General features: G+C 41.1%; 9 protein-coding genes, 3 long non-coding RNA genes and 1 pseudogene across 30 annotated transcripts; 4 read left to right on the forward strand and 9 right to left on the reverse strand.

Annotated features, from left to right (window-relative positions):
* Positions 1-556: 556 nt before the first annotated feature.
* On the reverse strand, positions 557-15,723 carry LOC106567799 (SWI/SNF-related matrix-associated actin-dependent regulator of chromatin subfamily A member 1). Of its 2 annotated transcripts, XR_006758374.2 has the most exons (25): positions 15,566-15,723; positions 14,662-14,730; positions 14,145-14,311; positions 13,846-13,946; positions 13,300-13,400; positions 12,408-12,587; positions 12,126-12,281; positions 11,861-11,992; positions 11,231-11,299; positions 10,192-10,301; positions 9,834-10,060; positions 9,201-9,322; positions 8,565-8,717; positions 8,145-8,277; positions 7,586-7,731; positions 7,371-7,499; positions 5,583-5,693; positions 5,207-5,320; positions 4,501-4,623; positions 4,209-4,341; positions 3,921-4,039; positions 3,202-3,414; positions 2,354-2,417; positions 1,401-1,511; positions 557-1,118 (listed from the first exon to the last, which is right to left on the reverse strand). XR_006758374.2 is itself a non-coding variant. In XM_014137543.3 (24 exons), the coding sequence occupies exons 1-24, from the start codon at positions 15,620-15,622 to the stop codon at positions 1,050-1,052; spliced, it is 3,045 nt and encodes a 1,014-aa protein (XP_013993018.1). In that variant the 5' UTR covers positions 15,623-15,722; the 3' UTR covers positions 557-1,049. The 2 variants fall into 2 exon arrangements, 1 of the variants encoding a protein (XP_013993018.1); XM_014137543.3 differs by lacking the exon at positions 2,354-2,417 and having other exon boundaries at positions 15,566-15,722.
* Positions 15,724-16,953: 1,230 nt separating this feature from the next.
* LOC106567798 (GRB2-associated-binding protein 3) lies at positions 16,954-50,008 on the forward strand. Of its 3 annotated transcripts, none has more exons than XM_014137540.3 (10): positions 16,954-17,334; positions 24,593-24,902; positions 37,844-38,045; positions 39,328-39,815; positions 41,447-41,502; positions 41,713-41,962; positions 42,326-42,416; positions 42,495-42,588; positions 42,973-43,089; positions 47,940-50,008. In XM_014137540.3, the coding sequence occupies exons 1-10, from the start codon at positions 17,263-17,265 to the stop codon at positions 48,054-48,056; spliced, it is 1,797 nt and encodes a 598-aa protein (XP_013993015.2). In that variant the 5' UTR covers positions 16,954-17,262; the 3' UTR covers positions 48,057-50,008. The 3 variants fall into 3 exon arrangements, with proteins under 3 accessions (XP_013993015.2, XP_013993017.2, XP_013993016.2); XM_014137542.3 differs by having other exon boundaries at positions 42,531-42,588; XM_014137541.3 differs by lacking the exon at positions 16,954-17,334 and adding an exon at positions 18,038-18,374.
* Positions 50,009-52,100: 2,092 nt separating this feature from the next.
* Positions 52,101-76,201, reverse strand: LOC106567797 (rho guanine nucleotide exchange factor 9-like). Of its 3 annotated transcripts, none has more exons than XM_014137534.3 (11): positions 76,016-76,201; positions 71,412-71,591; positions 70,918-71,007; positions 63,929-64,153; positions 57,774-57,953; positions 57,257-57,489; positions 56,794-56,923; positions 55,944-56,075; positions 54,281-54,524; positions 54,133-54,201; positions 52,101-54,040 (listed from the first exon to the last, which is right to left on the reverse strand). In XM_014137534.3, exons 1-11 carry the CDS (start codon positions 76,034-76,036, stop codon positions 53,871-53,873), a joined length of 1,674 nt encoding a protein of 557 aa, XP_013993009.1. In that variant the 5' UTR covers positions 76,037-76,201; the 3' UTR covers positions 52,101-53,870. The 3 variants fall into 3 exon arrangements, with proteins under 3 accessions (XP_013993009.1, XP_013993012.1, XP_013993014.1); XM_014137537.3 differs by lacking the exon at positions 76,016-76,201 and adding an exon at positions 75,593-75,693; XM_014137539.3 differs by lacking the exon at positions 70,918-71,007.
* A 4,085-nt stretch (positions 76,202-80,286) lies between these two features.
* Positions 80,287-87,143, reverse strand: LOC106567789 (APC membrane recruitment protein 1). 2 transcript variants are annotated; one of them, XM_014137528.3, is made up of 2 exons: positions 86,860-87,143; positions 80,287-85,940 (listed from the first exon to the last, which is right to left on the reverse strand). In XM_014137528.3, exons 1-2 carry the CDS (start codon positions 86,951-86,953, stop codon positions 82,747-82,749), a joined length of 3,288 nt encoding a protein of 1,095 aa, XP_013993003.1. In that variant the 5' UTR covers positions 86,954-87,143; the 3' UTR covers positions 80,287-82,746. The 2 variants fall into 2 exon arrangements, with proteins under 2 accessions (XP_013993003.1, XP_013993004.1); XM_014137529.3 differs by having other exon boundaries at positions 80,287-86,043; positions 86,860-86,962.
* A 2,158-nt stretch (positions 87,144-89,301) lies between these two features.
* LOC106568032 (ankyrin repeat and SOCS box protein 12-like) lies at positions 89,302-97,066 on the reverse strand (annotated as a pseudogene).
* A 4,954-nt stretch (positions 97,067-102,020) lies between these two features.
* On the reverse strand, positions 102,021-107,977 carry LOC106567794 (uncharacterized). The gene is made up of 7 exons (XR_014380176.1): positions 107,820-107,977; positions 106,570-106,726; positions 106,225-106,357; positions 105,936-106,043; positions 104,993-105,469; positions 104,737-104,829; positions 102,021-104,637 (listed from the first exon to the last, which is right to left on the reverse strand). It is a non-coding gene; the product is annotated as an uncharacterized LOC106567794 (long non-coding RNA).
* A 4,526-nt stretch (positions 107,978-112,503) lies between these two features.
* On the reverse strand, positions 112,504-115,964 carry LOC145860079 (uncharacterized). The gene is made up of 3 exons (XR_014380177.1): positions 115,842-115,964; positions 113,885-113,949; positions 112,504-112,623 (listed from the first exon to the last, which is right to left on the reverse strand). It is a non-coding gene; the product is annotated as an uncharacterized LOC145860079 (long non-coding RNA).
* Positions 114,677-120,974, forward strand: LOC106567790 (putative ribonuclease ZC3H12B). The gene is made up of 6 exons (XM_014137530.3): positions 114,677-115,039; positions 117,285-118,081; positions 118,223-118,362; positions 118,749-118,983; positions 119,069-119,175; positions 119,273-120,974. Exons 1-6 carry the CDS (start codon positions 114,842-114,844, stop codon positions 120,721-120,723), a joined length of 2,928 nt encoding a protein of 975 aa, XP_013993005.1. The 5' UTR covers positions 114,677-114,841; the 3' UTR covers positions 120,724-120,974.
* A 3,077-nt stretch (positions 120,975-124,051) lies between these two features.
* Positions 124,052-135,281, reverse strand: las1l (LAS1 like ribosome biogenesis factor). Of its 2 annotated transcripts, none has more exons than XM_045692314.2 (14): positions 135,232-135,281; positions 130,420-130,574; positions 130,085-130,210; positions 128,651-128,720; positions 128,403-128,484; positions 128,052-128,219; positions 127,911-127,957; positions 127,390-127,499; positions 127,175-127,260; positions 126,804-127,010; positions 126,563-126,710; positions 124,695-125,026; positions 124,430-124,580; positions 124,052-124,297 (listed from the first exon to the last, which is right to left on the reverse strand). In XM_045692314.2, the coding sequence occupies exons 2-14, from the start codon at positions 130,563-130,565 to the stop codon at positions 124,207-124,209; spliced, it is 1,764 nt and encodes a 587-aa protein (XP_045548270.1). In that variant the 5' UTR covers positions 130,566-130,574; positions 135,232-135,281; the 3' UTR covers positions 124,052-124,206. The 2 variants fall into 2 exon arrangements, with proteins under 2 accessions (XP_045548270.1, XP_045548269.1); XM_045692313.2 differs by lacking the exon at positions 135,232-135,281 and adding an exon at positions 130,691-130,928.
* On the forward strand, positions 133,863-158,509 carry LOC106567791 (moesin a). The gene is made up of 13 exons (XM_014137531.3): positions 133,863-134,133; positions 147,433-147,516; positions 150,552-150,647; positions 151,510-151,784; positions 151,933-152,016; positions 152,354-152,500; positions 152,673-152,769; positions 153,207-153,370; positions 153,776-153,906; positions 154,196-154,356; positions 154,586-154,678; positions 157,045-157,275; positions 157,471-158,509. The coding sequence occupies exons 1-13, from the start codon at positions 134,122-134,124 to the stop codon at positions 157,633-157,635; spliced, it is 1,740 nt and encodes a 579-aa protein (XP_013993006.1). The 5' UTR covers positions 133,863-134,121; the 3' UTR covers positions 157,636-158,509.
* Positions 158,510-165,888: 7,379 nt separating this feature from the next.
* LOC106567787 (rho GTPase-activating protein 20) lies at positions 165,889-180,897 on the reverse strand. 12 transcript variants are annotated; one of them, XM_014137522.3, is made up of 10 exons: positions 180,604-180,895; positions 177,160-180,149; positions 175,411-175,575; positions 175,023-175,153; positions 174,880-174,921; positions 174,414-174,498; positions 174,133-174,207; positions 173,018-173,084; positions 166,674-166,843; positions 165,889-166,485 (listed from the first exon to the last, which is right to left on the reverse strand). In XM_014137522.3, the coding sequence occupies exons 6-10, from the start codon at positions 174,450-174,452 to the stop codon at positions 166,144-166,146; spliced, it is 693 nt and encodes a 230-aa protein (XP_013992997.1). In that variant the 5' UTR covers positions 174,453-174,498; positions 174,880-174,921; positions 175,023-175,153; positions 175,411-175,575; positions 177,160-180,149; positions 180,604-180,895; the 3' UTR covers positions 165,889-166,143. The 12 variants fall into 12 exon arrangements, with proteins under 12 accessions (XP_013992997.1, XP_045548274.1, XP_013992996.1 ...); XM_045692318.2 differs by having other exon boundaries at positions 174,414-174,921; positions 180,604-180,896; XM_014137521.3 differs by having other exon boundaries at positions 174,880-175,153.
* Positions 180,898-191,051: 10,154 nt separating this feature from the next.
* On the forward strand, positions 191,052-192,172 carry LOC106568052 (uncharacterized). Its single transcript, XR_001320221.3, has 3 exons — positions 191,052-191,234; positions 191,391-191,459; positions 191,776-192,172. It is a non-coding gene; the product is annotated as an uncharacterized LOC106568052 (long non-coding RNA).
* Positions 192,173-205,725: 13,553 nt separating this feature from the next.
* Positions 205,726-215,992, reverse strand: LOC106567786 (uncharacterized). Its single transcript, XM_014137517.3, has 9 exons — positions 215,773-215,992; positions 214,478-214,577; positions 213,046-213,224; positions 212,760-212,848; positions 212,238-212,402; positions 211,932-212,033; positions 211,101-211,717; positions 209,038-209,083; positions 205,726-208,313 (listed from the first exon to the last, which is right to left on the reverse strand). Exons 2-9 carry the CDS (start codon positions 214,559-214,561, stop codon positions 208,030-208,032), a joined length of 1,566 nt encoding a protein of 521 aa, XP_013992992.1. The 5' UTR covers positions 214,562-214,577; positions 215,773-215,992; the 3' UTR covers positions 205,726-208,029.
* Between the last annotated feature and the right edge of the window lie 22,921 nt (positions 215,993-238,913).

Raw genomic sequence — 238,913 nt, forward strand, 5'->3', positions numbered from 1 at the left:
GAGTTGAGTTGGTTCAAGGCGAAGATCAACATGACTGCAGGGTGGTTTGCAATATAAGGGGTTTCTTAACAGGTTATTTAAATGACACGATGAATATAGCTTATTCTTAGACTTGTCCCCTGCTTCAACGCCACCTTTTATTCTAGGACAGCGTTAAAATGCCCCCATGTGGACATACAGTGTAACTTCATCCTTATTAAGAATTGGGCCATGGAGGCACGAAGAGTTCCTCCCAATAACACATGAGCAGCTTAAATTCAACCTCATTGCTCAGTAAAGATTATTATTGCTCTAGAACTTGTTAAAAGGGGAACTACACACATTTTATCCCTACAAAAATGGGGGTCCAACACGTTATCACAGTCAGTGCCAAATACAACATACAGTATGTTGGTACTAGGTAGTGCCTAATACTCATGGTCCTTTTGTAATACTATCTGCTAATGTTGGGTTCACAGCGTCCTTTACATTAGTTTAGTGATTTTAATATAATGTAGGAGGATTTTGTGAGACATATCAAAATAGTTACTTGCAAAAAATGTCAACTACTATATAATTAAGGTTGGATTTTGTTTAATAAGTGAACTGACACATAAGAAAATACAACAGGAAAAGCGAAATACAACAATCACTTTTTGTTCAAATACCAACACAGCTTAAAAGGATAGATGAAATTAAACTAAATATAAAAGAGCTTAGGATATGTGCAAAGCAATAGGTTATATAAAGTGCATAAGGGGAACCACTTAATGAAGCATAATAACAATGTGTCAAACACATAGCTTAAACAACAGCCATCGTTATTTCACCACCAATTACACAAGACATGAGACAACAATCAAAACAAATCCTTACATACGTATATAGCATGTTGAGTTGAAAAGTGCATCAAACACTTGCAAAAACAGCAATACAAAATGTCTTAAAAATGAGAAACCACTCACTTCCACAGAAATTACTACAGCTATTGAATGTTGTGTTTGTATTTTTTTTGTGGGTAATGAATGCTGTTTGTTCATGATGGGAGCTACATTAGTTCAATGACGTCTTCAGGCTCTGGCTTTCTTCTCTTTGCGTCCTGTGGCTTCTGATGACGCATCTGCCTTCCTTTTGTGAGCCTTAGAATACAAATGACATTAGAATCAAATCAATGACATGTCTACATGTAAATGTTACAATGTATGTAATCACTGAAATATTAATATTCTAACACATGAGTATTGACACATTTTTCATGGTAACATGGTTTGGAATCCTCAAGATGGTTAGCCAATACGCCATTTTCTTCCCACAAAATGTTTACCCCAAAAACAAAACCCACTGCTTGTGTGTTTTTGGTTAAACCCATTTTGTACCTTAAAATCTGTATATGATTGTTTTGAAACGGTAAGATCAATTACCATCTGGCTTTTTGTGGTCCTTTTCTTCTTTTCAGCACGTTCCTTTTCCTCAATCTCCATATTTTCTTTTTCGATGAGGGAGATGAGAGTGTTACAGCGTCGCTGAAGTTCCTGGGGGAAGAAGAGGAAACTGTTTGTAGAGAAAACAAAACGATAGTACAATGGATGTCTGATGTTCTTCTCGGTTAGCCAGTCTGTTTGAAGCAAACCATTTTTTTTATATTTATTCATTATTCTCCTCGTGTGGTTATTACAGCTTTTGTTCATAATATTGACATTTTAATAACCAAAACAGTTCATGTAACATACCACTTTGTCAAAAACACAAAGTAATGATAAATAACCCCAGAGAGGTAATCCAGCAAACAGGGGACGTTCTGAGGACATTTGGCAATGTTCCCAATAACCCCAGAGGTAACCTAGCAAACAGGGGATGTCCTGAGGACATATGGCGATGTTCCCATAAGGTCCCTTAAGGGATTCGGCATGACGTTATCCCACTGACGTTCCGAGCACATTCTAAGAACATTACGTGATGGTCCAAAGGGACCATGCTCTGAGGGACCATTCTCTAGTTCCCGGTTTGACCCAGGGATATTTTTAAGATGTTCTTGGGACATTGTGTTATGGTCTCCTGAAGGTCACCTGAACGTTCTTGGGACATTGTGTCACGGTTCATGGAGGTTTTGCCTAGTTCTGGTTTGTCCCGGGGATGTGCCCCCGAGAAAATGTTTAGGACATTCTTGGGATGTTGTGTCATCGTCCTCTTAAGGTTCCCTGAACATTCGTGGGACGTTGTGTCCAGGCCCTCTGGAGGTTTTTGTTACGTGATGGTATGGGGGTTTTAAGGTAAGTGGGACGCTGTTCAGCTAAAATAGTGTAAAAAATCTTCAATCAACAAGAATATGATTACATTTGACATGATCACTAGTAACGTTTCAATATGACCCCACCTGGGTTTTGAAATCTCAACCTCTGGATTTCGGGTGTGCTGATCTTTCTGCTGCGCCGCAAAGTCTGTAGAAATTCAGAAGTCCCCTACACATTCATTTCGTGATGTCCTGGGGATGTCCTAACGACTCATTATTGTTTGCAAGGAAGTGTCTATGTATGCGTGAACCTGAATAGTCTTTCCTCCCATGAATTCCCATCCATCTCAACTTGTAAAGGAGGGCCACATTGAAACAAATACAATTCTATATTCAGCCATACCTACTATAGATCATGTGAGAGGAAAGCAAACAAGATTGTCTCTGAACTCACTGCAAAGTCTATAATAAAAGTAATAAAATTAGTTTTTATGATGGGTCCAGAGAAAGCAAAGGAGTAGGACACCAAAGCCTCATTTACACCTTGCACTAACATGTACGTTTCCTGATCTGATCAATATGATCCAATCACTATCTGATCAAGGTTTGTCGCGTCGACACATTGTACCTAAATGTGTCTCTTATCCGTCCACTGTATCCGCATTGTGACCAGATTAGCTGGTGCCTCCATGTATGCAAATGATTTGACATACTATTTGAAATAATAGAAATGTTAAAAAAAATACAGATGCCATAAGTCAATGGTGCTACATGTCAAATGATTTTAAAAGCTGCTATAATGACGACCAGGATAAAAGGTGTACGTTAGCACTATGTATAAACAGGGCTTAAGACACTGGAACTGGGTTCATGAACTATCCAAGAGGTAGCCCAGGTGTCATCTCAAATACTGTAAGTGTCCCCATGTTTGCTCACCCAAGACTTCTAACAGCTGTAACATAGATAGTCAAACTGTTCAAGACATATTGTACCATGGCAGTTCGGGACTTGATGAACCAGTCGAATCTGAACTGGGGAGCATTCCGGACACACTGTCGGAGTTCTTCATAAACATTCTCCTTGTCAAAGCCCATCTTGTGGAGCATACAGATCAGGAACCTGTCCTCCTCCTCCGTGTAGTTCTTCCCTTTATTGGTGCCATACTGAATCCTCAACTGGTGGAATGGGGCCTTGTATCTCGCAATCTGAAACGATCAAAACAACATTTCCATTTAGTCAATTTGAAAATAATAAGTAATCTTAGAGCATACTCAAATAAAGGTTCATAGTAGCAAATTTAAATATGTAATTTCCAGAGTATCTACCATGGAAAATACAGTGCCCTCCGTAATTATTGGGACAGTGAAGCATTTTTTGGCTCTATACTTCAAAAGTTTGGATTTCAAATCAAACAATGACTATGGAGGTTAAACTGCAGACTGTCAGCTTTAATTTGAGGGGTTTTCCATCCAAATTCCAGCACTTTTTGAACATATTCCCCCCATTTTAGGGGAGTAAAAGTATTGGGACAAATTCACTTACTTGTGTATTAAAGTAGTAAAAGTTAAGTATTTGTTCCCATATTCATAGTACGCAATGACTACATCAAGCTTGTGACTCTACAAATTGTGGATGCATTGGCTGTTTGTTTTGGTTGTGTTTCAGATGATTTTGTGCCCAATAGAAATGAGTAAAAAGTACAGTAGTTGACCTTAGCATCCAGCGCCTTCTTAATGCTGATCCTCCTCTGGATGCGGGCCTCACCACGCTCGATCTGAGCCATGATTTTTTCAATATCCTGGAGTTCATTGCACCGCTCCCAGAAAATGGCTTGAAAATAAAACAAGAACATGTATGAAAGAAAGGACTAGTGTGGCGCATAAAGTTATTAGCTGTAATAACCATGGTTATTTAAAACAGATACAAGAATGTGTCTATAGGAAACACAATTATAATGGAATAAATATGAGGATGATTCTGATGAGGACCGGTATCTTACCAGAATATTCAATGACTTCCTCAGGGTTTTTCCCCTCGACTTCCCGAGCAATGTTGTCGATGTCATCACGGCCGTATTTCTCATTGGCTTTAATGAACTGATTGAAATCTCGCTTGTTCCAACTTGTGAACCCCTGTGAAACAACATTCACCACAAACACAGCACTTGCTTAGATACAAGCTTTAGAATGTCCAATAACTTGGCACTTTTTGTGACAAACAAATAGGGATCTTAATAAAATCATTTATGCAGGAATCTAGAAAGTTGTATCTCGCCTAGCGCCCTGCAGTACCTGTGTGAGTAGTTTCTCCTTCTCCTCAGTCTCCTCGGGACTGAGGGGCCCCGCCTCGTCAATCTTCCTCTGCTCCTCCTTCTGCACCTGGGCAGCGTTGGGAATGTCAGGGCTCCTGGGGACCTGCAGCGGCACAGGGGAGAGAACAGACACACAGCTCCTATTAGAGACAGCTCCAATGAGAAATAACACTGAACGGCTCCGTCTCTCGCTACGAGGCAAGAGACTGCTAAGGCTGGGTGAAGCGATAGACAGGCCTGTTGGGGAACCAGACTAACTGAACAGATGTACCCTGGGATCAGGTGGCATAGGGGGAATGTGTGTGTGTGTTCTGTGGTTCTGGCACCATGGAGGAGCACAAGCTCCAATCTGTCTCAGTTCAGCAGCCTGCCCTGGCAGTGAGTGCCTCTGCACAGCGAAGCACTTGGGATACTGCTCACAAATGTCAGAGTTGAGACACACTTCTATGGACTCTATCCACCACTCCCATGAGTAACATGTTGGCTCTGTGAAAGCCCAAACCAACAGATTTCAAAATGTTGTTTTTAAATATTGAACTTTGTAAATTGTTTCAGTAAAATAGAACCAGCAAGACGTGGAAACAAAAATACATTACTATAAACGGCCAAGCTTAAAACTACTGTACATAAGACAACATGGGCACACTTTATCTATCAGACAATGAACTTAACTACAGCTCTCTTACCTTGTAGCCAATAGTCTTCCTGTAATAAAGGATCTCCATCTCCAGCAGCTCAAACAGGCGAGGAGGAAAGAACTGGAAGTCCTGTATGTTGGGCTGTTTGGGGGGACGTGGGGCCTGAAATACATTCAGCATTATTAATCATGTTCTGGTGAGCAAGATTAACATTTACGCCACTTCCATGGACATCTTTCTGACCTGACTGGCCATCATTATTTGGAAGAATGGGGAAACAAGACAAAGGATTGACTACTGACTAGCAACTCACCCATGAACATGGGGGCAGCCCTTGAATAAGCATGTTGTTTATAAGCAGGGATACAAAGCAAGGCGGCAGCCCTTGAAGTTTCTGTGTGCTTAATCTGTGAGTGGGCGTTACCTTGGGGGCTCGAGGTTCACTGACACGCAGGGCTTCTCTGAAGTAGGCATCCACCGCATAGTTGGCTTTCCTCTCTCTTTTAGGAGGCTCGATCCATTCCATCATACTCAGCTACAAAACAAGGCCAGGCCATGACTCACAAGGGGAATCAACTCAGTATACGGTATATGATGCACACCTCATTTCATGGTTATGGTAGTTTCATAAAGTTTATGTCATAAGCATCTACAGTGAGGGGAAAAAGTATAGTAGGTTCATTTGAACAGTGAGAGACAGAATAACAACAAAAAAATCCTGAAAAACGCATGTCAAAAATGTTATAAATTGATTTGCATTTTAATGAGGGAAATTAGTATTTGACCCCCTCTCAATCAGAAAGATTTCTGGCTCCCAGGTGTCTTGTATACAGGTAACGAGCTGAGATTAGGAGCACACTCTTAAAGGGAGTGCTCCTAATCTCAGTTTGTTACCTGTATAAAAGACACCTGTCCACAGAAGCAATCAATCAATCAGATTCCAAACTCTCCACCATGGCCAAGACCAAAGAGCTCTCCAAGGATGTCAGGGACAAGATTGTAGACCTACACAAGGCTGGAACGGGCTACAAGACCATCGCCAAGCAGCTTGGTGAGAAGGTGACAACAGTTGGTGCGATTATTCGCAAATGGAAGAAATACAAAAGAACTGTCAATCTCCCTCGGCCAGGGGCTCAATGCAAGATCTCACCTCGTGGAGTTGCAATGATCATGAGAACAGTGAGGAATCAGCCCAGAACTACACGGGAGGATCTTGTCAATGATTTCAAGGCAGCTGGGACCATAGTCACCAAGAAAACAATTGGTAACACACTACGCCGTGAAGGACTGAAATCCTGCAGCGCCCGCAAGGTCCCCCTGCTCAAGAAAGCACATATACATGCCCGTCTGAAGTTTGCCAATGAACATCTGAATGATTCAGAGGACAACTGGGTGAAAGTGTTGTGGTCCGATGAGACCAAAATGGAGCTCTTTGGCATCAACTCAACTCGCCGTGTTTGGAGGACGAGGAATGCTGCCTATGACCCCAAGAACACCATCCCCACTGTCAAACATGGAGGTGGAAACATTATGCTTTGGGGGTGTTTTTCTGCTAAGGGGACAGGACACCTTCACCGCATCAAAGGGAGTGGCCAGTCTCCAGACCTTAATCCCATAGAAAATCTGTGGAGGGTGCTGAAGGTTCGAGTTGCCAAACGTCAGCCTCGAAACCTTAATGACTTGGAAAAGATCTGCAAAGAGGAGTGGGACAAAATCCCTCCTGAGATGTGTGCAAACCTGGTGGCCAACTACAAGAAACGTCTGACCTCTGATTGCCAACAAGGGTTTTGCCACCAAGTACTAAGTCATGTTTTGCAGAGGGGTCAAATACTTATTTCCCTTATTAAAATGCAAATCAATTTATAACATTTTTGACATGCGTTTTTCTGGATTTTTTTGTTGTTATTCTGTCTCTCACTGTTCAAATAAACCTACTATTAAAATTATAGACTGATCATTTCTTTGTCAGTGGGCAAACATACAAAATCAGCAGGGGATCAAATACTTTTTTCTCTCACTGTATGAATAGCATACTCTGTAAGTCATCTCTACCTCTATCATACAGTATTCACAAAGTTCAATAACTGAGATGAAATTAAACCTGAGGCACAAGGGAACAAGCTAATCTAACGAAGTACAGTATCATCTCAAGCGTCTCTTTGATGCTATTAACAGGTCATGAGTCATGACAAAGCATGTAGTAATGTGATACCTTTTGCTTCTCTCTGTAGTCCTCCCCTTCAAAGTTGTAGAGGCTGGTCTCTGCTCCTCCTGTGTCCACCGTGAAGTTCCTGAGGGAGCTCTCTCCCAGAGACTCCATGCGCTCGTTCATCTCAGCCGTCTAGGACAGGTCAAAGGGACAGGTCAGCACAGAGAACCAAACAGCCAGTCTGTCAACCAAACACTATGTGCTGTTCCCTCACTCACCTTCTTTGCCCCCCTCTCTAAGATAGTGTTGATGTCTTCGTCTGTGAGCTCATTGTCTTTGGAGGCGAAGACGTGAGTGGCCCCATGCCTGATCATCTGCAGCATCTCATCTTTCCCCAGCTTGTTGGACTGCTCCATCAGCCTCCCTGGAAAGTTGAAAGATGTGAGAAGTAGTTGCGGTGTGGGACTGAATGTACCCTGCAGCAGCCTCTTACATTCATGTCTTAGGGTCTAGATCCTTCTGTAAACTGATAGTAGTATCTGTATCACAGGAGGCTGCTGAGGGGAGGACGGCTCATAATAATGGCTGGAATGGAGTGAATGGAAACCATGTGTTTGATGTATTTGATACCATTTCACTCATTCCGCTCCAGGCATTACCACAAGCCTGTTCTCCCCAGTTAAGGTGCCACCAACCTTGTGTGATCTGCATACATGCATGCGGTATAATTTTGTCCCAAGCCTAACCAAGGTCTGTCTGTCTTACCTGTCCCAAAGACCATTGCTTAACATGTAATGACAAACCATGAAGATGGAATCAAAAAAACATGCTGAATACCTTGTTGTATAACTATGGAGTCTAGCCTCAACTTCATCTCAGCTCTTTCTACAATCCTCTCTTCGACTGTATTATCAGTGATGAGGCGGAACACACGCACTGGTTTCTTCTGACCAATCCTATGAGCCCTGTCCTAGAGAGGCAAAAACAAACACACCGATTGCCTCAGTTGATGAGGTGTCTATTTCTTTGAAATACAAGCCAGTGTTATAAATTAACATTACTAGTATTTTGTATGCATGACATAGAATTTCACACTAAATGACTAATACTTACTTTTCCAAACACTTACATTTACATTTACGTCATTTAGCAGACGCTCTTATCCAGAGCGACTTACAAATTGGTGCATTCACCTTATGATATCCTTAATATATAGATGTACGTTTCCAAGGAAGCCACAAATGAAATGTTTCTCACCATTGCTTGCAGGTCCACTTGAGGGTTCCAGTCAGAGTCATACAGGATGACGACGTCTGCAGTTGCCAGGTTAATGCCCAGACCTCCAGCTCTGGTGCTCAACATGAAAATGAACTTGCTGCTGTTTTCAGCATTGTAGGCCTCTATGGCGTCCTAGAAACACAGCCATAAAGCAGGGGTGTCAAACTCATTCCATGGTGGGCCTAGTGTCTGCAGGTTTAATATTTTCCTCATAATTAAGAGCTAGACAACCAGGTGAGGGGAGTTCCTTACTAATTAGAGACCTTATTTAATCAATCAAGTACAAGGGAGGAGCGAAAACCCGCAGACACTCGGCCCTATATAAAATGAGTTCAACACCAGTGCCATAAAACATTAGGCAGACAATGTCTAAAATATCAGTTGTTTTCATGTAGTTGAAGTAAAGACACTTTACACATTAGAGCAAACATTTTTACATTTTACAAGCAGGGTCAGTACGAGCACGGTCAGTACGAGCACGGTAGACAAAGTAGTGGCTTAAACTAAAGTCCATGGTTGATTTGATTGAACTGTTCCACTATAGCTCCTTATGGTTTCCATGGGAGCCTGTGTTGTGGTCAATGAGGCCTCATCAGCTGAAGTCATGCTCCGTACCTGTCTGGCTTCGTGTGGAGTGTTTCCATCTAGACGGCAGTACTCATAACCTCTCCACATGCAGTAGTCCTCAAGGATGTCAAGGACCCTGGTCATCTGGCTGAAGATGAGGACTCTAGACCCTGGCAACCAATGAGACAAAACATAGTCATTCCATTAGAGAGCAGAACAGCATACATACACTATCAGGTCACATAGCTCAAATGCAATCTCCAAAGAGAGAAAATTATTCATAGGGTTTCTTGCATGGCAGGAAGGTTTGATTCATGTCATTCTAAACGAGCATGGCTGATTTGAGAGTCAAATGAACTTCTCTCATCAGGAAAACTTCACAAGAAAATGATCAATTCTACATGTGAATCCTGATATCCTTCGACAGTACGCAATCTTTTGAGCCTGCGTCCTCTGAGGTTGTCCTTGCCTTTTAAAGACCATTATGTACTTCCATATATCAGAGTTTGCATAGACAACCTATTGCATAGTCTGTTACAACTGCAAATGTACAGTGACAACCGCAGATCAAAGCTCTTTGAGATAAACACATCAAATATACATGAAGAATGTATTCTTGTTTAAACCCCCTTTTTCAATGGGATAAACTACAGTAAAATCATTGAATGATGGGTGTATCACCTTGTTCCTGGACTTTGGGCAGCAGTTTATCCAGGGCCACCATCTTGCCACTGTTGGTGACCAAGTGACTGTCGGTAGTGTAGGGGGGCCCGGGCTCGGCCCCGTCAAACAGGTATGGGTGGTTGCAGCACTTCCGCAGTTGCATCAAGATATTCAACAGACGCATCTTGTCCGTTTTTCCAGAAGAATTGAGGATGTCAATGTCTTTCATCAGAATTCGTGTGTACCTAACAAAAATAGAACAAAACATTTTTTCATTTGAAATTATTTTGGAAAGAATTTAATTAGTAGAAATGTTGAACCAACACAAGCTATGGGCAACACTGGGAAGGACAAAGTATTTGAACCAAAAACATACCATTCTCGCTGCATCTTACTCAGTCCGAGGTAAATCTTCACCTCTTTTTTGGGAGGCAGGTTTTTCTCCACTTCAGCTTTTATCCGACGCAGAAGGAAAGGCCTCAGCACCTGAACAAACAGCATGTTATACACAAGAAGGAAAAAACTCAGCACCTGAACAAACAGCCTATTACACAAGAAGGAAAAAACTCAGCACCTGAACAAACAGCCTATTACACAAGAAGGAAAAAACTCAGCACCTGAACAAACAGCCTATTACACAAGAAGGAAAAAACTCAGCACCTGAACAAACAGCCTATTACACAAGAAGGAAAAAACTCAGCACCTGAACAAACAGCCTATTACACAAGAAGGAAAAAACTCAGCACCTGAACAAACAGCCTATTACACAAGAAGGAAAAAACTCAGCACCTGAACAAACAGCCTATTACACAAGAAGGAAAAAACTCAGCACCTGAACAAACAGCCTATTACACAAGAAGGAAAAAACTCAGCACCTGAACAAACAGCCTATTACACAAGAAGGAAAGGCCTAAGCACCTTCTAGAGCCTGACATATATGTTTATTTGGGTCCAATACCAATTCCGATTTTTTGGGGGTTAAAGCTTACCGATACATCTGCCGATATTCTGTTTTACAGCAGAAAATGTTTCTTTCCCCACACAGATTTCTCATAAATTGCCATCCAAAAGAGCAATTGCTTCAAATTTTGATTTCTTACATTGTGACAATAATGACATCATGAGAAGTGTTCAGATCAGCATGACATTCCCTTTTCTCATCCTATTTATTGAATATCGGTTATCAGTGGAATTATCAGCTGATAGCGATATAGCGTTTAAAAGGTTAATATCGGATGATAATATCAGTGAACCGATATAAACGGTCGGGCTCTAGAACAAACAGCACATTAACAAGGCAAATGCTTATCTAACTAAATAAATAAAAAATTCCATGTATTAATGCAACAGAATAATAGATAAGGAGAATCCTGCAGTAATCTCTGAGAGTAATGGAAATGTGAAACACAGCTTACCGCATGCAGACGCTCCACCAGCTTCTGGTCCCCCAGACAGTTGTTGGTGTCAAACCAAGAATCAAAGTCCTGAGAATATAAGGAACATTTTCCTTTTGTTTTCAACGAGTAAAGATTTTCCATGAAAGTGCAAAAGATAATTTTGCGGGAAAAAGAGAGTAATGATGATTCTGCTTTGGCTTCATTTGCAGAGGGGAATGTGTTAGAGAAAGGACAGGATACATATGATAAGCTAAAGCTTGTGGGGGGGAGGGATCCCAGACAAACTTGGAGGAACTGACAACAGAACAGAGCAGTGCCTGAGGGGGAGGCCTGTGCTCGGGGCTACCTTTCCCTCTCTGACACATCATGGAAAGACAAGAAACATGTCAGGTGGGGCTGAGGACTTCCGTGATTGAATGATGCTCATTGAAACTAGGTGGTATAAAATGGAACAACAAAAAACATGAAGTTACTGCTGGAGGGTCTTTTGATACAAAACAACAAAATAATGCAGTTCATTTTGCCTGGAGCGATATGATTTTATTTTATTTTCTTCCTCCATTTAGTATTCCAGTCACATTCATCTAAAGGAGAGGAATATTACTACTAGAGAAATAAACGGAGAGAACAGACAGAGGTAGCACTCACATTGGCAGAGTTGAAGACATCAGGTAGCAGGAAGTTGAGGAGTGACCACAGCTCATGGAGGTTGTTCTGCAGAGGTGTTCCAGTCAGGAGGAGACGGTTGGTGGTTTTGAACTCACGGACAATCTCTGAGAGCTGACAACACCGGACAGATGTTAAGATTACATAAATATCATTCAAAAAAAATGTATTGGCCAGAGTTTAAGTAATTGAAAAGTAGAAAGAAAAGCTTGGTTCAGACCACAATTATTTTCATTCGAGTTCATACCTTGGACTTCTCATTTTTTATCCTGTGAGCTTCGTCGATGACAAGGTATCTCCAGTTGAACTTCTTGAAGACCGATTTCTCTCTGATGACCATCTCATAGGATGTGACACAAACATCCCATTCCCCTGGCATCATGACATCGCGGATGAACGCCGCCTGGCCAATAAGGAGAACGTTTGTCAAAGGAGTCATCTGTGGTCTTGGTTAGCTACCCACTTGATAATGCTTTATAAGAGGGCACATTTTCAATCAGTGTCAATCAAGAGAAAAAACAGGACATACTCTTGCATCCTTGTCCCCAATAAGACAGACAGCCTTCAGGGTTGGTACCCAGCGTTTGAACTCATTCATCCAGTTGTGTAGCGTTGATTTGGGAACCAGAACCATGTGGGGGCCTGGAATGTTCCTGTAGTGCTTCAGGTATCCCAACAATGCAATGGTTTGGAGGGTCTTCCCCAAGCCCTGTTGTCAACACACAATTCTAAAGTTGGTAGTTCGAGCCCTGAATGCTGATTGGCTGACAGCCATGTTATATCAGATCGTATACCACGTGGACGACAAAACATTTAATTTTACTGCACTAAATACGTTGGTAACCAGTTTATAATAGCAATAAGGCACCTCAGGGGTTTGTGGTATATGGCCAATATACCACGACTAAGGGTTGTATCCAGGCACTCTTTGTTGCGTCGTACTTAAGAACAGCCCTTAGCCGTGGTATATTGGCCATATACCACACCCCATCGTGCCTTATTGCTTAATTAAAAAGTGGGTGGTTCGAGCCCTGAATGCTGATTGGCTGACAGCCGAGGTATATCAGACCGTATACCACAGGTATGACAAAACATTTATTTTTACTCTTCTAGTTACGTTGGTAACCAGTTTAAAATAGCAATAAGGCACCTCAGGGGTTTGTTGTATATGGTCAATATACCACGGCTAAGGGCAGTATCCAGCACTCAGCGTTGCATCTCCCTTAGTCGTGGTATATTGGCCATATATCACACCCCCTCGGGCCTTATTGCTTAAATAAACAACCTGTCATACACAGCTTGACTCACAACTAGTGGCACTTACTTACATTTGGATATAGATATAATATACATATTTATCTCAATATAAGGCTCTGGCACTTAAACTATTGTTAATTGCATGTTTAAGGTACAGTCGTTACCATTTCATCAGCCAGGATTCCATTAATGCCATTTTCATAAAGGGAGATCATCCAGTTGAGACCTCTGACTTGATAATCTCTCAGCTCTCCATTTTTCACATCTGGAAAATAAAATAGGTTATGTCAGTAGCCCTTTCCTGCAGTCAATGACCAAAAGCGCCCTCTAAAAATACAATGAAGATCCGATGTTTCTATGTCAAACAGTTTTGTTATATTTCAGTCTTCTGTGATGTATATAAAGTGTAATATTGGGATGCAAAATGGAATACATTTCAACTCTATATCTGACATGGTACCCATAACCATCAATGTGTGTGAGGTGTATATTTTTGTATCAAAGAAGATTTGTTTAAGACTACCAAGAATCACTCTGTATGACCCTGATTTAAATGATATTCGTATCCATTGTCGGCTATTCTCAAATGGGAGCTAATTAGGATTAAAGGTATAGACCTGATAGAATACAACACTGAGTTACACCTGCTACTGTTCATTTACACAGAGAGCATTAAAATGAGCTTTTAAAGCTATATGAAAACATCATACAGGATGGGGACTCTTCAAAGCGAACCAAGACATTAGCTGCCTTCCTGCTCTCAGATAACAACTCCTCATCTTCTTCTTGTTCCGTGCGTCGGTGGCGGTTACTGTAAAAACACAGGAGGCAGACAAATAGTTTGTAAAAATAATGATATCTGGTATTGGTACAATGGTAAGCAGATTGTATTGTTTATTATTCATGGTTTACTGACCAAAATAGCTTGTTTATTTAAAATAACAGACCTGTCGATTCAAAAACATACAAATAATGTCAGGACTCTTAAAACAAGTCAGCAGTCACATACTCTCCAACAGAGAGGAGATTTTGTTTCTCATCCTGTTTAACGCGAGGTCGTCCAGGTTTGACTTTCAGGGGTGAAGTAGGAGACTTCTGAGATGCAGGCTGGATGAAGTGGGCAAAGAGTTCTGTTTGCTTGAGCAGAAACTCAAACCGGTTCGCTCTATCTGTTTTCTATAATTAAAAGACAGGGGAAATAAAAAGTTAAACCAGCAGGTTATGTTTTACTAGTAAGGATATGGGATCAATGTTATGCTAAACTGTATTTTTGCCATTCACTTTCCCTATAAACTGCAATACCAAACATTTACCACAGCGGGGAGCCCATTGCAAAAGTTGGTGAAAAATAAATGATGAATAATAAATATATCAAATATCTGGCCCAGAATTCAACCAAGATGTGATTACTCTGTGTGACGTGATAATCCCTATAGTAATATGTCTTGTAAATGCATCTTAACATCTCAAATGAATCCTATTTAGATATCTATAGAGAATGTTTGTGAGAAAGCAATTTGTCTCACCCTTTTCTCCTCATACTCTGGATCCAACTCTCCCTCCGCCTTGGGCACAGCCTTCACCGGTGGCTTCAGCTGAAACACAGTAGATAGACTACTTTATTACATTCTCAACCTACTGTACATATTTATGATTTGGTAACATTCAATCAATGTAATGTGCAATTTAAAACAATTTCATTTGGCTATTTCAGTGAGCCTTATTAAGGGAATTTGTTGTGTATTGTATATAATTTCCTCTGAATTAATGCAACATTATTCTACATACTGAATGATTATGGTTTTGGTTGCAAGTCGGCTTCATGTGACGCTTGTGCAATCAATTTTGTGCACGTTCACATATTGTGTGCTCAAAATGTATAATAAAATGTGCAAAAAGTTATGCCTTCTCAAGTTCAAGCATTTAGCGTCACCTTTAATGTTAGGCTACTCTTCATAAAACATATTACATAGCTACTGTAGCTAGCTATAGCCAACTCCACAGTCCCCAAAGCACAACAGCCAGTGTTGAAATTGACAGCGAATTTGCTTGAGGCTGCTCGTGCTGCGTGTGTTGTGCTGCCTGTGCTGAGTGAGACGCACAACAAGCTTCTACTGTACAGTCAGAGGCTCGGTCTGGGACTACGAAGCTTGTCACGCTGGTTACAAATTGGCAGCATTTATAGAAGTCTACGGGGATATTGGCTAAATGTCTATGAATTGCACGACGAAACCCTTTGTTATGTTTGCTGGCCAGCACAGCGTCTGACCTGGTAGCTAGCTAACATCTGTAAGAGAGCTATGCAGATGTGCAAGCCTCCTTCCCGCCATGTTCCCCCCCAATTGAACAAAACTGCAAACTTCTAGCAACCTAACAGTACAGTGTATCTCATATTTCTGGAAAAGAAGATGTCTGCTTTTAAATGCTCACCTCTTCTTCTTCGGGTACAGGCTCTCTGGAAGTTGAAGGAATCTCTTCATCTGACATTCTGTGGACTCGGTTTTTATCATGAGTTATTTTAGACCAGACTGTAAGTTATACATGGCAAAAAGGCTTGCTACGTCATTAGACAGACTGTACATTGTGAGCATACGCCCCCTTCATAATATCTCGCGAGTATATAGCATTGAAACACCGCGATAACACCATGTACGCCACTAGAACGTTCGAAATAATATTGGTAGCCCTGTTTTATTTCAGCATTAAGGCATGAAGGGGTTATATGGCCAATATACCACGGCTAAGGGCTGTTCTTACGCACGATGCAACCCAGAGTGCCTTGATACAGCCCTTAGCCGTGGTATATTGGCCATATACCACAAACCCCAGAGGTGACTTATTGCCATTATAAACTCGTTACCAACGTAATTAGAGCAGTAAAAATACATGATTTGTCATACCCGTAGTACAAGGTCTGATATACCACGGCTGTCAGCCAATCTGCATTCAGGGCTCTAACCACCCAGTTTATAATGTATTTATAAACTTGGTGGTTCGAGCCCTGAATGCTGATGGGTATGACAAAACATGTATTTGTTTATAAGTAAGCAATCCCATGGCAACAAAAACATAAACAATTAAGTAAAAGGACCTGCTTTTCTTTCTTTCTTGGGTTGTTATTGTAAAACCTCATTACAGTTTATAAGCCACATTCTTCAAAATCAAGGGGTGTATTTTATTTGTTGAAAGGAGGCCTGCTGCAGATCTACCACAAGATGGCGATCAGGGACAAGCATTTATAACTGTCTCTCACCAGCCGTAGGCAAACTCGGCAAGCTAGACCATTTAATTTATATATTTTCAAAACAATATTCTTGAGCCCTAAATCACATGGCCTTAGACCAACAGAACCTTTTTGGTGGGGATTCTAAATTATAGCAAGATATCTCTTTGCTAAATTAACCTTAATCAATACATTTATGCTCTAGTTTCTTCATTTCCCCCTACAACTAGCCTACTGTACAAAGCGTTTTAGGTTTCAAAGCCACTATATATAGGTTTTTATAGAATTTAAATGCATCCCCAAAGTGTGTTATGTGTTTTCTCTATTAGTGTATTTAACTTGCACAGGGTTGTTCTTTTGGTGCATACCGTTATTCTGACTAAGACAGAGAACATTGGGATGGTTTATGTGACAACTGGCTCTAGGTTTTAATGATGCACACATGCACACACATGCACCCACATATACAAATTCACATACATGTTCCTCTCTCTCCTCTCTTGATCTCTCTTGCTCTCTCTTGCTCTCTCACTCACTCACTCACTCACTCACTCACTCACTCACTCACTCACTCACTCACTCTGTCAGACCCACACACATCTACAGAATCAAGCATACAGACACCACCCCCTTTCTCCCTTCCTCTCTCTTCCCCTCTCTCTTTCTTTTCCACCCTCTCTCTCTCTCTCTCTCTCTCTCTCTCTGCCTCTCTGCCTCTCTCTCTCTCTCCCCTTGTCTGTCAGTGTGATCAATGGCTTGACTTCCTCTTTTTGGTATGGCTGTAGGCTGTATACAAGAACGCAGGATTCGCGTGGTGCTGCTCTCAGTTTCACAGCAGCAGCAGCCAGCAGTGCTTGAAGACAATTATATCTAGAAAACACGCCGGATTCCCTCTGCAGTCAAGATGAGTGCAGGGGATGTGGTCTGCACCGGCTGGCTCATCAAATCTCCCCCTGAGAAGAAACTAAAGAGATATGTGAGTAGAGGATCAGGCTGTGCAGGTGGCTAGATCTGTGCTATTGTGATACATTTTACCCAAGCAGTAGTAGTACTAGTTCCTGCTGCAGAGCAGTGCGTGTGTGTTTGTGTGTGTGTGTGGGATTCTCAGCCATCAACACAACTGCACTGCAATGCCGTTAGTTCACAAGATACTGTTGGTTTATTTTCCCAAATGAAGCTTGCAGAGGCATGTAGAATCATGACCATTACATGCCTTTTTGTAAACAGTGTTTTCATGCAACCTCACATGTGTCTTCCACCTCATTTTTATAGTAGTGGCCATTAATGACATACTGTATGACATGCTGGTCATGCTGATGTGCATCATCAATGCACTGTGAGAATAAAATGTTGATGCCTTTCAGCAAATGTAAATTAATTTTAAAAATACAAACTGCTTATAAACCATTATGTTTACCATTTTGACCTTTGTTTAGAATTTCATAATTTGGGGTTGCCTCTTATTAATAATTCAAGTGCAGTATACTCTAATGCTAACATGTCTGGATGAGCGTGTTTGACCAGAAGTGAACTGGGACAAGTGCCTTGCATGGAAATCTGCAGTGTTTCTGTAGGGGTCATGTGAGAGTGTTGTTGTGTAGGGAGGAAAGGGGGAGGCTACCCATTCTGGGATGTGTGTTGGAGACAGTTGGTCTCTCATTCTGTGAAAATTGGGGATGTAATGCAAAACATGGGAAGTTCTGTCACTGCCAAGCTGTACAAAATGACCCGACAGGCAGAAATGACCAGGCTTTATGATGGCAGTTTGCACTTCCTCTCTACAGAGGAGAGAGGAGGAGGGCTTTTCTGAAAACTAGCACAGAGAAAGGGGGGCAGTGGTAATTCACTGGAGGGAGAGTCACTTAAGAGACACTATTTGGTGGGAAATAGTTCAAGGGCTTTGTGGAGGACACAGACAAACAGGAAGGACATGGTTTTCCATTGCAAGAACCAGACTAGCCATACACAATAGCAATGTGTGGGCATGCGTTGGACATCACTCCTTACCAGGGTTGGGTAGGTTACTTTCTAAATGTAATCCGTTACAGTTACCTATCCAAAATTGTAATCAGTAATGTAACTTTTGGATTACCCAAACTAAGTAACGTAATCTGATTACATTCAGTTACTTTTAGATTACTTTCCCCTTAAGAGACATTAGAAGAATACAAAAATATATGTTACCAATTGAACGACATCTTTTGCAGGATAAATCAATGTTAAAGTTTACATAGCTGGCCATATATGGATGTTACATTTTACTTTATGGGTTGGTTATGTAGACTTCTTCTAACCCATCGCTTTCTACTACATATAATAATACAATTAAATTATATCTTTACATTAAAAACTAAAGTCTATCAGACTTCCAGTCATTCCAATAAATGTTATACCCCTTGATCTTCAAAAATAGGACTTGGAAATATGGAAGTATAGTTTAGCCAAATTGTTTTACCTGAGCATAACCCCAAAACTAAAGATTTATTAGCCAGCCCTACTCTGTTGTTTATGACTTTGTTGTCATGGAAAGCTTATTGGGCTCATTGATTCAAGTTGAAACCCTAACCCTAACTGCTGACCTCATGGAATGGCATGCTTTGAGCACTACTGAAAATGGCAAGATGTGTTAGCTAATCCAAGTTTATCATTTTAAAAGGCTACTTGATCATTAGAAAACCCTTTTGCAATTATGTTAGCACAGCTGAAAACTGTTGTCCTGATTAATGAAGCAATAAAACTAGCCTTCTTTAGACTAGTTGAGTATCTGGAGCATTCAATGCTGATTAGAATGTAATTGAGAAAACACAGAAACATCCTTTCTGAATTTAAAAGTAATCCTTGAAGTAATCATCTAGTTTTTCAAAAGTATCTGTAATTCCATTACAAAAATGTTGTTGGTAACGTAACAAAATACAGTTACAGCATTTTTTGTAATCCTTTACTCCTCAACCCTGCTCCTTACACACACCAAGTGAAGGCCCAGAGCAGCTAGCTCTTAGAAACACTGATGATCAGACTCAGACAATCAGAGTTTACAGTTGAAGTCGGAAGTTTACATACACGTTAGTCAAATACATTTAAACTCAGTTTTTCACAATTCCTGACATTTAATCCTGGTAAAAATTCCCTGTTTTAGGTCAGTTAGGATCACCACTTTATTTTAAGATTGTGAAATGTCAGAATAATAGTAGAGAGAATGATATATTTCAGCTTTTATTTCTTTCATCACATTCCCATTGGGTCAGAAGTTTACATACATTCAATTAGTATTTGGTAGCATTGCCTTTAAATTGTTTAACTTGGGTCAAACATTTCGGGCAGCCTTCCACAAGCTTCCCACAATAAGTTGGGTGAATTTTGGCCTGTTCCTCCTGACAGAGCTGGTGTAACTGAGTCAGGTTTGTAGGCCTCCTTGCTCGCACACGCTTTTTCAGTTCTGCCCACAAATGTTCTATAGGATTGAGGTCAGGGCTTTGTGATGGCCATTCCAATACCTTGACTTTGTTGTCATAACTTTGGAAGTATGCTTGGGGTCATCGTCCATTTGGAAGACCCATTTGCGACCATGCTTTAACTTCCTGATTGATGTCTTGAGATGTTGCTTCAATATATCCACATAATTTTCCTTCCTCATGATGCCATCTATTTTGTGAAGTGCACCAGTGCCTCCTGTAGCAAAGCACCCCCACAACATGATGCTGCCACCCCGTGCCTCACGGTTGGGATGGTGTTCTTCGGCTTGCAAGCCTCCCCCTTTTTCCTCCAAACATAACGATGGTCATTATGGCCAAACAGTTTCATCAGACCAGAGGACATTTCTCCAAAAAGTACGATCTTTGTCCCCATGTCCAGTTGCAAACCATAGTCTGACTTTTTTATGGTGGTTTTGGAGCAGTGGCTTCTTCCTTGCTGAGCGGCCTGTCAGGTTATGTTGATGTAGGACATGTTTTACTGTGGATATAGATAATTTTGTACCTGTTTCCTCCAGCATCTTCACAAGGTCCTTTGCTGTTGTTCTGGGATTGATTCGCACTTTTCGCATCAAAATATGTTCATCTCTACGAGACAACGCATCTCCTTCTTGAGCGGTATGACGGCTGCGTGGTCCCATGGTGTTTATACTTGCATATTATTGTTTGTGCAAATGAACGTGGTACCTTCAGGCATTTGGAAATTGCTCCCAAGGATGAACCAGACATGTGGTGGTCTACAATTTTTTTCTGAGGTCTTGGCTGATTTATTTAGATTTTCCCATGATGTCAAGCAAAGAGGCACTGGGTTTAAAGGTAGGTACACCTCCAATTGACTCAAATGATGTCAATTAGCCTATCAGAAGCTATAAGTGAAATAATCTGTCTGTAAACAATTGTTGGAAAAATGACTTGTGTCATGCACAAAGTAGATGTCCTAACCGACTTGCCAAAACTATAGTTTGTTAACAAGACATTTGTGGAGTGGTTGAAAAACAAGTTTTAATGACTCCAACCTAAGTGTATGTAAACTTCCGACTTCAACTGTAAGTCACAAGACAGTTTAAATTCTCCAACACAGGGAGGTCACAGCTACCATTGCTAGTGGCCCATGCTCTTTTAAACAAGGCTTAAAACATTTTTTAAGTAGCTGTAAGGTAAAATAGTAATGTGTTGACATTTTCTATATAACATTATAATAGTGTTATAAAGAATATCATGGGGAAACAAAAATATGATGATTTAGAAACTTGAAACATCATTCTCGATAGAGTAGGCATAGTTTATTTTCTAGCATAGTTGAACTCACGCTCAATAAGACAGTTATCACCCACAACAAGGAAGTGTTTTCATACATGATTCTATAGAGGTTTCTAGAGTGTGAGTATATTTCCTGTTAGCGGGTTGATTATTCTCACATTATGTATTTTAAATGTGCTTTGACTTTCTGAAAATGTACCCCTGATGAGGGACATGAGCTTCCCTGCTCTATGTTCTATACTAGCACTGTGTGATGCAAATTAAGATTTACAACTCGTCAACTGTTTATAGTTGATTTGAATATGAGTGTAGGCACACCAAGGCAGAGTTTTGGTTTCAAACAAACGAACAAACAGTCTGAGTATTTTCATAACTCTCTAGAAAGAGCATCACAAAGTGATACAATGTACTCCTGAATTGGTGGCTGGTGGGTTACAGCACACACTTACTTTGTCAACGGAGATAGGTAAAACAGTGTAACACAGACAACTACAAAAAGTGTTGTTGCCAGTATGGCTAATACCTCTGACTCTTCAAAACAAATCACATGTCTTCTTTATGATAGGTTGTTTCACCAAATGTACTCTCAAAGCTCAAAAACAGCTGATTTAATTTCAAGTCATGTAGTGTTCCATGCCAACAGACTTCTGACTAATTGAATAATGCATGAATCACCTGAATGCTGCATTTATGAGGCAACTGTATAAAAATATACAACTCCTGCTTAAAAGGTGGAATTGGAAATGGCTTTAAATAATACATGGGTGAAGTTTGAAACAGACATAGTATGGAGGTCAGTCATGAATATTTGACTTTTAGAATATAGATGTTCCTATGACTTATAGCCCATGTGAGTGACCATGAGGTCATCACGATCAAGACCAAAACGTTAACAATACTTCAGTTAGGCCTACTTACTCAGTATCAAAATTAAGAGAGCCAGCTCAGCATCAAATTCCCATAGCATTAAAGAAAACAAAACTGCTCCTATACCAATCAGTAAACATACTGGCATGAAAAACTAATCTCAGCAGAAAAAGAGGTTGCCTTTTTAATCTTCCCCAATAAGTTAGTGACCCACTGCAGTACAAATAGCTTTTTGTTCGTGTCAGACATTCTCTTTTACATAGAATTGACTTCCTCTTGTTGTCAGTTCCAGTACCAAAAGTAAGAAAAAGGGTGTTGTCTATAGTTAATTTAAGGTTTTGTAGCTAAACTTCCCAGTGAACATGTTTAGAAGAGCAGTGATACATTTTCCTTTTATTTGTGTGTGAAAAACTGATTGACACAGGTCACAATGCTGGAGACTACATGAGGATATAAGACAGTGATTTGTACAAGTCATCTTTAGTCACAGTCAGGGGACATAAAAATATTAAAAGCAATTCTGTATTGAGCTACAGTAGCATGTTCAGATTGTTCACTGATGGTTCTGTTGATAACCTATAAAATAGAAATAGATATACTGACATTCTATTGCTGAGGCTGTCACGCATGTGTGTAGGAACGAACCAAGGCACAGCGTGAGTATCGTTCCACATCTTTTATTTGAATGTGAAACTTCGTAAGACAAACAATAAACTATAAACAAAACACAAACCGTGACGACAGCGGTGCAACATGCACTAACTCAAAAAATATCTCCCACAAACACAGGTGGGAAAAACAACTACTTAAATATGATCCCCAATTAGAGACAACGATGACCAGCTGCCTCTAATTGGGAATCATACAAAAAACCCAACATAGAAAAAATAAACTAGATAAAACCCCCTAGTCACGCCCTGACCTACTCTACCATAGAAAATAAGAGCACTCAATGGTCAGGACGTGACAGAGGCCTTGGTTGAAACTAAATTCACATCAAAATGCATCAAACATAATAACCAACCAAATACCTCTAAGGTAACTAACCAACTAAGGCAACTAGTCTACATACTGTATGCATGCAGAATAATTGTAATACACTGAACAAAAATATAAACACAACATGTAAACTGTTGGTCCCATGTTTCCTGAACTGAAATAAAAGATCCCAGAAATGTTCCATACGCACAAAAAGCTTATTTCTCTCAAATTTTGTGCACAAATTTGTTTACATCCCTGTTAGTGAACATTTCTCCTTTGCCAAGATAATCCCTCCACCTGACAGATGTGGCATATCAAGAAGCTGATTAAACAGCATGATCATTACACAGGTGCACCTTGTGCTGGGGACAACAAAAGGCCACTCTAAAATGTGCAGTTTTGTCACAAACACAGTGCCACAGATGTGTGCAATTGACATGCTGACTGCAGGAATGTCCACCAGAGTTGTTGCCAGAGAATGTTACTTTCACTGCCTCCAACCTCGTTTTTGGGAGAATTTGGCAGTACGTCCAACCGGCCTCACAACCACAGACCATGTGTAACCACGCTAGCCCAGGACCTCCAGCTCCGGTTTCTTTACCTGCGGGATTGTCTGAGACCAGCAGATGAAACTGTGGGTTTGCACAACCAAAGTATTTCTGCACAAATTGTCAGAAACCATCTCAGGGAAGCTCATCTGCGTGCTCGTCGTCCTCACCAGGGTCTTGACCTGACTTCAGTTCGGCGTCGCAACCAACTTCAGTGGACAAATGCTCATCTTCGATGACCACTGAAACGCTGGAGAAGTGTGCTCTACACGGATGAATCCTGGTTTCAACTGTACCGGCAGATGGCAGACAGAGTGTATGGCGTTGTGTGGGAGAGCGGTTTGCTGATGTCAACGTTGTGAACAGAGTGCCCGATGGTAGCGGTGGGGTTATGGTATGGGCAGGCATAAACTACAGATAATGAACACAATTGCATTTTAATTGCATGTCCCTTCCATGGCCTGCATACTCACTAGATATGTCACCCATTGAGCATGTTTGGGATGCTCTGCATTGACAGCCTGATCAACTCTAAGCTAAGGAGATGTGTCGCGCTGCATGAGGAAAATGGTGGTCACACCAGATACTGACTGGTTTACTGATCCACGCCACTAGCTTTTTTAAAGGTATCTGTGACCAACAGATACATATCTGTACTCCCGGGCATGTGAAATCCATAGATTTGGCCCTAATGAATTTTTTTCAAATGACTGATTTCCTTATATGAACTGCAATTTAGTAAAATCTTTGAAATTGTTGCATGTTGCATTTATATTTTTATTCAGTGTATATATATTTTTAGAAACTGGGTGGTTCGAGCCCTAAATGCTGATTGGCTGACAGCCATGGTATACCACGGGTATGACATTTATTTTTACTGCTCTAATTGCATTGGTAACCAGTTTTTAATAGCAATAAGGCACCTCGGGGGTTTGTGATATATGGCCAGTACACCATGGCTAAGGGCTCTGCTTTGTGTTGTGCATAAGAACAGCCCTTAGCCGTGGTATATTGGCCATATACCACACCCCCTCGGGCCTTATTGCTTAAGTCTATTAGTACATGCAACAGTACAGTATGTTGATCTGTCTGGCTCCCTGTCCCCTAGGCATGGAGGAGACGATGGTTTGTTCTTCGAAGAGGACGTATGAGTGGGAACCCAGATGTGTTGGAGTACTACCGAAACACAACCTCAAAGAAGCCCATCCGCACCATCGACCTGAGAGAGTGTGAGGTTCAGATGCAGACGGAGCAACGCCTGGTCAAGAGGGAGTTCCAGAACCAGCACCTCTTTGTTATCAAGACGTCGTCTCGCGTTTTCTACCTGGTGGCCAAGACTGAGGAGGAGATGAACAGTTGGGTCAGCCAGATCAGGGAGATCTGTCACTTTGGACCTCTGAGTCTGGATGATGGGACAGGTAAGGACCTGGCACAGAGACACAGTTCAATATGGTCACAGTTTAAACGCCTTGGGTATTAGAAATGCGCATTACAAATTAAATTAATTAGACAGCTCTAATTACGTTGGTAACCAGTTTGGGGGCTCCCGAGTGGTGCAGCGGTCTAAGGCACTGCATCTCAGTGCTAGAGGCGTCACTACAGACACACTGGCTCGAATCTAGGCTGTATCACAACCGTCCGTGATTGGGAGTCCCATAGGGCGGTGGACAATTGGCCCAGCATCATCCGGATTTGGCCGGTGTAGGCCATCATTGTAAATAAGAATTTGTTATTAACTGACTTGCCTAGTTAAATAAAGGTTAAATAAAAAATATATTTTTTTATTTTTATTAGTTACAAAATCACATTCATATGTTCAATTTCTACAAAAAATATAGAGAAACACTGTTTGGTATTCAACTCTTGTTGGAGGCTTTTGTCCTGTGACCTACAGTAGGAATGTGTGTGCATGTGTTCGTGTGTGGGTAGAGTAGACATGTTTAGGGCAGGTTGTCTATATTCAAGACTGAGAAAAATCAAATCCAATTTTATTGGCCACATATACATGGTTAGCAGATGTCATTGCGAGTGTAGCGAAATGCTTGTGCTTCTAGTTCCGACAGTGCAGCAATATCTAACATGTAATCTAACAATTTGACAACAACTACCTAATACACACAAATTTAAGTAAAGGAATGTGTTAGAGCCTATTTGGACATATTTGTATAAAAGACAGAACATTCAGAGCTCCATGTATATTTGTGTAAATATGAATGTATATGATGAAATATTAGGTACGTACCTTTATGATTTATATTTACCTGTTTGAGATGTATTCATTTGTTGTTAGTGTAACTTAGTTTTGCCCCCCCCCTCTTGCCCATTCATTGTACTGCAGTAAGTGTGTTAGGATAAAAGCAGGAAGTTGGGCCTTTGGGGGGAGGAGTCCTTGCTAGACGCGGGAGCGGTATAGTTTTTTGACCATACAGACATACAGACAGGTCATATTGTGTATTTTCCATATCAAGTAACCTATGTTTTAAGTTGATTGGATATTCATTTTCCTGTTAGATATAAGAAGAATAAACATTTTTGTTGCACCATATCCCTGGATCACATTGAATGTTTGGCTTTTTGGAAACCTTGAGTGTGGACTGTATGCGTACCAAACAACCCCGCTTCAGGCTTGGGCAGTGGCTATGGTAAAGAGGAAAGGAAGCCACTACAATCAAGTCAAAAAACTCCGTGAAGGATTGCTATCGGAAGGAAATCTCCGGTTTTGGACACACACTGGATATTATTCTATTTGTAATTGCATTCGTACCATAAGGACAGCTCGCTTGGAAGGACTTGAACTCCTAGAATTCGCCGGCCGTGAGTAACCACTGCGAATGAATGAGCTGCCCTGTTCAATGCGATCGTTTGATCATGCATATTATGGAAGCGCAAATGTGCTTATAATTGGAATGTTTGATAAACTTGGGAATGGAATTCAAAACACAGCGCTGTGAAAACAATTAAGATGTTTAAGTTTGGGAAACACTGAGATCCTATGCACAATGTAACCTAATCATATGTCTAATATTTGGCCTAACGTGGAAATGCAATGCATCCACGCAACGAATGATACTGCGTGTTCAAACTTCATTAAAGGGACAAAACGTATAAAGGGATGAAATGTTTAAAACGCAACTAAAATGCCGAACTTGCACATGTTCAATTCAAAATGGGTCAATATGCTGAAATGGATGACTGTGTTTTAAAGCATTAAAGGAGGTCTAAAGGGGCATTACGTTTAACAATCAAACCAACAACTGTGTCATTGTAAATTGAGTGAACTAAAAGTGAATGATGGAGGATGAAATCCCAAATAAGACTCCACTGGAGAGGGCAGAGGATCATTTAAATTCACTATATGCAGCCCGGAGAGGCAAACTTGGAGCGTGTACACGCAAAATGAATGAAATAAAAGTCCTTCTTGTTGATGGAGGAAACATTGAAACTGTGAATGAGAGTCTTGAAGCATTTGATGCTGTTCTCAATGACTTTAAGAATGCTCATGAATCTGTGCTAGAGCTGGTCACAGAGGAGGAACAAGAACAGGAGAGCATGAACTATTATCAACCAAGAATGAGAACTTATGAACATTTCCTGAAAGAGGTGGAAATATGGAAAAAAGCTGAAGTTGAGCCACAAACGCTCATTGAACCACACAACAGCATTTCCAATGTGTCAAAAACATCAAGTAAAACAAAGTATTCTAAGACGGCTTCCTCAGTGTCGTCTGCACGCCTAAAAGCTGAGGCAGAACGAGCAGCTCTACTAGCTCGCCAAGCATCATTACAGGACAAGCATGCACTGGAACTGGAGAGAGCTCAACTGAATGTTAGGATGGAGAAAATGGCACTGGAAACGGACATAGCAGCATATAATGCCAAACTGAAGGTCCTGGAGAGTGTTGAGTCAACTTCTCAATCCCATGCTGTGGCAGCCCATTTACTAAGCCAAGAAGATGGAATGAACTCTTATTTTGAGAACCAGGTACCTGAGGTCTATGTGGAACCTGAAACATCACCTGTTGAGTTTGCTGCATTAGGTGCAGTTCCAAATACCCCACTACAAAGGGTTTTACAACAACCGACAACAAAGCCATCAAAACCTATTCAGAAAACAGTCATGAACCACACCCTTCAGCAGCCAACAGCAAGGTCTAGCAATCAACACAGAATCAACACTGCAGGTATCAGCGATAATGCCAGCCATGATAACCTCTCTACTGTCATGCAAAGGCAGAATGAAATTGCTGACCTCCTTGTACTACAGCACAAACAGGCCACACTCCCTGTTAGGGAGATACCTATGTTTGACGGTGATCCTCTAAACTTTAGGCCATTCATGCGTGCATTTGAACATGGTATAGAAGATAAGACGAGCAGTCACCAGGATAGGCTCTATTACCTGGAACAGTACACCACTGGTCAGCCCAAGGATCTGGTACGTAGTTGTCTGCATATGGAAGCCAGAAGAGGCTATGCAGAGGCTAAGAGGTTGTTAAAGGAACACTTTGGCAATGAAATCAAAGTCACCACTGCTTACATGGAAAAAGCTTGGAACTGGACAAACATCAAACCGGATGATGGAAAGGGACTGGGTGGCTATGCACTCTATCTTAGAGGTTGCTGTAATGCTATGCAAGACCTACAGAACATGGAAGAGCTTAATCTTCCCTCCAACATAAAGTTGATCATGTCAAAACTTCCCTACAAACTAAGGGAAAAATGGAGGTCTACGGCATGTGATATTTTAGAGAGAAGACACCTGAGGGCCCAGTTCAGTGACCTTGTGACGTTCATGGAAAAACAGGCCAAAATACTGCAGGATCCGTTGTATGGAGATATTCAAGATCCCCTGTTCAACAAAAAGTTTTTAAAAACCAGAACAGAAGCTGACTTTAAACAGCAGTTCAAGTCCAAGAGTAGGGGAAGCAGCTTTGCCACTGCAGTAGCTGTAGTGGCAGATTGTGACTCTGAAAAACCTCTAAAAGAACAAACATTAAAAGTAAGGAGACCAGGCACCTATCCTTCTGACGCTCCCAGTACCTCATGCGTATTTTGTGCTGGAGAGCATTTATTGGTCGACTGCCAACAGGTGAAGGCACAGCCACACGAATCCAAGGTTGAGTTTCTGAGATCAAAAGGCCTTTGTTTTGGCTGTTTGATGAGAGGACACTTAAGCAAAGAATGTAAAAGAAGGATGACCTGTCAGAGCTGTCAAAGAAAGCACCCCACTATCCTGCACATTGAAGGAAGAGAGAGATTTAGATCTCAAAAGGCAGATATGAGTGGTGTAGCAGTAAAGCGGGAGGAGACTGTCAGCAGTGCTCTTGTCTCACTGGAAGCTGGTGACGATACCGGGGCCGGTACAGATTGTGCACTTGCAATTGTGCCAGTTCAAGTAAAGGTGGCAAATGGAAGCAAGTCTGTGTTAACCTATGCGTTTCTCGATTCTGGTAGCTCGGCAACATTTTGTACGGAGAGACTCATGAGGCAGCTGAATGCTAAATGCAGTGAGACTGAAATTCTGCTACGCACAATGGGGCAGGAGAGTCCTACCAAGAGCTTTGAGATATCTGGATTAGAGATTGGCAACGTGGAAGGCAACACATTTCTTGCATTACCAAAGGTCTACACCCAAAATAAGATCCCAGTGACAAGAGAGAACATTCCCACTCAGAAAGATCTCAAAAGGTGGCCATACCTGAAAGGGGTTCAGTTGAAGGAAATTGATGCCGACGTCGAACTCCTGATTGGCGTAAATGCTCCAAAGGCAATGGAACCCTGGCAAATCATAAATAGCCAAGGCAACGGACCGTATGCAGTGAAAACCATCTTTGGATGGGTGATGAACGGTCCTCTTAACAATTGTACCATGGCAGAAGAATCTGGATGTCCTACGGTGATGGCCAATCGTATCTCAATGGCCGACCTGGGGGTTCTTCTTGTAAATCAATACAACCATGACTTCCCTGAGAGAGAGTATGAAGAGAAGAGTGAGATGTCAGCTGAGGATCGTAAGTTTATGGAGATAGTATCAAGCTCCATAACCCTCAAAGACCATCACTATTACTTACCGTTGCCCTTTCGCAACAAACAGGTAGTCCTGCCGAACAATCGTGACATGGCAAAGCAGCGGGCTCTAAATATCATAAGGAAGTTTAAGAAGGATGAAGGTTACGCTGCAGAGTACAAAGGCTTCATGGAAGAGATGATAACAAAAGGTTATGCCGAGAAGGTACCACAAGAACAGCTTCTCAGAGAGAAAGGCAAGGTATGGTACATACCACACCATGGCGTTCACCATAAGCGCAAAGGAACAATACGAGTGGTGTTTGACTGTTCATCATCCTATAAAGGTACATCTCTTAACAGTGAACTCCTTCAAGGCCCTGACCTGGCAAACACGCTTATAGGAGTCTTGCTAAGATTTCGGCAAGAGCACATTGCCATGATGGCAGACATCGAAGGAATGTTCCATCAAGTACGTGTCCACGAAGATGACTTGGACTTCCTGCGATTCCTATGGTGGCCGGATGGTGACACTAACAAAAGATTGGAGGAGTACAGAATGACAGTACATCTTTTCGGTGCTATATCCTCTCCAAGTTGTGCAAATTTTGCACTACGAAAGACTGCAGAAGACAACTGTGAGAGGTACGATGAAGAGGTGATTCAAACAGTGAAGTCCAACTTCTACGTTGATGACTGCCTCAAGTCAGTGGCCACAGAAGAACAAGCCATAGCTCTCACAAAAAATCTCAGGGATGTGTGCTCTCAGGGTGGGTTAAAATTGACCAAGTGGGTCGGCAACAGCCGTGCTGTGCTGACTTCTATCCCTGATGAACACAAAGCCAAGCAGATAAAAGAACTGGACCTGGACAGAGAAAAGCTGCCTGTTGAAAGGGCACTTGGAATCCGATGGAACATTGAAAGAGATGTGTTTACCTTCCGAGTCATTGTCAAGAACAGACCCCTTACAAGAAGAGGTATTCTCTCTACTGTCAGCTCTGTTTATGATCCATTAGGTTTCCTCGCACCATTCGTATTAAAGGCAAAGCAAATTCTTCAAGTGCTCTGCAAGCTAAAGTGTGGATGGGACGAAGTCATCCCCGAAGAACACTCTATTTCATGGAAGAGATGGCTCTCAGAGCTAGACCAGCTTTCTAGATTCCAGATAGACAGGTGTATGATGCCTGAGAACTTTGGTCAAGTCAAGACCGCACAGCTGCATCACTTCGGTGACGCAAGTGAGCAAGGTTATGGCACGGCAAGCTACCTTAGGTTCACAAACGGTATGGGAAAGGTCCACATTGCATTCATACTGGGGAAATCAAGGGTCACTCCATTGGCAGTGAGAGTGGACAGGATGTTAAGGTTGGAGCTCCAGATTGAACTTGAGGAGTCAACTTTCTGGACAGACAGCCAGTCTGTGCTAAAATACATCCGCAACGATACCAAGAGATTCCATACCTTTGTGGCTAATAGGGTTGCTATGATCCGTGACCTATCGAAAGCAAAACAGTGGAGGTATTTGAACTCCAAACACAACCCAGCCGATGATGCTTCAAGAGGATTACATGTTGAAATTTTCCTGAACTCAAAGAGATGGCGCAAAGGACCAGAATTCCTGGAGAAAACAGAAACACAATGGCCAGAAGTCCCCGAGGAGCTTGGCTCCATCCCTTCAGATGATCCAGAGGTGAGAAAAGACGTCATCGTAAACAGTACATGTGTGGAAGAAAAGAGTCCGACCAGCAAACTGATCGAGTACTATTCAACATGGAACAGCTTGAAGAAAGCAGTTGCCTGGATGCTGAAACTGAAGAGACTTCTTATACAGTTAAGCCAGAAAAGGAAAGTTCTCACACAAACTGATCCAGGTTCAGATCAGAGTCTGACAAACTCACTGAAGGAACAAATTGACAAGTTCAAACTGACATTTGGAAAAGAAAGTCTGTCTGTGGATGACCTAGATGAAGCAGAAAAGGCCATCATTCGATTTGAGCAACTACAGCACTATAAACAAGAAATTGCACTAGTTGTGAAAGGAAAACAATGTGCCAAGAGAAATGGCTCAATCTGTAAGCTTGATCCAATTGTTGACAATGGCATTCTGAGAGTGGGAGGAAGGTTAAGCAAAGCTGCTATGCCTACGGAACTAAAGAATCCTATGATCCTACCCAAAGACTCCTACATCTCCAGACTGATCTTACTCCACATCCATGAGCAGGTTGGCCACTCTGGGAGAGGGCACATGCTTTCTAGACTTCGCCAGCGATATTGGATACCCTGTGCCAACTCCTTAGCAAGGAAGATCCTTAAGAGCTGTGTCTTCTGCAGGCGGATGCAAGCTAGAGCTGGAGAACAGAAGATGGCCGACCTTCCACAAGATCGGGTGTCACCTGATTTGCCGCCTTTCACCCATGTGGGCATAGATTACTTCGGCCCCATAGAGGTGAAGCGAGGCCGCGTTCATGTGAAGCGGTATGGTGTGATCTTTACTTGCCTTGTGAGTCGAGCTGTCCATCTAGAAGTTGCTAGTTATCTGGATACTGATTCCTGCATCAATGCCCTGCGCAGGTTCATCTGTCGAAGGGGCCCAGTCACAAGTATCAGAACAGACAATGGCACCAACTTTGTTGGAACACACAGAGCTAGGAGAAGCTCTGAAAGAGCTGGATCACAACAAGATTCAAAATGAATTACTGAAGGAAGGAGTGACATGGTCATTCAATCCTCCCTCTGGAGCCCACCATGGTATGGGAGAGGTTGATCCGACTGGTGAAAAAGATCCTCTATTCAGTCCTTAAAGAGCAAGTACTGGATGATGAGGCTTTGCAGACAGCCTTGTGTGAAGTTGAGGCAATCATGAACGACAGACCAATCACAACTGTAACAAATGACCCTAATGATCTAGAACCCCTGACTCCGAACCATCTGCTTCATCTGAAAGCAAAGCCAGTCCTGCCACCAGGACTATTCCAGAGAAGCGACCTATACTCACGAAGGAGATGGAAGCAAGTACAATATATTACTGACCTCTTCTGGAAGAGATGGATCAGGGAGTATCTTCCACTTATGCAGGAACGGAACAAGTGGAACAAAACTAAGAGAAACTTCAGTCCTGGTGACCTTGTGGTCATTGTCGACGACACCGCCCCTAGGAACTCTTGGCTAATGGGGCGTGTGGTGGAGGCTTTGCCAGGGGCCAAAGGTCTTGTCCGGAGCGTCTTGGTTAAGACCAAGACCAATATCTTACAGAGACCTATCAATAAACTCTGTCTGCTCCTGGAGGCAGCGTAGTGAGACACACACACACACACACACACACACACACACACACACACATACCCAGTGCTCCATCTTTGAATCACGTGCACCTCTGATTCGTTGATGTTGTACTCTTACATTCTTTGATGTCGTAGTCATACATTTTTTGGACGTCATACTCTTGACATTTTTGGAAGTTGAACACCTGAACACTTCAACTCAGACTGAGATCTACGGACTATTTTCCTATATGGCACCTTGTATATTTGTATATAGCTATGAACTGTAATAGTGCTCTGGTATAGAATGTTTTGTGTATTGGCTCTACGTTTGAATATTAAGTAATTGTTGTCCATTCAGTGCAGTCAACAATTAGGGGCCGGTATGTTAGAGCCTATTTGGACATATTTGTATAAAAGACAGAACATTCAGAGCTCCATGTATATTTGTGTAAATATGAATGTATATGATGAAATATTAGGTACGTACCTTTATGATTTATATTTACCTGTTTGAGATGTATTCATTTGTTGTTAGTGTAACTTAGTTTTGTCCCCCCCCTCTTGCCCATTCATTGTACTGCAGTAAGTGTGTTAGGATAAAAGCAGGAAGTTGGGCCTTTGGGGGGAGGAGTCCTTGCTAGACGCGGGAGCGGTATAGTTTTTTGACCATACAGACATACAGACAGGTCATATTGTGTATTTTCCATATCAAGTAACCTATGTTTTAAGTTGATTGGATATTCATTTTCCTGTTAGATATAAGAAGAATAAACATTTTTGTTGCACCATATCCCTGGATCACATTGAATGTTTGGCTTTTTGGAAACCTTGAGTGTGGACTGTATGCGTACCAAACAACCCCGCTTCAGGCTTGGGCAGTGGCTATGGTAAAGAGGAAAGGAAGCCACTACAGAATGGAATAAGAATATATACATATAAATATATGGATGACCAATGACAGAGCGGCATAGGCAAGATGCAATAGATGGTATAAAATACAATATATACATATGAGATAAACCATTTAGGTGTCTGATGATTTCTCTGTGTTAAAAATTGTCATGAGGGTCTTAAAAATGTCTTGAGGACATGACTGGTAAGTCAATGACTGTCTCAGAGAAGCCCGGCGGAGATTCCTGCAAAAATATTATTTGAAGATGTGAATATTAATTTGTCATGTGTGGTTTTGCATTGCATTTAAAGGAGACGTTTGAATTAAATGTGTTTATTCTCATTAATGCTCCAAGCCAAGTATGATACTTTGCCTCTTCTTGGCTGTTAAAGTCCCTGGGCTCAAGAAATGTACTGATGTCCCTCAATGACATATTGTAATATATTAACTATTTTAAGGGTATTAGGTTGAGGTTAGAAATCTTTTTCGCAAAAGGGCCCTGACGAACATGTACAATCAGAAAAGTGCACACTAAAATGATAGACAGACACACGTATGCAGACACACACAAGCACACATGTAGGCATGCACACACGCACGCATGCATACACCTACTTCAATGTTGTAGCAATAATCAAATCAGAACCATTTTGCAGAGAGATTCTGATTACAAACAGTAAATCACTGGACAGTGCTGAAGTAAAATGTGATTTATTTTACCCAATTCAGTTACAAGCTATCTTTCTCTGTGAAACTCATAGTGCCATAGATATTACAACTCCACAGGCATGCAAGTTCAGCTAGGGTGACGCTTGAACAGTTAGACACCAAGCTCTCTTGTCTTCATGTCTTATTAACTCCAAACCAGGGGGAGAGCTGTGGATAAGAGCTGCCAGTTGGAACATTTAGTTAAACATTGTTCTGTGTGGAGCAGATAGAGCCGACTACATGATCTCCAGACAAAGAGAAGAGATTATAGCCCAGAGGAACAGTGGCAAACCCCAGGTTTACACATTACTGGTAATGATAACACAATGTCAGACATTCAGTCAATGAAATCCTGAACTAGTTTAATATTCATTACACACACAAAAAACTTTCCAACACACACTGTCGTAAATCCATTGTGTGAAAAAACAGATAATGCCACAATTTCATTATTTTCTGCAGTTTCATGTGCTGAATAATACCTTCAGGCTCTGCCATGATGTTACAATATGCCTCTTATAGATACATAACTATAAGGTACTTACAGCATTTTAAATCATTTTCAAATAGTAGTTACAGTATATCTCATTGTCTCCAGAAATATGAATACACAAAGCGTTGATAGACCAAGCTATTATACTCTACCACATGGTGATACTCACACTCATCATACTTTGGTCTTTATAACTATACTGAACAAAAATATAAACGCACCATTAAACAATTTCAAAGATTTTACTGAGTTACAGTTCATACAAGGAAATCAGTCAATTGAAATAAATTCATTTGTCACACTCGTCGTAAGAATGAGGAGACCAAGGCGCAGTGTGCGTAGAGTTCCACATGTTTAATAAAGGAAACTCACCAAAACAATACAGCGCAAACGACACGTGACGTCATGGAGTTCATAACCTGCACCTACACATAAACAAGATCCCACAACTCAAGGAGGGCAAAAGGGCTGCCTAAGTATGGTTCCCAATCAGAGACAACGATGGACAGCTGCCTCTGATTGTTAACCACACTCAGCCAAAACAAAGAAATAGAAAAACTAGATTGCCCACCCCACATCACACCCTGACCTAACCAAACTAGAGGAAAATAAACGTCTCTAAGGTCAGGGCGTGACATCATTAGGCCCTAATCTATGGATTTCACGACTGGGAATACAGATATGTATCTGTTGGTCACAGATACCTTTAAAAAAAGTAGGGACTTGGATCAGAAAACCAGTCAGTATCTGGTGTGACCACCATTTGCCTCATGCAGCGCGAAACATCTCCTTCGCATAGAGTTGATAGACTGTTGATTGTGGTCTATGGCATGTTGTGCCACTTCTCTTCAATGGCTGTGCGAAGTTGCTGAATATTAGCAGAAACTGGAACATGCTGTTGTACACGTCGATCCAGAGCATCCCAAACATGCCCAATGGGTGACATGTCTGATGAGTATACAGGCCATGGAAGAACTGGGACATATCCATCTTCCAGAAATTGTGTACAGATCCTTGCGACATGGGGCCGTGCATTGTCATCCTGAAACATGAGGTGATGGCGGCGGATGAATGACACAACAATGGGCCTCAGGATCTCATCACGGTATCTCTGTGCATTCAAATTGCCATCAATAAAATGCAATTGTGTCCATTGTCGGTAGTTTATGCCTGCCCATACCAAAACCCCACTGACACCATGGGGCACTCTGTTCACAACGTTGACATCAGCAAACCGCTCACCCACACGACGCCATACACATGGTCTGGTTGTGAGGCCGGTTGGACATACTGCCAAATTCTCTAAAACGATGTTGGAGACGACTTATGGTAGAGAAATTAACATTCAATTCTCTGGCAACAGCTCTGGTGGACATTCCTGCAGTCAGCATGTCCATTGCACGCTCCCTCAAAACTTAAGACATCTGTGGCATTGTATTGTGTGACAAAACTGCACATTTTAGAGTGGCCTTTTATAGTCCCCAGCACAAAGTGCACCTGTGTTATGATCATGATGTTAAATCAGCTTCTTGAATGCTACACCTGTCAGGTGGATGGATTATCTTTGCAAAGGAGAAATGCTCACTAACAGAGATGTAAAAAATGTGTGCACAACATTTTAGAGAAATAAGCTTTTTGTACGTATGGAACATTTCTGGGATATTATATTTCAGCTCATGAAACATGGGGGGGACCAACACTTTACATGTTGCGTTTATATTTTTGTTCAGTTTATAATGACCTCAGTTACTGAAAGCCCAGCAGAGATGATTGCCAGTAATGAAGTAACGACAATCTATTAGTTAAGCAATGTGTGAATGATGAGAACATTGATGTTTCCTCGTATATAGATCTCAGGCTCCTGTCTGCATGTTCTCTCCACTCAACTAAAATCATTTTAACTGAAAATTAATAGCTATAGCTATGTTCTACTAGTCAGCACCTCGCCTAATATTTTCAATAGAAAATTCAAACACATAACTATGCATGCACAGGACACAGTCACAAACTACAGTATGTACAGTATATGGTTTGGAAAAGTAAAGAAATAGTACATTTTTCAATAATTACACTGCCTGGTCTTTTTTTTCTCATTCTTATGTTTTATGGTGCTGGTCAAATAATGGTTATTCTACACGTCACATATTTACACAAAATAGAACGAGTATAAGAACACCTGCACTTTCCATGACATAGACTGACCAGGTAAATCCACGTGACATCTATGATCCCTTATTGATGTCACTTGTTAAATCCACATTAATCAGTGTAGATGAAGGGGAGACAGGTTAAAGAAGGATCTTAAAGCTTTGAGACACTTGAGACATGGATTGTGCATGTGCGTCATTCAGAGGGTGAATGGGAAAGACAAAACATTTTTGTGTGAAGAACTGCAATGCTGCTGGGTTTTTCACACTCTGTGTATCAAGAATGGTCCACCACCCAAAGGACATCCATCCAACTTGACACAACTGTGAGAAGCATTGGAGTCAACATGGGCCAGCATCCCTGTGGAACGCTTTCAACACCTTGTAGAGTCCATGCTCTGACTGTTCTGAGGGCAAAACGAGGGTGGTGGGTGGGGTGTTCCTAATGTTTGGTATGCTCAGTGTATAACATGATTATACCTACACATGTGTTGTGGTTATACTGTACCATAGTGGACTTTTTATTAGAAAAGGGGTTACTCAGTCTGAATAGTTACATGGTGGGGGATTCGTTTACAGTAAGGGGGACATGGACAAGCGCAAAAGCATCAACAGCACTACAAATTCATTGCACTGCCACCTGCTGGAGAGTACTGACAACTACGTTTCAGAGATCACATTTATCAAGAGACAGATCAGGATTCCTGTCTGACTCTGACCCAATGTCTGTGTAACATTATCCTGAGCCAGCCCAGAACTAATGTAGAAACTATGGATTTCTTCTCTCTATTCTCTCTAATCCCCTGTTCTTTTTCTCTCCCTCGCTCTCTCCCCATCTCTCTGTCTTTCAGAATCAGAGGAAGTTTTCTCTCACACCCCAACCCCCCAGCAGGTTTCACCAGCTCTCTCCCGAAGTATGTCATTCATTTCCAACCATGACTTTAGGACCAATGGCAACAGCAGAGTGGAGATGCTAAGCCAGATGGAACCCAACTATCCACTGGACTACCTCTTCCTCTCACAGTGTGAGACAGGGAGGTTCAGCATCTCTAGGTAAATAGCCTCTCAAACATCAAGCTGGACACCATATCAACACCACACGTTGTTTAACCCTCTACTGCACATGTTTAGTTTTTTCATTTAAAAAAAAGTGCAGTATGCCGAAATCGCTCTGCCACTTCCTGGTTGCAAGAATTCGAACAGTTCGCCTAATTTCAGTTTATGTGACAAAACAAGCAAGTATAGTGTAAAGAATCATTGTACCATCCAAACCACAGTGAAATATATTTTCAATAACCAAAATATTGTATTTTCAGCTGTTTGAAGCTGGTGTACAAAACCGAAAGTAAAATACGCAAAAACGAAACTTAAGAACATAAAGCATAGAAATAGTGCACATAGAACATATCTACCACTTCTTAGACTTGCTATCAATGAGAATGACAGATCTATAACTCACATTTCTATGTGAATTTGGTCAGGTCACCCAAAAAGTGACATATTGCATCCCCCCAAAAATATCCATTCTATTCTTGGAAGATTTAGGCTTTCTGATGTATCAATAATTTCAACAACAAAAAAATTACTTTTACCCCCATCACCCAGATTAGAACGTTTTGCCTCAGGGCAACTCTGTGCCATAAGGGCACTAAAACACCAAAGAAAATCTGATATTTTCAGAACATTTATTAAGTGAAATATAGTAGAAACGAGACTATTTTCATAAGAAATTAAAATTGGGCATATAGTATTTCACTGCCTCTAAAACCTGATTCTGGGGGTCATTCTTCCTCACTGTCCTCAAGATCACCGTCCTCACTATCAGAGGGTATGATCCTAACTGCTCAATTAGGCTAATTTTACCCATAGAATTTCCCTGTGTCAATTGCCTGTGAATGTCAGTGGATATGTTGGCAAAAACATTGACCAAAGCCCTCATTTCAATCAAGCTACATGTCTTTCATTGAGTATGATATTGCCCTGAAAAGTAGCATAACTGCTCAACGTTGCCCTGAGGCAACAAAAAGAAAACTACATTTAAAAAATATATTTATAAAAACGAAACATGTTAAAAACCTAATAAATATGCTTCTTTAGAGATTTGTCAAGTTATCTCTATTTAAACATGCAAAAGTCTGAAATGTTTCTTAACCTTCGCTCACACCATGCGCTCAAGTCGCTCTTCTTCCTGAAGACGATCCCTCCCCCAATTGATACATCATACGAGCTTCTGCACCTCATTGGATTGTTTACAGACGTCATCACATATTTTGATGTTTAGGTTAAATGATGATAAATGATAAACACTGTATTTTTCTTTTTCTTTCTTTTATAGATGCGACAGCTTTTCAAACTCGGAGAGATCTCTGGAACAAAATTCATCAGACACTACTACTGAAGATGTCTTCTCTTCACCCCTCGGCACTGATCCTTCTCCGTCTCCCTTTCCCCATACTGGACCATTTCTGTCCCCCTTCCCTCACACTGGACCATCTTCGTCTCCCTTCCCCCACATTAGGACGCATGACCCCCCTTTCAGCGCACCATGTGGCCCCACGTCAACCTCATCCTCTCCTCGAACACTCCATCGTACACCGGATATCTTCCAGTTTGACAAGCCATACTCTTCTGCCATATTGGAGGCAACTAGTGATGGACTAACTCCCCCTCCTCTACCCCCCAAGCCTGTCCACCTCTCAGAGCACCTCAGAGATGACGGCTCCCACGGGCCTCTGGCAGGAATTAAGCAGCAGCTCACAGGTCAACCTGCACTCATCCCCCGGAGGATCTCTCTGTCAGGCCTGCCAGACCACTTCAGAAGAGGTACAGTATATAACCAGCAGAGTCCTTCAGTCTAGGCCAGGGTTCCCCAACTATGATTATATTTTGCCCCCCAAGTTTTCTGCATTTTTTATTTATTTTTTATTGTTGGACTTAAGACTCCAAAAACACCAGGAAATCAGCTCCAAGTGATTTTAAATTTGGAAATCTGATCCAAAGTATTCCTAAACAAAATAGAGCTATGTATGTGATTGTATTAAAATGTAAGCAAGGTTTGAAATGATTATGTTTTCGTCAAATATTATATCTGTTTCTAGCTTCTTGCGGTCAATTTGCAGTCTCCAAATGTATAATTACACTAAAAGTATGTGGACACTGGCTCGTCGAACATCTCATTCCAAAATCATGGGCATTAATATGGAGTTGGTCCCCACTTTGTTGCTATAACAGTCTCCACTCTTCTGAGAAGAGAAGGCTTTCCATCCAGGCTGTATCACAACTGGCCCTGATTGGGAGTCCCATAGGGCGGCGCACAATTGGCTCAGCGTCGTCCAGGTTTGGCGAGTGTAGGCCGTCATTGAAAATAAGAATTTTTTCTTAACTGACTTGCCTAGTTAAACAAAGGTTAAATAAAAAATATGTGGGAACATTGCTGCGGGGACTTGCTTCCTTTTAGCCACAAAAGCATTATTGTGGTCGGGCAATGATGTTGGGTGATTAGGCCCGCAGTTCCAATTGAAATCCAAAGGGGTTAGATGGGGTTGAGGTCCGGGCTTCGTGCAGGCCAGTCAAGTTCTTCCACACCGATCTCAACAAACCCTTTCTGTATGGCCCTCGCTTTGTGCACGAGGGCATTGTCATGCTGAAACAGGAAAGGGCCTTCCCCAAACTGTTGCCACAAAGTTGGAACCCTAGAATCGTCTAGAATGTCATTGTATGTTGCAGCGTTAAGATTTCCCTTCACTGGAACTAATGGGCCTAGACCGAACCATGAAAAACAGCCCCAGACCATTATTCCTCCTCCACCAAACTATTCCTCCTCCACCAAACGAGGACAGACGATTTTTACGCGCTGCGCACTTTAACACTCGACGGTCCCGTTCTGTGAGATTGTGTGACGTACCACTTTGCAGCTGAGCCGTTGTTGCTCCTAGAAGTTTCCACTTCACAATAACAGCACTTACAGTTGACCGGGGAAGCTCTAGCAGAGCAGAAATGTGACGAACTGACTTGTTGGAAAAGTGGCATCCTATAACGGTGCCACTTTGAAAGTCACTGAGCTCTTCAGTACGGGCCATTCTACTACCAATGTTTGTCTATGGAAATTGCATGGATGTTTGCTCGATTTTATTCACATGTCAGGAACGGTGTGGCTGAAATAGCCGAATCCACTCATTTGAAGGGGTGCCCACATACTGTTTCGGCCCCACGACCATTCACTCAAGAAAAAAATCGGCCCGCGGCTGAATGTAGTTGATGATTTCTGGTCTAGGCCCTTTATACCTGCCGCCACATACTGTATGCTCATCAATGTGGTATATGTAATCAATATAGTCAGCACGTGTATTTATTCTGACCTAACATGTTTCCAACCACACAGTATGCCTGGTGTCATTGTTTCTGTTATATAACATGATAACCACCTTCATTAGTGATATTTCTGTCTTATCTAGGAGACACTGAGGGGACTGCATTGAGGAGCAGGAACAAAAGGCTCAGTCTCAATTTGGTGAGAAAACATGTACTTACAATGGATGAGAACTGAATGTTTTGCACATCATTTTGTCGGATAGTTCACAGCAGGGAATAATTCTTAACTGTCATTGTTTCCTTTTTGAATCTCAAACAACAATATAGGATTTACAAGTGACTTATTACATCATTCTAGGCCATGCTGTAGTACAAATTCCTAAGTTGGTCTGGTCTTGTTGTCTTGTAGCCACATTTCATTGCCACTCAAAGTCCAAACTGCCATGAGGACTCGTACGTGTCCATGGCCTCTCCGCGTGTCTTTGTTGGTGAAGATGTATTGGACGGCTACGTCCCTATGAGCCCCACTCCAATCAGCTTCCTCAAGGCTAATGGCAAAACAGAGGCCCCTCTCGCTCCCACCTCCCTTCCCATTGCAGATCTACCTGGGGATCTAGAACCACCTCCAATCAACAGGGATCTCAAACCACGCAGGAGAGGTAATGAACAAAAAGGAAGTAAAAAAACATGTCTAAAAGGGATACATAATGTATTTAATCCTCATTCGAGCAGTGGGTACTAAGTAGAGGAAGCATAAAAAATGCTTTCATAAGCATGTATTTTGCTGAAAAGCAAAATGAATATGGTTTTTACATTCTATTGAATCTTGTGACTCCCTGTGATAGTCTCCTTTCAGGACAGTATTTCCTGAGTCAACATTTGCAGCATGGCTCTATTTGAAATATTGCTGTTTCAACACAAATGTCCTTTGTTGGGGGAAAAGTACAGCTGATCATTATTGTCCGATAGAGAATTTGAGGGTTGCTTGCCTCACCTCACTATATTGTTTTGCTGGTTCGCAGCACGGCCTCCACCACTGGACCTGAGGGGTCTGTCCACTATCAGAGAATGTCCGACTCATATGCCTTTGATCAGAACCATGACAGAGCCAGGGTGAGACCGAAATTTACTCTCTTCTTCCTGAACTCTCAGCTCTCTTTCTGTCCAAATTCTAAAATGAAAAAAAAGTAGGATTTATTTGTGTGTGTTTGTTTGTGTTGTTCCCAGCAACTCACTGCAAGGAAAACTGGGAATTAAAGGAGACCAAGAAGCCAGCATTCCAATAGTAAAGTTACCTTCTATATTGACATTAAAAATAGTTATACATGCATAGAGTTATGCAATCATCAGCGAGAAGAAAAGTACCCAAGTCAGTTCATAGATAGACTACTTCACTCCCATACCATGAATAATTCAGCTGTTGTGTCTAAAATCTGAGTTCCAAACTGCTTAAAGCAGGGGAATAAAGCTTTGAGCATCATGATTATTTATTCATGTTTGGGGTACCAAGAAAGGCTTAAAATATTACAATTGATATTCACCTGAAACTAGCGATACAACATGAAAAATGTTGAGTATTAGTGAACCATATGACATAACATATTCCGAGATCAAAATATGGATGAATGTGAGGTGAGACTCATTATAACTGAGATTCCTTTAATTTCAGGAGTCAAGGCAACAGTTCTCTACAAACGAGGGAGCCTCCCAGCCATGGCTTAGGAGATCAAACCTTGACTACCTTTCACTGGATTTCAATTCCGCATCCCCCTCTCCTGTGCAAAAGGTAAGCTTGATTGAATAGACAGAGGTCAAATGGTAGGAATGGGTTTGTTTCCAAAGCAAGACATTGATTTGATTTGACCATTTTAAAGACATAAAAATGTTACACCAGGCAACAGATACATATACAGTTGAAGTTGGAAGTTTACATACACTTAGGTTGGAGTCATTAAAACTCGTTTTTCAACCACTCCACAAATGTCTTGTTAACAAACTATAGTTTTGGCAAGTCGGTTAGGACATCTACTTTGTGCATGACACAAGTCATTTTTCCAACAATTGTTTACAGACAGATTATTTCACTTATAATTCACTGTATCACAATTCCAGTGGGCCAGAAGTTTACATACAATAAGTTGACTGTGCCTTTAAGCTTCTGATAGGCTAATTTACATAATTTGAGTCAATTGGAGGTGTACATGTGGATGTATTTCAAAGCCTACCTTCAAACTCAGATACTCTTTCCTTGCCATCATGGGAAAATCAAAAGAAATCAGCCAAGACCTCAGAAAACAAATTGTAGACCTCCACATTTCTGATTCATCCTTGGGAGCAATTTCCAAACGCCTGAAGGTACCACGTTCATCTGTACAAACAATAGTACGCAAGTATAAACACCATGGGACCACGCAGCCGTCATACCACTCAGGAAGGAGACGCGTTCTGTCTCCAAGAGATGAACGTACTTTGATGCGAAAAGTGTGAATACATGCTAGAACAACAGCAAATGACCCTGTGAAGATGCTGGAGGAAACAGGTACAAAAGTATCCATATCCACAGTAAAACGAGTCCTATATCGACATAACATGAAAAGGCGCTCAGCAAGGAAGAAGCCACTGCTCCAAAACCGCCATAAAAAAGCCAGACTACGGTTTGCAACTGCACATGGGGACAAAGATCGTACTTTTTGGAGAAATGTCCTCTGGTCTGATGAAACAAAAATAGAACTGTTTGGCCATAATGACCATCGTTATGTTTGGAGGAAAAAGGGGGAGGCTTGCAAGCCGAAGAACACCATCCCAACCGTGAAGCACGGGGTGGCAGCATCATGTTGTGGGGGTGCTTTGCTGCAGGTGCACTTCACAAAATAGATGGCATCATGAGGCAGGAAAATTATGTGGATATATTGAAGCAACATCTCAAGACATCAGTCAGGAAGTTAAAGCTTGGTCGCAAATGGGTCTTCCAAATGGACAATGACCCCAAGCCTACTTCCAAAGTTGTGGCAAAATGGCTTCAGGACAACAAAGTCAAGGTATTGGAGTGGCCATCACAAAGCCCTTGACCTCAATCCTACAGAATATTTGTGGGCAGAATTGAAAAAGCGTGTGCGAGAAAGGAGGCCTAGAAACCTGACTCAATTACACCAGCTCTGTCAGGAGGAATGGGCCAAAATTCACTCAACTTATTGTGGGAAGCTTGTGGAAGGCTGCCCGAAATGTTTGACCCAAGTTAAACAATTTAAAGACAATGCTACCAAATACTAATTGAGTGTATGTACACTTCTGGCCCACTGGGAATGTGATGAAAGAAATAAAAGCTGAAATAAATCATTTTCTCTACTATTATTCTGACATTTCACATTCTTAAAATAGACTGGTGATCCTAACTGACCTAAAACAGGGAATTTTTACCAGGATTAAATGTCAGGAATTGTGAAAAACTGAGTTTAAATATATTTGCCTAAGGTGTATGTAAACTTCCGACTTCAACTGTACCAAAATTGCCTAGGATAATATACACAAAAAAGTCAAAAGACTTGTTTCCATTGTGGTCCTCTCATTGAATCAATTCAACCATTTAACAGTGTTAAAGTGTTACTTTGAACTGCCACTGGCAGTTTTAAAGGACCTCAAATTACCGTCATCATCCACTGCAATTCCCTATGTTCATTCTATTGTGTGTGGGCATATCAAGAATTTATTCATCTATAGTAATATCACTTTGTCTCTGCATGCTTAATTGATACACATGACAGTTACCAGATTGGTGTCATACATTTTCATTATTGGCACTATGCTCACTCTTATCGTTTAATCTGTAATTGAATGTGCAATGCGCCTGTATCGAGGAAACATTTTTTTTTTTTAAACAACATGATTCCATATGTGTTATTTCATAGTTTTGATGTCTTCAGTATTATTCTACAACGTAGAAAATAGAAAAAATAAAGAAAAACCGTTGAACGAATAGGTGTGTCCAAACTGGTACTGTATATATGGAGTCGCTAAAGTTTTAAACAAATCAAAATATATTTTATATTTTATATTCTTTAAAGTAGCCACCCTTTGCCTTGATGACAGCTTTGCACACTCTTGGCATTCTCTCAACCACCTTCACCTGGAATGCTTTTCCAACAGTCTTGAAGGAGTTCCCACATATGCTGAGCACTGTTGGCTGCTTATCCTTCACTCTATGGTCCAACTCATCCCAAACCATCTCAATTGGGTTGAGGTTGTGTCACGCCCTGATCTGTTTCACCTGTTCCTGTGATTGTCTCCACCCCCTCCAGGTGTCGCTTATTTTCCGCAGTGTATTTATCCCTGTGTTTCTTGTCTCTCTGTGCCAGTTCATCTTGTATGTTTAGTCAAGTCAACCAGCGTGGTTTTCCCGTACTCCTTTTCTATTCTCTTTTTATGGTCCTCCCGGTTCTGACCCCTGCCTGACTCTGGACTACTTTCCCGCCTGCCCTTCGGTGACTACCCCTTTGGATTAATAAACATTGTAAGACTCCAACCATCTGCCTCCTGTGTCTGCATCTGGGTCTCGCCTTGTGCCTTGATAGGTTGGGTGATTGTGGAGGCCAGGTCATCTGATGCAGCACTCCATCACTCTCCTTCTAGGTCAAATAGCCCTTTCACAGCCTGAAGGTGTGTTGGGTCATTGTCCTGTTGAAAAACAAATCATCGTCCCAGTAAGCGCAAACCAGATAGGATGGCGTATCACTACAGAATGCTGTGGTAGTTAACCCGGCTAGTTAAGTGTGCCTTGAATTCTAAATAAATCACTGACAGTGTCACCTGCAAAGCACCATCACACCTCCTCCTCCATGCTTCACGGTGGGAACTACACATGTGGAAATAATCCGTTCCCCTACTCTGCATCTCAAAGACACAGCGGTTGAAACAAAAAATCTCAAATTTGGACTCATCAGACCAAAGGACAGATTTCCACTGGTCTAATGTCCATTGCTAATGTTTCTTGGCCCAAACAAGTCCCTTCTTATTATTGGTGTCCCTTAGTAGTGGTTTCTTTGCAGCAATTCAACCATGAAGGCCTGATTCACGCAGTCTCCTCTGAACAGTTGATGTTGAGATGTGTCCGTTACTTGAACTCTGTGAAGAATTTATTTGGGTTGCAATCTGAGGAGCAGTTAACTCTAATAAACTTATCCTCTGCAGCAGAGGACCTGTGGCGGTCCTCATGAGAGCCAGTTCATCATAGCGTTTGATGGTTTTTGCGACTGCACTTGAAGGAACTTTCAAAGTTCTTGAAATTTTCTGGATTGACTGAACTTCATGTCTTAAAGTAATGATGAACTGTCATTTCTCTTTGCTTATTTAAGCTGTTCTTGACATATGGACTTGGTCTTTTACCAAATATGTCTATCTTCTGTATACCACCCATACCTTGTCACAACACAATTGATTAGCTTAAACTCATTAAGAAGGAAAGAAATTCAGCAAATTAACTTTTAACAAGGCACACCTGTCAATTGAAATGCATTCCAGGTGACTACCTCATGAAGCTGGTTGAGAGAATGCAAAGCTGTCATCAAGGCAAAGAGTGGCTACTTTGAAGAATCGCAAATAAATGTTTTGTTTAACACTTTTTTGGTTACTACATGATTCCATATGTTATTTCATAGCTTTGATGTCTTCACTATTATTCTACAATATAGAAAATAGTAAAAAAAAAAAAAGAAGAAAAACCCTTGAATGAGTAGGTGTGACTGGTAATGTAGAAAGTATAGGGCGGCAGCTAACCTAGCGGTTAGAGCATTGAGCCAGTAACAGAAAGATCACTAGTTAGAATCCCGATCGTGCAAGGTGAAAAATCGGCCGATGTGCCTTTGAGCAAGGCACTCAACCCTTGTTAATCCAGGGTCATCGTTGATAATAGCTGGTCGTGACCCCAATCTCTGGGAGTGTGGGACATGCAAAAAACACATTTCCAATTCACACATGAATATTAATACACATGTGAAATAGGACAAATAAGTACAAATGATTGTGTTCTGTATGTGGCATTTTCTTTAAGTGGCACTTTTGCATTGACTCATATGTTAGAAATCAAGCCAAATTATTGGTCTCTTTCACCATCTGAGCAGGGGTGCAGAATAGGTTTTCATTTCAATAGTACTTGAAACCACACATACTGGTCATACCTTAAAACAGTGAACAACATACATATACTGCATGTATCATCTTATTTGTTTGGTTTTATTGGTCCAACTTCCATCTGATTTCAATAGCCCAGAAGTAAACAATACAGTACATTGTGGAATTGGCTCAAATAGCACTTGCAAGGTGTAGTTGTGCCTATTTCCATGGTAATGAAGCTGTGACTCATTGTTTTGGTGATTCACAGCAAAAAGACATAGTGAAAGGAATACTAATGGCTGGAATACAAGCTGGACACTAGTGAGGACATATGACATGAACTATAAGACTGCATTATAGCCACTGAATAACTGACAAAACAGCATCAACTTAAAATTGTTTTCCACGTTATGGAAAGGTGTGAAGTGTCATCTATGTAAGACTGATAGTTCTATTCTGGATACAGGTTTGGATTGAATAATGTCCTTACCTTAGTTTACTGTACACCAACTCTGCTGTGATGTCTTCCAGAAGCCCTTACTTACTGATGAACACAGGGTGGACTATGTGCAGGTGGATGAGAAAAAGACTCAGGCCCTGCAGAACACTAAGATGGAATGGAAGGATGTCCGCCAGTCTAAAGTGTAAATCAGACGGAGAAAAAGTAAGATGGGATAAAACACAAATACTTTCCATTTCACAAAACAAGTGGAGCAAATGCAACATCACATTAAATATATGTCATAACAGATGGTAGCTTATCTCAAAGAGAGCAGTTCTTCTTTCATGTACAAAATAAAAGCACTTTGAAATGTATCAGATATAAACATCTATGAGAGAAGAAAGTAGACGGTGTTGTCAAAAAAGGTTTAAATTACTGGTTTGTAGTTTGGGGCATCAACATTCACTGTAAAAATATCACATCAAAGTTACACTGTGAATGTCACCTTACCATGCACTGTGTCACAATGCTGTTTTTGTATCAAATGTTATGCAATGAAAAGGACATTGCTCATTGCTCATTATTTGCTGAAACAGATTGTATGGATTCTTAATACACAGGAATTCAGGGATGATGTTTTTCTGAGTTTGAGATCATCTTAAACCAAATGAACACGTGTCTAAGTGTTAGCCATGGAATCCTAAAGACAAACATGCATTAATGCTTCTGCCCAGCATATTGCATTTGTTGTTGTTTTTTAAGTTCTGATGCCTTCGATTGGCAGCCAGCAGGAATAGAGCCATGCAATCTGTAGTCATGCACATAGGGAGTGAATGGAGTAGTATCTATCATTCAGAGAACTCATACAGTATCAACAGGATGAAAATCTCAGACCTGATACTGTGTAGGCCTAACAGTACTGTGTTGTTACTGTTTAACAGAAGGCGGGTTTATGCATGCGTCTAACATACATCCTTTGTCCCGACCTTGTCCACATTCTTATTGTGCCCACATTTTCAGACAGGTGTAGATGATTGAAAGATGCATTGTGATCTGATCTTCTTGACCACTTCTGGAGATGGTCAAGGACCCACTGTGTCTGGATATCTTACAAGTGCAGACGGATCTGGACAGTGAAATCATCATTATCCCATCTTCTATAACCATTGACTTATGGAATTATTTTTTTAAATGTATTTTACCTAGTAAGTTAACTGAGAACACATTCTCATTTACAGTAACAATAGTTACAGGGGAGAAGAACGAGACAATTGGAAGCTGGGGATGATTGGGTGGCAATGATGGTATGATTTCCAGATTGGGAATTCAGCCAGGAAACCAGGGTTAACACCCCTACTCTTACAATAAGTCCACAGGATCCTTATTGACCAGAGTCTCAGAACACCTGTTTAACATCCCATCCAATAGACAGCACTCTACACAGGGCAAAGTCCCCAATCACTGCCCTGGGGCATATTTTTTAGACCAGAGGAAATTGTGCCTCCTACTGGCCCTCCAACACCATATGGTCTCCCATCCAGGGACCAACCCTGCTTAACTTCAGAGGCAAGCCAGCAGTGGGATGCAGGGTGGTATGCTGCCAGAATCAATATGTCTTCAAATAAATCATATTGTGAAAGAATGGCTGTCAAATCATTTGCATACAAGGAGGGACCAGGAAATCTGGTCACAATGTGGACACAGTGAATGGATATGAGACGCATTTTAATACCATGTGTAGACATATTTCAGAAAATGTGGGCACAATAAGAATGTGGACAAGATCAGGACAAAGGACGTGTTAGCGCCAGGTATAAACAAAGCTAGATGGTACCGATGACTCGAACCACAATATCCACACCATCTTGATAGGTCAATCTACAGCAGAAAGCACAAATCACTCAGTGTGCCTATCCTAAACTTGGTGAGGGTGAATAACTACCTTACAATGAACGGTCGGCTCACAAATGTTGGGAAAGCCGCAGTCTTAACTAGATGTTTCTACAGATGGAATTGAACCCATTATTTTAGCATAAGCGGTACCAGCTTCAGGTTGTGAGTTTTGTTTTAATGTATGCTTTAACATGTCCGTGTAATGTATGCAAAGATGCACATCTAAGAATGTTTTCATGCTTTAATAAATCACTTTTACCTGAAATACATTTGTTTTCTTTATTAAGTCATCCACAGCTACAGTAGTAGGCTATACTACATCACTGATTAGTGTAATCAACTGAAAGGCTGTTACACACAACCAGCAGGCTACCAAGTCTACCACTTCCCTAACTAGCCAGTTGGGGCCCATAGCGCAATTATACTGTAGCTTTTCCTTGAATTTCTCAGTTTCAAACATCATTTTAATTATGTTTAAAGTCTTCATATAGTCCTTCAACATACATGCAGTGCCTTCGGAAAGTATTCAGACCCCTTGACCTTTTTCACATTTTTTTTTGATCATCAATCTATGCACAATACCCCATAACGACAAATCAAAAAAAGTTTTAGATATTTTTGCTACTTTATTACAAGTAAAAAAAAAATGAAATATCACATTTACATAAGTATTCAGACCCTTTACTCAGTACTTTGTTGAAGCACCTTTTGCAGCAATTACAGCATTGATTATTCTTGGGTATGACGCTACAAGCTTGGCACACCTGTATTTGGGGAGTTTCTCCCATTCTTCTCAGCAGATCCTCTCAAGCTCTGTCAGGTTGGTTGGGGAGCGTCGCTGCACAGCTATTTTCAGGTCTCTCCAGAGAAGTTCGATAGGGTGCACATCATGTCCGGGCTCTGGCTGGGCCACTCAAGGACATACAGACACTTGTCCCAAAGCCACTCCTGCGTTGTCTTGGCTGTGTGCTTAGGGTCATTGCCCTGTTGGAAGGTGAACCTTCGCTCCAGTCTGAGGTCCTGAGCGCTCTGGAGCAGGTTTTCATCAAGGATCCCTCTATATTTTGCTCCGTTCATCTTTCCCCCATCCTTGACTAGTCTCCCAGTCCCTGCCGCTGAAAAACATCCCCACAGCATGATTCTCCCACCACCATGCTTCAGCGTAGGGATGGTGCCAGGTTTCCTCCAGACGTGATGCTTGGCTTCAGGCCAAAGAGTTCAATCTTCGTTTCATCAGACCAGAGAATCTTGTTTCTCATGTCTGAGAGTCTTTAGGCGCCTTTTGGCATACTCCAAGCAGGCTGTGATGTGCCTTTTACTAAGAAGTGGCTTCAGTCTGGCCACTCTATCATAAAGGCCTTATTGGTGGAGTGCTGCAGAGATGGTTGTCCTTCTAGAACTCTAGAGCTCTGTCAGAGTGACTATTGGGTTCTTGGTCACCTCCCTGACCAAGACCCTTCTCCCCCGTGAGCTCAGTTTGGCAGAGTGGCCAACTCTAGGAAGAGTCTTGGTGGTTCCAAACTTCTTCCTTTTAAGAATGATGGAGACCACGGTGTTCTTGGGGACCCTCAATGCTACAGACAGTTTTTTGTACCCTTCCCCAGACCTGTGCCTCCACATAATCCTGTCTCAGCGCTCTACAGACAATTCCTTTGACCTCATGGCTTGGTTTTTGCTCTGACATGTACTTTCAACTTTGGGACCTTATATAGACAGGTGTGTGCCTTTCCAAATCATGTCCAATCAATTTAATTTACCACAGGTGGACTCCAATCTAGTTGTAGAAACATCTCAAGGATGATCAATGGAAACAGGATGCACCTGAGCTCAATTTCGAGTCTCATAGCAAAGGGTCTGAATACTTATGTAAATAGGTATTTCTGTTTTGTTTTTAATAAATATATTTGCAAACATATCTTCGCTTTGTCATTATGGGGTATTGTGTGTAGACTGTAGAGGATCTTTTATTTAATTTAATACATTTAGAATAAGGCTATAACGTAACAAAATGTGGAAAAAGTCAAGGGGTCTGAATACTTTCCGAAGGCACTGTATCTGCAATAGACAATAAATTGATTTCTTTACACATTAATGGTAATTCTTTAATAATAGATCTTATGCATGACTTCTCTTACAGGTTGGTGTGCTTCATTAGACTGTCTTTTGATACATTAAGAAGGAAAGATAAGGAGAGATGGTGATCATTTGAGGAAAAAGTAAACAAACACCTGGCATTCAGAGAAATGAAGTTAGATAATCTTGGTGGTTATCCCTCTCATTAGAGTGTGTTAATGCACATCAATTAACACCTAGCAGGGTACTGCACAAATTCAATTATTAAGAAGGAAACAATCATGTTAACGCATTTTGATTTATTCCAAGCCATAGTCACAGAATTAATGATAAATCATCAATAAAACCAAAAATGAAATAAAACAACTTATCAATTCAGATATTTAAGCATTTGTTTTCATTATAAAATGCACTTTTTAAAATAAATGTATGAATGTTACATATCAGTTCATCAAGAGAAAATGCCTTAATATTTAAAGTGTTTTTTTCCTTCAATATTACTGCACACTTTCATATTGCGCTTTTATACTGTATCTAATGCAATGTATTAAATCCTAGTTGATTTTTTTAGGCATATAAATAAATATCCTTTTAAAAATTGTTTTTACCCTTTGAATACAAATATAGATAACAAGCTTGACCACCAGCATTTCCTTTGCATTTTTCATGTGAAATTCTGATATAACTGTTGTTGAAGTAGCCATCATAATGCCTAAAAAAATAATAATAATAAACACACTGGAATCCCCCTGAAATGTTCCCCATCTTCTGCTTCATCTAAGTCTGGTGGCAGACCAAGCGAAGGATTTATCCTGCAATGACAGGCGTAAAATCAGTCATGTCATAACATTGTGCTGGCACTATGAAAGCCACCACAGGAAAGGGACTACCAAGATGTTTCAACTGTAGTTTGGCTACCTTAAAGTGGTATTCTTTTTTTTGTCCTAACCAATAAAGCTTTCACTATCAAGAATGAAAATAAAGCCAATGAATAGGGGTTTAACCATGGTCATTTATGGAACTATCGCCAAATAATTTTATGGTAGGCCTTTTTATTTCTGAAACTTATGCGATCACAATCTTTGTTAAATGACTTGGGTGGTTGAAAGGCATTCTAGCAGACTCTTCTACCTGATGAAATCACAGATGGATCTTAGGTAAGTGCAACTATAACCACATATTATTCTACAATGACTGAGGTGCCCGGTGGTAAAGAAAGCACTATGCAATGATAGCTGAATATAGCCTACTGTTATATCAGGTCTCAAACTACCATCCTGGTTATGCAAAATCAGTGTGAATGACTATTTAAGAGAACACCACGAGATGATATTCCTATCAGACTTAAGTACCTACATGTAATAAAAATATATACAACATATATACCCTGTCAACAATATAAGATGTATTTGAATGAGTCACACTGAAGTTGATGATGCGGATTCTCTTTTTCCTTTGACCCGTAAGAATATAATTGCACAATTAATACCTACAATGGACTTCATCATGCATTATAAATTAACAAAAATAAAATGGAAATAAATACTCAAAAACAATACAAGACTGATGAATCTGGCCAGCATTTTACTTTAACCAAAAAATAAATGAAAAAAAAACTCATAAAATGCCCATTAAGGTCACAGTGAACTGTAGGACACAACCAGATTTGGCATAAAGATCAATGTATGACTAGTGCTTCCTCAGTTTTAAATGTGGACACAAATGTTCTGTTAGTCTTTCCTTGAAACTCACGGTTCCCTTTTCCATTGTCCAAGGATTAGTAGAGGTCACAAAAATATTCTCACAGATCAAGAGATAGGAAGGTGTTTTGGTTTCTCTCAGGTTCCAAAGGTGTGGTCATTCGCTGTGGTAGTTGTCATTGCAGTCATACAGGTAAAGTGATTACAACAGTACAGTCATCAATGAGATGCTCACAAGCTAAATGTTTGACAATCCAAATACTCGTGTTCAGCTTTCCCTTAAGAGTCACAATTGAAATACAATGGTGCTTCTCAAAAAAAAATAAGGTGGTCTTTCTAAAATATATCTCTTCTCTATTTCCTAAAGGGGGTTAACCTGCTGAAGCTCTGCCAGAAGGGAGACTTGCACCTTTCAGGTTCAGGGAATTCAAATTCTGATTGTTCCATGCCGTCTCCTACCAAGTACTGTCCTGGATTCATGGGGTCCATAGGAGGGGGGTATCCAGGGGGCACAGACCTATGGCCTACACATGGGAGGAGAGATATATTAAGGAGGAGAGAGATGGACTAAAAACAGAAACTGTTAGTTAACTAATTTGGGAAAGTGTGCATTTACCTTTTTGTTTGGTCATTCTTCGCACTGTCATCGCTGCTTGTCGCTTCTGATACTCTGATATCTCAAACCCTGAAAAATATAAATAATTCTTATATTCATTCACCATTTTCATTTGTTGTACAAATGAACATTTCTTTCACATACACACCTATTTTTTCATCCTCTTGCACCATCTTGCGTTCCTCGTGAAAAGCTTTTAGCCAGCGAAGTTTCTCCTCCAGCTTCTTGGCCAGGAAGATGTGGATCTCGTCGGAGTCCTTATTACTCAGCTTGAACGCATTCTTCACACTCACATTGAAGTCATCATCCCGCCCATCCACAGCATCAACTAAATTGTACCTGTCCATATCCATGCGGCCCTTGTAGTACAGGATGTCTCGTCGTATTAAGTCCTGAGGGAAAAGTAAGGGAGTGAGGAGCGGAAGGGAAAGGAAAAATAAAGTAGAGAGTGGATTCTAATTTACTTTGAATTATCTACACCAGTGCTTTGAACAATAGTGAGGCACTGCGAAACCCAGGTGACAGACAGGAAATGAAAAGGCTTGAAATCCTGGCAGCCAGGAAGAAATAAGTGCATTTTTACTAATTGCAGCCGATCAATTTCCCTGTGATAGACAGGGTTCCATGCAATCACCCTGATGAATAATGCACTTTGCTGTAAACAGCTGCTCCTGATTCCAGGTGTCCCATCCCCATTAGTGATGTTTCTGCTGCGTACTATGTATTCCTGTCCCCTCAAAGAGCTTGTGTCACACATGTCCCAGCGGTAGCGGTAAACTCTGAGAGACACAACAGCCCTGTGTACTGTACTGTAAGTCTGTCAGCTTCCCCTAGCTCCCCTTTGGACATGACAGCCTAATGTTACAACACTGTTGTCATCCACCTCAGGTGCAGGAATCAATCACAGTGCTGAGGGGATGGAGATAAAAGATAAGACCCCACAGACAAGCAGGAATGAATCTCCATCCAGTTCTGTTACAACAAGTACCACAGGGTCCATTTTCAAGAGCTGAATTAAAGATGTATTCCTGACCATTTTAATTTCAAACTACAAATTGCATGGTGACAATATATCACAGAGAATTTCCCTCACTGTGAAGTCTGTGAGCTACCATCACATTTGAATGACTAAGCTTTTACAAAGACTCATACTAATAGGCCTAATTCATGGGATTGATTGTGGGTTTAAGAGCTAAACACTTCCGTGAATTGAGAATTTCTTAGCATGACATTTGAGAATCTCTCAACACATGTTGAGCTATTGGATGCATTTCAGAACTTCGTAAATTTCTATTTTTTTCTTGAGATGCTTATTTTTTTTAACAGCTTAAGTTTTGTGTATATGACTCAAATGTCTTGTCGGAATTGGGGAGTAAAGAGGAATTGCTGTCATAAAAACTACTATCAAACAAGCCTGTTCAGTCATCAGAACGGTAGTTATAATGTCCTAAGCTGTCTTTGTCACCACAGCGGTGAGGCTAAGCATTTTCTCATACAAGCCTGTGACTTTCTGTTTCGCACAATAAATCATTACCCCTTAAGCACATTAATCTGGTGACTTGACTCTTTCAAGCAGCGACCTTCATTTGCCTTGAACCTGGGAGTGTAACTAAGGGTACAAACACGCGTACTGATTTTGCTGCCATGTTTTATTCACAAACAAATTGACAGGTTGATCACATTCTAAACAAATTCCTGCCAACTCTGTCTGCAAAAGAGAGGGGTTACATAGGCAATATGTACACCTGGGAGTGCCAAGACTGGTTCCGATCAATTAAATAGCATTTGTGACCCAGATGTGGACACCTTACCTTTTTACACAGAACCATCTGATGGTCGAACAGGAAGAAGACCCTGGTCTGACTCCGCCCATATGGCTGGTAGATCCATGACATCTCCCCAGTGTAGACCAGCTCTGTACTCCTGTCTAGAATATCATCCCCCTGCACAGAGAAATACAAGATGGTCAGATCTTTAAACAGGATCAATAACACAGTCTGTGATACATAGTCAACAAAACGGAATCCTTTTATGCTTATGACATTAGAAAAGTGACTGATAAGATACTGACTGGTAAGACAGGCTTCCTCTGGTAAGACAGGCTTCCACTTCCTCAAATACATAGATGGTGACAAAGTAGAACTCTGGTGGGTTTGATTTTTTTTTTACTTGACATAATTACAGTACCTCAGTGATTGTGCAACTCTGGAAAAACTCTTCAACTAGGTCAGAGTGGCCTGATAACGCTAGCTCTCTCACATCAAATACAGGCTCGAGCCTAGCAACACAGATCCTTCCACTTCCTCTTCTCACTCCTGATTAACTTCATCCCGATGAAACGGAGTGCTTCAAAAATGCACCGCATCTGACAGTCTGTTTTCTTATTTCATCAAAAGAGTACATACTCCAAAAGGAGCAATTGATACATTTTCCTTTGGAAGAAACAACTTCTTGCCTCTAAACCTTCATAGAAGGTCTACGTGACAGCTTATCAAAATATTTGCATTGTAAAATACATTATGTTTCAAACTCTGACCAAAACAAACTAGTAGTAATGGAGTGAGTTGACAGAGCAAAACCATTAACTAAAAACAGCTTGTTGTTTGTTTGTCCCACAGTACTCGTTAGTTCCTCAGCCATGTCACCCTGTCTCAGTCCTACCTCCCAGTCCAGCACAGACGCCTGCCACTGTGCTATCTTGTCAATGTTTTCCAGGCGACGCTTCCTCTCGTTAATCTGCTGAGTGACGTTCCGCATGACAGCCAGCGCTGCAGCGACGTAACGGTAGTCACTACGAGAGGGGAGGAGACACAATGTTATAGTGGGGGTGACTAAGAAGGAGGAATAGGTCAACAAAAGAACTGTAGATAGTCAGGCATGCATACCGTGCCACATCTCTATCCCAGCTTCACTGCACAAAACAACAATACTTTAAGTTTAGCATCCACGTCTAGGATCCTCACATATTAATGAAAGATCCTCAAGTCTCATACTGGCCAATTAGCATGAGAGCAAAAAATACCAATCATTCCAGCAGGATCTTTATCAGTAGAAACAATGCTTCATCATGACACAGAGGTGAATGTAAATATTTGATGTGACATTGAGACTAAGGGACAGGTACCTGTGCTCCTGGACAGTGTACTTGAGCAGCTCTGCCAGCTGCAGAGGGTACTTGCAGATCTTCTGGACGGGCGTGAGCAGGAAGCCATCAATGGCGATGTCAATCATCTGCTGCACCAGGCGACACGCCTCGAAGAAATGCTGATAGCGGCCATCCTTCATCAGCCGAGAGAGCTCCATGCAGGCATCCACGTGGTTGTTGCAGTACTCTGAGTAGATCCAAAAGCCATCTTGCTGCAACAGATAAACATGTACACAGTATGTTTGAAATCCTGAAATGAGCGGAATTTCTTTTTTGGAGTTAACAAAATATCGAGGGTGCACTACTGCCTTAAGTTACCATTGAAATGAATAACCAAAGGGAACTCTGAAATGCCCCGTCATCAAGGTTCTCAGATGTATGAAAAATGATGAGAATCCAATGGACATGTAGATATGATACACAAGGTTTATGCAAACCTATCGAGGGATTACATTTAAAAAACACTTGAAATCCTGAGAGATACAAAAATGCTTACATGCTCTAGGAAGCAGGGACCTATTTCACTGAGATGAGGTTCTTCTGTATTGTACTGCTTCTCCAGGTCTCTGACAAAGCCCATTTGAAACCTGTAGATATCTTCAATGTTCCCAAATATGACCCTCAACTGGTCATCATTGAACATGTCTCTTCTTTTTTTACATTGCCGGAAGTAACCCTGAGGCAACAAAGAAAAACAAATGGTTTTGATCCAATATTATGCATGTCAAAGGATAGTATTTCACTGATGTTGCATGGCATCTCAGATTATTTTTTCTTTACTGCAGGGTGTCATGTAAAAATCTTCCCAGCATGAAATAGTTCCCAATCGTTCTGATAGTGTTGTGATTGTAACGTCATGTAAAATTTCTCCCAACATGAAAATATTCCCAGTTCAATAATTGCACAGGCGTCTCTTTATGTGGATGGCGGAGCTAGGGGGATGTTTCTTTCTCACCCTCCCATAGCGCCCAAGTCTTCACACTGGCAACATATCTCTCCTCACATCAACCCTCAGCACTTAGACACGTGAGTCCGGGTGTATATATGCCAACCTCACGCCTCAACAAGCTTCTGATTGGTTAGTGTCAATACTCCTGACCACCATTGAATGGCAGATGTGTGAAGCAAATGCACGTTCTCACAGAACAGTTTTTCGAGGTCATGACAGGGTGAGAGAAACATCCGCACGAGCTCAGCCATTCACATAAAGATCTGCGCGTGCAATTATTGAACTGGGAACTATTTCACACTGGGAATATTTGTACATGACACAGGGCATTCAAACAGTTTTGTCTGAGTTTAAAAAAGGCGTCAGTGCCAATGACTGAATCATAATCATTGTTTATTCACTGTTTAATTTCCCATCGAATTTATTTTTCTAACCCCATTTTCCCCAGATTAGATCTAGAGGGAAACAAAGGCAGGGAAGATGGCTACAGCTCTATAAGCAAGAGTCTCAGTTATGTAACTCATCCCCTCTGTGGGAGCTCATTTCTCCAATAACATTTCAAGTCATTCATGAAAAATCATATAGTTTCACACTTATTAAGGGACCCATCACGCTTCAATACGCATTCCCAGTCACCTAGGCATTACGATTTGCCATGTGATGTTGCTTACACAATTATGTTTTCTCTGCGTCATTTTTGGGGGTTTCGAAGCACATTGTGATTATGTAATATTTATGTGGGAACAGAGGGAAAACTGATGAAAAACGTCTGATTGGGTAACAGCTTTTTGAGTACTTTTTCATGTACTCTCCTGGGTGTGTTGTTTGACGGAGACAGGTGGTGCGTGAAGAGATGGAGTGCTTGTTTCTATATATGCTGGGGAAGAGTGGTGTGGGATGGGAGGGATGCTATTTCTGAGCCCACAACCAGCACTTACGGGTCAGCCATCGCTTCTAATCTCTCACTAAAACACTGTAGCATGTCACTACTCTTTAGAACATAATTGACTGAAGTTTGCCTTTAGACACATTTTGTTCCTAGTCCATGGAAAGCACTGTACTGCATAATCTAAATCTGCACAAGAGCTGTTATAGCACTGTGGAAATATTGGATATACAGTTTATTGGGTACATAGATATACACTTTTTTTCAAGCCCATAAAATATTTAATACTGGATCATCACTAATAACCTGTCTTATCTTGCTATGAATAGTGGTTGGGTAATGGTCTAAAAACAAGGCAATTGTCTAAAACAGAGGTAGGCAACTCGAGATGTCATTAAAACAAACTGCACTCCCCTCCCAACACATTTTTTGTTCTTCACATGACCCTCCCTTTGTACTGTAAAACTGTTTGCACATCCTGCCCCCTCAAAATGTACTCAAAAATAATGATTACCACCATAAATAACAATAACTGTAGCAACCGTTGTATTTATACATGAAGTTATCGACTTTACCACTTTAGCATGGTTTTGTGGCACAGTCAATGCCACTCAGGGCTAACGGTCCAGAAGGTTAAGGGTTCGCAGACACAGTGATGCCAATTTACCAAATTTTGTTGCTAGATTTAGCAACTTTTCAGACTACCCTGGCAACTTTTTTTTCCCAAACAGCAAACTAGCTACAAATTGAGCAACTTTTAAAAAATGTATTTGGAACTTTTAGCAACTTTTGAAAAGTGACTCAAACGCTAAAATGCACGCATTTTCCCTCTAAATGGCACAAAAACGATGTTCTCTGTCACACACTCAAGTCACAACACACGTGCCTGGCTGCAAAAGTACATTGTGAGTAACGTCTGACTGCAGCAGCAGTAGTACGGGTTCGACAAGCCAAATCCAATGAATATAGTTGGTCACAAATGTTTGACCTTGAATACAACATCAATCAACATGTCTCAATCAAAATTGTACAGCCAGAAGTACAGAAAAGAGTGGGTGTCTGTAATGTCAAATCATATTTTTTGCTGAGATGGCCAGTCAATTTGAGTAACGTTATTGTGTATTCTACATAATGACACCACAACGTCATTTAGCAACAAATCAACCTGCCTCTAGCAACTTTCCCTGGAAATTAGTTTGCAACACTGCGCAGACAACGACCCAAAAATGGACAACAACAAAAAATGACTCCCTCCCTGTCTCGTTACACTACGATCAGAATCGGCTGCAGACAATGATCAGCTAGGGGGAAATCCGTTTAACATGTTATGACATTTATAAATACATGCAACGAATTTTCCACCAACAGGTTTCTGTGCCAATGCACCACACGCAACCAAACCAACGCGTAACCGCATACCGAGTTGGAACGCGTATCATCATGGTTTGCGTTGTCAACACCAAAATCAAGTAGAGCATGGGTCTCCAACAGGTCGATCACAAACTACCAGTAACTCAAAGGCCTCATACGAATAGCTCGCCAAACAATTCTGAAAGTGCATGCAATTTTCACGTGTTCCACCACAAACTGTCATAAATAAATCTCCCAAGTATCGGACACTGCAAGCTCCCAGCTACTATCCAATCAACGCAACATTATCCCACCATTGGTTAGCTACTAATAGCTTAAAAAGACAAACCTAACACAATATCTGCCAATTAATTTCCAGCAATAATGCCGTGTCTGTGTGGTGTGCGTTTATGTGCATCACTCCGTGTGTAGCCAGTTGATATGATAACCGTCTTGTGGTTTAACAGAAATACTTTCCCCAAAACCTTCTAACTTAAATGTTAACTGAAAAGTAGGCTTACCTGGCAGAAGTGTATCGTTTGTATATATTATTTGTTATTTGCAAAGTTTGCCATGAAATGAACATCAGCAGAAAAAGAACCATCACTAGACTTGCACATTATACCGCACATTCCGCGCTCACTATATGCACAATTAAAGGGCCAGATGTGCAATTAAAGGGGAATTACACTCAAAAATCTACTTGTTAATTTCCTTACAGACCTAAAATAAATGGTCTTCTGATGTGATGTAAGCATTGACATGGACTCAGAACATCCAATTTCATTGTTTATCTATGAACAATTGTAGTTTTAAGAGTAAAAAAAAGAATATCTAAAACCAGGAACAATAAAACTGAGAACTGAATTTTGGAAAATATAAAACAGCATTCAGGGGGAAAAAAATCTCAGATTTTATAGGGCCCCCTTTAGAGTTGTTTATTAACTATTATTTTACCAGGTATATTAACAGAAACATTATTTTCTCATGTACACTAAGGACCTGGGGAAGAGTTGCAGGGGAGAGAATAATGTGCATATTTGAAAGCTATAAAGGAAATTGTAGCTTGTGACGTTTCATTTTTAAAAAGTATCTCTCATAATAGAAAAGGTTGGAGACCACTGAAGTAGAGTATGTCAATCTTGACCAGCAGAAATGCATCCCTCCCTACTCAGAATCGAAGGCTTTGTTTGACAATCTCGATTGTAATTAAACTTTTTGGTGTTTTGTAACATATGTCTCTTTCCATTAATCAAATGGCCGCTGCACAGTTTGGATGCTGGAATTATATTGGAATGGAGTGGATGAACGTGCGCAGGCAGCTTACAGGAGACTTTTGAAGTAGCCTTATCAGATTAAAGCATTGTGACTGGTTGTGTTTATGCCACATATAAAAGGTAATGAATTTTAAAAGTTAAATGACAAATATTTAGGATAGATTGTAGCGTTAGGTTATAGGTCAGCTATCTGAGCAGCTAACCGATCGCTGCAGCTGTACATAGCCCATCTGTACATTGCCCACCCTATCTACCTACCTCATCCCCTTACTGTTTTTATTTTATTTACTTTTCTGCTCTTTTTGCACACCAGTATCTCTACATGCACATCTTCATATGCTCATTTATCACTCCAGTGTTAATCTGCTAAATTGTAATTATTTGCTCCTATGGCCTATTTATTGCCTACCTCCTCATGCCTTTTGCACACACTGTATATAGACTTTCTTTTTTCTACTGTATCACTGACTTGTTTATTGTGTTATTGGCTTGTTTGTTTACTCCATGTGTAACTCTGTGTTGTTGTCTGTGTCACACTGCTTTGCTTTATCTTGGCCAGGTCGCAGTTGTAAATGAGAACTTGTTCTCAACTTGCCTACCTGGTTAAATAAAGGTGAAATAATTATTTTAAAATAATTAAAAAAGTTTGAGTCATAACCGCTCGGATCGGAAAGGAGGCAGAACCCTGTTAAGCTTTCCTGAATAACTGGGCCTGCTGGGAGCATAGAAAGGATGACTTGGGAGAATGATGATCGGCAACAGACAACGCATCAGTATCAGAAGAAAAAAATACAGCCAGACGGGGCTGCTATTGTACCTTTCTATAATCTGTCCAAAGTAGACCCACAGCTGATTCAAATGGAATGAAACAAGGCTTTTGCGCCATTATTCAAATTACATTTTCACTGCAGTTTACAGCCTAGAGTAGAATTGTACTCAATTGTACTCACTTGAAAACAATAATGCAATTATTAATTGGATTGTGGTGTTGTAGGCTAGTCCTGGTAGGATAATTTTATTGTCCCTAAACAAGATCAATACGGGGGCTTTTTAAGCTGCATGTCTTCACTGTTCTTTAATGCCTAGTGACGCACCTGGCCTCCCCACTGCCTATCAGCTATTCCTCCATCTTGTTGATTGATATGGAAAATTGGTGCAGATTTAAATTATTTTATGTGTGGTATAATTGATAGTTAACCTATTGTAGATCTGTACAAACGATCCAACAACCACTATTGTCACTATCGATAGAGGGCAGGATAGACAGTTGACTGGTAGACTATATTGATCTGTTGTATAGTAAGCGTGCGGAAAAGCATAGTGCATAAAGGAGTCTGCATACTAGGTTCAGTTTGCTCCTAGCAGAACTCGACTAGGTGAAGTGAACGTCTGTGCCTCGCATATTCTCATAAAAGAACGCTTGAAAATAAAAAAATAAATGGCAATAGGACAGTTTGTCCCTCTTGAGATGCCATAGCCAGTATACACACCTCAAAATATCCTGAATTAATCTAAGATAACTTAAGAAATCTGTAATTAATTTTGAAGTTTTGCAGAGGTCTTTTTTTTTTCATCTGCAGTATTTTGCAAGTGAAACAATGTGCATGAAAATGAGTCGTCTCTCATTGAATGACAACAAACATTTCATTTAAATAATTTGATTTGATTTGAAATTTGATTGAAGAATCCCTACTGTTGACCAATCACTGATGAAGGGGCGTAAAACCCTTGCCGAAGACCAAAACGACCAAAAATGTCTAAAATATTTAGCCCCCAACAAAATGTCACTTAGGGGCCCCAAAAGGATAGGGCTGGCACTGACTGCATGTAAGATGTTTTATTGTTACATACACCGGAGAAGTGCGGTGAAGTGTGTTGTTTTACAGGGTGCTGCATAGTAGTACGGCACCCCTGGAGCAAATTAGGGTTACGTGCCTTAATCAAAGGAACATCAACAGATTTTTCACCTTGTTGGCTCGGGTATTCGAACCAGCGAGCGACCTTTCATTTACTAGCCCAACACTAGGTTATATGGATACGTAGACCCGTGACCCACTGTAGCCCCTCATGACATTTCAGATTTTTTGTGGCCCCCACCCCAATCAAAGTTGCCCATCCATGGTCTATAACCTCTGCTTCACATATGCCCTTCTGTCTCTGGAAGATCTCCTCTAGCCAGCCAAGCCTACCTCACATATGTCCTTCAGGTGTTTGATGTAGTGGCGCTCTGTGCTCATGATCTCGTTGATTACGTTGGCCCTCATCTGGTCTCTGTTCTGGACGGTTTGGCCCAGGCAAAGACAGTCGCTGCTGCTGGGGCTGGCCTCCGCATGCCCGTTCTGGACCTCACTGGGGCTGGGGCTAGCCCCCTCAACTGTCTCTACCGTCGTGCTTTCCTCCTGGTTCACCCACAGCTGAGGACAGCAGAACACAACATGTCAGCCTGGACAAATAAACAGTAGCATCAACAATCAGGGTTCGGGTTGTAAGTGATCTAAAATATTATTAAAATACACAAAAAACAACACCATATTAATTCCAAAGCCATGGGGCTTTTTCTCCCTATTCAAATTAATTTTCAATGCTACTTCTTCAGTTTAAATTGAACAATGTGTATGATAATTAGATTTGTCAAAAACGTGTTAAAAAAGTATAGAAATATCCATATCAGGCCTTCATTCCTCTGATGCACCCGTAAAATAGGTACCTGTTCAAAAAACATTGTAATTTATCTTCAATTCTAACGAAGCCTTTACATTGAATAGTCAGGCGGGTTGGGAATTGCCAGGGACCTCACTATAGGTCTGCTGTAGAGGGACAAGAGAGAGCCATGATAACGAGTTTTGATCAATTATGGAAATAAAAGTGCTGAAGACAAATTAGCTCCCTATTTAAAAAGAAGATGGAGAACAAGCTATGAAGGAAAAATACTGGAGTTTTGGTGTAGGTACAGCCAACTAGCGCAAAAGTAATATTGCAATATTGTCAAAACGATACGATATGATATATTGTCAAAAATAATATTGCGATATGTAACTGTATCGATTGAATAGGTTGAGCTAAAGCAACAGTATGCATCAAAACTAGAAAAAGAAACAAGCATGAAATTGCAGGTTAGGCTGAGTACATCACTGTGACTGCACAATAGAGCTTTAAGCATGAGCGCTCACAAGATGTAAGGCAGTGACACAGGGAATTTAAAACAGAGCTTTGCTACTGATAAATGGGACAGTTGATAGACTGCACTGCACAATCCCTTTGTTTCAACTGAGGCTCCTGACACTGTTTCCAGCAATGTTCAAATTGACAGTGTTGGGGAGTAGTGAATTACATGTAGTTCAATTAGTAATTTACCTACATTTTGCAGTATTTTGGTGGCAGTTGAACTCAATACAAATCTTGGTAGTGTTTTCAGTAGTTAATTACTTTTTTGCCATGTAGCAGTGTAGAAAACTACTGGAACAACACAACATTTTTTTCTGCCCCACAAAAAAAGGGTGAAGGAGACAATAATTTCCTTTATTTTTCAGCATCAGACCTGCCAAATTCTCACTTGAAACAGAGTTTTTTGTGTTTATTTGGTAGCTTGGAAAACTATATTTTCAGAGTAGCTTCCCCAACACTGCAAATTGATAGGGATATAACCTTAACATGCTATAACTTCATGAACAATATGGGTCCACACAAGTTTAAACTTCTCAGTCTCAAAATGAGCAGTAGCCAATTAAAATAATCTACGTAGTTGCACTTGATACAACGCTAAATGTATAGCTGTTCCCATAAGATAACCTGCCACATTTAGCACGATGCTAACCTGACCAGCAGGCCAGTGATTATTTCCTGTAACAAATTCCGCATCAGCCTATCAAAGATCTTATACTTTATATCCACCAACCAATGGCATTTCTTAAAATAGGTCAACTTGGCCACCAGAGGGATATTTTAAACCTCAAAATTCAAGGTTTACTTATGTTCCACTTAGTATGTCACAATTGTAGTGTGCCAATATTGCATGGTGCTGATTTTTCACTATATGACAAAATCTCACGTTTTTCCACACACATCCATGTGCTTTTACAGGAAAAAGATAAAGGAGGTCTATACAACATTTACGTTTAACATACAACTTTTACATTTTTTGAAGAGCCTTATGGTCTTGTCAAAAAGCTGTCATGTACCTCCATTATTATTGCTGCCAGGTAGCATATGCCAGTGAACTGTGAATCTGCAGGATACGGTAACAGTGGGTTTGAGGCCCCCTTGTGTCTCACAAAGACACACCGGTTGGACAAAAAATCTCAAATGTGGACTCATCAGACCAGATTTCCACCAGTCTAATGTCCATTGCTCATGTTTCTTGGCAAAAGAAAGTCTCTTCTTCTTATTGGTGTCCTTTAGTAGTGGTTTCTTTGCAGCAATTCGACCATGAAGGCCTGATTCATGCAGTCTCCTCTGAACAGTTGATGTTGAGATGTGTCTGTTACTTGAACTCTGTGAAGCGTTTATTTGGGCTGCAATCTAAGGTGCAGTTAACTCTAATGAACTTATCCTCTGCAGCAGAAGTAACTAGCCTAGTGGTTAGCGTGTTGGGCCAGTAACCTGAAAGGTTGCTGGATCGAATCCCTGAGCTGACAAGGCAGAAATCTGTTGTTCTGCCCCGGAACAAGGCAGTTAACCCACTATTCCCTGAATTTGTTGATTAAGGCAGCCTCCGCACCTCTCTGATTCAGAGGGGTTGGGTTAAATGCGTAAGACACATTTCAGTTGAAGGCATTCGGTTGTACAACTGACTAGGTATCCACCTTTCCTAACTCTGGGTCTTCCTTTCCTGTGGTGGTCCTCATGAGAGCCAGTTTCATCATAGCGCTTGATGGTTTTGTACGACTGCACTTGAAGAAACTTTCAAAGTTCTTGAAATTTGCCATATTGATCAACCTTCATGGCTTAAAGTAATAATGGACTGTCGTTTCTCTTTGCTTACTTGAGCTGTTCTTGCCATAATATGGACATGGTCTTTTACCAAATAGGGCTATCTTCTGTATACCACCCCAACCTTGGCACAAGACAACTGATTGCCACAAACGCATTAAGAAGGAAAGAAATTCCACAACTTAACTTTTAACAAGGCACACCTGTTCATTGAAATGCATTCCAGGTGAAAACATCATGAAGCTGGTTGAGAGAATGCCAAGAGTGTGCAAAGCTGTCATCAAGGCAAAGGGTGTTGGTGTTGATGAATCTCAAATAAAAAATATATTTTCATTTGTTTAACACTTTTTTGGTTACTACATGATTCCATGGGTTATTTCCTAGTTTTGATGTCTTCACTATTATTCATCTACAATGTAGAAAATAGTAAAAATAAACCCTGGAATGAGTAGGTAAGTCCAAACTCTTGACTGGTACTGTACATATTATTCAATCATTGCATCCACACTGGTTCTATTTGTGACGCTTGATGCACTGCAAGTCCTGCCTCTCCCATCTCAGTCTGGTCAGCATGTTAGCGCCTGGCTAAGCATACTCTCGTTGACGCACGCAAGCAGTATGGGTGCAATGATTGAATAACATGTATGTGTACATTTATTTTGCAACGGGTGGTGTGGTTAGCATGTATGTCTGGCAGGTTATCCTATGGGAAAAGCTAACATGTAGCGTTGTATCACATGCAACTACGTCAACGATTTTAATTGGCTGATGGGCATTTTGAGAACTTCTACTTTTTCTAATGTTCGCAAGTATGGACCCGATAAATATATACCATATAGTTCTGTACATGAACAGTTTGCTTATATTCACATCGAACCCCAATATCAGGAGCCACTAGAACAGGGGTCTTCAACCTTTTCTTGTCCAGGGACACTCTCCCAGGAAAACCGGCGACCCTGGGACCCCCATCATATGTTTTTTGTTCACATGTTTTGTCTTATCATCAGGTGAATGATAATGGCAAGGAGAAGTAATCAACATTTTAAAATTAATAGATTTGGTGGATAGTTTTTCATTGTTTTGACCTCCCCACATTATAATTGGAAGACGCATACACACGGTCAAGAAATAACATTGTATTACAAAAGGGATAAAACCATGAAACAATGAACATGATGTCCTTCTACGCAGTATTCATTGTTTGATTAAAATCTGATACCTCCTAGTTGAGGGAGTTGGAGGAGTTGTGAGCGCATTAGTGCATTGGTTGCTTGAAGGCATCTCAAGGAATGAACTGTCACTTTGTGTAATCCTCAAAGGGAACTAATTTTAGCAACCTTGCCAGAGGACACGGGGTAGGTAGCTGACTCCTAATACACATCTACACAATCATGATGTTTTTCAGGAAAAATACACATTACAAAGCCAGCCATGATGCAACTGTATTGTTAATGGGTACATTTCCCTCTAGGATATGAAGGTACTATTTTCCCATAGAATTAGCTTATAATTTCTTGTCACATAAATAAAATCAAACACAAACTCTAGCAATCACTGAGTAAGATGAGATGATGAGATCAGTTGGTAGATTCAGTCAAATAAAAAAAAATAGATGAGGTTGAAGCATTTACTCATTTACTTAGAGTTTAGCTCAATCGTAATGACAGATAGTGGGGGCCTGAAATGATTGACACCCTTGATAAAGATGAGCAATAATGACTGTATAAAATAAATAATTCAAATATTGTATGTTAAAAAAAAATTGGGAAATGATATTATTTTATACAAATACAATTGCTCAGAGAAAGATCATACCCCCAAGACATGGTAACCACCCCTGTTATTGGTAATTGTGAGAGGTTAGCATGTCTTGGAGGAAAACTACATATACAAAAGTATGTGGACACCCCTTCAAATTAGTGGATTCAGCTATTTCAGCCACACCTGTTGCTGACAGGATTACAAAATCGAGCACACAGCCATACAATCTCCATAGACAAACATTGGCATTAGAATGACCTTACTGAAGAGCTCAGTGACTTTCAAAGTGGCACCGTCATAGTTTGCCACCTTTCCAACAAGTCAGTTCGTCAAATTTCTGCGCTGCTAGAGCTGCCCCAGTCAACTGTAGGTGCTGTTATCGTGAAGTGGAAACGTCTAGGATCAACAACGGCTTAGCCGCGAAGTGGTAGGCCACACAAGCTCACAGAACAGGACCACCAAGTGCTGAAGAGAGTAGCGCGTGAAAATCGTCTGTCCTCGATTGCAACACTCACTACAGAGTTCCCAACTGCCTCTGGAAGCAACGTCAGCACAAGAACTGTTCGTCTGGATCTTAACAAAATGGGTTTCCATGGCCAAGCAACCGCACACAAGCCTAAGATCACCATGCGCAATGCCAAGCATCGGCTGGAGTGATGTAAAGCTCGCTGCCATTGGAAACACTCTCTCTGTTGTGATGAATCACGCTTCACCATCTGGCAGTCCGACGGAGGAATCTGGGTACGGCGGATGCCAGGAGAACACTACCTGCCCCAATACATAGTGCCAACTGTAAAGATTGGTGGAGGAGGAATGAAGGGAAATCTTGTGAAGGGAAATTGTAATGCTACAGCATACAATGACATTCTAGACAATTGTATGCTTACAACTTTGTGGCAACAGTTTGGGGAATGCCCTTTCCTGTTTCAGCATGACAATGCCCCTGTGCACAAAGCGAGGTCCATAGAGAAATGGTTTGTTGAGATCGGTGTGGAAGAACTTGACTGACCTCCACAGAGCCCTGACCTCAACTCCATCGAACACCTTTGGGATTAATTGGAACAGCGACTGCGAGCCTAATCGCCCAACATCAGTGCTCGACCTCACTAATGCTCTTGTGGCTGAATGGAAGCAAGTCCCTGCAGCAATGTTCCAACATCTAGTGGAAAGCCCTCCCAGAAGGGTGGAGGCTGTTATAGCAGCAAAGGGGGACCAACTCCATATTAATGCCCATGATTTTGGAACGAGATGTTTGATGAGCAGGTGTCCACATACTTTTGGTCATGTAATATTATATTCTTATTTGCAGTAAAAGTGACTCCAAAATGACACAATATATTATTAATCATTAATTTCGATTGGACACAAAATAATCTGAAACACAACCAAAACAAACTGCAAATGCATCTAATAAGTTTGAGTCACAAGCTTGATGTAGTCATTGTGTGCTAGGAATATGGGACCAAATAGTAAACGTTTGACCACATTATTTATAAGAATCTTTAGGGCTGTCAATAATTCTTACCCCTACCTTTTTGAGAAAAAACAATACTTGTTAAACAAAATATATTTCTCTGAGCAATTGTATTAGTATAGCTCAATATTTGAATGATTTATTTCATACAGTCATTATTGACACCCTTGATATAGATGAGCAGTCATTTTGGGTCCTACTGTATCTGACTGTTTGTTTGCAAATATGAGGTAGTTGTGGTCATTAAACCTATATCTATATTACAAACACTAGACCCCACCATAACATACATAGAGTCATGGGACCCTTCTGAGATTGATTTGAAATATGCATGTGGCCATATAGAATTCACATATGGCCTGTGCTGTAAGTAATATTTTCCAGACATCAGGTCTCAGTGCTTGATGGTACTGTGTACACAGTATATCTCAGCCTGAGTACATTGTCCACGGGTGTCTATTTAGAGCCCACTCTCTCTGTTTCCTTGGACCAGTGGACAAAAGCTGTATGGTCAATTCATAGGATGGGCACAATAATCCAGAAATGCTCTTAACATTTTAGAAAATGTATGTTCCTGAAAATAACTTCCAACATGACAACAAATCCGGTTACATAAAATAACCATTAAATAGCTTTTATTTGAGTCACTCATCAAGCCTTGTTCGTTTTATCCACCTGTTTGATATGCCCTGTCCTCTGCTAAAAGGTTGGTCATACATGTTTCATCATTCAGATCTGAGATGAATCAGTGCCTCAGTGCTCGCTTTTCAGTTGAGTGAGAGTGCAGAGTGTGAGAAAAAGGGAGTAAGTGAGAGTGAGAAAGAGAGTGTTGTTTGAGATACCATAGTTTGACCGTAATGCTATTACAAGCTTGACACTTGAAGCATGGTGATGTCTGCAAATGGAAGCAGTAGTATAAAGCGACAGGATGTTAGATATGGGGTGGTCCAATGTGCAGTGAGATGCTAGTTAAAACAGTTGCTTTGAAATACTTGCTGAAACTATTAAACGCACCTTGGTAGTTGTGTTTTGGAACCTTGGAGCTGCTATAGGGTTGATATAGAAAACCTGTTTTGTTTGAGGTTGTGGTGGGTGGGGTTCAACCTTTGGAGAGAAAAACATGACATACCTCGTTCAGACTCATTTTTACAGTTGGCAGATGGAGAAGGCTAGTAGTGATAACCCCGCAAAGTAATAACTCCTCACTTTTCTGAAGTCTTCTTGTTTTCACAGTATTTCAATTGGAGCCTAGTAAATATTTTTAGTTCCTGTGAGATTAGCATGGCATAATCATATTTTGATCTATATCAAAATATAATCATCATCACCCATGCCTAAAATATCTGCCCTCAAAACAGAGCAGTGAATCAATGATAATTATCAATGATAAGGCAATGGCAAAGGATAATCCATCGGAGTATTGAGAATAGGTGGTAAACCCTAGTGTACTTGGGTGGGCAAGACACGGTGCCACAGAGAATGAGAAAATCTTTGATGGCTCCACTCACCCTCACAAAGCTGGCTGGGAACCATCCTTCTTCATCATCAATCTGTCCCCACCACCAGTCCTTATTTGATGCATCGAGGACCTTGATGACATCCCCTGCCTTAAATGCCAACTCCCTGTCGGCCATGGTGACATGATCCCATACTGCCTCAGCGCTGACGATGGAGCCTCCACTGATCAACTGTGGGAGAGGGGTGAGGGGTGAGGGGAGACAGGGGTTGAGGTAGGGGAGAGAAGGGAAGTGAGAGAGAAGAGGATAGGGGAAATGGGGGATTGGGGTGAGGGGAGAGAGTGGGTAGAGGGAAAAGGTGAAGGAAGGGAGTGAGGGGAGTAGTGGTGAGGGAGAGAAGATAGGACGGTAAGGGCTCATTAGTACTTTTACAAGGGCAGGAGGGCACTGTCAAGTCTTGGTGACAATATCTGAGTTTCAAACCAATTTATCTACTTAATTCATTTTTTAAAATTATTATTATTATTTAAAAAATTCAAATGACCAGTATTATAAAGTTACATATCTTTGATTCAGTGAAATGAACCTAACACGAGGCGTTATAATCAATGTCAAAGTGATAATGGTGGATGATAACTGCCTTGCTCAGGGGTAGACCGACAGAGTTTTACTATGCCAGCTCAGGGATTCGATCCAGCAACCTTTTGGTAATTGGCCCAACGGTCTAACCACTAGGCTACCTGCCATCCCATGGAGACACCCCAGTTTCAATCCCCCAAAGACCTCATACCATAAATGGACACTGGTCTCTAAAATGTGATTAAGTATAACATCCAGTAGTGGGTAGAGATGACTCAAGGATGATACCCTAACAGACACATGCCTATTCTTTTATATTTAACCAGGTAGGCCAGTTGAGAACAAGTTCTCATTTACAACTGCGACCTGGCCAAGATAAAGCAAAGCAGTGCGACAAAAAGCAACACAGAGTTACACATAGGATAAATAAAGTACAGTCAATAACACAATAACACAATAGAACAATCTATTTACAGAGTGTGCAAATGGAGTAAGGAGGTAAGGCAATAAATTGGCCATAGTAGCGAAGTAATTACAATTTAGCAAATTAACACTGAAGTGATAGATGTGAAGATGATGATGTGCAAGTAGAATACTGGTGTGCAAAAGAGCAAAAAAAGTAAATAAAAACAATATGGGGATGAGGTAGGTAGTTGGGTGGGCTATTTACAGATGGGTTATGTACAGGTGCAGCAATTGGTAAACTGCTCAGATAGCTGATGTTTAAAGTTAGTGAGGGAGATATAAGTCTCCAACTTCAGCGATTTTTGCAATTCGTTCCAGTCATTGTCAGCAGAGAACTGGGAAGTAAGGCAGCCAAAGTGGGTGTTGGCTTTGGGGATGACCAGTGAGCTGAGATACTGGAGCGCGTGCTACGGGTGGGTGTTGCTATGCTATGGTGACCAGTGAGCTGAGATAAGGCAGAGCTTTACCTAGCATAGACTTATAGATGACCTGGAGCCAGTGGGTCTGGCGACGAATATGTAGCGAGGGCCAGCCGACGAGAGCATACAGGTCGCAGTGGTGGGTGGTATATGGGGCTTTGGTGACAAAACGGATGGCACTGTGATAGACTACATCCAGTTTACTGAGTAGAGTGTTGGAGGCTATTTTGTAAATGACATCGCCGAAGTTGAGGATCGGTAGGATAGTCAGTTTTACAAGGGTATGTTTGGCAGCAAGAGTGAAGGAGGCTTTGTTGCGAAATAGGAAGCCGATTCTAGAATACATTTTGGATTGGAGATGCTTAATATGAGTCTGGAAGGAGAGTTTACAGTCTAGCCAGACACCTAGGTATTTGTAGTTGTCCCCATATTCTAAGTCAGAACCGTCCAGAGAAGTGATGCTAGCCTGTCTGCTCACCCTCAGGGAATACCTCCTTCTACAGATTATCAATCTCAATCTGGGGTTTAGACATTAAAGTGGGGAAATCTAAAACTGTTCCAAAAAAAATAAATGCAGTCTCATGAAGAGGAATGATTGCATTTATATTTCCCCATCTGTATTTCCATTGTAAAAGCCAGGTCAAACAAAATAAATTCACAGTTTGACAACCCTATTAATAATTGCATCACCCACAGGGATTTAAATATTACACCTGTGCCACTTTATGTCTAGCCCCTCCCTCTCACGAAATGGCCCTAGACTTGTGGGCAAAATCTGAAATTGGCCTTATTATGTCTAAAACAGATTTACTGTACATAAAACACTTTTCCTCTGTGTAAAAGATCAATGTTGCATAAGATGATCAATAGTACATCATTCAGTCACACTAGTACAAAAAGCAGTTAAATAAGGCCAAAAGGAGTAATATATCTTCTTCCAAATATCTTCTTGACTCAACATTTAACATTAAAGTGTAAAAACCTGAATATGAACATAAACTATTGCTAACCTATTGCTCTAAAGAACTTTGTGTAGTTGGCTGGAGTGTGGTGGAGGCTATAGGGAGCAGGAGCACCATACTGAAACAGGGTGCAGAGTGGTAGATGCTACATTGGTGCCGTGACCCAGATTACACAGTTGAGCTGCACTATAAATCCCTAAATCTTATCCGCTCTGCTTGGAGTGACTGTTTTTCTCATAATCCAAAACAAACTTTGGCATAACTTATGTTTTACTCAACAGCGTTTCTCTAATATATTATGTAGAGAAAAACTCAAATTGACCTACCCTCCATTCACACTTTAATGTCATTATCTATTCCAGGCCAAATTACTTTATGTATGAACATAATTAACATTTCTTTAAACAAAGATTTATGGAATAGACCACAGGTACCCTGCCTGAGCTCCACCTGCAATCCTAATAATATCATGAATGAATGAAAAAAAGGTGATAATCTCAAATGAAGAGAACAGGAAGAAAACAGACAGTAATCCCTCACAGTAATATACTAATTAACAAGTCAACATGTCCCCTGATAAGTGTCAAGAGACCTCGCTCTCCACTATAACTCACATGCTCAAGAACAGAAAGGGGTATTTTTAGCTCCACATGCATCTCCATGTGAATGCAACGCCTGCATTAAATATGCACACCCGTTTTGATATGACAACCTGTATTTGGCTTCCTCATAATACAATGAATGAATAACCCTGTCTTTTTAAAATAATGTCTGCATAGGTGTACTGACAGTAATACTGTGATTACACTAGAGCAGAGCATTCCCCTTTTGCAATACAGATTTTCTATCTCCTGTGAGACTCAATGCATCACCATTTATTTAACTGGGACCCTGTGATATGAACAGCACTGTAAGCATTCAATACAACAGGGAGGTCTATGCATTAAGTTGCAAACACACACACACACACAAAACAAAAACATGCTGCTACATTCATAGCATCTGTAGAATTGTCACTATGAAAACGCAAACTGTATTATATTAGTTCTACATAAAAAAATAATATCCACATAACCATTCGTCATACTATTTAGGCCTACCAATTCGCATAAACTAAAAGCAATGTTTCGAGATATCCTATAGGCTACGTCATAAAATACAACATTATGAGGCACCATGGGGCCTACAGTGAGATAGGCCTACAGTAGAAGCATGGAAGTATATACATAAAAAACACTTCAATATCAATGTAAAACCATTACAAAACGGGCCAATATTTAAAAACGAAACTCTACATTCGATAATACATTATATTATTAGGCTACTGGATAGCTCGTTTACAGTAGGCTAGATGATGCTGTTTTTGCATTGTGCCCAGTAGCTCTGAGACCCAAATGACATGCTCAGTAGTTTACAAAACGCAATCTACAGCCGGGAGAATACCGTTATTCTATTTAATTATATTATTTTAGCGCATGTAGAGTCGCATCTTTTCAAACCTACCAGATCAAGAAGATTATGTGATAGGACTATATTTATTTCAAACGAGCACCATATTGCCAACGCCAAGTAATCAACAGAACAGGATTTTACTGAAAAACATTGCCTCTCCCACATCGCATGCATAGATGTGTTTTACAACATGCCAATAAAATACATTAATAACAACAAGAGAACGCCGAGACAAGGAACAATTCCTAACAATCTATAACACCAATCTGGCGCCCGCGACTGCCATATGCCACTGATGGCCGACATGCTAAATAAAATGTAAACCACAAACAAGATATGGTAATATAGAATATACCAGCGCCATTCATATCGTGATGAGGCCATGTTGAAGCCCTGTGTGTACCTCCATAAGAACACGCATTCACTCCCACTTCCTCGCCTCCACTGCACGCCGTGCGTACTTGAGTGCGGGCTGTGATTATCCATACGCGCACTGAGGCACAGTATCAGCAACCACCAACCACACAAACAAAAGCATCGCATACGATAATTACGACCATGCATATTATCATTTTCATATCCAAGGTCATAATGTAGAGCATGAGCTCTGCAAAATGTAATCGGTTAAGGTGCATATTGTTGTACACCAACATTTTGTGACTGTTCATAATTTGATCCAAACGCAAGGAAACATTTCTGGTATGATCTCTAGCTACCTCCTCTTTCACATAATATTGTATTCATACGTATAACTCTCTTACAGAATCATCATCCTCACCATCATCATCCTCATCATCATCAGAGTCTGCACCGTTAGTTCCCCTTCCACTCTGACACCCGTCGTCCGCTAGTTTCCTGATTTGCCGATTTGAATGCCGTTTTGCATTAGGAGTAGGGGTCTTTGCATGCACTAAAATTGTGATGGTAACGTAGGCACTGTAGAATGCTACTGCTGCATCTCTCCCTGCGTAGCGGGGAGCAAAAACCTGGGCGGTGCTTCGTGCATAGAGGAACAAACCACAGGCACTCATTGGGGGCTCATTATGGTTCCTAGCTATGCTTCAAACTGGGAGTCCTAACCTCGTGATGCTTGCTCATCAAAATATAGTTACAATCACGGACCAGAAATATGAAATCATAACAAGAGGAACATAGACACTGTATGGGGGTTATATTGGCCTGTGCCAGTTGGCAATTACAATGTCGTAATTGTATTATATGCCTAGGCTACTGTAATCATTGATAATAGTAAAAAAAAAACAGGCAGGTTTTTGTAAAGATAAATATTGACATCCACCTACGTGCACCATTCTACACAACTCATTAAGTAACTGAGGTCTTAACAGTAGGATAACTACTTTGTAATTTATCTCAGTAGAGATGAATCTCTCCTCTTGACTCCTGTGCACCTGTCACTCCAAATCCCCATGCACTCTGAGCTCGATTGTTCACTGGCCCCATCGCTGTCACTCCTGTAGCTCTCTCTCACAAGCATGATGAGAGAAGTGCATAGTTGCACTATCAGCCTTGGGTCTCAGACTTCCACCAACACAAACTTCAGGGGGAAAAACTCACAGAACTCTCATAAGGATAAAGAAGAATAGAATTGAACAATAATTCAAATAAGACACATGAATGCAACACAACACAGGATGAGGAGAAAACATGCTTTGGGCTAATAGCACAAGTGGATGAGGATAAGCAACACCTCTGCTGTTCCAACACCCGTACAGATGATTCTGAGGGGTCATAACAAAACCAGGTGGACCTTACACTGAGTCCTCATGGGGGAGATTCCGGGAGACCAGAGGTAACAAAGCACTGGCCTGGCCGGTTGTGTGTTCTTATCATTGCCAACAGGTAGAGAGGAGTGGTTACCCTCACTGCCTCAAAGGAAAGCACAATGGCTTTGAATCTGAAGCCAACAATAACTGGGAGCTTGTGTGGAGAGATGAGGAAAAGGGTGACATCGGCTGGCTTTAAGAAAAGCTCAGATATACAAGTATTTAGTCCACACAAACAAAGTTAAGTCCACAGACAAGACCTCTCTGACACTGGCAGTCAACAGCTCTTTGTTGGCAGCTACTTGAAAGCAAGGGGAAAAGCATCATGTTGTTTTGACCTCAATGCTATGCTGCTGTCTGTCTTTGCGGCTCATCTGAGGATAGGAAACGTTTCATATTAGAATCAGAGGAGTCTCCGCTGCCCTCAGATGACAATGTGCCTGTACCTTTCAAACGAGAGAATCTCATTATCTGGAACCAGATACATTCACTTCACCGATGCTCAGTGACAACGACAGCTCAGAAGTAAAAAAATATGTCACTGTTTAAAAAGGAAACAAACATTATTAGTGAGAAGAACTTGCTATTTTTACTCTCCCATGATGATAGAATATGCTGTTAGAATAAGCTTTCACATGATACTGTGCAACGGAAAAAGGGGGTGGGGTAGGGAGGTGGGGTGGAGGGGTACTGTAGAAATCCAGTGAAATCTAAAACCAGGGAGACTGCAGCATTAGAGTGGGGCTAAACCACTGCAGTGGGAAATCTACATACTTCTACTACAGCTTTTGTAGTGGATGCACTGCGCTGCAGTGACCCAGCCTTGGCCCACGTACACCTCAAATAGTCTCACAGTCCAGTTCACATTTGTATTTCATTCACTTGTTAATGTTCAAATGTGTTCTATTAAATGAACATCACATAGAGCTTTCAGTCTCTCTCTATATATCCACATAGGCCTATACACACTTATCTAAATCAGGAGCAAAAACAAGAATAGTTCCAGTTTCCTGTGTCGCAACTCCTCTGGAGACTGCGTGGTTGAGCACAGTAGTTGGCCGCAAAAGGTCTAAGATGATGGCCAGGGAACCTCAAGAGTAACATTTCACATCATCTCAATGTGTTTAAAGGTCAGGGAGCACAAGGAATTACATAACTCAGGAAAATAGCTCTTCTCTCATGGTTTGCACACAAAAGACAGTCACACATAAATACACAAAGATGAATAACTGTAAGGTAATCATACACAAGCTTTATGGTGTAGCCTACTGAATTGTGGTCAGGGTGTGAGATTTAATTTGATGCATTTCTAAGTATTTTTCCAGTGGCAACACACCGACTTATCTTGAAGTTCCAGGTGTTTTGTCAACACTACCACACTAACTCTAATATACTATTTGTGAAGTAGGCTTCAAACTATTATGCCATGGTACTCAATCTGTTCCCTCTCACTGCAAATCCAGATAACACAATACCTACTGGGCACAGACTGGTTGAATCAACGCTGTTTCAACGTAATTTGTCAAAGTATGGCGATGTGCAATCTAAGTGGAAAATACATTGGATTTGAAAAATTCCTTAACGTCAACTTTTGTTTTAAGGGTGAAATTTCAACCACAGGATTATCTCATCATGGTAATCAATTTTCAACAGACAAACCTTGTTGAATTTGTACCTTCAAGACAATGTCAGATCTTCAACAGTATAGCCACCATCAGAAAGAAAAAAATCTGTGAAGCACCACCTACTGGAGAGTATTTCCATCTACAGCTATCCATTCTGCGTCCCATCCAGGGTTCTAAACATGCCCAACCCTGCTAAATGTAGGTATTTATCACTGACTACTACCAATGGGCTATCTTCAGAATGGTCATTGAGAGATCTCTTAATAAGTAAATAGATTCACTGTTGCTACTGAAGTAATTCCAAAGGGTAGGTTAACTAGGTTTAAGAGTACAAATAAAATGTAACCATACCTTATGTCATATCATCAATGATACTATTTAGGCCCATATATAGCATTTGCAAAGTCATCCAAAGCTATTGTATTGTTTCAATTCAACCTAGGGTTCAACTAAAAATAGACAATACATATAGGCCTAGGGTTTCAGTTGATTTCACATTTCATCTTCCAAGTTAATAATTAATATGTTGGATTCACGTCTCCATCTCAACCACAGATCAATTGCTATAATAATCTGCACAGACTCTCAAACAGCATTGATCACTTGCACTATGTACTTTAATGTAATCTCAACTGCAATCCAGGTCATTGGGTTGTGCTATTAGATAAAGCACAGTGATAACACATTAAGTTGTATAATAAATACAAAATATCTGACATTGAATTCCCATTTCAACTTTGTTGTGCTTTTAAATGGTTGAATGTGCAGTGATAACACATTTAGATTAAAAAAACTAAAATCTGGTTGAAAGCAGTGATAACATTGAGAATTCAAAAAACTTCTGGCTGTCTTGAGTGGGTGAATAAAGGTTGAAATCTCACTGATCAACATCTCAACCATTGAAAAAAATGTCCATGTAGAAATGATGTGGTGTTTCCCAGTGGGTAGCCGAGAGTCAATGGTTGTACAGCAAATGGGGAGGAATTTGGAGGCTTGCTCACAACAGATGAGACTGCAGACTGACCTTGATGTCATTTCATTTAGCAAACTATTTCAGCATTAGCAAGCTCCAACCGAAACATCAACTATTATTGGCTGCTAGCGCCATCAAAAGGTCCAGGATTGTATGCTCCTGGATTGTTGAGGTCTCATTTGCTGTTGTAAAGTTATTTGTCCAGCAGAGGGTAGCGTCTCTAGATCTACAGATATCAGCCTTACTTCTCATTGACGCCAAACCCATCACTGGTGTGTGTGTGTGTGGCCAAAGAGCTCTATTATCATGTAATGTGACGAAAGCGTCAGTTCCAATCCAAGTGCCAAAGCTGTTTAGCAAACTCCAGGCATTTACATTTGTTGGATGATATGAAAATAGAGCTCCTTGGCCATGCACACCAGTGGTGGGTTTGGCATCGAAATGAGAATGCATGAGCAAAAAAAATATATATAATAATAATAATAAACATGCCTAGTGTAAAATATGGTGGTGGATCTTTGATGTTATGGGGCTATTTTCCCTCCACTGGTCCCTGGGCACTTGTTAAGGTCAACAGCATCAATAACTTTACCCAGTACCTGGATATTTTAGCCAAAAGGCTAAAACTTGGCAACACGTGGATCTTCCAGCAAGACAATAACCCCAATAACTTTTATTTATTTTTTTAATCACAAAGAAATTGTTAATTGGCCACAAAAATCAACATTTTGCAATGGCCATTTCAGTCTCCGGACTTGAAAGCGATTGAAAACCTGTGGTTTGAAAAGGGCAGTCCATAAGAGCAATGTATATCAAGGATCTGGAAGTATTCTGTATGGTGGAATGGTCTAAGATACCTCCCAATGTGTTCTCTAACTCATAAAACATTTTACAAAAAACGCTCAGTGACGTTAACCTCACAAGGTGAGGTATTGAAAACAGGGGTATCAAAAATTTGGCCCACCTTGTTAAACAAAATCTCTTTCTCTGAGCGATTGCATTAGTAAAAAATTTGTAGCATACAATATACATAGTATTTTAATTATTTTATAGTAATTTTTTCTCAACTTTATCAAGGGCGTCAATAATTTCAGACCCCACTGTATATGCTACATGTAGGCATAGAAATTTGAACATTTGCTTTCATTCATACCAGCTGCTTCGGCGTGTACGTGACAAATCAAGAAATTGATATACATATACAGCCTATTCCTTATTGTTGAAAAAGATACAAATTACAGATGTGCCCTTTGTCAATGCCAGTGAGAGCAAAAACATACTAAAGCTCCCATAATTGGTTTTGTCAACATGGGAAAACTCATCTTTGGGCATGAAATTGTCACAGATAGCTTACCACAACAAATTCAGTTGTAACAGCTGACAGAAAACAATAACATAGGGAAAATCTAACTTAAAAAGGGGCAATCTGCAGCAGTTACATACATTTGTAGACTTAATGTTCTTGAAGAATAAAATGCCAAGATGCCTCATGAGATTACTGCAACTGCCATACCCAATCAGAACACAAAATGTCTTATTCCTTTGTTTGTAATTAATGTTGCTAAAAGTAAACAAACACTGTATAGCCTAAAATCACGATTAAAACTATCATTTTGATATCATCATTGATACATATTAGGTCTGTTCATGAGTTTGAAAGTGGATACATTTCTTCTGCCCTATCCCTCAGCTGTTTACCAGATCAGTGGGGGGTGCCCGCTTTGTTATTGTTGGAACTGCAGATTGCCACTTTAAAGACAAGAATCATGATAAGATGTATTAATGCTCAAAATACAAAAGTTAAACATGTAGCCATGTGCTCAGTAAATACATAAAACTAACTGTAGTTAGGACAGGTCTTACAGATGAAACAGACAATGTAGTGTAGAAAAGAAAGTGCTGAGATGTAGAAACAAATGCGGAGTTGGTCAATGAGTATAATATATCGAAAAGGTCTTACAATAGTATGATAATCACAGAAATAAGGAACATTTATGATGAATCTACTAAAATCGGCACACAAAAAAAATATCCCAACCATCCCCTTGTTTTTTGTCTTTTTATCTACAAACAAAACAAATGTATCAAGGATTTAAGTGCAAGGCTGCATTCTATTCTTCATAGTGCTAGACAAAAAAAATGGTAACTGGGGCAATATCCCAAAATGCCAACCAGCATGATACAATTTCACAGACTTTGCCAGCAGACAGTTGAGCTACGATTACCTGGGTAAAATCAATCTATATCAGTTTTCAGCAGATGGATTGGTTGTGAATACAAATTTAACATCACTTTTTAGAATTCTTGCAGAGGTACTACAGAATACAAATCTAAAGAACAAAGCATTACTTTCAGATATCAGATTCTGTCAACCAAAAATAAAACATACAGCGTAACCATTATTTTTTTTAAAGGTACAACTGTTAACTGATGTAAGATTAAATAAATTCTAAATGTAAAACACATTGTAACACACAGTTTACAGCCTACCAACAAAATCAGTTTCACGAAAATGTAAGACATTATCGATGCATTTCCCCCTACATTTGATATCTAAAAAAGGTTAACTGACCTGCTATCCAAATCTGCATGTTGAAGCTGAATCTTATAAATGCATCACAATCTAATACCATCATAATAGTGTACTAGCACAAAGACTGCAGTAAACAGCTTTCTGGAAAGAAAGTCATTAAAAAGACTAAAGGCTACCTACAACTTGACAGGGTGAAAATACCATGTAGTTTAACTACCAATATGTGTAATAAAATGTGATGTGCAGCCTAACGCTGGGCTGAGCAAATGCAAGGTATACTCCGGCCTGAACATTTTAATGAAAGATTGCATGGGAGAGTCTGTATTTTGATGACTGTTCACAAGATAACGCAGCATGATAGAACAGCACAGGCTTCCTTATCCATTGCAACACAAATTCTAAGGCTTGTACATCACATTGAAATACAATAGCTTATTAATCAAAACAGCGTATTTGCAATGTGTAATAACGGTAACAGACAATCATTCTATTTTCGGTGATGTAAACGTACTAGATGGTGTCTTTTTGGTGGCACATAGTATGAAAACGTGGGATACAGGCCTATATGCTAACTGTAGAGGTTTCATCCCATTTTTAGGGATTTGCTCCAGACATGTGTTTGTTACATTCAACAGGGCGCACCATTTCCACTGCTTTTCTTCCCTTACTGGTGAAGTCTGGCAACTGCTCATAGTCCACTGGGCTTACAGGACTCCCAGACTCAGAGCAAAGATGAGGCATTCCATGGGTGATCCCCACTGGCCTAATCTTACTGTGTTGATTATAAGGATGAGAGTCAACAGTCGATGTGTAAAAAAGGGCCTCACCCCCACCACCTGATGCCTTATCTGATCTCCCATAGTGGGCATGAGGTCGACCAGGGGCCTGAGGCCGACAGGATTCTGATTGCAAAGGAAGATGAGATGGCCTATGCAACGGTCCTGTATTCTGAGGGATAGAATTACAGGATACTCTGTCAGCCAGTTTGCTAGCTGAGATCGGATGAGGTTTACAGTTTGGGACTCGACTAACAGGCTGACTGAATGATACCATGCGTCCGTCTTGGGTTTGATAGAGACTGTGCGTCTGCTCTTTTCTTTTCCCATCTGCTCCTGGGTGGGTTACAGTCCCCTCAGTCTCTGGTTGCCATGACTGCAACATGTTTCTATTGTCCCCGTTTTCTGAAGTGGAAATGTGACCATTATTTTTGCGGTGAAGTAAGGACACCATCTTTGAGACTCTTTCAGTTCTAGGGCATGACGCTAGCGCTGCCCCACTCCCTAAATACATGTCAGTCATCTCTAACTCCAAGCTCTCTGTGTCCAGGGATCTACTCCTCCTATTTAAGGCCAGAGGACTCGGCAGAGGAGCCAGTAGACTCGACTGATGGACTCGTGTAAGGCTAAGGTGACGTGGCAGGCTGGCGATTCCCCAAGTATTACTGAGGAGACTCCGTTCATAGAGGTCAAACATTTGTAAGTCACATTCAGCAAACGCATCCTTTTGCAGGTAGCTTTCTTCAAACACTTCATAAGGCGACGTGATGTCTTCCTCCTCCATTACCATATCCATCTGCTGGTCATATTCCCCCTCATTATCCATGTCCACGACATCAAATGTGACAATGGCAGGGAGGGATTGCATGTTTTGGGAAAAGGGAGAGCCTGACTCAGAGCCTTCCATGCTTTCAGTTGAATTACTATAAAACTGTGACTGTTTCGTAAAGTCCACTAGGGCTTGGGAGAAGCAAATTGCCTGGTCATCCTTCAAGTCATTATTTGTTTCTTTAGAAATATCATGATTTCCTCTTAAGTGGGGGGACTGTGGCTTGTTTTGCTCAGGGCACATTCCTTGTGATTGACATGTTTTTGAGGCAAGGGAGCTAAAAGCTGCATCTGACATTCTCTCACTATTCCCACCATTACAGGCTTTGAAATATCTCTGCTCTATGGCATGCGATCGGTATTCTTTTTTATTCAAAGCCTCTGGGTTGACCTGGTCCTCTTTCATGGAGGCTTGTGTTTTTGTGTTGACCTTAGAAATGCTTTCCTGGAAGCTATTATCTTGGTGGATCCTCCCTTTGGTGAACAGAGCCTGCTCTTTGGAAAGTTTACACATGCTTTTCAACTCCGCACAGAGAAGGTCCTGCTGGATCAAAGTCAGCCTGTCCTCTTCCATTAGATCTGTTTCAGGAGTAAACATAGCATTTACATCACTACACTGAGCTGGTATTTCTAAAAACTCAAGTGGATCAGGCAGCTTAGATTTTTCAAGAGGTGGACTGATAAGACTGTCATCGGGCTCAAAAAGCTCATACAGAGCGTCGCCACTGTAACTGTCCCTTGGTAGTCTATCCGTCCTGATCTTGTCAACTTTGTCACGTCCGTCTTCATCTTGTCCTGGGGTGGTAGAGTCATAGTAACCCTCATCGCTGTTAGGAACTGACTCTTGATGGTCGCTCTGAGGGGTCATGACATCCGCAGATGTAAGGGTGGTCTCTGTAACTTCAACATCACCATTGCTGTTGTTGCTGATGTCCATGTTATAGGAGCTAGATGGCTCTTCAGGTGTCATCCTAGGACTTTCACTGTGTTCTAGAAAGTCTGGTTCCTGGCTGTCTGTATAGCACATGTTCTCTGCAGCATCATTTTCCCAGAGGTCGTGGAGATAATCTCCAGCCACCTCATCAGGGGTGGCCATTTCTTCTCCTCCACCTTGGTAGGTAACATAACAGGAACTCCTTTTGCCTGCATTTCGACTCCTTTCCCCCGAGACTGTGCTCTCTGCAATACTGTCATCATCTTGATCAGCTATTATGTCACCACAGCCAGTGAGTGAGTCAAAACTCTTCAGTGATGCCACATCACCATAAAGCAAGCTTATTTGAGATGAGCCAGTAGGCAGCTGTACGTTCACTGTAGACTCTAGGTTGGTGTTCGGGAGAGAACCAGGTTCAGTGGTTTCATGGAGTGTCTCTTCATGTTTATTTGGGATATCATTCTTTGCTACAATGTCCTTGCCTTTCATCAGTTCCCCTACAAGAGAATCCACACTCCTTTGTTTCACCATGTTGTTCTCAGACACTATGACATCAACATTAATACATTCAGGTGCAATAGTCAAACAATCTTCGACATTTGCAGAAACAGGCACATTGGATTCAGACAAACTGTTCAGGCACTCAGTGTCATTTTGGTCAATCTTAGTCTGGGCAATAGGCACCTCTTTGTTGCAGACATGAGACATTGCAACCATTTCATTTTTTTCTAAATCACAATTTCTATTCTTTCTATGACGCCTGATGCTGTTAAAAAGTCCCCTCAAACCCTTTTTCTGCCGGGGGAGGGAGAAGGACTTCTGATCACCAGTAGAGTGACCAAATTCACTACAACAAGTGCTAGGAGTCTGGCTGTGGTACTCAAAATCTCCTGCTGGAACATATCCACTTCCCAGACTGTCCTCCCAACCTGCCTTGCTAAGTCCATCATGCGTTTTACTCTTGCTTACTCCCTTTTTAGAGGCACACTTGTTCTGATTTTTGTTCCTCCCTCCAAAGAAGTTGGGCAAAACACAAATGCTTTTACGTCCGCCAAAGAATCTTAAGGCAGTCCTCTTCAGTTTCCCTGATGGCTGAGGCTCTGGGGGCACAGCATCAAATGTGTCAGATGGAGGCTTTACCTCAGTCTGTGAATCCTGGCCACCCATGACTGTCTGCTCACAGCCAGCAGACAAATGCTTTGTATAACTTGCTGGCTCATTTCCTCCGCAGGGCTCCATGGCAACACAATCTACAGGAAGATGAAATGAACAGAGAGCATGACAGTCATCACCATCAGGTGCAAAGAAGACTGCTGCCAAGCCATCCTACAAAACCATTTGCTTCCATGTTTTCTGAAATGTAGGACAAATGAAGGATTAGGCATAGAATGATTAGATTGTTTTATACACTGGTGGGCCTACATCAAGCATGTTGGAATGGTTTTCTTCACATTAGAAGAAATAACACGTTTATAGTTAATGATCTGACAAACCTTTCACAACAGCAGTGTCATGCTATCTGCATAAAAAGTATAAAGCAAGTTGTCCATTATCTAGGTGCAACAGTATGCGCAGATAAATAAACAATAGGACGTGCCAAAACTGTTTTAACTTGGCATAGCTATCAAGTCACCACCTGTTTTGGAAACAAAATCATTAGCTATGTAGGCCTAATTGTTTATTACGCTATGCGACACACTACGCGAGAAAACAGAGAAACATGACGTTTGTTACCCAAGCAGTCGTCGGGTTAGGACAACAACAAAGCTTAGCTATGTGTAGCTAATGCCTAACGTTAGCATGTGTGTGGCCTGTAAATCTGAAGGACGTAAACGAACGTTACCAGCAAATTATCAGCTAATATTCCGAAATTGAGGTGATTGTATTAATCTAGCTTGCTAGCCATCTAGCTAGCTACTTCCAAGAAATAACATTTTACTTTCTTGCTACAGTAACTACCATTGTTGGGAAATATACACACTGGCAGTAGAGGTGATAAGCTACGTTAGCTAACTAGCTAACTAGTTAGCTAGCCTAAAATACAATAATTCCCTGCAAGCGTCAAACGGTGGCTAGCATTACAACGAGGGAAACGTTCGCCAAATTTTCAAAACACCGACCCAATAAAAATCGTGTTTAGGCGACGGGGAAAAATATAAATTAACCAACCTTGTTGTTTGGCTGCTACACCCCAGGATAATATACACAATAAATCCGATTCACTTTGTTCAGTCGCGTTAACAGTCTGGAGCCTCTTGTTCATGTGCGCATTGAATTCTGGTAGTCGTAGTGAGGACGGGGTATGTCTTTCTTTTTAGTTATCGTCCATTGTAAATACTAGAAGAAAAAGACACGAGAAATTAGAAACTTGTCAGTTGTAAGAAATAATATCTCATACATTTCGTGAAAATAAAGTAAAAATAAACGACAAAATAATCACAAAACAGAAAAGTAGGGTCGGAGCTTGCACTCTTCTTGGCCTCCGGATGCTCAAACTAGGATAATTTCGCCAACAAGACATTCATTTCATAATTTGATGGTCAATTTATCTTTCATTTTATAGTTGCGTAGTATTTACCTCAAATACCCCAGTATGCCTGCACATTGTACATTTGTTACTGGCAGACCCTGCATATAGCTTCCTCTCTTATTTCCTATTTCTCGTGTTTTTTATACATTCAATACTGCACTGTTGAGTAGGGTTTGGAAGTTAAGCGTTTCACTGTACATACTTGAAACGTTGTTAGGTCTACATGGCTATTATCATAGCTCAGTTTAAATTGTATTGTTAGTAGACAACTGGAACGTCAGCTACACCATCAATGTAATGTCAATTATGTATATTATTACTTGCATGGTGCACTCCACCAATGAGATATGTATCTATAAATATATATCTCAATGGTGGAATGCACAATGGACATAATAATATACAGGGCCTTCAGGAAGTATTCATACCCCTTGACTTATTCAGCCTGAATTAAAAATGAATCAAATAGATTTGTTTCTCACCCATCTACACACAATACCCCATAATGACAAACTAAAAACATGTTTTTAGAAATGTTTGCAAATGTATTGAAAATGAAATAATTTACATAAGTATTCACTCCCCTGAGTCAATACTTTGTAGAAGCATCTTTGGCAGCGATTACAGCTGTGAGTCTTTCTGGGTGTCTCTAAGAGGTTGCCACACCTGGATTGTGCGACATTTGCCCATTATTCTTTTCAAAATTATTCAAGCTCTGTCAAATGGGTTGTTGATCATTGCTAGACAACCTTTTTAAGGTCTTGCCATAGATTTTCAAGTAGATTTAAATCAAAACTGTAACTTGGCCACAGTAACATTCACTGTCTTCTTAGTAAGCAACTCCATTGTATATTTGGCCCTGTGTTTTAGGTTATTGTCCTGCTGAAAGGTGAATTATTCTCCCAGTGTCTGGTGGAAAGCAGACTGAACCAGGTTTTCCTCCAGGATTTTTCCTGTGCATAGTTCCATTCCATTTCTTGTTTTATCCTGAAAAACTCCCCAGTCCTTAACAATTACAAGGATACCCATAACATGATGCAGCCATCACTATGCTTGAAAGTATGGAGAGTGGTACTCGGTAATGTGTTGTATTGGATTTGCCCAAACATAACACTTTGTATTCAGAACATTCAGTCAATTAGGTTAGTATTGTGGAGGAACAACAATGTTGTTGATCCATTCTCATAGTGAATGGCCTCATAGTGAAATCCCTGAGAGGTTTCCTTCCTCTCCAGCAACTGAGTTAGGAAGGACCACCTGTATCTTTGTAGTGACTGGGTGTATTGATACACCATCCAAAGTGTAATTAATAACTTCACCATGCTCAAAGGGATATTCAATGACTGTTTTATGTTTTTTACCGATCTACCAATAGGTGTCCTTCTTTGCAAGGCAGTGGTAAATCTCCCTGGTCTTTGTGATTGAATCTGTGTTTGAAATTCAATGCTCGACTGAGGGATCTTACAGATAATTGTGTGAGGGCTACAAAGATGAGGGAGTCATTCAGAAATCATGTTAAACACTATTATTGCACACAGAGTAAGTCTATGCAACTTATTATGTAACTTGTTAAGCACATTTCTACTACTGAACGTATTTATGCTTGCCGTAACAAAGAATTGAATACTTGACTCAAGACATTTCAGCTTTTGATTGTTGTTTAATTGTTTATTAATTTTAAACATTACAAAAACAGAATTCCACTTTGACATTACGGGGTATTTTTTGTGTGTAGACCAGTGACCCCAAAATATCTAAATTGAATTCATTTTAAATTCAGGCTGCAACACAACAAAATGTGGGGAAAAATTCAAGGGGTGTATGCACATAAAGTGTAAAAATAAAATAAATGTTCTGTTGCAAAATTTGTTCAAGCCATTTTAATGGCTGTAATTTTTACAGTACCTTATATTTTATACTTACATTGCAGTCTTTCAAAATGCACATAAATTCAAACAGATGTATATTACACAAATATTCTCTAAAACAAAGGACAAAAATGTGCAACTTCACTATGAAATGTTTTGCAAAAAGTAAGCATTATATTTCATGTAGCAAAAGTATAGTGACAGTATATGCTTTCAACAGAGATATATAGCAGTTTTTGGGACTGATTTGTAATGCAAGAAGTTTATCATGCTTGATGGCATTTCCAAATGGTCAATGGACTGGATTTTGTTGATCTTCCTGAGGTATCCTCGGATGGCAAGTCGGCACTGTGATACGAGGGACTTTGGACAACCTAGCAAAGAGAATTGAATTTGAGTTAGTTAATGTGTAATAATCAGGTATTTTTAATTCACAGATTCAAGAGTTTATTCAAATAGCCAAATGCTGCACGGTTGGTAAAGCAGTACAGTACTGTATTGTCAAGTAGCAATTCAATAAAAAAAAATAAAAAAAACCTAGATGTCAATAAAAACATTAACAGAAATCAATTGGAGAATACTAAGGTTAATCAACAGCATAACTCCATCACCTCTTTCTTGCAGCAGCAGCTCCACAGCCTCATTCTGCTTTGTGGATTTCTCTATGATGAGAGTTGGGAAGTAGACATTTGCACCAAAGTCAATCAAGAGTTGGATGTACTCCACCCCACAGCCCTGTCTGAGGCACATTTCAAGGACAGTCTTGGGCTGCTTGATTTTTCTAAGAAGCTGTGCATCTGTGCAGTTGTAATTTGGATCAGCCCCGTAAGAGAAGCAATACTTTAAAGCAGTCTAAGTGTCCATACACAGCAGAAAGATAGAGGAGGCCACTAGAAACACTGGCACTTGAAGTAAACAGCAAGACTTTGGACCTGGAGATGACCTCAGCACCATGTTTAAGTAGTTGCATCAGAATCTCAACATCCCCTTCTCTAGCTGAAGTCAAGACAGGGGAGCAGTTGTTATACAAGCTGCCACTGGGGTTAGCACCTGCCCTGAGGAGGGCTAAAACACAGTTCAAGTATTTCCCACAGACAGCTGTGAAGATTGGTGTCTGAGCCTTCACGTCTAGAAAGTCCACCTCCACTCCGTGGGGCAGTAGAACCTGCAGACACCCGAGATGACCTTTAGATGCAGCCATTCGTAAAGGTGTTCCTGGGATACCGCAGCCGCTCCTACAGTTGAGAAACTTCTTGTACTTTTCTTGAGAGACCAGCTCATCAAGGAGTCTTTCATCATTGTTGGACACTACATGATGGAGCAGTTGACTTTCACCCCTGTAGTCCTCCTCTTCTTTTACAACCATTTTTAACTGGATCTATAAATCTGGTTCGTAGCAAGAAAGAAAAACATAATAAATAAGGCTCATCAAATTATGTGCATTTAAAGGCCTTTTTTAAAAGGCTGTTGATGGCTATCTAGTTAAAGTTAGCTAGCTATTTTTTTTATGAGGGAGTACAAGGTGGACATTTTCACCAATTGAAAGTTAGTTATGCTATGCACACAACAATAAATGGAAGAATCTTTAATAATCACTTAATATTAGTCTGTTTGCTCGCAAATAGCTTCTTTAGCAATTTTAGTTATGTTTATAGCTAGCTAGTAGTTGACTTCCTGAATGACAATCCATATTCGATTATTTCGGTGTGCATACGCCGCATTCAAAACAACTGGGAACTCCGAAATTTCCGACTTAATGCCGCGTTCACCTAATAGTCGAGAAATCCTCTCCTAATTTGCTATGAAAATCACTTTGTATCGACGTGCCATGAAAAAGAGACCGAGGTAAAGTTGGTTTTATATTCACACATCCGGACATTCAACAGACACTCAACAAACATTCATCAGACATTCAACAGACATTTGCCAACAGCCATTGAAAAATGTAAAAATCAATAACTAATTCACTGTTTGTCACAGAATCATCAAGCTAGATATGATTTCTTCGATAAATGTCTAGCATACTTTTACAACCTTTGTTTTGAGTAGAAATTCCAGTTTTGAATTGATATAAATACATAACATCTATGAAATGCCATTTAAAGCTACAGTTGAAGTCGGAAGTTTACATACACTTAGGTTGGAGTCATTAAAATTCGTTTTTTAACCACTCCACAAATTTCTTGTTAACAAACTATAGTTTTGGCAAGTCGGTTAGGACATCGACTTTGTGCATGACACAAGTCATTTTTCCAACAATTGTTTACAGACAGATTATTTCACTTATAATTCACTGTATCACAATTCCAGTGGGTCAAATGTTTACGTACACTAATGATGTCATGGCTTTAGAAGCTTATGATACACTAATTGACATAATTTGAGTCAATTGGAGATGTACTTGTGGATGTATTTCAAGGCCTACCTTCAAACTCACTGCCTCTTTGCTTGACATCATGGGAAAATCAAAAGAAATCAGCCAAGACCTCAGAAAAGACCTCCAACAGTCTGGTTCATCCTTGGGAGCAATTTCCAAACGCCTGAAGTTACCATGTTCATCTGTACAAACAATAGTATGCAAGTATAAACACCATGGGACCACGCAGCCATCATACCGCTCAGAAAGGATACGCGTTCTGTCTCCTAGAGATGAACGTACTTTGGTGCGAAAAGTGCAAATCAATCCCAGAACAACAGCAAAGGACCTTGTGAAGATGCTGGAGGAAACAGGTACAAAATATCTATATCCACAGTAAAACGAGTCCTATATCGACATAACCTGAAAGGGCGCTCAGCAAGGAAGAAGCCACTGCTCCAAAACCGCCATAAAAAAGCCAGACTACGGTTTGCAACTGCACATGCCGACAAAGATCATACTTTTTGGAGAAATGTCCTCTGGTCTGATGAAACAAAAATAGAACTGTTTGGCCACAATGACCATCGTTATGTTTGGAGGAAAAAGGGGGAGGCTTGCAAGCCGAAGAACACCATCCCAACTCTGAAGCACGGGGGTGGCAGCATCATGTTGTGGGGGTGCTTTGCTGCAGGTGCACTTCACAAAATAGATGGCATCACGAGGACGGAAAATTATGTGGATATTTATTTTTATTTTTATTTCACCTTTTTTTAACCAGGTAGGCAAGTTGAGAACAAGTTCTCCTTTACAATTGCGACCTGGCCAAGATAAAGCAAAGCAGTTCGACACATACAACAACACAGAGTTACACATGGAGTAAAACAAACATACAGTCAATAATACAGTAGAAAATAAGTCTATATACAATGTGAGCAAATGAGGTGAGATAAGGGAGGTAAAGGCAAAAAAGGCCATGGTGGTAAAGTAAATACAATATAGCAAGTAAAACACTGGAATGGTAGATTTGTAATGGAAGAAAGTGCAAAGTAGAAATAGAAATAATGGGGTGCAAAGGAGCTAAATAAATAAATAAATAAATACAGTAGGGGAAGGGGTAGTTGTTTGGGCTAAATTATAGATGGGCTATGTACAGGTGCATTGATCTGTGAGCTGCTCTGACAGCTGGTGTTTAAAGCTAGTGAGGGAGATAAGTGTTTCCAGTTTCAGAGATTTTTGTAGTTCGTTCCAGTCATTGGCAGCAGAGAACTGGAAGGAGAGACGACCAAAGGAGGAATTGGCTTTGGGGGTGACCAGAGAGATATATCTGTTGGAGCGCGTGCTACAAGTGCGTGCTGTTATGGTGACCTGTGAGCTGAGATAAGGGGGGACTTTACCTAGCAGGGTCTTGTAGATGACCTGGAGCCAGTGGGTTTGGCGACGAGTATGAAGCAAGGGCCAGCCAACGAGAGCGTACAGGTCGCAGTGGTGGGTAGTATATGGGGCTTTGGTGACAAAACGGATGGCACTGTGATAGACTGCATCCAGTTTATTGAGTAGGGTATTGGAGGCTATTTTGTAAATGACATCGCCGAAGTCGAGGATCGGTAGGATGGTCAGTTTTATGAGGGTATGTTTGGCAGCATGAGTGAAGGATGCTTTGTTGCGAAATAGGAAGCCAATTCTAGATTTAACTTTGGATTGGAGATGTTTGATGTGAGTCTGGAAGGAGAGCTTACAGTCTAACTAGACACCTAGGTATTTGTAGTTGTCCACATATTCTAAGTCAGAACCGTCCAGAGTAGTGATGCTGGACGGGCGGGCAGGTGCGGGCAGCGATCGGTTGAAGAGCATGCATTTAGTTTTACTTGTATTTAAGAGCAGTTGGAGGCCACAGAAGGAAAGTTGTATTCCATTGAAGCTCATCTGGAGGGTTGTTAACACAGTGTCCAAAGAAGGGCCAGAAGTATACAGAATGGTGTCGTATATTGAAGCAACATCTCAAGACATCAGTCAGGAAGTTAAAGCTTGGTCGCAAATGGGTCTTCCAAATGGACAATGACCCCAAACATACTTCGAAAGTTGTGGCAAAATGGCTTCAGGACAACAAAGTCAAGGTATTGGAGTGGCCATCAAAAAGCCCTGACCTCAATCCTATAGAAAATTTGTGGGCAGAACTGAAAAAGCATGTGCGAGCAAGGAGGTGTACAAACCTGACTCAGTTACACCAGCTCTGTCAGGAGGAATGGGCCAAAATTCACCCAACTTATTGTGGGAAGCTTGTGGAAGGCTACCCGAAATGTTTGACCCAAGTTAAACAATTTAAAGGCAATGCTACCAAATACTATTTGAGTGTATTTTACCTTCTGACCCACTGGTAATGTGATGAAAGAAATAAAAGCTGAAATAAATAATTCTCTCTACTATTATTCTGACATTTCACATTCTTAAAAGAAAGTGGTGATCCTAACTGACCTAAAACAGGGAATTTTTACTAGGATTAAATGTCAGGAATTGTGAAAAACCGAGTTTAAATGTACTTTGCTAAGGTGTATGTAAACTTCCGACTTCAACTGTCTCTAAATCAATAACTTTTTCACTGATTATGACAGAATCATTAAACTATGTATGATTTATTCTAAAAATGTGTAGTATACTTTTACAACCTTTGCTTTGAGTAAAGACATAAAATCTCAAATATTGCATTTAAAGATGAAGAAATCTAATTCAGTGATTGTCTCAGAAAAAAGTGAAAATATGCATTTATTTGCAATAACTTTAAAGAAATTTTAATTTCAAGTGCAATTTGTTCTATATGAAGTTAGACAATGTTTACATAAAGTTGTACAATGTTTACAATCTTAAACTGTATGCCAAATCAATGTTCGCATTTTTAGTGCAACAGTTCCACAATTTAAAGTAGTTACAAGGCACAACAGTCAGTTATTTATACTTCTCTAATTTAACAGCAAAGAGGCCCCATCCAATCATTTTCTATTTTGGCTTTGTTGAAGTCCTTCTTTGTCATCCCCAGACAAGCTGAATGGTACCATCTCTGGCACACAGAGCATTCTATCTTCAGTATTATAAACATAAAACAGGGTTATGTTTATTTACATGTAAATTACAGTTCTGGAATACCCAAATTCTGTTAGATGCTTTTGCAATTAGGAACATTTTGAAATTGAATTGGATTTTTGTTCAATTACTAAATTGACTTTAAATGACATGCATTTGACCACAATCCTGACAGAAGCACACATAACTGTGGTGTTAATCATCGTTGAGTATTCAGGCAATATAAATCATATAGTAATAAAGACATACATTTGCAAAAAGTGTATGCTTGATAAAAAAAAGGTATCACACATCAATGTTGTAATATCAAAAATTACAATAATGGCAGTCTTTGAAATCCAAATCAGTTTAATCGTCACTTGTGCCAGATATAATCTGTGTAACTATTACAGTGAATTGCTGTCATAGTATGTATCTAGTATCTCTCATAGTAGAATAATACAATAGAGTAATGATAATAGAGCATTAGAGCAATAACTAGGGTTGCAATGGGCTGGAATTTTCCCAGAAATTTTCCATGGGAAGTTAAGCCCGGGAAATGTGGGAATTTTCCTTAAATTCATCAAAAAAGTTAGCTTATAACAGTGAACCTTTTTTGTGGGATACACATAAGGCAATTCTAGGTCTTGTGGCATATTTTGGTTAAACTATCCCCAATTCAATGGAATTGCAGTGCACTCTTCCATCACATGTACAGCTGATTCTCAAGATCTTGCACACTAATGAGATGCTATTGAGCCCACACTACTACACTGTCTGAGCCAAGGACTACATGCTTTCTGGTAAGTTTTGATTACAATACTGGGTGGGGTGAATATATTTTATATGACATACATAATTTTTTGTTAAATAATAAATAGTAGCCTAGAACAAAGTGTGTTTAAATCATTTCTAACTAATTTCTGCCAGTTAGTTTTTACCACCATGTGGGGTTTAGCTTGCTTGAGCCTGCTAACTGAGTGTTAATTCACCTGTTTCCATACATGTTTAATTTTAAAACCTTTATCTTACAAAGGAGTTGTTTACTCTAACTGCTTAACTATTTATCTGTACATGGAATTATATTTTTTCTTTTTTACAAAGAAAATTCTAATCTTTGCCACGGGTACTATCTGATGTGTGGAGACATTTCACTGCAGCTAATGTAGAAGGAAAACCTGTGTGCATTTGCAAATACTGTGCCAAATCATATGTGAAGATTGCAACAAAGATGCCGAATCATTGGACACAAGTATACTGGCAAGAGCATCCTGTCTGGTGCAGAGATCAACAAGGCCTATGGTGTCATCACTACAGTGTCTCGCCACCTTGGCCTGGATGAGGGCAATGTTCTTGGCAGTCTGGCAAAGTACACTTTCAAGCAAGGGCTTTGGGATGGAGATGCAATATGGCAGTCGTGCCAACATATCTCATCAGCCACCTGGTGGAAGGGACTTTGTGGATCTGAGGCTCTTTCCCCTGTTGCCTCCATCATCCTCCAAATCCCACCAACATCAGCCGCCTCAGAGAGCAACTGGTCCTTGTTTGGGAACCAATACAAGGGTTGACCAATACAAGGATTGAAAAATTGGTGGCCATCCAGGCAAATTTGAGGCTTTTTGAGCCTGACAACGAGCCATCCTCATCAAGGTTGGAAAGTGACAGTAAAGAGGAGGCCTCAGAGTCTGATGTTCAAGAGGTGGATATTGAGGAGGTCAAGGGAGAAGACATGGAAGCCTGAGAGGAAGACAACCAAAGCTTTAGTTTCTAGACTATCATTTTACAGATGTATGTTGAAAACGTTTTGGGAGATGCGATGGATCATTGGGGATCATTCAGTATTCCCTTTCTTTTGTTGTTCAGTGAAATCATCCCATGTGAAGAGTCAACTCATTTAATTAAAGTTCAATTCGTAACTAAATTGTCATTTTTTTCTATTGGAAGGATTTAATAATTTGCAAGTTGTCTACTTATGATAAGGTAAAAGGTTTATGTTTCTGTCTGCACATGATATGGTAAATATATCCAATGCAAAAAAAATCTACATTTAAATGGTTTTAGTATTAATTTGCATATATTTCCGTTAATTCCCATTTATTTCCGTTAATTCCCACGGAATGTTTCCACCTCTGAATATTCCCCAAAATGTGCAACCCTAGCAATAACAAGGATAACCCTGATAAAAAAGTTTCAAGACAAAGTTTCATACTTCTAAATGTCTTGAAGGATGAAACTACATGAGTTTTCATAGCCTACTGTTATATTACACAAAGGCAAATCCAGTTGGTCAGATGACCATCCTTTTTCTCTGGATGATGCAAAGCACACATTGAGCAGTCTTGCTTCGCATTGAAGACTGATTAAAAAAGAGGACCGCATTTTTATGCATTGTTGACACATTTAAAGACACTTTCTGGAACCCATAGTTCTAAAGGTTGTGCTTCAAAGACACAATCTGTCCCTCACAGTTGCATACTACATTGTTCTCACTGTCTGTGCTTTGCCCCCTTCCCACACCCTGTAGCAAAGGGTTCCCCAAAGATCGTCTTTCTGCTTTACACAACCCATTGGAGCCAAAAGTTTACCTGGAAAACACCTAGTCAACCTTGTTGTAAGCTACTGTAAGTCTGAGAATTTCCCTCTTTTTTTTCTGTATTTCCTGTTAGCCTAATGCAGAATAAAAATAACACCTCCCCCTAATGGCTAAGACATAAAAACAGCAAGGTTCCATGAGATCACCATGTGGGATTTAGAAATATATGTAACATGAATTACAATAACTACATCAAACCTACATCAAAGTATATTCAACCTCCCAAAATGTATTTTCCAGTATCAGTATTTGCTTTTTTCCTGAGGTAATTGATTCAAGTGTTTTAGTAATATATCTCTTGACACAATGATGAAAATAATCATGGCCTCTAAACCTTCAAGCTGCATAATGGACCCTATTCCAACTAAACTACTGAAAGAGCTGCTTTCTGTGCTTGGCCCTCCTATGTTGAACATAATAAACGGCTCTCTATCCACCGGATGTGTACCAAACTCACTGAAAGCGGCAGTAATAAAGTCTCTCTTGAAAAAGCCAAATCTTGACCCAGAAATTATAAAAAACTATCGGCCTATATCGAATCTTCCATTCCTCTCAATTTTTTTTGACAAAGCTGCAACTCACTGCCTTCCTGAAGACAAACAATGTATACGAAACACTTGGTTTTAGTCTGGTTTTAGACCCCATCATAGCACTGAGACTGCACTTGTGAAGGTGGTAAATGACCTTTTAATGACGTCAGACCGAGGCTCTGCATCTGTCCTTGTGCTCCTAGATCTTAGTGCTGCTTTTGATACCATTGATCACCACATTCTTTTGGAGAGATTGGAAACCCAAATTGGTCTACATGGACAAGTTCTGGCCTGATTTAGGTCTTATCTGTCGGAAAGATATCAGTTTGTCTCTGTGAATGGTTTGTCCTCTGACAAATCAACTGTACATTTCGGTGTTCCTCAAGGTTCCGTTTTAGGACCACTATTGTTTTCACTATATATTTTACCTCTTGGGGATGTCATTCAAAAACATAATGTTAAATTTCACTGCTATGCGGATGACACACAGCTGTACATTTCAATGAAACATGGTGAAGCCCCAAAATTGCCCTCGCTAGAAGCCTGTGTCTCAGACATAAGGAAGTGGATGGCTGCAAACCTTCTACTTTTAAACTCGGACAAAACAGAGATGCTTGTTCTAGGTCCCAAGAAACAAAGAGATCTTCTGTTGAATCTGACAATTAATATGGATGGTTGTACAGTCGTCTCAAATAAAACTGTGAAGGACCTCGGCGTTACTCTGGACCCTGATCTCTCTTTTGAAGAACATATCAAGACTGTTTCAAGGACAGCTTTTTTCCATCTACGTAACATTGCAAAAATCTGAAACTTTCTGTCCAAAAATGACGCAGAAAAATTAATCCATGCCTTTGTTACTTCTAGGTTGGACTACTGCAATGCTCTACTTTCCGGCTACCCGGATAAAGCACTAAATAAACTTCAGTTAGTGCTAAATACGGCTGCTACAATCCTGACTAGAAACAAAAAATGTGATCATATTACTCCAGTGCTAGCCTCCCTACACTGGCTTCCTGTTAAGGCAAGGGCTGATTTCAAGGTTTTACTGCTAACCTACAAAGCATTACATGGGCTTGCTCCTACCTATCTTTCCGATTTGGTCCTGCCGTACATACCTACACGTACGCTACGGTCACAAGACGCGGGCCTCCTAATTGTTCCTAGAATTTCTAAGCAAACAGCTGGAGGCAGGGCTTTCTCCTATAGAGCTAATTTTTTTATGGAATAGTCTGCCTACCCATGTGAGAGACGCAGACTCAGTCTCAACCTTTAAGTCTTTACTGAAGACTCATCTCTTCAGTAGGTCCTATGATTAAGTGTAGTCTGGCCCAGGGGTGTGAAGGTGAACGGAAAGGCTGGAGCAACGATCCGCACTTGCTGTCTCTGCCTGGCCGGTTTCCCCTCTTTCCACTGGGATTCTCTGCCTCTACCCCTATTACGGGGGCTGAGTCACTGGCTTACTGGTGTTCTTCCATGCCGTCCCTGGGAGGGGTGCGTCACTTGAGTGGGTTGAGTCACTGACGTGGTCTTCCTGTCTGGGTTGGCGCTGTGGCGGAGATCTTTGTGGGCTATACTCGGCCTTGTCCCGGGATGATATGTTGGTGGTTGGAGATATCCCTCCAGTGGTGTGGAGGCTGTGCTTTGGCAAAGTGGGTGGGGTTATATCCTACCTGTTTGGCCCTGTTTCATCGGATGGGGCCACAGTGTCTCCTGACCCCTCCTGTCTCAGCCTCCAGTATTTATGCTGCAGTAGTTTATGTGTCGGGGGCTAGGGTCAGTCTGTCACATCTGGAGTATTTCTCGTCTTTTCCGGTGTTCTGTGTGAATTTAAGTATGCTCTCTCTAATTCTCTCTTTCTTTCTTTCTCTCTCTCGGAGGACCTGAGCCCTAGGACCATGCCTCAGGACTACCTAGCTTGATGACTCCTTGCTGTCCCCAGTTCACCTGGCCGTGCTGCTGCTCCAGTTCCAACTGTTCTGCCTGCAGCTATGGAACCCTGACCTGTTCACCGGACGTGCTACCTGTCCCAGACCTGCTGTACCAGACCTGCTGGAACCCTGACCTGCTGTTTTCAACTCTCTAGAGACAGCAGGAGCGGTAGAGATACTCTCAAAGATCGGCTATGAAAAAGCCAACTGACACTCTTGTGTTACTGACTTGTTGCACCCTCGACAACTACTATGATTATTATTATTTGACCATGCTGGTCATTTATGAACATTTGAACATCTTGGCCATGCGCTATTATAATCTCCACCTGGCACAGCCAGAAGAGGACTGGCCACCCCTCATAGCCTGGTTCCTCTCTAGGTTTCTTCCTAGGTTTTGGCCTTTCTAGGGAGTTTTTCCTAGCCACCGTGCTTCTACACCTGCATTGCTTGCTGTTTGGGGTTTTAGGCTGGGTTTCTGTACAGCACTTTGAGATATCAGCTGATGTAAGAAGGGCTATATAAATACATTTGATTTGAACTGTTCAATATGTTTAATACCCCAGGTATTCCCTGAACACATTCTGGAAAGTCTATAGATACACTGGTCAGTGGTCACTTTATTAGGTACAACCCTCTTTGCATCTGGAACAGCGTGAATTCAAAACAGTTGATGAAACTGGGAAAGTTTTTAAGTCCAGTTGGAGTTTATTACAGTCAGTACAAGCTGAGTGTTGGAATTATTTAAAAAACGTTTTGGAACTTTTCTGAGTTACAAAAGACCATCACAGACTGTGTTGTCATTTTGCACATTCTAAAGTTCAAACAAACAGTAACAGAATACCGGAATACTTCTCTGCATGCTTTAGTGTCTAGCAAGCCAAGACCACTGGACTTGATGTATGTAAGAGCAAATTATTTTCATTAATAGGGTGGTGAAGCTAATAAAGTGTCAACTGAGTGTAGCTATCACAAACAAATCCTTTTGAGCAGTGTCTGTCTGTTATATGTTTGATCAATGGGTATAATGGTAAATCTGATCCCCAAGGTCCTCATAGGCTCACTTGGATATATAGAGTTGGAGGTAAAGAAAAAAAGATGAAACACTGGCAGAATTCTTTCATCCACATAAAATATTTATTTTAAAGTATAAATACCCTTCTAAGACCACTGTCTTTCTGGACGTTTCAAGAGGTTTGTAAATAGTTATTTCTGCAAGGAATGTGGCTTGAAAGGGATACGGTAATACCTATGTAGGTGACGTAGTTTCTACACTGGTATAATGGGTATAATGTGTGGTAGTTGCACACCTCCCTGCTGAATTTTGTAGAGCTGATTTGGGACAGTTCCTATTTTTTTCGTGATCTTTTGTGGAAAACCACATTTTCACATAGGCTTTGTGCTAGCAGTTTAAGAGAGAAAGAGAGCAAATAGCATAGGGACAGCCTGGTTGAAGTTTTAATGGTTAGTGCCAGTAGATTGCAGAGGGGTTCACATACAGTTCAGAGGCAAATCATAATGTATACATTTAGCCCAAAAACCAAACATGCACCGTCTAGTTCTTATATTAGTGCTTTTTTTTGTTATCCACCCTCTGGTATTTTTCAATACCCATGCTAATATATATACACACATACACACAGTGGAATGTCCATGTTGATTCTCTTGATCCATCCACCTGTCTTCTTTGTTAGTCAGGCCTGACCCCTTCATCATGTAGTTTTTTCCTGAAATCTAATTTAATACGACTGAAGATGCAGAATTTTCTTCCAGGCCCCTTCTAATAGTGTATAACAGACTCGTTAGAACTTTGACCACACACCCTCTAGCCAGACTATATGCCCTCTATCAAAAACTGGGATTTTTACTCAAAACAAAAGTTATAAAAGTATGCAAGACATTTATTGAATAAATCATACATAGTTTCATGTTTATGTGACAAACGGTGAATTAGTTATAGATTTTTTACCGCTTTAAATAGCCTTTTATAGATTTTATGTATTTTTATCAAGTCAAAGGTGGAATTTCTACTCAAAACAAAGGTTGTAAAAGTATGCTAGACATTTATAGAATAAATCATATCTAGCTTGATGATTCTGTGACAAACGGTGAATTATTTGATTTTTACATTTTTAAAATGGCTTTGGGAAATGTCTGTTGAACGTCCGAATTAGTGAATATAAAACCAACTTTACCTCGGTGAAGTGTCTGTCCGTCCCGCCACTGATTAATGCCGTGTTCAAAACTGTGAACTATGAGGTGGATCGCTGAACCCAGTCGGAGATCGTTTCTTTACGAGTTCCCAGTTGTTTTGAATGCGGCAATAGGCTTTGTTTACACAGGCAGCCCAATCTTTTTTCCCACCAAATTGTTCGTTTGACCAATCAGATCAGCGCTGTGAAAAGATCTGATGTGATTTTTTTTTTACCAAACATATTTAGACCCCCCCCCAACCAAACGTTGACACCTACTCATTCCAGGGTTATTCTTTATTTTGTACTATTTTCTACATTGTTGAATAATAATGATGACATAAAAACGACTGAAAGAACACATATGGAATCATGTAGTAACAAATGTTATATTTTAGATTGTTCAAAATAGCCACCCTTTACCTTGACACTCTTGGAATTCTCTCAACCAGCTTCACCTGAAATGCTTTTCCAACAGCCTCGAAGGAGTTCCCATATTATTATAATAACACTACAAACATATGTCTAAAACTAGACAGAAAGCATGTTGAAATTATAATGGGTATATAATATATTATTTTTAAATAACAGTGCTTTTTCTGGTCTGCAAATTGAATGACGAACAGAAACCACTCCAAGAAATATTTTAAAATCTGTGCAGTTTGCCCACCCCTGATTAAATTGATTCCTTTTTACAAAATGGACTTTTGAAAATAAAAATTTGTAAAAAGTGAGAGAAAAGGCAGATACCAATTTATTAAAACATTCAATACCATTGCAGTAAAAATGAGAGGACATTGTTAATGAGCAAGAGAATCAATTAAAATCAATCAGTACATCGCAAAATAAAATCTTACTTTGGTCTATACTTTTACAGCGCATTCCCTTTGTTAAGGGAGTGTTTCAATAGCCCTGAGTCATGAAGCCTCAACATGTATGTCATTGAGTTGGCTTCCTGGGGATACGTAATACAACTTCGGCAAACATTCGTGTGCTACCTGTGAAATACCCATTTCTAAATACTTAAGTATTGGTGATTTTGAATAAATCCTAAATTATTACCCCCTCAAAAAGTTGAGGTCTTCAAAAAAAAACACACACAGAGCAAAAAAAGAAACATCCCTTTTTCAGGACCCTGTCTTTCAAAGATCATTCGTAAAAATCCAAATAACTTCACAGCGTCATTGTAAAGGGTTTAAACACTGTTTCCCATGCTTGTTCAATGAACCACAAACAATTAATGAACATGCACCTGTGGAACAGTCGTTAAGACACTAATAGCTTACAGATGGTAAACTGGTAGGTAGGCAACTTAGGACACTAAGAGGCCTTTCTACTGACTCTGAAAAACATCAAAAGTAAAGATGCCCAGGGTCCCTGCTTAGGACGGACAGCTGATCGCCCTCGCAGTGGCAGACCACGTGTAACACCTGCACAGGGTCGATACATCCGAACATCACACCTTCAGGACAGGTACAGGATGGCAACAACTGCCCAAGTTACACCAGGAATGTACAATCCCTCCATCAGTGCTCAGACTGTCCACAATAGGCTGAGAGAGGCTGGACTGAGGGCTTATAGGCCTGTTGTAAGCACAAACCCACCATCGCTGGACCAGACAGGACTGGCAAAAAGTGCTCTTCACTAACGAGTCACGGTTTTGTCTCACCAGGGGTGATGGTTAGATTTGCGTTTATCGTCGAAGGAATGAGCGTTACACCGAGGCCTGTACTCTGGAGTGGGATCGATTTGGAGGTGGAGGGTCCGTCATGGTCTAGGGTGGTGTGTCACAGCATCATCGGACTGAGCTTGTTGTCATTGCAGGCAATCTCAACGCTGTGCGTTACAGGGAAGACATCCTCCTCCCTCATGTGGTACCCTTCCTACAGGGTGCCAGCCATACTGCTCGTTCTGTGCGTGATTTCCTGCAAGACAGGAATGTCAGTGTTCCGCCATGGCCAGCGAAGAGCCCGGATCTCAATCCCATTGAGCACGTCTGGGACCTGTTGGATCGGAGGGTGAGGACTACGGCCATTCCCCTGAGAAATGTCCAGAAACTTGCAGGTGCCTTGGTGGAAGAGTGGGGTAACATCTCAGAGCAAGAACTGGCAAATCTGGTACAGTCCATGAGGATGCACTGCAGTACTTAACGCAGCTGATGGCCACACCCAATACTGACTTACTTTGGATTTTGACACCCCCCCCCCCCCCCCCTTTGTTCAGGGACACATTATTCCATTTCTGTTAGTCACATGTCTGTGGAACTTGTTCAGTTTATGTCTCAGTTGTTGAATCTTGTTATGTTCATACAAATATTTACACATGTTAAGTTTGCTGAAAATAAAACGCAGTTGACAGCGGGAGGACGTTTCTTTTTTTGCTGAGTGTTTTATATATATATATATATATATATATTTTTTTTTTATGCTAAAGAAATGTTCAACATATATGGCTGCTAAAGAATTTGATCATCGTAGCATCAGAAAAAGTATCCAAAAAGTATCTGGTTTCATCATTAAGGCTGTAATTTGCTCAGTCAAATCTCCTTGGAGATTATACCCCATTTTTAAAGTGTCCATCAGGACTCAATCTTAATTGCTTCAGTGTTTATTTCAGAGGAACCTTGTCCCTCCTCTTTGCCATCTGGAGTCTTAATGGCAACAACTGTGCCCTTTGTGGCAGTAACTCCATTTTCTGTGGCTGCTGGTTTCACCTGCTCACTCCCTGCAGTAGGCACCAACTCTATTCCAGCCTCTACTGCAACAGGACAATTCATCAGTGGTTTAGCATCTTCGGTTGTGTGGCCAATCAATATAGGAGACAATGAGGTTTGTTCAGGTTATGTGCCTTTTGGACTGCCCTGGTCTGCTAAAACCCCATCCATGACTGCCAGCTGCTAGAGGAATGAAAACATTGGGAAAACTTATTCAAGCCACCCCAGAAAGCCTTTACATGAGCAATTAAAAAAATATATATACACAGTATATCCACTTACTCTCTGGAGATCTGTCATTTTCTTCTCACCCTCTGCCTTTTTCTGTGTTATGGTTAGCAGGTGATCCAGAATGGATTGCTTTGGCTGCATGCCCTTGTCAAAATGATTATACATGCCACACCAAAACATGCCACATAAATCCATGCCATATATTCTAACACAACTCAAATGTTTGCAAATATATTCTATACACCTATTGAGCCATTGGCAATAAATTGCTTAGAGTTGAAAACTCTGTATAGAAACCAATACATACTTGAAATTCAATGGTGATGTGCGTGGCCTCAGAACTTCCCTTCCTAATGAGCGCTTGTACAGAGGATTTCTGTACCGAGGGCATTTCTCCCAGAGAAATGGCCAAACCGAGAAGGTGCTCTCCTTAAGTCTGAAAGTGAACAACTTATCCTTACACTTAAACAGATACAAATTCTAAAACAGTTTGACGCCAGGAAATTCTGTCATGGAAATGACTATTACAGAAAAGTAAAATCAGATGTCTGCATAGACACTGCAGTTTATTTCAGGGAGTCCTCACCACATCTCTTCTCGCTCTCTTTGGTAGTTGCCAATGAAGTTTCCAAACTGGCAGGCATAAACATTGTTGTGGATTTCCAAAAGGTACTTTTCGTTGTACTCAAAGCCACAGGGGTACTGCTCCATGAGATTCCAAAGACATTCAATAAACTGGGTGAATACAGGGGACTCCTTGGGATCCCTGTCCACATGCCCACACCTACAAATCAATATTACATCCGTTCTCTTAGTATGGCCTAGATGCACCATGAAGATCTTAACTTATGACATCCTGGTTTTATTTTGTCCGATAGTTCAATTATTTTAGTCTCAAAGTTCACTAATTTAGCATACACTAATGATTGGACACCAAAATGGTTAAATGACTAACCTTGTACAAAGTTATTACCTTTGTGTAAACTCATGACCCATACATATCCATTCTTTTTCTATCAAAACCTTAAAAGAACCCGATTGAGAGGTTAAAATGTATAGACGATTAAAAAAAAATCATTATACTGGATAGCGCAGAGCCACATCATACATGCTAGAGTAAAAAGTAGATGCAAACATGATCATTTGTGGATTTTAATACATTTTTTCATAGGTTATAGGTACCTAATAAGAATGTTTAATTTCAACACAGCAACACAAAGGAGATGGCTACATGGAAGGATGTCTATTACCTTAGCTAGAAACTCCAGCATCCATCACAGCCTTGATGTGACGCAGCCAACCAGAATTCTCCAGTCCCGTCAAGTAGTCAGTCATTGTTGGAGACTTCATAGCACACACTGAAAACAGACAACCAGGCACCTTATAAACTGGAGGCTTTGTTAAGCATGAACTTTGCCTCGTCTTTTCATGCTGCAAAATGACTTGAGTTTTACACATAAGTATATGATTAATAAATAAAAACCACTACACCCAAAGATTGTGGTTCATCCTTTTTTATGTGAGACCAATGATAGTAACCTTTTAGAAGCTTCTGCAGACTGTTTCTCATGACATGGATATTCTCGATGCCCACAAACTGAAAGCGGATGTTTGAGTAGTTGTCCTCATTCTCGTATGCCTTCCCTACTGCTCTATTGGCCATGGCATTCAACTTGAAACAAAAGAAAGGCAGGACAGTTTGGGTTAGGGTTGAGCAAAATACAACAGGGGGAATTAACTAAGCCAACTAAGCCTACATCTATCCAGTGCCTTCATAGCTGTGAACATCAAAGGGGTACATGGTTTTATAAAGGGCCAGGGGTGTTTTCATAGCACGTACTTTGGCGCTCACCACTTGCCATGATATCTGAACAAATGTCATACCTAGGTTTCCTTGCGAGTGTTACAGGGGTTTCTGTGAGATAGAGAGTGCCAGTGGCTGGCTTCATTGCAGTGTATGGCTCTAACAATTTCACTTCTTCCACCGGTCATTTCAAATAAAAATATATATTAGGTCAGATTGAGGTCCACAGTCAGTTCTCTGAAAAACAAATATCAGCAGGTGAATGAATGGCTGAGAAATATTTCCAAGCACTCCTACTAAAACAAGCAACAGGAAATCCTGGAGACCTAGAGGTTCCAACACAGGGATCACAGATAGAACAATGAGACAGATATTACACCAGAAGTGTGAACCATCCATGTTTCCACTCACTACTACCAAATATGGTAATGAGGAAGCCCAGTGGCCAGCAGTGGTAGATGATGATTTTTGGCTGACATTATGCACATTTTCTCATCAATGAAACATTTGATCTCAATACTGTACTTTTCTGTTCCCACATCTAGAATCTGTTACAAACAGAGCGGACTAAGTTTGGTAGATTTTACAATTTGGCAAAGTAAAAAAATTAATAATAACTGTTGTTTAGGAGTGCAAGGGCGAATTGAGTTATCGGGACTCCCGAGTGACACAGCGGTCTAAGGCAATGCATCTCAGTGCTTCAGACGTCACTACAGACACTCTGGTTCGATTCCAGGCTGTATCACAACCGGCCGTGATTGGGAGTCCCATAGGGTGGCGCACAGTTGGCCCCGCATCATCCGGTGTAGGCCATCATTGTAAATCAGAATTTGTTCTTAACTGACACATACATACGAACAGCTACTCTAAAGTGAGCATGTTAGAGTAGCTGTTCCCTAATGGAATATGCAAGTTCATGCTAGAACACCCCAATAGGATCTCGCTAGCTCGTGCTTGGCTCTGCCCCCGTCCTTGCTGGTTCTTCCCACTATGACTCATTTGTTCTCATTGGAATCGACAAGCCGTTGTCTACCTTGGGTTAGTTATACAATCTTTGCAGGGATGTAATTTAGTTAACTAGCTTGTTGCTGCTTGTAGTGACTGTGTTAGTCTCATGAAACCCAGAGCCATGCATTTAATACATTTCTCTGATGACACAACTAGCAAGTTACTAACTTAAACCAATGCCCAAATGGCTATAACAGACTTAATAACTGGCTAAATTAAAGAACAAGTAGACGTGTCAATTAAAACTGTCCTAGGAAATTTAACAAGTTATACTGGCTAGTGAAGTTAATGTTCGCGTAGTTTCTAGCTAGTGGTCACTTACCTTTGGCGTTAAAATGTGCTCCATTGTCCTATGGATGCTGGTCTAAACCAGAATTTTTTTCACCGCGACTTTTTTTCTTATAGTCTTTTGCCATTTCCCGAGGAAACGATTTTGCACGTTAAGCAATTCTGTGTCCCTGCCGAGCAAAAAACGGGGGTTGCGTTCCAGGTCGCCTTATTTGTGGGGAACTGTAGACGAGGAATTAAGGCTGCGTTTACACAGGCAGCCCAATTCCGGTATTTTTCCACTAATTGGTCTTTTGCCCAATCACATCAGCGCTGATCTGATTGGTCAAAAGACAAATTAGTGGAATACGATCAGAATTGTGCTGCCTGTGTAAACGCAGCCAAAGTTAGTAAAATTTGACAAGGTTGCCGTTTTCAAATCCATGCAGCCATGTGTCATATTTTGCTGCGGTAGGAAAATGTATACAGGAAAATATACCCTACCACGCACACCGGCATTATTTGGTGTGCCTTTATACAGCATGTCTGGACATTGCATGCACTTGCTGAGACTGCTTATTGGCTTGTTCAAACACCCTTAACACTTTACTATGTTTTGTGTCTGTTTGCTCTGATTTTAGCAAGGTTAAAATACCAACATTGTGCTGATATGAGATATTATTGTACGGGTATTAGTAATTTCAATTATATGAAATACAACACTTGATTAAACCATAAGAACACACAAAGAACATAGCCAAAAGCTTTAATTAACAATGTTGATAAGAGGTTATGAATGCATTCATGGAATATCACTTACTGTATTAGAACGTCAAGATGGATATTCTTATTATCATGTGGAGGGCCTTTTTCCTAACCATAACCTTATTCTCCTAACCTGCTACGAAAAGGCCATTTTAACATAAACTGTACTCTATCTAGTCAAAACCGTTTGGGTGAGGTGTTGCAGGGTGGCCCATGATTTGCCTAATTACTTGGGAGGACCCCCATTGATAGCCCTATTATCATCTGAATGACTCTTTTACTTACCTCCAGATTTATAACCTGATAACTGAGAAAATGTCATTGCTGATTGAAAAACCATTTTAATAAAATGTGGGGCATTGATTGTCCTTTTGTCAAAATAATCACAAATAAAACAACCTGTTGAATTAGTGAATCTGAGTAAATTTACCTTTGGGAGCTCTGTTGCTAATTTATTACACCAGATTTGTTATATTCTCATAATATATTTGAGTGAAAGAATTTGGTGAATGCTAGTACATGCTAGTCTAAATGAGTCTTCATAGTCCTCAATTACTTTTACTTCAATTTAATTTATAATACTGACTTAACTCAAACTCGAAACCTGAGCGACTGGAGAATCCTGGTCATGTCATCATGTTATTAGCAGAGATTAGGAATAGCACAAAGAGAGTAAATTGCGATTGTCTAAAGTGCCTAACAATTAGCATTCAACAAACAATGCCAGCCAGTTTAAGGTTTGTGATGCTAATTCAGCAAGCTTGTTTCACGGAGGCTGATTTGCTAGTAATGGCCCTTAATTTAATGTTGCAATGGATTTCTGCGATATGGCATATAGGAGATGTATTTTTTCTTCCTGCTCTTGTCTAATAAATATGAATGTAGAGGTTAGGTGCTTATATACAGTAGTGTAAAGTACTTAAGTAAAAATATTTTAAAGCACTACTTAAGTCGTTTTTTAGGGTATCTGTACTTTACTTTACTATTTATATGTTTGACAATTTTTACTTTTACTTCACTACATTTCTAAAGAAAATAATTAACTTTTTACTCCATACATTTTCCCTGACACCCAAAAGTACTTGTTATATTTTGAATGCTTAGCAGGACAGGAAAGTGTCCAAATCACACTCTTATCAAGGCAACATCCCTGGTCATCCCTACTGCCTCTGATCTGGCAGATTCACTAAACACACATGCTTGGTTTGTAAATTGTGTTGGAGTGTACCCCTGGCTTTCCTTAAATAAAAAAAACAACAAAATGGGCCATCTGGTTTGCATAATATAAGGAATTTGAAATTATTTGTACTTTTACTTTTGATACTTTAGTATAATTTAGCAATTACATTTACTTTTCATACGTAAGTATATTTAAAACCAAATACTTTTAGACTTTTACTCAAGTATTATTTTACTGGGTGACTTTCACTTTTACTTGAGTAAATTTCTATTAAGGTATCTTTACTTTTACTCAAGTACGACATCTGGGTACTTTTTCCACCACTGCTTATATAAGGACATAAAAAATGTATTGTATCTTGACTGCTATCAATAAGAAACCTGTCACCTTATTATTGCAATACAGCAACAACATTTGATTAGGATAGCTAGGTGTTTGATGTCAAAGTTTGATATTATTCAATTGACCTTACTTCTGTATATTATTGAGAAAGCATGTACAAACAACGTCACTTGGCTACAGCTCATTAGGTAAATGGGAATGCAGCACTTCTCCGGGTGTGGTACAGACAGTGTTTGACCTCCTAAACCTAGACTTAAAAATTAGTGGCAAGATAAACAGACTCATTATCACCACCCCAGTCGGCTCCAAGCTCTGACAAGCGTACTGTTTTCACAGTTTGTTTACTCTACCCTGTTGGTTGGGGGTTGGAGGATTAAATGACTAAATGTAATCAGTATTTCTTCTGCCTAGTATCTTACGCTATCCAGTTAGTATAATAATCAGACAGACCAGGCTTAGGCCTACATTGACATAGCCAGTCCATGAAACCCTAAACGGTAAAAGCAACCACCACAGTAAATTAGAACAATATTAAAGGGGCAATCTGCATTTAAAAGAATAACAACGTGTCTCCCCACCAATACATATCTATGGATGCAAGAACTGACCATCCTAGAAATCAAAATGAAAGTTTTAACCATGTTTTGAGGATATATGGTGTTTGTTTACAATTACATTGTTAAAAAACAATTGAGTAAAACAAGGTCACTTTGCTACCATCTAGCAGAGACAGTACAGGTGCATCAAAGCCGGGACCGAAAGAAGCTGTTTTTCAGTCTATCTCCAGGCCATCAGACTGTTGAACAGCCATCACGCCATCTCCTGTAGTATAAGTGAGAGTAGTAAGCAGAACTTCTAAGTAAGAGACAAAGATAGACTCACTCACACATAACACACAAACACACACAGTCAACCCTGCTGACCCATGTATATATAGACATTAAACACTGGACCGTTTATTTTATATTGTTTTTCACACTGCATATTCATATACTGTAATCTCATATGGCTCATTCAAATATATCTACAACTGTACATTGCATTTTTGTTACACTGTTAATACTCACCGCATATTTATATACTGGATTCTTATTTATATACTGGATTACATACTGTATTCTCATTCATATACTGTATTCATCACATCGCTCATTCTTATATATCTACTACTGTACATTGCATTTTTGTTACAATGTTTATATACACCGCCTGTATTTATATACTGGATTCTTAACATAGCTCACTGTAATATACTGTATCTACTGCTGTACATATCATTCTTAGTATATCTTTCTGGTGTATATACACAGCATGCATTTGGATTACTGATACAGTGTTATTTGATACAGTGTTAACTGGATTTGTCCTAACCTTCCTGATTTCTTATTTTTTAGTATTGGATTATTATTGAGAAAAAATGTATGAAATGTATGCATTCACTACTGTAAGTCGCTCTGGATAAGAGCGTCTGCTAAATGACTAAAATGTAAAAAATGTAAAATGTTATTATTTCTGTACTTGTTTGACATTTTTACTGCATTGTCAGGAGCTAGTAACACAAGCATTTAGCTGCACCCACTGTAACATCTGCTAAACTGTGTATGCTACCAATAACCTTTGATTTGAGGTTATATTTGGAGTTTTGATGGTGTATGACAGTTGAAGTAAGGTCATGAGGCATTTATAAGTTATATTCTTCAAGAATCAGAGGGTATATATCATTAATTTTAAAGATTGAAAGTCTACATTGTAGTATCAAACAAATGCTCCCTCCCTCAACTCCTCACTTTATTTTTGTTTGCACTGAATGCAGACCTCTCCATTTTCTTCCAACAACTTTCCAAAGAAATATGCAAGGTAACACATAACACCCAGACCTCACATTGCTATTTTGAATATCTAATTGAGTATGGCTGGTTGAATTTGAATGAACATTGAAAAAAAAAAAAATCTCCAGTAGCCTATTAGCCCATATAGTATTGTCTCCTTATCCAAAAGTGCAGACAGGTCTTGGCCTGGGGCATGCCTACATGAAATTAGCAAAGTAATGGCTCAAGCCCCTCCCATATTAGGCACACAATAGGTGTGAGGGAGAGGGGCAGAGGATAAAACAGAGGTGAAATAGCCACATACTCACATTAAGTTCACAGATCTGCCTTGCTTCACAACTTGACCATTGACTGGATAACATATTTTTTTCATTAATTGAATTGTTGTTGATATTTCATTGACCATTTTCTTCCCAATTGTGAGCATGTCATTGGGCTTTTGATTTGAACTTTTTGAAGCTCCAAACAACTGTTTCACCAATTGGGTGTGAGGGTTTTTCCTGTCATACAAGATGCGTTTTTTAGTTGCTTTATATTTATTTTTCTCTTTGATGCACAAACATATTGTGGCCAGCTCAGGGGAGTATTGCCATGGCTGGTCCAACTCTTACAAGATCTGGCACAAGGGCTTCCAGTGTCCAGAGCAGTATGACGGCCAGGACGCAAAGTACTGCTGTGGGACCTGTGCGCTCCGCTACTGTTGCATGGCTGCGGAGGCAAGGCTGGATCAGAGCTCCTGTGACCTGGAAGAATTTTTTGAATTTGAAAACGATAACACAATCAACATGACACCAACAGGTAAGATTTTGTGTCAACATTTTCTATTTTTTGGTGTATTCAACATTTAAACTGTAATGGCTACATTATCTCTCCCTTGGAAAGGTTAAAGCATTTCTGTTAGAAGTAAATAGCAGGCATAGTAATTTTGGTTCAATGTATACAATTCATCGATCGTGCTTTGTGGTTCAGCATTTACATTTTGTTCTATCTTTTTTCCCCTCCAGTACCCGCCTACTTGCCATTTGTGATAGTTGTGAGCACATTTCTGTCCTTTGTGCTACTTGGTACCATTGTGTCCATATGTTGCTGCCAGTGCCTAAAGCCAAAGGCACAGGATCGTCAAAATGCATCAGCACCCTTCCAGACCAGCCTGTTGGAATCTGGAGGGCCATCTCCAGAGAGCATGACTCCATCTCGCCAGTCTAGTTCCAGCTCAACAGGAAGATCAACTTTGGCACCCCCAAGACAACCAACCACCTCCACTCCTGGCACTGATGTCAACGTAAACATGTATGTTGCACCTTTGAATAATGGATACCCTGTTTCAAGCACACAGTCTAACCAGTATGTGCCTCATCCGCAGCCCCCTGGTCCATTCTATCAGCCATATCTAAACTATGGGATGCCCCCAGAGCACACTTTGCTAATGGCTCCATTCTTAGATAACCGCTCAATGTACGGACACCAACTGGTCCATTCCATCCCTCAGGCTCCAATGCACACAGAACAGTTGTACACAGGTGTCACAATATGAAGCGATTACACTATGGACAACTTTTTGCCTCATGACAGTCATTTGTGAGTGCCCACTTGCCGTGTCTAAGAGTTATTTATGGAATGTTTATTTTTCACTGATTTCAGTGTATATTTATGAGTGTAAATAAAATGTATTTTTAACTTTTTTTGTCTTAAATCTTAACTCTGATCCTGTAATAAGGATTCCAAACAGTCTAAAATCCCACTGTACTATAGTGACTAATACATAGCATGACAATCATCCCATAGGGCTATATTGTCAAAAGTAGGCCTACTCATGATATTGCAAAGTTAATAATATGCTATTTCGAAGACGCTTTTTACGAATGGGTACCATGATAGAATGCTAGAACAATAGCCTTCCAATGTTTTGGGCTGCAAACAAGCTTTGTCTTCAGGATGGCCAGAAGATTTGGAGTTGAAGTCTTTTGTGATGTATCCCAGATGTTTTAAAAAGAGTGTACTTACTGGTGTGTGGGGAAAAACAGCGGGAGGGAAGTACAATGGATGGAGGTTGCAATCTCTGAATAAACCTAGGTAAAGAGGGGATTGTGGTAATCTCTTGAAAATTAGTTGGGGGAAGTAAAGGATAAGTACATAGGAGGGCACAGCTTGGGGTTCAGAGGATGCGCACAGATAATCAACTACCTTATGACAGTCATTAGTGTCGAGGCTAAAAACAGTTTTACATAGGACATTGTGATACAGTAGCCTAGATTATATTTACATTTAAGTCATTTAGCAGACGCTCTTATCCAGAGCGACTTACAAATTGGTGCATTCACCTTATGATATCCAGTGGAACAACCACTTTACAATAATAAGACAATAAGGGATGGGGGGTAGTATTTAGTAAGACATGCACATTTCAGTTCAACATGCACATTTCAAATGATAACAGCCTGTAGATGCAATGCCCATCAAACCCAGAGTTATTATGATATTTGAGGCCACGTGAGTCAGCTAATACTTTTAAAAGTTTGCTGAAAATAAATAACCAAATTGAATATGCAGTTAAAACAGTCTGTGCTGATTAAAGTAGACTGGCTTTATGAGGTGGTAATTCCTTCTGCAGATATTCTAAAATATGATCATCTTTGCAGCGGGATTGCAAAAAGACGACCTGGAACGGCCCCAGAATGTTTATTTTTAGTTTAGCAGACATTGCACGGAATCGGCGTCAGAGGGCGTCCTACTTGTTGCTAAGAGACAGTCTGTGGGAGGCTGTCAGAAATGATGAAGGGAGGGGATGATGAATGATATTTAGCTAGCTGTAATGTTCGTGAATAGACTGTAATAGCTAGCTAGCTATATAACTTCAATACATCTTCTACTTTACTACATTCTGAACAAAACATCACAACTAAGCAATTCGTTAGACAGCTGAGTGCGTTGTATTTGTGGGTCGTTGATTTATCATAATAAATGGTTTTGGAGCTGGCAGTGCCCGCAAATGCAGGCCCATTGCTTCACCGCTCCATCCAGCACATTGAGCGTATTTTCCGGGTGAGGGTCAGCTACGGATCCGCTGAGTCAAACTGCGACAGCGCAAATGTCAGCACCAGCAATATAATCATAGTTCGTGTCGGAGAGGGCGAGGAAGATGACTGCACCAAGGCAAAAGTATGTAACTTTTCTGGGACGTTAACATATGCTTTGTGTTTAACAGCCTATCTATCTCTGGACTGGAGAGTAACGTTCGCTAGCTAGCAGGCTAATGTTTGCAGCTAACTAGTACTAACTAACGTTAGCCTATTACGCTCATCTGTTGTTGCACTGGAGTTGGTAACTGACTAGAGTTACATGTTTACATGTAACGTACTGTCATTTTTGTTTTCAGTCTTATGTTGCTAACGTTAGCTAGCTAGTATACGTTAACTAACGTTCCTGCTACATTCTTAGCTAACTAGCTAATAGTAGCTAACGTTAGCTACTTCGCAAACGTAGTTAGCTAGTGCTATACAACTTGTTTGAGTATTTTTTTTGCTCTGAATAGATGCCATTTTTACAGTGCCAAAATTGACCTAAATGATGTGGTTAATTTCTGTTGGACGCTTTTCAGCTAATGTGTTAGCTAGCTAGTGTCTACAGGTCTCGATTTCATCTAGCCAACGACGTTAACGTTACCAGTAATGTATGGGAAATATGATCACGGGTATTTATATCTTTGATATGATTGTGAGCTAGCTAGTAGTATTAACTAGCCCAGCTAGCTAGCCTTTGCACGAATGTTGCTGAAACATGATGCCAAATGTGCTAAATAAACTCGTAGGATCTTGCTATCTATCTAATCAGTATTAGCTCACCTTAGAATGGATTCATTGGTGTCTAACGTTCATTCTGTAAGCAGCACCAGCTACGAACATTTTGCAAACCTCATCATAGTTACTTAAATGACCCCTTATTTGAGATCGTTTTGACTTACTCATCGTGTTGTGTGCTTTAGAAACCTCCATTACTGCAGCATATCTGTACTTTGCAGCTTCGCTGTGGGGCCACAGCTTCCATTTACGTTTCAGCTTGACCAACCATCTAGTGCTTCTGAAGGCACATGTTCCACTTGTTGCTATGAGACAGGGTTGCACAAGTCTGTGCATGTGCAGTGCTTTAGTCTTGTGGCCTTGCTGTGTCTCAGCCTGTTCTGTGGAGGGGGAAAAGGATGGGGCTTCTTTGCTGTTATGCCATGTCGTGCCAGGGAAATTCCAACACATCAGTATTGTGTGGGGTAGCTACCAGGTTTCCTATATATACACAAATGTCTTTGTGTTGATGTTGTGAGGGCATCTGAAAATAATCTGCCACTTTTGTTATTGAATGTGCTCGTCTCTTCCCAATAGGTTATTGTTCATATCGTGTATAGTCTAGCTATATTTGTTTTAAGGATCAAGTACAGTAGTTTCATTCCACCACTTTCTCAGGCCAGATCTAGTCTATTATCTTATGTTTTCTATAGTCTTGACTCTCACTATCTTTGATAAGAGGCGGGGAAATAAGTAGGCTCTATAAGTAAGTAAGTAAATAAAACATTTAGGCTCATCATAAGGCTCATTATATTATTTTTACCCTTTGCTAGAAGAACACCATAGAAAGACTACTAGAGATGGACATTTTCTGTTTTCATGTGATTATCAAATGTCTATTTTTCCCTTAGCTTTGGCTCTTGACAATGTGGTGGTTAGGATACAATCTGTATAAAACTGGGGAAAATATGTAGCAATGTACTGAATTAATGCTTTTGTTGTGTTTGTTTCTTACATTGATTTATGCGTCTTATATTACTAGTGTTTTACATTGTAAATCTCATATTTTGAGGCATGCTACGTTAACCATGTTTGCCAGGCTGCCTAGAGAAAGATGGACTGTGTTCTGTTAGTCGTGACTGCTAAAAAGCAGTTAGCTGATGACAGGGCTGTGTTGCTAGGCAACCCATTTCATGGGCTGAGCCTCTTGAAGCACTAATGGAAGTAGCTAGCTATCTACTATCTGCAAGACCTGACGAAGTACCGGTTTCAGGAGCACATGCAATCCGTTTCCATTTGTTTTAAAGCACTTGGGTCTGTATGCATATTTATTGTTTAAATGCTCATGTAATCTCATGCATCTCAGCCTTTACATTATGAAAATGGATAAGATTGATATTTTATTTGAACAGGGACGGATACAATTAACATTGACACATCAATTTATTGAAGAGTCTGGTGCATTGCACCATTCCAGTTTTTACTTTTCATGGGCCTTAGATTTCCTCTGAGGCCATACTTAACATTTACACACGAATTAGACATGCATTGAATCTTGTACTTGTAGACAGGGATGACATTTGGCCAGTTTGGTGATTTATTGACAATTACCCTTTGTTTTCCTCCAGGATTACATAGTGTCCTTAATTTCGCCAGCTCACCGAAAGAGAGAGCGTCTAACGTTGGCTTTACACATACAGCTGGCTGCACTGAAGTCAGCCATCGAGTATGATTCTCAGGCTGTGGTGGAGGTGAGGGAGCATGTGGTGGACATCTCCGGTGGCGAGAGGAACGTGATGACGGCATGGTCGATGGTGGAGAAGATCAAAATGGAGAAACACCCATGCAGGGAAGAGGCCCCTGAGCTGACTGAGGCCCAGCAGCCCAGTGGGGAGTCTGAGGAGGGAAGCAGCTCAGAGAGCGAGTCAGAGGAGCAGCATCAGCTGCAGCTGAATAGCGGCAGCTGTAAGAGGAAAGAGCCATTCAGTGCCACCAAGCCTCACCGGCAGCTCTGTCGCTCTCCATGCCTGGACCGGCCCAGCTTCTCCCAGAGCTGCACTCTACCAGAGCTCCGCATTGAAGACACCAAAGCCGCTGCAGTGCTCAAACATGCCAGCGACAAGGAGTACCAAACCAAGATGGAGTTTGCCTTGAAGCTGGGATACTCAGGTGAACAGGTGGAGACAGTGCTGAACAAGTTAGGGGCTGCTGCCCTTATCAATGACATTCTGGCTGAGCTTGTAAGGCTTGGTAATAAAGGAGAACCGGAGGTTCAAGCCAGCAGTAACACCAGCACGTTCGTCTCCCGTGGAGGCCCCTGTGTCAAAGAGGCTGTCAGTCCGGAGGTGTCACTTGAAGATGATTCTGTGGATCCTTATGATAATCTCAGGCCTATCGTCATTGATGGATCGAATGTGGCGATGAGGTAAGTCTCTATTAGACGCACACAATCAAAACAAATCTCACCTCATGCAGAATGTTCTAAACCATCTGTTTTTTTTATGGCTGTAATTGAATTAGCTTTACAAGCAGACCTTTTACTAGATTTGGTTGTTTTGTTTTGTAGCCATGGAAACAAAGAGGTCTTCTCTTGCCTTGGTATCCAATTGGCTGTTGATTGGTTTGTGGAGAAAGGACACAAAGACATCACAGTGTTTGTTCCTGCCTGGAGGAAAGAGCAGTCGAGACCTGATGCCCCCATTACAGGTACTAAAGCTCTACTTCAATTAGCCACATTAGACAAGATGGTTTCTAAAAATTGTGTCTGTGTTGGGGGAGGGGTGGGGGGTATCTGTGTGTGTGTGTGTGTGTGCTTTTTTTATCAACACGTTTGGACATTGAGCTCCATTTTCCCCATGCAAAAAATCACGTCCCACAGTTAGAAAAATAACTAACATTTTAAGTATATAATTTTGAATAAACAATAACATGAGTTTGGATAAATGTTTAGCCACAATTAATTTGAGTTTGTTTTCAAATGCAATGCATATGAAAATGTCAATGTGAAACCACAGGTACATAGGCCTACATTGTTCTGTGTAACAATTTGTACACTGTTGTTCTTCACTGATTTAATGCTTTTCTTTTCACAGACCAAGACATTTTGCGGAAGCTAGAGAAAGAAAAGATCCTAGTGTTCACCCCATCTAGAAGAGTCCAGGGAAGGAGAGTGGTGTGCTATGATGATCGCTTCATAGTGAAGCTGGCCTGTGACTCTGATGGCATTATTGTGTCAAATGACAACTACAGGGACTTACAGAACGAGAAGCCGGAGTGGAAGAAGTTCATAGAGGAGCGGCTGCTGATGTACTCATTTGTCAATGATAAGTAAGTCATCAGAGCCCTCAGCGACTTGGGTAGGGAGTATAATTAACTACAGAATAACTAAGCATATTCTCCTTTTATGTTTCAGATTCATGCCACCTGATGATCCTTTAGGAAGACATGGTCCAAGTTTAGAGAATTTCCTCCGCAAGCGTCCTGTTGTTCCAGAGCACAAAAAGCAACCCTGTCCATATGGTAGGTTGTTTCAACAAATTATGATTGTATTTTTGTGGTTGTACTGCTGATGTCAATATTGTTTAACGTGTGCTCTATTTTATATCACCTTAAACAGGGAAAAAATGCACTTATGGACATAAGTGCAAGTACTATCACCCAGAGCGTGCAAACCAGCCTCAGCGGTCAGTGGCTGATGAACTGAGAGCGTTTGCCAAGTTGTCTGCTGTAAAGACAATGAGCGAGGGGGCCCTGGCCAAGTGTGGCAGTGGACCCACCACAGCTAAGGGGGACAGTGGCTCTGAGGCTAAACGTGTGGCCCCCAAGCGCCAGTCTGATCCCAGCATCCGCTCAGTGGCCTGCGAGCCAGAGGAGAGACTGTCTGCTGTCCGTAAGCCTGAGGCAAATTCTGTGCCTTCCCTCGTGTCTGCCCTCAGCGTGCCCACCATGCAGCCTGCCAAGAGCCACGGGGCTGGTGCCTTGAACACTCGATCAGCCAGCAGCCCAGTACCCGGCTCCCTCCAGTTCACCCACAGCTCCCTGGAGCACATGTCTAGTGTACAGTACCCACACCCACCCATCCTAGTCACCAACAGCCATGGTGCTTCTGTCACTTACAGTGAACAGTTTCCTAAGTACGATTCTGTGAGCACAGACCACGGATACTACTCTATGCTTAGTGATTTTTCTAACATGAGCATGAGCAGCATGCACAACGTGGACAGCTTCTGTAGCATGGAGCATGAGCATGGGATTTATCAGCGAAATCCCAGCCAGCATTGCCCTGAGCCCTGCCTCAGCCACTCTAACAGTGACTCCTTCTCCTCTTATGGGGAATTATACGTGAGCTCAGTGGACAGTAGCCTGGATGAGAGTATGAAGGGGCAGCAGCAGCAGTCTCCTGCACAGAGCAGACTCCAGGCCTTCTCCCATGGTGGGTTCCACCACGAGGCCCTGACCCGAGTGCAGAGCTATGGCCCTGAGGAGCCTAAGCAGGGTCCAAGCAGGAAGCAGTCCATATCCCATCTGGCACCGCATGTTCAGCACCCTGCTGTTGGGGCCAGGTCCAGCTGCCCAGGGGACTACCCCTTACCTCAGAATGTCCTCCCGTCACAGTCCTCGCAACCAGGACGCTCCCTGGGCATGACACGCATGGACAGCATCTCAGACTCCAGGCTGTACGAGAGTAACCCCATGAGGCAGCGGAGACCCCCACTGTGCCGCGAGCAGCATGCCAGCTGGGACCCGCTGCCCTGCGGCAGTGAATCCTATGGATACCACTCGTACCCCCTGAGTAACAGCCTGATGCAGCCGTGTTGTGAGCGGGTGATGGTCCGCAGCATGCCTGACAAGATGGAGCAGATCTGGAGGTCTCCGTGGGAGAACCCGCCTCAAGCCGAGCACCAGGAGCGCCATGTCATCCCAGAGCACCAGTACCAAACATACCGCAACCTCTGCAACATCTTCCCCGCTTTTGTGGTGCACTCTGTCATGGAGAAAAACCCTCATCTGACGGACCCACAACAACTCGCTGCCGTCATTGTCACGAAGCTGAGGTCTTGCCATTAAGTGTTTTTATTTCATTTTTGAAGCTACAATTGTCTGAATAGTATTATATTCTATATTTGAAGTTATTTGATTGTCATCAAAACAATTTCTCCTCATGAAATTCAGAAACCCCAAATCATTATAATCAAATGTAAGGGAAACTTTGACTGATGGTAAGATTATGTATTTGAATTTAAACGTAGTCATCTATCATTTGATACAGTGAGGAATTAGTTCACTATACCTAGATAATATTGTGCATATCTGACACTGATGTAAATACTATGTGACTTTGTTGTTTATTGTGCAATGATTTGTGGTAAAAGACAAGAGGGAAGTGAGTGCAACCATACCTCAGAGCATGAACTTTTACATTTTAATGGCCTTATATCTGAATGACCTCACTTCTCCAGTCATTGTTTAATGGATTTCAATGAATATCCTAATGTTGTCGAGGTCAGTCTCTTTTGCTTTTTAAATGTTAAGCACTGTAAGTATTTAGAATGATATATATTTTCTCAATCTCACTTTACAAAGCTACTATTTTGGTAGAACTTGTGAGTGCACGTATATAAGCAAGCCAAACTAGAACTGGGAAAGAGCAGACTTTAAAACACCTGTGCTCATATGACACATGAAAGCCATTTCAAAGCTGCTGAAATAATGCCAAAAAGATAGATAATCGACCTTGTCATTATAAAGCGATTATAGTTTTGATGCAGACAATTGATTGGATAGTAGTGTAACATCACACCAGTGTTGTAAGCCTTTCCTATGGTATATTGTATGGCTTGCAGTGTTGATTAGTTACATTAATGTAACTGTGTTACATGGACATTATTAGAATCATTTTGAGCATGTGTATATATCATTGGGACCTGGCATGTGACTTAATGGCACTTCCATTGTGTCTAACATGACTTATTTGTAATTACTAAGGAACTGGTTAAGTCTCTTCAGCAAAATGCTTTAAAGAAAAGCATCCGTTTCCTTATTAATGCTGAGAGACAACCCATGTAAATGAACACATGTAAAGAAAACAAAAAAACATTTCTGAATGTTATTTGCCCAAAAGAATTTTGGGGCTTTGTTGACTTTTGTTTTTTCATGAACTAAGAGCAGGCCATGTTGGGCCTGTTGTCTCTTCATGAGAAGGTGTGACACACTGCCTAAATGTTTCTTCCTGTGAAACACTCAGAATGCGAGGCTGCCGTCAGGGTTGTTTCTGGCATTTGGCTTACAGTTTGCGTGCCTACCTTTCCCCTCACTACTTTCCCTCACTTTTGAAAGGTTTCATTATGATGTGAAATGTGTTGGTTATAATATAATTTCTAAAGCTAGAGTTTCTTTTCTCAGTGAGTAAAATATGATCTGAAATCAAGGTCTTGGGCCATATCTAATGCACGTTAGTATTTAGTTTATTTTGACATGAGGTGCATGTTTCATATTTATGATGAGAGCGGAAGAGAGCCCCCCCCCTCCCATTTTGAAGTACCGCAAACAACAAAGCCTAAAATGTCTAGAAATGACCTTTGTTTGTTGATACAAATTGTATCTATTTCTTGATTGTAAAATATATTTATGAAATGTACAGTATCATTAAAAAGTTTTATTTAAGAAAAAAGAATACAATGCCATAATGTTTGTGACACTGTGTGTCACTGGGAGTAGCCCATTGGTATGTACTTTTTCTTACTGGGCACAGTAGTTTATTTACAGGGATACTTACGCGCTACATGGAAGTGCATAGATACCCTGTGTGCAGCTGTAAGCATCGTGTCCTTTCTCTGTATGTATTAATACTGAAATGACCACTCATTGTACAGTTTCAATGCGCTATTTAACTTGTTGCATCAATGTTTTTTGCTGTGTTGTAACCCAAGCAGCTTGGTAAAAAATGTGACCCCCTCTTTTTATCCATATATGCTCTATTCCTGTGTTGATACCATCTATATTTAAATGTATTGACATATTGAAAAACATGCCAAAACTGGTTAACTTTTAATTGCTGCACAGAAAACTGAATAGGTTGCAATGTCAGTCATATATGCTTGGGTTACGACACTTAGGGGGTTATTTATTAAATAAATACTTTAAAAAAGAGAATTTGACCCACATAATACTATATTCAACTCTTAGGCCACTGCCACAGTAAAGCCGAGTGACGGTGTGTCAGTATGATTTAGTATTTATGAGACAGCATCAATTACCTCTGATTGGACATGGGTAAAACATGTGGAAAAATATTTGATGGATAACCCCCTTTTTTGGTGACAAGATAACTATTGATTTGTGGCTTACTTTAGAAATCTGGCACTCTCACCAATGGCACTTGATCTAGCCTTAAGTATTTTAAAGCATGTGAGAGTATATTGGTTTAAATTCTATTGTTTCAAATGAGAAATTGTATTTTTGCTGTGAGCCTTTGTAATTACATTGAATTTACAAGATAGGCCTGTTTGTGATGACTGACTTCAGTCTGATATTGGTGGTCTGAGCAACATGCAGTTGATTTTGTTGGAATTGAACACAGCAGGTAGATGTTTGGAAAAACTACAGATATTTCCAATGTGTAGATTAACCTTTAATTGTGTTCTAAATATATCAGCTTACCTGAAATGGTATATTCTCATACACCCACAATATAAATTCTCAGGTACTATGAGATTTTACAACAAAAACAATATTGGTGTGCTATTATGAATGATAACTGCGCTTACAAAGTCAGATTTGTGAATTAGTGCAGCTCTCATGTCCTAAAGTTAAATTGAACTGTCTTGTATTGTGGTTTTGCAATGTAAAAGGGTTATAAGAGTGAGTTGACAACTAGGCTGTGTGTTATGAGCTCCAGTAGTTTGTTCTATTCTATGTTGAATTAAATGCATTGCTTTTAAAATTGTTTTAAGTGACAAAACATGAACTCTTTGGGTCTGTTGGCTCAAACAAAATGTAAGTCTCAATGACGAAGTGTTTGTTTCCTCAAATAAAGCAAGACTATGTTTATACAGTGTTCTTTTGTTGGCCGTGTCAAGTGTTCTCTTTCAGATGTCCAACGGAATTTTGATATTCTACAGCAGGGCCAGCAGAAGGGTTCTGGATGGCTGCTGAAACGAGTCACCATTGTTATAAGAACTTGTAAGTAAGCATTTAAATGCTACTGTGTCCTGTGCATGTGACAAACTTTGATTTGATTCTTGTGCCACACACTAGATTTCCAGAACAATGTTCTGACTGACTATAAATTCATAAGAATTAGAATTAAGAATTATGTTAACAGGGATTCAGGAACCTTCCGTTTGCAACTAAGATGGAATTTAATATTTAAATCAAAAGAACGTGATACAATGTCTTGGGTACTCTAAGTACTTTTATTTGCCACGTGCCTTTGCTGGAAAACAATAAAATAAATGCTTTTGGCATGTCAGAGTAGAAACAATACAATGCGTTTGCAGATGAAGATCAATGACAGTGAAGGCCTTTATTTTACAATATTGGCCTATTTGTTTAAAACAGTTGCAGGCCAGCTTTCAATTTGCTGATGTCATTGTGTGTCCAGAGAAGCCCATCCGTGGTGACTCTGTGTGGCATTGAGACACTGGAGAGATTAAGAGAAACATTACTGCTCAGATTAAGTACAATTGCTTAGTGATGGTTGATCTTACTTAATCATACTTTTATTTCTGTGGATGCCTACATATATATAGTATAACTTTATTTTGTTTCTTACCCTGCATGCGCATTGTGCTGAGTGGCATTCTCCATTTCCACCTGCTGGTCAAACACCATAATGGTAGAGAAGTTCTCTACCATTAGGCAGGAAGGGTCCTCTGACTGGCCTGGAACTTTCCCAAGAGGATAGTTCTTCCACTGGACTTTGTCTGAACAGGTGAGAAAACAAACCTATTTAGATAAAATGTAATATTCTAATGAAATATTGTGGAATCAGCTGATCAGATTCATGTTCTGCAAATTGGCATGACAACTAAACTGACCTGTGCAAACTTGCCAGGGAGAACCCCTGAGTTCCGCGGCCCTCTCGGCCAGGACATCTGGACTCAGGTGCTCTTGGAAGTCCTCGGTCCTCTCTGGCAGGGCCTTGCGTGAGTCAGACACGGTTCCTGGGTGCATCATGTTGACCTGGCGTCTGGACTGCACCCGCAGCCTCTCATGCAGGCTCTCCAGGGTGTAGATACCGCTAGGCTGGCCTGAGTGCTCCATGGGAGGATCACACCCGGAGTCTGCCCCCTGAGTGTAGATACTGCTCAGTCTGAGTAGCTTCTGTCGGGTGTCCAAGGGCATCGGATGTTCCATGTCCTCCAGGATCCTAAAAGTTTAAACAGTAAGTCATTTTCAAACAATGACAAATTATATTTCATAAGCTGGTACAGCGCAGTAGAGAACACAGTAAGAGATGCATGTACAGTTGTGGCTAAAAGTTGAGAATGACATTCATTTTCACAGTCTGCTGCCTCAGTTTGTATGATGGCAATTTGCATATACTCCAGAATGTTATGAAGAGTGATCAGATGAATTGCAAAGTCCCTCTTTGCCATGCAAATGAACTGAATCCCCCCAAAACATTTCCACTGCATTTCAGCCTTGTCACAAATGGAACAGCTGACATGTCAGTGATGCTCTCGTTAACACAGGTGTGAGTGTTGATGAGGACAAGGCTGGAGGTCACTCTGTCATGCTGATTGAGTTCGAATAACAGACTGGAAGCTTCAAAAGGAGGGTGGTGCTTGGAATCATTGTTCTTCCTCTGTCAACCACGGTTACCTGCAAGGAAACGCGTGCCGTCATCATTGCTTTACACAAAAAAGGGCTTCACAGGCAAGGATATTGCTACCAGTAAGATTGCACCTAAATCAACCATTTATCGGATCATCAAGAACTTCAAGGAGAGCGGTTCAATTGCTGTGAAGAAGGCTTTAGGGTGCCCAAGAAAGTCCAGCAAGCGCCAGGACCGTCTCCTAAAGTTGATTCAGCTGCAGGATCGGGGCACCACCAGTACAGAGCTTGCTCAGGAATGGCAGCAGGCAGGTGTGAGTGCATCTGCACGCACAGTGAGGCAAAGACTTTTGGAGGATGGCCTGGTGTCAAGAAGGGCAGCAAAGAAGCCACTTCTCTCCAGGGACAGACTGATATTCTGCAAAAGGTACAGGGTTTGGACTGCTGAGGACTGGGGTAAAGTCATTTTCTCTGAATCCCCTTTCCGATTGTTTGGGGCATCCGGAAAAAAGCTTGTCCAGAGAAGACAAGGTGAGCGCTACCATCAGTCCTGTGTCATGCCAACAGTAAAGCATCCTGAGACCATTCATGTGTGGGGTTGCTTCTCAGCCAAGGGCGTGGGCTCACTCACAATTTTGCCTAAGAATACAGCCATGAATAAAGAATGGTACCAACACATCCTCCGAGAGCAACTTCTCCCAACCATCCAGGAACAGTTTGGAAGGAAACTCCCCAGGCCTTAATCCCATTGAGAACTTGTGGTCAATCCCCAAGAGGCGGGTGGACAAACAAAAACCCACAAATTCTGACAAACTCCAAGCACTGATTATGCAAGAATGGGCTGCCATCAGTCAGGATGTGGCCCAGAAGTTAATTGACAGCATGCCAGGGCGGATTGCAGAGGTCTTGAAAAAGAAGGGTCAACACTGCAAATATTGACTCTTTGCATCAACTTCATGTAATTGTCAAAAGCCTTTGACACTTATGAAATGCTTGTAATTATACTTCAGTATTCCATAGTAACATCTGACACTATCTAAAGACACAAAAGCAGCAGATTTTGTGGAAATTAATATCTGTGTCATTCTCAAAACTTTTGGCCACGACTGCACATTATGAAGTCACTTACTGCTGGAGCAGGTGAGGTGTGGCCACGCAGGGAGCATTCAGACATGCTGCAAGGAGTTGCTGCCACCTCAGCTGGATGCGTTTCATAAAGATCTTATCCTTCAGTCTGGCTTTCCTCTGGATTTTCGATTCATAATGGTATTCATTCTCTGTAGAAACAAAATTAATCCACATCAGTAAATCCAGCACAGTTTTGTATTTACATTGAGTTATTTTGTTATTGGGGTAGAAAATGATCATACTGTTGGAGTTGCAGAGGATGACCTCAGAAATCCACCCAGCGATGTAGAAGGATCTGTGTTTCTGGTCATCTTCAGAGAGCTGCTGCAGCTCCACAAACAGTTTCTCCAGGAGGAGATGAATGAAGAGCTCAGAGTTGAGATCCTTCAGGAGGGGCAGCCAGAAACGCAGGACAACTCGAGGAAGGTGGGGAGCAGTGGGGTCAGCATCTTCAAAAACAAAGGCATTCTAGTCACTCAGGTAAGTGTATGGCTTACAGTATTTTTTAACATGTTCCCAGTCTTACAACATCTGTTAATAAAATCAAACATGGGATTTACACATTTATTTTAAGAAATGTATTGGGAGGAAATCTACCTAATCCCAGTTTTACCTGAGTTATCGACACTAAGTGACGCCAGTTGTTCAATGGTTGGAACCACGAATCCATCCTCAATCAATGCATCTATTAGTATTTCACTATATGGGAAAAAGAACAATGAGGGCCCGTACCTTTGCTATTTAAATTACGTTATTCTTGTAGAATACAATCTGATGCAGTTTGTGGATTTGACAATCACTGCAATACCAATAAATGTGTTAACTGACCTAGACTCTAGTGCAAAGTGCTTGATCTGGGCAAGGATCCAGCTCATGTCTGCAGAGGGTTCTGGCCACAATCTCGCCTGTTTGTCCTCCTCTAGAAATCCTTCAAACGTCTAAACAAAAGAAAAGAGTAATGACCACCATACGCTATAAACATTTCTGGCAGTAGAGAAAACCCAATTACTCAAGAGTGATGTCAATAACAAAATGCCTATCTTGAGGCCCTCATTTATAGATGGAAGAGGAGATGCTGTGCAGACTAGAGAACAGACGTCTTCACCCTGGGCAAGTCTCACAATCATAGGAAAATTATTACGTGGTTATAAATTGTGATTAAATGTTCTTGAGGACTTCCCACAACCATATCATCCTTGATGTTGATTATGCATGATTCACATACATTTCTGACGTACATGGCATACAGTGCAAATAAACCTAACAATCCTGATGTTAAGGGATTTCACAAATCAATACAAAAATGTAACAAACAAAAAGCAAAGGGTAATTTTGGGGGGTGTAAATACCTGAAACTGCTCCTTTTCAAAAGATATCAATAACTCTCGTGCCTTCTCTGAAAAGAGGGGGAAAAAGCTGATTGAAATACCTTTTGAAAATGTAACTTGGTAATAAGCGGCGTCTAAAGTGTTCAAATGTTTCCAACTTACTGTAGGATTCAATTTCTTTTTGTCTGGTGATGAGCTCATCCTCCTGCCTCTGAAGATCCTCTTCTCCATCCTCCCCCTCTGACTGGGAGTCCCAGTTCTCAGCCAGCCCACTGCCCAGCTGCCTGGACCAGTACTCCTGCTGAAGCCACTCCAGCACAAACTTACAACCTGCAACATAGAAAAGACAAACACAACTAAGAGTAAGATCACTGCAGAAAGTCCAAAGTCACAATGGAAAGTAGGAATGATATCATATTGTTATTGAGGATGATGAGGATAAAAACCCATGGTCTCTCAGATTATGAAATTCTTAAGAGAAAAATACATCTGTTTGTTCATGATCATGCTCACCCTTGCGACACCATTTCAAGGTAGGGAGCTTGCGGTGGGTAATGTCATGTCTGAGGTTTACAATCCACTCAGGGATCTTCAACTGTTAAAAAATCCATTGGAATAATAAATACATGTTTTTATTCTATCACCTGTATAGTGAGGTCCCCCAGATGACATGATCATTTCATGAGTAGTGAGCAGGGGAAAATGTAATATTAGATGTATTAATCATGAGGCAAGAATTACATATTTTTTCATTTACTCACATTGCTGGCTAGCCTTCTGAGGGGACGAGCAATTTTCCCCTGCTGACGCTCTGTGATTAAGTTGACAAACCTATTGAGAAAAATATCAAACAAGCCAATAGAGTAATCAATAAAACACATATATATATATATATAGTATCAGTCAAAAGTTGACACCTATTCATTCAAGGGTTTCTTTATTTTTACTATTTTCTTCATTGTAGAATAATAGTGAAGACAAACACTATGAAATAACATATGGAATCATGTAGTAACAATTGTTAAACAAATCAAAATAGATTTTAAATTCTTCAAAGTAGCCACCCTTTGCCTTTGACAGCTTTGCACACTCTTGGCATTCTCTCAACAAGCTTCACGAGGTAGTCAACTGGAATGCATTTCAATTAACAGGTGTGCCTTGAATTTCTTTCCTCCTTAATGCGTTTGAGCTCAAATAAGCAAAGAAAAATTACAGTCCATCGTTACTTTAAGGCATGGTCAGTTAATCCAGGAAAATTTTAAGAACTTAAAGTTTCTTCAAGTGAAGTTGCAAAAACAATCAAGCGCTATGATGAAACTGGTTCTCATGACCGCCACAGGAAAGGAAGACCCAGAGTTACCTCTGCTGCAGAGGATATATTCATTAGAGTTAACTGCCCCCCCAGATTGCAGCCCAAATAAATGATTCACATAGTTCAAGTAACAGACACATCTCAACATCAACTGTTAAGAGGAAACTGCGTGATTCAGGCCTTCATGGTCGAATTGCTGCAAAAGAAACCACTACTAAAGGACACCAATAAGAATAAGAGACTTGGTTGGGCCAAGAAACACGAGCAATGGACATTAAACTGGTGGAAAGTCCAAATTTGAGATTTTTGGTTCCAACCGCCGTGTCTTTGTGAGACTGTAGGTGAACCACATCATTCTGTGTAAGGGCTATTTGACCAAGAAGGAGAGTGATGGAGTGCTGCATCAGATGACCTGGCCTCCACAATCACCCGACCTCAACCAAATCGAGATGGTTTGGGATGAGTTGGACCACAGAGTGAAGGAAAAGCAGCCAACAAGTGCTCAGCATTTGGGGGACTACTTCAAGACTGTTGGAAAAGCATTCCTCGTGAAGCTGGTTGAGAAAATGCCAAGAGTGTGCAAAGCTGTCATCAAGGCAAAGGGTGGCTACTTTGAAGAATCTAAAATCTATTTTGATTTGTTTAACACTTTTTTTGGTTACCACAATTCCATGTGTGTTATTTCATAGTTGTCTTCACTATTTTTCTACAATGTATTACATAGTAAAAATAAAAACCCTGGAATGAGTTGGTATTGTCAACTGTTGACTGGTACTGTATTTACACACATCATTGATTGCAACAGTATGCTGCCACATAAGAAAATTTAACAATGAACCTGACTCGATTGAGGACGTTTAAACATTAAAAAAGCGATTCCAACCTCATGAGTGCTGTTCCATAAAGCAAGACCAGGTCGTCAGCGTCAAGTTTTCCTGATTTGTCAAGTATTTGACATCTGACCAGGTCTGCTGTGCTTTCTACAGCGATGGGAGTGTTGTGGGCAAATCTGAAAAAATAAATCAAATTGTGTGATAATATTTTTCATCCAGGAACGGCTTTGTCCACCAGAAAACAGCAGTGGTGGGATGAGTTGGACACGAACTAACGTTAGCTACAAGCTAAGCTAACACGAACTATTCTGCAATTATCTAGTTAACAAAATAGTAATTATGCAACAGGAAAACATTATCTGAAGATCATACGTGTATCCCTTACCTGCCCTTCCACGCCGATATTCGGTGTAATGCATACTTTTGTAAAGTACAATCCTTTGAGTACAGATACTCGAGCACCTGGTCCCATTCTGCTTTGTTGATCCATGCAACTACATGGCCCTTTTTCTCTGTAGTTTTTTTCTTCATATTTACCAGCTAAAGAAACGACAGGAAGAAAATTAGAGACAAACAGTTTTTACCTAGTTAATTTAGCTCTAATGCAAAACATGTAGCTAGCTAGGCTAACCAAAATGGGATGTTCCAATACTAACCTGCCAACACCATTTACAGACTAGAGTGGGGTCGGTTAAATGAAACACCAAGAAACCAATACCGCGCAGAAATGTTCCGCTATTGCATACGCCAAATTATGCTATAAATAGAAAAAACAACAAAATAATAAGCAAATATAACAGTTAACATCTAGTCTGCATTTCAATCATACAATTATAGCGTGTAATGTATTGTCATAGGCTCCTGTTGGGTGTTGCGCATGAATGTAGGCTAAAGCCTTACTCAAAGATGGCTGCCCCCTCCCTCTTGTAGGCCCGCAGATAAAATAAAATAAAATAAAACAAAAAATAAAATTTTGTTTGGAACTCAATCGGGGTCTCTACTTACTGATGAGAGTTAGAATAGTAGAATACACAAGGTGCAATTTCGAAATTTGGTTGTGCATCAGCAGTTTTTCTCTCATATCAGTCACTGACAGTCACTCAATTAGCCCATGTCAGCAAAACATTTTTAGATAGGCAAATTCGTCTAGCCAGCTATCTAAACTTGTAGTAATCATGGTCAAATTACCGACCAGGGGGCCCTAATTGATTTTGTTTGTCACTCACTCAGATCCATATTAAAAACGGCAAACATGTCTCTCCAACCTATGGCAAAATTACTAGAATTGCATGGAATTAGTTATAAAATTGCAAAATCTTCCCTCTGCCTCATGGCAATGTGTAGAATTGCAGCATATTTTATTTAAAACTGCAAGATGTTCTCTCCGCCCTATGGCCAAATGTGTAGAATTGCAGGAAATGAAATCTTAAACGATATTTTTTTTTTCTCCGCTGTCAAGAGGGGGGCAAAAATGTTGTTTAGGGCCCCCAAAATCCTCTCTGACTGCATGCGTGGGTATGCAGACCCTCGAGTCACTGCAGCCCCTTGAGTTCAGATTTGTTGTGGCCCCCACCCCCATAAAAGTTGCCAATCCCTGGCCAAACTTATTGTGAATTATAATTTATCTTTATGGACAGGAAATCAAATATATTGTAACCTCTCTAGGGTAGGGGGCAGTATTTTCACATCCGGATAAAAAACGTACCCGTTTTAATCTGGTTATTACTACTGCCCAGAAACTAGAATATGCATATAAATGGTTTGATTTGGATAGAAAACACCCTAAAGTTTATAAAACTGTTTGAATGGTGTCTGTGAGTATAACAGAACTCATATGGCAGGCCAAAACCTGAGAAGATTCTGTACAGGAAGTGCCCTCTCTGACCATTTCTTGTCCTTCTACACCCTCTTTATCGAAAACAGAGGATCTCTGCTGTAACGTGACACTTTCTAAGGCTCCCATAGGCTCTCAGAAGGCGCCAGAACGTTGAATGATGACTTTGTAGCCCCTGGCTGAAAAACAGTAGCGCATTTGGATAGTGGTCAATCTGAGAACAATGAGATGGGTCCGCGTGCACGTGAAGAGGCCATTTTACATTTTCAGTCTTTGAACGAAAAAGACGTCTCCCGGTCGGAATATTATCGCTATTTTACAAGAAAAATCGCATAAAAATTGATTTTAAACAGCGTTTGACATGCTTCGAAGTACAGTAATGGAATATTTTGAAATGTTTTGTCATGATACGCGTCCGCGCGTCACCGTTCGGATAGTGTCTTGAACGCAAGAACAAAACAGAGGATATTTGAACATAACTATGGATTATTTTGAACCAAAACAACATTTGTGGATGAAGTAGAAGTCCTGGGAGTGCATTCTGACGAAGAACAGCAAAGGTAATCCAATTTTTCTTATAGTAATTCTGAGTTTAGTGAACGCCAAACTTGGTGGGTGTCAAATTAGCTAGCCCGTGATGGCGAGCTATCTACTCAGAATATTGCAAAATGTGCTTTTGCCGAAAAGCTATTTTAAAATCTGACACCGCGATTGCATAAAGGAGTTCTGTATCTATAATTCTTAAAATAATTGTTATGTTTTTTGTGAACGTTTATCGTGAGTAATTTAGTAAATTCACCGGAAGTTTTCGGTATGTTTGCTAGTTCTGAACGTCACATGCTAATGTAAAAAGCTGGTTTTTGAAATAAATATGAACTTGATTGAACAAAACATGCATGTATTGTATAACATAATGTCCTAGGAGTTTCATCTGATGAAGATCATCAAAGGTTAGTGCTGCATTTAGCTGTGGTTTTGGTTTTTGTGACATTATATGCTAGCTTGAAAAATGGGTGTGTGATTATTTCTGGCTGGGTACTCTCCTGACATAATCTAATGTTTTGCTATCGTTGTAAAGCCTTTTTGAAATCGGACAATGGGGTTAGATTAACGAGAGTCTTGTCTTAAAATGGTGTAAAATAGTCATATGTTTGAGAACTTGAAGTAATAGCATTTCTAAGGTATTTGAAAATCACGCCACTCGATTCCACTGGCTGTTGACTAGGTGGGACGATTTCGTCCCACATACCCTAGAGAGGGTAAGCTACTTTTTTGTACAGTTTACCTTACTGGTATCAAAATGTGGCTTATATTTGTATGCATCGTGACAGGCCTTTATAGTAGACCTTGGCCTATCCTATTTCTGTAATTATTTCAGTAGCTGTCCATATACAGTAGGTTGTCCATGGGTCAGGGGAAGTGGAATGAGGCTATTTCTGCCTGGATTGCTTTTGAATGGATATCAATGATGCATTTGCGTACACAAAATGCACATCATATGAAATGGTGATTATTGTATTGATTGGAAGTTGTGTCATATGGGGGTGTCAGAACGTGTCATTTGAAAAAACTCGTCTGAGGTTCAATAATTGATTGGAAAAATAAATCTGCTTCATATTTATTAGATCCATTAGCCTATAAAATATAGTTCTGACTAGGTGTTTGTTGAAAATAATATGCAATGGCAATTTTAATCAAATATGCCTAACCACCCTAACCGGTGCGCCTGTCCCAAACAGTGTGTTACATTCAAAATGGTATTATATCGTAGATTGAAAAACTGGAGTGAAATCAAATGTTGCTACTGACAGTAGCCTAGCTATATGCTTATGGTATGCGGGAAATTACGTATATCGGAATTTTGTGGGGTATCCCGGCTTAAATTTCAAGTCCAGGAATTTAGTTCAGCTGCTCACGTTCAACTGGAGCTTGACAAAGGAATAACGGGGTCATTGAGAATACAGGCGGAGTCTGCTGAAAAACTCATTTTAGTATGTCTTCATTGGGCTGGGTGTGGTTTTTCAGTCACCGTGCCGTTAGCAGGAAATTACGGTCTGGACCACCACTTTGAGGCGATACAAAGAAAATAGGAAAATACGAGCAGTTTGAAAAGTTTGAAATCAAAGTTTAACTGAACTTGACGGACGATTTTCAGATTGTGCACTTTATCTAATGGACACAAGTTTTTGTTGACTCCATTGTTGCTACCATCCAATTCCTGACATCAGTGACTAAGGACAGATAACTGCGAAAATGCCGAAGACCGTGAGTAGCCTTTATTATTGTGTGGGACCAGCTTTAAAAATATATATATGTTTACATAGAAATAAGACATTATATAAAACGCTATCTCTGGTCAAAATGTAGCTTTCCAACTTGTTGTCTTGTTTGGTCGACAAAGATAATTTAGCCCATGACAGGCTATAAAGTAAAATGTTTGAATTGATATCCTATAATACCTCGAAAGCATCTATTTGGAAGATTTAACTCAATTGGGCTACTGAATGTGTCTGACTTTGTATAGCCTATGTAGAGCCATATAGGTTCAGAAAAGGTTTAGCGCCCCTCAAATGAATGAAAAGTGTATTTTAAAACATGTATTTCATGTAGGGCAGGACGCTGTAGCCTATATTTTTTTTCTCCAGCATCACCTAAACTTGTTTTATTACCGATTACAAGGAATTGATACAATGTTGCCCAACGTTCTTTTTTTTTTTAGGCTACTCTAGGTTTGTGTCTATCCTATGAACCGTTATTTTGTGTCAGCTATGCGCCATCGGCAATCCCCCGTTCCTGGAACGTGATTGGCTTTTGAATGAACGTTCAAGAAGTTGAATAGACCAGCGTTGGGTTCATATCAACTCGATCCCTATTCATGAATAATTATGTCAGACATTTTAAATGTTGTTCAAATGTAGTCTCTAGACTACATTAACTCGTCACCGGGCCCAATTAATATCAATGTGGCCTATTAGTGTTGAGTTCCCATGGCCCATTCGATGACGTTGTGTTTGTCTTTGTGGTACCCCGTAGTACAATAGCTAGCCTATGCACTCTTCAACAGTGGACTCCCATGTTAGCCTGTCCTATAGGCCTGCTATTGAGTAATGGAGGTTAGATCACTTGCATTGTGCTCTATCAAAATATAGGCTATTCTAGGAGGTACAGTATCTAGAAATGTAGGTTCTTAAAGTTTGATCTATGGCAAACCTTAGCCTAGAGTACTAGGCCTGTGTGGTTTTAGATATTTGCTATATTTATAATTATTTATTTGTCTTTTATTTACCTAGGCAAGTCAGTTAAAATAACAAATTCTTATTTTCAATAACGGCCTAGTTCAGGGGCAGAACGAAAGATTTTTACCTTGTCTCCTCGGAGATTCGATCTTGGAACCTTCCGGTTACTAATAGTCGAACGCTCTAACCACTAGGCTACCTGCCGCCCGATATAGAGCCCAGCCCAGGGAAATTTAGTTGAATGTAGAATCCACTGGATCAGTTCTATTGATGTTAAATAGCATTGCATTTGTAATTCATTTGATTTCTACGTTATCTTAATCAAGTATTTACTCCAAATTAGGAACAATGATTAAACCACTCTGTATAGCATCATATTTTAGGTCAGAAAGTCAGACATCAGGATTTGAAAAATATGTTTTGTTTAATAAGGATCAGTCACTGCGATTAAATGCACCTAGGTAATGACAGTAAAATAATGTGCAGTATTGTGACATTTAGCTTTTAAGAATTGTGAACTCATGAGAAGATTATAGTTGTATTTATTTGAATCTGTATTTATATATTAACATGTCTTTTCACAGCAGTCATCCATGTCCCCCCCTACCATTATTGTAGGCTTTGGCTGTGTTTCTTTTGGCAATTTTACAGCTTCCCAAGGAACTGTAATCTAGTGACTCAAGGTTTCTAAGATTGCGTCAGTTACTTTTTAGCCATTTCCTGGCCTGCAGTCTCTTGACGCTGCCACTGAAAGCCTTATTTGGTGTTTCACAGCACAGACTCCCCCTTCTCCATCCTGCGCAACTGCATGGTCCTCAGCCAGTGTTTCAGCATTTAGGTTTTTAAGCACTTCTACAGGCCACCCCATGTCAGACACCAAATTGACTCCTGTCTCATTTCCCAGATAATGTCATAATACATATGTTATGATATGCTATTTGACATCAATCAATTTTATTATATTCATAAGACCCTCTCATCACTAAAAAGGTACTTGCAGTCTGGTTAATTTTATTTCAGATGTACCTTTAGACTCTAGAACTCTACACATCACTAATAAATGTGTTATTCTGTGATGTTGCTTTCCTTCAGAACTACGATATTCTAATCAACAGCAATTTCTATTTACTACGGTCCAGTGAAGTGAAATACTATATTGCCATGAGTATAATTTTGTTAGTTGAAAAGCCTTAGTTCTTCACAAACAACAAATAACAGAACCAAGTGAAGTGGAAAGTCCAGTGGTATGTAAGAAGGGGATTAAGCAGCTCTGTAAACGCACATAGCAGAGCTGAGATTAACAATTTGTAATAAACTAAGCTACAGGTGGTAGAGTGTATGAAAGGCAGAAATGATGCGAACCTTTGGGGGCTTCAGCCCGTAAATGGAGTTTAACTGTGCGGCAGCTCTGAAACATCTCTCTGGCTGCAGAAAACCAACCAGTGAGTTGTCTTTTGTTGTTGTTTTGGTGTGTTTTTGAGTTGATTTAGATGAGGTTTGTTAAAAACAGACCTTTATTTATTTTTTACATAGGATCTCACCCTAGCTTAACATAAATTACTGCACTATTACTACGTTGGTAAGTGAACAGTAATGATTGTGATAACGACGTTATCAATTTGTACTGATAAGTGGTTGCTTTAAGGTGTTTGAATACAAAGGAGCTGGCATTATCTGCGATTCATGAACCTGATTTGAAAAAGTCATAGTACAGTGAGTTTAACTAACTTGAAACTAATATAAGACTCGCAAACACATTCAAGCTGAAAAAATATCAACAAAATTGAAATTCTTGTATTGATTCTGAGTATAACATTTGGGCTCTACGGAGAGTAGCGTTAGCAGTTTCAGGCTAACCTCATTCTCAGAAATAAAGCCAGAGAGAGCTTTTAGTTCTACATTAGTGCCTGTGGCTCTAATCTTCCTGTTCATGATTTTGACCTAAAAACATACTATGAATACTTTTCTAATTGATTGTATTCCATTTGTGTATGCGAATATGTTTGTGAATGGTTAACATAAAAGTACGTGTGACAAACAATCTAACAACATAGTATAAGAATTATCCATCAGTTCCTGATTTCCACGTATTTATGATTTTTAAATCCCCTTCAAAGTGGTTTTCAATCAGATGTCTTGAGGGGATGCAGTCGAAGGAGGCATTCCAAAATTTTGGAAAGTGGAAAGTGTCACTTAATTTTTTCCCTAGTGATTGGTGTCCCAGTTTATAATAATTTGCTTACTTTACTGAAATACAGTCTATAGCTAAGATTTGTTATAGCTTTGTTTGCTCCTCAGTATGACTCAACGCCCTTTACAAGACAGAAAAGGCATTGAATGTTCCCAAGACAGAATGGAAACATGAACATTGGTGATTTTGTAGCACATACAGATGAAACATTACAGTCTTAAAGGAGGCCTGGGTAAAGGCCTTTGTAGACTGTACAATTTTAGCTGTCTTATGCCACGATTTTGCTGTCCCAGACAAAATTTCCACGTCGTGGGCAAATTCTTATGTCGGAAACAATTGTCGCATGTCTTGGTTCGTTCAGTGTGGCATGGTCTAGGTCTGCCGATTAAGTATCACTACATGCGGTCGTAAACTTTTTGCCTTCATCGTGTAGTGTGGCTGGTGTTACGAGCCGATCCCGATGACTGACCAATAGTAACACCGCCGGCATTGTATGTACACAATAATACGATAAGTGTAAATAGTCAGATTCATATAATAGTTAGATTTAAACGTTTACATGCTGTGCAAGAATAATGATTTCCCTAATGATCTTGTTTACATGATATATCTGAAATCAGGCTTGGGATGGGATTTTGATAAATGCGTAAAAAAAGTATAATCTACCACGTTATTTTGGGGAAGCCTATTTATTTCTAAAATGCATACTTTCCGTTTTTTTCAAACTCACCTCACTCGCATAGAGAGTGTCTTGCGCTGCGGGCACATGCGCAGATCAAATACACCGCTGAAGCCTTGCAAGTCAATCGCAGAATGTGACGACAGAACTGAAGGAAATCAATCAATCTGTCCAGTTTTTAAATTTAAAAAAAAAAAAAAAAAATTTTTTACCTTTATTTAACTAGGCAAGTCAGTTAAGAACAAATTCTTATTTTCAATGATAGCCTAGGTTAACGACAGATTGCTTGGGGATTTAATCTTGCAACCTTCCGGTTACTAGTCCAACACTAACCACTAGGCTACCTGCCACCCCTAGGTTGATAGCCTTCCTCCAAGGTACTCGTCCATGTATTAGATTTTGTTCATGTTTTGTGAGGAATTAGCCACAAAACTATCCGTGGTCCTGTTACTGAGAGTGATGTTTTGCTGCTGTTCTAATAATAGTGTGTGAGAAGTGTTCTGAGCTCTAGCCATGCGATACAAACCCTTACCAGGCAGAACTGCCCATTCGTAGTTATTTTTTTCCTGTGTGAGATTAACTATTTTTACCCAGGAAAGGCACTTAACAACCCTTGACTGGTAGCCAAGGACCTGTTGGCCTGAACTACACAATGAAATAATGTCTAATCAGTAGGCTGTCATGTTAAGCAGTTTGTTTGGTTGACTGGGAAAATAAAGTATAGTGTTTAGAGAAAATTTAAAAGTGGTATGATTTAGGGCAGTGGTTCCCAACCTTTTTCAGTTACTGTACCAGCAACAACATTTTGGTCTGCCTGAAGTACACCCTCATGTGCATTTTACCAGTAAGCCTATGGTCAGGAGTCTTCTCAAGTACCTTCTGTAGATAGGCCAAGTACCCCCAGGGGTCCTAGTACCCCTGGTTGGGAACCATTGATTTAGGGGATTCATCAAAACAGTGATGCAAATAAATGTTTAACATGGTGACAGAGGCACAATGTGGGACTTACATGCCAATCTACTCTCAATGTCTTACTGGATCTTGTAAATTAGAGTCATTTAACAAATCTTAGTCACTGAAATTAGATTGAACTCACAGCCACTGCAGTTAGATTCAACTCACATTTGTGGTGTGGCTTAGTTCATAGTTAGGGTAAACCATAAAAGGAATAGCTATGGTGTTTAAGGCTTTGGGGTTTTGATCTACTTCGTTTTCGAGGTTGGTTCTGTTTGGGTGTGGCTTTCCCAGATTGGATGAGTTGCACCTGTTGCCTTGTTAAACATCTTTAAGTTTCACCTGTGCTGCAGAGCCTATGTGCCAGTTGGCATGAGGCAAATCTAGTGGGTGTCCATGGTGGGTGTGTGTTAAGACTCGAGTTTGCTTGGCCAGCATTCAGTAGGTACCACCATGGATGCTTTTCAGAATCCATTTTAAAACCCCACTTTGTTTCGGTTTGCTTGTGAGTGATTCATTTGTTTGTTCCCTTTTCATGTTGAGTGATGATTTTTGGTTGGTTATTGGGGAACGTAACAAAATGGGGGCTCAGCCAGGAAGGATCATTGTTTCCTATGAGTATGGTAGTCACTCTAATCACCTCTGAAGTGTTACTGTGCCCAGATATTTGAGTTTTCAAAATACACTTTTGTTGTAGCGTTTGTCACTGACAACCACTCAGATGGGTTATAAAATTGGAGAAATCAGTGGAAAGTTGCATAAAAACTCACACTGTAAATAAAAATAAATATGGACTTTTATTTGCAAGCATTTGTGGGGAACCCTACTTGGGAGGTACTGGATAAAATGTACAAAAGCGAATCTGCTCATCATTGCAAAGCATTATGTGACAGTGGCAACTGCCGATTCAAAAGCACTAGTCAAAGAGTTAATCACTACTGTTTTAGTGGAAGAGGAAATCCTCGCAGAGAAGGAGGATGATGAGAAGGGTCCTACGGATGGTGGAATACACCATCCGTGTATTCCACCACTAGAGTTCGAGCACACCGTTCAGTTAAAACAGATAGAACTGGAGGCCACCAAAGCAGCACCAGAAGTGGATGCCCTCACAATCAAGTCAGGCCATGATCCTCCACCTTTAACAGAGTTTGATCTTGGTCGGCTTGTATCGCCTTTCAATGAAAAGGAGGTGGAGGTATATTCTACTATGAGTGGATTGCCACGTCGCTAGAATGGCTGCGCAATATCTGGTCCTCCTATACAAAGTGTTTTTGTGGGAAAATCTCTGAAAGTGTACGGTGCTTTATCTCTTGATCAGAGTTTAGATTATGACACTGTTAAAGCTGCTATCCTTCTGGCTTATGAGTTGGTCCCAGAGGCATACAGACAACAGTTCAGAAAATTACAAAAGACATTAAAAAGCCATGTTGAATTCTCAAGGGAACCAGCATGTCTTTTTGGTCGGTGGTGTTGTTCTCAAGAGGTCAAGGTCCTTCAAGAGTTAAAGGCACTCCTACTACTCAAGTAGTTCAAGAATTGCCTTCACGAAAGGGTTGCTACCTACATTTATGAGCACAAGGATCTCACTCTTGAGAAAGATGGAGTCCTTGCAGTTGAGTTTGTGTTGACACATAAAACTACCTTCACAAACAAAGCGCCCAGTAGTTATCCCTACACAAAAAGCAATCTAGAGAAGTCACCTCCCTCTGTGAGGTTTAAGTATTTTCTGCAGTGCCCAAAGACAAGGCAGAAAACTTGTGCTTTGTATCCGCCAGTTTGTCATTACTGCCGTGACAAAGGACACATTGTCTCTGTGTCCTAAGTTGAAACAGAAAAATGAGAGAGAAAAACAGTTTCTTCTTGTGGGATCACTCCAGCCTCTGGATGGGACTGGTTTACCGCCTAAACAAGGTTTTGAATTATATGTGTAACCAGTTGTAACCAGTTGCTGAAGTGTCAGACAAAGACAAAACACCCTCCAAAATAAAAAGTTGGGCAGTCCGTCTTCTGCGAGACACTGGGGCAGTCCAACCTTTTATACACTGCTCAAAAAAATAAAGGGAACACTTAAACAACACATCCTAGATCTAAATGAAATAAATAATCTTATTAAATACTTTTTTCTTTACATAGTTGAATGTGCTGACAACAAAATCACACAAAAATAATCAATGGAAATCCAATTTATCAACCCATGGAGGTCTGGATTTGGAGTCACACTCAAAATTAAAGTGGAAAACCACACTACAGGCTGATCCAACTTTGATGTAATGTCCTTAAAACAAGTCAAAATGAGGCTCAGTAGTGTGTGTGGCCTCCGCGTGCCTGTATGACCTCCCTACAACGCCTGGGCATGCTCCTGATGAGGTGGCGGATGGTCTCCTGAGGGATCTCCTCCCAGACCTGGACTAAAGCATCCGCCAACCCCTGGACAGTCTGTGGTGCAATGTGGCGTTGGTGGATGGAGCGAGACATGATGTCCCAGATGTGCTCAATTGGATTCAGGTCTGGGGAACGGGCGGGCCAGTCCATAGCATCAATGCCTTCCTCTTGCAGGAACTGCTGACACACTCCAGCCACATGAGGTCTAGCATTGTCTTGCATTAGGAGGAACCCAGGGCCAACCGCACCAGCGTATGGTCTCACAAGGGGTCTGAGGATCTCATCTCGGTACCTAATGGCAGTCAGGCTACCTCTGGCGAGCACATGGAGGGCTGTGCGGCCCCCCAAAGAAATGCCACCCCACACCATGAGTGACCCACCGCCAAACCGGTCATGCTGGAGGATGTTGCAGGCAGCAGAACGTTCTCCACGGCATCTCCAGACTCTGTCACGTCTGTCACGTGCTCAGTGTGAACCTGCTTTCATCTGTGAAGAGCACAGGGCGCCAGTGGCGAATTTGCCAATCTTGGTGTTCTCTGGCAAATGCCAAACATCCTGCACGGTGTTGGGCTGTAAGCACAACCCCCACCTGTGGATGTCAGGCCCTCATACCACCCTCATGGAGTCTGTTTCTGACCGTTTGAGCAGACACATGCACATTTGTGGCCTGCTGGAGGTCATTTTGCAGGGCTCTGGCAGTGCTCCTCCTTGCACAAAGGCGGAGGTAGCGGTCCTGCTGCTGGGTTGTTGCCCTCCTACGGCCTCCTCCACGTTTCCTGATGTACTGGCCTGTCTCCTGGTAGCGCCTCCATGCTCTGGACACTACGCTGACAGACACAGCAAACCTTCTTGCCACAGCTCACATTGATGTGCCATCCTGGATGAGCTGCACTACCTGAGCCACTTGTGTGGGTTGTAGACTCAGTCTCATGCTACCACTAGAGTGAAAGCACCGCCAGCATTCAAAAGTGACCAAAACATCAGCCAGGAAGCATAGGAACTGAGACGTGGTCTGTGGTCTCCACCTGCAGAACCACTCCTTTATTGGGGGTGTCTTGCTTATTGCCTATCAGTTCCACCGGTTGTCTATTCCATTTGCACAACAGCATGTGAAATGTATTGTCAATCAGTGTTGCTTCTTAAGTGGACAGTTTGATTTCACAGAAGTGTGATTGACTTGGAGTTACATTGTGTTGTTTAAGTGTTCCCTTTATTTTTTTGAGCAGTATATTTGGAGGGTGTTTTGCCTTTGTCTGACACTTCAGCAACTTGTTATAGTATCTTCGTTCAAGGCATGGAGATGGGTTGCATGGAAGTTCCTTTGTATAATGTGGAACTCGAGTCTGATCTTGTTACTGGGTCCGTTATCGTTGGAGTGATGCCTAGCATACTGGTAAACAGGGTCTCTTTCATATTGGGCAACGATTTGGCTGGAGGGAAGGTTGTGCTAAATCCTGTTATTTATAAAGGAACCAAGAGTAGAGGAACCTGATGGGTTATCAGAAATGTACCCTAGAGTGTTCCCAGCGTGTGCGGTTATATGTGTTATGTCAAACAAGATTGCCAAGAGCAAGTCTAGTCTTCAGGAGGATGTCAGTGATCCCACCATGTTTCATCTGTCTGAGACATTTATGTGTGGTCCTGATTTCGGTATACCTCCTGAGCTGACCTCTCCTTTGAAAACCCTAAAGGTGAGCAAGTTTGTAGGACCTCTGAAAGAGAGAGGGTCCATACAGTTGACACTTCGATGTCTCGGAAGCAGCTGATTGCTGAATATAGTAAAGATGTTTTCCTCTCCCCTTTTTTTGCTGAGATATGTCCAGAGGAGGAGTTTGATGAAGTTCGTGTGGGTTACTTTGACAGAGATGGTATTCTGAAGATAAAATAGCATTCCCACGCCACAACCAGGCAAGACGATTGGCTCAGTGTATTTCAATTGTCGACAAGAGATACTGAGGTTGGCTGACGATGGTAGTATGGCAGGCCATCTTGGGGTCAACAAGATGTATGACCGTATCTTGCGTAACTTCTTCTGATCTGAAATGGGATGTTGTGGCTTATTGTAAATCTTGTCACATTTGCCAGCTCACAGGCAAACCAAAGCAAACTGTAAGCTGCAAAGGTACCAGTTGCATCTTTGCAGCCTATTCCTGCTTTTGATTAACCTTCAGCAGGGTTCTGGTGGACTGTGTTGGTCCTTTGCCCAAAACAAAGAGTGGTCACCATTTTCTTGTAACCGTTATGTGTGCTACCACTCGTTTCCCTGAGGCAATTCAAATGAGGAAAATCCTGAGAAGAAATTTACTCCGGATATTGCGGGAGTTTCCCCTTGAAATCCGTAGTAAGGACAACTTTGTTGCCTATTTTGTTTTTCAAGGGTTGGCAGTCATAAGTTTTGTTTTGTGTTTTGCCAGTGTGTATCCTGGCTTTTGTTTTGACTGCATGTTTTGCCGTATTGGAGATTATTTTTGTTTTGGTAGGGTTTGTCCCAAGGGGATGAGTACTAGGAAGGTACACAGATCGAGATTTTCCCTCTGTTCTCAAAACGTCTGAGTTTTAGGCAGCTATTATATATATATATATTTACAAATATGAAAAATATAATAGCATTTTTTTGTGCCTGTTTTGTCTTGTACAATAGACTGGCAGCAAATACCGTGTTTTTATTAGAGATGGCGATTCATTAAAGTAGTGTCACATTTAAGTTGATCTTGTTGTGAAATGGGAGTTGTTTTCAGTTGGTGGTGAGCAAACTTGTCTTAAGGGGGAAGATGTTATAGGCTTTGGGATTTCGACTTCGAGTTTGGTTCTGTTTGTGGCTTGCCCTGATTTTAATCATCCTTGTTGGTCAGGACGTGTTGCACCTCGTTAATCACCTGCTTACACAGGTGATATTTAAAAGCTGCAGAGCCAGTGTTCCAGTTGGCATGAGAGATGTTGGAAGAGCTAGACTGCTGTTTAACGCTCCTGCTTTAAGTTTAATACAACACCTTTTATTTTGTCGCCATTTGGTTTGATTGATGTTTATTTTCACTCCCTAACCTAAGTTGGCGTGGGTTCTTTTCTTTTAGTTTATTAGGCAAATCTAGTGGGCGTCCATGGTGGGTGTATATTTAAGACCCTAGTCGAGTTTGCTTGGTCAGCATTCAGTGGATGCCTTTCAGAACCCATTTTAAGCCCCCAGCTGTTTTTTTTGTCAGTGACTCATTTGTTAGTTACCTTTTTATGTTGAGCAATGATTTTTGGTTGGTTATTGGGAAACGTGACAATGGCAATAGACAGTTATTGGCCCTAACTTGTTTACAAATATAAGTTATCGGTATAGCCTGCAAGTGCACGTAAAGCTTCATTTCACTTGTAGAAGTTGCCGGATCATGGAAAGAGGAAATGAAACATTCAGCTAACCACTCCCTAGAAAACTGGGCCTTCATTTTGTGTGAAATAAAAAGTTGATTTATTCATCTCTCCCCTACAACGTTAGGTAACATCTTTGCGATGTGTCCAGATCTTGTTTAGTCATACATTTTAAGAAAACAAGGAACTCAACTATGCACTGTTGAGTGGCATAGAATTTGTTTGAGAACCAACCATGTTAAATGTTTGTACTAATTACTTGTAGATGGCTGAATGTGTCTGGGTCATTTGTGAAGCCTAAATTAGATTAATGTTCACAGTAGTTAGCTCCTGCTCTTACAGTCCCCGGTCCAGTCACAGCTCTACTCTACAGCCCTCTACTCTGTGTGCCGCATCAGTCCAGCCACTCCAGTCTGCTCTGTGATGACAGGAAGTGGCAGGGTGACAAGTGGACTGACCAGCGAATGGGGCCTGCTGACACAAAGGGGAAAGAACGCGGCCCTAATCAGCCTCACAGCTGGGAAATAAAGCATGCCATTGTGGCTCAGCTCAGGCGTGGGCCTCAGCCCTGCTCAGTTATTCCCCCCCCCCCCCCCCCACACACACACCCATGTCATCTCTGAGAGGACAGAACATGGAGCCATGTCAATATAGCTTTATTAATCACTCACAGCGTGGGATGGAAATATGTTTAGGGTGCACAGCAGGAGGAAGCTTGTGTACCACGAGACAGGCAGCATACACTAATTTGTTGCATTTCTTTTATGGGCATATTCCATTTGTTTCAAATTCATACTGGCTGTAAAACTGCTTTGAGTGTTGGACCATGATGTAGTGGTCTAAAGACTGAGGTATCCATGATGGCTAGCTCATCAGGTTTTGTATGCCTGCTGTTATATAAATCATTCTAGAAATAAGGCTACTTTTCCTAATTCCACTTTTGTAATTACAAAAACGGCAGAACTTGCAATTACAAAATGATCACGTTATTATCGTGTCACTAGAACAGTCTAAGAGCAACTTTTTATCATAATTACGTATAGGCCTACAGTAAATGTCATATGAGAGCAAAACAGTGCGATAGAGAGCTACAAGTCCAATTTGCATGCACGTGTGTGTGGATGTTAAGAAATCGAAAAGAGAACTTGTGTTGGTGCAATCACTGAGCACACATTAACTCTGAGAGAAAGGCAGGCAAGCAGCAGTGATGCATTACAGGATGTAGTGTCAGTGAGCTCCATGTTGAGCGGACCACCCTCGCTTTGCGAGGCCCAGCTACCAGAGGATGTGGTTACTTCCTGTAGTGAAGCAGCTCGGTAGAGAGAGAGAGTGAGCTGGGGGACAACATGTTCACTTAGCATGCTAAAACCCCCAAAGTATTTCTGCTACATTTAGAGAGATATACTCATCACTATTGGCCAGATGCAAAACTATTTAATTTGACACAGTATTAGTATAGTAACTGTAGGAAGTTTTTATTTCTGTGTAAAATCTACTCCCACTAAATTCTGTTTAAAATTCTGTTAGTGTAGTGGACAAGTTTTATCGCATCATTAAGATAAAATATTTATTTCCCCTTTGGTTTCTGTGAAGTCAGTGTGCATCTTTTTCCAATATAAGTTAATAATACCTCATTGTGGCAGGAATTGGTGCACTGTCTCCCTCAGTGGGTTTCCTGCAATTGTTTTTTCCAGGGTTTGAGGCTGATCAATCATTTTAGTCTAGCACCTCCCCTTGTGCAATCTTCTGTACCAGGCACGGAAAATGGCCTCTCTCCCACATTGTACATCTTTGAAACATTGTAATTGTCTGCCCCACCCTCCCCTCTCTAGTGAGTAAGGGAGTTGAAATTAACATGCATATTACGTCTCAAAGGAGTATACCCAAAGAGTATTTAATAGAGTAGTATGGACATGCAACAGCTCTCAAATAAAGACAAAAATGTTTCACACTGCTTTGAAAAAGGTCATGGTTGAGTGTTAGTCTCAGATATCCCAGACATGGGAACAACGTAAGCTAGGCAATGGCACCGGAGCATTGGAACCTTGCCGGAAGCAACCCAACTGTCTAGAAAAACTAGTTGAATGTCAGCCTAAATTGTTGTATTATGGCTTTTGCTTACCGCCTGATGAAAGCAGTATTTGGAACCTAACATACTATGATGCCTTGGCTGCCTGCACATTGGTAATATGTTCAGTAGTTATCAGTTTACAAACCACTGACATTTTGGATGAAACATATCTGACAGCCCACATACGCACCATTTTTTTCTGAAAGTATATGTGTCCACCCTGCTATATCCATAAATCTTTCATGAGATGTAGACAATTATAAATTACACTGCCAAAATGTTTAATCAAATAGAGATTTTGCCAAGTTAGTGTGCTCATATGCCTGGCCCAAGTTGTCATGTAGGTGCACTCCTGCCCTGCTGTGAAACTCTACCTCCTCTGGTCATAGAATGAGGGTTCATTCTAATGCTTATGAGGCCTATTCCCCTTTGATCAATCCCAAAATTAAATTGTGCATATAAATGTACATACTTATGATTTATGCTAATAAATACATACATGTAAGTAACTAACAGTCTCTAATAAATGTAGTCTGATCCAACATGCTATTGATTCTCAATCTCGAATTCTCAGAGGCATCTAACTTGATAATCACATTTGTTGTAAATTAGGTACACCGACACATGTAACTTTTATTTTTATGGACTTCACTGGTTGTCAGTCACACGTACTAACTCATTTTGGTTTCTTCAACAGATTAGTGTGCGAGTTACCACGATGGATGCAGAGTTGGAGTTTGCCATCCAGCCCAACACAACGGGAAAGCAACTCTTCGACCAGGTAAGAACAATGCTTGCTCTGCTGAAACATGCCAAGGATTTTGCCTCTTCAGTGGCAAATTACATGTTCTTGTGGTGCTTTTCTTCTAATGCTAATCAGTGTAAATTGCAAGCTGGGGAATGGAAGCCCAGTTGTGGGACTGGAGTGAAGGGTTTATTTTTCTAGGAACTCACACTCTCTCACTGTTCTTCTCATTGAGTCAAGTTGTTCGCTATGGCATAGGCCTGAGAGCAAAACATTTTTTGGGGGCTCCTGAAGATTTTTATTATATATGTATTTATATCTACAGTATCAGTCAAAAGTTTGGACACACCTACTCATCCCAGGGGTTTTCTTTATGTTTACTATTTCCTACATTGTAGAATAATAGTGAAGACATCAAAACCATGAAATAACACATATGGGATCATGTAGTAACCAAAAAAGTGTTAAACAAATCAAAATATTTTTATGATTTGAGATTCTTCAAAGTAGCCACCCTTTGCCTTGATGACAGCTTTGCACACTCTTGGCATTCTTTCAACGAGCTTCATGAGGTACTCACCAGGAATGCATTTTAATTTGTAATTTAATTTAACCTTTATTTTACTAGGCAAGTCAGTTAAGAACACATTCTTATTTAATTCAATGAACAGGTGTGTTTTGTTAAAAGTTAATTTGGGGAATTTCTTTCCTTCTTAATGCGTTTGAACCAATCAGTTGTATTGTGACAAGGTAGTGGTGGTATACAGAAGATATCCCTATTTGGTAAAATACCAAGTCCGTATTATGTCAAGAACAGCTCAAATAAGCAAAGAGAAATGACATGAATGTCCTTCAATCCGGAAAATGTCAATAGCTTTGAAAGTTTCTTCAAATGCAGTCGCAAACACCAAACACCAAACACGGTCCCGTGTGGCTCAGTTGGTAGAGCATGGTGTTTGCAACGCCAGGATTGTGGGTTCGATTCCCACGGAGGACCAGTACGGGGAAAAAAAAAAAAAAAATGTTTGAAATGTATGCATTCACTACTGTAAGTCGCTCTGGATAAGAGCGTCTGCTAAATGACTAAAATGTAAAATGTAAATGATGAAACTGGCTCCCATGAGGACCACCACAGGAAAGGAAGACCCAGAGTTACCTCTGCTGCAGAGGATAAGTTCATTAGAGTTAACTGCACCTCAGATTGCAGACCAAATAAATGCTTCACAGAGTTCAAGTGACAGACACATCTCAACATGTTCAGAAGAGACTGCATGAATCAGGCCTTGATGGTCCAATTGCTGCAATAAGAAGAAGAGACTTGCTTGGGCCAAGAAACACGAGCAATGGACATTAGACCGTTGGAAATCTGTCCTTTTGGCTGAGTCCACATTTGAGATTTTTGGACGCAGAGTAGGCGAACGGATGATCTCCGCATGTGTGGTTCCCACCGTGAAGCATGGAGGAGGAGGTGTGATGGTGTGGGGGTGCTTTGCTGGTGACACTGTCTGTGATTTATTCCCGGGGAAACTTGACTTATTGTAGCCTCACGCGGAGGAAAGGGTAGCGGAGGAACGCGTTCGCTTCTGCTGCAGTGTTCGCTGTAAAATATTACATGTTGTAGCGGTTCTTTGGATTTACCATTAAACTCCCTACCCACCCTAAGCTAACCCATCTCAACTCAAGGGCGGCTCAATCAAATCAGATGACTGTGTAGACCTGGATGATTTGCAGGCAGTGGTAGTGTGTTTAAACACTGTCTTCTATATGGGAAACACCAACTCCTACCCAAGGCTGTTTACACAGCAGATGTGTCTCCTCCAAGGTATTTAGTCCATGAGTGGTCATCAGTCCCTAGCCGTCTCAAGCTGTTCTACGATACCTGTCTGTGTGAGGAGAGGAGAGGAGAGGAGAGGAGAGGAGAGGAGAGGAGAGGAGAGGAGAGGAGAGGAGAGGAGAGGAGAGGAGAGGAGAGGAGAGGAGAGGAGAGGAGAGGAGAGGAGAGGAGAGGAGAGGTTGGTGCTTGGCAAGCCGTTTTGGTCCCACCAGTGTTAAAGTGGCTCTCTTAGACACAAACTTGTCATGGGTGTATGGCAGGCCAGCCTGGCCTAAGATTACGTCTCTATCGTTTTAGCAGAGTCACTCCATCACCAATTGTATTTTGGCTGATGTCCCTATCTCACTTAATGCTTGTAATCACATATATTTTTTATTTGTTTCTATTACTTTTATTATTATGAATTTTTAAACTTAATGTGGACTTTGCTGTCCAGACATATCTGTGTCAGGATAGCCACAAACCCCTCTAAGTGGCATTTGATGTAGTGGGCATTCCGGGCAGGGGACTGGATGACTCACTCCACAACCATTAGATAAGATTACAGAGTTTCCCCTCTATTTTTACTCAGGCAATCAGAAAGGGAGCTGTATGGGGCAACAATGCTGAAGCACTAAGTTTAATATGTGACTTATTTCTTATTTCAATCTGGTTAAGATTTTCGTAATACATAAAACGGGTGCCTTTCACAAGTTAGCATAATGGAGCTAAAGCCTCTGTTTGTTTGTGTGTGTGTGAGAGAGATGATCTACTCATATAACAAAAAAAGAGTACCAATGTCTAGGGTAGAACATGAAGCGTTAAGTTATGTTGAGAAAGTTTAAACTTCTCTTCTACACGTAGGTCCAAGCAATTACTTTTAGGAAATGTCTGCCAACTGTATTATTTTTGGTGTTAGGTTTAGCTTAGAAATGGTTATTTGATACAGTGTTAGTTTGAAAATGAAATTAAAAAATGTAAAAGATAAGTAGAATATCTATGCACTAAGCGAAGATGATTCTGTATTCATACTTCAGTAAAAGTGCTTTAATATAACTCTAAAGAAAGGCTAAACTAAAGACTATTAGATCGTCATATTCTTTTCAATTAATGACTCAACCATCATGCACCATTACCAACAGTAAATTAAAACCTGACATGAAACAAGAATGTCGCATAACACTGTTTTCACAGACAATTTAACACAATTAACCCCTGTTGAGAGCTAGGTTACATTAAAACAATTGTGTGCCCTAAGGTTGTGAAGACAATCGGACTGCGGGAGGTGTGGTTCTTCGGACTGCAGTACCAGGATACAAAAGGTTTCTCAACCTGGCTCAAGCTTAATAAGAAGGTGAGTGCCTCCATGTGAACAAGGATATAGTGAACAAGGCTTCCATGCCACCTTACACTCTTAAAAGTAAAGGTGCCTGGAATAAACTTTTTGGGTTGCCACACCGGCAGAACATTTCCAGTTGAAAAAGGTTCCTCAAGGAACCCCTGTGTAAAGGTCAAACCTGAACCTTTTTGGGAAGGGTTCAATTTTGAACGTTTTTGATAATATATTGTAGCGGTGGCAGCCTATCAGATTGGAGGCGTGGCTTATTGGAGGCGTTGCTTTCAGATAGTTATTTTTGGTCACTCTTTAGCGTAAATGTCATTCCTGTTCATCATCTTAAGTTTGTACACTGCAAATTAAAATGTTCCTTGAATATTTATGCATATTACATATTCTAATATAATATTAATAATATTAACATTGCTGATTACATACAGTAATAAAGTCGAAACTATTCCAACTTTCGGATTTGCATAGGCTCTTAATGAACTCATACATCTGTGTTAGCCTCATTGAAGCTACAAAACTATCAGCGTTCAACCTTAATCTTTTCTGTTGTATTGTCATCACATTAACAGGAATGACATTTACTCTAACGGATGGCCAAAAAAATCTTAAAGCCACACCCCTACTAAGCCACGCCTCCACTCCAGGGTTTATCCAGGAACCTGTTGCTACATTGAACCATAAAGGTTCCTCCAAGAACCCCTCAACTAACCGAAGGTGCAAATATGAACCATTGACTAGTTCTTTGAGGATCTCCAGGCGTTCCTTTAGGATCTCTGGGGTTCCTCTAGTCACCACTAATTCTAAGAGTGTAGGTAAAAGATAAACTGCTCCTGGTGCCTCCACTCAGCTGTATGACCCCTGATCCTAGGTGACTGCCCAGGATGTGAGGAAGGAAAGCCCACTGCTGTTCAAGTTCCGTGGAAAGTTCTTCCCTGAGGACGTGTCAGAGGAGCTGATCCAGGAGGCCACCCAGAGGCTGTTCTTCTTGCAGGTGAAGGAGGGGATCCTCAACGATGACATTTACTGCCCCCCGGAGACTGCTGTGCTGCTGGCCTCCTACGCTGTGCAGGCCAAGTATGCTGACTACAACAAGGACATCCACTCGACAGGATACCTGTCCAGCGACAAACTGCTGCCTCAGAGGTAAGGCCTCCACCATCTCTAGAGTTTACATAACACCTTTTGATTGGACCTCCATACTCTCTTTACTGTAAACAGTCTATGATGGCATACAGTTTTTGATGGTGTCATGTTTTTATGGTGTAATGTAATGTTCTCTTTGTGTTTTTAGAGTCCTGGACCAGCACAAGCTCAACAAGGAGCAGTGGGAGGAGAGGATCCAGGTGTGGCATGAGGAACACAAGGGCATGCTCAGGTAGTGAAACACACACACATTACTTACCTCTCCTAGCTCTGTTGTCCCTGGCCTAAAGAAAATCTGCCGCTGTTGGTTTCAATTGAAAGTTCTATATCTCTCTTTACAGTACAACATACCATGTCATGTGGAAAATTGCTTTAGCTTCTCTCATGGAGTGAATAGATTTGCACTCAGAGCTTGAGGATGAGAAAGCATATGCTGTGATTTTGAAGCATCTTGACAATCAGCTCTTATTGAGAATTATTTTGGCAGCTACCTTGCTGGTAGTATTTTAATAACTTAACAGCTTGTGTTCCTTCTGTGCTTAATGACTTGATTTGTTATACCCAAACAGAGAGGACTCAATGATGGAGTACCTGAAGATCGCTCAGGACCTGGAGATGTACGGTGTCAACTACTTCAGCATCAAGAACAAGAAAGGATCAGATCTATGGTTAGGAGTGGACGCCCTGGGACTCAACATTTACGAACAGAATGATAAGTGAGTGACTCATGTAGAAATGTACACCACAGGGGTACTCACACATATGGGACTGAAAGCTGTTATACATATGCCGTACAAACTCAGGTCCAATGGTTGTTTTAGGATTGTGATGAAGTGTAAATGAGAACGCAAATATCAGTGTGTTGATATCACATTTTTGCCTCAACAGGATGACACCTAAAATTGGATTCCCATGGAGTGAAATCAGGAATATTTCCTTCAATGACAAGAAGTTTGTCATCAAACCCATTGACAAGAAAGCACCAGTATGTACCACTAATGCCCTCTCTGTTCTCATGTTTAAAGGAATACTGTGAGATTATGGCAGAGTCAGATGCGCCCAGAGTCAGATGAACTCGTGGATACTCATTTTATGTATCTGTGTGCAGTATGAAGGAAATTAGAGGTAGTTTAGCGAGCCAATGCTAACTAGCATTAGCGCAACAACGGAAAGTCTACAGATATGCTAGCATATGCAAAACTACCTCTAACTTCCTTTCTACTGCATGCAGAGGCATACAAATGGTATCCATGAGTTCATCTGACTCTGGGTAAGTAGAAAAATGAATCTTGCATCTGCTAAACTGTATAAACTTTGATTTGATAAAGTTATAATGTATTTACTAGGGAGAGAAATTATTATTGTTGCCATAATATATTTTTTTGAAAGATTACTGGTACTCACACATGCTTTCTTTCCTAGGACTTTGTATTCTATGCTCCACGACTGCGTATCAACAAGCGCATCCTGGCACTCTGCATGGGCAATCATGAGCTGTATATGCGTCGCCGCAAACCAGACACCATTGAGGTACAGCAGATGAAGGCCCAGGCCAGAGAGGAGAAGAACCACAAGAAGATGGAGAGGTCAGTGTCACCACCACCACCACACTGTAGTTGCTGCTTACAAGACTATTTCAAGACTTCAGAGACCCGTGGTTACTCCAGCCTCTGTCTTTGTATCGTCCTTGTATCTGCCCAACAGTAATGCTCAAAAAGAAAGCTGAACATGAAGAGCATCAATTGATCATTTCTAACATTAAAATCACAGCAGTCTGTTGTGGGTGGAAAATGGTGGCCACTGGCCAGACATTATTACTTCTTCTTACTAAAGTCCCTCTAACCTCAGTAGCCATCAGAACATTGACAGATCTCTTTAGCTAATGTTTAGGTTGGCCTATTGTCTGATAAAGAAGGCTTGAACATTTTTGGAAATTGTCCATGTTTCCTCCCTTCTATCTCCCTTTTTACTCTACGGCCTCTGTCCACCAGGGCACTGCTGGAGAACGAAAAGAAGAAGAGAGAACTTGCTGAAAAAGAAAAGGAAAAGATTGAAAAGGAGAAGGAGGATCTTATAGAGAAACTGAAACAGATTGAGGAACAGACGAAAAAAGCTCAGCAAGGTTGGAAACCCCATATTACTGTAGTATGAATAAATAAGAGAAAACCTATTATCTTTACTCTTAAAGCTTTACTCTTAGAGTCTTATAAGAGAGTGATTGTTCATTGTTTATTATTGAGTATTGTCTAAATACAACCAACACACTGTAAAGCACTGTAAGACCTAATGTAACCTTTATTTAAGGAAATTAGTCTTGTTGAGAGAAATTCTATTTTACAAGAGAGACTTAATAAAAGCTACAGTAAATGTAGTCCATTCTGTCTATTATCATCATTACTGTGTGTGTGCAGAGTTGGAGGAACAGACGCGGAAGGCCCTGGAATTGGAGCATGAGAGGAAGCGTGCTCAGGAGGAGGCGGAGCGTCTGGAGAAGGAGCGCAGGATGGCTGAGGAGGCCAAGACTGCCCTGCTCCAGCAGTCTGAGAACCAGATGAAAAACCAGGAACACTTGGCGAGTTACCCACATATTACACACATTCATCAACAGCACACGCAGTGTCAGCACGTAGCATTGGGCTACAGAGTGATGAGCTGCTGAGTAATGTGATGATTGTTAATTACTGTAGTACATTTTTTGGAATAAAACAAATAAATTATTGTTTGTATTGTACAGAAACATGTATTATCATGATAGTTAATAGGCTAAGAAAGAACGGGAAAATAACCTATTTTTCCCACAGGCCACGGAACTGGCTGAGCTAACCTCAAAGATCTCCCTACTGGAGGACGCCAAGCAGAAGAAGGAGGATGAGGCAACGCAGTGGCAACAGAAGGTGTGGTCTCAGCTACTGCTCTCCTCATTCTCTCTGACCTCCCCCACCTTCTCAAATGGTTTAGTCCCATGGTTTAGTCCCAGCTACATCCAATGTTGCAGTAATTCATCCATTAGAACAAAGTAACCATAGCTCTGATATGCTGTTCTGAAGTTATAGCAGTTGGACACTGTTTGTTTTAAGAGACCATACTTCAGGCACGGACACACTGGTAGCTTTTGTCAGCCGAGAGAACTTAGCACCTCTGAACAGAGTGCCAGTCGTAACTTGCAAACTGAGTGCAAAATGACGGTAGTCAGAGATGCCCACAGGCGGGTGGTCCTTAAAACACACCTTGCCGAACAAACTGCAAACGAACGGCAGATGAACGGCAGAACGACAATCGGTGCAGTTTGTACGCACCGCACCGAATGTGGATCCAGCGTTTGTCTCTGATCGTTCAGTGTGTTGTGTTTAAGGGACCACCCGCGTAATTGTCTGACTGACCCAAAAAAATCACATGATTCTACATCATGGATGGCACTCTGTTCAGAAGGTGCTAAATACAATCATCCAGTAAACTCTATTGGTGCGTCTGAGCCCTCTGGTGGAGGGAATTGCTCCATTGGAGGGGCCCCTCCTCTCCCCCTGTGTGCATGGTGACTCATGCTGTGGGCCTGGCTGGAAGGGATGGTTTCTCTCTGTCTTTACACTAGGGAAATCCTGTTTGCCTGGGAGGATTTCTCTCACCCCATTGTTATATTTTCCCTATTTTCACATTTGAAAGAATGCAAATCTAAATAGCAGGTCCCAAATGTTGTGTGATTGTGCTGTCTAGATCAACCCCCCGCCCCATTTTAATCTGAAAGATTTATGAGCTGATTGGTGCACCGTGCTGTCACACAGAACATTAATGTATATTTTGGACTGTATAACTGTATAATCTTATAGAGGTCATTATAGAGGAATAGACTACATGACCAAAAGCATGTGGACATCTGCTCGTCGAACATCTCATTCCAAAATCATGGGCATTAATATGTAGTTGGTCCTCCATTTGCTGCTATAACAGCCTCCACTCTTCTGGGAAGGCTTTCCACTAGATGTTTGAACATTGCTGCAGGGACTTGCTTCCATTCAGCCACAAGAGCATTAGTGAGGTCGGGCACTGATGTTGGGCGATTAGGCCTGGCTCGCAGTCGGCGTTCCAATTCATCCCAAAGGTGTTCGATGGGGTTGAGGTCAGGGCTCTGTGCAAGCCAGTCATGTTCTTCCACACTGACCTCGACAAACCATATCTGTATGGACCTCGCTTTGTGCATGGGGGCATTGTCATGCTGAAACAGGAAAGGGCATTCCCCAAACTGTTGCCACAAAGTTGGAAGCACAGAATCGTCTAGAATGTCATTGTATGCTGTAGCGTTAAGATTTCCCTTCACTGGAACGAAGGGTCCTAGCCCAAACCATGAAAAACAACCCCAGACCATTATTCCTCCTCCACCAAACTTTACAGTTGGCACTATGTATTGGGGAAGGTGGAGTTCTGTCTGACTGCCAGATGGTGAAGTGTGATTCATCACTCCAGAGAACTCTTTTCCTCTGCTCCAGAGTCCAATGGCAGCAAGCATTAAACCACTCCAGCCAACGCTTGGCATTGCGCATAGTGATCTGAGGCTTGTGTGCGGCTGCTCGGCCATGGAAACCTATTTCATTAAGCTCCCGAAGAACAGTTCTTATGCTGACGTTGCTTCCGGGGGCAGTTTGGAACTCGGTAGTGAGTGTTCCAATCGAGGACAGACGATTTTTACACGCTACACGCTTCAGCCCTCGGATGTCCCGTTCTGTGAGCTTGTGGGGCCTACCACTTAGCGGCTGAGCCGTTGTTGCTCCTAGATGTTTCCACTTCACAATAACAGCACTTACAGTTTACAGGGGCAGCACTAGCAGGGCAGAAATTTGACAAACTGACTTCTTGGAAAGGTGGCATCCTATGACGGTGCCACGTTGAAAGTCACTGAACTACTCAGTAAGGCCATTCTGCTGCCAATGTTTGTCTGTGGAGATTGCATGGCTGTATGCTCAATTTTATACACCTGTCAGCAACAGGTGTGGCTGAAATAACCGAATCCACTAATTTGAAGGGGTGTCCACATACTTCTGTATATATAGTGTATTTCTTCTGCTGGGGGAAACAGAACCAGACAGGTGAAACACTGGGCAGTACTGTGCTATGGTGAAACAAAATCCTTTATGAATATTATACTGACCTCGGCTAAACCCGATAGCTGACACTGTAGTTCACCTGAAGTTCACATAACCTATTGATATTCCTTCTCCTGAATCAGTTCATACCATGAGTCATTAACATGGGTGGCTGCCCCCCTTAGGCCTGCATGGTGCAGGAGGACCTGGAGAAGACCAAAGAGGAGCTGAAGAGCAAAATCATGGCGTCCCACATACAGGAGCCTATGCAGGCCGAGAACGAGCATGACGAGAACGACGAGACCAGCGACCAGGCAAGCGCCGAGTTCACAGGCGGTATCTCCTACAAAGACCGCAGCGAGGAGGAGCGCATGACCGAAGCCGAGAAGAACGAGCGTGTACAGCAACACCTGCAGGTGAGTGACCGACTGTGGCTGCTGCCCACACCAAATCCCCCCCAGCACTGGAGACAGATGTTTATAGGGGTTGTATCACTGTTTATGATAGTGTAGAGATCACAAGAATGGGGCTTAGAAATGTATCCTGTTATGCCTGTGTTGTTGTGTGTGCCATAGTGAGACTTGGCAGTAATGTTATGTTTCCTCTACCAGGCTTTGAGCTCGGAGTTGGCCATCGCTCGGGATGAGACCAAGAAAACCGCAAATGACATCATCCACGCAGATAACGTGAAAGCGGGACGGGACAAGTACAAGACCCTGCGGCAGATTCGGTCGGGCAACACCAAGCAGCGTATAGACGAGTTTGAGTGCATGTGATGCATCTTGTTTGCAACTGCTATAGGCCCCACAGCGGTGCCATACTTGGTCCATTCATTCTAGACTGCAGACACTGCCTTACACAAGCTACAGTGCCTTCTACCCAAACAAGACCAGTATACATATCAAAGAGCAACAAAAAAAGTACAGCACAATGTATTTGAATAATGGTGCACAAATTACATTACAAGTAATGAAATAAGTGCATCAGTTAATAAGGGAGATATTTAATAGAAGAACAGTTTAAAGTGAATAAGATTTGATTCGTTTTATTATAGCTGGAGGATGTTTTATTGATTATCCTTTACAAGTTATTTTTTATTGGTTCATTCCTCACACTGTTTTAAACTGAAAACGAACTAAACAACAACTCGATGCAGGACAGCTGCAATTTGAATTACATTATGGTTGGTCACTATTTGGGTGTCATTGTTTCAGAGCAGGTCTGTTTGTTTTGAGGTGGACCGTTAAGCATTTTCAGCAAATGAAGAGAACATAAAACTGTATTTAAATTAGCATTTTTTTATTCTAATTTTAAGCATTTAAATAGATGGTTGTCTTTCTAAGAGAAGGGCATCTTTGTTTGGAAACCCTCAACAGTATTACTTTTACGTAAGATTTGATTAAGTCCATATGAAATAAGCGCTGGAATACCAGATTTTCCTTTTTCAGAGAGAGACATACAGTACCTCTGAATGATTCTTTATAGACCAAGTGTATCTGCTATGACGTATAGCCATGCACACTAGTAGCTGTCATGATTAGGAGTTTCTTTTTGTATATCAATCTTTTGCTAAACCTTGTATTATATGGCATTTGAAGCAATATGATTCAAAGACCTGCCTTGAAAGATTTATTTTGTCATTTGGATTTTTTAATAAAACAAGTTATGTGTAAAAAGATGGATGTCTTACGGATTGTAAGTGGCCCTCTAGCCTTTTCTCAGTAAATTATATGAATGACTGGAAGCCACCAGCCAGAATTAAAACAAGGATGAATATTGTAATTCTTACAGTACTGGGCAGTGCCTTGTCATCTGCAGAATGTTTCAGCAGACCTTGCTGCTTGAGTCTTCATTTCAACTGTCATTAAAAGTGGAAACTACACTGTTTTATGTGTTCTGTTTTCTGTTTTCCTTTGTTTGAGCACAGAAACTGACTGGCCATAGGGAAGTTTGGGCAAATACCGGATGGGCAGGTCCATCTTTAGTAAAGCGGGCATGTCTAAATTGGTGTTTTTGCGCATATTTACCATTATTTAGCTAATAATGTGTGCCTCGATTAAAAATAGGCAGGTTTGTTAAAAATGACTGGGCCGATTTCTGGTCCAGTCCGTCTCCTGTCTGATCTCATATGAAATCCCTTGGAATAGGTGCAGTATCCTGCAAGGACACTAGAGGTCCTTGGTTGACCAATACATATATTTCAAACGCTTCAGAAAGTGGTTTATTCTCTGCACAATACGAAGGTGGGGTTTCAGAAACATCTTCTCTTGTTTGCATGTAGACTTCTTGAATATGTTAAACCCTGAAATCAAATCCGGTTTTAGTTAACAATTGGACGGATTACTTAACTTTGACGGTTCAGCTCAACGTAATGATTTTTAATAATTAACAAGCACTTCCGTTTCCCCCAGGAGTGGCCAAATATCTCCTGCCCCTGAAGTATCAAACCAAAGAGTGCAGCGCAAAGAGATCCCTCTGGGCAAAAACGTACATATAATCGGTAACACTTCATTTGAAGGGGGTATACATAACACATTTATGAAACCAGTCATACCACTTTTATGAGTGTTGTATCATTCATAACTTTCATAAGACATTCATCATTCATAAGATGCTTTCAAAATAAAAGTTAACTCAAATTACATTGTATTAAACCTTTGTATAAGGAACATTTTCATTTTTACCTTCAAAGTACCCAACCTCCTGACACACTATTAACACAACAGGTTGGGAGAAGCACATAGTAGCCCTTACAGCGTAACCCTTGTAGCACTGTAGGTGTTAATTGCCTTGCTTGAGGCCACTATGGCGATAGGGAATGGCACAACCCTGGGTGTAGTATCTTTTAAATACATGAAATAGCTGGGCTTCATTGAGCTTGCCTGGTGCAATGGAACGAAATGGATATTCCCAAAAGTGCAAACCCCACCCGCCCATCTGTCACAGCAAGCATGCTCAAATACTCAAAGTATTTGAAAGATTTCAAATATCAATCAATCAATCAGTTTATTTGTCACGTGCGCCTTACAGTGAAATGTTTACTTACAGGTTCTAACCAATAGTGCAAAAAATGTATTAGGTGAACAATAGGTATGTAAAGAAATAAAACAACAGTAAAAAGACAGGCTATATACAGTAGCGAGGCTATAAAAGTAGCGAGGCTACATACAGACACCGGTTAGTCAGGCTGATTGAGGTAGTATGTACATGTAGATATGGTTAAAGTGACTATGCATATATGATGAACAGAGAGTAGCAGTAGTGTAAAAGAAGGGTTGGCGGTTGATGGGTGGGACACAATGCAGATAGCCCGGTTAGCCAATGTGCGGGGGCACTGGTTGGTCGGGCCAATTGAGGTAGTATGTACATGAATGTATAGTTAAAGTGACTATGCATATATGATAAACAGAGAGTAGCAGCAGCGTAAAAAGAGGGGTTGGGGGGAGGGGGGGGGGGGGCATACAATGCAAATAGTCCGGGTAGCCATTTGATTACCTGTTCGGGAGTCTTATAGCTTGGGGGTAAAAACTGTTGAGAAGCCTTTTTGTCCGAGACTTGGCACTCCGGTACCGCTTGCCATGCGGTAGTAGAGAGAACAGTCTATGACTGGGGTGGCTGGGGTCTTTGACAATTTTTAGGGCCTTCCTCTTACATCGCCTGGTGTAGAGGTCCTGAATGGCAGGCAGCTTAGCCCCAGTGATGTACTGGGCCGTACGCACTACCCTCTGTAGTGCCTTGCGGTCAGAGGCCGAGCAATTGCTGTACCAGGCAGTGATGCAACCAGTCAGGATGCTCTCGATGTTGCAGCTGTAGAACCTTTTGAGGATCTCAGGACCCATGCCAAATCTTTTTCATTTCCTGAGGGGGAATAGGCTTTGTCGTGCCCTCTTCACGACTGTCTTGGTGTGTTTGGACCATTCTAGTTTGTTGTTGATGTGGACACCAAGGAACTTGAAGCTCTCAACCTGTTCCACTACAGCCCCGTCGATGAGAATGGGGGCGTGCTCGGTCCTCCTTTTCCTGTAGTCCACAATCATCTCCTTAGTCTTGGTTACGTTGAGGGACAGGTTGTTATTCTGGCACCACCCGGCCAGGTCTCTGACCTCCTCCCTATAGGCTGTTTCGTCGTTGTCGGTGATCAGACCTACCACTGTTGTGTCGTCTGCAAACTTAATGATGGTGTTGGAGTCGTGCCTGGCCATGCAGTCGTGGGTGAACAGGGAGTACAGGAGGGGACTGAGCACGCACCCCTGAGGAGCTCCAGTGTTGAGGATCAGCGTGGCAGATGTGTTGCTACCTACCCTTACCACCTGGGGGCGGCCCGTCAGGAAGTTCAGGATCCAGTTGCAGAGGGAGGTGTTTAGTCCCAGGATCCTTAGCTTAGTGATGAGCTTTGAGGGTACTATGGTGTTGAACGCTGAGCTGTAGTCAATGAATAGCATTCTCACATAAGTGTTCCTTTTGTCCAGGTGGGAAAGGTCAGTGTGGAGTGCAATAGAGATCGCATCATCTGTGGATATGTTTGGGCGGTATGCAAATTGGAGTGGGTCTAGGGTTTCTGGGATAACGGTGTTGATGTGAGCCATTACCAACCTTTCAAAGCACTTCATGGCTATGGACGTGAGTACTACCTGTCTGTAGTCATTTAGTCAGGTTGCCTTTGTGTTCTTGGGCACAGGGACTATGGTGGTCTGCTTGAAACATGTTGGTATTACAGACTCAATCAGGGACATGTTGAAAATGTCAGTGAAGACACCTGCCAGTTGGTCAGCACAATACCATTTGAACCCAGGTCTGGGTGGCAAATGACCAATTGTTTGCCATTGTAATGTGGTTGTCTGAAACCTTGGCTGAGACCTGAAGACTTGCATTAGCTCCACAAACTAATGCCTAGTCCTTAGCTCAGCAGGCTAACACAGTCTTGTGGTGCGCAGAAGACCCGGGCTTGAACCCACCCAGTCAGTAACATTTACTTTTATTTTGAAGACTGCTTATGAATCATGTTTAATAAATATCTTATGAATGTTGTATGAATGATACTACAACATTCATGAAGGTGTCATCATGACTGGTCTTATAAAGATGTTATGAATACCTTATGGATACCCTGTTACCATCAAATTAACATCAAATGTTGGTTGATATTTATTTGAGCTGTCAACAAATGTAAATTCTACTTTAAAAGGTCCAATGCAGCCGTTTTTATCTTAATATCAAATCATTTCTGGGAAACAATGAAATACGTTACTGTGAAAAATAGCTTCTTAGCAAAGAGCAATTTCTCAAGCAAGAATTTAGCTAGGACTGTCTGGGAGTGGTATGAGGGGAGGGGAAATTTTAGAACTATATATACAATCTTTAGAAATATATATAAAACGCAGGAAAATCACATTTTTGACTGCACTGGGCCTGCAGATAAACAAACCCTTGAGATCCTGTCATTAATATGTGGTTCAAAATGACTCAAACTGTGTACGTGTACTACTTCTTCCATCGATGCTAAACATCAGTATGTTGGGGGGAAATGAAATATGATGCATAGAGGACGTCATATTTTATGTATTTTTACCTAGTGGGATGAGAGTAGTTGATTACCCAGGATTCCAGACAGCTGGTGTATGGAGTCGATGCAAATGATCAAAGGAGAATGAAGAATAGTCACGCTCAGAACATCTGCATCCAGAAAGATACAAACATTTAGGATGAAAAGAATGAAGAACAGAGGAGAGTCACTCTCTCCTGTAGTTCTATTTTTGTTGTGCAGGAGTTCTAAAGAAAAACATAGCTGGAGATAATGATTCAAGCTGAAACACAATGCTGTGTGATCTGATGTCTGTCTTTGAAGGTTATTGTATTCAGTATCCTGCCTCTCCACATATTTCCACATGTCGTTGGGCAGCCACTGCTTCACATTGACGCTTGCAGTTATTATTTGTACCTAAATTGTATTTTGGCCACCTGTGTCTAATTTACTACACATGCTGCCTCATGTTGTTAACTGTTAAAAAATCTAGCTATAATGATTTATGAGATGGAGATGGGAAAAACATAAACATACTTCTTATTCAAATGTCCATGCTATGCTAATTTATACAAATTCACTGCCTACAGAAGCTGTCCCGCAATGTCATAATATAAATACTTTACCCAATGATAACGACCAAATTAAGTGTCAAATCAATGTTTTGTCAGGATGTTGTTATCACTGAGCAAGTTTGTCATGGATACTCAGAACTTCAAAGACATTGGTCATGAAGGATTGTCATTGTAAATAAGAATTTGTTCTTAACTGACTTGCCTAGTTAAATAAAGGTTAAATAAAAAATAAAGTTATTGTAATATAAAAAAAAAGGACAGAGCTGCATGGCAACAAGGACACCAGTTGCCATGCAACGCAGTCCTAAAATAATTTTGACTAAATCAATTGACATGAAGTTACTGCTCTCACATTGAGCACAACATTTTCCTTCAGTCACAAAACAGTTGGATTAGTGGAACTTTTTAGGTCATACCTACATTTTCTAAAATATGTCGGAAGTTTGCTGTGAGCTCTTGTAAAGGTCAGTGACCTCCATCAGTACTGAGCGCCGAATAATTTACTTGATCTCGTACAATCCAAAAACAATAAGGTCATTTGTTCAGTTGGATTAGTTGTTTGAGATTCTAGTTGCCTTTTCTTGCCGTTGTGCCCTTAATCAAGGCACTTAACCCCTAAACTCCCCCAGGGGCGTTGACTCCATGGCTGAAACTGTACTCCCACTTTTGTGTGGGTGTGTGTACAATGTCTAGCTTTAACAAATGTTACATTGAGTAGAACCTAATGTGCACGTAGGCTAAATATATTCCTAGAGGATGATATGTGGGTTGTTTTTCTGTAAGCTACTCAGGAAAAATGGGACATTCCCAGAACATTAGCCAACATTCCCATGAAGTTATAGTTAGGGTTTCAGCCAACATTAAGATGATAACATCCCACAAACATTCAAAGAATGTTTTCATCACCAAATATTTTTTTCTAAGAAAATAGTTGAAATGAAATATCCTTGGAATGCTCTCTTAACATTCACTAAAATGTTGTTCACAACATCTGTAAAAACTTCCACAGAACATTCCCCTAAGGATCTCTTTCAATGTTCCAGTAATGTGGGAGCAATAGAAGTGGTTCTGAGGAAACATTACAGGAACATTCTGCTAATGCCGATGGCTATATTATTCAAAACACCCATAACAACAAGCAGGGAATATTCCTTCAATGGTCTCATGAAATTGTAATGTGACTCCATGACATGATGATTTTAATAACGTTCCCTGAACATACTTCAGCAATCAGTTATTCCAGCTGAAGTTGGGTCAGTTTTCTCTGAATGTCATTTCCTTGTTCTGTGAGTCTCTGTTCATCCTTTCTGTATTTTTCCACTGCATGGATCACATGGTCACAGAATTCCTTGTGTGATTTTGAAGTCAGTCCCACCACGTCCTCCAGCCTGCTTCTTACTGGTTGGGGCATGGCTTCTATCACCGAGTTTCGGAACAGAGTCGTCATCAGTGGGTCTCCCTCTGGATCCCGTTCTGTTTCCTGCCTCCATCGTTTCAGCTGACCATGTAGATACGCAGCCGGATTCTCTGTCTCCCCCAGTGGTTCTCCTTTTAGCGACTTTGGGCCATACTTGTGGGGTACTCTGCTCTTAGGGCCCGCCAGAATCCAGGACGGTATGTATAAAGTCCATTCCATCCCCCAGTGAATCCCATACTGCCGCTGTCAGGCCACTGGCACACAGTACATTCTCCATTTTTACCGGTCCCACTACTCTCTCCAACAGTGCCTTTAGATCCCCCACAGCCAGTAGTTTCCCCATGGTTGTTCTTCAAAGGTTCAAATCCATTTTCCAGCTCCATCATCCAGGTCCTGTGATCATTTTTTACATTTACATTTTAGTCATTTAGCAGACGCTCTTATCCAGAGTGACTTACAGTAGTGAATGCATACATTTCATTCATTTTTTTTTCTTCTCCGTACTGGTCCCCCGTGATCCCCATGGGACATAGTGCCCTTGCGTCCCTTTTACCAAAATTGGACATTGTGCACCATATCTTCCAGGTTCTTTTTATTTCACCTTTATTTAACCAGGTAGGCCAGTTGAGACAAGTTCTCATTTACAACTTCCCTGTAGCTCATTTACAACTTCCCTGTAGCTCAGTTGGTAGAGCATGGTGTTTGCAACACCAGGGTTGTGGGTTCGATTCCCACGGGGGGCCAGCACAGGAAAAAAAAAAAAAATAATGTATGAAATGTATGCATTCACCACTGTAAGTCGCTCTGGATAAGAGCGTCTGCTAAATGACTAAAAATGTAAAAATGTAACTGCAACCTGGCCAAGTGCAGAAGTGGAATTTACAGAGAAAGACTACAGAATGTTATATGAACAGGACATAACACATAACCTAATATTAATCTGTTATATTTTCATTATTGTTCTGCTTCTGCTCACATGTATGGCTCATCATTACCCAAATATTCCCTGTCTATTACCCAAATATTCCATTTCTATTCATCATGTAAAGAGCCGTTGAAATAAAATTATTCCACTCCCATAGAATAGGGAGACACTGGACAATCATTCAAGAGGAAAAACCTAATAAAAACCTAATTGTAACCATATCCTTTATATGAGAGGTGGCCAACCCTCCTGGAGAGCTAGAGGGTGCAGGCTTTTGTTTCATCCCTGCTCTAACACACTTGTCTTATTCTTATCAAGGACCTGATGAGACCTAATTTATTTTACCCAATAATCTTTTGTTGAACATAATGTATTTGTGTCTCACCTTTTTATCAACTCAATCTTGTCCTCATTATCTTCAGCCTCCATGACCTCCATCCACTTTTCATACAAAACAGTACTCAGCACACTGCCAGGGAGGTTGCGCAGAAAGTCCTGTTCATTCAAATATAGTAGTCTTAGCAATCAAAATCCATACAGTACTATAAGGGCACAAGGCAAGACCCAAATGCAGACACAGGAGGCAGATGGTTGAGCTCCAATATTTATTATAACAAAAGTGGTAGGCAAAAGGCAGGTCGGGGACAGGCGAGAGTTCATAAACCAGGTCAGAGTCCAAACAGTTCCAGGCGATAGGCAGGCTCGAGGTCAGGACAGTCAGGGGTTTAGTAATCAGGTCCGAGTCCAAACAGTACAAGGGGATAGGCAGGCTCGAGGTCAGAACAGGCAGAGTGGTTAGGCAGGCGGATTCGGAGTCTGGACAAGCAAGGGTCAAAACCAGGAGGGCTAAGAAAAAACAAAGACTGGGAAAAAGGAGCTAGGAAAAAACGCAGGTTGACTTGGCAAAACAAGACGAACTGGCACAGAGAGACTGTTACTGTTACTGCTGTCCATAAAATGTATGCTTAAAATCCTATGTAGACTAGTAGTAATCGAAAACACAAGTGAGATTTCAGACAGCACTACAGTGATGACTGATGCAGCTACAAACACAGATTCCCCCTCCAGCTGAACACTGTTGCCGGAGTTCAGTCTCTCCTTCAGCTCTCGGCATGTCTTAGCATTGGCTGAGCACTGGAAGATCCCTGTAGTGGTGGGGCCCTCGTGGTACAACAGATACAGCAAGTCCTGTATGAACAATAGACAATGGACCAAACATAGTTTGTAGCCACAACTAGAAGCTGTGAATAATTTGCCCAGCATGATTGATATTATCCTAATTTGCCCATCATGATTGTTATCTCAGCAGCTTTCCCAACAGTAGAGAGTACAGTAATACTTTATATTTTTTCATATTTGAGCAGACGGCAACTCACCATGATGGGTCTGGGTAGGTTTCCATAACGACAGATGGAGGACAATGAAAGACCAAATAGCTTGTGAGGAGTGGTGGGGGAATCAAGATATCCACCTGCCTGGCTGCCATGTATTCTCAGGGCCCAGTCTATCAGAGACCTCTTTCTCTTTATGTGTTTCTGATTTGAATCTGATGGAAATTATGAACAGCAAATTCTTTAGAAACTCTTTGACTGACAGATACGTGGTTGTCTAGGTAATGAACAGACATAAAGAATGTTTGATCCATATTAAATCAAACCTGCTTGCAGGCAAACTTACTGTACATTGCAGAAAAAAGGATTAAAACAGAGTAAATAAATAAATGGGAATAAATAAATGCTATTCCCAGAAAATAAACACTTTAAAAAATGGTTTTAGGTGCTCTATACAAACCTTTTTTAAAGGTTCAATAAAGAAATGTAATGGACCATAAAAAAAGTTTTATACAGTGTCTTTGGAAAGTATTCAGACCCCTTGACTTTTCCCACATTTTGTTAAATTAAACATTTCTCTCAGCAATCTACACGCAATACCCCGTAATGACAAAGCGAAAACAGGTTTTTGATTGGAGTCCACCTGCAGTAAATTCAAACGGTTGGACATGATTTGGAAAGGCACACACCTTGATAGTGCATTTTATTTTATTTTTTTATTTCACCTTTATTTAACCAGGTAAGCTAGTTGAGATCAAGTTCTCATTAACAACTGCGACCGGGCCAAGATAAAGCAAAGCAGTGTGACATAGACAACAACACAGAGTTACACATGGAATAAACAATAAACAAGCCAATAACACAATAAACAAGTCAATGACACAGTAGGAAAAAAGAAAGTATATATACAGTGTGTGCAAAAGGCTTGAGGAGGTAGGCAATAAATAGGCCATAGTAGCGAAGAATTACAATTTAGCAGATTAACACTGGAGTGATAAATGAGCAGATGATGATGTGCAAGTAGAGATACTGGTGTGCAAAAGAGCAGAAAAGTAAATAAAAACAGTGTGGGGATGAAGTAGGTAGATTGGGTGGGCTATTTACAGATGGACTATGTACAGCTGCAGCGATCGGTTAGCTGCTCAGATAGCTGATGTTTAAAGTTGGTGAGGGAAATAAAGGTCTCCAGCTTCAGCGATTTTTGCAATTCGTTCCAGTCACTGGCAGCAGAGAACTGGAAGGAAAGGCGGCCAAATGAGGTGTTGGCTTTGGGGATGATCAGTGAGATATACCTGCTGGAACGTGTGCTACGGGTGGGTGTTGTTATCGTGACCAGTGAACTGAGATAAGGTGGAGCTTTACCTAGCATAGACTTATAGATGACCTGGAGCAAGTGGGTCTGGCGACGAATATGTAGCGAGGGCCAGCCGACTAGAGCATACAGGTCGCAGTGGTGGGTGGTATAAGGTGATTTGGTAACAAAACGGATAGACTGCATCCACTTTGCTGAGTAGAGTATTGGAAGCTATTTTGTAGATGACATCGCCGAAGTCGAGGATTGGCAGGATAGTCAGTTTTACTAGGGTAAGTTTGGCGGCGTGAGTGAAGAAGACTTTGTTGCGAAATAGAAAGCCGATTCTAGATTTGATTTTGGATTGGAGATGTTTAATATGAGTCTGGATGGAGAATTTACAGTCTAGTCGGACACCTGCATCTCAGAGCAAAAACCAAGCCATGAGGTATAAGGAATTTTCTGTAGAGCTTTGAGACAGGATTGTGTAGAGGGAAAGATCTTGGAAAGGGTAGCAAAACATTTCTGCAGCATTGAAGGTCCCCAGAACACAGTGGCCTATGTCATTCTTAAATGGAAGATATTGGAACCACCAAGACTCTTCCTAGAGCTGGCCGCCCGGCCAAACTGAGCAATCGGGGGAGAAGGGCCTTGGTCACTGATGTGACCAAGAACCCAATGGACACTCTGACAGAGCTCTAGAGTTCCTCTGTGGAGATGGGAGAACCTTCAAGAAGGACAACCAGCTTCATATCACTCCACCAATCAGGACATGTCTCTGAATGTCCTTGAGTGGCCCAGCCAGAGCCTGGGCTTGAACACGATCTAACATCTCTGGAGAGACCTGAAAATAGCTGTGCAGCAACACTCCCCATCCAACCTGACAGAGCTTGAGAGGATCTGCAGAGAAGAATGGGAGAAACTCCACAAATACAGCTGTGCCAAGCTTATACAGTGAGGGAAAAAAGTATTTGATCCCCTGCTGATTTTGTACGTTTGCCCACTGACAAAGAAATTATCAGTCTATAATTTTAATTGTAGGTTTATTTGAACAGTGAGAGACAGAATAACAACAACAAAAAATCCAGAAAAACGCATGTCAAAAATGTTATAAATTGATTTGAATTTTAATGAGGGAAATTTTTATTATTCCAGCCCAGGTGCAATTTACATTTTTGTGCTTAGAGTTGTGAAAATGTACCACATACTTGTGAAAATTGCAACAAAATTATTGAAAAAAACTGTTTATACAGTACCAGTCAAAAGCCTTGATGACAGCTTTGCATACTCTTGGCATTCTCTCAACCAGCTTCATGAGGTAGTCACATGGAATGCACTTCAATTAACAGGTGTGCCTTGTTAAAAGTTAATTTGTGGAATTTCTTTCCTTCTTAATGTGTTTGAGCCAAGTAGCTGAGGAGTGACAATGTAGGGGGGTTTACACAAGTAGGGACAAGGTAGGGGGGTTTACAGAAGATAGCCCTATTTGGTAAAAGACCAAGTCCATATTATGGCAAGAATAGCTCAAATAAGCAAAGAGAAATGACAGTCCATCATTACTTTAAGACAAGAAGGTCAGTCAATCCGGAAAATGTCAAGAACTTTTGCAAAAACCATCAAGCGCTATGATGAAACTGGCTCTCATGAGGACCGCCACAGGAAAGGAAGACCCATTGTTACCTCTGCTGCAGAGGATAAGTTCATTAGAGTTACCAGGCTCAGAAATTGCAGCCCAAATAAATGCTTCACAGAGTTCAAGTAACAGACACATCTCAACATCAACTGTTCAGAGAAGATTGCGCGAATCAGGCCTTCATAGTCGAATTGCTGCAAAGAAACCACTACTAAAGGACACCAATAAGAATAAGAGACTTGGTTGGGCCAAGAAACACGAGCAATGGACATTAAACCGGTGGAAATCAGTCCTTTGGTCTGACGAGTCCAAATGTATTTTTGGTTCCAACAACCGGGTCTTTGTGAGACGCAGAGTAGGTGAATGGATGATCTCCGCATGTGTGGTTCCCACCGTGAAGCATGGAGTAGGAGGTGTGATGGTGTGGGGGTGCTTTGCTGGTGACACTGTCAGTGATTTATTCAAGGCACACTTAACCAGCATGGCTACCACAGCATTATACAGCGATACGCCATCCCATATGGTTTGCGCTTAGTGGGACTATCATTTGTCTTTCAAAAGGATAATGACCCAACACACCTCCAGGCTGTGTAAGGGCTATTTGACCAAGAAGGAGAGTGATGGAGTGCTGCATCAGATGACCTGGCCTCCACAATCACCCGACTTCAACCCAATTGAGATGGTTTGCGATGATTTGGACCGCAGAGTGAAGGAAAAGCAGCCAACAAGTGTTCAGCATACATGAGAACTTCAAGACTGTTGGAAAAGCATTCCTGTCACAGGCGTCGTATAGAGGAGACCAAGGCACAGCGTGTTGCGTGCTCATAATATATTTTAATGAAAAACGAACACTTATACAAAAGAAACAAAACGACAGCAAACAGTTCCGTCAGGCAACATATAACTAAACGAAGAACTACCCACGAAAACTAAAGGAAAAAAGGCTGCCTAAGTATGGCTTCCAATCAGAGACAACGATAGACAGCTGCCTCCGATTGGAAACCATACCCGGCCAAAACATAGAAATACAAACATAGAATGCCCACCCTCTATCACACCCTGACCTAACTAAACAGAGAAAAAACAGCTCTCTAGGTCAGAGCGTGACAATTCCAGGTAAAGCTGGCTGAGAGAATGCCAAGAGTATGCAAAGCTGTAATCAAGGCAAAGGGTGGCTACTTTGAAGAATATTTGTTTAACACTTTTTTGGTAACTACATGATTCCATATGTGTTATTTCATAGTTTTGATGTCTTCACTATTATTCTACAATGTAGAAAATAGTAAAAATAAAGAATAACCCTTGAATGAGTTGGTGTGTCCAAACTTTTGACTGGTACTGTACATTAACTAGGTACTACCTAGTTTTGGTTCAGTAGTTATCCGTTTTGATCAGTTTAATTAAGTGACATTTAATTGTATTGTTAACAAATGACAAGAAAATCATATCAAAAGTAAAGTGAGTTTTGCAGAGACTTAGATTAAATCTGTGTCCAAATTGAAAGAGTAATTTGGTACAGTGAACAAGTGACTAATTTTGTTTGTTGTACTCAGTCAATTGAAAATGTGCTTAATGAGCCATTTTGATGATCTGTTAAGATTTTTGAGCTTAGAGTTGTGAAAATATACCATATACTTGTGAAAATTGCACCGAAGTGATACAAAAAATGTAGTGGCATAACACAACAAATCAACTGGAATGGCACTCCCGTTGCACAAAAGGAGCAGTGAGCAAACCACACCCCAAAATATTCGAATGAGCCTCTGTTCCTACATGTTAATTATAATTTAAAGAAGAAAGTGTCATTATGGTTGCACATAGAACCATCACCTTTGCAAAGAAGCATTGATGAACCTTGTTTTCTGAGTATGCAGATACAGGCATGGACAATACAGCTACAAAGGCATACATGGGAAGACATGGATGTGAGCACTGATGGCTGGTGGAAAAAATAAAATACTTGAGTCTTGCCATAAATTGTTTCTTAGAAAACTTTTGCATTACAAGGCAACTACTGAAAACACCCTTAAAAGGCACAATGCAGATAAATCACCATACCTGTTTTTTCAGTGTATACCAAAAGACCTGGCTGAATAATTTATTTGGCATTTGAGAATACATTATTAATTTTAAAGAGCAGCAAAAAGCTTAGTTACAAAATAATTTGTATAATTATTTTCCCACAGTGTTGTGTTAAGACAGAGAGACTGTGTGCTATACCTCCAACAAGCAATGGCACATTTAAAACACTAATTATCCAAATTACAGGAAGCAGATTCCGATAACGTCTGTAGAACTACATGTGCTAGCGTGACAGGAAGTTATTTACTATCTCCATTCTAAGTCAACCACTTCCGTAAAGAGGGCTAGATAATTGATGTGTAAAAAGTCGAAAAAGTTCAACAAAATGCACTGAAGAAAATTTTATTTTCTATCCCTGTTGTGTATATCAATAGAACTTGTTAAAAATCAATATATGCTAGTGTCTCTCTCTCTCTCAAGGTAGAGACTCCCATCTACAGTCAGGATGTTGTTGGTGACTGCTGAGACTTGGCAGTCTGTTTCCCTCAAGGAGTTTAGGATAATACTGAAGGGATGCTCATGACCTGACAGACATGACACATGTAGATCTGATCAAATCAGGTTTTTGTGTAGAATTGGAGAATGCATTCACTCACTGCTTCTACCATTTCTGTTTAATCATGAATGATGATGTGGCCTGTATGGTCAAGTGGTTAGTGCTGTTGCTCCTGGTACATGTAGGTTTGAATCCAGCCTGGTAATCTGTCATCAGCTTACTATCTATTCAAATAAACCAACAAAATTGAAAGGAATGGGAAGGAGTCAAAAGGCAAGGAGTCGAGAATTTAAAGGAGCAATTAAATGATGCTAGAAACATGTTGAATCACACGCCCCTTACAATTACATGGGCTTAAAGCATATATTAGATAAACATGGTTGCAGTCTTACCAATCCTTTGCAATTTTCTTTTGAACTGAAATCACCTACAATTCTCAGGGTACATTTTGTTGCTGCTGATTCAAATGAGGTTTGACTAAATTATATTATTTTCTACCAGTATTGACTTGAGACAATGAGGTATGTGCCCTTTAGACAGAATAGCATGCAGTTGTATGAGGCATTCCTTCCAGACACACAAAGGCCCTCATGAATCCTTTTTTCCGATCCCCTAGACTCTTAAATATGCCTTGGCTTTCTAGAGAGGCTCCTGTAGCCATGTCGTCAGATTACAGTTTCAAGTCACAAACCCTACACGTGAACACACCATGGATGAGTACGGACCAAAAACCTGCCCAACTGAAATATTGGTTTGCTTTGGGTAATCCCTTGCCTACACAGAAACACTATGGTCCAAAACCAGAGCCAAGCCAAGTGTGCCTCCATCCTGACTGTGTTTGGAGGTCTGTTTCAGTGCAAAGTGATAGTTCTGACACATTTCCTCACCAATAAGAGGGTATGGGGCTTCCTCTCTCCCTGAGACAACCCAGAACCGGTAGTCAGTGGGTCTGCCCTGTGGAAATAGAAAAATACAATTATGTTTAGGAGGAAGAAAAGAAACTCAGTGATATCTACACCCCCAGGAATGGTCAGAGTGTAACGATCATCTGAAAGAGGGGACCAAGATGCAGCGTGGTGAGTGTTCATATTGAAGTTTTAATAATACAAAACACTTGAACATAAGACACCAACGACCACCAACGACCACCAACGACCACCAACGACCACCAACGACCACCAACGACCACCAACGACCACCAACGACCACCAACGACCACCAACGACCACCAACAGTTCTGTCAGGTGCAAACCACACAACAGAAACAACTACCCACAAAACCCCAAAGGAAAACAGGCTGCCTAAGTATGGCTCCCAATCAGCGACAACGATGTACAGCTGTCCCTGATTGAGAGCCATACCAGGCCAAAACAAAGAAATACAAAAACATAGAAAAAAGGACATAGAATGCCCACCCAAATCACACCCTGACCAAACCTAAAAAGAGACATAAAAAGGCTCTCAGGTCAGGGCGTGACACAGAGAAAGGAAATGCCATTTGAGAGCACAAAACGTTGTCAATTATTCTTGTTCCTCTTGTGATACTCTTCTGGCCTACTCTAAAGATCTATGAGTAAAAATGTAGACTAGTGGTAGCGGAGAATGATCTAAACTCTAAAGAGCAAACCTTAAAAAACAAATAATTTACTTAAACATGTTGCAACAGGTGTAACATTGCAGAGCTTGGAGAGCTTGAGTCTAGGTCAGGGCTCTCCAACCCTGTTTCTGGAGATCTACTGTCCTGTAGGTTTTCGCTCCAACCCTAATCTAGCGCACCTGATTCTCCAGGAACAGGGTTGGAGAACCCTGATCCAGGTCATGCATGATTATCTTCAACTTGAAAAAAATAATAATAATATATATATATATATTATTCTATAATGATAGTATTTCTTTTCTTAATACATAATACAAACAGAAAATACATACAGCAAAAATATGGATTGCATCTAATAATAGAGCTAAGACATAATGACTACATTAACTAGTGTCAACAACTCACAGTGAGTCTTAACTGTTGGGTGAGGATCCTGATGACTTTGTCATCGTTGTCTTTATTGTCCACATTCACAGTTGTCTACATTAACACAAAACACAGATACTTCCTTCATATTCTTATAGAATTGGAAAATATTGTCTGAGGTTACTTGAATAAATGTCATGTTAACTAGGAAAAGTCATACATTCATTCAATGTATTTCATTTAGAATTTGAAGTTTTGAGGGAAATGGTCAATAAGCATAGGATAAGCAGCAGTAGTTGTAGATGAGTGAATTCCTTTACCATTGCACTAGTTCCAATATTCATGAGAACAACCTTCATGGTTAGATTGCTGGGATAATCCACTTTATTGGATTTGGTGATGTGCCTATGGCAAATAGGCATGTATTAGTGCTATACATGTCTGATATCTTAATGTGCCTGCATCAGATAGATACTTAATCCTACACTCTTAGTGTAAAAAATTGTTCCAACAGGGTTCTTCGGATGTCCCCATAGGACAACACTTTTTAGTTTCAGGTAGAACCCTTTTGGGTTCCATGTAGAACCTCTGTGAAAAGGGTTCTACATAGAATCCAAAAGGGTTTTTACCTAGAACCAAAAAGGGTTCTCCAACGGGTTCTCCTATGGGGACAGCCAAATAACCCTTTTAGGTTCTAGATAACAGTTTTTTTTCCCTAAGTGTGAACATTTAATTTCAGAAGTAATTTTTATATTGTACACCTGGTTTTTGTAAGTATTTCCTTACCATTGTAAAGCTGAAAGCCATTTCTCCTTTGTCTCAGATGAACTGATTGGGAAAACAAATGTAATCTTTTTTCCCCCCCAAGTTAATGTTCATCTATTTTTCTGGCAATTGAAAAATTGATTTTAATGATTGGAGTAGCCTACCTGAGAGTAGGCCAGCCATGACAAATGAGTTCTTTGAGGTCAGTTTTCTCTCAGCAACCTCTTCCATGCAAGAACCCAACCACATCTCACACAGCCTCACACTCTACTTCAGTTTGAGGCTTGAGGAAGACCTGCAAGACAACAGGGTAGATAAACCACTATCAGCTATCTAATCAGGACAAAATACAACAGTAATTGCAATCATCAATTACACATGATATATATATATTTTAAATTAAAGTGCCCCTCTCATCCTAAGATGATCCAAATCTGCACAATTGACATGAAGGACAAAATGCTCACTTCTAATATTCCATTGTTAGTTCTCATCTATTCCTATTCATCTTGTTCAGTAAGTGGACATTATTTTTAGATGCTGAGGACTAACTTTGATTTAGTGATGATGAGTGTGTCACTGAAAAGGAACAAGTGTCTCTCTTGGGTCTGCAGTCCAGTGCTGAGCTGCATGTGCTCCTCCATCACAAACTCTGCACTCTGGGACATTCGGCTCTGGATCAGCCGTGCTCTTGGTGATGGGACTGGGACGCCATCCCTAAAGACAAAAAACACTCTGTAAAGGCGATATCATGTCTCTGGCAATGATTCAGTTAATTGTACTTTTAATTGAATTGAATCCCCTTGGGTGACTTTGCCTTGAGTCTCCCATCAAACAGGCATTTACAATACATTTATCACATTGCACAAAAAACACACAGGGGTTACACTCTTTGTAGGGGTTACATATTTGAATAATTTAACTATTTAGATGTCTGATACTCATGGGAATGCATGGCTTCTGGGCACCGGTTGTATATAAGTGCCTGTTTTATTTAAGTTTCATTTTAATTAAATAATTCAATGTCCAACAAATATGACTGTGTCTGATCTGACAACTTAAATACTGCCTGAGGACAATGGAACAACAACGGAGCTCCCAGTAGCACACAAACATGTCAAATGACAATGATTCATTTAGTATCAATGTTGAAATCACTATGATTGTTGCTGCAAATACAAAAGCATGTACTACAGTAATGGTTATCTGCCTTGAAAATGTTCTTAATTTGTACATGACTGTGAGACAAGAAAGGGCACAGAGAGGGAATCCAGTCGTCTACAGAATGAAGTGTGGATTGATAGCCATCTTTTGTAAACCAAGCCAACCAAAAAGTAGATAGAGACTAAATTCTCTTCAATTTTTATAGGAGCTAATCCGAGATGGCAATAGCCCCACGTGTTGTGTTTCAAAGGGGCTGGTTGTGTTACCCCTCACTGTTTGTCTGCTGTTACCATGATAGAGAAGCTCTGAGGCCAAATAAAGGCAGGAATTCTTTGCAGATGGCAGCGCTACAGACCTTGGGACTGTGGAGTGCAGTGTGCGTTATGCGTCACTGAGACAGTGAGCTAGAGCAGGGCTTGGAGAAGACAGGAGGGTCGAACATGAAAACAAAATGTTAGTCACTGCACATCTCAAGGGCAGTACAAACGTCTTTGGAGAAACTAGATTGATGAAACTGAGAGTACAGAAAACCACACAAGCCTATCCATAGGTCGTATGGGGCGTATGCATTCTTCTGCTGAATACTAACAAAACATACCTTATTGAGTATGACATGATGTCGTTCAATAACTCATCACAACATAAGTCTATCACTAGTCTGCTTCGAGTTTGCTTTCATGGCAAATGCAGCAGCAGGGCCTGTGCAAAGCTGACATCAGTACAAGTATTGTATTACGGAACAATAACAATGGCTGGAAATGAGACTTGTTATTATGTCAGATGAGACCATGATTATGCCTAAACAGTGAGTAAACACAAACAGTCACTGACATGAGACAAATGGATCTGTTAATACAAATAGCATGAGTAAAAAGGGGAAACAAGCCTGGAGACAAGTGTGTAGACAGACAGACAGACAGACAGACAGACAGACAGACAGACAGACAGACAGACAGACAGACAGACAGACAGACAGACAGACAGACAGACAGACAGACAGACAGACAGACAGACAGACAGACAGACAGACAGACAGACAGACAGACAGACAGACAGACAGACAGACAGACAGACAGACAGACAGACAGACAGACATGGTTGGGCACTGTAAGTGGCAGTACTCTTCATATGGCTGACCTACTGTGGCCCTTCGGTTTGGTGAAGGCCTTTGTCATGGCTGATTTGCCAGTGTTTTCGCTGTAGTGTTGTCCTCATTTTCTGTGAGAAAAAACATACATTTTTCGATCAAAGATGAGATAAACAAATCATTCATTCCTGGAGCCAAAAGTGGCTTGGTAAAGGGATAGTTCACCCAAATTAACAACATTAGATGATTCCCTACCTTGAAAGTATTCTATGGAACTTGAGAGACTGTTTACATTTACATTTCACATTTCAGTTATTTAGTGGATGCTCTTATCCAGAGCAACTTACAGTTAGTTAGTGCATTCATCTTATGTTGGCTCGGTGAGACAACCATATATCTCAGTCATAGTCAGTACATTTTCCCTCAATAAAGTAGCTATCAGCAAAGTCAGTGCTAGTACGAAAAGTCGAGTGTCAGTTGATTTTTTGTGGTGTGTGCCCACAGACCGCAGACCTACAGACTGCATTTGTTACACTGCCACCAACTGCTAACTTTACCAGTTTAATTATGCTTTAATCATGCTTGTGGAAAACAATTCTTGAGAGGGGATCATGTTTTCATTGTTATTAATTACTGTTATTATTTAATTACACACAACCAACCTTCAAAGTGATTGGGTTGTGTTTCATAATAACTTGGTTTGCAGTGACCTTCATGTAATTTTGCCAAGGAGAACCTTGATTTGACTATGCACTGTAATTTAGAACACGTTAATGCAGCAGGAAAATAAGTTTGCAGTCAGTGGCAGAGAAGTAAAGAAATCTGAACTGCAGACTACACTCTCTCTTGGCTATAATTGAAAAATATACAAGCCAGCAGGCACAATTTGGGTGGCAGGTAGCCTAGTGGTTAGAGCGTTGGGCCAGTAACCGAAAGGTTGCTAGATTGAATCCTCGAACTGACAAGGTAAAAATCTGTCGTTCTGCCTCTGAACAAGGCAGTTAACCCACTGTTCCTAGGCCGTCATTGTAAATAAGAATTTGTTCTTAACTGACTTGCCTAGTTAAATAAAGGTGAAATAAAAACATCATACTGATGTTATTTGTGGTGCAGTCAGGCAGTCACTGACAATTTTGCCCACTGGGTAGAGCCCATTTAAAATTGGTATTACTAGGAATTGATATCTGTAGGCCTACTGTGCACATGGTTAGTAGGGCTGGGACATTATACGTTTTGCGATATTCATTAGTATCGTGGAAAGGAAACAAAACAACAAAACAAAGTGTTAAAACAAATAAAAATATATTTTATATTTGGGATTCTTCAAATAGCCACCCTTTGCCTTGATGACAGCTTTGCACACTCTTGGCATTCTCTCAACCAGCTTCATGAGGTAGTCACCTGCAATGTATTTCAATTAAGGTGTGCCTTCTTAAAAGTGAATTTGTGGAATTTCTTTCCTTCTTAATGCGTTTGAGCCAATCAGTTGTGTTGTGACAAGGTAGGAGGAGTATACAGAAGATAGCCCTATTTGGTAAAATACCAAGTCCATATTATGGCAAGAAAAGCTCATATTAGAGAAACGGCAGTCCATCATTATTTTAAGACATGAATGTCAGTCAATACAGAACATTTCAAGAACTTTGAAAGTTTCTTCAAGTGCAGTCGCAAAAAACATCAAGCGCTATGATGAAACTTGCTCTTATGAGGACCGCCACAGGAATGGAAGACCCAGAGTTACCTGTGGTGCAGAGGATAAGTTCATTCGAGTTTCCAGCTTTAGAAATTGCAGCCCAAATAAATGCTTCACAGAGTTCAAGTAACAGACACATCTCAACATCAACTGTTCAGAGTAGACTGGTCAAATTGCTGCAAAGAAATCACTACTAAAGGGCACCAATAATAACAAGAGACTTGCTTGAGCCAAGAAGCACGAGCAATTGACATTAGACCTGTTGAAATCTGTCCTTTGGTCTGGAGTCCAAATTGGTGATTTTTGGTGATTTTTGGTTCCAACCACAGTGTTTTTGTGAGACGCGGGGTGAACGGATGATCTCCACATGTGTATTCCCCACCGTAAAGCATGGTGGAGGTGTTATGGTGTGGGGGTGCTTTGCTGGTGACACTGTCTGTGATTTATTTATAATTCAAGGCAAACTTAACTAGCATGGCAGCCAACAAGTGCTCAGCATATGTGGGAACTCCTTCAAGACTGTTGGAAAAGCATTCCTGGTGAATCTGGTTGAGAGAATGCCAAGAGTGTGCAAAGCTGTTATCAAGGCAAGGGTGGCTACTTTGCAGAATATTTGTTCAACACTTTTTTGGTTACTACATGATTCCATATGTGTTATTTCATAGTTTTGATGTCTTCACTATTATTCTACAATGTAGAAAATTGTAAAAATAAAGAAAAACCCTTGAATCAGTAAGTGTTTTAAAACTTTTGACCGGTAGTGTATATAGAAATGTATGTTAGTGCATCTCATAAAGTACAATAAAATATAATTGTAGCACTGCATAACTAAATAAATAACATGTTTTGTCCATAGCTGATGGAAAGCAGCATGTGGGATGGATGGTGAGGGCTTCCTTCACTCCACAGCTGCCTAGCAGAAGAAGGAAACAGATGCACCCGTCTGTATTATTAGCCCATGGTGATAGAGCTACACAATCTGTGGGGTCCAATCTCTTGGTCCAATTGGATGGGAACAAAAATATAAATATTGATACACTTGCTATGTATTGTGTGCTGTGCAAGTATTTTCTATGGTATTGCACATCTCTCTCTATATAGGACATCATTTACATTTGTTTCATCCACCTCCATTTTGTCTTGATTTTTTTAAATGAAAGCCAATATTTGCCTCTGTAAAGGTCTGTTAATGTTCATCTGCATTATTATCATGTAGAACTTAGCTTTCCCATTGTACAGTCCAGCTTGTATGCAGTAGATGTTCACACTGATATTTGTTGAGGGATTTCAGTGTCTTCTCCAACCATATATAGTGTAGGATGGTGTATTCAATTTCAATCTTGGATCCTCAAGCCCAGTGATGTAAAGAGACCACACACAAGTTCCATTAACATGATAGGTAAGTGAAGGGATAATACATTGAGACTGTCATTGTCGACATACATCTAAGTTGTTGGACAAGTTATGTAAAAGCCTGATACAGCTTTCAGCCTGATTTACAGAGATGAATACAAAACACGAATCTACAATCACACACACACACACACACACACACACACACACACACACACACACACACACACACACACACACACACACACACACACACACACACACACACACACACACACACACACACACACACACACACACAGCATTTTGCTACACTCGCATTAACATCTGCTAACCATGTGTATGTGACCAATCAAATTTGATTTGATTTGATATACACACAGTGAATTGAGATAGCACATTACCTACTGTAGAACATTAAAGACAATGAAGTAGGATTAGTACTTACCTTCTCCTTCTCTTGAATACTTGGCTCATTGCGGTTTACTTTGGGGTAGGGGCCAGTGCTTTGTTGAGGGATCATCTTTTTAAGCCTGGAAGGTCACAAACGAAGTCACATACTGTAATGGCCTAGTGCACTTCGATGCTGCTGTTCACTACAGAGGAACATTTAAAAAGTTTGTAAAAGTCTTGCAGAGAGGTAGCAAGCAATCAAAGTCACACTTTGCTTGACAAAATAATTGGTTTGTGCTGACAGCCCTCTACAGTTGTACCCTTTTCCCAAACCCCACTGCTTTCTGGGCTGGGCTGGGCCTCCCTCTTTCCTCCTCACTGACTAAATAAGGATATCCCAGCCTAGTCTCCTCACACTGTAGGTTGGGGCAGACAGTCGGTCAAGAGGACCTTCTCAGGTTACAGTTCATTACCCAGCCTTCACCCAGGGGGCACTAAGGAGGAAGTTGTGGGGACTTGAGGCTGCACAGTGCTCTCAACCGCCCAGGCCTGTGGTAGGACTGAGGTTGGTGAGAATACAAGTGCCTACAGAGCCAGTTTAAGAAATCATAGGCTCAGGGGCTTAAAAAAATATACAATTGCACAGATTGTGCAATATTAGGAAGAAATATACAGTAGCCTATATATATATATATCATAGGCTACAGTAGGCTACTAAATAACATGTCCAGTGGCACACTGACTCACCTAATGATGAAGATGAAGCCATAAGGCTACTTATGGTGATGGCTGATGCGCCCATCGTGTCAATAGCCTATATCAAGATGAGCTACTTTGAAAAACAATGCTTCTATTATCAAAAAATTGGGAGTAGTTGAGATATGTTTTATTTTATTGGTTCTACAGACAGACTAGTCTTCTCTTTTCAGCAGTAGGCATTTGCTTTCCAAACTGCAGGCCTATGTTTTTCTAACAATTGTTTTGAAATCTGCAAAAGGCAAACTGACAGCTACAACCAACCACAGAAATATAATCCATAGATGGCATTGAAAGTGGGCTCCTGTGGTTGGATAAAAAGTAATGTAATTATTATATTTTTTGCCTCTTGGGGCCCCTACAGCCTTGAGCCCAGCCCCTGACTCACAGAATTGACCAATAACATTGATTTATTACACAGTTTATTTGTATTAATCAGTCATCCAATCAAGGCAGGGCCCCCCAGTTACCACGTGGGCTCCCTACCTCCTCTCCTCCCCAGCAGAGTGGCAGCAGAGCGGCAGTAGGCAGCGGCAGGCTATCTACACTCATTGAGAACAGGCACCTGAGCCCTCCTGTGGTTGGTGGTTGCTGTAAAAAAAATACAAAATATATATTATTTATTATATATATATATATATATATATATATATATATACTGTATATATAATATACAGTACATATTTCCTTTATTATATATTTTTTGTATAAAAATAAAAAACAATCTGCCCGGTAAATCCGTGCATTAATCTGGCCTTGAAGGCCTTACACAACTGGTACAGCTCATTGTGTTACCGTAGCTAGGTTTCCATCCAATTGGTGAAAGATTTTCATCCAAATATTCTAAAATCTGCATAAAGAAAATATCTGCATTTTCCCACCAGTGGTGTTTCCACCAAACTGACTTGTTGATAAAAAAAATCACTGCATGATGACGTAGTGCATACAAAATGTGCTTTTTCGCTTAAGTTTTCAGTTAGGCAAGCCTACGAAGAGATTATTATGGATAAGAGCGAGAATATTTGTATTTGTCAAATGACAGTTACGCATCAATCATCACGTCACCAGAAGAAGACCCTCGATATTTATTGGAAAGTAGTATCAAGATCACTGTGCGCTTATACCACCCTGTGAAGTTCATTATAACTTATTTCATCTGTAGCCTAATAAACTGCATGGTTTCCCGAGTTGCAGTGGGAGGACCACACACCATATCATTGCAAGTTTACTTCAATATTATGGTTTAGCTGATGAGTATTTTTCTCAGCTCATACAGGAGTAATAAAGGCCTAGTTCTGTTCAATCAGCTGTGTTTGCTAGGGATGGGTAAAATGTGTGACACCACTCCGGTCCCGAGGACTGGAGTTGCCCATCCCAAGCTGTGGACCTGTGGATGGAAAGTAAATCCATGAAAATGTCACTGCTCATGTTTGGTAGGAGCAGTGCATCTGTTGTTGTTATTACTGTAAATCTCCATCAATATACCATCTCTCATTAGTACATTGTAGACTGTGTATAATGCATATTTGAATTTATGGAGTCAATTTGGAGCCAAGACTATTGATGTTGGTTGCATACAGAACGTCTTTTGATACAGTAAAATAGTCCAAGATTGGTCCTGCATCCATAAAATATTTGTAAGCATTGTGTCCACCATTTCATAAACAAACCTTTACATTTGCATATAACAAAAATCCATCATGGGTTTAGCAATAAGTCAAGGATAGGTACATACTGTATATTTGAACATTTTGAAAAATGCAAAAATCCAGGATCCCTAAGTCCTGAAAACCAAAAGTACATGTAATAGTAGTGTAATAGGAAGTTAATGTAGTACACAATGGAAAACAACCACTTGTATCTCTGAAGCAACCAAGCAACTAACCCTTCCAACCACAGCAAAGTGAGGTAGTGGTTTGGTACTTCCCGTATGATATGAGGGAGGAACCCAAAACTTGAGGTGTTGAAAGATAAATTGCACAAAATATGGTTGCCCTGGTTTGAACTACCTGAACATTCACCATCATATTGTAGATAACACACGTCAGGTATCAACAATTACATGCTCATTTCACATGTGGAGGCACAATGTCTGTCACTACATCTCCATGTTTGCTACAGAAATGTATTTTTATCAGAGCTAATAATCCCAATAGCCATTTGACTAGATGTTCATGAATTTTATGGCTTGGGGGTAGAAGCTGTTTAGAAGCCTCTTGGACCTAGACTTGGTGCTCCGGTACCGCTTGCCGTGCAGTAGCAGAGAGAACAGTCTATGACTAGTGTGGCTGGAGTCTTTGACAATTTTTAGGGCCTTCCTTTGACACTGCCTTGTATAGAGGTCCTGGATGGCAGGAAGCTTGGCCCCAGTGATGTACTGGGCCATTCGCACTACCCTCTGCAGTGCCTTGTGGTCGGAGTGTGGTGGCTAATTTCCGCATTACCAAATGAGGATTTACAAACACACCAGTCCGAGTTAAAACTACATCTTTAATACTTAAGATACTTTTGCAAAAGTTCTTGACCCCACCAATGCATTCTCTCGAATTAATCATTTAATGAGGTGCTTACAGAATGGCTCAGGGATCTTTTATAGCAACGATACAGCCCCTTCAACGTACATTGACAAACCACAGATACTTAGTAACAGTTCACAAAGGTTACGTTTTGTATGACAGATATCCATAAAACACATCAGACAGTAACTGCTATGTCAACCTGGTTCATTATATAGCCCAGTATCTGGTCTCCTTAGAACTGTCCCTCCCAGGTACGGTATAGAACGAAAACACCATTTCATCCAATGGCATATATCAATTGTCAACTCTAGATACTCCCATCTCAAGCAAACCCCCTCTTGAACCCACTCCTGGACAGGCTCACTGGAGGGAGTGAGCCTCTAGGCCATATATTATCACAGGATAAGTGTGAGATCTAAGAGACCATGGTCCCAGACACTGCCATAAACCTCCCCACAATAAGGAAAAGGAGGGTGTGACTTGCTCACAGACATTGTGGAGACAAGTCATTGGTTCCCCAGTAATCACGCCATCCCTTCACATGGTTTAAGCATAGGTAAAGACACATTCCCATGACGACAAGTCTGACCTCTCCTCTCTCTGGGCCCCAAGTGTCTGAGCCCCAGCTAAGGTAGACATGCAACTGAAAAGACACCAGAGTCCAATGGACCCTTTCTAATGACAAGTACCTCAAATAAGCATATTATACTAATAAAACATCTTAATTATCTATGTTACCCAACTAATTCTGATTCGTCCACGACAGGAGGCCGAGCAGTTGCAATACCAAGCAGTGATGCATCCAGTCAGGATGCTCTCGATGGTGCAGGTCTCTGACTTCCTCCCTATAGGCTGTCTCGTCGTTGTTGGTGATCAGGCCTACCACTGTTGTGTCATCTGCAAATTTAAAGATGGTGTTGGAGTCGTGCCTGGCCGTGCAGTCATGAGTGAACAGGGAGTACAGGAGTGGACTGAGCACTCACCCCTGGGGGCCCCTGTGTTGAGGATCAGTGTGGCGAATGTGTTTTTACCTACCCTTACCACCTGGGGGCGTCCCATCAGGAAGTCCAGGATCCAGTTGCAGAGGGAGATGTTTAGTCCCAGGGTCCTGGGACTAAACACTATGGTGTTTAACGCTGAGCTGTAGTCAACGAATAGCATTCTTAAATAGGTGTTCCTTTTGTCCAGGTGGGAAAGGGCAGTGGGGAGTGCAATGGAGATTGCATCATCTGTGGATCTGTTGGGGCGGTATGCAAATTGGAGTGGGTCTAGGGTTTCTGGGATGATGGTGTTGATGTGAGCCATGACCAGCCTTTCAAGGCACTTCATGGCTACAGACGTGAGTGCTATGGGTCAGGAGTCGTTTAGGCATGTTACCTTAGTGTTCTTGGGCACAGGAACTATGATGGTCTGCTTGAAACATATTGGTATTACAGACTCGGACAGACAGGGAGAGGTTGAAAATGTCAGTGAAGACACTTGCAAGTTGATCAGAGCATGTTCGCAGTACACGTCCTGGTAATCCGTCTGGCCCTGTGGCCTTGTGAATGTTGACCTGTTTAAAGGTCTTACTCACATCGGCTGCGGAGAGCGTGATCACACAGTCTTTCGGAACAGCTGGTGCTCTCATGCATGTTTCAGTGTTATTTGCCTCGAAGCGAGCATAGAAGTAGTTTAGCTTGTCTGGTAGGCTCGTGTCACTGGGCAGCTCTCGGCTGTGCTTCCCCTTGTAGTCCGTAATGGTTTGCAAGCCCTGCCACATCCAACAAGCGTCAGAGCCGGTGTAGTACGATTCGATCTTTGTCCTGTATTGATGCTTTGCCTATATGATGGTTTGTCGGAGGGCATAGCGGGATTTCTTATGAGCTTCCGGGTTAAGAGTCCCACTCCTTGAAAGCGGCAGCTCTAGCCTTTAGCTCAGTGCAGATGTTGTCTGTAATCCATGGCTTCTGGTTGGGGTATGTAAATACCGTCACTGTGGGTGCGACGTCAACAATGCACTTATTTATGAAGCCAATGACTGATGTGGTGTACTCCTCAATGCCATCAGAGGAATCCCGGAACATATTCCAGTCTGTGCTAGCAAAACAGTCCTGTAGCTTAGCATCTGCTTCATCTGACCACTTTTTTATTGATCTAGTCACTGGTGCTTCCTGCTTTCATTTTTGCTTGTAAGCAGGAATCAGGAGGATAGAATTATGGTCAGATTTGCCAAATGGAGGGCGAGGGAGAGCTTTGTATGCGTCTCTGTGTGTGGAATATAGGTGGTCCAGAGTTATTTTTCCTCTGGTAACACATTTAACATGCTGATAGAAATTTGGTAAAACTGATTTAAGTGTCCTTGCATTAAAGTTCCCAGCTACTAGGAGCACCGCCTCTGGGTGAGCGTTTTCTTGCTTGCTTATGGCGGAATACAGCTCATTCATTGCTGTCTTAGTGCCAGCCTCTGACTGTGGTGGTATGTAAACAGCTACAAAGAATACAGATGAAAACTCTCTCGGTAGGTAGTGTGGTCTACAGCTTATCATGAGGAACTCTACCAGAGGTGAGCAACAGCTCAAGATTTCCTTAGATATCGTGCACCAGCTGTTGTTTACAAAAATACATAGACCGTTGCCCAGTCTTACCAGACGCTGCTGTTCTATCCTGCCGGTACATCGTATAACCAGCCAGCTGTATGTTGATGTTGTCGTCGTTCAGCCACGACTCCGTGAAGCATAAGATGTTACAGTTTTTATTGTCCCTTTGGTAGTTTAATCTTCCGCGTAACTCGTCGATTTTTATTCTCCAAAGATTGCACGTTTGCTAGCAGAATGGAGGGAAGTGGGAATTTATTTGATCGCCTGCGAATTCTCAGAAGGCAGCCGGAACTTCGGCCCCTCTTTCTCCGCCTCCTCTTCACGCAGATCACGGGGATCGGGGCCTGTTCCCGAGGAAGCAGCGTATCCTTCGCGACGGGGTCGTCAGAGTCGTGAAAGGAAAAAGAGGATTCTGCTAGTGCGTGGTGAGTAATCGCAGTCCTGATGTCTAGAAGTTCTTTCCGGTCATAAAAGACGGTAGTGGAAACATTATGTACAAAAGAATAAAAAAAGAAGTTACAAACAATGCAAATAAGCGAACAAAAAAACACAATCGGCTGGGGGCAGGTAAAACGTCTTCCATTGTCACGCCTTGACCATAGAGAGTCTTTTTATTCTCTATTTTGGTTAGGTCGGGGTGTGACTAGGGTGGGTAATCTAGGGTGTTTATTTCTATGTTGGCCTGGTATGGTTCCCAATCAGAGGCAGCTGTTTTTTGTTGTCTCTGATTGGGGATCATATTTAGGCAGCCATTTCCCCACTGTGTTTTGTGGGATCTTGTTTGTTTGTGTATGTGCTTGTGACACTATGACTTCACGTTCTTTGTAAGTTTTGTTGTTTTGTTTCTAGTTTCACTTATATAAAGATCTGGAACTCAAGACACGCTGCGCCTTGGTCCGCTCATTTTGAAGAATGTGACAGCCATCTTCTCCGGTGCCATCTTATGTGATGCATTTTCTGAATGTTTATAGAGTAATTGGTATTCATCATAAATACGGCATCCCTATGTGAATAAGCTATCTACGGCAGCACTGACATAACAGATATGTGTGTTTTTAGCAGCTTATACTGTGACACCTCATGATGAATGATCTTCAAGGTGTCACTAAAGTCCCTGGTTCGAATCCAGGCTGTATCACATCCGGCCGTGATTGGGAGTCCCATTGGGCGGCGCACAATCGGCCCAGCATCGTCCGGGTTTGGCCCGGGTAGGCCGTCATTGTAAATAACAATTTGTTCTTAACTGACTTGGCTAGTTATATCAAGATAAAAATAAAAAATGCGCTTACATTTCAAGCCAGAACATTGTACATTTTTTGTTTGACTTCAATATTGTGAAAAAAGGAGGAGCAGAGGAAACAACAGACAATATAACATTACAATGCAGTGATACACACATCATACACACTGTATAGGCAGCAGATTTATAGATCAGTGTTTTAGAGGGAACAATAACAATCAATGAATCTGGCAGAGAAATTGTCTTTTTGTTCTAAGATAGCGAACTCAATGGATTGGCATGCATTCTAATAATTTTCACATGGTATAGGCATGTGTATTTCGTAAGGTGTAGAAAGAACAGCATTGAAAGAGAGATGTGCAAGGCCAAGGAGTTAGAAGACGGAATAGCCAGCTATGCAAGGTAGCTTTGCTTTTAATGAATGATCAAGCGAGCGGAAGCTAGCCTATATAGTTCAGCCCCCAGAATAATGACTTGACATGGGTTAATAGGACCTGGTTTGCTTGCTGAGAAATATGTGTAGCCCTAGGAAGAGCTACTGTCATAGGACGAAAGAGGTGCACGCGGAAATGAAATGGTTTTAGCTTCAAGATGAATACCACACAGTTTGGGGTCAACACACAAGTGCAAGAGCACCTTTCTTCTCAAACCAATCAATCAAAGGCCTTTTTATTCCCCCCTCTTTCCACCCCCTCTTCTTTTACAGTCCTGCATATTTGAGCAGCTTTCTCACTCCCAAATATACTAGTGTTACCCATCAAAGCATTTAAAAGATCCAGTGCTATGAACATGGGTCATAGGGTCATGATAGGCCTACCCTACAGGAGATGACACCTTATTTGCTGTAAGAAGATATTAGTTGTTCTACTGAACCTTTTTACACTCATATGTCAAACATTTCTTGTTTCAACAGTGTCTTAAGTGACTTGTATTTCCTTCAACCACACAGTGTAATAATAGAGAGAAGTGAATGAATGATCTGAGGAAGTGTTTTTTTTTTCTTTCTTTTAGAGGTGAGCTGAATGTTCACACTCACACACCATGTGAAACAAAGCTGTGAGTTTATATATTTATCTCTGAGATGCACTCATTTTCAGTTATTATGGATGACATTTAAGGGAATCATATAAGCTAGAAAGCAACTGAAAGATACTACAGTAGAAGCTGCTAGGTTGTACCTGACTAAACATGACTACACGTTACTACACATTCAGTGACAGTTGTATAATTGCGGTACCATTGATTCAAAATTTAACCATGATAATACGCAGTGTTATTCTGTAGCTATTGTAGAACATGGACTTCTATGGTTCAATATCTTCAAGTACCAAGAAAATAGCTTGTGTTGTGTGACATGCATCAATGACCTCTGACATTGCTGACATGTTGAAACAAACATGACCCACACTCTATTACAAGGGTATTGAGTCCCTCTAATGTTATTGCATTGCATTGACAAGTAATTCTTCAAGGATTGGGTGAGAGTCAGGCTGGTAAAGAACACAGTGCATTCGAAAAGTATTCAGACCCCTTCACTTTTCCACATTTTGTTACATTTCAGCCTTATTCTAAAATGGATTAAATAGTTTCCCCCCTCATCAATCTACACACAATACCCCATAATGACAAAGCAAAAAAAGTTTAGAAATGTTTCTTAATTTATTGAAAATAAAAAACTTAAATATCACATTTACATAACTATTCAGAGCCTTTACTCAGTATTTTTGTTGAACCACCTTTGGCAGTAATTACAGCCTTGAGTCTTCTTGGGTATGACACTACAAGCTTGGCACACCTGTATTTGGTGTGCCATCACGTTGGATGGGGAGCGTCGCTGCACAGCTATTTTCAGGTCTCTCCTGGTATGTTCGATCGGGTTCAAGTCCGTGCTCTGGCTGGGCCACTCAAGGACATTCAGAGACTTGTCCCAAAGCCACTCCTGTGTTCTCTTGGCTGTGTGCTTAGGGTCGTTGTCCTGTTGGAAGGTGAACCTTCGCCCCAGTCTGAGGTCCTGAGCAGTCTGGAGCAGGTTTTCATCAAGGATCTCTCTGTACTTTGCTCCGTTCATCTTTCCTTCGATCCTGACTGGTCTCCCAGTACCTGCCACTGAAAAGCAAAACCACAGCATGACGCTGCCACCACCATGCTTTACCGTAGGGATGGTGCCATGTTTCCTCCAGACGTGACACTTGGCATGCAGGCCAAAGAGTTCAAATTTGGTTTCTTCAGACCAGAGACAAAAATTATAGTTATTTCAATCAAATGAAAGCATACTGTACATGTTTGTTTTATTAACAAGGAATAATGAGTAGAAAGCCGAGGACACAGACTGTTTCCAAACTCATGCTATCTACAAAGAACTCGTTACAGGCCACGGTCAGCGCAGTAACCAAGATGACAAACTCCTAAAAGTCCACTAACCGGGCTGTCATGTGCCTTTTACTGAGGAGTGGCTTCCGTCTGGCCACTCTACCATAAAGGCCTGATTGGTGGAATGCTGCAAAGATGGTTGTCCTTCTGGAAGGTTCTCCCATCTCTACAGAGGAACTCTGGAGCTTTGTCAAGAGTGACCATCAACCACCCGATTGCTCAGTTTAGCCGGCCAGCCAGCTCTAGGAAGAGTCTTGGGGGTTCCAAACTTCTTCCATTTAAGAATGACAGAGGCCACTTTGTTCTTGGGGACCTTCAATGCCACAGATATATGTTGGTACCCTTCCCCAGATCTGTGCCTTGACAAAATCCTGTCTTGGAGCTCTGCGGACAATTCCTTCGACCTCATGGCTTGGTCTGGCATGCACTGTCAACTGTGGGACCTCATATAGACAGGTGTGTGCCTTTCCAAATCATGTCCAATCAATTGAATTTACCACAGGTGAACTCCAATCAAGTTGTAGAAACATCTCAAGGATGATCAATGGAAACAGAATGAACCTGAGCTCAATTTCAAGTTTCATAGTAAAGGGTACTTATCAATACTTATGTAAATAAGGTATTTCTGTTTTTTTTTTTTTTTACATTTGCAAAAGTTCTAAAATCCTGTTTTCACTTTGTCATTATGGGGTATTGTGTGTATATTGATGAGGGGGAAAAAATATTAAATCCATTTGAGAATAAGGCTGTAACGTAACAAAATGTGGAAAAAGTCAAGGGGTCTGAATACTTTCCGAATGCACTGTAAGTAATATATTGTTTGTCACAATAGCTGTGGACTATTGAACGCAAATAAGATATAATGTGCTTTTACTTTCATCAAGAGCTAATTCCTTTTCAACATTGTATTTCATGTGCATGGATCTCTGAAACTGTATTGACAAAGTGGCTCAATTTCAAACTGCCATCGGAAGCATTTCACAACCATGACATGTTGTCACTGTGGTTCCAGATATTTCCTGCTAACTAGCCTTGCAGTTGTCTTCCTCATTTTAGCTTCCTCTTTGTGATGTTAAGGCTTATTAATGATCAGGCGTGTTGTCAGATGCACAGTATCATCAGCGTCTCTGTCGCCGTTTGGTTAAAGGAGAGAACTCAACCAAGGAATCATTGGGGCACGCACTAAACATCCACCATTTCAACTAGAGGTCAAATCATTCAGGTATAACATTATATTATTTCATGGTTTCATTTCTAATTCATTCAATGTACATAACAAATCTGCACAATTTTGGAATATATTATACAGTATAATGTATTGCTTTTTCTAAATGTAATGGGCCTTTAATCATTGTTTCTATTTGACTTGGGGCGGCAGGTAGCCTAGTGGTTAGCGCGTTGGACTGGTAACCAAAAGGTTTCAGGATCGAATCTTTGAGCTGACAAGGTAAAAATCTGTCTTTCTGCCCCTGAACAAGGCAGTTAACCCACTGTTCCTAGGCTGTCATTGAAAATAAGAATTTGTTCTTAACTGACTTGCCTAGTTAAATAAATAATAATTGTGGTTTTATGAAGATATGAATGGAAGTGTTATCTACCCTAAACAAACAGTTGAAAGGGGTTGGTCCACTGGTTTCACTGAAGTACAGTTAAGTACACCAAAACAAAAAAGTACATCAACAATAACCTGGAGTTAAATGTTTGGACAGGGAATACGTTAATGTTTAAACATTACACAAATCTCCCTTCTGTTCATACTACAGGTTCATCATCTGCAACTGTGAGAGCAGGCCCCCCACTTAGTGTATTTGACAAGCTGAGTTGGACACTCAGTATGACAGGGTGTCAGTTTGTCAAATACCCCAAGTGAGGGGTCACTTGTCTGCTGAGCATCTCCCATCAGACTGACTTCAAAGAAGAACACTTCATTAACCTCCAAGTGACTTTCACTGTTAAGACTTTCTCAGAGGCAAAACATTTTGATTATGTGAAAAATATTATATTTTTCTACTACGCGTAATTATGTGCAATTGATCACGCACTGTCACAAATGTCTCATGTATTTCGTGTAAGTTTGTATGATGGAACTTAGTACACTGTGTAACAAATGTGTATCTCTGTATTAAATACTGCATTAAATAAGTACTGGGTTATACAAAATTGAGGTCCCAAGTATATTTATAGACGATGTGTAAAGATTAATAGGAATGAATAGAAATGGAATTATGATTGCATTTATATAGATAACTTTTCATCAGGTTTCTATCCACTTTATGTAGGCCTGCATTATGTGTAAGGGCGACTGACCCGCTACTACCAATGTAAAGTAATCACTGGGTGATGCACAGGGACAGTGAGTGGTGGCACATTGCTCTAGAATTCTCAGCACACATCAGTTATCACAGAGGAAATTAAAGGAGAGTTTGTGCTAATATGAAGCAGAGTCTAAACATTGCTTTCAACTAATTAAGGGAGATATAGGGACGATATATCAGTTATTTATCTTGCACTCTGTGCTTTTACAAGGCCTATTATTATGGTCAACGACCTGCCTTTGGATACTTCTATAAAATACCACCCATTATCTGTCAGTCCCACATGCTTCCTGTGCTCACAAAGCCACATGAGCTAGAATAAGAGCGGATGTCTGTGCTATCTTGTGATTAGATAGCAGTGTGTGACTCACATACTGCATAGCAATGGCGGTCAAAAAAGATGGAGTCATCACCCATCAGTGTCATGTGTCATCAGTAACACTGAATATCGTTGTAATTTACCGACATCGTACCAAAACCACACAATATGACTATACTGTATGTATTTCCACACAGTAACTTTCCCATTGTGATTTCCTCTGAGATTAGACTAATTCAACCCCGTTGGTTGGCCTTGAAGGGAGTCTTCAATCAGTCAGGTAAAGGTATACTCAGGATTGGGTAGGTTACTTTCTAAATGTAATATCTGTTATAGTTACTAGTTACCTGTCCAAAATTGTAATCAATAACGTAGCTTTTGGATTACCCAAACTCAGTAACGTAATAGCCAAGCTTCCTGCAATCCAGGACCTATATAATAGGCAGTGTCAGAGGAAAGCCCATAAAATTGTCAGAGACTCCAGTCACCCAAGTCATAGACTGTTTTCTCCTCTACCACACGGCAAGCGGTACCGGAGCACCAAGTCTAGGACCAAAAGGATCCTGAACAGCTTCTACCCCCAAGCCATAAGACTGCTGAACAATTAATTAAATGGCCACCGGACTAATACATCGACCCCCCCACACCCATTTGTGTTGTACAGTGCTGCTACTCGCTGTTTATTATCTATGCATAGTCACTTCACCCCTACCTACATGTACAAATTACCTCAACTAACCTGTACCCCCGCACACTGACTCGGTACCGGTAACCCCTGTATATAACCTTGTTATTGTGTTACTTTTTATTATTTTTTACTTTAGTTTATTTGGTAAATACTTTCTTAACTCTTCTTGAACTGCACTGTTGGTTAAGGGCTTGTAAGTAAGCATTTCACGGTAAGGGCAACACTTGTTGTATTTGGCGCATGTGACAAATAAAGTTTGATTTGATTTGATTACATTCCATTACTTTTAGATGACATGGGCTCTCAAGCCTACACAGGGCTCCCGAGTGGCACAGTGGTTTAAGGCACTTTGTGCTAGAGGCGTCACTACAGACCCTGGTTTGATTCCAGGCTGTGGCCGTGATTGGGCGGCGCACAATTGGCCCAGTGTCCAGTGTCGTTAGGGTTTGGCCGGGGTAGTCTGTCTTGAGTCAATAAGAATTTGTTCTTTATTGACTTACCTAGTTAAATAAAGGTTAAATAAAAAAGTATTAAAAAAAGAATTAAGAGGCATTAGAAGAAGACATAAATGCATGTTTTCAATTGAACAACATCTATTGCAGGATAAATCAATGTTAAAGTTTACGTAGCTGGCCATATATGGATGTTACATTTTACTTTATGGGTTGGTTATGTAGGCTTCTTCTAAACCATCGCTTTCTAATACATATAATAAGACGATTAAGTTATAAGTTATATCTTTACATTAAAAACCAAAATCTATCAGAATTCCAGTCATTCCAATTATCAGACCTCAGGATAAGATCCAGATGCAGACAGTTCGAAGTAACAAAAGTTTATTACAAAACAGGGGGCAGTCAAACGAAAGGTTGAGGGCAGGCAGAGGTCGGTAATCCAGGGCAGAGTCTGTAAGGTACAGAACGGCAGGCAGACTCAGGATCAGGGCTGGCAGGGGTCAGTAATCCAGGGCAGAGTCTGTAAGGTACAGAACGGCAGGCAGACTCAGGATCAGGGCTGGCAGGGGTCAGTAATCCAGGGCAGAGTCTGTAAGGTACAGAACGGCAGGCAGACTCAGGGTCAGGGCAGGCAGGGGTCGGTAATCCAGGGCAGAGTCTGTAAGGTACAGAACGGCAGGCAGACTCAGGGTCAGGGCAGGCAGAGGTCGGTAATCCAGGGCAGAGTCTGTAAGGTACAGAACGGCAGGCAGACTCAGGGTCAGGGCAGGCAGGGGTCAGTAATCCAGGGCAGAGTCTGTAAGGTACAGAATGGCAGGCAGAATCAGGGTCAGGGCAGGCAGGGGTCAGTAATCCAGGACAGAGTCTGTAAGGTACAGAACGGCAGGCAGACTCAGGGTCAGGGCAGGCAGGGGTCAGTAATCCAGGGCAGAGTCTGTAAGGTACAGAACGGCAGGCAGACTCAGGGTCAGGGCAGGCAGGGGTCAGTAATCCAGGGCAGTGTCACAAGGTACAGAACGGCAGACAGGCTCAGGGCAGGCAGAATGGTCAAAACCGGGAAAACTAGAAAACAGGGACTAGAGAGAAAAACAGGAGTATGGGAAAACTGCTGGTAGGCTTGATGAGACAAGGCGAACTGGCAACAGACAAACAGAAAACACGGGTATAAATGCACAGGGGATAATGGTGAAAATGGGCGACACCTGGAGAGGGGTGGATACAAGCACAAGACAGGTGAAAGAATAGAACTTCGAAATATTGAACTATATATTAACCAAATTGTTTTACATGAGCATAACCCCAAAACTAAGGACTTATTAGCCAGCCCTACTCTGTTGTTTATGTTTGTTTTGTTGTCATGGAGGACTGATTGGGCTCATTGATTCGAGTTGAAAAATAAATGCTGCGCTCATAGAATGGCATGCTTTGAGCACTACTGAAAAGTGCTATTTACATATGCTGCATTAGCTATAGGCCTATTGTTTACCTTTTTGTTGGTGACACTTTGATATCTTGATAATATGCAGCTGTTTAAAGGGAAAATCCACAGATGAAACAATAACAAAATGGGCGCCCCGCCTTTGTTTTGGTAAAAAGATGAGGGATGGGCCTGGAGAAGTGTAACCACTCTCAGATTAATAGACAGAGCTATGGATGCAAGGACTGACCATCCACGATATGGCATTATTGTTTTAACCATGTTATGAGGCTATAAAGTATTTGTTTACATTTACAATGTTTACAAACATGGAATAAAACAAGCTTATATTTTGGGTTCTCATAGAGTGTCATAGTTGAACTAAGCTCATGAGGCCTTTATAAGTTATATTATTCAAGAATCAATGGATATATATATATATATATATAATTTATAAACCTAAAAATTGACGTAGCAACTACAGATTGCCCCTTTAAATCTGTCAAGTGTGCAAGTTTGAGCATGTGTCCATTAGGCCTATGGATTTTATTTATCAGCATGAATTAGATTGAGCAATAAAAGCCCCACTTTTATTTCACTAGCTTGGATCCACACTATGCAGCTGTTGCAAGAGCGCATTCTTCACTGGCTGTCCACTGGTTTCAAAAACAATGATTGATAGGCAGCTTAAACTTCTTGAATTCAACCATTATTGGGTTCAGATACACATGTAGATTTGTGAACAGCCATCCACAACAACCACAATCCGTAAGTAACAAATAGCTAAATGATAGAGCAGCAGTAAGAATAATTCACATCAATGGGCTATGTAGATATCAATAATAAGTTATATCCGTATCGCCATAGACTACACCACTGCTGTCATCCTTACCTCCAAGCGTTAATTCAAATTGAATAATCTTTGGATCCCGACAGCAGTCGCACTTTTGGAAGACATAACTTGGACTGTAGACTACAAAAGCCTATTCCTGCTCTTTTCCAGCGATTCATCAAACCCATTTGGTTTGTCATCATAGTGGTCTCTGACTTCAGGTCAGACTCGCTCAGGCGGAACAAACTTAAATTTGCGCCATTTTTCAATACTGATTTGAATGTCATTGAGAAAACAGAGAAGTGTCAAATATTTTTTTTGAAAACATCCTTTCTGAATTTAAAAGTAATCCTCGAAGTAGTCATCTAGTTTTTCAAAATGATCTGTAATCTGATTAAAATATTTTTGCTGGTAATGTAACGGATTACAGTTATTGTTTTTGTAATCCCTTACATGTAACGGAGTAACATCCGTCACTCCCCAACCCTGGGTATACTAAAAGTAAAGTAAAAGTCTAAAAGAGAGAGAAAACATTCAGAATTTCCATACAATATTTACTGTAATAGGTATATCAAGAAGGCATAGCCACAACCTGTGCAATAGAAACAATGGAATAGTCCCAAAAGTGAAAACCCTGCTCATCTGTCACCCCAGACAGGCTCAAGCAAATACATTTGAATGGTTTATAAATATTATTTCAATCAAATGCTTCGTAAGCAACAAGTGTAGACTAACAGTGAAATGCTAACTTACGGACCCTTCCCAACAACGCAGAGAGAAAGAAATGAGCGAAATAATAGAAAAGTAATAACACGTAATAATAAATACACAATGAGTAACGATAACTTGACTATATACACGGGGTACAAGTACCGAGACGATGAGCAAGGGTACGAGGTAATTGAGTTAGATATGTACAAATAACTAGGAATAGTGTTACTAGCCAACATGATAGATAAGAAACAGTAGCAGCAGCGTATGTGATGAGTCACAAAAGTTTGTGCAAAAAGGGTCAATGCAGATAGTTAAATAGTTAAGCAAATAGCTACCTGGAATAACCATTTAGCAGTCTTATGGCTTCGGGGTATAAACTGTTCAGGGTCCTATTGGTTCCAGTGCATCGGTACCGCTTGCCGTGCGGTAGCAGAGAGAACAGTCTATGACTTGGGTTGCTGGAGTCTTTAACAACTTCCTCTGACACCACCTGGTCTAGTGTTCCTGGATGGCAGATGTACTAGGCCGTACGCACTACCCTCTGTAGCGCCTTCCGGTCGGATGCCAAGCAGTTGCCAAACCAAGCGGTGACGCAGCCAGTCATGATGCTCTCAATGGTGCAGCTGTAGAACTTTTTGAGGATCTGAGGGCACATGCCAAATCTTTTCAGCCTCCTGAGGGGGAAGGGTTGTTGTCATGCCCTCTTCACGACTGTGTTGGTTTGTGTGGACCTTGATAGATCCTTAGTGATGTGGACACCGAGGAACTTGAAGCTCTCAACTCGCTCCACTACAGCAGCTGTCGATGTGAATGGGGGCGGCCTTCCCTTTCCTGTAGTCCACGATCAGCTCTTTTGTCTTGCACATGTTGAGGGAGAGGTTGTTGTCCTGGCACAACACTGCCAGGTCTCTGACCTCGTCCCTATAGGATGTCTCATCGTCGTCAGTGATCAAGCTTACCACCGTTGTGTTGTCAGCAAAGTTAATGATAATGTTGGAGTCATGCGTGGCCATGCAATCGTGGGTGAACAGGGAGTACAGGAGGGGACTAAGCACACACCCCTGAGGGGCCCCCGTGTTGAGGGTCAGTTTGGCGAATGTGTTGTTGCCTACCCTTACCACCTGGGGGCGGCCCGTCAGGAAGTCCAGGATCCAGTTGCAGAGGGAGGTGTTCAGTCCCAGGGTCCTTATCTTAGTTATGAGCTTGGAGGCCACTATGGTGTTGAATGCTGAGCTGTAGTCAATGAACAGTATTCTCACATATGTGTTCCTCTTGTCCAGGTAAGAGAGGACAGTGTGGAGTGAAATAGAGATTGCGTTTACAATTTATGTACAGAATAACACTAAATCCTCTGAAACCAGGTTGTCTCCATTGGTGGATAGGTCGAGAGAATGGTTTATTTCATTACATGGTATCAACAGACACTAATGCTGAATTATTTGGCAAAATAATCACAAATACACAGTACACAAGATATCCATCAATACAATAATCATTATAATATCCTAATAATACATTATGTAGGGCTATATTCCCATTCTTTCATTCTAAGTTAATGGATTTTACATTATAACATATTTATATTTTATGTCCACCTATGGAAACCATTGAAGGTTCGTTGTTCAATGTAGGCCTAGCAGAATACCTTATTTCTGGTGCGAACGCAAGTCAAACAGACGACCTGAAAGAGCGCTGGATCTGTGGTTAGCTATGCTTCGAGTCAAATGATCTGACCAACCAGTTTAGACGCGGAGGAATACATGCTGCAGCACCTGTCATTTATACACACAAATGATCAAGGAATGGTGAAGCGAAGTTCCTCATTGCAAATTCGCGCGTGTTAGTTTTCAATGATGGAAAGAACAAATAGTTCCGCATACTTTTTACAAGATATTTACACACAGTCAGATCATTTATCATTTTGGAATTTTTATGTTGATGAAGGACTGTATGGCAACGGAACTAAATATGAGGCAGCGTCACAGAATTCAACAACCAAGACTTTACTCATTATAGTTTATTCAGTCATTATCATAATTTAATATTGTGGTTTGCCACGTTGTGATAAAGAACAAGAAGATGCATTCTGTCACAAGTTTGTTTATTATAAATTTTGCGGTTGCTGATTTAATGATTACTCTACTCAACACTCCTTTTACTCTGGTAAGTTACCTGAGCTAAATAGTTACCACAGATATGGTCTATACATGTTTGTGACTATGTCATACGCTCGTTGTTTTCAAATGTATCATTTTAAATAATGACTATATTTTGCAGAATAGGCTTCTTATAAAGACATTTTTTTTTACATTTTAGTCATTTAGCAGAAGCTCTTATCCAGAGCGACTTACAGTAGTGAATGCATACATTTCATACATTTTTTTTTTTGTACTGGCCCCCCGTGGGAATCGAACCCACAACCCTGGCGTTACACACACCATGCTGGCGTTGCAAACACCATGCTCTACCAGCTGAGCCACAGGGAATGCTACTTACTAAGGTTAGTAGCCTAAAACTCAACTTGTTAAAATGTTTGTTGACGCTGGAGAATTTACTCACAAATGTAGCATAATGTTTTCTCTCATGGAAAGATAAAAAATAATTTGCTCTATTGTTTACATTTTTATGGGTGGACCACTCTTTGGGGGTAGGCTGTGGTGTAATTACAGATCATGTTTTTTTTACACCAGTAAGCCAGTGACTCAGCCCCCGTAATAGGGGTAGAGGCAGAGAATCCCAGTGGAAAGAGGGGAAACCGGCCAGGCAGAGACAGCAAGGGCGGATCGTTGCTCCAGCCTTTCCGTTCACCTTCACACCCCTGGGCCAGACTACACTTAATCATAGGACCTACTGAAGAGATGAGTCTTCAGTAAAGACTTAAAGGTTGAGACTGAGTCTGCATCTCTCACATGGGTAGGCAGACTATTCCATAAAAATGGAGCTCTATAGGAGAAAGCCCTGCCTCCAGCTGTTTGCTTAGAAATTCTAGGAACAATTAGGAGGCCCGCGTCTTGTGACCGTAGCGTACATGTAGGTATGTACGGCAGGACCAAATCGGAAAGATAGGTAGGAGCAAGCCCATGTAATGCTTTGTAGGTTAGCAGTAAAACCTTGAAATCAGCCCTTGCCTTAACAGGAAGCCAGTGTAGGGAGGCTAGCACTGGAGTAATATGATCACATTTTTTGGTTCAAGTCAGGATTCTAGCAACCGTATTTAGCACTAACTGAAGTTTATTTAGTGCTTTATCCGGGTAGCCGGAAAGTAGAGCATTGCAGTAGTCCAACCTAGAAGTAACAAAGGCATGGATTAATTTTTCTGCGTCATTTTTGGACAGAAAGTTTCTGATTTTTGCAATGTTACGTAGATGGAAAAAAGCTGTCCTTGAAACAGTCTTGATATGTTCTTCAAAAGAGAGATCAGGGTCCAGAGTAACGCCAAGGTCCTTCACAGTTTAATTTGAGACGACTGTACAACCATCCAGATTAATTGTCAGATTCAACAGAAGATCTCTTTGTTTCTTGGGACCTAGAACAAGCATCTCTGTTTTATCCGAGTTTAAAAGTAGAAAGTTTGCAGCCATCCACTTCCTTATGTCTGAGACACAGGCTTCTAGCGAGGGCAATTTTGGGGCTTCACCATGTTTCATTGAAATGTACAGCTGTGTGTCATCCGCATAGCAGTGAAATTTAACATTATGTTTTCGAATGACATCCCCAAGAGGTAAAATATATAGTGAAAACAATAGTGGTCCTAAAACGGAACCTTGAGGAACACCGGAATTTACAGTTGATTTGTCAGAGGACAAACCATTTACAGAGACAAACTGATATCTTTCCGACAGATAAGACCTAAACCAGGCCAGAACTTCTCCATGTAGACCAATTTGGGTTTCCAATCTCTCCAAAAGAATGTGGTGATCAATGGTATCAAAAGCAGCACTAAGATCTAGGAGCACAAGGACAGATGCAGAGCCTCGGTCTGACGTCATTAAAAGGTAATTTACCACCTTCACAAGTGTAGTCTCAGTGCTATGATGGGGTCTAAAACCAGACTGAAGCGTTTCGTATACATTGTTCGTCTTCAGGAAGGCAGTGAGTTGATGCGCAACAGCTTTTTCTAAAATTATTGAGAGGAATGGAAGATTCGATATAGGCCGATAGTTTTTTATAATTTCTGGGTCAAGATTTGGCTTTTTCAAGAGAGGCTTTATTACTGCCACTTTCAGTGAGTTTGGTACACATCCGGTGGATAGAGAGCCGTTTATTATGTTCAACATAGGAGGGCCAAGCACAGGAAGCAGCTCTTTCAGTAGTTTAGTTGGAATAGGGTCCAGTATGCAGCTTGAAGGTTTAGAGGCCATGATTATTTTCATCATTGTGTCAAGAGATATATTACTAAAACACTTTAGTGTCTCCCTTGATCCTAGGTCCTGGCAGGGTTGTGCAGACTCAGGACAACGGAGCTTTGGAGGAATACGCAGATTTAAAGAGGAGTCCATAATTTGCTTTCTGATGATCATGATCTTTTCCTCAAAGAAGTTCATGAATTCATTACTGCTGAAGTGAGGGCCATCCTCTCTTGGGGAATGCTGCTTTTTAGTTAACTTTGCGACACTATCAAAAAGAAATTTCGGATTGTTCTTATTTTCCTCAATTAAGTTGGAAAAATAGGCTGATCGAGCAGCAGTGAGGGCTCTTCGATACTGCACGATACTGTCTTTCCAAGCTAGTCAGAAGACTTCCAGTTTGGTGTGGCGCCATTTCCGTTCCAATTTTCTGGAAGCTTGCTTCAGAGCTCGTGTATTTTCTGTATACCAGGGAGCTAGTTTCTTATGACAAATGTTTTTCGTTTTTAGGGGTGCAACTGCATCTAGTGTATTGCGCAAGGTTAAATTGAGTTCTTCGGTTAGGTGGTTAACTGATTTTTGTCCTCTGACGTCCTTGGGTAGGCAGAGGGAGTCTGGAAGGGCATCAAGGAATCTTTGGGTTGTCTGAGAATTTATAGCATGACTTTTAATGCTTCTTGGTTGGGGTCTGAGCAGATTATTTGTTGCGATTGCGAACGTAATAAAATGGTGGTCCGATAGTCCAGGATTATGAGGAAAAACATTAAGATCCACAACATTTATTCGATGGGACAAAACTAGGTCCAGAATATGACTGTGGCAGTGAGTAGGTCCAGAGACATGTTGGACGAAACCCACTGAGTCGATGATGGCTCCGAAAGCCTTTTGGAGGGGGTCTGCGGACTTTTCCATGTGAATATTAAAGTCACCAAAAATTTGAATATTATCTGCGATGACTACAAGGTCCGATAGGAATTCAGGGAACTCAGTGAGGAACGCTGCATATGGCCCAGGAGGCCTGTAAACAGTAGCTATAAAAAGTGATTGAGTAGGCTGCATAGATTTCATGACTAGAAGCTCAAAAGACGAAAACGGTGTTGTTGTTTTTTTGTTGTTAAATTTAAATTTGCTATCGTAAATGTTAGCAACACCTCCGCCTTTGCGGGATGCGCGGGGGATATGGTCACTAGTGTAACCAGGGGGTGAGGCCTCATTTAACACAGTAAATTCATCAGGCTTAAGCCATGTTTCAGTCAGGCCAATCACATCAAGATTATGATCAGTGATTAGTTCATTGACTATAACTGCCTTTGAAGTGAGGGATCTAACATTAAGTAGTCCTATTTTGAGATGTGAGGTATCACAATCTCTTTCAATAATGGCAGGGATGGAGGAGGTCTTTATAGTAGTGAGATTGCTAAGGCGAACACAGCCATCTTTAATTTTGCCCAACCTTGGTCAAGGCACAGACACGGTCTCGGGAGGGGCAGAAAACAGTTTTCAACCAGCGATTGAGTTGTGAGACTGCTGTAGAGTTCATCACTCCCCCTAACTGGGAGGGGGCCAGAGACAATTAATTGATGCCGACACATCTTTCTAGCTGATTTACACGCTGAAGCTATGTTGCGCTTGGTGACCTCTGACTGTTTCATCCTAACATCGTTGGTGCCGACGTGGATAACAATATCTCTATACTCTATACACTCGCCAGTGGATACTGTAATGGTAAATAAAACTAATGTGATTTTGCATGTTATGTGTTTTTTCAAAACATGATAGCCTACGGATACAGAATTCAAGTAAAAAAATATTTGTTTCAGTGTCTATTCTTCTTTTATAGTATAATGTTTGTAAATGTGTAACTGTGCACAGAGTAAACTCGAAACATTCACTATCATGCATTAGTTCACGCTATTGCATAGGGCTATTCAATTATGTCCCTCAAGAGATGTACAGTAGTACTGCTGTTTTTCTTTCCTCCCTGGTAGTTAGTTGATCAGTGTATGTCATTGGCCTAAACTTGACTCACAATTTATTCTCAGGGCTGATTCATTCAGTCCCTGATCAGATGGAGGAAGTAAAATCACCAGTTCTGTGTGTGGCCCTCAAGGATTTTTCCTGGCCCTGCCATAGCATTATGCAATTAGTCAGATCCTATGAGCCAAGATTAAGCAAGTGTGAATACTTACTGGTGGGAGGGTGGGATCTTTTTTATGTGTAGGCTATGTCATTGAGGTTCATAATTAAATAGCTATTTACATAATTTTCCATTCACCACATACGTAGTAGATGGTATCAGACCAAGTTCACTTAATTGAATGATATGTGCTTTTCACTGAATTACCTTTAAAGGAGTACCCATAATGTCATGTCATTACACTTGAAATAATTCAAATAATCTGAGTTGAACTATCTACTAATATAATTGCTTTCCCATAAATGTTTTATTTTTCTTATAATTGCTTAATTCAATATTTTCATGAATTTATATAATTAGATAGATAGATGATCATTAAAAATCCCAAAGTTATTGAATGGCTTGGATTGACCAATCAGCATGCCTGATAGAAAAATGTACTTTTCTCACCAGACACCATCTGCTGGTTGAATCATAGACAATCATCATGTATAAAATTGGTTGAATACACACTGTGAAATAATGTCAGGGCCAGGGGAATCAGATGTGCTTATGTGTGAGTGTTTCATTTGGATTTAAACTAAATGTATTTGTATTTGAGTGTTTACCAGCATTTGTAACTTGAGTCTGATCATTATCTGTACAAAACAGATAATCTGATAATACTTGTGGAATCTAAAAATACTTGCTTGTTTTCCAGTTTCTTGAAATACTTTGCAAATAAGTATTTCTATGTGAAAACTGAAATGGTTTATTAATTCCTTTTACAATTTAGCAGATGTTCTTATCCAGAGCAATTTACAGTAGTGAGTGTTGCAAGTGCCATGTGTTGCAAGTGCCATGCTCTACCAACTGAGCTACATCATCACATCATCACAAACCACTTGATGTCTCAATGTAATCAATTACTGTATTGTGCATTGTTTTTCTTCATGGTGATGGAAAGTCTACAGGTACAAACCTAGATGACCAGCCTATGTACAATACAGTAATGAACATTTACATTAAGTGGTTTGTAAGGATGGTAAATAAATACTGCACAGAAAGTGGTTGTTTTCAATGTTATTTGATCTAGAAAAATAAAGCAAGGTATGACATCAATCCATGCTTTGGTTTAGTTTCCCTGGCACTGTTTCCACATACTAACGTTCTAGCATTTGTGGCACAAATCCCATTCAAGTCATGGGACCGATATCTACATTTTTCAAGTATTATGTCAAAATCATTCAAAACTATCTAAAATGTATTATGAAGCTCAACAAAGTCACTTATAGATGATTTGAACATGATGCGGGAAAAATGCTAATATCGGTCCGATGACAGAAAAATGCTAATATCGGTCCAATGCATGGATTGCTGTCATACCTTGTCAATAGACTGCTGGTTAGGAAACCAATATGTCATTTTGTTATTTTGGTGAACTATACCTTTAATGCCAACAAGCCAGAGACCTGGCCGTGTGGTGCCAGGATAAAAACCTCTCCCTCAATGTGATCAAGACAAAGGAGATGATTGTGGACTACAGGAAAAGGAGGACTGAGCACACCCCCATTCTCATCGACGGGGCTGTAGTGGAGCAGGTTGAGAGCTTCAAGTTCCTTGGTGTCCACATCACCAACAAACTATCATGGTCCAAACACACCAAGACAGTCATGAAGAGGGCACGACAAAGCCTATTCCCCCTCAGGAGACTGAAAAGATTTGGCGTACGACCCAGTACATCACTGGGGCCCAGCTTCCTGCAATCCAGGACCTTTATACCAGGCGGTGTCAGAGGAAGGCCCTAAAGATTGTCAAAAACTCCAGCCACCCTAGTCAAAGACTGTTCTCTCTGCTACTGCACGGCAAGCGGTACTGGAGTGCCAAATCTAGGTTCAAAAGGCTTAACAGCTTTTACCCGCAAGCCATGACACTCCTGAACAGCTAATCAAATGGCTACCCAGACTCTTTGCATTCCCCCCCTTTTACGCTGCTGCTACTCTCTGTTTATTATCTATGCAGTCACTTTAACTCTACCTACATGTACATATTACCTCAATTACCTTGACTAACCGGTGCCCCCACACATTGACTCTGTACCGGTACCCCTGTATATAGACTCGCTACTGTTATTTTACTGCTGCACTTTAATTATTTGTTGCTTGTACTTTTTAAATTGTTTTATCTATTTTTTACTTAACACTTATTTTTCTTAAAACTGCATTGTTGGTTAAGGGCTTGTAAGTAAGCATTTCACTGTAAATACCTGTTTTATTTGGCGCATGTGAATACAACAATTTTGGACCTAGACTTGGCACAGCCTATAAGACAATATTTCATCGCAGTAGAACATCATCCTACTCATGCCACCTGGTGTATAATATTGTGAACTACCTCACATTTGAATTTCCACTATATTTTCATAATATTATGGATTAAAGTGCCAGAATTATATTATTATTTTCAATAGATCACCAACTAGAAATGTCATATCACAAAATAAGACACACATTTTCTTTTACATATAGCATGTTTGTCAATCTCAAATTAGATGGTCTTTCTGGGAAGTCAGCTTTGTAACAGTTTACAGTTTTACCACATAAAAAACAACACCATAAGGTATAAGCAAATGATATTGGTATGGTTGTAAACAATACATTATGATTTTGGTTGCTAATACAAATTGGTTGTCTCATTGATGTCACTGAAATCATGATATCTACTGTAATACACATAGAGAACATCAGAGGGCTCCATCAGCTTGTTCATGACTGTAAAACAGTAAAATAGCTTTATTTGACCATACAATATAAAAGTAATAATATCCAGTCTCCTATAGATGTACAATTATTGTACTTTTTCTATTTTTGACTGTGGATTGTGATGTCTTCGTGTACATTTATTGTTATTCTATGCTGTACTTGTTTGGAAAAGTAAATGAACAATGCTGAGAAAAACTCAAGTTTCATTTCTTAACAAAATAATTTGTGTTGTTACACAATGTGAAAGCCTTGCTAAAAGGTAGCTTAGTAGAAATGTCAGTAGTGTGGCATTAGTTCTGCAAATCTTAATTTTACGTCTGCTTTTCAATTATGTACTGCAGAAATACAGCAACTGGCCATGTTTTCTGTTCAAATCTGTCTATGACTATATACTTCTTTATTACGTAATGTTTATGACAAATTACATCACAACACAATTACCATGAATAGGAATGTAATTTTTGTTTTGTTTACAAAAGTCCAAAACATGTATAAAAAGTAATACTAATACAAAATTCAGTACAGCCATTAACATAGTTTGTACAGTATGCATTTAAAAGAATGTATCTTCTGACAAACCTTTTAGATATGAATGCATCATTTTCATGGATAGCATTTGATGCATGACAAAATATCTGAAACATAGAGTAAATTATGTCACATTAACATACATTACATGTGAAACCAGGTAAAAAATAACATTTGATCTATTCCGAATAAAAAATATAGCTGACCAGGCTTGATGACAGAAAGGACTCAAGATTAATAGGATAAAAAAAATCAAGCACCCTATCATGTAGGAACTATCTTCCTTTATGTGGAATCAGTGAAAGCATTACCATGTTTATCTCTCAATACCACAAGGACATCCATGATAGCGATGACAAGTTTCAAGTTGATAGGCCACTATGTAGTGGATTTACAGTGGTTTAAATGGACACGTAAAATCAGATTTTTGATTTGTCAATAACTCAGCCATCTTTCGACCAATACGTTAGCTGAAACTAAGTTAAGGCATGCACCATGGGCCTACATTCCAAAGTTGGTGTCATTTGGTCCAATGGTTCATGAGATTTAGATTTCAAATATGAATCTACTGGTATAGTGTGGACATCTTTGAATGTACCAACATTATTTTCTCAAATAATTATTTTCTCAAATGCTTTATGGACTACTGTCCAAAGACAAAATTTGGAGTGAATCTGACTTTTAGTCGATGAGAAGATTTAAAACAATTATTTTTAGTATTAGCGTTATATAGTGAAAAAAGGGAATTGTTAATAGTGTCCATATTTTTAAGATATCAATTCCAAGTGTAGCATGGCTCATCGTGGTAATGTATTTGATTATTCTAAAAAGTTTCAAGTTGATAGGCCATTTTGGGGTGGATTTACAAAGGATTTAAATGGACACGTAAAATCGGTTTTCCTGATTTATCAATAACTCAGCCATCTCTTAACCAATCGCTTAGCTTTTCTCAAACTAAGTTATGAAATGTACCATGCGCCTACATACCGAATTTCATGAGAAGAAGTTACCTATGGTTCATGAGAAATTTTTCAAAGGTTTTCCAAAATGTCCAAGATGGAGGAAAATCTGTCCCGACAGACCTTATGGGTACTTGAGGCAAATTTGTTCAGTATGGGGAACAACACCTAGATACAACGTTTCAAGTCTCTAGGTCAAATGAGGCGGCGGATATGAGGGTTTAAGTGAGACTGCTTATAACAGTGCCACATATAGGTCAATCAGTGCCATTATATTTGACCAAGTTATTCAGGTCTCTAGTTTCTGTGTGTAAAATTTGAAAAAAGTTTCCAATGTGTTATTTGACCATGTCAAGGAAAACAAATAATCTAATACTAACAATAGGTTTTACAGCTTTGCTGTGAACCCCTAAATGTTTACACATCCACATATGAGTTTGAGCAGTTATGTTGTTCCAGGTAGGTTCTAGTTCAGTAGTACGCATACTGATCATATTATAACCTGTTGATGTCAGCCTTCTAGGTTGTGTTGGCAGAAGTGTTGTTAGCATCAACAGTTAGCATGTTCATCCTGTGGCATAGCGCTGCAGGGCATATTCACATAGCAGGAGCAGGGTGTCAGGCCTTTGCAGGAGATAGAAGGTGTGGAGCAGTTCAGGTACCGTCAGCAGAGTGCAGGAGGAAAGGTACCGAAAGACCTGATCAAACCCGCGCAGGTCTTTCAGCAACTCGTGAGATATGCCCATCTTCAGCGCCACCTGCTGGTAGTTCTGTACTCCTGGGAACGTTGGGTCCAGCTTCAGAGCCAGAGAATCCACCAAGGCCTGCGGCAGCCTGCCTAGACGGACACCTGGAAGTAGAAGATTCACAGGCCAATGGGGAAATGAGCGCAGATCCCCCTGACCACCTACCACAAGTGGTTAACTATTCAGCTATTACTGGATGTTACTGTTTCTACATTCAACATTTGAGAATGTCTCGTGGACAGTGACAGTGTGCAAATAACGGTATCCTCTGCAGACCACACACCAGGTCAGTTGGTGTGTTGCTTCACCAGGAAGCCTACAGGTAGCAAATTCTAGCAATTGTATCATGCTGTCATCATTACTACCTCAGGACTAGCCCATGCTGTAAAGGGAAAACATTTATCCTCTTCTTGAATATTTAGCCAGTGGTGCCAAGTATGCAGCTAAGTCTCTTGGCACAACGATTGTCTGTTTCTCCATGTGGCCTGTAGAACAGTAAGACATTGTATATTTGACTATTCCTCTTGGCCAAGATAAAGACATGTTTTAAAACCATCAAGACACAATGAAAAACAACTTTAAAAACTACTGGTATAAACTGCTGGATTAACTTTGAAATCCAGAACCATCAAGCACAAGATTTGAATCTGTGAATACGTAGCTCAACTAAATCCCTAGCCACAACAGCAACAGAACTTCACCTCATCAGTCACATATACTGTGTATTGTGGTTTCTTTGAGATTTGCAATGTTTCATTTTGTTTCTGTTGAATGTGCTCCAGCATTAAAATAAGCTTTAGATATCAAGTAAACTGAAGAATAACCCACCTTGCATGATTCGGATACACTTCTTCAGCAGGCTCACGGTTTCCATCTACAAATATAAATATTAATGAATGAATACTTTTTTTGCTTCGTCCAGGAAAACATTCTCTACTAAATGAGTGAATCTGTAAACTTAATTTGTCACAGCTACAGTGAGGGAAAAAAGTATTTGATCCCCTGCTGATTTTGTACGTTTGCCCACTGACAAAGAAAGGATCAGTCTATCATTTTAATGGTAGGTTTATGTGAACAGTGAGAGACAGAATAACAACAAAAATATCCAGAAAAACGCATGTCAGAAATGTTATAAATTGATTTGCATTTTAATGAGGGAAATAAGTATTTCACCCCCTCTCAATCAGAAAGATTTCTGGCTCCCAGGTGTCTTTTATACAGGTAACGAGCTGAGATTAGGAGCACACTCTTAAAGGGAGTGCTCCAAACCGCAGCTTGTTACCTGTAAAAAAGACACCTGTCCACAGAAGCAATCAATCAATCAGACTACAAACTCTCCACCATGGCCAAGACCAAAGAGCTCTCCAAGGATGTCAGGGACAAGATTGTAGACCTACACACGGCTGGAATGGGCTACAAGACCATCGCCAAGCAGCTTGGTGAGAAGGTGACAACATTTGGTGCAATTATTCGCAAATGGAAGAAACACAAAAGAACTGTCAATATCCCTCGGCCTGGGGCTCCATGCAAGATCTCACCTCGTGGAGTTGCAATGATCATGAGAACGGTGAGGAATCAGCCCAGAACTACACGGGAGGATCTTGTCAATGATCTCAAGGCAGCTGGGACCATAGTCACCAAGAAAACAATTGGTAACACACTACGCCGTGAAGGACTGAAATCCTGCAGCGCCCGCAAGGTCCCCCTGCTCAAGAATACATATACATGCCCGTCTGAAGTTTGCCAATGAACATCTGAATGACTCAGAGGACAACTGGTGAAAGTGTTGTGGTCAGATGAGACCAAAATGGAGCTCTTTGACATCAACTCAACTCGCCGTGTTTGGAGGAGGAGGAATGCTGCCTATGACCCCAAGAACACCATCTCCACCGTCAAACATGGAGGTGGAAACATTATGCTTTGGGGGTGTTTTTCTGCTAAGGAGACAGGACAACTTCACCGCATCAAAGGGACGATGGACGGGGCCATGTACCGTCAAATCTTGGGTGAGAACCTCCTTCCCTCAGCCAGGGCATTGAAAATGGGTCGTGGATGGGTATTCCAGCATGACAATGACCCAAAACACACGGCCAAGGCAACAAAGGAGTGGCTCAAGAAGAAGCACATTAAGGTCCTGGAGTGGCCTAGCCAGTCTCCAGACCTTAATCCCATAGAAAATCTGTGGAGGGAGCTGAAGGTGCGAGTTGCCAAACGTCAGCCTCGAAACCTTAATGACTTGGACAAGATCTGCAAAGAGGAGTGGGACAAAAGCCCTCCTGAGATGTGTGTAAACCTGGTGGCCAACTACAAGAAACGTCTGACCTCTGTGATCGCCAACAAGGGTTTTGCCACCAAGTACGAAGTCATGTTTTGCAGAGGGGTCAAATACTTATTTCCCTCATTAAAATGCAAATCATTTTATAAAAATTTTTCTGGATTTTTTAGTTGTTATTCTGTCTCTCACTGTTCAAATAAACCTACTATTAAAATTATAGACTGATCATTTCTTTGTAAGTGGGCAAACGTACAAAATCAGCAGGGGATCAAATACTTTTCCCCCCCACTGTAGCTAATGATGTCTTAAATGACAAGTGGGAAACATGAAACAAATTATCTATGGGCTTCCAGTCTCTTGCCTATAATGGGAGGGTATCACAACTTATGAGATCAGCCAGTGTGTGTGTGTGTGTGTGTGTGTGTGTCTTTACATTGCATCCCATGGCCACAACTTAAGAGTGAAATGAAGGGTGCCATTTGCTTGAAAAAAATTCTGTGTAAGCATAAAATACAGCTACATCTAGTGACTGCTCACTCAAACTCACTACTGTTGAGTAAATGGTCATCTGTGTGAGAACAGGTGAAACAACTCTGTCTTTCCTAAAGGTAATTACCGCATTACTGCCTCCCAGACTTCTGTTGCAGGGTTGTTGACGGCTGCTCCAACAGCTGTCAGTTTGCTCCTCTGGGCAGTCAGATGGACTCCTCCTCAGTTGTCTTCCTCCTAACCTGTCTCCGGATGAGCCGTCCCTAATCTCAGATATTTCAGTAATCCCCAGGCTCACAGAGCTACAGTCTGGGTCTGTAGTACTGTCGAGGTCCAGTGTTGAGACTGCAGTGCTGTGGAAGTCTAGCTCAGTGCACTCCACTGGGACATGCTGATGGAGAGGGCTCTCCTGCAGCTCAGAGGCACAGTATCCCTCACTGCTCTGCAGGAACAGGGACCCTGCGACATACTCCCCACTGTCTATTGGACCCACAGGGATCTCCATTGTGAGTGGGACGTCCCCACTGACTGAGGGCGGCTCAGAGGATATCTGACAGACAAACCCAGATGAGCAGTTACTGCAGGTGGAGTTCTGCACCAGCGGCTGGGTCACCAGGAGGTATCTGTGGTCCTGAGTTTTAAGGTCAGGGCTTAGTACAATGGACCCCAGAGGGACAATTATGTCCACTTTGGACTGCAGTCTGGCCAATGTTTCTGCAGTGGTGGTAGAGTTATCACATGCACCTGTAGGAAGACAGGTCATCAGAGGGTTACATTAGTACCCTAACAAACCCCTTATGAACCATGCGTTCACAAATTGACTAGAATATGAGTCAATTCGGGGACGTTTAAGGCCCTTATTCATCATGTGTGATGTCTGTTTTAGTGAGACATCAATGGACTACTAATAATGTGCTGGTCAATAAAGCGTGGTGGGTGGTTTTACTCTGATAATTACCTGAGTCTTGGCCTTCCTGCTCCAGGTTCAGTGTGACCCTGTTCACTGGGTATGCTGCACACTCCATGTCATTCTGACTTGTGCTTTGAGGAGCCAGGCATCCTTTCAGAGAGAGAAGATAATTAATGAGCTAGAGGAGGCACAGTTTGAGGAGGATTACTTGTACCCTGCGTGTTACTATAAAAGTGATTTCAACAAACACACTGACAGAATCCACATTATTACAGTTTCATCAGTGGTTGTGTGAAAATCTCATGCAACAAAAACTTCATTAAAGGAGAGATTTGCATGTGGATAATGAGATACCTTTAAATATTTTCTTTAGTAAGGTATGTCTGAAGTATATAAACAAGGCAGCAGCTAGGATGATTGCCATGGTAACCAGGGCTACAGAAATTGTGGCGTTAACAGCAGCATTATGGGCTGGGCCTTCTGGGCTCCAGACCTTTTCCACATCAACTTCTCTGCTTCCTGCAAAACAAAAGGATTCAGGTTGGTGCTGAGCAAACGGCTGAGCAAATGCTTAAACACACAACATTTATTTGATGTTTTAAATTTCTGACTTTGATCCTTTGGCAAATACAATTATTATAACACTATTCTATTAATAAAGAACAGTGTTATAATTCTTAAATATCTCATAACCCAAACAATTCATTCTCTACGTCAACAATTGCACACAGAAAATTAAGCTAATAAAAACATGGGTAATTAAGTTTCCAGCACATGGAGGTAATTTTCTAATATAACAGTAGGCTACACAATTGACATCAATAATGAAGTTGTTTTCCTTTCTCAGAGTCCCGTCCAAGCTTTACTGAGACTTACGGCTGCACTGCTGCTCAGTAGTGGAGGAGGGACCACATGGCATGCACTCCAAGTCCTGCAAGCCATCTATCCGTGTCTTACTGTAAAAGCTGAAATCAGATAAAAGTAGAGCAGGAAAAAAAGTCTGAAATAGTTATATTTCAAGTAAACGAGCTAATAAAACTAAGTCCACATGTTCTGTTCTGGATGAAGAGCTTTTATGACTTAAAAGCACAGATATGGCTTAACTATAAAGATGTGTAGATACTATATGTAAGAATGCGATGAGATAATGTACAGTACAAACCCTGGTAAACACTCCCCACAGACTGCATTGCTTTTAGAGGTGCACAGTGACTTCTGGTGCCTGTTTATGCGTTTACATGACTGGCAGAATCTGCAGAAGTGGTAACCCCGACCCTCTTTATAAGTCTTGACATTACAGGGGATGCAATAAGCCGACCGTCCACTTCCATAACCACAGTCCTGCCGGGAAATAAGAATCAAAATATACAGTGCAGACCTGTTTACAGCTAAGGATTTCACTGAAGTGAATTTCTTAAGCAGACGGTTGCAAAACAGAAATAGAAGTGAATATGATGATTAGAGGTCTAGATTACAAAACACATGACTGTTCCCCCTTCCAATGAGCACTGGGGTTATTTTAGGTCATGGGTAAACCCAAATGTGAAGATCCTTAGCATGCCTGCCAAGTGGACTTGTGTGGATTTGGAACAAAGTTCTCTGCCAGTGGAATTATGTTAGAGTGAGATCACCACAGACAGTAAAACCAAACTTTTTGTGGTTTCATAAAAATGTAGGATGTTCATTTGAGCCAGTTTGCTACAGCAACAGGAAAAGTGAATTATTATGTGGATAACTAATGGACATTTCTGTAGGGGTTGAGAGGCTATATTTTTCTAAAGGAAATATCAAGGCCGACATTTCTCAATGGAAATTACACATTTCAGAAACTTTTTTAAACCTAAAATACACTACACGTTTTACATTTCCTGTATTGCAGGAAAGTTATCCTGCAAATTAAGGATACAATTAAGATCCTACACCTGTTGTAATGACAAATCCTGGTTCTGCAGTAAAAGGTGTGAACATTTGAACCTTAAAACATTTAAAGGAAATTGGGATCCTAAACGTTAAGAGAAATCCCTAACCGAGTTATCGTAAGCACCAGAGCTAATAAGTCTCCTCCGTTCCTAGAAGAATCTAATCTTGACACTCAGAAATGGGGAAATGGGAGTCGACACCGGGAGTTGACGTGCAAGGAGTCGATGAATCAATTATTTTGGAGTCAGTTGGAAAAATGGCAGAGAAAGGCAAGCGACAACTGTGAAATCCTGTCTGGCAATACATTGAGAACTTCGATGAGAAGTTAATGCAAGGTGGAATTGAGTTACAGTAATGGTAGTACAGGTGTAATGCTTAATCATTTGAAAGGGACGCACCGTGTGACCCAAACATGAGACCCAAACCGTTGCAGGCAGCAGCACAGCTGCATTCTGAATTCACGTGGAATTTTTCTTATTTTTCTTTTTCTTATTATTAACTCAAAACCCATAATAAAATGTCCGTTAAAACGTTAAGAAATGTTTTCCATTCGTCACACGTCTACTGCTCAGCTGAGTTGATAGGCTACTAGACATGGCCTATCTGTCTATAGGCCTATCTGTTTGTTGTGAAAACAAAACAAAAATATTCCTCTATAATGTAATAACACCCACCTCTGACAGCTCTTGTCCTGGTCCACATTGCAGACATGGGTGGCAGTTCCCATTCAAGTAGTACTGGGTTTCAGAACAATCCATGACAGCAATGTAACTCCTAGAAAAATTAAATATGTATGATAGTTTATAGCTCAGTAGTTAGCTCCTTTTTTATCTTTATAATTAACACAGAGTAAAATGGAAACAAAATGCATAGAGATTGCTGTATCTTAGCCACTGCACTGAATATTGCATTTTTTAATTTTATTTATTGAACCTTTATTTAACTAGTCAGTTAAGAACAAATTATAATTTACAATGACGGCCTACAAAAATGCAAAACGCCTCCTGCAGGGATGGGGACTGGGATTAAAAATAAAAATAAACAAAACGCACATCACGACAAGAGAGACAACACAACACTACTTAAAGAGAGACCTAAGACAACAACATAGCATGGCAGCAACACATGACAACACAGCATGGTAGCAGCACAACATGGTAGCAACACAAAACAGGGTACAAACATTGGGCACAAACATCACAAAGGGCAAGAAGGTACAGACAATACATCACGCAAAGCAGCCACAACTGTCTGTCCATGATTGAGTCTTTGAATGAAGAGATTGAGATAAAACTGTCCAGTTTGAATGTTTGTTGCAGCTCGTTCCAGTCGCCAGTTGCAGCGAACTGAAAAGACGAGCGACCCAGAGATGTGTGTGCTTTGTGGACCTTTAACAGAATGTGACTGGCAGAACGGGTGGTGTATGTGGAGGATGTGGGCTGCAGTAGATATCTAAGATAAGGAGGAGTATTGAATACATTGAATGAAATGTATTGCTTGTGTGCATGTTGAACAACGTTCAATATCCCATCACTTGATGTCACTGAAGTACACTAAAAATGCAGACAACAAAACACAAACAAGAGGATATAGAATTACAGGAAAAGAATGTCTAAAGCTGAAATCAGCTAGGCTCCATCCATCATCTCTATGTGTTGTGTTGAGGGGTGAAAAGCAAGATAACACTATTGAGAAAGAATACACGCAGAGGTTTTAGCATACTGTATCCTCTACTTTAAATTACAACCCTGCTATACTAATATTGATTGGTGAGATTACTTAACAGTTTTATGAAATGCCATAAAGCAAAACCACTAAGGTTGAACAACAGCTCATTGGCAACTGGAAAGATCATTCATTACCAGCGGTGCGTATCTGATACAGCCATCAGTTAGGCTACAAGCTAATAATTTACACCTCCCACCCTTAGTATCACAAGACATTTAAATATATATCACTGTCACATTACCTTGATCCATACGGTTTACGAAGATACTTAAACACACTTTTTTAAATCGTTTTCACGATCCTATACTTTAGCACGCTATCGATAGGCAGTGCCACTTCATCCAATTTGGACATGCCCTGACATGCCTTACAGACTTGCACGTCGGGCGGCCAAAACCATCATCATTGCGCACTAATTAGGAAACTTCTGTAGTTCTGCGTAAAATTATCTATAGGGAATATGCAGCCGTATCTTTGTTAGAGCAGTGCTGGAATATTGGCTAATTACAGAGAATAAACACACGGTAGAAGACTGCCTGTGTAATAGTAGGGCTACTCTATGTGCAATGTAGTAGACCTATAATAGCATGTGTACAGTATGTAATAGATAAGGACTGTGTAGGCTAATAGTATGTCTCTGTGTAATTTAAATGATCAAAAATAATATTAATTAAATACAATTGTTTTTGTGACAACAATTAAAACATTTTAATGTTTCTCTCGGCTAGAGAATTATAGCTCATTTGAGTTATTTAGAAATTGTTGTCCTAGTATGAAAAGTAAACATCAAATTGCTTCAATTGGCGGTTTAATATGTGCTTGTCAGTAAAGGATCAAAACTGCGGTAACACAATCTTTCCTCATAATTTCACAACATAACACACCAGCATGTTGACTAATGTTGGAGAATGCATTTTCCCTTCATCCAGGGTAGACTAAATCTCTGTCAAGTTTTGATACTTCTCTCAATAGTGTACTTTCAATTTGTGCCATCTCCATTGTTTACTTCTAAATTCCATCCACAAAATTCCATCGCTGACCTGGTTACTGCTTGAAACAAGTTATCTTTTTCCAAGCAAAGCATTGTTCAGTCTACATAGGTCCACTTACTTATCATCTTTCACGAAGGACAGGGAGTAATCCAAGTGTGGGATGACTTTCACACAGTCTTCATAACCCCCTAAAACAAACCTTTGGGGTAGGCTACAGAGAATCAATATCCACCCATTGTAAGAGGACATCAAAATGCTCAACCCTCTCAGTTGAACTGTAGACTAAATCCTTTATTTGAAAGCAGCCAAACAATGTAGATGTGACTCAGATCACATAGTCCAGTTGATGTTTATCATTTGCGGAGGGTGATGTGGAGAGGAGCAGGTCAGAGTGGACCATTGGTAATGGAGGTGAACTGTACTTAGGTGACGTTTACTTTAGACCTGGAGACTCCTGTCATCTCCTTAGAGCCAGAAACTATGCAGATCAGTGGGATAACGCAGCATTATGTAAGTCAAGAGGACGACCTTCTTTCAATATCGGGTCAGTTACACCACAGCTGCTATAGTATAGGGTATGTATGGATTCAATAGACATGACATAATGTTCTTCTGAAAAGCCTCCAAATTCCATTGTTTGATATAGATGACATGGAGATGTCTGATTGTTGAATGTGCCTTGCATAATCTTTTCGAGAAAGTTATGGGAAGCTAAGTATTGTTTGTCGCCAATATGTATGTTTTAGCTGTTGGACAGGTGTTATGTTTTGTGAGAACTAGAGAATTCCATTGGATGAGGAAACAGAGGTCATGCACAGTGTCACGAACGTCGTAGGAACATTCAGACCAAAGCTCAGCGTGATATCGGTTCGACATATTTTTATTATAAGTCAACCTCACAAAAAAAAAAAAAAAAAAATACACGACACGTGAAGCTACAGCGTGCTCACAGGCAACTACACATAAACAAGATCCCACAAAACACAGTGGGGGAATGGCTGCCGAAATATGATCCCCAATCAGAGACAACGATAAACAGCTGCCTCTGATTGGGAACCATACCAGGCCAACATAGAAATAAACACACTAGATCACCCACTCTAGTCCCACCCCGACCTAACCAAAATAGAGAATAAAAAGGCTCTCTATGATCAGGGCGTGACACACAGTCTTCATCAGACTTAAATGCCATTGTTACGGTGGAGGAGCCTTCTGTATTCTGGTAGACTACAAACAAGAAGATAGTGAATTCTCTCATATTCATAATCTCAACTATTTGCAGTGAATGATGTGACCTTGGTATTACACTGTTGTGCTTACTGTCTTTGTCATTCCAACATAATTTTCCTAATATCGAATGTAGTCCTCTAAGAATGCAAACATCATTATGATAAAAAAAAATAACAATAGGCTGATGGCAATTTAGTGTGTGAATGTATGCAAACAGTTCGATTACTAGTAATGTTACTTTCTACAACTGTACTCTATTATGGAAAGAAGCTCCGCCCACTGTCTCAGAGTGCCTGCAATGTCTCCCTTTGACCCAGCAGGGAGACTGGCTCATTCACTGTGCTTCTCTTATTCAGAAGAAGCACTCAGACTACCTAAGAAAGTGGAGTGCTGACTTTGTATAGTGTGGAATGTTATTTTGTAGCTAATTCGTTTTTTTTCTCAATTTTCAAATATTGCAGCATTTTCTTCCCATCTCTTTAACAATGTTTAAAATAGCTAAACTCAATTTTGGTGTCATGAAATACTTTTCAAGATGTTTATTTCTCAAACTCAAAAAGGAACTGTCACCCAGTGCTCACCAATAGGTTTATGTTTAGTTTACTGTCATGTGGTGTTAACCATGGATTTATTTACTTTGTTTACCACCAAAGGACAGTCATTATTTTTTAAATACGTAAATAAGTCAATGTCAAAGCGTTATTCAAACATGTAGCCATATTTTGCTAGGTCAACAAAGAGGCTTCTGTATCTAACCATAAACATAAGCAAACAGGGCATTAATGTGACCGTTTTAACAATGCATCATAATGCTGTCTTAGCTGCTTTGGAAGGAATCTCGAGTGCTGACAGAAAGCAGCCAGTGGTCTTTTACCTAGTGCTGTGTAGCCTACTTGAAGGACTGTTTTTTGATCCAGTGGGAGCTGGTCCTCCGAAGGCCATGAAGGACTGCCAAACACAGACAGGCGGACACAGAAATGCTTAAGATAAGAACCCTGACGGAAACATTTAACACCTGCAGCCAAAGGGAAAAAATGTAGTTTTTGTCAAACACATTTGTCGCTTGCCCAAGTAACCTCGCCAGCTCCCTAAAGAGATAATCACCAGTTTATCCGTAGCTCCTCATCACCATGGGAAAGAGGAATTTTCCAGTGTCCTGATAATATTACAACCTGGAACATGCTTTGTCTTAAGTGGTTTCAAGGGTATAAAACAGAGCATTACAGTAATCATCCCATCCATTCTGAAGCCTAAACATCCTTTAAAAGATTACCCACAAAAGGACAGCATTTTATGAAAGTAAGATATGATGTTGGCTGTGCTATTGTCTGATATACTTGTCCATATGACTTTATCAAGGACAAAGATGCCCATGTCATTTTGGTCTAATAAATCTCATTTTACTGACTGGACAGTCAGCAGACTTTAACTGGACAGTCCGTGTCTTTGAAATGTAGTATATATAACAAGACATACAGTCATTTAATGTTACCCCTGGGAGGATTTATACTGTTTTGTCGCAGTGTGCCTGTCACTGCAGAGTTAGTGGTGACTTGTATGAATCCATGAAAAATATGAACTACTTTCTACTTTTACCACATCAAATTTCTGAGCTACTGTATGTGATTTTAGATCATCCAATGGCACAGTGAACACTGACCAGATGACGTTGATAAATCTTAGTGAGTTCCATCTGGCTGCTTCTCCTTTATTCTCATAGGCCCATTGCAGACAATGGTATTTGGCACAAGTGTATTGGTCCACATCTCTTACACACCAGACATGTTGGATGTGACTAGGCAGGAAGAACCCAAAATTCAATTGGAATATCAGACTTCTTCTCTTTTGAAAGGATGGTTACCGTACCAATGATAATATTTAATCTGTGGGTAGCCTCAGAGTACAGCACAACACAACCACAGCAGAGCCTTGCAGAAGTGGTTCCAAACTTTTACTCGACCCCAAATTGACACTAGAAAATGCAGGGAACCACACATGGACAAATTATATTCCCTAGTTAACGCTGTGTGTTCATATTCACTCAATTTTAGGTTCTACACGCTGTCTCAACATATAATAATGACATGAAAGCGCATTCTAATAGTGTAAGTTATTAGTTGACACTAAAAGGTTATATTCTATACCCATTTGAAGAGAAAACATTTCTTATTTTGTTTGATAAGATTACAGATTTTTTTTCAGGGGACCCATTTCAATTTCAAGGGACCACACATTCGGGAATCCAAGTTTGGGAACCACAGCCTTACAGGAAGAGTGGCGGTAGGCCACTAGGCACTAATAGCTCAATGCACTGCAAGTCACCTCTGTTGTTGTTTATAAAGCCAAGCTTTAAATGATATCAGACAATAGGCAGAATCTACTGCACACCCAGAGCTGATTAGTGAAGGTGCTGGAGGCAAAAGGCAAAACTGGAGAAATAGGAAAAAGTCTCTGCAGACTGCCAGTCAGATGCACTTTTCTTTAATAGTGAATAAGCTTTCGGTCAATGATATCAAACAACAAATCCCTTATGGTTCAAGAGTCCTAAAACATGAGGTTCCTTTGCCAAAAGGTACCTGCCAGGCATTATGCAATATACAATGACAATCCTTTATGAGAGCTTCACATAGTTCAAGTAACAGACACATCTCAACATCAACTGTTCAGAGGAGACTGTGTGAATCAGGCCTTCATGGTTGAATTGCTGCAAAGAAACCACCACTAAAGGACACCAATAATAAGAAGAGACTTTCTTGGGCCAAGAAACACGAGCAATGGACATTAGACCAGTGGAAATCTGTCCTTTCGTCTGATGAGTACAACCGCCGTGTCTTTGTGAGACGCAGAGTAGGTGAATGGATGATCTCATGTGTGGTTCCCACCACTAAGCACGGAGGAGGAGGTGTGATGGTGTGGGGGTGCTTTGCTGGTTACACTGTCAGTGATTTATTCAAGGCACACTTAACCAGCATGTCTACCGTAGCATTATACAGCGATACGCCATCCCATCTGGTTTGCGCTTAATGGGACTATCATTTGTCTTTCAAAAGGACAATGACCCAACACACCTCCAGGCTGTGCAAGGGCTATTTGACCAAGAAAGAGAGTGATGGAGTGCTGCATCAGATGACCTGGCCTACAAAATCACCTAACCTCAACCCAATTGAGATGGTTTGGGATGATTTGCACCACAGAGTGAAGGAAAAGAAGCTAACAAGTGCTCAGCATATGTGGGAACTACTTCAAGACTGTTGGAAAAGCATTCCAGGTGAAGCTGGTTGAAAGAATGCCCAGAGTGTGCAAAGATGTCATCAAGGCAAAGGGTGGCTACTTTGAAGAATCTCAAATATATTTTGATTTGTTTAAGTGTGTTTAACACTTTAACACTTGAATGAGTAGGTGTGTCCAAACTTTTGACTGGTACTGTAAATCCATAATTTCAAACATGATTTAAAAGCCTATTTTACAGAGAATGTTACAAATTGGAATATATACTGAACAAAAATGTAAGGGGGGGGGGGGGTGCTTGAGCAGTATTTCTGTCTGTAATAAAGCCCTTTTCTGGGGAAAAACAAATTCTGATTGGCTGGACCTGGTTCCCCAGTAGGCCTATGCCCTGCACAGTCATGTGAAATCCATAGATTAGGACCTAATGAATTTATTTAAATTGACTGATTTCTTTCTATGAACTGTAACTCTGTGAAATCTTTTCAATTGTTGCAGGTTGCGTTTCTATTTTTGTTCAGTATATGTAATAACTTACTTTGAAGAGATGGTGATTGGCGTTTGGTAGTCTAAATTCAGTATTGCCATTTCCTGATTGAAAGACTTCTCACGTAACAAAAAACAAATTCTCATCTTCAGAAGCATCTGCATTCACCACATTTTGTGTGGTTATCCTTAGATATATTCTCCAGACTTTTACAGAGGGAATTGTTTATTCTGGATAAAATTTTCTTCAGAAAAATGTGCCAAAAATGCTTTTCATGTACATGTCTTCAGTATTTTACAGATAGAAATGTAAATGTCTGGTCCTGTAGTTTCTCAAAAAATGAAACCAACATTTTAAGGCTCACTTCACAGAGACCAGAAAAATGGATTTGCAGGATATGCAAATATGTGCATATTTAATGAGCTATCGCCTCATTTGCATATTGTTTATACAATATTTTAGTATCTGTATCTGCATTCAACTGGTAAAACTTGATTGTGATATGATTAAGAGGAAAAAAATACCCTATTAGGGTGTGATGCCTGGCCTTAAATATTTATCCATATTTATATTGCTGACTTTTGGTAAATATGTACAAAGCAGCATCACAGACAGATGTTGGCTTGGCGACTCTTACACATAGGAAAATGACAAACCATGTGGAACTTATTAAAAAGGGGTACAGTATATAAGCCCCTTAGTCTTATTATTCACACACATTAGAATAGGAACAGGGGAATAAAGTGATCTTCTGTACTCTTTTTCAATGGTTATGTCTAAATAGTCTACAGGCATTTGGCCTACATCCTCTGTGGATCAGGTTGGAAAATGTGGAATGTTGTACAGTTGAAGTCGGAAGTTTATATACACTGTAACGGCTGTCTTCAGAAATGGACCAAGGCGCAGCAGGTATGTGAATACTCATATTTAATTTCAAATAAGGAGTAAAGCATCCACTTAACAAAACAATAAAGGTGACAACAGCAACAGTTCTGCAGGCTATAAACGCAGTGCAAAAACAACCACCCACAACCCCAAAGAAAAACACACACACCTATATAGGACTTCCAATCAAAGGCAACGCAACACACCTGCCTTCAATTGGAAGTCCCAATCAACAACACAAACATTCCCATACACAAAACTGCCACGTCCTGACCCCAAAACTAAAACAATAGCTCCATCTGCTGGTCAGGACGTGACATACACTTAGGTTGGAGTCCTTAAACTCGTTTTTCAACCACTCCACAAATTTCTTGTTAACAAACTATAGTTTTGGCAAGTCGGTTAGGACATCTACTTTGTGCATGACACAAGTAATTTTTCCAACAATTGTTTACAGACAGATTATTTCACTTATAATTCACTGTATCACAATTCCAGTGGGTCAGAAGTTTACATTCACTAAGTTGTCTATGCCTTTAAACAGCTTGGAAAGTTACAGAAAATGATGTCATGGCTTTAGAAGCTTCGGATAGGCTAATTGACATCATTTGAGTCAATTGGTGGTGTACCTGTGGATGTATTTCAAGGCCTACCTTCAAACTCATTGCCTCTTTGCTTGACATCATGGGAAAATCAAAAGAAATCAGCCAAGACCTCAGAAAAACAATTGTAGACGTCCACTAGTCTGGTTCATCCTTGGGAGCAATTTCCAATAGCCTGAAGGTACCACGTTCATCTGTACAAACAATAGTAAGCAAGTATAAACACCATGGGACCAAGCAGCCGTCATACCGCTCAGGAAGGAGACGCGTTCTGTCTCCTTGAGATGAACGTACTTTGGTGCGAAAAGTGCAAATCAATCCCAGAACAACAGCAAAGGACCTTGTGAAGATGCTGGAGGAAACAGGTACAATGTATCTATATCCACAGTAAAACGAGTCCTATATCGACATAACCTGAAAGGCCGCTCAGCAAGGAAGCAGCCACTGCTCCAAAACCGCCCAAAAATAGCCAGACTACAGTTTACAACTGCACATGGGGACAAAGAGTATACTTTTTGGAGAAAAGTCCTTTGGTCATAATGACCATCGTTTTGTTTGGACGAAAAAGGGGGAAGCCGAAGAACACCATCCCAACCGGGAAGCACGGGGGTGGCAGCATCATGTTGTGGGGGTGCTTTGCTGCAGGAGGGACTGGTGCACTTCACAAAATAGATGGCATCACGAGGCGGGAAAATTATGTGGATATATTGAAGCAACATCTCAAGACATCAGTCAGGAAGTTAAAGCTTGGTCGCAAATGGGTCTTCCAAATGGACAATGACCCCAAGCATACTTCCAAAGTTGTGGCAAAATGGCTTAAGGACAACAAAGTCAAGGTATTGGAGTGGCCATCACAAAGCCCTGACCTCAATCCCATAGAAAAGTTGTGGGCCGAACTGAAATAACGTGTGCGAGCAAGGAGGCCTACAAACCTGATTCATACCAGCTCTGTCAGGAGGAATGGGCCAAAATTCACCCAACTTATTGTAGGAAGCTTGTGGAAGGCTACCCAAAACATTTGACCCAAGTTAAACAATTTAAAGGCAATGCTACCAAATACTAATTGAGTGTATGTCAACTTCTGACCCACGGTGAATGTGATGAAATAAATAAAAGCTGAAATAAATAATTCTCTCTACTATTATTCGGACATTTTACATACTTAAAATAAAATGGTGATCCTATCTGACCTAAGACAGGGAATTTTTACTAGGATTAAATGTCAGGAATTGTGAAAATCTGAGTTTAAATGTATTTGGCTAAGGTGTATGTTAACTTCCGACTTCAACTGTACATGTATTACAGGGTAACTCTGGTTAACTCCAGTTAACTCTGAATATCTATCTAGTTGTTACTTTTGTCTTTTGTTTTGTCTTTGATATTTCATAATACATAAATCCCTGACATTTCCCAGTAAACCTATTTAAGTGGTAATACTGTATCAATCGCCAAAACTACAGTGGGTTAAAATCCCAGCCATAGGTGGAAAAACTATTTATTACTCTGTTCACTGTTTGTAACCTTTAATTAAAAAAAATGCTATAGCCTTGGCATTTCTTCTCTTGGAAACCTTGCCTTTTTCCTCTTTCCCTCTCCCACACATTCACTCCTCTCTCTTCACCCTGTTTCAACTGGCCAGCCTTACATTAAAGAATGAAAATCACAGACTCGCATGAACAAAGTACATTACTCTTTTTTTCACAAATCTTGTCTGATATCTCATATTAAGCTAAATTGGGAGTCTTAAGTTGGATCCCAAAGATACATTCCGAGGGTACAGAGACAAGTCATTTCAGCTGAGACACTGTTTTTGATCAAATGTGTGAATAACAATGTCATTATTACTTATTACTGTAGGCGTCCCCAGAAATCTACCTCGCTGGAGCTGACATCCTAACTAGTGCATAAGTATGCCTTTGGAGCAAGACAAAGTGCAATTTAAATTAACTTTTTTACTACAGCATTCTGGGACAGTAATTTATTTTGGATTTTGTTTTGAAGTCAATTAATTCATTAATCACATAATACATTGGGACTTATAGTACATACATTGTAGATGGTTCTATTGTGTATGTTTCAGGGTGGTCTGGATAGTCCATGGACAGCATCTCTCTCTCAGCAGGAACCACAAAAGATTACTCTATTCATAGTTTTTCAATCATGTAATTGTAATTCATAGATGAAAGCCCTTCTTGATTCAATGATTTCAACAGTACTCCCCATTGGGTTATTTTCTGCATGTTTTGTCTTTTGCACATAATAGAACTCCCTGTTCTTACTCTCCTTCAAAAAAGTGGAGGAGAACTATACATATTCTAACAGTCATTTTAGGTATAAACTGGAGTGATGTTAATGAATCTCATCTACTATATCCTATAGGAACTATTTTGCTTACTGTAAGCCCAATTCTGAAAAGACAAGGATATGGTAAAGACCGAAGCTGAAATGTGTTTCTTGTTATGTCTGATATCTAGGACCCAGAGATTACTTGGTCAAGTCAAGTGATCCGGAAAACTCCTGTCCCTACTGATGATACATAATAAAATACATTATATGGATATGCTGTTGGTTTGTAACCAGGAAGCAACAAGGGGATTGGGATCAGGAGGATATTGTTTCAGAGAGATCTTGAAGACCAGATGCCCCAGTGGTTCACAGTGATATTGCATTGATATCTGATCGGACATGTTGCCCATATTGAACCCCATAGCTATTATACCATCGTCACTTACGCTGTCCAAACCAAGCAGTTTTTGAACACAACTCTTGGTTATAACATTGCCTCTATTATACCAGTTCTTTGTCCTGCAACAAATTATTTTGTCTCCACACAAGATTGGCATAATGATGACAGAACGTGTTTTGTTTTATGGATTATTATATACTATTTGTCTATAAATTAAAATATTGAAATAGTTCCACAAAAAAATCACTAATTCCTAACCTGGCATGTATAGAATGGGATGGCCTTACTGAACACGCAGACAGCCTTGAGTTAACCCTCTTAGATACAATGTTCTGTTTCAAGGTTGACTTTCATTAGAGATTTTGACCCAGCCTACAATAGATGGGTCGTGGTGTGATGTTTGTTAATTAATATACAAAAGTTCATGGCGTTGATAAATATGAAGCTACATACATACATTTAGTACTTGTGTAAATATTCAGAATTTTGACAAGTGTCACGTCCTGACCAGTAAAAGGCGTTATTTGTCATTGTAGTTTGGTCAGGGCGTGGCAGGGGTTGTTTGTTTTGTGTGTTTCGGGTTTTTTGGTTTATGTTCTATATTTTCTATTTCTTTGTGTATATCTAGTTTTCTATTTCTATGTTTTTTTTTTCAATGACCTCCAATTAGAGACTGTTTTTGTCGTTTGTTTATTATTGATTAAGTGTTTTCTTTAATAAAATAAGAAGATGAGCACTTTACCCGCTGCGTTTTGGTCCACTCCTTACGACGCCTATGACAGAACCACCCACCAAACAAGGACCAAGCAACGGGGATTGGAGCACCAAAGAAGGACCAAGCAGCGGAGGAAGGAGCAGCAGGAGAGCTATTTGGAGTCATGGACATGGGAGGAGATCCTCGATGGCAAGGGCCCATGGAGCCAGGCTGGGGAGTACCAGTGCCCGAAGGAGGAGCTGGAGGAAGTGAAGAGGGAACGACGGAGGTATGAGGCATTATATCCTCCATTTCAGTTTAGCTAAGTCAGGGGGAGCCCTGCCCTAACTTCCCGGGCGTACATGAGAGAGCCGTGGAGCAAAAAGGAGCCAGTCAAGGAATCAAGCGAGGAGCTTGACGCAAGATTCCGGAGAGAGGTACTGGCGGAAAGGGCACGAAGGAGCACCTGTGCTTACTATGGGGAGCGACGGATCAAGCAAGCACCATGTTATGCGGAGATACGCACAGTGTCGCCAGTGCGCAGCTACAGCCCGGTGCGCTTGGTGAAAGCTACTCACAGGTGTCATGCTAGGGCCAGCATCGAGCCAGGACCGGTGATGCAAGTTGCAAGCATCAGACCACCGGTGAGGGTCCAGGGCCCAGTGTATCCTGTTCCTGCTCCTTGTACTCTTCCTCCAGTGCGCCTATCCAGCCCAGTACGTCCTGTCCTGCTCTTCGCAATAGCCCTGTGGTGCATTACTAGTCTGGCGTCTCCAAAGCCAGCCCCACGCATCAGGCCTCCAGTGCGCCTGCCCAGCCCAGTACGTCCTGTTCCTGTTCCCCGCACTAGCCCTGAGGTGCGTGTTACTAGGCTGGCGCCTCCAAAGCCAGCCCCACACATCAGGCCTCCAGTGTGCCAGCCCAGTCCAGTACATCCTGTTCCTGCTCCCCGCATTAGCCTTGAGGTGCGTGTTACTAGTCTGTCGCCTCCTAAGCCAGCCCCACGCATCAGGCCTTCAGTGCGCATTCCCAGTCCAGAGCTTCCGGTGACAGTTCCCCGTCCAGAGCTTCCGGCGACAGTTCCCCGTCCAGAGCTTTCGGCGACAGTTCCCCCGTCCAGAGCTTCCGGCAACGGTTCCCCGTCCAGAGCTTCCGGCGACAGTTCCCGTCCAGAGCTTCTGGCGACAGTTTCCCGTCCAGTGCTTCTGGTGACGGCCTACAGTCCGGAGCCTGCGGCGACGCACCTCAGCCCGAGGCCTCCAGTGACGCCTCTCAGCCCAGAGCCTTCAGCGGTGGTCTGCAACCCAGAGCCTTCAGCGGTGGTCTGCAACCCAGAGCCTTCAGTGGTGGTCTACAGCCCTGAGCCTTCAGCGGGGGTGGGCAGGTTAGAATGGGGACTAAGGATTGGGTGAAGGGGGGGTGTAGCACAGGGACCGTCGTTGACGGTGGCCACCCTCTCTTCCCTCCCTTTAAGTTTGGGGTTGTTTTTTGTGGGGTTGTTTTTTTGTGGGGTTTTGTTTTTGAGGTGCATTCGGGTCTGCACCTTTGGGAGGGGGGGGTACTGTCACGTCCTGACCAGTAAAAGGGGTTATTTGTCATTGTAGTTTGGTCAAGGCGTGGCAGGGGGTGTTTGTTTTGTGTGTTTCGGGTTTTTTGGTTTATGTTCTATATTTTCTATTTCTATGGGTATATCGGGTTTTCGATTTCTATGTTGTTGTTTTTTTGCAATGACCTCCAATTAGAGGCAGCTGGTTGTCGTTGTCTCTAATTGGAGGCCATATTTAGTTGGGTTTGTTTTCACTTGTGTTTGGTGGGTGGTTGTTTCTAGTATAGTCTGTGCACCTTACTGGTCTGTTTTCGTCGTTTGTTTATTTTGATTAAGTGTTTTCTTTAATAAAATAAGAAGATGAGCACTTTACCCGCTGTGTTTTGGTCCACTCCTTATGACGCCTATGACAACAAGTAACTCAGTTTCCTCCTATTTCCTCCTAAAAATACCCTACTTGTGGTATATCCTTTTTTGTGTTTTCTATAGGCGGAATAGGAATATAATTTACTACCTGAAAGATTAGTGGAATTTGTGTGGGTAGCTGGACAGGTAGGATGACTGACAGTGAGGGTGAACAGGTGGTCACGGGTCAGGTGACAGAGGAATGGATGAGACTGAGGCAGGAATTCCTTTAACCAAAAAGTGGTATATTTACTGAGTGGTGGATTCATGGATGCACGGAACTTCTGGATTAGACAGAGTGAAGGAAGAGAAAGCAGCGCGATCGGGCGATGGTGATTTCCTCCTTTTATGGAGTGGAGAGCTATCGGACATTTCCACCTGACCTAATTAAAGCGCCCCTGGCCCAGCTGAATAAATGGCAATGAATTAAAGGATTATTCCACCAACTCCATGGGCTTTTTCTACAGCCACCCCGGAAATTGGTTAATTTCCACACTCCTCAAAAAAGGCTCATTGCTCCCCGTCCTCTGTCATCTCAGGGAGAGGAATTAGTCGGGCAACTGGCCGGATATATGTCCGGTTCTTTACCTGGATCTCCACTGATCTAACATGACCATCGGTCCCAGGCATGATCTTAGTGATACGGCCCACCGGCCAGGAGGCTCGAGGCAGCTGAGGGTCCACCATCATTAAGACTTGGCCAGTTCCAGGCTGGCCATTTCTCTCCGCCATTTCCCTCTGTGCTGTAGACTTGGTAGGTAATCCCGAATGAATCGGGCCCAGAAATGGTCAGCCAAGATCTGGCTGTGTCGCCACCGGCGCCTGCCAACGAGGTTGGTATCAGCGTACATGGCTTGACGAAGTGACGCATCTCGGCGTCCCATCAAGAGCATATTCGGTGTAACCGGATCGGGGTCAGCGATGTCTGCAGAGAGATATCCCAAGGGTTTGGAGTTCAGTATCCCTTCCACCTCTATCAGGACAGTCCGCAAGACAGTTTCCGTGACAGTTTGGTCCCCCAGTACGACTCGTAAGGCCGTCTTTACAGATTTGATCTCTCGCTCCCATGTTCCTCCAAAATGAGGAGCTCCTGGAGGGTTAAATTTGAATGAGATTTGTTGGTCCATCAGCTGATCCTGGAGGCTGGGTTCCATGGCTTGGAAGGCTTCCTCTAACCTGGATTCTCCTGCCTTGAAGTTTGTGCCTCTGTCAGCCAGGATCTCGTAGGGTTTCCCCCGTCGGGAGATAAACCGCCGTAGGGCCATGAGGAAGGCTTGAGTATCCAAACTCTCCAGTAGGTCCAGGTGGACACATCTAGTGGTCAAACACTTGAATAGAATGCCCCAACGCTTTTCCACTCGACGACCTAGCTTGATCGTCAAGGGGCCAAAGCAATCGACTCCTGTTGACCAGAAGGGTGGTTTGAGGAGGCGTAAGCAAGCAGGGGGTAAATCTGCCATTTTGGGCACCGTGGCTCTGGCCCGCCATCTCTGACATTCCACGCAGGCGTATTGGTGCTTACGAATGGCTCCTCGTCCTCCAAGTATCCAGTACTTCCGCCTCATCTCCCCATAGACTCTCTCTGGCCCTGGGTGGAGAAGCCTCTCATCATAACTCTTGATGAGGAGCCTGGTACTAGGGTGTCTGGAGTCAAGGATAAATGGGTGGATAGCATCGGGATCCAAAACTTCTGCTTGGCGCAGCCTCCCTCCGACTCTGATCACTCCAAGGATTTGATCATATTCTGGGGCAAGAGAGAGAAGACGGCTGTCCTTAGCTAACTCCCTACCAGCTTTCAGAGCTTTTAGCTCCTCAGGGAAGCTAACTGTTGTGCATGCTGGAGGAGTAGTTTCTCTGCCGCGAGGGAGGTGGGTATGGAAGCCACCCCATCTGAGGTCTGGTTTGTGGCGGTGATCAGATCCGGCAGGGTTTGGGATTGTGTCAGGTCAGGGAGAGCTATTGTTGGTTCCGTAGAGATGCTGTAGCATTGGGCGGACTTCCTTAACTCATGAGCTTCAGTTGGTTGCGGAGGGGCTGCACGCCTGGGGGCTGTCGGCCACTCGTCCTCTGGTTGGGACAAGAATGGTGGCCCCAAACTCCAGCGATGGGGTTGAGCCAGTTCCTAAAGTGTTTTACCCCGAGTAACGTCATCAGCAGGATTGTTTACGCTGTCAACATACCTCCAGTCTTGGACTTCTGTTAGGTCTTGAATTTCCGCAATGCGAGTTCCGACGAACACCTTATACCTGCAGGACTCCGACTTGAGCCAGGTCAATACAGTGGTTGAATCACTCCAGTAGATGACCCTTTGGATTGGCAAGGTGAGCTCGGCTCGCAAGGTTGATGCCAACTGGGCTCCGGAAAGGGCAGCACTGAGTTCCAGCCTAGGCATTGACAACTGCTTCTTGGGTACAACCCTGGACCTGGCCATGACGAAGGATACATGGATGTGGCCTGCCTTATCCTCCACTCTTAGATAGGAAACCGCCCCATAAGCTCGCTCCGAAGCATCACAGAACACATGCAGTTCCAGGCATGATCCCAGTTGGTCAGCACAGGGTGGTACATAACATCTTGGCATTTGGACTTCAGAGAGCTCCGATAACTCTGTTTCCCAAAAGATCCATCGTTCCACTAGGTCAGCCGAGTGGATCGGTTCATCCCAGTCCCTCTTGGTCTGCCACAGGTCCTGGACTAAGACTTTGGCCCGGGTTGTGTATGGCAGAATATACCCAAGGGGATCGTATTGACTGGCCAGGGTCCGATAGATGGTGCGCAGAGTGGGGGTTTCGGTACTCAAGGCGGAGCGGTGCTTGTACCCCAGGGTATCCGCTATGCAGCTCCATCTCAGTCCTAGAGTGGGCTCTTGTGGGTTAGCGCCAGACTGCGATAGCCATAGTTCACTGCTACTAGACCTGGCTTGTTTCGGGAGGTGCTGGATAACCTCCGCTCTGTTACTCGCCCACTGTCGGACCTCAAATCCCCCTTTGGACAGGAGATTCCGTACTTTGTCAAGGAGTGCTTTCGCTTCAGCCGTGGACGGGACGCTCTGTAAGCAGTTATCCACATAGAAGGCATTTTCCACTGTATCCCATACTTCTGGGTCACTGTCTGGGTGCTCCCGTGCGTGTCTCTGCAGAGCGTATATGGCACAGCAAGGACTGCAGGTGGTGCCAAATGGGAGTACTTGCCATTCATAGATTGTGGACTCTGTGTCTCATTCCATATCTCGCCATATGAACCAGAGCAGTGTGGTGTCGGAAGGCAGCAGACGAATCTGATGAAACATGGCTTTAATGTCTCCACTGATGGCTGTAGAGTGCTGCCGGAACCGGAGAAGGATACCGAACAAGGAAGGACCTAAAGTTGGTCGGGGGAGTAGACAGTCATTCAGGCTTTGACCAGCAGCTTGGAATGAACAGTTGAAGACAAGTGTGTACTTCCCACCGTGTTGCTGGATAACATGGTGAGGGAGATACCAGGATTCGCTGAGTGCGTTTCCCTCTTCTTGAGCTGTCACTTTGGTGACATAGCCTGCCTTTACAAGGTTATGAATTTCTCGGTTATGAACTTCAGCAAGCTCAGGATTCTTCACCAGGCGTCGCTCCGTTCCACACAATAGTGGGAGTACAGCCCGTGTCGTGGTTGCCAGAGGAGGATGGTTGGGCACCCGTAGCAGTGGGGTCGCGTACCTCTGAACGCCATCCATTTCAGTGGTGGTGGTGCGCTTCTCCAGGAGGTCTAATGCATAGGAGTCTTGTTTAGAGCGGGTGACCTCCTGTAGCTTCCGATTGGCGAATGTATTAATGCTTTTCCCTTCACTCCACAGAGACCCAATCAGGATAAGTGGAGCTACCCTGGCCAGGCTAGGAAGAGGCAATCCTCGGAGATGAGGATATTGTTTCTGTAGAACACTTACCGGGCAGGAGTGCTCTGCAAGATTCAGGCTATCTGCCGTGAAGTCATTGGTGATAGTATAGGCCACGTCCCTGTTTCCTGAAGGTGAAATGCTGAAGGTCACAGCAGAGCCTTTCATTTGGATAACATCATGTCGCACCGTTCTGAGATTAAGGGTCTCGGGGGTCCCCTCCAGGTTAAGCTGTCGGGTGGCCGCCGGGAGAATGATTGTTCGTTCAGACCCATCATCTAGGACGGCGAATGTATCAATGCTTTTCCCTTCACTCCACAGAGTGACCTTGACCACCTTCAACATGACCCTTGGAGACCGGTTCTGCTGGTCGAGGTAGAGCTCCTTTACAGCTCCTACCATGAGCATACTCTGCTCTTTCTGTGCTTGGGGAATTACATCATGCAACACTGTGAGATGGATTTCCGTACAGCGATTGCAGGGTTTCCTCAATGTGCAGGTCTCCGCCTTATGGCTACGGGCACACTTGTAGCATTGGGTGAGATTCCTCCCACCTGCTGTCTTTGGACTGGCCTGGTCCAGGCCCTGGACGAGAGGAACGATTTACCATGGTTGGTAATTGGCGGAAAGGCGAAGGAGTGATGCTTTGTCTAGATGGAGGAATGCTAATTTCTGTCACTGGCATAGAAGGCATTGGCGGAGTAGCCTGTCCCCCGTGCTCCGTGTTGGCTGTTGACCTCAGAGCCTCCGGGGACTGTGTGCCATGCTGTACCAGAGGGGCAGATTGGGAAAGAAAGGCAGCCAGGTCAGGTCCATCTGGTGGGGTGGTCAGGTCAGCTCCCAGTTCGTTCCTCTCCAGGAAGGATGAGACCATCCGTGCCTCCTCCAATTCCCTTCTTGCCTGACGGTGCCGTCGCTGCTGTGCCAGGTCCTTGGCAATGAATTCCCTTTCCTGTAGAGCTCTACGGGCCTGCACATCCAATAGGTGACATCGTTCGTCAGCCTGTCGTTCCTCCTCAATCTGACGCTCAATTTCCTCCAACGCTAATAGTTTCATCCTCTCTTGTAGTACAGCGGTCCGTGATTCGCTGAGGGCTAGTGAATGGCGGCTGCCATGGCACATCCAAAGGGGTATCCACTGGTCGAACTCTCACTCCGTCTAGAATGCCTTGACGATTTCCCTTCAGTTAAGGGGTGAGCGGAGCCGGTCTCAGGAAGCTGGTTGACCTGTGCGGTGGGAGTTACCTCCTCCATAGGTTCTTCCTGTAGAACACTTTCCCGTCCCAAAGCAGTTTCTGGTGCTTGGCCGGGAGGGGATGGTTGATGGCTGAAACGTACAGCTGAGCCATCACCACTTTGAGTTCTGGTGGGCTTGCCCTTGGATGTGGGAAACTCAACCACATAATCCTTAAGATAACCAGGTGCTTGCCTGGTTCTCTGGTGCTACTGGTGGTTGAGGATGAAGCCTTTGTTACTTTAGGCTTAGCTCCTGGACCTTTTCTTTGTTCCAAGACCTTTCCCTTCGCTGCTCTCTCTTCCTTTCTCCCTCCTTCCAGTGGAGACAATTCCTTCTTCTCCTCATTCATTTCCTTTTCACCTGTCTTTGGTTCCATCATCATCCGGTTCGAAGGACCATTGAAAGATTAGTGGAATCTGTGTGGGTAGCTGGACAGGTAGGATGACTGACAGTGAGGGTTAACAGGTGGTCACGGGTCAGGTGACAGAGGAATGGATGAGACTGAGGCAGGAATTCCTTTAACCAAAAAGTGGTATATTTACTGAGTAGTCTGTGGTGGATTCATGGATGCACACAACTTCTGGATTAGACAGAGTGAAGGAAGAGAAAGCAGCGCGATCAGGCGATGGTGAATTCCTCCTTTTATGGAGTGGAGATATGTCGGACATTTTTACCTGACCTAATTAAAGCGCCCCTGGCCCAGCTGAGTAAGTGGCAATGAATTAAAGGATTATTCCACCAACTCCATGGGCTTTTTCTACACTACCAAACCATCCTTGCTTGCCTGTAGGTGCTGCATTTTGTATCTATTAGGTCTACATTGTGCAAGAATGTTCTTTTAATATTTGTTGTGTTTAATTTTTAGAATTTTAATTTCACATATGTTTTTTGAACACATTAGATGACATTTGCATAGTTAATCAAAGGGTGTTGGAATTATAACTTTTTTTTTACAAGGAATTATTTAAAATGTTGTTATATAACAACCTGTGTTGTTAGGAAAGCCAGATCTTTGCCCATGGACTCTGCATTTACAGTGGGGGAAAAAAGTATTTGATCCCCTGCTGATTTTGTACGTTTGCCCATTTACAAAGAAATGATCAGTCTATAATTTTAATAGTAGGTTCATTTGAACAGTGAGAGACAGAATAACAACAAAAAAATCCAGAAAAACGCATGTCAAAAATGTTATGAAATGATTTGCATTTTAATGAGGGAAATAAGTATTTGACCCCTCTGCAAAACATGACTTCGTACTTGGTGGCAAAACCCTTGTTGGCAATCACAGAGGTCAGACGTTTCTTGTAGTTGGCCACCAGGTTTGCACACATCTCAGGAGGGATTTTGTCCCACTCCTCTTTGCAGATCTTGTCCAAGTCTTTAAGGTTTCGAGGCTGACGTTTGGCAACTCGAACCTTCAGCTCCCTCCACAGATTTTCTATGGGATTAAGGTCTGGAGACTTGCTAGGCCACTCCAGGACCTTAATGTGCTTCTTCTTGAGCCACTCCTTTGTTGCCTTGGCCGTGTGTTTTGGGTCATTGTCATGCTGGAATACCCATCCACGACCCATTTTCAATGCCCTGGCTGAGGGAAGGAGGTTCTCACCCAAGATTTGACAGTACATGGGCCCGTCCATCGTCCCTTTGATGCGGTGAAGTTGTCCTGTCCCCTTAGCAGAAAAACACCCCCAAAGCATAATGTTTCCACCTCCATGTTTGATGGTGGAGATGGTGTTCTTGGGGTCATAGGCAGCATTCCTCCTCCTCCAAACACGGCGAGTTGAGTTGATGTCAAAGAGCTCCATTTTGGTCTCATCTGACCACAACACTTTCACCAGTTGTCCTCTGAGTCATTCAGATGTTCATTGGCAAACTTCAGACGGGCATGTATATGTATTCTTGAGCAGGGGGACCTTGCGGGCGCTGCAGGATTTCAGTCCTTCACAGCGTAGTGTGTTACCAATTGTTTTCTTGGTGACTATGGTCCCAGCTGCCTTGAGATCATTGACAAGATCCTCCCGTGTAGTTCTGGGCTGATTCCTCACCGTTCTCATGATCATTGCAACTCCACGAGGTGAGATCTTGCATGGAGCCCCAGGCCGAGGGATATTGACAGTTCTTTTGTGTTTCTTCCATTTGCGAATAATCGCACCAAATGTTGTCACCTTCTCACCAAGCTGCTTGGCGATGGTCTTGTAGCCCATTCCAGCCTTGTGTAGGTCTACAATCTTGTCCCTGACATCCTTTGAGAGCTCTTTGGTCTTGGCCATGGTGGAGAGTTTGGAATCTGATTGATTGACTGCTTCTGTGGACAGGTGTCTTTTTTACAGGTAACAAGCTGCGGTTAGGAGCACTCCCTTTAAGAGTGTGCTCCTAATCTCAGCTCGTTACCTGTATAAAAGACACCTGGTAGCCAGAAATCTTTCTGATTGAGAGAGGGTCAAATACTTATTTCCCTCATTAAAATGCAAATCAATTTATAACATTTTTTACATGCGTTTTTCTGGATATTTTTGCTGTTATTCTGTCTCTCACTGTTCAAATAAACCTACCATTAAAATTATAGACTGATCATTTCTTTGTCAGTGGGCAAACGTACAAAATCAGCAGGTTTTTCCAGTTTAGATGGTTTAGGTAGTCTCATATCTTAGTCTTGCCAACCTAGCAGTCATTCTGAATGCAGGTTGCAGGTGTGTAAAAATGTTGGGTATCCCCACTCTGGCTGGATTCCAATAGGAATTACACATACAGTGCCTTGCAAAAGTATTCATTCCCCTTGGCGTTTTTTCCTATTTCGTTCCATTACAACCTGTAATTTAAATGAATTTTTATTTGGATTTTATGGAATGGACATACACAAAATAGTCCAAATTGGTGAAGTGAAATAAAAAAAAGAACTTGTTTAAAAACAATTCTAAAAAATAAAAAGCGTAAAAGTGGTGCATGCATATGTATTCACCCCCTTTGCCATGAAGCCCCTAAATGTTATTATTATTTATTTTTATTTATTTCACCTTGATTTAACCAGGTAGGCCAGTTGAGAACAAGTTTTCCTTTACAACTGCGACCTGGCCAAGATAAAGCAAATCAGTGTGACAAAAACAACAACACTAAGATCTGGTGCAAATAAGATCTGGTGCAACCAATTACCGTCAGAAGTCACATAATTAGTTAAATAAAGTCCACCTGTGTGCAATCTAAGTGTCACAATATCTGTCACATGATCTCAGTATATACTATACACCTGTTCTGAAAAGCCCCAGAGTCTGCAACACCACTATGCAAGGGGCACCACCAAGCAAGCGGCACCATGAATTCCAAGGATCTCTCTAAACAGGTCAGGGACAAAGTTGTGGAGAAGTACAGATCAGGGTTGGGTTATAAAAAAATATCAGCAACTTTGAACATCCCACGGAGCACCGTTAAATCTATTATTAAAAAATTGAAAGATTATGGCACAACAACAAACCTGCGAAAGGGGGCCGCCCACCAAAACTCATTGACCAGGTACAAAATACCGGCTGCCACAAGGCATGGGTATAAAACAGAACCCGGCGCAAACCAGCCGGAAGCGTACCAACCTCGACAATAAACAATTTCACTCACAGACATGGGGGGAACATAGGGTTAAATACACTACAAGTAATGAGGGAAATGTAAACCAGGTGTGTGGGAAACCAAGACAAAACAAATGGAAAATGAAAAGTGGATCGGCGATGGCTAGAAGACCAGTGACGTCGACCGCCGAACGCCGCCCGAACAAGGAGAGGAACCGACTTCGGCGGAAGTCGTGACAACACCTCTCATCACCCCGAGGACACTATCCCACAGTGAAGCATGGTGGTGGCAGCATCATGCTGTGGTGATGTTTTTCATCGGCAGGGACTGGGAAACTGGTCAGAATTGAAGGAATGATGGATGCCGCTAAATACAGGGAATTTTTTGAGTGAAACCTGTTTCAGTCTTCCAGAGATTTGAGACTGGGACGGAGGTTCACCTTCAGCAGGACAATGACCCTAACCATACTGCTATAGCAACACTCGAGTGGTTTAAGGGGAAACATTTAAATGTCTTGGAATGGCCTAGTTAAAGCCCAGACTTCAATCCAATTGAGAATCTGTGGTATGACTTAAAGATTGCAGTACATAAGCGGAACCCATCCAACTTGAAGGAACTGGAGCAGTTTTGCCTTGAAGAATGTGCAAAAATCCCAGTGGCTTGATGTGCCAAGCTTATAGAGACATACCCCAAGAGACTTGCAGCTGTAATTTCTGCAAAAGGTGGCTCTACAAAGTATTGACTTTCGGGGGGTGAATAGTTTTGCACGCTCAAGTTTTCCGTTTTTTTTGTCTTATTTCTTGTTTGTTTCAAAATAAAATATATTTTGCATCTTCAAAGTGGTAGGCATATTGTGTAAATCAAATGATAAACCCCCCCAAAAAATCTATTTTAATTCCAGGTTGTAAGGCAACAAAATAGGAAAAATGCCAAGAGGGATCAATACTTTTGCAAGCCACTGTAACTTTGTAAGCCATCATAATGTGACGTGAGTCCCGAAATCCTTGAGTTTCAGGCCACTGTATTAGGGTAGATACTTGTTGTATTGTGTAAAAGAATGTAATTTTAATGGTAATATATTCACTTAGGATTTCACTTGGTAAAGATCACAGGACTGAAGATGTATGAAATCAACAACCATGTCACTAACAAATACTGTCATGGGTGGTAACACTACAATTCACTTGAAAGGCAACGTACTCTGGGAAATATGCAAATAAGGCTTTACACTAAGCAGTGTGTTAATTTAACACTAAAAGGTGTAGACCCCTATAGTCACTGGACCAGTGTTAAATTGATTTAATACTGGAGAATTTGCTGTGTGCATGTCCACTACACTCAGCCAACTCCAACCTTTTTATTATAGGCTACTTATAGGTCCTCATTTCAACCCAATCTTATCTAAGTAAGACATTTCATGATTTTCATATTTTATATTCACATTGAAATACGTTTGACTGTCTAGCCTACTCGTATCAATAGGATATTTATATATACACTACCGTTCAAAATTTTGGGGTCACTTAGAAATGTCCTTGTTTTTGAAAGAAAAGCACATTTTTTGTCCATTAAAATAACATCTAATTGATCAGAAATACTGTGTAGACATTGTTAACATTGTAAATGACTATTGTAGCCGGAAACGGCTGATTTTTTATGGAATATCTACATAGGCATACAGAGGCCCATTATCAGCAACCATCACCCCTGTGTTCCAATGGCATGTTGAGTTAGCTAATCACTTTAAAAGGCTAATTGATCATTAGAACTTTGGCAATTATGTTAGCACAGCTGAAAACGGTTGTTCTGATTAAAGATGCAATAAAACTGTCTGACTAGTTGAGTATCTGGAGCATCAGCATTTGTGGGTTCGATTACAGGCTCAAAATGTCCAGAAACAAAGAACTTTCTTCTGAAACTCGTCAGTCTATTCTTGTACTGAGAAATGACGGCAATTCCATGCGAGA

This window comes from Salmo salar, chromosome 13 (assembly GCF_965601325.2).
Source record: "Salmo salar chromosome 13, fSalSal1, whole genome shotgun sequence".
Classification (NCBI taxonomy): Eukaryota; Metazoa; Chordata; class Actinopteri; order Salmoniformes; family Salmonidae; genus Salmo; species Salmo salar.

What these genes read in the sequence shown, in the direction of transcription:
- LOC106567787 (XM_045692319.2), bottom strand. Translation starts at nt 174,515, where the DNA reads ATGCCTATTTGCCATAGGCACATCACCAAATCCAATAAAGTGGATTAT. An exon ending in ATATTGGAACTAGTGCAATG is followed by an intron (nt 174,208 to 174,413) that starts GTAAAGGAATTC and finishes GTGTTAATGTAG; the next exon opens with ACAACTGTGAATGTGGACAA. An exon ending in AGCCCCATACCCTCTTATTG is followed by an intron (nt 166,844 to 173,017) that starts GTGAGGAAATGT and finishes AATTTCCATCAG; the next exon opens with ATTCAAATCAGAAACACATA.
- las1l (XM_045692314.2), bottom strand. Translation starts at nt 130,565, where the DNA reads ATGAAGAAAAAAACTACAGAGAAAAAGGGCCATGTAGTTGCATGGATC. An exon ending in CTTGAAATGGTGTCGCAAGG is followed by an intron (nt 128,220 to 128,402) that starts GTGAGCATGATC and finishes TCTATGTTGCAG; the next exon opens with GTTGTAAGTTTGTGCTGGAG. An exon ending in ACTTAGTGTCGATAACTCAG is followed by an intron (nt 127,011 to 127,174) that starts GTAAAACTGGGA and finishes TTGTTTTTGAAG; the next exon opens with ATGCTGACCCCACTGCTCCC.
- LOC106567799 (XM_014137543.3), bottom strand. Translation starts at nt 15,622, where the DNA reads ATGTCAGATGAAGAGATTCCTTCAACTTCCAGAGAGCCTGTACCCGAA. An exon ending in CTGTACCCGAAGAAGAAGAG is followed by an intron (nt 14,731 to 15,565) that starts GTGAGCATTTAA and finishes ACTGTGTTTCAG; the next exon opens with CTGAAGCCACCGGTGAAGGC. An exon ending in GAATCCTGGCTGATGAAATG is followed by an intron (nt 12,588 to 13,299) that starts GTAACGACTGTA and finishes TGTTGACAACAG; the next exon opens with GGCTTGGGGAAGACCCTCCA.
- LOC106567790 (XM_014137530.3), top strand. Translation starts at nt 114,842, where the DNA reads ATGGTTTTGGAGCTGGCAGTGCCCGCAAATGCAGGCCCATTGCTTCAC. An exon ending in GGATCGAATGTGGCGATGAG is followed by an intron (nt 118,082 to 118,222) that starts GTAAGTCTCTAT and finishes TTTGTTTTGTAG; the next exon opens with CCATGGAAACAAAGAGGTCT. An exon ending in AAAGCAACCCTGTCCATATG is followed by an intron (nt 119,176 to 119,272) that starts GTAGGTTGTTTC and finishes CACCTTAAACAG; the next exon opens with GGAAAAAATGCACTTATGGA.
- LOC106567797 (XM_014137534.3), bottom strand. Translation starts at nt 76,036, where the DNA reads ATGATGATGAGGATGATGATG. An exon ending in TGATGATGAGGATGATGATG is followed by an intron (nt 71,592 to 76,015) that starts GTGAGGATGATG and finishes CCTCTCCCACAG; the next exon opens with TTGATCAGTGGAGGCTCCAT. An exon ending in GCAAGAGGATGAAAAAATAG is followed by an intron (nt 54,202 to 54,280) that starts GTGTGTATGTGA and finishes TATATTTTTCAG; the next exon opens with GGTTTGAGATATCAGAGTAT.
- LOC106567789 (XM_014137528.3), bottom strand. Translation starts at nt 86,953, where the DNA reads ATGAACAAGAGGCTCCAGACTGTTAACGCGACTGAACAAAGTGAATCG. An exon ending in TGTAGCAGCCAAACAACAAG is followed by an intron (nt 85,941 to 86,859) that starts GTTGGTTAATTT and finishes ATCTTCCTGTAG; the next exon opens with ATTGTGTTGCCATGGAGCCC.
- LOC106567798 (XM_014137540.3), top strand. Translation starts at nt 17,263, where the DNA reads ATGAGTGCAGGGGATGTGGTCTGCACCGGCTGGCTCATCAAATCTCCC. An exon ending in GGGAGGTTCAGCATCTCTAG is followed by an intron (nt 38,046 to 39,327) that starts GTAAATAGCCTC and finishes TTTCTTTTATAG; the next exon opens with ATGCGACAGCTTTTCAAACT. An exon ending in TCTCAAACCACGCAGGAGAG is followed by an intron (nt 41,963 to 42,325) that starts GTAATGAACAAA and finishes GCTGGTTCGCAG; the next exon opens with CACGGCCTCCACCACTGGAC.
- LOC106567786 (XM_014137517.3), bottom strand. Translation starts at nt 214,561, where the DNA reads ATGGATTGTTCTGAAACCCAGTACTACTTGAATGGGAACTGCCACCCA. An exon ending in ACTAAAGAAAATATTTAAAG is followed by an intron (nt 212,034 to 212,237) that starts GTATCTCATTAT and finishes TCTCTCTGAAAG; the next exon opens with GATGCCTGGCTCCTCAAAGC. An exon ending in GCAGGAAGGCCAAGACTCAG is followed by an intron (nt 211,718 to 211,931) that starts GTAATTATCAGA and finishes GTCTTCCTACAG; the next exon opens with GTGCATGTGATAACTCTACC.
- LOC106567791 (XM_014137531.3), top strand. An exon ending in GACGAAAAAAGCTCAGCAAG is followed by an intron (nt 153,907 to 154,195) that starts GTTGGAAACCCC and finishes GTGTGTGTGCAG; the next exon opens with AGTTGGAGGAACAGACGCGG. An exon ending in CAACGCAGTGGCAACAGAAG is followed by an intron (nt 154,679 to 157,044) that starts GTGTGGTCTCAG and finishes TGCCCCCCTTAG; the next exon opens with GCCTGCATGGTGCAGGAGGA.